General features: G+C 46.9%; 1 protein-coding gene across 3 annotated transcripts; it reads right to left on the bottom strand.

The window, feature by feature from the left end:
* Window positions 1-97,092: 97,092 nt before the first annotated feature.
* LOC147666481 (E3 ubiquitin-protein ligase TRIM39-like) lies at window positions 97,093-257,630 on the bottom strand. 3 transcript variants are annotated; one of them, XM_086949057.1, is made up of 7 exons: window positions 257,206-257,630; window positions 203,710-203,805; window positions 147,219-147,449; window positions 127,759-127,781; window positions 103,049-103,098; window positions 97,382-97,694; window positions 97,093-97,303 (listed from the first exon to the last, which is right to left on the bottom strand). In XM_086949057.1, exons 1-7 carry the CDS (start codon window positions 257,617-257,619, stop codon window positions 97,093-97,095), a joined length of 1,338 nt encoding a protein of 445 aa, XP_086805183.1. In that variant the 5' UTR covers window positions 257,620-257,630. The 3 variants fall into 3 exon arrangements, with proteins under 3 accessions (XP_086805183.1, XP_086805182.1, XP_086805184.1); XM_086949056.1 differs by having other exon boundaries at window positions 97,093-97,335; window positions 97,411-97,694; XM_086949058.1 differs by having other exon boundaries at window positions 97,093-97,320; window positions 97,411-97,694.
* Window positions 257,631-288,358: the final 30,728 nt, after the last annotated feature.

The raw sequence follows: 288,358 nt of genomic DNA, 5'->3' as shown, positions 1-288,358 counted from the left end.
GTTTTATTTATTTACAATCTAATCACTTTTTTAAATATTTACAGGTCAGAAGCTTTCTTGATAAAAATCTACCTAGAAATCCTTACATGTTTGATAAGATCACTATTGTTGAATTAATAAGGACAAAATCCAGAATAAGTGCCCTTTATCAATGTCTTTTGTCCGAACTTCCGGATGATCTAGTTGTTCAGAATAGCAAGTGGGCTGGCAAATTTGGGGTTCCAATTATAGATTTGAAATTTCTGCTTGAACTAGCTAGATCTGTTTTAGTTTCTGGCACGCTTCGTACTCAAAGCTATATGTCAATGTTCAATTTGTACCATACTCCTGCCAAGATAGCCAGTTGGGGAGCTGCCAGAGGAACTAAAGGGGCTTCTTGTTCTAGATGTAAATTGTTTTCTGCTGATACTATCCACATGTTTTATGCATGTCCCAATTTATGTTCTTTTCTAAATGAAATTGAAGTTTTTATTAATCAGTTAATTTAAACTCCGGTTAAGATTTCAGCAGAGTTAATAAGAACTGGGTATGTATATTCAATGGCTTCTGAAAGAACGAGACACACTCAAGCGTTTTTGTTTATTGCAATGGCTATGATCAGATTATGTATAACATCCCAATGGTTAAATCCAGAGGCTCCTACTTTTTACCACTGGAAAGCTAGGATGCTTGCATGGCATAAATTAGAGTCATCGGTCCAGTTGATGAGAGGGAGGAGAAGGCGTTTACTTGCCTCTAAGAACTGGGCCACTTTTGAGAACTGGCTTTCTCACTAAAAATTATTCTTTTGTATTTAATCTTTTTTTTTCTCTCCATGATACCCATTGACTTGTTTATTTAACCTGATGTATATCTTTCGTTTTTGTTGTTTCTTTTCTGACTCATGTTTTAAAAAAAAATTTGAATGTACTTTACTGAACCCAATATTCTTCTCTATTGTCTCCTGACGCCTTGTTTTCTATTTTTGAAAATGATAAATAAAGATAAAAAAAAAAAGAAAATTAAAATGAAGAGGCATGGGATAACCTCGCACTAGCGGCAGATACATCTAATAATAAGTTGTTCTGGGACACTGTGAACTCTAAATTCCTTAAACATGATTCCTTCCCAGAACGTCTGTGTCACGTCAGCTGTGAGGAATGGGTGGTCCATTTTACCAGTATTTTTTAACACAATGAATTTAGATACTAAGGACCCTGTCAATCTGCATAAATGGCCCATTATTCCCTTAAACATTACCCATGATGAGGTAGAGATAGGTATAAGAAGCAGCAAAGGGGGGAACGCACCAGGTCCGGATGGTGTCCCCTTTGATGTATACAAAACTGTGCTGAAACTATGGGGCCCGATATTAACAAGAGTTTTTAATGCTGCAGTAACGGAGGGCCCCCCATCTACCTGGGGGGAGTCTGTTATTAGCCCTATCTACAAAAAGGGCAACTAACCTGAGACCAAAAACTTTCGGCCCATTGCCCTACTTGACTCTTCAGTAAAAATCATGAGTAGGGTTTTATTAATAAGATTAGAGGAGTGGGTCGTGGCGCATGGTATTTTGTAAGCATGGGCGAATTTTGCGAATCTCGCGTTCGCGAATTTTGCGGATTTGCGAACTCGCAATCCGCAAAATCCGCGAATTCTCGCGAATTTGCGGATTTTTTTTTGTGTTTGCGCGGGTTTCTGCCAGTTCGCGAGGGTTTTGTACACTTTCGCAAATTGCGAACTTACCTGTCGGGTCGCAAGTTTCGCGAACTTGTTGTTTCTACGTGTCCAGCCTGTTTGGGACACTCTTCTTCATCACTGCCACTCTCTGTCACCACTGCCACTCTCTGACTACTCATGCCACCCTCTGGCCCACCCATGCCACCCTCTGTTTCATCACAGCACCCTCTGGTTGTCCAGTCAGTGTACATTATTGTGGCAACGCAAGCACACCTTCCCTGCCTCAAGTGACCTGAATTAATTTGGGGCTGATTAATGTGTCACAGAATATTTTTTTAGCTGGCACCTGCTTCCTTAGTGCTTCCTGATTAGTGATCTTTTGCACTTGCTAAGTGCTTTCATTGTTGCAAAATTAGTTACAACACCTGCCCTGCCCTAACTGACAATAATGAATTAGGGGCTGATTAATGGATTTGAACTTCCAGCCTGGCTCCTGCTTGTCTCCCTTAGCTGTAATTCAGGACCTTTGTGGCATATGTGTAACTATTCTGAGGTTCAGAGCAGGGTCACATAATAGTTGCAACTGGCAACTGAACTCTGGAGGGGCCCCTCAGGAAGCACTACAGGAAATGGCTACTAATGATGAGCCTGAACTTTTGAACCTGGTAAGTAGTTTCAGTTTTGCTAAGAACGTATTTCTGCAATTTTGCACTTATTCGCGGGGCGCGAATTTGTACTGGGAAGCCGCGAACTCACGCGAACAGTGCGAGCAGTGCGAGCAAAATCCGCTGCTCGCGGATTTGCGGATTTTGCGGGAGATTCGCGAATCTCGCGGATTGCGAATTTACCAAAAATCCGCAAAATCCGCGAGCGAAACGGATTTTCAGCCCATGCTTAGTATTTTGGCTCAAGCACAATATGGTTTTAGAAAGGGGGTAGGCACATTAGAACAGTGTATTAATCTAGAGCTTTTAGTTGGTAAATACACATGTGCTAAACAGGGACAGCTCTTTTTTATGTTTTTTTGATCTTAGCAGCACTTTTTATTTAGTGGATTATGCAATTCTTTGGTCAGTTTTACTTAATCTAGGTGCTCTGCATCCCATTATCTATTTCTTAGCAAGGCTGTACGAGAAGTTATCGACCAAAGAACTGTATGGCCAAATGGGCGAATGCACCCCTAATTTCAATGTAAAACGTGGTATCCGCCAAGGCTGCGCCCTAACACTATTGCTTTTTACCTTATTTATTAATGAAGTGGACGCAGCACTTAAAATGATACAGGCGGATTCCCCACAAGTGGAGGGCAAGGAAGTCCCAGTCCTGCTTTACGCGGACGATGTTGTGCTTTTTCTAGGACGCCGGTAGGCCTCCAGAGGTTAATCAATGGGTTTGTGGTTTTTATTAGTAAGAGGAAGCTGATGATTAATAAGAGCAAAACATTCACAATGGTATGTGGTCCGAAACTCAAGAGTATGAAACCCTTTTTTATTGATGGCAAAAAAGTGCAAAACATGGATAATTTTTGCTATAAAGGGTTATCATTTTCCTCTGATGGGAAATGGAACCGCGAACTGTCTAATGTTCAGGCCAAAATGACCAAAAGTGCGTATGGTGTCTTTAAATTTGCATCTAAATTGGGGGATTGCCGCATTAAAGACATGGTCAATATTTATAAAGCAAGATGTACCTCTGTTGCACTTTATAGGGCTGGGGTATGGGGACACCACCCAAGTTATGACTTGCAAACGGAAGAAAATTCATTTTTAAAAAAGCTTTTATGTTTGCCGGCTTCGGCCTCTTCTGAACTTATTCACTGTGAAGTGGATCTTAATTATTTGACAGATTTAATTTCATTGAGACCCCTTCTGTTATGGAGATCCATATGGTTAAAGGAGGAGACTATTTTTACTAAGTCTATCATTAACGACTGCCTGCGATTGGATAACTGTTTTAAGATCCCCTGGCTCAATTATTTTGCTAATACCTTTGGAGTCTGGTTCAATCTAACAATCCTGGAAAGCCCAAGTGAAGTATCAAGGATTGTCAAAACAGGAGATAAAGAGCACCTTCCTGCGCCACAAGAACGAATGCAGGCTGGAAACAGTAGGGAAGCAAGCCACGTATCAGCTTTACCGTCTGCATCGAGATATCGATGGCTTCAAAACTTACCTATCACTTGTAACGAGACCCTCCCACCGCTATGTTTTAACAAGAATGAGGTTAGACCTTGCGCACAATTTAGTATTGTTCCCTACAATGAAACCGCGCCCTGTATCCCCATGACCTTGTGACGGACATACTAAGCAGAGCACCTTGCACTTTCTACTTTTATGTGATTTGTATTTGTCTTTTAGATTTGCTTATCTTAAACCACTGTTTAAAAATTATGATGTTAAAACAACTAATGCTGCTACGAAACTACTGTTTATGCTAAGAGATCCGGAGATTTGTTTTTACGCTACAACATTTATTTTAAGTTCAATCAATGTTAGGAAAAGCATGATGTTCTAATGAAATCAACCAATCCCCCCAAGATTGGGGTTGGTCACACGAACTAAGCATTTTGCACTTTCTAAACCTATGCTTATTTGATCTCGCCACTAGGAACTGTTTATGCCACACAACTGCCTATGAAATTCTGCTATGAGTCTATTGTTAACATTAGGAGAATCTATGTGGTGCCCTTTATTTTAGTTTGCCCTAATGAGATTTGGAAGATGTTTTAATGAAACTAGATAATTTTAATGGTTGCTGATCTTTTTATTAACTTTTGCTGATGTATTTTGATTATGTATTGTGCTTGTATGGTTGCTTTGTCTTAACCGAATAAAGCTTATTGAATCGAATCAGCTGGAATGCCTTCATCTAGCGGGGCCAACTTCCATTGTTAGGAATAGTACTGCTGAATGCTTTCTGCACCTGATTGGTCTAGGGCAGCATGACTTGAATGTACGGCACGTTGATTGTTGGGGCATATAACCCTGATGCTAACAGGGGCGTTAAGGCCTGTCTGACTCCTGCAATGGGCTGTGTAGTTGTTAGTCCCATGCAGGACGGACCAAGCCCCCTTGTCCCCTTTGTTCTCAGCGAGGACATGCGGATATTTCGATTGTAGGGGCTGAGCACCTATACCCCACTCAGCAAGCTCTTTGTGATTCACCCAATACTGCTGATTGAAGATTCTTTTGCCTCAATTCCACCAAGGATAAATCACTATGAGGGTCCCCTTGAAGTTTTGTAAATAAGACTCATTCTGGGTCTTCTGATTGGATTAGTTCCAGTGAGGCTACATGCGTAACTAGACGGAGGATGTTACTCCTATTCAGGATATCGTGCTGTCCTGTGATGTGATATATAGGAATGAGTAGCACCTCATAAATGTTTGTGATTACCTCCGAGGTTGGTGCTTCCTCTGTTCCTCGATCCTGATCTCCTGAGCTTAACATGGAGCTTAAGCTCGATGAGTGGTTCCAGATGTTGCCTTGTTGGATGGTGGTTTTCCTTCCCAGTATACTTTTCACTCTTGTCTTCTTCTCCGTTTCTGGGTGAGGATGAGATGGTACCTTAGTATTCATCAGTAAAATGCCTGCCATTACCTGGGTGCTGATGTCCACCTTTGTGGGACGCGCTGCTGTTGTTGTTTTGAGACCTAGAATAATGCTTGGTCGGCAAGGGACAGGGAATCCTGTACGTAGTTAAGACTTGTTGGAGTTGCCTGTTCTTGATTTTCTCCCACTGATGAGCCCGGCGGAACACCCATCTAGACCCCCTGTTTGATTGTGTGTATTGGATAAAACTGTCTGTCTTTAGATTCGGATTGTGAGGGGGTTGATTTATAATCAGTGACTTTGGTTGTCTTCATTTTGATTTGGACTTTTTAAGTTTTCTCAGCTTTTTGTTTGCTCTCCTTGATAGGGGAGCGTCTAACATGGCTGGTGAATTTGGGGCTCCTGAAACTTGGCTCTTCCTTTTGGGCACCTCCCTTTCACTGTTGTTGGCCCTCGCTTGGTCCAAAGTGACCTTGAGCCCTTGCGTGGGTTTCCCAAGCCTTTGTGCAAGGTAGTTTTCTGGTCCATCATTTATTTTAGGACTGGGTTAGCTTACTTCCTCCTCGCTTGGAGCCATATGATAGTTGCTTGAAGCTGCCAGACTGTCAGTTTTGCTGGGTGCCAGCATATCCCTTCTCCCTCTGGTTATCTCTACTATATCCCCTAATATCATCGGGAGGGAAGCCCACTTGTCAATGATTGTTGCGCAAGAGCATGAGCAAGGTTTGGGGTCCAAGTTCCTTACAAGCTTATCTTCCAGTGCCTCCACCCTGCTACTTAGGTTGACTAGACGGAGTGCTATTGATTGTAAGAGGTCTATTTGTACGTCCATCTTTGTCGACTGCCATAGTAGGGCTCTGTTTACAGAGTTGTATAATTCAATTGTGGGCCTTGGTTGTGAGTCCTCGCTGACATTCGATATTTGGCCTTCTTGCTGTATGTCCCGTGCTACCTCTAACTGTCCCAGTAATTTTGGGGTTAGCTCCAAGGTTCTTTCAATATTTTGCCCCAGGTTTTGAAGAAAGGAGGCAGTAAGGTCACCTACCATTGGAGAATCTGATGTCATGACATCTATGGATGAGAAGGGGCTTGAGACTGGTGGTGGAGTCTCGGATTTCTGATCTTATTGGCCACGACCTTCGATCCAATGAATTTGTGCCACTGTCTCTTGGGTTAGTTCCACATTAAGCTGCACTGTCTTATTATTCCCTTTGGTTGGAGAGTCAGGCGACTTTCCTTTTGAGATAGAGATGATGTCACTGATGTGCCTCCCTGGGATGACGGGGGAGGTGTCAACTTGCACTTCTCCCCAGTTCTCAGAACTTGACAGCATTTTCCTTTTGGGAATAGGTGAGCACTGAGATACCACGCTAATCGTGCTTGAGTTGCTGGGTAACAGAGGAAGAAAGGTGCCAGACCCGGCAGATTCCCCGTCCTGTATGCTGTCCTTTTGGCAGCCCAGAGTCATACTCGGATTTCCTCTTTTTGAAAAAATTGCATAATTGATCCATTTTGAAGGGCATCGTGTAGGTCCTTGGTGGGTGGAGCTCTGTGCCTGGGTTGTGCTCCTTGTTGCCCTTTTAATTGGTGTCTGCATATGACACCAATGCTCAGTTGGCAAGGCTCAACAATTTCTTTCTACGTTTAAGGGTGCTACAGAGTTTACTACCGAGCCAATCCAGGTATGATACTCTGCGGTGATGGCTTTTGAGCCGTTTCTGATCATAGGCCTACTATTTGTTAGCAAAGTCTTAAATTGAGTAGCATCTATGGTGTGCTATAGGTATTGCTCTTGTTTTTTGCTAGGGTATTAACCTTACCCAGTCCTTTCAAAAGAATCAGATCGAACACAACAGCAGAATGATCCGACCAGGAAAGTTGGAGTGAGCTGGTTGTTATTAAGAATGAATTATTTGTGAAAATGCCATCAAGCGGGTGCCCTACCACATGGGTGAGGCCTTTCATAATCTGCTTCAGACCTAAATTAGACATTAAGTCAGTGAGGTCAGTCATATCCTTATCAGACTCATTATTCAAGGGAAACTTGATATCACCTAATTTGGTGTAATCGTGGCAAGAGGGGGTTGTTTCTAGCAATTGACTAAAGGCTTTAATAAAACTCGCTCTGGGACCCGGGGGATGATAAGTAAGAAGTTCATTAAAAGTATAGTTGTGGGTGAGGGCAACTTTGAAGGAGAGCGCTTCACATTCGAGCTTGGATGGAAGATCCAGGAATGTCGCACTCAGAGAATCATGATAAGCTATGGTTATGCCCGATCTCCTTACCCTCCCTGTGTTTCCTGGCCACTGAAAAACATGTGGGAATCGCGATGACCAGGTCTGAATCACTCCCTATTAGGAAACCCCCACTTAACCATAGCCCAGCAGGACTATTTGCGAATAGGAAAAGAATGTGACAGGTAATAGTGAATGGAAACTCTTTGATCATTGAAAGATATGGCAGGAACTATCAAATTGCAACCAATGTCGCTTAACCAGCGTCGTATAAAATTATACTGTAAAACACTGTTTGCCCCCTTTTTGTCTGGTATGAAACCTCCCAAAATCCATGGTGAAGATCAGTAAATGGGACCTTATTTTTGGGTCATTTACCAATGGCCCTTCATGAAATGCTTGGAAAACATGTAGTTTGTCCACATTTGTTGAAGATTGTGCTGTAAAATGCACCAACTTGTCCAGCTTAAAAAAAAACATGTTGGTGGGAGATCCTCCTACCCATCCACCCCAAACCTGCTTAGACAGAGTCGAGCTCGCTCACTCCTCTCTACTACATTGATGTTGGCTGAGATTCAAGTGAGTGTGGGGTGGGGGGTTATTTTCTGGCAACTCCTAACCCCTGATGTGTGGTACTTGGCAGGGCTGCTCCCTCTGTGGTCCAGACACTGCCTGTCTCTCCACAGTCCCTGGTTGCTACTGCTTGTTGACTGCTGCTGTCTCACCAGGCCTGCTCCCTCTGTGGACCAGACACTGCCTGTCTCCCCATCGTCCCTGGTTGCTGTTGCTTGTCGACTGCTGATGCCTCGCCAGGTCTGGATCCTCCTTAGAAAGAAGCATAAAGCTAGTGGAAGGCTTTTTACAAGAAGCCCAAAATGAGCCGAGCTCACAAAAATCATCAACATGAAGATCATGTACATTAAAAAACACATATGTTCATGAGTGAATAAATCCTTTATGTAACCTGTTTTAAAACCACACTCATTATTCTTTGCAGACAGGCAAATACTCCTAGACTGCAGCACAGAATATTTATGCGCTATATCCTGAAGCTCCTGAGACAGGAGTTTTGATTCCTACATTGCTTATTTAATATTAAAATAGCTTAAATGTTTTAATCAAAATTGATGGTACTGGGGGGCGTGGCTTATGCCCGCGGAAGATGGCGGCTTTTCCTTGAGTCTCCCGGGAGGCGGAGCGGAGACCGGGCCGACGCGACTCCTTTTTCCCGCAACACGGCTTCTCACCTGGAGGTGATGTCATAGGAGGGTCTTCTGCGTCTGATAACCTGGTTTGGAGGCTTCGCGGACAAGTTCGGGACTTTTTAATGCCATGTGAGTGTCTCACGTAGCTGCCGCGGTAATGACCGCCATTTTGTGCTACCGCTGACGGAGAGCTGCTCCTAGCGGTTTCTTAATTAGCACACGCAGCTGCTCCTAACTTGCTGCACATGCCTCCTTTGTTGTAGCGTTCTTCTTTTGTGAAGCGCTGATAAACCTGGGCAGCCTTCTGTGTCCTTTTTTATTTGCTGAAGTTTCTCTCACTCATGGACTGCCGCCATTTTGATCAGGGTGTCATTGAAGTCCCTTCCAATTTTGCAGCGCTGAAACACACTTTACATATTTTGCCAGCGCAGTATGTGTATGGATATTTTTGGTGACTGATATGAGTTTTTAACGTTTTTAACTTACTTTTGAGACACTATTTGCTTGCTTTTCTTCAGTAACGGCTATATACTACCAAACACCTCTATCTTTGACCTACAACATGTTTTCAGCGTTTCTTCAGCACCACGTGCCTTCAGCCTACTGTTAGCTCTTCCCTCACTGCATGACTGATTACCTACATGCTTTCATATTTAATGGTGGGAATCCTGCTCTGCTCCACTGTGCAAACTCACCCGCCGCTGCCCAGGGGAAGAAGAGCGTCCGGGGCTCTGCCTGTCCGCCTCCCGCTGCCTCACTCCCTTCAACAACTGCAGAGTCAGGCTGCCGAGCGGAGCGGTGGAGGGGCACGAGGACTACAGCCCCCAGCAGCCCTAGCGGCACCCAGCCACACATTTCTGCGCCAGGAGGCGCATAAATCCTGTGTCACGCCGGTCAAGCGGGGGAATCCTGCTCTGCTCCACTGTGCAAACTCACCCGCCGCTGCCCAGGGGAAGAAGAGCGTCCGGGGCTCTGCCTGTCCGCCTCCCGCTGCCTCACTCCCTTCAACAACTGCAGAGTCAGGCTGCCGAGCGGAGCGGTGGAGGGGCATGAGGACTACAGCCCCCAGCAGCCCTAGCGGCACCCAGCCACACATTTCTGCGCCAGGAGGCGCATAAATCCTGCGTCACGCCGGTCAAGCGGGGGAATCCTGCTCTGCTCCACTGTGCAAACTCACCCGCCGCTGCCCAGGGGAAGAAGAGCGTCCGGGGCTCTGCCTGTCCGCCTCCCGCTGCCTCACTCCCTTCAACAACTGCAGAGTCAGGCTGCCGAGCGGAGCGGTGGAGGGGCACGAGGACTACAGCCCCCAGCAGCCCTAGCGGCACCCAGCCACACATTTCTGCGCCAGGAGGCGCATAAATCCTGCGTCACGCCGGTCAAGCGGGGGAATCCTGCTCTGCTCCACTGTGCAAACTCACCCGCCGCTGCCCAGGGGAAGAAGAGCGTCCGGGGCTCTGCCTGTCCGCCTCCCGCTGCCTCACTCCCTTCAACAACTGCAGAGTCAGGCTGCCGAGCGGAGCGGTGGAGGGGCACGAGGACTACAGCCCCCAGCAGCCCTAGCGGCACCCAGCCACACATTTCTGCGCCAGGAGGCGCATAAATCCTGCGTCACTCCCGTCTCGCGGGACGCCGGGCGGAGCCCGGGCAGAGGGCGGGCCGTCTGTGGCCGTCCGGGGACGACCAGGGACGGGACGGGCCACCCCCCTTGGTTTTGCTTCCTGAGACTGTCGTAGTACCTGTTGCACGAAAAGACATTCTGATTGAGGTATTGTTTGTATTGGTAGTGAAGCGACCCTGATTGGGGGCCTACAGTCTTGGCTTGTTTAGAAACACACCCCATAAACCACAGGGGAGGGACGGATATGGCCACCAAACCGTAAACTCGCTCCAACAAAGGCAATCCAAGAACCCCTTTGTCAGCAAAACAGGATGGTCCTGAGATAAGCAATGTTGTGATACATAAAAATACCCCGAATGTCCTTGATTTAATGTTACGGAAAGTAGCAGGGGAGATAGAACGAACAGAGAAGCGTATCTCAACTACGTTAATAAATTTGCCTTTGACTCCTATTCAAATCGGAGATTTAAATCTTAGTGAGACCCCAGACATTGGTCACCTAGAAAAGTCAATTGAAACAATACCCTGTGCTCAGTTAGAAGTAGGGAAAAATGATCAGCGAAGAAATGGGGGAAATGAAACTTCCAGGAAGAGAGGAAGGAAAGGTGGGAGTAAGAGTACACGAGCAAACAAGAGTAAAAGAGGTAATAGAGGTAATGAGTGTAGATCGGTGGAGGATGAAGAACTGATAATAGAACCTAGATTCCCTTCGAACCCGCCAGCATGGCTTGATGCCGTAATTCTAGACTTGCAAAAACACCTGGAGGGATTCATAACCAATCAAATTAAACCTTTAGTAAGCAAGCTAGATAAAATTAGCAGTGAACTCAACAAACAGGGTAAGGCCACCGATACTATACTTGCTAAAGTGATGCCAGTAACAACCGCACCAACCCCAGTAACCAACAACTGTGTTAGCAATGAGCATAGCATTTCTGTGCAGGTGCATGCAGAGCCTAGAACAGCTATAGAGATGGGGGAGGGTAGGGTACAAGATAATGAAAATGTAGGTGGGAATATAGCCCAGGGACCAATAACACAAAAGCAACCACATATAACTCCCACAAGTAATCAAATATATACCTCGCATCCGAATGGGGAGTTGAGTGATATATTACAGGATCCCTTACCCTGTGTAAATTTACCACCAGAAGCAAGCCCTTATGTTGTTATCTTCACGGGGGTACCAGAACTTAGAAAGGGGCAGAGGGAAACTTACATAGAACTTAAAAGTAAAGTTACCACCTGGTTAAACATACATAGACCATTACAGGGGGGGGGGACCAGGAGAAATTCTACACTTACGGAGGGCAAGCTGGGTTGGCTCCAGAAGAAAAGACATAGAAGGTAATTGCATTATTGCAAACTTCAGAAACCCCAAACTAGTGGAGTACATTGTAGATAATTACAATAGAAACAAAACCAGCACAATAAGGACAATGCCACTATGGTACTTCTATCCCAGAAAACCAGTTTTACAGCAGCCACCATTTAGACAGGTGGGAAGGGGAAGACCAATAGAGGAGCACTGGGCAACCCGTAGGGACAAAAATGCCCAACCACTATTAAATCAGGGTGGCCCTCAGTGGCTAAATAGATATAGTCCCCTACAATATCTGAATGAGAATGACTGACTACAAGGGAGGGTACAAAGCGAGGGAAATGATCGGAGGGGGGCAACTGTTGAAGGTGGAATGGAAGTACCTGTGGGGGAACAAGTAAATGTAGTATTAAAATATACTCCAATTGGGAAGGTGAGAAATGACAGGGATGGGCAAATAAATAGGGCTAACCCCAGGCTAACCGAGCCGGATGTGAAAAGAGTGATGGGCTCGGGAGGAAAATTGAACATCGTGTCCTGGAATATAGCGGGCATAGCAGGCAAATTTGAAAACATAGATTGGCGGAACCAGTTAGAAGGGTTCAATATAATAGCCCTGCAGGAGACATGGGCAGTTGATCCCTCACAGTATCAAATAGAAGGCTACAAAGGTTTTTTTGTGCCAGCTAAGGAAAGCAGAATGGGAAGAGCAAAAGGGGGGCTAGCCCTCTATGTCAGCCTAACCTTAGAAGGTAGATGGTCAGCACCAGCATGGACGTCACATACACTACAGGCAGTAAGGTTCCAAGGTAGAGGGTTGAGGTTATTTGTGCTTAACGTCTATAACTCAAGACCTGCAGAAGGAGAGAATGTTGTCCTGCGGGAGATAGACGAAAGACTGATTCAAGAATCAGAACAAAAGATAGGAGGGGGAGGACCAATAGTAATACTAATGGGAGACTTTAATTGTCACCTGTGCCAAACCTTGCCACCTGCCGGCACAGGATGGGACTCCTGCCCTTTAAAAAATGGTCCGCACTTTGAGCATAGCAGTGAGGGCTCATTACTAACTGCACTAACAGAAACCCACCTATTGGCTCATACTATTGATCTGATTGTCCAAGGGTTGGAGGGTGCGTACGTCCCAACATTTAAGGGGAGAGGTTGTTCCACCATTATAGATTAAATTATGATATCTTCCTTCGCCAAAGCAAGGATCACTAAGGTGAGCACGGAATGGAGCACCTTTAGTGACCATAACCCCCTAACCATGGAAATATCATGTAATACGGGGGGTGGTAAAGCTAACCGAGGGGACACTAGCCTGCAGCCATCAGATCAGGGGAGAAGACTCAGATGGGCAAAAATAAATCCCCAGGAATTTTATAAGACCTTAATCCAAAAGGGTAGTAAACAAGTTGAGGAGTGTCTGGACCTCCAAGTTGAAGGACCGGCTTTAGTGGCAGCGTTCAAGACCCTGACAGAATTGACCGACAAACTATTGAAAACTAGGGGGTCAGGAAAAGGAAATGTTCAACCAAGATGGTTTGATGCTAGTTGTTCAAAAGCACTGAGGAACCTTAAATTGTCTCTAAAAACTAAACCGAGGGACAAGGCTGAAGTGGCCAAATGTAGGCAAGCCTATAAATTGAAGGTGAAAGCAAGAAAGATCACCCTACAAACAGAAGTTTGGGCAGATCTGCGAGAGGCAGGTGAAAATAGGGATTTCACTGAGTTCTGGAGGATAGTAAATAGACCATGCTTTCAAGATCATACTGCTCCGGTGATTAGCACTAACATCCTCCCGGAACAATGGGTTGCTCATTTTAAGGGCCTCTATAGTGACCCCAATCCTGAAACAAACGAAGGGGCCTGGGAGGGTACCCGGAATTCTGAATCATACCTTTTATTAGAAGAGATAGTATCAGCAATTAATGGGCTGAGACCAAATAAAGCACCAGGGCCTGATGGTACTCCACCAGATCTATATAGGAGTAATACAGATTTCTGGGCCCCGATTCTAACAAGGGTTCTAAATGCAGCTATTAGTTCTGGTCTTCCACGCTCTTGGTCCACCGCATTGATCGTCCCGATATTTAAAAAAGGGAGCAAGGACGATCCAAAATGCTACAGACCGATTTCATTAATTGACGTGTCTGCTAAAATACTGGGCCGCGTAATTTTGAATCGGCTGATGGATTGGACAGAAGAGCATCGTACCCTGGTGGATGTTCAGTACGGGTTTAGAGCTGGTAAGTCGACCAGTGATCAGTGCCTAAACCTATACCTGTTAACTGCTAAGTACACTAAAGCTAGCAATGGTACGATCTACATGGGTTTTATGGATCTAGCAGCGGCCTTCGACAATGTAAACAGATCAAAATTGTGGAGGATGATGTTTAATATGGGCATTGAGGTGGGGCTAATAAATATTTTAAAGGAGTTACATTGGAATACGACGGCCGCGGTCCGTTACAACCAGGAGGGGGGATGTACAGAACAATTTCCATGTACAAAAGGGGTAAGGCAAGGATGTATTCTTGCCCCCTTTTTGTTTTCACTTTATATTAATGCCCTAGAAAGTGCACTAACTGCCCTAGCTGTAGATTGTCCAAGAATAGGATCGCGCCAAATCCCTGTACTACTGTACGCGGACGACGCGGTCCTGCTCGCCCGGACACCAATGAGCTTACAAAAACTGGTAGACGGATTTGTTCAGTTTATGGGCAGTCTAGATCTGTGCGTAAATCTGAAGAAATCATTCGTCATGATAGCCGGGAAAAATCCCTCAAAAAAGTTTGTATACAAAATAGGGACACACACGTTGGAGTCAGTGGACACCTTTTCGTATCTGGGCCTTTTGATGGATGGTAAACTTGAATTTAATCCTTTAGTGACTGAGCATTGTACAAAGCTAGCTTCCTCGAGTGGTGCAATTTTAAGTTTTGCAAGTAGGCTAGGACGATGGTGCCCTGAACAAATTATGTCCCTATATTCCTCAATTAGTGTAGCAAAAGTCCTATATGGAGCAGAAGTGTGGGGTTTCAAGGACCCTAAAAAACTACAAGTAGCAGAAGACAAATTCTTTCGCAGAGTATTGAAAGTCCCACACTCCATCCCTGCGGAAATAGTGCACACGGAACTAGGGATTCAATACATCTCAGATCATGTCAAGATGAGGCCTATTATGGCTTGGATAAGAATATGGTCCAACCCAGAGGCAGCACTGACTAGGGAGATCATTTTGGACTGCTTGCACAGAGAAAATGGACTAAAAATCCCGTGGCTTAAATATGTTAAGAACACTCTAGAAAGTATAGATGAGCACCCCCTCTTTAATGACCCTGTATCGAACTCTACTAGATGTAAAGCAGGTGTCAAAATGCTGCTTAAAGAGAAATTTAAAACTGTTAGACGTGATGCTGATATGTTGAAAGGATCGATTGCATCTCATTCTCGAGTTAGCAATGGGGAGGGTATGGAAGCCTATCTGTTCCTGATGTACAACCAACATGATAGATTTTTATTATGTCGTTTTAGGCTCAATCTGTTACCTAACATTTTAGCGTATCCCTCAGGTTTTACTGTAACGATTGAGCAGAAGGGTGCCTGCGGCTGCGACAATAGGTCTCCGCAGGACACCCTTCATTTTGTACTTTTATGTTCTTTCTATCGGAATCCAAGGCGTAGATTTTTGGTTGAGATCCTTAGGAAACAGAAATTCCGCCAGGCTAAAGCTGCATTACTTTTCTTGCAGAAAGCTAGCGACAAGCACACTCTATGTTGTATCACTAGTTTTTTAAAAGTGGCAGTAAGATTGAGGAACACGAGGGACTAGCAAACATTTGTACAGGAATATTACCCCCCTACATGAAATGTATTATTTATTTGTTCCGTCCTTTCATTTTTACAAGATATAATGTTCAGTAATGTAATTTAATGAATTTTTAATTGCTTTTTTTAATCTATTGAGTGTATAAATTGTACTTTTATGATGGTTTTTTACTGTCGAAATAAAGATTTACTGAACTGATATGCATTGTTATACTGTATTATTGAGATTTTTCCTTTTTCAATGGTCTCATCAGTGATATTAGGTTTAATCTAGGCATGTTTTTTCGTAAGACCTACCATATTTATTTGTGTTAAGTATCCTATAAGATGTGTTATCTTATGGGGATTTGCAAGTATTTTTTTCTATAGTCCTTGCATTTGCTTTCCATGTTGTTCTCATACTTTGTGGATCCATTTCCATTTCTTCTTTTGCTCTGACGTGTTGCTCTACATTATTGCAAGTAATTTTCTAGTTCTTTCTATTATTTTGCATACCTGTTTCCTATTTAACAAAAGGTATTAATACTGTTTTAAACCCTAAGAGTCTTGTTTCCTTTTGCTTCTTGAGTCTTTTTCTTTCTTGTGATACCTACCATCTATATGGGAAGACTCTCTAAGGTCCTGCATAAACCTTCCCCCACTGCACGGAAATTTCTGGTACATACTAGCTCTCACTATCAGTGTTTATCAATGGAGGACACGCCGAACACACTGTCATCTATGGCCTCGTCAACATATTCTACTCCATCAACGTCTAATACCAGCAAGGGCTCCATTAAGAGACTAAAAAAAGATCCTCCTTCTCCCCCAAAGCAGCCCACTTCAACCACGATGGACCTACTGCTAGACGAGATAAGGGCCTTGCAACCTTTTATTAAAGACACCAAATCCACCCTCCAAATGCTCTCCGATAAGGTGTCAAATGTAGATGAACTGGTTACCGCCTTGGAACAAAATGTGGCTTCACTTGAATCTTCTGTATCCAAAGTAGATGCATTATGTGCACAAATATCAGTCACACACAAGCAGATTGAAAACTTAGAAAATAGGAACAGAAGAAACAATCTTCGCATGTATGGCTTAGTGGAAAACTCAGAAGGGTCTCACCCTATTGCAAAGGGCATATCGTTCGGGCTCACTTTCTGGTGGACTATCTTCTTCGGCTGCAAGGAAACCAAGAGGCATCATCCTTTATTTTCGTGAATACACTGACTTATTGCGGGTCCTATCTCCTGCAAGAGCCATGAATCAAATCACTTGGTCGGGGAATCCTCTTTATTTTTCACAGGATTACGCCAAGCCCATAGCGGACCGCTGCAAGGAATTTTAGTCTCTTCGTCCACAACTACGTTCTATGGGAGCACGCTTTGGGCATTTCCACCCCTGACTTTTCAAAGTAAGTCTCAACAAAAAAACGACTACTTAAGAGTACCCGATGAGACTGAAAAGTTTTCTTGGTCTGGACTACCACTAAACATCTTTGGAAGGGTTAATTTAATTAAGATGGTTATTTTGCCAAAGGTCACTTTTCTTTTTAATTCAAAACCCCTGTCATTTAATCCTAAAGATATTGCCAAACTACAGGGAAAATTGGATCTTTCATCTGGAACTGTAAATCGCCCAGAATCTCTTTAAAAAAATTGCGATGGAAATTGAAAGCAGGAGGACTTGCCATGCCAGATATTCTGTATTATTGTCATTCTTTTCACTTTAAAAACTTCAGGTGTATGGCAGACAAAGCTGACACATCTTCTTTAGGACTGCTATTCCAGGCGTTATTACATGGTACCCCTTTAGGGCAAGAATTCTTTTTGTTCAAATTTGGGGATCCAAGATTCTATAAGAAGGTCAGATTAAAGGTGTTAGGGACTGCCCTGAGGAACTGGGTGTTTGTGAGGAAGAAATTAGGTATTCCCTATTACACACCCCAGGCCCCTATATGGGATTCGCCTGGGACGCCAGAATGTCTCAGAGACCAATTATCAACTCCTCTTCAAACAGCTGGTATCATGCAATGGCAGGATCTTATGGATAATTCCCAGCTACTGGGGTGGGACTCACTCTCCAGGCTGACAAATGGAACTCTCACCAGGTTCAAATACTATCAGCTATCCAGTTGGTGGTCTACTATTCCATGGGAGCTTACAACCAACCCACAATTTGAATCTGTGATGAGAAAAGGTAGATGGAAAAAGGAGATTTCCTTTTGGTATGAGGCACTAAATGAGAAGGATAAAATCACAGAGGGTGAACTCAACAAGCTCTGGGGAGAAATAGATGATCTGCAATGTGATAACTTGTTAGCATTATGGGGAGATTCCTTCAAATTGTTAAACATAGTGGTGAAATCTGCCCCTTTAAAGCGCAATCATCTGGTCACCTTAAACAGAGTTTATATAACTCCAAAAAAACTGGTTAGAATTACAAATCTTGAATATAGCTGCCCACGGTGTAAGGCCCCAGCGGTAGACGATATACACATGTTTGCAGAATGCCCAAGATTGGTACCCTATTGGACTAAAATTGGAGAGTTCATATCTGATGTCCTAGGTATACATATTGAGATCTCTTCTAGGACAATTTTCTTTGGGTTAGGGGCAGAATACCAGCTTCAGGATATGATGACTAAATTCATCTTTTATGTAATTATTCTATCAAGGCGTGAAATTTGTAAGGCCTGGAAGTCAGAGAATGCCCCTACATTCACGGATTGCCTGAAGTATATTGTGTATGTTAGTGAGTCCGATATGGCGTGTGACAGCTCTAGCCAAGATAAGATTTGGGCGGCCCTTGTGGCTTGGCGGAACCGATGAAAGTGTTCCTATGATTTCACCTGGGTACTGTTAGTGCTTGTTCTCCTGCCGAAGAAAGGGTTTCCAAGGTCGAAACGGTATGGAGCGGACATAGTAAACAGTCAAGTCTAGAGCGGGGTTTTCGCCCTCCTCCCCTACAAAGGATATAATCCTCAAGGTCCGTATGTCGCAATGTAGGGAGGAGGAGATGCCCTAGCTAGAATACCCAATCTGGTATATGAGGAATACAACAAAAAAAAAAACAAAAAAAAAACGAGACTGAAAAGTTTTCTGTATTCTCACAATGTCGACAAAATGGACATTGCCTCTACATCAAGTTCTAAGTAGTTTGTTTTTCCTGTAACACTTTCTAGTTTTTTCAGATTTGAACTTAACAGTTATATTTCTTACTAGATGTTCATTGGTATTATGATTTGATTTATACATGTTTCATCTTTATGTCCAACCATCCTGTTTTACCTTTTTGTCTTTTTTGCCTACACAGATATCCATCCTGCGCGCCACCTCCTTTCCCTTGTGTTCTTGGAGTCCGTGGAAACCGTTCTTCCCTCCTGCCCTCCCCTTTGAGTCTTGGAACCGTCATTGTTCTATGTGGCTTCCACCCTCCCACCCTCTCTATGTTTTGGATGTTATGTAAGTTACTTCTTCTTGTTATAACTTTCTTGGTCTTTCTTGCTTCTTTTGTTTCTCTTTTTCATTCTTGCTTCTCTTTTCTCATAGTTTCTCTTTTTCTCTCACTACTAATTAATGCTATATTTAATTCTCCTATTCTACTCTTATCTTTTTCTCCTCATCTTGCTTTCCTCTTTTTCTTAATCTTCTTTCTTTATCTTCAGTTCTGCCAAATTAAATACAGTTGTTGCAATGCAAAACATGGTTTTCAATTCTTGTTAAAATGTCATAGCTGGTTTTTGCTATTTTGTTTAAAGTTTTTACATGCCTTTAAAAATTGTATCTTGGAATGTTCGAGGTTTGAATTTTCCCATTAAGAGACAAAGAGTTTTATCTCATCTAGCTAAACTTGGAACAGATATTGCTTGTCTACAGGAATCCCATTTATCTGCTGAGGAATCTGCCAAGCTGAGAAGAGGTTGGGTGGGGGAGGTTTTCTTCTCCCCGGGTGATGGTAAAAGCAATGGAGTTCTTATTTTATTTCAGAAATCCCTCACCACCAAAATATTATTAAATTGCACGGATCAATCAGGACGATGGGTTTAGTAAATTTCACAGTTGATAAAGTACCCATTTCTCTTTTAAACCTATATTCTCCCACGACTGGTGACACCTCCTTCTGGACCTCCCTAGCCCCACATATCACACAGCACTACGATGATAACTTCATTCTAGCAGGTGATTGTAATGACGTTTTTGACCCTTTTATAGATAGATGCTCTACTAGTGTATATGTTCCCCACAAATCACATAAATATTTTACACAACTTATTAGTCAATATAAACTTATTGATGCTTGGAGGCTCTGTAATCCCACCTTGAGAGAATATTCCTTTTACTCTTCATCTCACCACAATTAGATCATTTCTTTATTTCTCATCACCTTTCTCAGTCTCTTATAGCAGCAGACATAGGATCCATTTTGATATCAGATCATGCGCCTGTCACTATTCATTTAGACGTATTGCAGAAACCCACTCTATCCAGGAAATGGCGCTTCAACAGCTCCCTTCTTCTGGACCCAACCTTCAACTCTTCCTTTACTACCTTTTTTCATGAATACTTCTTGTTTAAGCAAACTAACGATATCTCCTTTCCTGTAGTTTGGCATGCATTCAAGGCATCTGCTAGAGATTTTATTCTTGTTTTTGTCTCTCTCACGTAAACGGAAACAAGCACAACAAATAACTAGTGACCTCCTAGCCAAAATAAAAAGACTAGAACATTCATATTACACTTCAAAATCAAAGGAATGTTTAACTGAACTTATTGATACCAAGTTTCAATTTAACAAAGACAATACGAATAACGCCTCAAACTTCTTACTACGCTCTTGCGCTAAATTCTATGGTGGTCAGAACAAAGCTGGAAAATTATTGGCCAATAATTTAAAAGTAAAATGTAATAAAATTAACATAGATTCCGTTTTCGGTTATGATAGTTTACTGAAACGTACTGATGACGAAATCCTTAACGAATTTCTCCAATTTTATAAATCATTATATACTTCTGAAACTACTTCCTCTGAGCAATCCATTTCTCAATTTTTATCCTCAATACAACATCCTTTTGATACTCCTCCCGATCTCTCCTCATTGGAAACGGATTTTACAGAAAAGGAACACCTCCATGCTATGAAAACGCTTAAGAAAGAAAAAACCCCGGGCCCTGATGGTTTTACAGTGGAATTCTTTACTCATTTTTCATAATTACTTATACCCAAACTCCACACACTATTATCTACTTTCTTAACTTCTGGTACCTCCTCCGGATCCTTCTCTGATGCCCTTATTTGTATTATTCCGAAAGACGGTAAAGACCCGCAATTTGGCAAAAAGTACTGACCCATCTCTTTAGTAAATATTGATTACACAATGTTTTCAAAAGCGTTAGCCTTACGTTTGGAATCCCATCTACCTGATTTATTGGGACGGGAACAGTCCAGTTTCGGTAAAGGCAGATTACTAACCGATAATACCCGATTATTTTTTGATATTCTTTCTAAGACTTCCCATTCTTCTCAATCTATCGCAGCCATAGCCTTAGATGCAGAAAAGGCATTCGATAGAGTTGAATGGCCATATCTTTTCCACACATTGAAATGGTTTGGATTCGGTCCAAGAATTTCTACCTTGATCTCGCTTTTGTACTCTCATCCAAGAGCGGCGGTTTCAGCAAACGGTGGTATTTCCCCATACTTTTCACTCGGCCGTGGGGTTCGGCAGGGATGTCCATTGTCCCCATTTTTATTCAACCTTGCCTTAGAACCTTTTCTACTATGGATTCGTCAAAATTATATCATTCATGGTTTTAATTTCCAACAAACGACCGTCAAAATGGCAGTATATGCAGACAATGTTTTACTGTTTGTATCTCAACCTAAATCATCCATTCCTGCCTTTTTACATGAAGTCCAATCCTTTGCACAAATTTCAGGCTATAAGTTAAACAAAGACAAATGTGAAATTCTACCACTCACTAAATTCACCTTTCAGACCCACTTTTCGGACTCTGGTTTTACCTGGAATCCTAATTCTAATAAATATTTAGGTCTCCATTTTACACCCTCCCTAGCGGGCACGGTTACTCGTTGCATGGAAGATTGTATAAAGAAAATAACTACTCTAACCACGAAATGGCACCCTCTTTATTTATCTTGGTGGGGCAGACTATATAACATCAAAATGATGCTTTCCCCTATAGTTCTTTATACCATTTCAAATATTCCGTTATCTATCCCTTTAAAACATTTAAAAAAACGTAATTCCATCTTATCTACTTTTGTATGGGGCTGCAAAAAGTCATGAATGTCTATCTCAATATTGATACGCCCAAAATCAGAAGGTGGAGTGAAATACCCAGACTTCCCCCTGTATCACAAATCCTTTTTATTAAACCAAGCTTCAAGATGGTTATCTGACTCTTCTATGCTTCTCCCTCTTTGGAATACTATTGAACAGTCTTTTATTTCTCCTTTCTCCTTTAAAGAACATCTTTATTTTTCTCGAAAACCACAGTCTTTATCTACACCTATTCTCAAACACACTTCTAAACTTCTTCCTTCTCCTCCTCTATCTTCCTTTTTTGATCAGCCGATCTGGCACAATACCGCTATTCTGATTAATAACAACCTGTATTTCTGGAAATCCTGGAGAACACGTGGCCTTATATGGGTTCGGCAACTATTTGACCTAGGCCAGATAATTCCTTAGTCACTGGCAGCTGCTTTTTTTCACCTTCCTTCTACTTTTCGACATAAATACTCCATATTGACACACGCACTTCAACTTGCCTATACTCAACATACGAATTCCCTTCCTAATCTATGCCTCAAACCTCATATCGCTTCTTCCTTACGACCCTTGTTAATTCATGGCGTCAAAGCTTAAAAAATGTATGCAATCTTACATACTAATTCTAAACCATGGATTAAAACTAAGATATATCTTGCTTGGGAAACTGCCCTCGAAGTTTCCTGGCCCTTTTGAAAAATGGGATAGAATATGGACTAAATTTCGTAAATCATCCAGAGCAGCAAAGACAACTCAGACACTCTTCTTCATATATAATCGCCTCTTACTGACCCCATTCATCCTTCATGAAAGATACCCTAATACACCTGATACATGTTGGACTTGCTCCTCACCACATGCAGATCTATATCATATGCTTTTTGGTTGCACCCAAGTTCATAACTTTTGGATTAAAGTGTGGTCTCAGGTTAACCTTATCTTCTCAACTGCTCACTCTTTTTCTTTCCTTCATATCTTTTTAGGTAGCATCTCACCTATTTGGGATCATTGTACTTTTAGCGTCAGATTGATTGATTGGCTATTGGCAGTCGCATTTCAGCAGATCACTACACATTGGAAAGACTTCTCGAAACTATCTTTTCAGACTTGGTGGTACGCTGTTTGCTATAACCATAGATTAGACGCCACGTTTGTTTACCCATCACACTTAGCTTCAAAACAGAAAGAATTATGGGATCCAGTTACAACATTTCTTAGTACGAGTGCTAAATGATCTTTGTCTCAAACCCCTTCTCAACAAGAAGCTGCTAAACCTCCATGACTTCCTTTTTTTAGTCATCTCTTATCTTTTTTAACCTTATTATTGTTCATTTTTATTTTCTGCAAATGTTCCTCATCTGCTCAACTATTTTATACTTATAATTTCTCGACTATTCTTGCATATAATTCTAATCCTTTTAATTACATATTTTAATGATATTTTAAACTGTTTTGCTGTATGCTTTTCCTATTCGTATTAGTGAATTATTGTACATGCTTTTATTTTATTGGCATTAATAAACTAATTTCTGAACTTAAAAAAAGAAATTGATGGTACTGTTTTTGATCAGTAAACAACATTAATTCATGCACTTAGGATGTTGAAGCCAAATACTTTGCCTCCCTTGAGGACTTGGATGCAGGGGCCAACTCGAAACAAGCATTTACAATGCAATAGGTCTCGTCTTCGCAAAAGTTAGAGCTATTGGCATTGTAAATGACAAACTTTTTATTTATGTGTTGGTTTTGAAAACAGATAAATAAATTGCATTGTCATTAACAATGCCAATAGCTTAATCTCTCGCAAATGCGAGACCTATTGCATTTGCAATGCACTAGGTCTTGTATTTACGCGAGTTTGAGCTATTGACATTGCAAATAACAATGCGTTTTATTTATGTTTCAAAAACCAAAACATAAATAAAAGGTCTCTCACTGTGCTGTCTCTCACACACTGCTGTCTCTCTTACACACACTGCTATCTCTCACACTGCTGTCTCTCTCACACTGCTGTCTCTCCCACACTGCTGTCTTTCTTACACACAATGCTGTCTCTCACACTGCTGTCTCTCATACACACTGCTGCTTCTCACACTGCAGGTGTGGGTTGTGGGATGTGGGTTTCCAGCTCATGTCTGGAGGGTGGGCGCTGCTGCGTTTCATGGCTAGTTTTTTTACATATTCCCCAGGGCATTAGTGGTAGCTTCAGAAGCTTTTGTTTTGGGGGAGGAATGTTGGGGGTCAGATCTCAGCCCAAAGCCCTGACCCCTCTTCATGACCTTGTGCCCTCATGCCTTGTAAACGCAATTGGCTTATGATTTTGTCCCTTCATAGACATATCCCCTATAAGATCCTCCCCCCAAACCCCCTACCCCATTGTGAAATGTATCTGCAAGTTGGCATGCCTGGGCAGTAATTTTGTGGCAGTCAATGGATCACTGCAAAATGCAGCATACAATTCATTCATTTTCTAGTCCGCTGCAGGCAGAAAATGGATCATGCAAAAACTGAGATTTTGCACCTGATTCACATTTGCATACTACGGCTAAGAAAAAAAAATAATTGCCCACGCAAACTGAGCCACACACACACACAGAGCCACACACACAGCCACACACACAGAGCCACACACACACACAGAGCCACACACACACAGAGCCACCCACACACACACACAGAGTCACACAAACACACACACACACAGATCCACACACACAGGCAGAGCCACACACACAGAGACACACACACACACAGAGCCACATACACACACAGAGCCACATACACACACAGAGCCATACACACACACACACAGCCACACACACATCGAGCCACACACAGAGCCACACACACAGAACCACACACTCAGAGCCACACACTCACAGAGCCACACACACACAGAGCCACACACACACACAGAGCCACACACATACAAAGCCACACACAGTGCCACACACAAAGAGCCACACACACAGAGCCACGCACACAGAGCCACACACAGAGCCATACACACACACAGAGCCACACACAAAGAGCCACACACACAGAGCCACACAGACAGAGCCACACACACAGAGCCACACACACACACACACAGAGCCTTTGGCCCCCCTCCCCAGAATCATCAGTATGCGGACTAACAGGACAGCTGTGCTTCAGCTGCAATAAGAACAGTCACCCACTGGTGGCAGCCCTCCTGGTGAGATATGCCTTGTGGCAGGCACTGACGGCATGGCGGAGAGCGGAGGGAGGGAGAGATTCAGGCAAGACTCCCTACCCGCCCCCCGCACACCCGGCCCCATAAAGAGATGCGGGGGTGGCGCCACGGCATGGTGGGGAGTGGAGGAAGGGATCCAGGCAAGGCACTACCTGCCCCCGCATAGCCAGCCCCGTAAAGAGATGCAGGGGGCTCCACAGCATGGTGGGGAGCAGAGGGAGGGTTCCAGGCAAGACTCGCTATCCGCCTCCGCAAACCCGGCCCAGTAAAGAGATGCAGGGGGGCTCCACAGCATGGTGGGGAGCGGAGGGAGGGATCCAGATATATGATACACGTAACATCATACCTTAAACAAGTCAGCACTATTGGCTTGTAAATGGCTGTACATTGCAGAAGCTAAAAAAGCAGTAACTATGGCTTGTGTATAAATAGAGAAGCTTCCACTTAAAGCTCCAGTTGACATTGTTGCTGCTTCTCATGTGTAAAAAGGGGAGAGGGCAATCCCGAGGACGTTGACTTATGGGGCCCCGGCAGCCCCACTGCAGCCCACCCTGGCATTGCACTAACAAGTTGAGCCTGTGCACATCCAGGCCGAGGGTCCTCATACGAGACTGGCTCTACAATCCGACGCAAGGGGGAGGCAAGCACGGCACACACTCATCGCGTGCAGTTCCTGGGTCGAGATGCAGATTAGAAAGCGTCTCCTGCAGTCAATATTGGACAGTGTGACCCCTGCTGTAAATAGCTCCCTGAAGAGAGAGCTTCGGCAGCACCCGCCCCGCACCCAGATACCACTCCGGGTCATAAAACTACACGCAGGCTGCAATGCTAACGTGGGTCTGAAAGAGGCTGGAATTGTGGTCGGTGCCGGCGTCGCCTTTATCATCCAGCTACCGGAATGCAGAACAAACCATGTGTCCACCCACTGGCCCAGGCCGCCACGCCGTCCGATCTGTGGACAGCTGCCTCCCACACTGCATCCATGCCGAGTGACCGTACTACACGGCTCCCGCGCCCTCCACCCATGCGCAACCCCCACTCACGGAGAGCCGTGGCCCCCGAACCGGTAGTCCTATAAGTAAGGGGAGGGTGTCCAGTCTCGCAAATACTTTCCATGGGCCCCAACAGCGGCCTTGATGGAGACGATGTTGTATTTCCAAGCTTGAAACCCAGGCAAGGTCTGGACCCCTTACGCCGGATAGGGGCATACCAGCGCCCTGAGGCACATGCCTAGATTTTATGGCCCCTGCCTCACTCTCGGAGCCAACCTTACACCGCTTGCCAACATGCCCGATCTCTGTGCCCAAGCGCCACTGCACTCTGGCCTTCATGCCCCTGATTATGCCCATGACCCCCCAGCCTGCGGGGAGACTCGCTAACTACCGGCCAGATCCTCATTGCTACATGCCTGACTGGCAGTATAGGGCCCACGCCAAAAACCACCCTCTCTCCAGCCCTCCCAATCTCCCAACCGACCCCCCTCTTTAGGAAGCACCACACCAGCGGTTCCCGAGCGGGCCAGGCAGCGTGCAATTGAAGGCTAATACCACTCCGATCTTGCACTTGTGAACCAACAGCCAAGCATGCATCTCGGTGGTGGCACATTAACCCGCTGCACTGCCACAGCAGGTACTACGTGCTTTTGGCAGGAAATTGTTGGAGCAGGGAGAGGGGGGACACCGTGCATGTCGGCATTGTTGTGGCTATGGGGCATGCCAAGAGGAAGGGCAGTGTGGACGTGCCCATGGTGGGGAGGAGGGGAGGAGGAGGCTGTGGGGGCTGGGGGGAGAGGGGACGGGATGTTATGTTATGTTATGTTAATAACTTTTATCAGGCGCACAGCTGCCCCAGCAAAGGGGCGTCCTGGCGCCCGATCAAGTGCCACAACACAACAATACGATGCTGGAAAAGAGAGGATGGAGGAGTGCGTGGAGTGCGTGGAAGAGGCAAAGAAGGGGAGGGCGAGATCGCTCCGAAGCTTATCTTTATGGGGCTATTTGTTTGAAACACATGGCCCCATAAAGATAAGAATCCTTTTGCAATGGCAGTAAGTTAAGTGAGCCCGTCCAAGTGGGACGGCTCAAACAGAGAAAACTGTACGTCACGAAGTGCTTTTTCCCAATGGCTGACCACTATTTAGAATAAACGGTGACACCGGCCAATGGGAAAGAGGGGCGGGGCTTAAAGCTTGCTAGTGAAAGCTCCTCAAAGTCATAAGATCTCGCCAGCAAGACTGAGAATGCGCAGCCTACGCAGGCGAAACCTAAAAAAGGATTCCCTTCAACCAAAAAGGCTTCAGGCCCCCGCTGGGCACCACTGACAATCTAGCGACCATCGGTATGCTGGAGGCAAAGCAGATAAAGAAAATAACACTCCTCTATGGCTGCTTTGTGCATTAAAGCAAGGCCTTTGACCTCTTTAATCGCCAACTACTCCGGTTAAAGCTCAAAACCTGGGAGGACCCAGACCCCATTCTCCGGGGTATTTGATTGCTCTATTCCGACACTTGGGCTGGAGTAAAACGGGGAAACAACTGCACAGTTTCCAACACCATAACTATGGAACAAGGTGTCAAGCAGAGGTGCGCTCTAGCCACAGCCGTATTCAACCTGCTAATGTGTGATCATGCACCCGCACAGGACACTATATTCAGTGATGCCCCAAAATTAGCAAACCAACCCATCACCTCCCTGTGCTACGCCAATGACGTTGTCCTCCTTAGCCAAACTGTGAAAGGACTGCAAAGACTGATCGACTCCTTACAGAAGCACGGCAGCATCAACGGTATGATGTGAACTAAGAAAAGACGAAAGAACATGGCATCTAAATAATACCCGCCTGACTGTATCACCAAATTACAAATACCTGGGATGCCGGCTGGATAAGGGTGGACACTTAACACACTTAAACTCACTAAAACCCAAAGCTTCATCACTCAGATTTGCCTTCCACACCATCTTCAATCAAATAAAACAGCCCTTCTTGGAGCCCTTACTGAAGATGGTAAAAGCCAAACCAATTCCCACTCTAGGTTACAGCCTTGAAGCTCTCTAGGAAAACTGGGCTCCTTTTAAACACGCTCCAGAGTTCTTTTTTTTTAGATCAATATTCAAACTCCCTCATCACACCTTTGCAGCCCAAATCAGATTGAAATTCATGGTATGTAATTAACTTTTAGCACAGAAAGCCAGTCGTCTTAAATATCTGCACTCAGTACGTGCGGGAAACAAAGGTACTTTAATATGACTAGAAGTTTATTCAGCGACCAACCCAAAACCCCTTCAAGAGGGCCCTTTTGGATACTTTGGAGCCACAGCCTCCCTCACTTGCATTTTCAACTTGCTGCAAACAAATCACTCAATAAAGAATTCTTTGAACAGGACCGTCGGACTTTCAAGAGCTGAAAGCCAGAGGCCCTTGTATCAGGGAGCTATGATAAACGAGGTGTACAAAAATACAGCCCAGATAAACTCTCCGTGTATTACAAAACCAGGTTTGGCTCTTTTTAGGTCTCGCGACCTATCGATGTGCGCAAGCGCATCGAGCGGAGCGAGAATTCACGTGGTGAAAACATCCTGAAACCAAAGGGCTTTCAGCCCCGCGGTTTTCATGCAGTTCCCGTGTACATGCACGCGCATCGCATGCAAACCCAGCCCAGTCCTCCCCTAGCAGCACTCCTCCCACACCAGCAACTCCCCCCTCCCACACCAGCACCTCCCCTCTCTCGCATTCACGCCATCAGGCTTCTCCTCCCCTAGCAGCACTCCTCCCACACCAGCAACTCCCCCCTCCCACACCAGCACCTCCCCTCTCTCGCATTCACGCCCACCCATCAGGCTCTCCCGCCCCCATCAGGCTTCCCTCCCAATCCGCCTGCCTCCCCTCGCGCATTCACGCCCCCCCACCAGGCTCTCCCGCCCCCATTCGGCTTCCCTCGTAATCTGCCTGCCTCCCCTCGCTCGCATTCCCGCCCCAGGCTCTCCCACCATGGAAAATAAAACCTGTACACTTTACTTTTTTCTTCGGTGAACGGCACCGATTACCACTCATTTTCACTACTTAAAATAAAGATCTGTACCCCGCTCCTGTACACTGCGCCTAAGAAATAATTCCAGTTTCAAGCCAAGTCCATTAGTCATAGATCACTGTACGTCAAGGCCTCTAATATGCTTACAAAGAGCACAACACTGGTGTACAGGAGTGAAAGCGCCATTCGTAGGCTCTCCTGCCCCATCCGGCTTCCCTCCGGCCATTTGCCACACTCCTTGCCTCTGTCTTGCCTCCCCCTCCATTCTCCTCCCCTCGCTCGCATTCCCGCCCCCCACCAGGCTCTCCTGCCCCCATCCGGCTTCCCTCCGGCCACAGCCCTGGCACTCAGGTACGCCCTAAGAAATGCATGAATCTATTTGCATTACTGTTTTTCCGGACAAATGTCTATATTCCAGCGAAAACATACCAAGTCTAAATCATAATGTACATCATAATTGTTGTTCTGCTGATCCATTAAAATAACTTATAATAGAAAGATACTCGCATTCATTTGTGCAATGCTTTTCATGATCAGCTGTGAAAGTCTTCTGCGATGCTATCTCACTGTGATACCATTAAATATTTTAGTCAGGACTCCAGTGCAAGCCAGACCCGTTGGCCTGGGCATCATCATTATTATTATTTAAGAGTGATTTTTTTTATTTAATCATCCAGCTTTTATACCTCACTGGAGATAAAGATGCTAAATCCTACAGTGAAGAATAGTTTTCTACCTTGTTGTGATCTGCCTCAGTTGTGCACTGCATATTTCTTAAGTGACTTGTGTGACTGGTGTGTCTGTTGATGCACATCTGTAGGCTGTCTGCTTGGAGTGTTCATGCTTACAGTGCTGCGGAAAATAAAGCTCGATTTTAAGAACAGTTGGTTAAAGCGTCTAAACCTGTTCCCAATATCCACTAAGCTGCAAAAACTAATTTTCTTTTACATAATTGTCTCGTTTGCTATTGTGGCGCAGATAGCCGTTTGCCATTGACAGTTACGTTCCCAAGTGGATTTAAGAAGTAATTCGTGGCCCCAGGCTTACATTTGTTTTCCCCACACAACATTTCTGCAGGCACACCATTTTTTTTCCCTCCTTGTTTTGTTTGAGGTCACCACAGGAGCCCACAGAGCTTCAAAGTGAACGCTCTCACCATCCGGATTGGTGTTGAGCCCTCCCCCACCCTCCGAGCACGAATGCAACGTTTCCCTCAACCCACCCTTCCCCGTGCATAGAGTGCGCAGCCATCCATGTCCTTACCTAGAAGAGGGGAAACTTTTAAGCCCTTTCTGTGGCATCATTGACCAGCTTGCAACACGCACTCATTAAGCTGGACAGGACGCTTTGCAATCAAACTTTTTTAGATGAATATTTATTTTATTGATAAAGTACCCTGAGCAAAGTTGTATTTGCTATCTATCACTCTATTACTGCATTTGCAGCTTTTATCTCTCCTCCTCTGCGAGCTTTCCAATCCTTCCTGCCCCCCCGTCCCCCATTTAATTTGTTTCCTGTCTCTTCATTGCTTGCCCGTCCCCCAAACCCTGTGCCTTGCTACGGTTTTCAGACTGCCGATTCTGCTGTGAAACCACTGTTTTGCCCTGCCTGTGTTTATGCTGCATGAGTTGTTTCTAACCCTGCAACAACCTTAATTGCTGGGTGTTATATACAAGGGTATGGTCGGTGCTTAGGGGCTACATGTCTGTGGCCAGCTCACCATGATTAAAAAAAAAAATATTCATTAAAAGGGAAATCACCCACGCAAGCCCACTATCACCCACGCAACACCACACTCACCCACGCAACGCCACTCACCCAAGCAACCCCACTCATCCACGCAACCCCACTCATCCACGCAACCCCACTCATCCACGCAACGCCACTCATCCACGCAACCCCACTCATCCACGCAACGCCACTCACACATGCAACGCCACTCACCCATGCAACACCACTCACACACGCAACGCCACTCACCCACGCAACGCCACTCACACATGCAACGCCACTCACACATGCAACGCCACTCACACATGCAACGCCACTCACACATGCAACGCCACTCACACATGCAATGCCACTCACACACGCAACGCCACTCACACACGCAACGCCACTCACACACGCATCGCCACTCACACACGCAACGCCACTCACACACACAACGCCAATCACACACGCAACGCCACTCACACACGCAACGCCACTCACACATGCAACACCACTCACACATGCAATGCCACTCACACATGCAACGCCACTCACACATGCAACGCCACTCACACACGCAACGCCACTCACTCACACACGCAACGCCACTCACACACGCAACGCCAATCACACACGCAACGCCACTCACACACGCAACGCCACTCACACATGCAACACCACTCACGTTGCCAATAGGTCTCGCAGTAGGAAAGTTGGAACCATTACAATTGCAAATAACAATGCCATTTATTTTTTTTTCATTTTAAAAACATAAAGGGCTTTGTCATTTACAAAACCAATAGCTCCAACTTTCCTACTGCGAGACCTATTGGCAATGCCAGTGCTTGTTGAATTGGCAACTATTCCTCATTAGATATGCTTCCACATTGGTCAATTCATCACCCCAGCAAGCAATCCATCAGTCAATCAATCAGGGAATTGTAAGCGCGCTACTCACCTGTGAGGGTCTCAGAGCGCTGAAGGGGGGATCCGCACATCTGTTTAAGCGAAGAGTCAGGTCTTGAGGGTCTTCCTCAAAGTGTTTAGGGAGGGGGCGCGCCTGAGTCTGCTGGTAGCTTGTTCAAGGTCTTGGATGCAATGAGAGAGAATCATCTTCCGCCTGCCCTGGCTCTATGGATGCGTGGGGTTTTGGCCAGTGTGAGGTTGGAAGATCGGAGGTTTCTTTTGGGTACATGGAAGTTGATTTTGTCATTGAGGTATTTGGGTCCGTTGTGTAGGCATTTGTAGGCGTGAGTGAGGATTTTGAAAGTGACTCTTTTCTCCACGGGGAGCCATTGGAGACTTCGTAGGTGATGACTGATGTGTTCATGTCGGGGGATGAAGGGACGAGTCTGGCGGCGATGTTCTGTATTGTCTGGAGTTTGCGTAGTAGGGACTTGTTGATGCCAGCGTAGAGTGTGTTTCCATAATCCAGTCTCATGGTGATGAGTGCGTGGGTGACTGTCTTCCTTGACTCAGGGGGGATCCACTTGAAGGTCTTGCGGAGGAAGTAAATGGTGTTAAAGCAGCTGGAGGCGACGGCGTTTACCTGATGAGTGATGAGTAGAGTACGATGCCGAGGTTCTTGGCATGGTCTGAGGGGTTAGGTGGGGTTCCGAGGGTGGTCGGCCACCAGGTCATGTACCAAGCAGAAGAGGTGGTACCAGTCAGTCAGTCAGCAAACCTTATTCGGCATTTAAATAACACCATAAAAGTGCAATTTTAAAAATATTCTGACATTTCATTAAACAGACAAAGATAAAAGATAAGTATACAAATCAGCAACACACAAAATCCATCAGTTCAAACTAGCAGAAAGAAGCTAGAAGACAGTTTTGTTGTCCTTTCAGTACATTAACAATCACCATAATTCAAAAGTGGACCTTAACCTGACAGCGGTTCTTAAAAAATGTGTCACTCAGAATAAAATCAGGGGATCTCTAAATGCTTTTAAAAAGACAAGGGCGTCTCTCGCTGATCTAAAATTAGCTTTCTTTAAAAGATCTCTTAAAATGGGCATAACAGTACAAAATGAAGGGTATCCTGTGGAGATCATTGATCGCAGCCGCAGGGACCCTTTGACTCAAGTAAATCAGTGAACCCCACGGGGTCAGCTAATAAGTGGTGAAATAAATTGAGCCTAAAACGCGTTAATAAGAACCTATCATGTGGATTGTATATGAGGGTGAGATAAGGCTCAAGTTCACTGCAAGATTTCAACTGCACATATGCCTGGACAGTCTGCATATTATTTACTAATGTTTCCTGTGTTGTCGTTTTAAATTTAAGAAGATTTCCAATTACTATTGCTTGAGTCTGTTTCGTGATACTCTGTGGGTTTGAAAACAGATTTCCACAGCCAATTCTCTCGAAGACCCCTTTCACATATTTTAGCCAGGGAATGGAACTACCTTTCTCCATGCAAAGACGATCTAAGATTATTCGTTGGGTCAAGGTGGCTTCCTGGCTATCCCATAGTTTTAACCATGCTAAAGCAGGCCTCAGTTTTACTCTGTCTTCCAGGTACTTACAGCCTAGTTCCTCCTGTGCTATATAGGCTGATGTGCCCTGAGGAACTTTAAGAAGCCTCCTCAAGTATTTATTTTCCTGTTTTTGCAGTGTGTCTACGTTCGCCATCCCCCACAGTTCTGCCCCTTATACAACCTTGTTTTAACAAAATGGGGTGACCCTGTGTCCCTCAGAACCTGGGTATATGTGATTCACAAACAAGTGGTTCTGTTGGGTATTGACAATCTCTTTCGGGTGGGCTGAGGACAGCTCCAAAACGCACAAACAAGCAAAACTCTCTGATAGGCAAAGTTTTTTTATATTAAAAACAGGAAAAAAGAGACAATATATTGGAATTACTTCATTCCACTACATTACTGACGATTACTTATCAAATACCTGAGTAGTGACTGTGGTGATTCAAGTGACAAGTGCAATGTATATAGTGACACTTATTTACAAAAACATTTGTTTACAATAAAATCACAGAAAAGGGACCGGGGGAAGTTAGAACGATGTGATTTCAATCGTTTTGTGGCCAGTTTTATACGAGTAAATGTTCCAAGGAAGACAAGTGGTTAGTGTCCATATTCCTGGAGTTAGCTTGGCCAAATGTAAGAGCGTCGACATTTCGACCCTGGTTGCGCCCCAGTTGGTGGTCGCGGCGGGTCTTTATCAAGACAGGGGGGGGCTGGAAGGAAAGGAATAGGTATCAGAGAGATGCTTGTACAATACGTCAATAATGACGAGAGTCGCTCAAGGTTACTTACAAGGGGATCGGTCAAGAGGTGATTTATTCCAGAGGGTAGCCCGTTGGTCAACCTAAATCAAAAAGATTTAAAAAGGATTTTTAGGACCAAGTGCTGTAGGATTCAGACAACCACATTTATGTCATTACGGTGCCTAGGTGACAAAGTGTTTTAACCTATCCATGGGAGTGCCTAAGTGATTCTTAAAAACCGGTGCAATTCCGAACAAGGAGATTGCAGGCGGAGTCCTACAAAATGGGATTATGGATTTAACTCGGTATACATCCGAGTTCAGTACATCGGCTTACCCTTGATGCAGTAACATCAGCGATGAAACTCCGCGATGTAGCAAAAGGCGATCTAGATGTGAACGCCAAACGAGCTGTCCGTGAGAAACGCTCGTACTGAGGGGCTTGAACTGGAACGTTAAGTATACTCGTATCCAGGCAAACCAAAACCGGAAGTTTGACTAGAGTCAGCTTAGCCAATCGGGATGGAGGCGTAGCCTGAGACGACGTGAAGCCTGTCTCCTCGAGGACGCACTGTGCGTCGGTTGCTAGGCAACGTTTACAAACGAATGCCGAGCCGGCCTACGCATAGTCATGGAGGGGGCGTGGTCTCTCGTGAAAGGGTAATTGGCGGGATGGCTGATGGCAATATCCCAGGCTATTAAAGAACAGTTAATTGAGCCATTCCGTTCAAAACAACACAGAGTACACAGTTTTATACATATAAATTGCATATTCTAGGTAAATGTATAACAAACATCGACATTTGTGTGTTGTCTCATGGAAAACAGAAGTGTGACAACAAATGGGGCTAATTTGAGATTTACAGATTAAAGTAGCGCCATCTGTTTTGAGATTTCCTCATGTTCATTCAGTCCCTGGCTCACAGAATTCAAAATGTAGATCCATTTACATTCTTTTCTACTCAGTGTGGTGGACAAAGAACAACCTCTCGGATTCACATTGGTTTTTTTCTAAGATGCGCCAGCGCAAGCTTGTAGGGTCATGGTTACTAGTGAGGAAGTGATCTACCATAGGTGCGCCCTGTACTTTCCAACGAATCCTGCTCATATGTTGCAATATGCGTGATTTTACTTTTGTGTCGTCTGTCCTACATAGCCCTCACTCAGCCCTCACCGACGTCACAGCCACATCAGATAGGCATATCATCCTGGGAGGAGACTTGAATATGGTCTTTGACACGGTCCTTGACAGGTCAGGCCAACGCACTCACCAGTCAGGGACACAATCCTCCACTTGCACAGAGAGACTGAAAGACCTCGACTTTCACGATCTGTGGCGCCTAAGCCATCCACACGAGAGGTAGTACTCCTACTATTCCAACGCACACCAAACATATACAGATCAATTTTTAGCTACAGGACCGGTGTGCACTCTTGCTACATCTACAGACATAGGTGTCATTTCGCTGTCGGACCACGCACCAGTCATCACAACACTTGCCCTACCACCTGCATCATACCCCCTCAGAGTGTGGCGACTCCGCGATACACTACTACACAGGAAAGATGTAGTAAAACCTATTCAGACCGCTATACAAGATTACCTGACCCACAATGCCAACTCAGACACCACTCTCGCAACTCAATGGGCTGCCTTGAAGGCAGTGCTCCGCAGGGAATTTATTGCTCTCTCCTCCGCGGAAAACCGAGCTAGGCAAGACAAGCAGGACGAGCTTACTCAAAGGGTGCATGAATTAGAACAAATGCACCAACGGACTGGGGCCCCCAGATTCTGGAAACAACTTAAGGTGGCACGGCAACTTCTAGCAGCTCTGGATATGGACCGTGCAGAATATGCTGCGCTTAGACTCAAACACGCCTATTATACCGGTGGAGATAGATGCGGCCGCTTGCTGGCCAACCGGTTGCGGGTGGCGCGACAACAACAAAGTCAAGGAGATATCCCGGCCAGATGGGTCCAAAGTATCGGACGATGCGCAGATTGTGGAGACATTCTGCAATTTTTATGCCAAGCTATACTCCGGCGGCCCCCCGAATGTGCTGCCAGCGGCGCATTACTTAGACTCTGTCACGCTCCCTTCCCTCATCCCGGTACAGACGAAGTATCTAGAGAGGGCTATCCGCATTGAGGAGGTGGTTGCCGCTTTTGCCTGGCTCAAAGTAGGGAAAGCACCAGGGCCGGACGGTTTTTCCACTATTTTTTTATAAGACCACCTGCACCACTCTGGCCCCACTCCTCACCCGCCTTTTTAATACCTTCACCGAACCCGGTGCCATCCTGCCTGATCTGCTCCGTGCATCCCTCTCGGTTAATCCGAAACCTGGGAAGGACAGGACTAAATGCGGAGCCTACAGGCCGATCTCGCTCCTTAACGTCGACCTCAAACTATATACCGGCATTCTAGCGGCACGTCTAGCCCCCTATCTACCAGGCCTCATTGACCCAGATCAGGCGGGCTTTATCCCCGAACGACAGACAGTGGATAACACCAAGCGGGTGGTCCACCTGATCGAAAAAGCCTCACGCATACCGGGGGAGCGTATGATGCTGGCAGTCGACGCCGAGAAAGCGTTCGACCGAGTACACTGGCCCTATCTAGAACTGGTTCTGGCCAAGGTTTGGATTCGGGAGAAGTTCTGTACTCTTATATTTAATTGTTACAGATACCCCCCACCGCAGTGGTGCAGGTTAATGGTTACAGCTCGACTGGCTTGGCGATTGAGAGAGGGACGAGGCAGGGATGCCCTCTGTCGCCCCTTCTATTCGCCCTATACATGGAACCACTCGCTCCAAAGGATACGTCAAAACCCGGACGCAACCGGAATAAAGTTCGGCAGCGACACACATACCATCAGTCTCTATGCTGATGACCTACTGATCTCCCTAGATCACCCACGCTCTGCTCTTCCGGCTTGCATTGCCAAGCTTGACGCCATTGCTGGGGTGGCTGGGTTTAAAATGAACACAGATAAGTCCACTGCATTGGACTTGTTCCTCTCCTCTTCCACCAGGGCTTTCCTGCAGAAGCTCCTCCCCATTCTGTGGGCGACTGATACTGTTCCATATTTGGGGATTCAGCTCTCAACTACACTACCCTCCGCAAGCGGATCCAAGAGGAACTGAACTGTTGGAGACATCTTCCTCTCTCCTGGCTGGGAAGAATAGCTGCGGTCAAAATGACCATCCTGCAACAAATCCTCTACCTTTTCCGGGCCCTGCCGCTGCGACCTCCCACTGGATGGATTCGGCAAACACAGGCGGACCTAGCCCAGTTTATCTGGCAAGGCCGGAGGCCCAGATTGAAGAGGACGATTGCCATGCTGGCCCCGGAGGACGGAGGGCTGGGCATCCCTGATCTGCATAAATATTACCAGGCGGCGCAGCTACATTATTTAGTAGAGTGAAACAGGTGGGAATCTGAAAAGCACTGGCTCTTTCAGAACCAGGCGGTGACAGGACGTCCACTACAGGAGTTCCCCTTCCTTCCGAAGACACACAGGCTGGCAAACCTCTACGCTTCCCATGTTACCCGGGTCACCCTGGAGGTCTGGGATGCTACCAATAGCACTTATGAACTGACCATGTTTCCCTCCCCGCTAACGCCACTGGTGGACAACCCGGACTGTACCCCGGGTATGGAGAAAGGAACCTTTGCGCACTGGTGCTCAGCGGGCTGCCGGTTCTTGTATCATGTCTACGACCCAGACGGGGTGCTCCCTTTTCCACTCTTCAAACAGGAATACAGCTTCCCCAAGTCGGGATGCATGCGATACCTCCAGGTGAGGCACTGGGCACTACAACCGTAAGTCCGGGAGACCGCGGTGAGACGTCTCACACCATATGAACGGATATCTATAATATGATCCAGACACCACCTACACACCCACAATCCAGGCCGAGAACGTTGGGAAAAGGAGCTGGCAGGGCCCTCAGCCACAAAGAATGGGGAGGGATTTCTTACAGAGCATGTCATTCTGCGTATCATACGGGGCTCACTGAGACATTCATGAAAATCACCACGTACTGGTATTACACTCCGGAGCGGTTGCACGAGATGGATCACACCAAGGATAGGCTCTGTTGGAGAGGTTGCGGCCAAGTGGGCAACCTGGTACACTTATGGGAATGCCTTCACCTCCAATCATATTGGACGCACATACTTGACGAAGTAGATAACCATTTCAAAACTGGCATACCATGCTTCCCCCGCATACGTTCTGCTGGGTCTCCCCAACGCATTGACATATCCATTGCGTTCTCGTGGGGACGTCAAATAGCCATTGCATTAGGGTCAGCACTGCAAAACATCCTCACACACTGGCGCACCACCACAATTCCCTCCACCACAGGTTGGCTTCACAGGATGTGGCACGTGCTGGGTATGGAAAATTTGTCCTCACCTTGGCAGGGGATAGAGTTCAATTTGAAAAACTTTGGCAGCCATTTTGATCCCTGCTGCTTACGGAATTCACAAAAATCACATGTCACCGTTACCTTTGATTATTGCTTCTTACTGAGCCAACGGCCGCAGACCCTTAAGACACTCGCCACTGGCAGGACTTCACCGGCTTGGGAACTTAGCCTGCCGGGACAGGACATGAGCACTGGACGGGGGCTGGGTGGGGGTGGGGGAGGGGTTCACGGAGGGAGGGGGGTGGAGTTTGAGGGGGGGGGGAGTTTCCTTTGGGTAGATACTAAATATGATGTTGCATATTGCTGCTTTTTCCCAGACATGTATGGTAATTTTGAACAATGTACCTTGTTGCACGGTCTTTCAATAAAAAGATTCAAACCTAAACTTGGACACTTCAAGGGTCAAGACCCATGGGAGCACCGGAGTACTTGTGTTACCTCACCCAGGGAAGCCGGGTGCATAGGTGTCTTTTCGTGTCGGGTTTCGTCTTTTTCAATGGAGAGCTGCAAAGAAATGCTGCAGGCGACCAGAGGAAAAATGTCCGGGTGGATCGGAGATGTGAAGAACCTGAAAGCAGAAGGGACAGAGTCTGGGTCACTAGCCAGTGACCAGGAAAGCACCAGGAAGGAACCAGGCGATGTTGGGTGATATCAGGTGAAGTAGCCAAACTTGTCTCTTCAAGCCAGGAGGCATCAACTATGACCAGGCACTGGATTCGAGCTATCCCACGATGGATCTAGATGACTGTGGTGTCAGTATCCGGTTTGGACCCAACAAGCCTTGGCAACCACAACCCACGCATGATGTTGAGATTGGCTCTGTTGCTGACCAGCAAGCTATGTGGTTCTTCTCCTTTTCAGAAAAGCTGGAGCAAGCCTGGAGCAACCAGGAAAGCAAGTTATATTCAAAGGAAGGTCTTCAGGGGGCTCCCAAGCCAATGGGCAAGGAACCTGGGCGATGCATTGAGCTCAAATGCAAAGGTGGGGCCCATGGGACACTTGCGGAGTGTGGGGGCCTGTGCTTCGGTGCAAATGGTGCTCGGGCTGGGGCTTCTCATACCCCAATGCTCAACTTACTGAGGCTTCAGGAAAGGAGTGCAGGTAGCAAAATGCAGGATGTCCAAGATGTCCGGTCCCACGTTTCTCGTGTCCGCCACGTGTCTCAGCTTTGCTGTGGAGGTGGGTTGGGGTCAGAGAAGTCTGGAAGTCCAGTTCTTGTGTTGCAAAGGAGATGTCTTCCTCTTCCAGTCAGAATGGAATGTCGAAGGTCGAAGATATCTTTCAAAGATTCGTCCAGGATAATCTAAAGTCCTAGGGACACAGCTCCTATACTTATACTAAGGATGGGGACTGGACTACCTGGCTTGGTCCCTCCTATGGGTGGACCTGAGAAGGGGTGGTTACACCCCTTTCCCTTTGTCCAGTTTCGTGCCAGAGCTGGGGCTGCATGCCCCAGCAACCGGTTCAAACTGGGCTATGCATGGAGAACCTTGTGTGCCCCAGGCAGTGTCTAGAAGCCTTCACTGAATGCAGCCCTCCCTGCCCCAATACACAAAACCCCTGTCTGGGGAGGTGCCAGCACCTCCCTGGACAGGAAACCTATTGTCCAGGCCTCCCCTGCCGGAGTTTCGTCCAGCAACAGAATGTCAGACTCATGTCTGTGGCAGCAGCATCTTTCTTGTGATGCTGAGGCTCTGTTCAACTTTATCCGGGTAAACCAGTAACTACATGTTTTCTCCCTCTAGAAGGGTGGAATGCGACCTCCGCCACCAGGACTGGCGGGGGGATAGTATTCCAAAGTGTTTGACACCTTACACGACATGTTTTGATAAAGCCAAACCAAAGTTACCATTAACCGCGCAGATTGTAATGCACTTAAGAGTAAATGGTATGGCTATATCATAGAACAGCTATAAGGAGATGGTTCCAAAAGCTGCAGAGGGACTCAGCTCATGCTAGGGCACCCTTGCACATAAAACCAAGCACTCTGCCTCCAGAATTGACAAGGGGTGGCTTGTAGGTGTATGTGTGTTTATATGTAAAGGTAGATATAGGTATACTATATTGAAGTAAGGGGTGATAACACCACCTTACCCAGGCTGTGTGAACAGACCTGTGGTGTCAGTTTGGAAGGCAAACCAGGGGTGGCACAATACATGCTGCAGCCCCTGGTAGGCCCAGGGTGCACCTATGCCCTGTGTACCTATGGTACAATATACAGGGGCTCACAAGGGTGACCCAGTAACCAATCTGGTATGCACCTAAAGTACATGGTATCAATTTAGAGAGAGAACATCTGGGCTGTGGGTCTTATTAGCAGGCCCACAGCCACTCTAAAGTAAAAAAAACAGAGAATCACTTCAAAAAGTGGGGGTGACCATAGGAAGCAGACCCTACTCTCCTACCGGGGCTATCTAAGAAGGTGACCTTCCTTTCCATGACGTTGACATGCGTGTTCCTATTTGGCCTAAGATACCTACCTCAGCCAACCAGGGATCCTGGGTGTAACAGGAGGATACCTCGCCTCTGACCTGGCTGCGCTGAACTCCACAGCTGCCCACCTACTGCATATGATGACTCCTTTGCTGCTGTCTCTACAGCGCTGCACTTGTTATCTACTGTAATCAGTGGACGTAGGCGAATAAAAAGTAAGGGTCTGATGTAGAGCTTGGCAGAGTACTTTAATCCCACCATACCACAGAAACTGTGGATGCCAAAATTTAGAGTTATCTACCAGCCTTACGGACTACTCTAAACATGGCAGGAACCGGTGTTACAAGCAAGAGAGCCACCTGCCCAACAACATTTTACTTTATCCAAAAACAAGTGGGCTTTGGGTTTTGGAAAAAGTAAAACTAATCACTCCCCGACCACATGCGAGTTGCCACCCAATTATTTTTTTCCCTGTCCCTCTGGCTGTGATGAACAGCAAAACAAAATACAGAACACCGTCAACTCTGGCCACTGTGGTTTAAGGAGGGGTCAGCTGAGATAAAACAGGAAATAGAATGTGATGAACACATCTGGAGATGCACTCAAAACTCCAACAAAAAACTCAAGAGTACAAAGTTGACCTCTTCAAATAAGATTAGAGAGGCTTTGTTAACAACAAACAAGTTGAGTTTTTAAATTAACAATGTGTTCTCTTCTGTTTCTGCGTGGTATACTTTTGTCTCCTAAATATTTTGTGTAGCTTGCGTTTATTTCACTAAAAGCATCTCCATCAGAGCAAAGGTTGCCGTGGAATTTGGTCTAATTTCCTCTTCTGCCCTCACAGCAGCGCCTGCTGCTTTATGGACTGGCTTTCATTGTATAGACTTTGATATTTCGTGTCATTGGACCTCTACCGCGGGTAATCCATTGGACTTGATTCCAGTGAGGTTCCTCCCACTTATAAAAAATATTTAGATGATTCCTCCTACAGACATCTTGAACTCTTTCTGCAGTCAGCATCTCAGCTCTTTCTAAGGCTGCAGACCTCCATCTCCTGCAGAAACCTCCAGTGGATCCCGTCAATACTCTCCAGTACCGACCCACCCCCCTCGACCTCCCTCTCCTGTGGATTCCTATAATACTCTTAAGTATGGCCCCACCTCCCTCAACCTCCCTCTCCTATGAAGGGGTCTGAGCCCTGCTGACCCGACCCCAGGGCCCGTGACCTGACCCCTAAAGTATATGTGTAATTGTCTAACAGTTGATCAATATTGTTAACTTATCAATACGTCCCTAGTATATGGTTCTATGTGTATCAAAGGCCTGTACATTAAATGCCACTATTGGACAGCAGCACTGATTGTGCAAGCACTAAAGTGACAAAGTGAAAACATCACTCTAGGCCTGCCACAGTAGACTTGCTGCAGCTTTCAACTGCAAAGTCTGGTTGGCACAGTAACCCTTCAGCCAAGCCAAAACCTTCCTTTCTAATTTTTACAAGTCATCCCTAAAGTAGGCCTTAACCTCCCATAAGGCAGGGTGCATGATATTAAAAAGAACATGTTGATTTTATGTTTTACATGCCCTGCCAGTGCAAAGTCGCAATTGTTCACTGTAACAAGGCAGGCTTTTCCATTGGAAAGCACTGGGTTAGATTATTCCACCTTATAATGCCGAAATGAAGTTTGTGAATAGCTAGAACAATGGTTCAAATTAGCAAATTAATAGGAATGTTAAATCCAACCCGATGGTGAAGTCTGATTTTAATGACCATTTTGAAAATGTCCCTTTTAGAATGTTGGAATTTTCCTGCCCAAAGTTACTAGTTGCAGTTTCTGATTAAACCCGGCTACTATCACTTTATGCAGCCTGTTGCACAGCTACCAGGAGGTGTTCATTCCTCCCACAAGGAGAACAAAGGGCCTGTTGGTAGGAGGAGGTGCGACGACCTCCTGACAGGATGACCAGGGGAGATTATGCCTGCAGATGTCAAGCTTTAAACAGCCACAAGTTAACCTGCCCACTCCTTGTTGAGAGAGTGTAATTATGCACTGCTTTTGCCACAATCCTTCTGGGTAAATTGTGTGCTGGTTTGCCAGTCAGTGTGCTCCCTCCCCTCTTGTTGTGATTGTCTCCTTGCTGAATTTGTCTGATGAGATCTGAGATGCACTTGTGCTCTGGAAGTGGTAATCGCCCCTGAAAAATTGTGGGCAGCATTGCCATTACCCCCCAAATTTAACGTTGCACTATTGACTGAAGAAGGGCAAATATCTTGAAACATTTGTCTAGAGAATCACAGCATTGTCTGCACCAACACTGGTGAACACTAAAACGTGTCAATTAAAGGGAGTGCAGTTATGCACTTCATTTGCCACCATGCAACTGGATGTGTGAATGTGACAGTATAAGAGGCAGTGTGCTCCCTCACCCTTTATGTGATTGGGTACTCTCATTACATGTTGATCCAGCACTCCTAATGAAAAACTGTCTCACAAACGTCACCTAACTCCACAATACTCCCCATTAATCACGAATCACTACCAAGGCCCATAAACAAATGAAACAATTTTCTGAGCGACTGAATCATGTGACCTAATTAATCAGAACTATTCACAAACTATTTACAAAATTATATACAACTGCAGTTTTATCATTTCTCACCATAATTTTAATGATCATTTAATTAAGTCACTGAGGCAAATGAATCAACTGACGGTAACTAGACCATGAATAAACAAGACCAGCTTGTCGGTTCAAAATCTATTTATTAATTTTATTCTCATAAAGGAAAAGCAATTTTTACTTAAGAATCTTTATTTTGAAAGCAAATAGAAAGCAGCATTTTTATTAATCAAATGAGTTATGAAACTGTCATTATTCAAAGCATTTTAGAAATATGAATTAATAGCAAAGATGGTTTTCTTTCCCTAAATCGAATTCCCTGCCTGACTCTATTTCCATCTGGAAAGAAAAAGTTCATTAGGTATCAGCTGTCCTTACGTGTTCGAGAAGTCCAATAGCATAACACGCCTTCAGGGATCAGGAAGCAAGAGCGTTAAGCCCTGCCCATTATGTCCAGTTTTATACCTTTTCTCTAGCTAAAACTATCTACTTTCGCATTCTTTGCTTGAGTTCAGACTTTCTGATTCGTTGTCCAAAGTCACTCCACTCGAAGTGAAGTCATCTGACAAAAGTTTCACCAAGAACAAGCCTTCAATATAAGGCCCATTGTTTTTCTGCTTCCGTAATCTTCTGTTTCCTCGAGTCACAAATTGCATTTCCTAGCCTTGGCAGACTACACATTTCAGTGTACTTGTATTCTTTCCGTGAGCTCGCTCAGCACAGTCAAAGAAACGTCTCTTTAATAATTTCATGCAGCAAGAAACACCGCTGCTATTCTTTTTGTGCCAAGTTTTGCTTCAGACACGATTTCATCTGCCACTCTCATTCAGCCATCTTTTGGACAACTTTAGGCCTTTTTCCGAAAACTAGCATTTAAACAAACACAAGAAATCAATTAATTAAAGAATTGAGACCCAGACTGTTACCCTCCCCTTTGCTAATTAACCGTGTTAATTATGTCACCCAGCGAGCACAAAAAGGCAGCTTTATATTACCAATCCATTTCGAAATCTGGAACACCCCAAGCTTTTATTCTCAATAGACATTACAACAAGCACACATAAACATAAGCACATGCCATTATAATGAAAAAAAACAGCCGCGTTTAATTCTGACAAAGACATTGGACAATATTAGTTTATTCTTTTTCATGCGCATTTGCAACATAAAGCATATTAGTCCCGCGTGTATTCCCAAATTAATTCAACTTTAATCTAGGTTGATTAGTGATTTCACTGCACACTTTATTAATAAACATTATTTATTATGGGAAATTAACTTCGCAGGTTAGAACAAAATTTTGCTCTTCACCCTGCTCCATCAACTCCCTCATCTGGTGATTTCTAAATCACCAAACTATACCCAAATTTTATGATTCTATAAATTTTTCATTTGAAACATGTTTTGCACTTACTCAGTATTAGTATTACTAAACACTTGTCAGCTATTTTTCTGCAACTATCATATTGAGCTCTATGAAACTCTTCTAATTCTATATCTTTTTCTTTCTCCTCCCTTAGCTTATAGATTCTCTTCTTTACAATGACATGCTTTCTTCTCTTGTGTAGCATACAGCTTATTTTTAACAAAAGTATCACTGAAACTATTATTATCAAAGGAAAAACAAGTTTCCCTATTATTGAACTACCTATCTCTTTAAACCAGTTTTTAATTGCTAAGAATCTTTTGCTCAGTCGTTCTGAAAAACTCATCTTCTATAGGCTCTACTTCTTGATGTAATTCAGCGATGTTTTTTATGTACATTTCTATATTCTTGCTTTTATCAGGGATATACATACAGCAATGCTGGACATGTAAAATACCGCGAACTCCTCCCTCTTTAGCTAGCAGAATGTCTAATGCAAGACGATCCTGCAATATCATCGTTCTCATGGCGACAAGTTCAGTATTTGCTAATTGAAAACCACTTGCAGTGTCAGATGAGTCTGTCAACAATTGTGGACAATTTTCTGATTTTCCCTGCATTCAAGGTAATTCCCACCATAGGTATCAAAGCACCAAAAATATCTCCCAGGATTTCTGAGAAACTTTCTCTTCTATATCTATTTACACGCTTGCTAATTTCAAATGAACCATCAGCATTTCTATCTACATGAAAAATTTTAGGAAAAACTAAACCAACGTAACAGGTCCCATACCAATGGTCTGGGAGGTTGTAATATGATTTATTTCCACAAACAAAATAAATTTCAGGGAAAATTGGATATTTGTCTCCTTTAAATCCCCAACACCCTATAATACAGTAAGTATCTTCACATTGACTTGCGCCAACAAAGTAGTTATCATATAACGTGTTATCTCTTCTAATACACAGAATTTACCACTAACAGGTTTATCTATGTGTATAGCAACATGAATATTTCTACCATTGAGCTTTTCATCTTCAGCTTGTTAAAACTTGGATTTAGTGTGTTTCGACATTTCATTTCTTCTGTAAATTGCCCTTCTCTCTTCCACCATACTTAGGAAATACTTTTCCTCAGCTCTCAATTTGCATGTTAAATTATTTCTAAAGGCATACTCATGTGAGTTCATCAGTTACTAAGAAAATTTCCCTCATCTGCTTAGCAGGTTTCACCCTATTCGACCTATTTACAACCTTTAAGTTTGCAAAAATGTCATCCTAGTCGGAGTAGTAAAACTCTAAACGACAAGTTTGGTAAAATAAACTAGCTATTACACTACATGGTAAAATAAACTAGCTATTACACTACATGTTAAACCATAAGTAAGAGGAAGCATATTATAAGTGATGCCCTCAGAAACTGAAGTAGGCAACTTCACGCAGACATAACAGTCTTTTGCGTCCATCACCTTTACATATTCAGTTAAAAGTCTAGAAAAAGTGTTACTAGAAAAATCTCCAATAGATCTATCCTGATGAGTTTCTGGATTATGATCAATGGCTCTACTTTCATCAGTTTTCTCAGATTTAACCACAACTTTACTTGTAATGTTAGCCTTATACATTTCTTTATCTATACCCAAAGGAAAAATGACAACTAAAATTAACCAAACTAAAATAATCAACACCACACATATTGAAGACATTTTACAACATCTCATGAGAATTGAACATCTCGAGTTTTTACTAGTATAAGCATGAGCCATTTCTACTTTCAAAATAGAAGCTTAGCAGCTAAAAATAAAAAAATTGAAAATGACTAATATACCCCCCTTTTTATCTTTTTTTTTTTATTTTTTATTTTTTTAGTTTAACTGATCCTTTTTCTAACAGCTTTTCTTCGACCTTATGGCATATCAAATGTGTGTTTCAGCTAACACAATTTCTTCGACCTTGTGTCAAATTAATCAAAGAATTCAATCGTTGTCACTTTCATGATCAAAAATTTCTTGTGAACTATTAACTTCTACTATTGGTGGAATAATTAAGTAGGACCACTCTGGAGACTTGTATTTCTGGTTTGGCTTAATTGTTCTCTTTGCTCTACTACTGATCACTTCTATTTTATTTTCTGACTGATTTTTCTTACTCGAATTTTCCTCTTTTTGACTAGTGATCTCATTCACCTGCTCTTTTGCTTTATTTATTTGAAATTTAACACTTCCAATTTCTTTTGGCCAATTACCCCTTTTCTTGCAAATTTTCTTTTCAGCTGTTTCAAATTGCATTCCACTCTCCAAGCTCTTTTTCTTGTTTTCTTCAGATTTGATTAATCATCACTGTCATCTGTTTCAGTTGCTAATTCATCAATAATCAGTTTTTCTGTCTCCGATTCTTCATCAGATTCAGGTATTACTTCTTTACTCGGCAGCTTCACTCTGTTAGGAACAGCCTCTTTATAGCTGGTACTTGGATTTTCCTCCTCTTCTTCTTGGAGTACCTCCAATTCACCAGATTCAGAATTCTAGTTCCTTCTTTCAAAGTTTCCAGACTGCTTTTCAATACTCTCCTGATTTTGATTTTGAATCACCACTTGATCAGTCTCTTTTTCTGCTTCTTTATTTAACTGATCTTCATCACTTTCTTCGTCAGAGACTTGTATCACAGTACCATCATTTTCCTCATTCAATGCTTCATTTGCATCTGAATCTTCCAGATGTCGACTATCTTGTCAATCTTCAGGATCTGGATTTCTTTCAGGCTCTTCTTCTTCTGAGTCTGAATCAGCTGTTGTATCACCTTTTTAGTCAGGATTTTCAGGTGGTGGAACTCTTATGGTATGACTCGCATGTATCCACCTTTTCAGTCCCATACATTTAACTGCATTTGTAGTAACCAAGATCACCTGTCTTGCCTTTTGCCACCTTGGTACTAGACAATTTCTTCTTCGATGAACTTTTGTCCTGACCAAATCTCCAGGTAACAAATCATGAGCCTGTTCTTTCTCATTCGTGAGCACTTCAGTTCCTACATGATGGAACACAGAAGTCACCACGTCAGAAAGATTTTTACAGTATTCCATAATGACACTATCATTAATGCTTAAGTTTTCCAACTGGTATAAATGCTTGCCTCATGACTCTGCCCATAATTATTTCATGAGGACTCAAACCTGTTTTTCTATCTGGTATGGTTTTCAAAGACATCAAAACAAGTGGTAGTGCATCTGTCCACTTCATTCCAGTTACTAGGCACATCTTTCCAATTCTGTTTTTGATTGTACCATTAACTTGCTCAACAACACCAGACGCTTCTGGTCTGTAAGCACAATGCAATTTTTGTTTAATGCCTAATGCTTCACAAACCAATTTCATCAATCTGTTTTCAAAATGTGTACCACGATCAGTTTCCACAGTCACTGGAAAACCGTACCTTGGTATGAATTCTCTTAATAGCAGTTTTGCCACAGTGATTGAATCATTGTGACGGGTTGGAAATGCTTCAACCCATCTTGAAAACCAACAGATGATGACTAAGACATATCTCAGTCCATTGTGACCTGGCATGTCAATGAAATCAATCTGTAATCTGGTAAAATGACCGCCCTCCCGTCCTATAGTTCCCATGCTTACATAGGTTTTTCTGTTTGGATTGATTTGCTGACTGATCAGGCATCTGACAAAATAATTCTGCAATTAGTCTGAACTTTGGATTGTACCATGTTTGTCTGAACAGCCTTATCATGGAATCCCTGCCTATGTGACCTGGACCATGATACATACGTGCCATGTCCGAAATCATGCTATCCGGCATTACTGGTCTGTCTTCTTTGTAAACCCAGATTTCATCCTCTTCTCTTTGTCTACATCCTGCTTTTAACCATATATCTTTTTCTTCCTCACTTGCCTCATCTTGTAATTGTTTTACTCCCTGCCAAGTTTCAACTACAGATATTAGCATAAGTGAGTTCAAAACATGTTCATTGTCTTTCTCCCGATTGACTCCTGCATTGTGCTTTGCACAAAACTTTGCTATTTCATCTGCATATGCATTTCCTCTTGTTACGTAATCGTTCCCCTTCTTATGTGCTGTACATTTTACTACAGCAGTTTGTTCTGGTAATTGAATGCCATCAATTAACATTTTAATCAAATTTGCATTTCTTATTGTTGATCCCGCAGAAGTTAAATAACCTCTTTGAGACCACAGCTGGCCATAGTCATGAACTACACCATAACCATACTGACTATCAGCCACTATGGTGATCTTTTTTCCTTTTCCCCATTCACATGCTCGAATCAGGGCAATTAATTCTGCTACTTGAGCTGAACGAATTCCTCTGAGACTGGAGGCTTCAATCACATTTGACACTGTACAAACAGAGTACGCTGAATACAACACTCCTTCGTCTGATCTCAAACATGATCCATCAACAAACAGAACATAATCAGATTCGGGCAATGGAACATCTTTAATGTCCTACCTTGGTTTTGTACAGTACTCAAGAACATCCAGACATTCATGGTCAAAACTCTCATCTCTAATTTCAGTCTCAGATGGGTCAGGTAACAATGTAGAAGGATTTAGATTAACACATCTAGCAATCGACACATTATCTGATCCCATAATAATCTTTTCATATTTGGTCAGTCTATTACTTGTCAGGTGTTGTGTCTTGCTTCTTGTAAGCAAAATTTCAACAGAATGAGGTACGTGTACTTTAACTGGGAACCCCATTATTATTCTTTCACTTTGTTCCAGACTCACACTTATTGCAGCCACTGCTTTTAAGCAACCTGGTAATGCTTTTGCAACAGGGTCAAGAACTGCTGAGAAATAGGCTATCGGTTTTCTCAATCTTCCATGCCTTTGAATCGGATCTGATAATGCACAACCTTCTCTTCCACTGCAATACAACTCAAACTCTTTCTCGTAGTCTGGCATTCCCAATGCTGGAGCTTCACACAGACTTCTTTTTAACTGCTCAAAAGCTTCCATTTCTGTTTTTGTTAGCACAATCGGGTCTTTTATGTCTGCTTTTGTCAATCTCTGTAAAGGTTTTGCGATTACTGAAAAACCACTAATCCATTGGCGACAATAGCCAACCATGCCTAGAAATATCCTGACCTGTCTTTGTGTCTTTGGGGGTTGCATTGCCTGAATCATTTTTATTCTTTCAGTCGTTACTAGTCTGGTACCTTTTGAAATTCTGTGACCAAGATATTTTACTTCTTGTTTGCAAAACTGTAACTTTGCAGGAGAAACTTTGTGTCCCTCATCTGCCAGATGATTTAAGAGCGTAATGGTATCTGTTACACAATTATCTCTGGTTTTCCCAGCAATGAGGAGATCATCAATATATTGCACTAATGTAGATTTTAAAGGCAAATCTAGATTCTCCAAGGATTTCTTTAGCAATTGATAAAAAATGGATGGACTTTCGGTGTACCCTTGAGGGATTCTACACCATGCTAGGATACGATCTTGGAATCTGAACGCAAACATTTGTTGGCTTTCTGGATGCAATGGAACAGTAAAGAATGCATTACATAAGTCTATAACTGTATACCATTCTGCATCATGCGGAATCTGATATAAAATTACCGCTGGGTTTGGCACAGCTGGGCAACATGGGACAACAATTTTAACTTTTCTCAGGTCCTGAACTATTCTGTAAGTTCCATTCGGCTTTTTAGTTCCCATAATCGGAGAATGGAAAGGGGCGACCACTCGGTCCCCCCGAACGTATGGCGGAGTGCCTCGATCCCCCCGGGAAGCCATTTTTGGGCGGGAGGCGCGTCTCGGCTGGTATGCCCGAAGCGGCGTAGCCGGGGCGCGCTTTTTCCCGCCCTAGAGTGGGCTGGCCTAGACACTGACGCGGCCGGCCACGCCCTCGGGGCAGGCAGGGGCGGGTTTACGCCCGCCCTGAAGACGGATAAAAAGGGACGCAAGACCAGAAGACATCCTCTTGTTCCTGTGCTCTGAAGCTGCACCTCCTCGCTGCACGTGAGCTCGAGACGGAACGAAGAGCCAATTTTGAGCGTTGTGATCTTTCTTTTTGTCTTCCAGATACTTTGTCGGAGAGATGCCCAGGAAAGGCGCGAAGAGAATGACGACTGAACAGATGGTTCGGGTCCTCATGAAGGAGATGTCCGAGCTGAAGAAGCGGGTGGCGGAGCGAGACGGGGAGGGGGGATCGGGGCGTCCATCGGCTGGAGCGGCTCCAGGAGGGAAAGCCAAGAGGCCAAGGAGGGGACCAGCCGGGGGAGACGTCCCGGTTCCCTGTACCCCGCTCGAGGCGCCAACCCCAGTACCGGCGGAGGGGAATCCGATTCCCGTGGTGGTCACCCCGATGTCCAATGAGGATATGCCCCCCGAGCTGGCAGCACAGCTTGCAGCGTGGTTGGGCGACAGTAGCGAGGGCGCCACGGCTGCCGAGGCACAGGCGCTGATGAAACAGTTGCGCGAGAAACGAGATGCAGCCAAGGTGTCCGCGCCGGCTGCAGTGATAGACAAGCCACAAGGGACGGTTGCGACCGCAGAGGCAGCGTCCGGTGCAGGTAAGCGGCCATTGCCGATCGCGAGGGATGAGTCAGCACCCTCTCGTAGAGAAAAGTTGGGGCAACATGTTCCTTTGGCAATTAAGGAAAAGATTTGGGCGGGGGAATATGTGAACATTTTCTCCTTGCTTGTCGATCATTATGAGGTGGAGCATGTTAAGGGTCAGAAGGATCTCATGCATCCGAGTGTTTGGCGCGCAAAAATGGCCGCCTTTAAAGTGAATGAGAATATTGGCAATTGGGGCAATGCATGGGGAATTTTTACGTCAATCTTAGGGGAACGTAGGCCTGAGTTGCTTCCCGAGTTTCCAATCTATCAGTCACGAATCATGGGGTACTCGACATCGCACCAAGGTAACCATTGGTTCTGTTATGATAATCTCTTCAGAAAGGCGAAGGAGCATAACAAAAGTTTAACCTGGGACTGTTATGATTCTTTGACATGGGATAAAATGAAGGAGTCAGGAATGTTGAAAATGCCGTTGGTGGGGAGCAATGTTGGTGAGTCCTCCCGCCAATATGCGGGGACGCCCTTTCGGTCAGGTACGGGTACCGACGATTACTCGAGACCTGCCGGCAATACAGGGAAAAGGGGTTTCTGCTTCAATTTCAACAGAGGTAAATGTACGAGGCCCCAGGGATCGTGTAAATTCAAACACGAATGTAGTGGTTGCGGGTCGTCCCATCCTGAGTCCACGTGCAGAGCCAGAACGGGTGAGAATGGGGGTAGAGGAGGCGCCAAACAGGTCTAATGTAGTCCGAGGGGCGCCTTTACCAACCCCGATTGATACCTTGGCGATGATTCCCTGGCTCAGTGAATACCCGGATCGTACTTCTGCTGGGGTGCTGCGGAACGGATTTTCGTATGGTTTCCGCATCCCGGTAGGGGACTTTCAGGGTGTCGGGACGTGCAAAAATCAACTTTCCGTCCTGCAGCATACGATCGTAGTACAGGATAAGATCCGGAAAGAGGTTATCCGAGGTCGGGTCGCCGGCCCGTTTAGTGTACCCCCGGTGCAGAATTTTGTCTGTTCTCCTTTAGGGGTGGTCCCCAAGAAGGACCCAGGTGAGTTTCGACTGATTCATAATTTGTCAGCTCCACATGGTCTTTCTGTAAACGATGCAATTGATCCAGAAGTGTGTTCGGTGCGGTACGCATCATTCGATGAAGCCGTAGCCATTTTGAATCGCCTGGGGCCCGGGACGCTGATGGCGAAATCAGATATCGAGTCAGCGTTCCGATTGCTCCCGGTACACCCAGACGACCAGCGTCTTCTAGGATTCATGTTTCAAGGTTATTATTACATGGATAGGTGTATGCCGATGGGGTGCTCTATATCCTGTGCATATTTCGAGAAATTCAGTAGTTTTCTACAATGGGTCTTCACAAAGAAGACGGGTTTCCAAAATGTAATGCATTACCTTGATGATTTTCTGTTTCTTGGGGCAGCCGGGGATCACGAATGTGGCCGGGCCTTGGCCGAATTTTGTGTGTTAATGAATCAGTTTGGTGTGCCATTGGCACCGGGTAAAACAGTGGGTCCTACGACTTGCCTCGAGTTTCTGGGGATCGAGTTGGACTCCAGTGAGGGTTGTTTTCGTTTGCCAGCTGCCAAAGTGTTGAAATTCAGGGCAGCCCTGCAAGTGTGTATAAATGCATCTAAAGTTACGCTGCATCAATTGCAGCAATTGGTGGGGAAGTTGAATTTTGCCCTGAGGGTGATACCAATGGCCCGCCCCTTTTCCCGTTCAATTGCCCAAGCGATGGTTGGCCTAAAGGAGGGTCATCATCGCACGAGACTATCGGCTGAGGTCCGCCAGGACATGCGTATTTGGTTAGCATTTTTGGCGGACTTCAATGGTCGAGTCGTCTGGAACAAACCAGCCGTGTCCTCTGAAGAGCTGGGTCTATGGACAGATTCAGCAGGAAGCATGGGCTTTGGCGCCATCTTCGGCACAAAATGGTCGGCACAAAGGTGGCCGACATGGTGGCATGATGATGGTCTGACAAGTAATATTGCTTTCCTGGAACTGTTTCCCATTTTGGTGGCCCTCAGAACCTGGCCCGAAGGGTTCAAAGATCATTCTGTCATATTTTGGTCTGACAATATGACCGTGGTAGAATGCATCAATAGTCAGGCAGCACATTGTAAACTGATTTTAAGACTGCTCAAAGAAATTGTCTTACTGTGTATGCAACTGAACGTGATATTCAGAGCAAAACATGTCCCAGGGGTTATGAATCAGGCGGCTGACGCACTGTCTCGTTTTCAAATGCAGGCTTTCTCGGGTTTCCTTCCCTCAGCGGACCCAGAGCCGGCACCCTTTCCCGAAGCTCTCTGGTCTCTCGGTGCCCCGAACTTCGTCACCTCGTGGGAGAGAGTCTAGCACCAAGGACGAGGAAGGCATATGAAGGGGCGTTTCGGGCCTATTTAGCCTTTTTGGGGACTGACAGAGAGGGGCTTTGGGGCCATGAGGAATGGGTAGTGCATTTTCTGATGTCCTTGCGTAGGGCTGGGAAGTCGGTGGCTACGGCCCAGAGGCATCGTGCTGCCATTTCCTTTGTTGCCAGGGCTCATAATATCCAGGACCCGACAGCGTCTTTCGTGGTACAGAAAGCGCTGCGTGGGTGGCAACGCCTTGAGGGTCGCAGAGTAGACGAGAGGCGCCCGATAGGTCTGGATAGGTTGTCCCAGTTGTTGGCCACACTCCCTGCCACATGCTCGTCTCAGTTTGAGACGGTATTGTTCCGAGCCGCTTTTACGCTTGCATTTCACGGGGCGATGAGGATAAGTGAGCTGGTGGCGAGGAACAAACTGGATGTGGTGGGGGGTTTGTGCCAGGAACACGTTCAGATCAGGGGAGAGACGATGACTGTCTCCTTTGTCAGGTCCAAGACCGATCAGGATGGGATGGGTGACTGCATAATCATACGCAGGATTCCCGGGTCCTCCATGTGTCCGGTAAAGTGTTTAGAAGACTACCTAGCACGAAGGGTGGCATCATGGGGAGGGACATTGTTGAGACACGCGGACGCCACCCCACTGACGAAATTTCAGTTTCAGCGGGTGCATGCGATGTCAATTGCCGCAGCGGGCTTGAACCCGGGCGAGTTTGGGACCCATTCCTTTCGTATAGGGGCTGCCACAGAAGCTACAGCCAGGGGTCTTAATGTTGAACAAGTGAAACGAGTGGGGCGTTGGTCCTCCAATTGTTATAAGAGATATGTGCGGTTGCACATGTTGTGAAGCTGTAATAATATACTCACGCTTCTTGTCTTTTGTTTGGTTTTCAGTTGCGCAAGCCTACGAGGCGGGGCGGACTATGCAGTCGACCCAACACCGGGCCAGCGGTCAGACATCACCGGCTGTGAGAAAGGAGGTGTGGGTCGTGGGCCACTCATACGTGAGGCGTGCCGCAGACGTATTCAAAGCAGGTGACATGATTCACGTAGCTGGGGAATACGGGTACAGGGTGTCCTTCTACGGAAGAGGCGGTCTCTGTATTGACCAGTTTCAAACATTTTTTGAGGGTTTGTTAGGGCGGACGAGGTCACCGCCTGCTATAGTTATAGTGCATTTAGGGGGCAATGATTTGGTCACCACCGGTAGACGACTTCTCCTGGAGGCAATGCTTTCCACTGTAAGTTGGTTGGCGAGGAGAGTTCCGGGGTGCACAATTGCGTGGTCCCATATGATCCCACGAAAGGTGTGGCGGGGGGCTATTTCGATTCCTGCTTTGAACCATTCTGTTAGAAAACTTAATAACAAAGTGAGTAGGTTGTTCCGTTCCAGGACATTGCATTCGATCCCGCATGGTTGTATTAATGATGACAGTATGTATTTGGGGGATGGTGTGCATTTGTCTCGGGTGGGAAATGAGTTACTCATAGGAGACTTCTTAGCATGGTTAAAAACGTTGAAACATGACCTTTAGGTAGGAGTTTTTTGGGGGGTCCGGATAGCCGGTCAACTATCCGGCCTGTGGCGGTAAGGTCATGATCGGTGAGCACTAATTAGAAGATCCCTATGAGTGGGCGTCACCCAACACGGATGGGAGCGCTCGGGAGAGGTGGCCTTTGGCCCCTCAATGGGGAGGCGGTCCCTTCTAAGGACGGGTCGCCGAAAGTAAAGGAAAGGCGGTCAAGGCCCCTTCCTTTGTAGGAGGGGTTACAGCCCCCTCCTGGGGAATTTCCCGGGGCCAGTGACGTCTGCGACGGCAGATGTGGTAAGTTGTGTGGGGTTGGGGGGAGGTCTACGATACCTTCTAGGTACCTCACACGAGTCTTCGAACGACCTTTAACTGGCGTCGAGTTTATAGGTGCCCCCGTCAAGTCAAGGGAAATTGGTAGTAGTTGCACTTGAGGTACGCCTCCGTGCTGTCGCCCCTCCCAAGTGGGGGGGGTATGTCTGGTTAGGGATCTTGACACCGGTTACGACCTTGCCGTTGGCCCTTAAACGTTAGGATGTACAATTTCAATATTTCAAGAAAATGTTTTGTAGGATGTTAGTTCGGCTAGGAGAACCTCTGTATTAGAGAATCTGTTAAGGTTAGCCAAACATCGCAATGTGGTAATGAAATTGTACATAATATGAACTGTTTAATGTTTTAATTTTTTGTTTTAATAAATACGGCCGGGAGGGTCACTCCCTCCCACTTCCAAAAACTTCAAGAACTGTTTCCGGTTTCCCTCCTTTTGGGGATTGTGTTGAGAGGGGGTGGCGGGTATCTCAGCCATATGGAAAGGGGCGACCACTCGGTCCCCCCGAACGTATGGCGGAGTGCCTCGATCCCCCCGGGAAGCCATTTTTGGGCGGGAGGCCCGTCTCGGCTGGTATGCCCGAAGCGGCGTAGCCGGGGCGCGCTTTTTCCCGCCCTAGAGTGGGCTGGCCTAGACACTGACGCGGCCGGCCACGCCCTCGGGGCAGGCAGGGGCGGGTTTACGCCCGCCCTGAAGACGGATAAAAAGGGACGCAAGACCAGAAGACATCCTCTTGTTCCTGTGCTCTGAAGCTGCACCTCCTCGCTGCACGTGAGCTCGAGACGGAACGAAGAGCCAATTTTGACCCACCCACCAGCCCCTGAAGACAGCCAGTTGTTTGTAATAAAGTTGATCATTAATTCTTTTTCGTTTACAGGTTGTGATAGTATCGTGTTGATGTTGAGTGTAATAAAGAATGGTCTATTTTATGTAAGTTTTGTGATTAAAGAAATGCGGATATAGTGTCGAATTTTAAGCATGCTCTTTCGGTCATAGTGGCCAATGTATTCTTAGGTTTAGTTAGCATTGTCGTATTTATTTTGGCGGGCGGTAAGGTCATGATCGGTGAGCACTAATTAGAAGATCCCTATGAGTGGGCGTCACCCAACACGGATGGGAGCGCTCGGGAGAGGTGGCCTTTGGCCCCTCAATGGGGAGGCGGTCCCTTCTAAGGACGGGTCGCCGAAAGTAAAGGAAAGGCGGTCAAGGCCCCTTCCTTTGTAGGAGGGGTTACAGCCCCCTCCTGGGGAATTTCCCGGGGCCAGTGACGTCTGCGACGGCAGATGTGGTAAGTTGTGTGGGGTTGGGGGGAGGTCTACGATACCTTCTAGGTACCTCACACGAGTCTTCGAACGACCTTTAACTGGCGTCGAGTTTATAGGTGCCCCCGTCAAGTCAAGGGAAATTGGTAGTAGTTGCACTTGAGGTACGCCTCCGTGCTGTCGCCCCTCCCAAGTGGGGGGGGTATGTCTGGTTAGGGATCTTGACACCGGTTACGACCTTGCCGTTGGCCCTTAAACGTTAGGATGTACAATTTCAATATTTCAAGAAAATGTTTTGTAGGATGTTAGTTCGGCTAGGAGAACCTCTGTATTAGAGAATCTGTTAAGGTTAGCCAAACATCGCAATGTGGTAATGAAATTGTACATAATATGAACTGTTTAATGTTTTAATTTTTTGTTTTAATAAATACGGCCGGGAGGGTCACTCCCTCCCACTTCCAAAAACTTCAAGAACTGTTTCCGGTTTCCCTCCTTTTGGGGATTGTGTTGAGAGGGGGTGGCGGGTATCTCAGCCATATTGCATGGGCTGCGTTCAATTTCTTTTAGAACACCTTGTTTAATGAATTTTTCAATGACAGGAATAACTCCTTCTATTGTTTCTGCTTTCATTTTATACTGTGGAATATTTGGATAATCTGCTCCTTGCTTTACTGTAATTTGGACTGAATCTACACTTCTCATTAAGCCCATTTTATCTCCTGTGAAATCCCAAATTTTAACATTCACTGTTTCTTTTAAGTCTTCAGGTTAATTGTTTTTGTCAAACACAGGGAATAATTTGTTTTCTTCTACCTCAACCATTGACATTGTTAACCTGTAAAGACCATCTTCCTCTGGAGTTTGTAGTTCTATACCATCTGGTGAGCAATATATCGCACAATTCATCTTGCACAGTATATCCCTAGCTAACAGATTAACAGGACTGCTGTCACAAACAATGAATCTATGCATATCTTTAAATGTACCTATTTTAACTTCAACTGGTTCAGTTAAATCTGTTTTCATATGTTGATTAGCTACACCTACTATTTGGATACTCTCACCAGAGAGAGAGAGGTTTTCTATTTCCACTGATCTAACAGTAGAACGGGTAGCACCTGTATCCACTAGGAAAGTGATATCTACATCATTTACCTTTCCATTTACAAATGGACCAGACTGATCTACCTCAAGAGTGGCTCCAATAACACACTCTTCCTACTCCCTCAGGCACCGTCCTAAGTAATCATCAGATTCACTTCCCCCATCAGCTCTCAACCAGAATTGTTGTGCATTCAACACATTCACTCTTTGTGATCTGTTTACCTGTTCACCAGATTCAGTATTGTACCTCTGCAAATTACAACAATTTGGAAGTGGCGGTTGTGGTAACTGTTGTGACAACTGACTTTGCTGATTCACTACCTGTCGCTGTAGCTGTTGCTGCTGATTAATTTCATTTATCTGTCGCTATAGCTGTTGCTGCTGATTTATCTCATTCTGCATCTGTGGATTTAATAATTGATTTTTAACAATTTCTGGGCGGATTCTTACACTCACGCTTCCAGTGTCCAATTTTGCCGCAATTAATACATGGGAGTTTGTTTTAACTCTTCAATATTTTCCATCAACTTTAGCTTATTATAATTCCCCTTAAATTTACCTTGACTTTGATCAGGATTTTTATTTCCCATAGTTATCTGCTGCTCAGCCACTTTCACTTGTACCCACATTGCTTTTTCCTTCAGCTTCTTTTGTTTTGCTTCTATTTCATCGCTACAGTATTTTGCTTTTCTTAAAATATCATCAACGGTATGCGATTGCCAACCAACTATTCCATTTCTTATCATTTCACTAATCTCAGGTCTAAAGCCATATACAAATCTGTATATAAAATGGCTCATGTCCTTCTAACTCAGGTGCTCATAACCACTGTATTGTTTAAATACCAGCAGTAATCTTTAATAAAATGAATGCACTGATTCTTTGGTTTCTTGAATTGTTCTGTCTATTTTAACCCAATCGATTTCCTTTGGAGGAATCTTGTTTTTCAGGAACACCATCACGTTATCATATAATTTCATTACATCTGGTGAAGGAGTACCTGTTAGCTTATCTCGAACTGGTTCTTCTCTAGGCCAATCAATAGAGATTTTACATTCTGTCCAAATATCTGATGGGACAATTATGTCAAATAATCCATCAAGATCAACCCACAAAACTTTACAGACTTTCACAAATCTTTCTACTTGTCGATACCATTCCACAGGTTTTTCTCTCAAACGGGGAAAATCATTTGTGAACAGTAAAATGTCCTGTCTTGTCCACGGAACATGCACAAACCCTCCTCCTGCTATTTCTCTCATTGGAAATTCATTTGCTATCTTTTCTTTATCCTTTATTACATTTAAACTTACTTTGTCTTCCTTTCTCTTCCATTTTGCTCTCCATTTACAGAAGTCACCCAATTTTCTTAAAACTCCAATTAATTCTTTTATATGAGAAATTCTCCCTGCAGTATTCAAGCTTTCAATGTCTTTTTCAGAGAAATCCATTCTGTAATTTTTCTGCATGTTTTTCTGTTTATTCAAATCAACTTCAAACTCGGCAGCTAAATCATCTAATTGGTCGTACCTGTTTTTCGTTTTCCATGTAACACTTTTGCAAATGAATAATAATTCATCTTCCTGATATGCTTTTAAATTGTCAGTTCCAATTGTTCCAATTATCATTTCCTCTATATCTGCTTTCAATTTGCCAACATCAAGTAATTTACCTTCCGGGGTTAAATTTATTTTATTAATAAACCTTTCTGGGGATTCAGAATCAGAATCTGCACCAATTGGGGTTTTACATGTTAAGCTTTGATTAAGAGTTAATTCAGGCATCCTCATTCTTTCTCGATGAATTTCAGTTAAATCTGAATAACATTTTTCAGTTACCTTTTTGAATTTCTGAATTCAATGGAACATTTAAGGCTGTCTGTCTAATTTCTTTTTGATCAAATACTGGAAGAACAGGTCCAATAGTTACAGGTACTGTTACTGCTTCCATGTTTTTCGTTAAGTGCTGTATTAATTAATTCGTTGAACGAATATATTCTGAAGTATCTGGTAATGGTAATTCTTTATAACTGTCTGGTCTGATTCCATTTACTTGAGAATCCTTTCTTTGTTCAGGAGTTACAGTGAGATTACTAATAACTGGTGATATACTTGAATTAAGTCCTGTTCCTACTCTTTCTGGAGTTTTACAATTAGTCAAAATTGTTTCAGGGGATGTTTCATCAATAATATCTCTAGGTGGGGCACTTGGAATCGGTGGAGTAGTCCATGAACAAACTGGCTGATAAGGCGAAGGGTTTGACAATTTTTTTTATTAAACATTTCTTCTAAAACTGCATCTTCTGAATCAATCTCTTCTCTAGTATTATTTTTCTTTTGGGAAGCCTTTTTCCCAGAAGTCTCATTAATTAGTCTTATTGTGTACATACCATCACGCATGTCTGCACTTCTCCAACGATGCATTCTATCATGATGTGTTTCCCCAGCTATTCCCTTCGGAAAACCTCTTTTGTCTCGCTCCATTTCATGCATCTCATCTTCCCATTCAACTAAAGCCTCAAATTGTGTAGGTCTAGCTCTTGGTACAAGATCTGTCATCTTTTCTCTTAAATCTTTCAAAACCGCTACGTTAAATGACCCATCTTCTGGCCATGCCAATACACCATCATTCTCAGTGTATTTCATCCAGTTCTCAATCCAGAGACCAGTATGGTAACCATATTCACCAAGCATGTAAGCTGCAGTTGTTTTGTACTTGTGAATTAATCTTCCGACTCGCGTTTCAATTTTCTTGTCAGATTTGAATTTATTTTTCAATTTCTGAAACCATGTAAGTTTCTTTTTCTCCTTACGAAAATAATAATCCATGTTTTAAAACAATTTCCTCAACTTCGGAAAGATCGAAAATATTTCCGTGTTGTTCCGCTACACTAGCCAATCCGTGCGCGAAAGTCACTAACAAGATAATCAGGTTAAGCTATGTCACCACCCTGCTGAACCAATAGATTTGCCGCTTTTCAGAATAAGCCAATCAACTTACAGCTGATTTTGTCACGTGAACCAATCGTTGCGCGAACACTGTGACGTATAACAGCCAATCACAGCGTGACACTAGTGACGTATGCTGCCGCTGCAGAGAAGCTGCTCCTGTTCTCGCTCCTTAAACTAGCCCCTCCTTTACAAAAACTTTCACAGCGCCATATTTAGGAAACTTTCGATGATATTCAGTTAATACCTTCACAAATAACAAACCATTTGACTGTTTCGCTAAATAAAGTGATAGTTTTTCTCAAACATACAGATATTCTTTTCGCGTGAAAGACGACACTATTTTCACAGAATATATACGTTCGTCGATTTAAAGTAAGTTACTTACTCTACCCCTCTAACAAGTAATAACAAACTTGTTTCCCTCTAAATGCACATAGAGATTTTTACACCTCCTTCGAGACAATTCAGAGTTTCACTCGATCGAGTATTACAAACTCTTTTACGCACTTTAATACAGAAATCCCTAACCATGTATACGCTAATCTTTTAGTAGGACTTTAACCGATCAATAGAAAACAACCACATTCGCTAGTAAGATAGACAACGCTACTTTACCCTTCACTCAAGCTCAGATAAATTCTACTACTCTTTTCACAGTGAGTTTTAAAACAGAAACCAAGTTCCTATACTCAAAGCTACGATTTCATAGACAATCCTTACTATAACATTCTACCTTACACACCTAATTTCCCTAAACTTGTGTTGTACGGCCACAACACTAGTGATATATGACAATACCACTATTTTTGAAACAGATCAAATGCACTGTGTAACTTCACCTGTCGCGCTACTCTGTACCGGTACAACTAGGATTTTTCACACTGCTGGAAAAAACCTTTAGACTACATATAACTAAACTAACTTAACAGGTTTTAGACATGTAATCCTATGTAATTACCATGTAACATGTCAGTTACCATAGTAACCGTAACTCTGCTACCAAGTAATTGATCCAGCGCTCCTAATGAAAAACTGTCTCACAAACGTCACATACCTCCACAATACTCGCCATTAATCATGAATCGCTACCAAGGCCCATAAACAAATGAGACAATTTTCGGAGTGACTGAATCATGTGACCTAATTAATAAGAACTATTTTCAAAATTATATACAACTGCAGTTTTATCATTTCTCACCATAATTTTAATCATTTAATTAAGGCACTGAGGCAAATGAATCAACTGACGGTAACTAGACCATGAATAAACAAGACCAGCTTGTCGGTTCAAAATCTATTTGTTAATTTTATTCTCATAAAGGAAAAGCAATTTTTACTTAATATTTATTTTGAAAGCAAATAGAAAGCAGCATTTTTATTAATCAAATGAGTTATGAAACTGTCATTATTCAAAGCATTTTAGAAATATGAATTAATAGCAAAGATGTTTTTCTTTCCCTAAATCTAATTCCCTATCTGACTCTATTTCCTTCTGGAAAGGAAAAGTTCATTAGGTATCAGCTGTCCTTACGTGTTCGAGAAGTCCAACAGCATAACACGCCATCAGGAAGCAAGAGTGTTAAGCCCTGCCCATTATGTCAAGTTTTATACCTTTTCACTAGCTAAAACTATCTACTTTCGCATTCTTTGCTTGAGTTCAGACTTTCTGATTCGTTGTCCAAAGTCACTCCACTCGAAGTGAAGTCATCTGACAAAAGTTTCACCAAGAACAAGCCTTCAATATAAGGCCCATTGTTTTTCTGCTTCCGTAATCTTCTGTTTCCTCGAGATGTTACTTTTCCTCGAGTCACAAATTGCATTTCCTAGCCTTGGCAGACTTACACGTATCAGTGTCCTTGTATTCTTTCTGTGAGCTCGCTCAGCACAGTCAAAGAAACGTCTGCTATTCTTTTTGTGCCAAGTTTTGTTTCAGACACGATTTCATCTGCCACTCTCATTCAGCCATCTTTTGGACAACTTTAGGCCTTTCTTCCAAAACTAGTATTTAAACAAACATAAGAAATCAATTAATTAAAGAATTGAGACCCAGACTGTTACCCTCCCCTTTGCTAATTAACAGTGTTAATTATGTCACCCAGCGAGCACAAAAAGGCAGCTTTATATTACCAATCCATTTCGAAATCTGGAACACCCCAAGCTTTTATTCACAAAAGACATTACAACAAGCACACATAAAAATAAGCACATGCCATTATTATGAAAAACAGCCGCGTTTAATTCTGACAAAGACATTGGACAATATTAGTTTATTATTTTTCATGCGCATTTGCAACATAAAGCATATTAGTCCCGCGTGTATTCCCAAATGAATGCAAATTTAATCTAGGTTGATTAGTGATTTCACTGCACACTTTATTAATAAACATTATTTATTATGGGAAATTAACTTCGCATGTTAGAGCAAAATTTTGCTCTTCACCCTGCTCAATCAATGTCTACTCATAACCATACTCTTCTTCCTCTGCTCACCCCCCCAGTACATACCTACTCATCACCCTACTCTTCCTCTATTCACCTCTCATCACCTCCTCTGAGTAGATGTCTACTCATCACCCTAGTCTGTTCCCTCTACTCACCTCTCATGGCTCCATCAGAAGATGCCTACTTATCACCCTACTCTGTTCCTTCTACTCACCTCTCATCACCTCCTCTGAGTAGATGTCATACGGTTCTCACTTCTCAGTAAGACTGTGCTTTTTGGCAGCATAAGCTTTACAGCTTTATTGCACTGTCTCCACATATTAGAAGAAGAAGTAGGTGGTGCACTGCAGGTGTGAACAAAGTTCATAAGAGTTTATTCGCATTTGGGTGCACTCGTGGGTGGTGTTTCCGTCAAAACACCAATAAATCATAGGAAATGGTAGTGTACGCATAAGAATGCCAATACATCCCCAGGTGAGGCACTACGTAGGTGATCATGAAATGATTCAAAAAGTTGTTGTCCAAATATTATTTATTGCTCAGTAGTATTCATGGTAATTTTTTCAGTGATATTAACAGCATATCAATCCGACGGATAATATTGATTCCTTTAGGGTAGAAAAATGAATGCAAACTCCTCCTATGCATTTCGGGCTGGGGCCCTTTGTCACGGAGTGCTGAAGGGAAGACGGGTCGGGGTCAGAATGAGGGTAACAAGAAACGCGGATAAATAACCATTTAAGTGCCGATCAATAGTGGTGCCTGATGTCTATGTGCTTAATGATGACGGACGGGAGGTGATCCGAGGTGTGAGCTTGGGGAATGGTGGGGGATGCGGGGGTCTGGGAAGACGATTGGGACGTGTGTGGGACTTAAGTCGCGTGAGGAAAAACAAAACTAAGCAGTTTAAATTCTAACGTGCGTACAGCGCAAGAGGCTAGCCGTTGCTAAGCGGAAACTTACTTCATGTCAAACGTAGCGGGGTCCGCTACTCCAAAGGTGCAGGGAAGATACTCTACGCTGCTGCGGTGCCGGCGCGTTTGGAGAAGTGAATAATTAAAGGTAGCGGTAGAAGTGAAAGGCGGACTGGTTTGCTGCGAGGGCTAAGAAACTAAAAAGGGACTAAAAAGGGACTGAGGGGCCATGTTGGAATGATAAATGAGAAGGTAAACAGACAGCGGGGACAATAGGTGTAGGGAAAAAGGCAAAAGGAGAACATTGGCATGAAGGATGTGAAATAAAAAATGCAAAATAAAAGATACAAATAGAAAAATACGCGGTAAAGAGCAACCCAGACCATTAATAAGGCAACTATTTACAAATAACTGTATTCAGTCCGATCGTTAAGACCATGTGGTTTAAAAGTCTGTAAGCGGTACATCCATTTGAGTTCTCTTTTGAGAAGTAGCTTGCGGTTGTAAGTTCCTTCAGTTTTGGTGATGGTTTCCAAGACTATGAATTGAAGTTGTGCGATGGTGTGGCGAGATTCCAAGAAATGCATGGCAATGTTAGATTTCTCATATTTCAAACGTATGTTAGATTTATGTTAGTTCATGCGTGTCTTTATTTTGCGCTCCGTCTTACCGACATATAGTTTGCCACAGGGGCATTTCAAAGCATAGATCAGGTTCATGGAGTCACACGTGGCGTCTACTTGGAGTTTAATGGCATTGCCTTTCATGGGGTGTCTGATGATGTTGCCCTTGATGATGCAATTACAGTGGTTGCAGTTTAAGCATGGCTGGGTTCCTCTATGATGTTTGGATGTAGGCGTGGGTTTAGAGAGAATTTCTTTGATGTTCTTACTTCTGGTGTAGGCAAATAGAGGGGGACTCTGAAAAATGTCCCGAAAACCGGGTTCCATTTGAAGGATCGGCCAATGTTTAAGTATGATTCTTTTGTAGATAGTGCTTGCCGATGAAAATTTGGAAACTAAAACCATGCGTTGTTTCACTTTTTTGGTTGTTTTAGACAGGCTTTCCTGTCTGGTGATCTTAGCCACTCGAGTTTGAGCCTCCTTAAGAATGTGTTCAGGGTAGCCTCTATCAAGGAAGCGGTTGTATTTCCTTGATACGGGTGTCCAAAGTCTGTTCATCTGAAATTATGCGTTTGACTCGCATCATTTGGGAGAACGACAAATGTTTTTTAGTGAGCCCTGGTGAAAACTAGTGTAATGTAAGGTGTTATTTCGGTCGGTGCTTTTTCTGTGAAGGTCGGTGGTTAGTCCATTCTGGGTGATTTTGATGTTGACATCTAAAAATTTTATTTCTGTGCCACTTATTTGCCAGGTGAGTTTGATGCGTTCATCCTTGGTATTCAATTCATTCAATGCACGGCTGAGAGAATCTTTGGTGTCCGTCCATATTAAGAACAAGTCGTCTATGTATCTGACGTACATTTTGATTTTGTCGTGAAAGGTAGGGTTCATGTATATGTGGAGATTTTCAAAATTTTCCATGTAGATGTTAGCATATGTGGGAGCAGCGCAGTTTCCCATAGCCATTCCAGATAGCTGGAGGTATTCACCTCTCATCACCTCCCCTGAGTAGATGTCTACTCATCACCCTACTCTGTTCCTTCTACTCACCTCATCACCTCCTCTGAGTAGATGTCATACGGTTCTCACTTCTCAGTAAGACTGTGCTTTTTGGCAGCATAAGCTTTACAGCTTTATGGCACTGTCTCCACATATACCATTAGAATATGTTGACCTATATATATATACCTGACTAGCTCACGGTGCGCCGTCCAGACCCCTACAAGATACTGGATGGTGTCTGCAACTTTAGAGCTCGGCAACCGTAATTACCCAAGGAAATGGTGGAAACAAATCTTACCCTTTCGCTTGTAACTCAGGGGTGCCCAGAGAGGCACAAAAAAGACACAGATTGGCACTTCAATGCCTCTATTGAGGCAATTGTATTTTTGCGTAAAATATGTGCATTGCAATGAATAATAAAATGAGACAGAATAAAGTCATCAGCATAATTATGACGGTGAACAGAATGAAGAGTTGAACCATTGTACAGGTAGCAGATGATTATATGAATAGATGCGAGTGTACTGCTGCCTACCTCAGCCTATCCTAACCAAGCGTAGGTGTGTGCATCTGCCAAGATACCATGAGTGCTCTATCCCCGGTTACCTGTGTGTGTGTGTGTGTGTGGGTGTGTGTGTGTGGGTGTTTCATCCGGGGCTGATCTAGAGCAGGCAGCCTTCCTTCTCAAGATAGGGATGAAATTCAGCTGGGCTAGAAATCAGGCGTAGAGTGACCGCGACAATCCTGTCAAAATGCTCCTGTGTATAAACAATGGCCCGCATATGTTCTGATGCCTGATTTCTTTGTCCGGCGTGTTTGTTCATTCTACCCATCTGAGGTGTTGCCAAACAGACAATATAAAGAGCAATAATTAACGCAGTGCACCCCGCCCTTTTACAGAATGTCCTAGGAAATGATCAGGTGTCTACAAGAAATGGATATGTAAGCAAAAACATTCTCCGTACCTTATGTGCTGGTGCAATGGCAAATGTATGTGTAAAAGATGTCAATTCTAATCGCAAGCCTGTAACATGGAAGTGTATTTGCCCGGGGCCTAACCACAGGACAAACCTCGGTAGCTTTGCACCGAGCAGTCAGGCCTAACACTGAGGAAAGGTGTAAAGTATTTATGCAACACTTGAAAAGTAAGAAAGTGAAAACACGTACCCAGAAATGATCCCACACTAAGTTAGAGAAATATAACTTTCTTTAATAAATTAAACCATACCAAAATGGCAAAGATTGAAACGGTAGATCTGAAGATATTCAGGTTTAACATTTTTTGTGAAAATAGCGCCAAAAATCACAAAGCGCCAGCTGTGGATATCTGGTTGTCCCTGACCAGGACAAAGTCGCAAGTTTAGGCAGACCGCGAAGGAGCGCGGGCCTGAAACTGGGACCCAGTTAAAACAGCTGAACAGAGTACCTTAAATCTTTGTTTGCGGAGTGTTGCAAGGATCTGCGTCGAAGATGCATCATGCAACCGAAGCGATGCATCGGTTCTGAGATGTGGCAATGCTGTGATGCGGGGGCCTGTGTCGTCATTGAGGATCCAATCGATGGGGCTTGCGTTGCAAAGTCTGGCGTCCAGTATTCGGCTCTCAGCCAGGGAGATGCATCAGTTCTGAAGAGTTATGAGGGTGTGATGCAGAATCCGGCATTGAGGCGGCTGTAAACTGGGGATGTGAGGTCCTACGCATAGGATGTGTTGCACAGTGGCCTTTCTAATGAGGTTGCGCGTTTCTAATGAGGTTGCGCTGGGGATCTTTATGATGGATCCAATCCACACAGCAGCTGCAATGGGTTGTTTCTGCTTAGGTTTTCATCTTGCATCAGAAGAGATGCCTCAGTTCTGCAATGTCCACAGAGGCTGGCAGAGCACCTTAAGTCCACTTCTAAGGGTACAGGACTGAGGTGGCACCACTTAGCAGGGTAGACTCTCAGATGGCAGAGTTCAGGTGCAGGGTCAAGTTTGTTGGAACCCTGTTGTGTCCCTGAGGCTTCAGGCAGGAGGCCAGGCATCCATCCCTTTAAGTCACTCTGGAGTTCCAGGTTCAAGAGATGCAGGTCCAGTCCTTCTCACCCAGGCAAGAGGGCAGCAGGCAGCCAGTCAGTATAGCAGGGCAGCAGTCCTTCTGATCAGCTCCCACAAACCAGAAGTGAAATGAATGGCCCTGTCTGAGGTCCAGTATACATACCCAGTTAAGCTTATGAATTAGGGAGAAACTTCTAAAGGTAGGCCTTTGGCATGCACAGATGCCCTGCCTTAGCTCCAGACTAACTTCAGGTAGAATGAAGCCCTTTGTGTGGAGACAGGACACAGTCTATTCAAGTGTAAGCCGGACTGAATCCAGCTCGTCCCTCCCACCCTGCTATTAATGGCCCAACCAGACACACCTAATCTCCCTATTGTGTGTGGCTGTCTAGGAGGAATACACAACACCCAACTGTCATCCACACCCAGTTATGTGAACCAGAGAGAGGCTGCAGGCACAAAATGGCTAAGGCAGAAAAATAGTAGCTTTCCAAAAGTGACATTTTCAAAATTGTAATTTCAATCTGACTTTATTGTAATTTAGGAGTTTTCATTACAATTCTAATGACACCTAACATGAACTGATTACTTGTCACGATTTGGAAGTTACACTTATAAAATGTAATAAGGTAGCTCCAAAGTTTTAGAGGTAGGCTGTGTAGTAGTGAAACCTGACTCTAGGAGTTTTTCATTACCAGTACATTTAAAACTTAAAAGTACACGTCCAACTTTTTAAATACACTACACTCTGCCCTTTTGGCTGTCCAGTGCCTACCCTAGAGGAGACTTATATGTATTAAAAAGGAAGGGTTGTGCCTATCAAAAGCTTTATTTTACCAGTTTAAAATGACAGTTTATAACTACACAGAGGCTTCAATGTCGGATCTTGGGCATATTCAAAGTGCTACTTATGTGGATTTAACCCAGATCTGTGACTGGGGGTGCGCGGTTGAAATGTTTTAGCACTCTCTCCATCATCTTGTTGTGTGTGCTATGTTCGCCCTAAGTGACGAAGGGTATGCCCTTATGTGGTCCCTTGCTCACTGTGCCCTTGGATTCAAGCTAGCCTGGCTGATGAGGGGTGAAACCCTAAAACCGGACCTGGCCTGGCAGTTCGGGCTGGACTGTTCGAATGAGGAGCAGGGTCAAGACTGATTTGCATAAGGCTGGGTCCCTGTTCAGCAAAAAAACATGGATTTAACCCAGATCTTGGACTGGGGGTGAGTGGTTGAAAAGTTTCGGCACACCGTCCATCATCTTGTTGTTTTTGCTTCTTATGTGGGTGGCTCAATCATTGCTGCAAGTAGTGCTACTTTACTAGGGGCTCGCAAGTAAATTAAGTGTGCCAATTGGGTATAAGCCAATCGTACCATGTTTTAAGTAGAGCGCATTAGTATTTTAGCACTGGCCAGCAGTGGTAAAGTGTGCAGGGTCTTAAAACCAGCAATACAAAATCAGCATATGCCTACCAAAGGCCTACTCCTCTCCTTCTACTAACCTCTCATCAGCCCCTCTCAGTACATTTTGCAAAAATGTGGACTGATAAACGCACCTCTCGGACCCACAGGCTGGTTCCTGTAAACCTTCTATTTAAAAAGGCAATAGTGTTGCCCACCTCCCTGGTTGAGCCACCCCACATCCACATTTCTAAATTCATACACAAACGGAGAGGCAACAACAAACAAAATAGAAGAGTCTGTGACTCCAAATAACCAAAGATGATTTTTTTCAAGTAAATAGCATAAGACTCAGCAAGACAGCCATCACGTATCGTTGATGTATCCCAAGCTTCATCGGGCCGCAATTATCTCAAATGTGTTTTGTATATTATTAAAAGCATATGATTTCTATATTACACTCTAAAACCAAGTGCCAAACTTGTTGAGGCAAAATGTATCAAACAAACCACATCAAATATTGGAAAGGAACAGACCTTACAGAAGGTAAGCAATACATGGGAAATCTATTCATTTTGTCAACAGTTCTATTATAATACAAACAAACTCAAAATCTGCCATTGTGTGGCGTGGTACTTACATCTCGGGTAAGTGCAGCTGATGCTTCTTACTTGGAAAACTGTGGTTAACATCTACAAATCAAGATGTGTGATTGGTTTACCAGCCACATATTCACATTTTAATTACCAATCTGCATAAGTGTGGATCAGTATGTACTGTTTATTATCAAATGAATGACTTCACTTTACAGATCTACAGTTGTCACTTGTTCGCTTTCCTCTCTGCAGGTGAAGCTCCAGGACTGGCTGCGACGAATGAGGAATGAGATGAGATACATTCTGGAGTCAAAAGTCAGGGAAGAGGAACAGTATACCACCATGAAGGTGAGTGGCAGCCGTGAGCCCTCTGCCGTTAAAGATCCATCATTGTGTATGTGCAGCTCTGTACATGTGTCTGTCTAGGCTAGAGATTCAGAGAGACCTATTGTTCGCCCTCCAGCCTGGTTAGTGCCTCCACCAGGTACATTTACTGGCTGGAGAGACAAGGTCCGGGGGTTGGAGCCCACATCTTTCCAAGGGTCTTCCTGAAAGAAGCATAAACAAGAATTACTCTCCCAACCTTTAAGTAGCAATCACATGGTTATGTGGCCTGTGTCTGAGTAAGTATGCATGGTTTGTAGGCATCTGGTTGTAAGTGTGTCCATGCAGACATTTATCTATTTATTTGTGTGCATTTGTCTGCTCGTGTGTTTTAAGCACGGGCCAAAAATTCTTTCCGCTCGCGAAATTTGCGGCAATTTCACGATCAGCAAATCTCGCGAAATTGCCGAAAAATTCGCAAATTCGCTCGCGGGCAGATTTTTTTTACATTTTTTTTTTTTTTTTTAATGGCCAGCTCAATCAAGGGACCAGCTGCAGTGTAGGAAAAGCACTATACATTTACCCAACGAGGTAGCACTTACTGATTAGCCAGTAGAAAGTACTCCAGTTAAGTAGCAGTATCGCACAAATCGGTGGCCTCTTCGTGGATAACTATGCAGGGCAGGATTTATTCTGGCACGATGCTCCTGTCACAAAAATTAAACCTCAACAGGAAGCACTTACAGATATAAATGAAGCAGGTGCCCGAGTTGTAGCTCAAATTCAGTAACACATTAATCGGCCCAAAATATCGTGAGCTTCGTCGAGGCTGGGCAGGTGTGCTTGCTCCCCATATCTACTACCGTCGAAAATTAGCTGTGATGCTTGATGGAGGCCTTTGCATCCTTGGCTTTCACACGCGCAATCACGTGCAGTTTGCGTGAGCAGCAGCTACTTTCTCCTCATCTGCTGCTCTCTGACCTTTTTATAAGCAGAAGAGGCATGTGAACGCGCCTAGAAGCCCCGCCCGTTTTGCCCCGCATCACACGCTAGTGGAGCGCACTGTCTTCCCGCCCTTTACCCTCTATGATGGACAGCTCACTCAAGGGACCCCGGTGCCCTTCGGCGCGATGGCAAAGTTACACACACATGGCACCTGGAGACCACTCTTCTGGCACTTTACGCAGCTAAAGTGTGGGAAAAGCACTATACATTTACCCAACGAGCTAGCACTTACTGATTGGCCATAAACTCAGTCTATTCGTGCAAATCCGCGAGTTCGCGAATTTTTTCGCGAACTCGCTGAGTTTTTTTGAGATTTCCCGGACCGCAAATCCGCAAGATTTGCCCATACTTAGTATGTCTGTGTGTGCATGGTAACAGTCATTTCTGGGAGTTCATGCATCTGTGTGTTTGTGTGTGTGTTTGCATGTGTGTGTATGAGTTGTTAGTCACCCCTTTGTGAGGGTGCATTTACCTCTGGCTGTTTGTACATGTCTGTTCATGGGTTTGTGTATGTTTTGGGTGTGGAGGAATTTAAGTATGTGCATCACTGGGTCTATTCATGCATCTGTGTGTATCACTGAGTTTGTGTATGAATGTACCTGGAATTATCTGTCAGTAAGTGTGGACATCAACTGAGTATGAATGTGTATTTGCATTTGTCTGTGTGTCTTTAGTTGTTTTGCTGTCATAATATGAATTCCAAAATGTCTACTAAATATTTATTGAATCCAGACTCTGGACTACATTATTGACAGAGGGTGCTTACTATCGGCTAGTCACTAGCCACAGAATATTGTCTTTTTAACATGCCATTGGATAAGCGGTGTACTGAGCATGACAAGGGGAATGTGTTATTGTAGTTAGTATTGTGTTTTTGGCCATTTGTTGTTGAGATTTGTGCTTGTTGACCTTTGTGGGGTTGAGATTATGTCCTAAAGCATTGTGAAGGTACCGGGTCAGTTTTAGGATTTTGTAAATGATGTCAATTGTCTCATTGGGTAATAGCTGTACTTCTCAAACTATTTCTAATCAAGATTAATAAGTTATTGATGGGTTTTGGAGAAATATTGGACCGGCTTAGGTCCTGTGTCAGTGATTAGATCATGTTCTTGATTGATTTTAGAACTGAGATGCAACGCCCGTGATTGCTTCCTCTCCTTGATGGGTCTTGTGTAAAACAACTGAGATCCACTGTCAGGGATTACTTCCTGTTCTTGATGTGTCTCAATTAATACAGGATCAGCTGAGATCCACTGGCAGTGATTATTTCATGGGTTGGGCTGTAGCACGATATAGAAATCCCTTTAAATGGTAATCAGGGAGAAAGCCAAATCCTATCTAGCCCATAAAATGTATTACAAGACAGACGTTAGTAATCGTAAAACAAACACACTCAAAATCCACTGTGGAGTCCTCACTGCTACACAAATTAGAGATCTCCAAAGAATCTCTCCTACAAATGACATTAGACCCAGCTAGATTAACATGGATAGCATCTCTATGGAGAGCATATGAGATGCGGATAAATCCGGTAAACTGTTGTACTAGTTGACACAGAGAGACCACCTCTAGACTAGCCCCCTGTATCCAAGACACTTCCAGAATATTGAAGACAGACACCTTTGAGATAGCCGAAGTATTCACAGACTAATATCGCTCTTTATATAGCTCCACTCCCAAGATAGAGCATCTGCCTCCCCTGATAGGTGACCTTCCCCTTCAAGTTCTATCCAATGATCTTTGGAGCAAACCGGTAAGACGCAAGTCCAAATGGATTCCCCATGGCGTTCTTTCAGCAGATTGCATTGAATGCGTCGTCTCACCTGCTGTATGTTGGATGAAGGTAGGTTGAACATATCTCTGTCTGGAGATCTCCATTCATCTACAATAACAATTCTTCTTAAACCCTGCAAACCGCCCGGCGTTTGTCAATTGTATCTGCCAATCTCCTTTATTAAGTTAAGGTCCTTGCCAAAGCATTGGCAAACAGGTTGATGAGGGTAATTGGCTCCTTCATATGAAGAGACCAAAATGGCTTTATGTCAAACAGGACACTAGTCATTGCATCCGAAGAGGTCAGACTGCACTCACAGGAATGTAGGACCTCTCTTCTCCTGTGCACTAAGGCTCATTGATTTTGGAAAGGCCTTTGATTCTCTGGACTGGCCCCCATGCAGCATGTTCTTATTCAATTGAACTTCGGGCTGGAATTGTTTTCATACATAAATGTTTTATATGATCATCCAGAGGCCAGAGTTAAAATCAATAAAGTTTTGTCCTCCTCATTTGATTTCAAGAAAGGAACAAGACCGAGATGACCCCCTTTTTTCCTTTTTATTCTTCCTAGCCTTCAAATGTTTGACAATTTGGACTAAGATGATGGGCTGGTACAGTAATTGTGGCATGATTATTAAGCTGGTCTGGATTGTGTCTAGCAGGTTGGTGTTCGGTAAATTGATGGTTAATGGCCTTCTCGAGGGCTTTGGCGGGGAAGGGTAGCAAAGAGATGAAGCACTCGTTTTTGAGGTTGCTGAGGTCAGCGGAGGGTTTCCTGAGGAAAGTTCTGACTTCTGCTTATTTCCAATGATAAGAGAAAGTAGCAGAGGTGATGAACGCTTGGAGAATGGTGGCATGAGGAGGCAATGAACATCTGAAGGTTCGGGTTTGAAGTTTCTGTAGTTGGTGAATATCTTGATATGGAAGTATTCCACTAGGGTGTTGGAGAGTTCCTGGGATGGGGGGGATTGTTTTCTCACTGGCTGATGGACAGGTGAATTCCCTGACTATATTGAAGACCTGTTTGTAGTGGTTGGACTGGCTTTGTCGTAAAAGGCATGTTTTTTAGTGTCTTTAATGCATTAGTGGTAGTTGTTGAGGGCTGACTAGAAGGTGACTCGGTACGTGGTATTTTTGCTGGCCCTCTGTCGTCTCTTTGGCCATTTGCTGAGTGCATTTCATGGTTCTGAATTCTAGTGTGTACCAGCTGGCTTGTTTGGTGGATCTGCAATTCTTGGAGGGTTTGATGGGTGCAACTTTGTCGGCACGTGTGGTGATCCAGGTGGAGAGGTTCTCAATGGCCTTATTGAGGTTGGTAGCGGGGTAGGGAAGGGTGTTGTTGAGGGCATCCATCCACTGGGCCTCAGTCACTTTGTTCCAGCTGCGGCGGGCAGAGCTGGGGGTCTTGGTAGAGCTAAGTTGATCTACAGTGATGGTGAAGTGGACAATGGAGTGGTCACTCCAAGTGAATATGGTCGCATGACTGTACTTGACTGTTGCAGGTGGTGAAGATAGGATCGAGCGTGTGTCTTGTCCAGTATGTGGGGTTGATGACCAGTTGGGTGAGGCTGATATTGTTCATGCTTTCCAGGAAGCTGGCGGTGTTGGCGTCCTTGGGTTCATTGAGGTGGATGTTGAGTTCACTGAGGAAGGTATAGTATTCCGAGTCTATGGTGAGTGGGGCGATGAAGTCTTGCATTGCAGAATCTGAGGTGTGCGTCAGGTGGTTTGTATGTGAGGGTTCCTCTATTGGTGGTTCTACTGTTGATTTGGAGTTTTTAAGTTCTAATGTTCCATGTTAGGTCTGATGTCGTCTTCTGTAGTGGTGCAACAGATGGTGTCCCTTTGGATGATGGTGATGTTGAGATTATTGGTTTGGTCACGGTGTATCATCTTATATTCTTTTGGCATTGAAGTGGAAATTTCTGGGATGGTAGAGGTTGAGCTATGTCCAGGTATGAAGATAACGTCGTGGTGAGGGAAGTGATGGTGTCCCAGATTTCGATTATGCATTTGCAGAGGGATTGAGAATTGAGCTTGAGTCAATGAAGTGGTATTATTATGGTGGTGTGAGATGAGGTGAGTGTGGTTGAGGGATACTTGAGGTTGGGAGGTGCTGGGTTGCAGGCAAAGAGGCAGAGGTGGCAGGTGAAAGATCGTACCGTTGCTCAAGGAGATACGAGGCAGCAGTTGTTGTTGCGGCATCCGAAGTCCAGGGCCCGGAAGGCTGCAGCGGAGTGTCAGTGGGTTGGCGGGGGACCATGATTTCTGGTGCTCGGTGTGATCTGGAAACTGTCCAGGTGCGCAATAGCGCAGATGGGCTTCACTTTGGCATTCCTTGGGTGCGTCGGTGGCGCACCCGTGTTGCGGCCTTCATTAGATAGGTCTTGGGAAGAGAGAGAGGTGCTTGGAAACGTGAACAGAGGGAAAGAGGATAATAGAAGGGTGGGAAGTGAGCGGTCGGCGCCGCAGTACACAAGCAACAAAAAGCAAACCAACAGTCACCAAGAGAAAATAAAAGCAAACCTTATTTGGCACAGGAAGAGAGCCAAAAAGCAGACCAAGGCAGATAATCAAAAACAGTGGGCAAAAGTACAAAAAAGCAGACCTAGTAGGCAATGCAGAGGCAAGACAAAGGACCAGAACTAAGGTAACATGGGGAAAAGAGGGCAAGCGAGCAAAAGCTGTAGAACAGCAATGACATTGAGGGGGTAGCTGGTACTGGCACCTGCATGACAACATTGGCTAGGGCTGCTTTCAGCAGTACCTGTTGTGTGAGGAAGGAAAGCTTGTAATTCTCAGTATCCACTGAGTGACTGAGGAAAGATTGTAATGCCGTTTTGGGTTCACTGGCTCAATATTGTGGTAAAAAATATTGTTGACAATTGTTTACCACAATATTGTGTTCCTATACATAAACACTTTAAAGTAACATATTTTAAACAAAAAAATATAGAAAATTAATATAATGTAAAATAAATAGATTTTACTGATTATTTCATGATATGTCACATCAGGATTCCAGCGATGCAACCTTCACTGGGAGCGGCGCAGTACCGGGAAACAGACTCCGCAGGCAAGGCTTGTTGCTTAATGATGTTTATTTAGTGCATCAAATGTCCAAATGATGCGTCTCGTCCGCCAGACATGCGGCATTGATCATATATATATATATATATATATATATATATATATATATATATATATATATATATATATATATATATATATATATATATATATACAATGCCGCATGTCTGGCCGCATATATTTGTATCTTAAATATTTTTTTCAAAAACTGAAATATTTAACCAAAATAATTGATTTAACCCCTTGGCCGCGGCGGTAATTCCGCTGCAGCGCTAGGGGGGGCGCGTGGCCGCCATGCTCGTGACGGAACCACTCCGTCATGAGCCACGGTGGCGCTGTGCTTGTGACGGAATGGTCCTGCACTGCCCCACCCGCTCAATAGAATGCGCCGCGCATGAAATCAACGCCGCGCAGGCAGGCGGCCGGGCCGTTGACTGATCCATTCTGTCACCAGCACAGCACCACCGTGGCTCCTGACAGAATGGTTCCGTCACGAGCATGCAAGGGGTTAAAAACGAAAGGAAATATTTACATAGGCATATAAAACTAAACACCCACTTCCGGGAGGAAGGGCCATCATCGGGGCAGCAGGCCAGGGATTACCGCCACAGTCACTATTTAACCAGATGGAAAAGCCGTTGTGCAGCGGATGTGCTGAAGGCGTGCCAAAGGCAAGCCCGTCTGCGCCTGGCCGGGGCCCAGAGCCCGCCATTATGCCCATTCTATTAGCTATACATCATGGGAATTACGCTCATTGGCACCTAAGGCTGATAAGGGGATTGAGCCTATTCTCAAACATAAACTTGAACGATATGGAGGATTAAACCCTGAGCCGGTTGTACCTTTGCCGCCCTTAACGACATCTGAAACCCTGCATCCTACTCAACTCAGGCAGGCTGCCACTAAAATTATCACCCCTGACCACGAAGAACTTAAGGTAGTCTATTTAAATACACGCTCCATGGTCTAGCATCAGCTGGAGATTTTTAACCTTTTAGATACTGTGGCTCTCAACATACGTTTGATTACAGAAGCATGGCTGACCATGGAATCCATGCTAGACATCCTAGCAGCCCCCCCAGGTACTTACTACTTGATGCAGGCCAATAGACCTGGAGAGAGGAAAGAGGAGGAGAGGGGTGGCCTCTGTGAAAAGAAATGAAATGAAAAGGGGTTTTGTTGAGCGCGAATGCTGCCCTTAGGCGTCCAAGCGCTAAGAAAGAAGGATAGTGCCTCAAGAAGCAACAGCTTGGAGAAGAGTTCAGTTAGTGAAGAGGAAGGTTTTAAGCTGGTTGCGGAAGGATAGCAGATTGGAATTTGATCTTAGATGTACAGGGCTGTTATTTAGAAAGAACTGTCAGCCGCTTTTATAGCCTCCTTCGAAATTAGCTCAGTAGATAGTCTTACATTAAAACTCACTTTTCCCAAACTTACCTTAGTGTGCATACTGATATATAGACCCCCTACTGCTATGGGAGGGTTTGTCACCGAATTAGCTCATTATGTTACTCCACTCCCTATAGACTTTGCCAAAATATTGCTAATCGGTGACTTGAATTGCTGGCCTTCTGAGGAAGGGGAGAGTCAGGGCTCTAAAGAGCTCACCGACCTACTAACCAACTTGAATTTAGAAGGACATATAACACAGCCTACCCATATCAAAGGTCAAGCATTAGAACAATTATGGACCGCTAATCTCTCGGTCCTCGACCTACTGGTACAGCCATGTACTTGGTCAGATCATCATCTTATCTATTTCTCAATAAATGGTCTATCCACAATTAAACCTCGGAGCGACATGAAACCAATGACCAGAATTTGGAACCAGTCTCGCCTACCCGAGTTTTTTAATACGTTGCATTCCACTCTTCCGCCTATTAACGACCAATGTTAATGAGATGGAGAGAGACACCTCTAACTGGCTATTTCAGGCATGTGAGGTGCATGCCCCCCTACAGAGGAAAGAAAGGTCCCTGAGGCAGCATGAAACCTCCAGTTGGTTTACAGAGGAGTTAAAAATTGTAAAACTCAAAACGTGCCAGGCAGAACGTAAGTGGCAGAAAAGTTACACTCCGACGGAAAGGAAGAGGTATGATAAAGCACTCACTGAATACAAAGCTGCTATAGTGGAGGCAAAAAGACCTATTATTCAACCTGGGTGCTCAGCTCTAGCAACAAATCCAGAGATATTTTTAAAATTGTCAGAGAGCTTTCTAGTCCTGACCAAATTGCCATCACTCCCTCTCAGGCCCTGTGCGATGAGTTGAACACATTCTTTGTGGAAAAAATCAAGGCCATCCAGAACTCTATTTCCACCAGCCATTTGGAATGGAAATCTCAGAAGTCCTATAAAAATCCAATAACGATGACTAACTTCCAAAAGATCACTCCTGATCGACTGGAAGAACTCCGAAACAAGGTTCAGTCAGGTACCCCCAATGACCACTCACCTGCAAGGATACAAAAAGAATTTCTCTCTCATTTCCCAGCTACCTTTCTCTCCCTTCTAAATACCTCCCTGGAGCTAGGGGGAGTCCCACCCGCCTTTAAAGAGGCAGTGTTCGTGCCGTTACAAAATAAAGCAGGAGTAGATCCTAGCATTTTGAGCAACTACAGGCCTATCTCGCTCCTTACATACCTAGCCAAACTGCTGGAGGCGCATGTGGCTAAACTTCTATGTGCCTTCATCGAAGATTCTAACTTTCTGGATTCCCATCAGGTAGGTTTCAGACCATTACACTCTACAGAATCAGTTATTTAAGTGTTATGGATGACCTGAAGGAAGGAGCAGACAGGGGGTGTACACAGGCCTTAGTACTATTAGATCTGTCCGCTGCCTTCGATATCGTGGACCACTCCACCCTAGCAGATAGATTGGCAGCGGCAGGTCTGGGGGCACAGCCCTGGACTGGATGCTTTCATTCTTAAGGGAACGCTCCCAGTCTGTTAGACTGCACCCTTCAACTCCTCCCGGGTTAATACCACATGTGGGGTACCTCAAGGGTCTTTCCTTTCGCCTCATCTGTTTAATGTATACATCTCTCCTCTGATTCATGCTCTTCAAGTGAAGGTATATAATGATGAGATGACCTGCAGCTGATCTTCCCGCTGGATGATACAAATGACTACAAGGGCTTATTTCAACATACTATGCTTTTCATCAAGGAGTGGATGACTCCTAATGATCTCAAGCTAAACTCTGATAAAACAGAGATAATTATCTCTAACAACAGAATAGAATAGTGGACACCAGCACACTGGCCTGCTGCATTGGGTACTCCCCCTACCCCCCCCCCCCACCCATACCCAAAAATTCAGTGTAAAGTCTGGGAATCAAGATAAACGCTAATGTTTCCATGCAGGAACAGATTAGCCTGGTTTCATCCACTTGCATGCATCAATTGAGGACTTTTAAGAAAATCAGGAAATTTTTCTCCAGGGAGGCAAGTATAGCTATTCTGAGGGGCACTAGAGGGCGCGCCTGCAGATGGCCGCACGTGAGTTAGGCTCCTGCAAGCCTGGACCATTAATCCTTTAATTATCCTGTAAAGTCAATGCCAAACTCTAACTAAATATGCAGGAGTGAAGAAGACCTTGTATCCCACACTCGATGAAAATTTGGAGGCTCTCCGACCAGGCGGGACGACGTGAGAGGCCGACAAAGAGTTAACCGTGGATGACCTGGGGCCCGTAATAACAATGGCCTGGGAGAAGGAGACTACGCCTGCCCGAGGCTTCCAATGAGGCGCACAGGCCTCGGGGCGGAGACTGCCTCTCGCAACCCTTCGCTGCCACCCGATCGTGGCGCTGGGGCTCCTGTGCTGCTGAGGCGAGTTAGGAAGTAACAGCCTTCTGTCGTGGACATCCCCGAAGAGATTGTGCTACCTGCAGTGGAGCACCAGCACTCCAGATTCCAGGTTGGCAATAGCAAGATCCGACGCCAACCGCTGCGGAGACACTGCCTGGTCCGACTGATGAAGCGATCACAGAGGAAGGCAGGACACTGATCACAGCTGAGAACATTGGTCGCAGTGCAAGCATGAGGTGAGGTATCCCACGCCACCCCCCGAAACTGGCTGGTGATTGAGGGGGCCCCCGCGGGAGCTCAACTGCTGGTTACACGGCGTGTTGGTAGGCAGGTCGCCGGCTGGTATAGTGTCGCCTGGATGTGGGAGATATTGGGAACGGAGCAGCCTTGAAAGAGTCTCCTGGGACAAATCCACTACCCTCCGCTACCCTGGTTAAAGGTACACTGTCGGTGCTACCGGACCCTGAGGCGGAGTGCCCTGCGGGCATTAGTGGTACGACAGGCGGCAACACAGCACACAAGCAACGGGCCAGAGACGGTCCCGCCTGGAGTAGCGACAACACACGGCTACGGGCATAAGCCGGCATCAAATGACCGACTGGCCTACACGTCCTAGGCATCCCTAAGGGCCTGCGCCGAATCCTGCTGATACCCCTCTGGAGAAAGCGACAACAACCACACAGGGGGAGTTGTGAGATGGTGGGACGCGAAACCGACTTAAGAGCGGACAGCACTGTGACGGACCCTGCACAATATATGCACAACTGAGAAGAGCGAACAACAATATAGAGTGCTACTCCTTTGCTGGAACTGATAGCAACACCTCGTAACAATATGAGGCCGGGCCATACCTGCCATCGCTTTTGACTGAAAAACTGCGCAGGGAAGAGGCATCGAATCATGACAGGAGCCCACAGCTCTCTCGGGCACAAGTATGCAGGAGAGCCCATTGTCTGGCACGCTACATCAGACATGAAGTCCGGAGCTGTACACTGCTAGCGATACCTACACCGCCACTGGGGTACCGATAACATTGAAGAAACCGATCAGCAAAACTTCGGAGAGTAGTTCTACCTTAAGTGCTGATCTGCAGCACAAAGCGGAGCCATAAAGAAGGCGGCACTGGTGCAAGGGCCCGTACGCTCTGGCCCAATCTTTACCGAGACTGCAGCTTACCCCAGCATACTGCGGATCTCTCGAGTCCGGCTGACTGCATCATCACTTACGTTTCAGAGTCACGAATGCCTGGCTGAAGGAAGTGGCGGACTGACAACACAGCGCCTATGTCACAAGGCTCCAGCCCTACCCTGAGAAAGTATACCACCCGTACAAAGCTGAACGCCGAGGGCTCTAGTACCAACCCAACTATAGGCACACCGGACAATCGTCAGTCAAAGCTGACTTTTGAAGCCTCATCTACGAAAAAGGGGCTGAAGCCGGTGTCTGAAGCTGGAGGATCCGGTAGTACGCAGGTAGCAGGGACAGGACCCAGCTCTTCCAATCTGGACATACAACAGTTAGTGCAGGAGATGAGACAGGGTTTTGCTACTGTTTGGACAATGTGGATCGTATGTCCTCCAGAATGGATGCGATTGTGCATAAATTGGATCTACATGACGAGACAATTAAGGAAGCCGAGCGACAGATCTCTGACAATGATGACACCACTGCCTCTCATACCACACAACTTGCACGTATGGACAATATTCTTCGAGTCATTGCTGCAAGGACCGAGGATTTGGAGGCCCGCAGCAGGCGTAACAATATCCGCGTCACGGGCATGCCAGAATCCACAAACACGGGGCGCATGGAAGATTATGTCGAAAAACTACTCCTTTCTGTGATTGGGTCTGAAGTTTTCTCCAAGCAATTTATAGTGGAAAGGGCGCATCGCTCTCTTGGACCACGGCCCAAACCTGGGGCCCCGCTGAGGCACATCATTGCAAGGCTTCTCAACTACCGGGACCGAGATGTGGCACTAAGAGCAGCACGCACCAACCAACATCTGTCTTATGAAGGTGTGCCCTTCTCCATCAACCTGCTTCTCCCTAATCTGATTTTATCTGACCAATCGGGTTTTGTCCCTGGCAGAGCAACATCTCATAATATACGTACTTTGTTTACGATTATGAATAATGTCCACAAAGACTTACCCATGGCTGCTATATTCTTAGACGCCACCAAAGCCTTCAATTCCCTAGAATGGGACTATGTGTTCAAAGTAATGGAACGCATGGGCTTCCCGATCCTATTCTTGTCTTGGATTAAACTGCTCTATACGTCACCAGTAGCTAAAGTAACTGTTAATGGGAGACTATCCCCAGAATTTCCCATCACAAGAGGCACGAGTCAGGGCTTCCCCTTGTCGCCCCTGCTATTTGCAATTGCCACTGAGCCCTTGGCTGCGAAACTGCGTCCGCATCATAAGGATAAAGCGTTACAATGTAACCAGCGACCGATTTTTGATATCAATGTACCCGGATGATATCACCTTATATATTTGCGATCCCAGCCACAACTTGAACCCAATCCGCAGAGTTTGTTCGATTTGGCAAGCTCTCTGGCATCCAAATTAACTGGAGTGAGTCGTGTCTGTTTCCCCTGACAACATCCACGTTGAAATTTGCTTTGGATTACCCATTGCCTGGTGAGAGGAGGATTTTAAATACTTGGGTATTTGCGTGGCAAGGGACAGAGATGAATTACTTTGGATAAACTATGGCACGACCATGTCCTGTATAACTGATAATATCACAAGGTGGATCACACTACCGCTGTCGATGGCTGGCAGAGCATCTTTAATACAAATGGTGATTTTACCACAATTGCTTTACCTTTTCCTGAATGTACCGTTTTATCCTGGACGGTACTTCTTCCAACCGCTTCGATCAGAACTCACTCGATTGGTGTGGGGAGGAAAGACGGCTCGCTTAAAGTGGGATACCCTCATTCGACCGTACAATCAAGGCGGATTTGGTATTCCCGATTTTGAACTGTATTATTATTCTGCTCAAGCACACTATGCCTATTTCTGGATATACCAGCCCCGATATATGCCACAAGCGGCAGCAGAACATAGGCTTTCTCATCCAATCCCAATAGCATTGTACACCCCTTCCCAAGGGAGAGATCGGACGCCGTCGACAGTGATGAGCACTGTCAATGCGTGGGCTCGATTGGGAGCCATGCTGGACGTGGCTATGATATATTCACCATTATTACCGCTCACCTATCACCTGAACATGCCCCTGCTACAGGAGACTATCTTCCACAAACTCGCTGAATGCTTCCATATCGCAACATGGGGGGACTTATATCATGCAGGGACATTCCATGCGTTCGACCATTTATGCTCTGGCGCACGCCTGACTCCTCTCGACACCTTCCTTTACATTCGACTGCGTCAAGGACTGAAATCAATTACACCCGATTTTCCTAATGAACCTGAAGTCTTTGCACCACTACACCGTATACTTCAGAATGAAACTCCTAAAAAACTAGTTTAGACAATTTACCGAACAGTACACATGTTGAAAGACAGACAGCCACTTGCGGCTAAGGCAAAGTGGGAACACAAATTGGGTGCTGAGCTCACAGATAAGCAATGGGAATTCTGCTTACAACAAACTGAACGCGTCTCGTCGAGCAGCAAATTTAGAATAATACATTACAAATGTATACACAGGCTATATTACACTTGCCCAGGTTTCACCTGTGTGACAATGACACTTGTGACCGATGTCACGATCCAGGGGCGACTTTTTGCATTTGCGTGGGAGTGTGAGGGTGTGCAGACCTTTTGGCGCCAGGTGTTTGGAGCGATATCCAAGATGGTAAATACAGTAGTGGAGCCCTCCCCAGTCCTTGCCCTGTTGGGATATGTTGAACCGATACAGGCAGCACACCGTAAATTCATTGCACTGGCATTCCTTGTGGCTAAAAGATGTAGGTGGGGAAGAGGTAGAGCCCCCAAATTTAGACTTGGCTACAAGATCTTACATATTGTCAGGAACAGATTACTACCTATGCTGAACTATTGCCGGTTTCTTCAAGACCGGCTGATATCTGGGCTCCTCTGCAGTGCGATCTACTAAAGGGAGATGACCCTGGTAACGCAGAGACTCCACACGAATCACGATCATAATTCCTCCATGTAATAGTTCGCAACACGTCAATGAAGTTAGAAACTGGGTACAGGATTGGGGAGTGGCTGCTCGATGATATACTACAAGCTAAGATGGATTGGCCTGAAGGACTCGGACTGATGGGATCACTCGTTTTTTACCTAGGGCCTATTTAAGCATGTGTGAATACTTAATTCTATAATGGACTAAACTGAACATTGGTGTTGCTGCTTAGATTTGTTGCCTTGCTGCATTCACATATAACAGTCCGAAGCCTAAGGGGGAAGGTCTTTTGTGCTGATTGTGAGATTATATTGATATGTTTTCTTGACATGTTGATGTGCTCGGCTACATGTACGAATTGATGACTATGAGCTGTGTTGTGTGTACGTAACTGCACCTTACCTGTTTTTCTCATTGAGAAAACCTGAAAATAAAGTATAAAGTATAGCTATTCTTCTTGCACTAATAATGTCCCAGTTGGATTGTGCAAATTCCATTTATCTAGGACTCCCTTCCAACCAAACTCATAGGTCACAGATCATTCAAAATCAAGCGGCTAGGCTGGTCTTTCAGGAACCGAGACACTGCCCCACTAAATTGTTGATGAAGCAGCTTCATAGGCTTCCTGTGATACAGCGGTTTATGTTGAAGACCGGTTATTTGATCTTTAAAGCACTTCATGAAACAGGTCCTAAGATCATATCCACCAAGATCTCAAGATACTTGCCTATACGGAATCTTAGATCAGCTACAATGAATATGTTGACTACTCCAAGATTTAAAAGAAAGAGAATGGGTCGTTCGCGTTTCTCGGTATTAGGCCCCACACTTTGGAATTCCCTTCCTATTGAAATCAGACTAACCTCAGACTATACCAGCTTTAGGAAAAAAATTAAAACATGGTTATTCACCCAAGCTTACTGTTGGAGCCCGTAGGACAGCTCCCCTCCCCCACAGCGCCATGAGACAGTTGGTATACGAGCACTTTACAAATTCCATAAACATAAACTTTACGTTATTTAACAGTAAAAATGTAATATACAAATTCAAAATAAATAACATTTATATGCTTACGGAATTGGGTTTGACTACCTTTTGTTTACTGACAGACTATTTGCATTTCAAGAGGTTTGCGCCATCGTTTGAGCCCGCCGCCATTTGAGGCAGAGAGACACGCAAACTGTGCTGGTTGTAGAGATTATTTTTTTTTTTTTATATATAGATTACACAATTTTAAAAACTTCATAAATATACGTAGCATCAAAAAGTATTTGTACACAGTTCTATTAAAAAATGTAATTATTATTTTGGCCACTATATTAAATGGAAAAGTAATAAAATCCCAAAACAACAAACACATTTTAATAAAACTGATATAAGATTTATAATACAAATATAAGCAATATTAAAATTAAACACATGAATGAATAATATCAATCCGGTTTCACCAACATAGGGAAAGTGTTGGACTTCATAGGGGTTAGATTTACTTTTCCCACTCCAATCTACAGAATGGTAGGGAAAGAGATTGACTTTGAATGAATTACATATAAAGAATACAAATCCTAATCATTTACTAAATATATTTTGATACATATGAACAATTATCAAATGATATTACAAAAAAATTGTCACTTCATAAAATTACAGAACTCAAATAAATAATAAAATGACTTCCAACATTCACTTACCAAAAAACCCCAACACATTATTGAAATAAGTACCACATTATTAATTTAACTTGATACTTGAAGAAATAATTTACAGATCATTCACAAGCAAACTTTCAAAAACATTTATTTAATTAAGACTCAAAATAAAACAAATAATTCCCTTAAGTACAAAAGCAAAAGTCATCCAAATTTAATTATCAACTAAACAAATACTGGTGGCCTTAACTAGCGCCCTGTATTGAGCCTCCCCCTTCCAGTTTTCTGGTCCAGGCCTAACCCCCTACCTTCCTGTTGTCTCCCTCCTCCCCTCTTCCCTCCCCCTACATCCCACGGGCTCTACGTTCTCCCTACCTCTCTGCTCTCATCTTCTCCCTCTCCAAGTCCATTCCATGCCCCTCCCCTAACAAATTTCACCCTCCCCCATATGCGCCTCACCCCCTTCTACACGTCTAGCTTCCTTCTACGTGCTACCCTCACGCCCATCACCATCCTATACCATTATACAAAACCTAATCTCCCATCTCCATGCTATACATGTTTATAGCTCTTGCCCTATCTATCGGTTTATTCAATTATTTATTTATTTATTTATATATATAATTACTGTTTCTCTTCTGTCAACTTGTTTGTATTCCAAGCTGTTGAATTATTGTTTTACACCGTTACCATCTTCATACTCATGTAAAGCACTCCGATACCTCTGGGTCTAGCCAGTGCTGTATATAACCTTCACAAATACCATCACTTTACATATAATCCGACCAAGTGGTTTACGGTTTCTTTTCTATTATCAGAGCGGGTATCTCATCAGCAATGCACAGCCCTGCCTAAATGTCTAACCTTCCGGTTATAGCCCCAGATAGGTTTGCCACTGCCCCAGGTCTTCCACCATTTCTTTGGATAACCTCTGTTATAATAAATAGTTTGTTCTGCTAACCAGCACCAGTCTAGATCGGTCTGCCAGTCCTCAACCTTAGGTAAGGCTCGGGCTCCCAACACCTCGTTAGGTTGCGTTTGGCCACCCCCACAGCCACCTCCAGCCAGATCCCAGTGTATCTTGGTCATGCCACTTCCCCAGGGATCATACACAGGAACCACTTTAGTTTCAGGGGAACCTTAGCCCCTGCCACTTGTGCCATAATTCTTCCAATTTAACCCAGTATGTCTGTGGGCATTCCCGTATAAGGTGGCCCTGTGATTTCTCCGCCCTGCCCATACAATATAACACTGATTGATTGCGACTACTCTTACGGGCATTACGCCAAAACTTCTAAGAATCCAAACTACTCTTCTTTGAAAAGGACAACCTGACTAATGTTCTCAACCTCATACATTCGCCCTGAGGAAGCCCCAAGCCAGACTGCCATGTAAAGGGGTGAAACACGTGTTGGCTGTTCTTCTTCTACTCACTATCGCTGTTATAGTGACATCATTATAAAAACTACAAAATGAACCAATGTGTGATTGGAATTCTTCCATAAACAACTATAGGAAACAAACCTTGCCCTGACATTTCTTCTCAAACCATACAATATAACAGCCTTCTGGACCAGTATATGCGGTGGAAGACCTTAAATTAAATAAGAAGGAAACCGGAGCTAATTGCTATCTCTCTTGGTCCCTGTAGGGCCTCCCTCCAATCTTCGTTCTATATCAGGCCAAAATCTCCCATCTATGCGGCTCTCAATGATCCCAGGTGGTCTGGTGCATTGTTCACCAGGTTTTTGTACACTAATGACATCGCCTTCCCCTCCAAGGGGTCTGTAAAAAATCTATTCCCTTAGGGGAGGGCTCAGCCAGTCCTTCAACATCGCTGATGTGTTGCCTAATGGCACGGTCCAGCTGCAGGTATCTTTACCACTCCCCGGTCCTATTTTGTAGTCTTGTTGGAGAGTCTCAAACTTCTTGAATGCGTTATTTCTCCAAACATTGCCTAGTTTTTCAAGCCCCAACAAGTCCTATTTTCCAAAGCCCTTCAGTTTGCCCACTATCTCTAGTTGTGTGCTTGCACATAGATGGGTCATCGCTGTCAGTTTTCCCACCCAGCCTAAGTGTTTTGACGTTTGTGTATGTATTGTAAGCTCCTTATTTGCTTTTTTGCCATAAAGTAATTGTACACAACCCCTTGTACCCATATACGCTTTGTCCACTCTACAGTCTGGTTCAGTCCTTTCTCTGAACATCCAGTCATTCACCGTTATTAGCAGTAATAGTACCTAACGTCTGGTACTGCCTATCCTCTGCCGTAGACGCTCCTTTCTAATTTATGTAAGGCTACTTGCTGCACCTCCCGTCCATAGAAGGGAGCGCAGTTCCGCCTCCACCGCTCTGAAGAATGATGGCGGAATCAGATATGGAGAGTTTTACATATTGTAGAGTAAACGGGCAAGCATCATCATTTCAAAATGGGAAGCCTGGCCCATTAGCGTTAAGGGTAGTGTCTTCCATTTCCTGGCTCACTTTTAAATCTGTCCAGTTGGGGTAGCAGGTTTCTCTCTTAGAACTTTGTGGGTCCCTCGTAATATTGATCCCTATATATCTAAACCCATCCAATTCCAAAGTGACCTCACACCTCGATGTCTGGTTAGGAATCCCCCCGCTAATGGAAACAGTAATGATTCATCTCAATTGATGCAATACCCTGAGTAGTCCTCGAATATACAAAAGATTTGCAGGATTCTGTCAATGGATTGCCTCGGACACTGGACATATAGGAAAATGTCATTGGCATACAGGGAGATCCATTTATCCAGCTCATCCCCATTTGGGATTCCCCATATAAACAGGTCTTGACGAACCCACGCTGCCAATGGCTTCAGTGCCAGGGCGAACAATATCTGGGAGAGTGGGCAACCCTGTCTTGTTCCCTTCTGCATGATGAGTTCACGGGATAACTTGGCATAGGTTTGTAGTGTAGTTCCTATATTCCCAATAGGCTCTGCGCATTGGAATAATATATCCTATAGATGTGACTTAGGACTTGTCTACTAGGTCTCTATTGAATATATTCGACTTAATTGTGAGTGCCAGCTAGCTCAAAGGTCACTAGAAACTTTCTCGAATTAACAAGAAGGGATTAGTCTCTGACAACCGCATGAACATGACCACTTTGTTTCCCCAAGATAAAACGTATCTTCAGAGCCGTGGAAACAATAGATAGATATTTCACTCAGTCAATCGTGCATGCTTCGTTTCACCAGAGGTGCAGAGAAAATAGAAAGATGGGCGTTTTCAATAAAAGGTTTTATTGAACAGTCTTCTTTCTCAAGGCTAAGAAATGAACTGCTACAATCGTAAAACTGGTTGCAAAATAGAAGGCATACAGTAAAAAGTGTGGAATAAAATTATACTGTAACAGCATTGTATGGTTCCTAAGCCATAAATAAATAGAGGCTAAAAGTACTCAACTGGTGCTTCTAAAATACACCTACCCCAATGTATCTAACCTAAGCTTAGTACGAGGGAAGAAGTAAGTGAGGTGTAGCATAATTGTAGTATTCTTTTGCCAAGAATCTGTCCTAGATTTCTCTTAGGGTCTAATCAGCTCCGTACCTTGATTTGAAAGAAGGTCAGGCTTAGGACTCAATTTCCCAACAACCCGCAAGGGTATCTTGGAAACACTGGAGATGGATTTCTCGGCAGGAGAAAAGACAGTTTCTCTCTCAGGGCGTCTGCTGGAGGGTCGGCTTCCTTTGGCACTTGCAGTAGCAGGGCGCGTCAGGCAAGTAGATAGTCTAACTGCTCCAAACCACTGTGTGTTTGTTATGGCAAGTGTGGGCATATTTATACCTTGAAGGTGCCAGGATTGACGTGAAGGTGGACATAATAACGTCATTAAAGACTCTCAGTTCTTTGAAAACTCCAGGATTTCTTGGACCAGTCCATATTCGAGCAAGGAGAATTCCCAAGCTGCTCAAGCAGAGTTTTCCAAGAAATCGTTGTAGATTTTCAGAACTAGTGGAAGTAGCCCTGCCGTATTTGGACTGCATGAGCTATGTCTAAATATGGTTATGATTCTTATGCCTATATAAGGAAACAGTGAATTATACCCATATAAGAGCATGAATCGGGAAAATTACAATAGGGTCCTAAAATGTTCCACTACAGACTCTCACCCTTGCCAATGGCTGCTCATACAGCAGCTTTAGCCAACCAATAAATGTCAGTCCATTCCCCAAACGCACCAGGACTGCCAAAAGCTGGTTCCAGTGTATACTATCAAACGACATGCTGGCAACTAACGACAGGAGCACCGAAGACTGTGAGGGATCCTGCCCAGTGACATGCAGGGTTCCAAACAACCTACGCAGATTGAGTCTGGTATTTCTGTGTGGGATGAAGCCCGATTGGTCCCGGTGCACCAGTGAACTAATTACCATCCGTAGGCACGTGGCGAGTATCTTTGCCAGAACCTTGACCTCAAAGTTCAAGAATTATATGGGCCTATATGATCCACATTTCGACAGGGGTTTGCCCTCTTTAGGTATCACTGTTATCAGCGCCAATCGCTGATCTTTGGGTAAATCCCTGGTCTGATGCGCTTCTTGAAACCGTGAGAGAAGATGTGGGGCCACTTAGTCCAGTAAACATTTGAATACGTCCGGTGGGAGACTGTTAAGCCCCACCACCTTCCCAGACTGCATGGCCAGGGCAGCCATGCCAATCTCATCTACTGTCAAGTCTCCTTCCAGCTCATCTCTTTCCTCAGTCGTCAATCCTGGCAGGGTGATATTTTTGAGGAATTCCATGCAGTCTAGTTTCCTATACCAGAAGTTGTGTAGAGTTTTTCGTAGTGGGATGCAAATGCCTCCGCAATCTCCTGTTCCGTCACATGTCTAGATCCTGAGCTCATATAATATCTCTGGGACCCATCTCCTTAAGGTCTCCCACTTATCCAGCCATGCCAAAAGTCTGCTTGCTTTGTCCCCAATTTCATATATTCTGTGTCAAATTGCACTTGCTTCCGCTTTGGCCCCGTCCTCCAAAAGCTGTTTGAGCTCACATGTCTTAGTCAAAGTCGATTACGTGTCTCGCTCGATATCCCACTTTTACTCTCTACCTGGGTTTCTAGCCCTAGAATCTAATTCTCCAGTGCTGTGCATTTCAATGCTTGCTCTTTTCTGGTGGCCCCTACCAAGGCCTTGCCCTGAGTACTGTCTTGTAAGCCACCCAGAGTATCTACCCTGAGTACACTGCCCCTATATTTTCTGCGATCCGTGCAATCTAGGATGCTGGACCTGAATTTTGGGTCTTTAAGGTATCATGGATCTATCGTAGGGGGCTAAACATGTTCCTGTTCTGGCCCCTCCAAGCTAGCCTCCACTGTAGAATGATCGAACACTCCACGGGCCATGTGTCTGACCTCCCTAAACTGTCCCACAAACTGAGAATGCGTAATCAAATAATCTAAGTGTGTGCAGCTCCATAGTGCCACCGACAAGTGAGTATATTGCCTGGTACTTGGTTTGTGGCTCTGCCAAATATCGCCTATCTCCATGGAGGAGAGAAAATCACCTATTGTCCTTCCCAATGCCTCCCTCCCCCCCCCAAAGACGTCACAGTCCACTGAGAGTACATCATTGTCGCCCCTCCATTATTTGCCGTCCTTGGCAGTAGTTCCAGTAACAGTGGGCCTAGTTCATCCATCGTGAGTGTCTGCAGTCTAGGCGTGGCATAAACCGAATAGAGGTTGACAGCCATTCCTTCCCATTGCCCACTTAGGGCCACATGTCTACCCAAGGGGTCTGACCAAGATTTCCTGGGAATAAAATGAAATGCATTCTGCCTAAAACCCCAGCTCCTCTGGAGTCTGTAATATATACCTTGCACGCGCAAGCAGGGCATATCCATACCTATCTGAGGCCTTACAGTGGTGCCCCAGGAGGTGGGTTACTTGTAGTAGGACAATGTCAGGTGCACGCGTTTTAATGAATTGCAAGGCTATTGCGGTTTCATCTTACCATTAAGGCCATTTACATTCCATGGCCACACTTTCATTGATTGTGTTTGGTGACTAGACTTTGTGCTGTGTAAGTATGCCTCCCTTATGCGGATCCAAGGGTCTGCCTCCCATATGCGGATCCAAGGGTCTGCCTCCCTTATGCGGATCCAAGGGTCTGCCTCCCATATGCGGATCCCAGGGTCTGTGTTGAGATGCTTCCTCTCTCTCTCGTTCCTTCTTTGTATTCTGATGAGCCTCCCCCCACCCAGTACGGTGTTCTCCTGATGTCTGCGTCTACCTGATGGCAAACTTCCACCCATATTCCCAACTAGGCCCCCATCTTCCCCCTCACTGCTTACTTACAGGAATGATATAATGACTGAATCAAATGTTACGTACAATGATGAGAAGAATGTGTTTGCACACTTCGAGTTGTATAGTTTAAGCCGTGTAAATAATGCTGTTAGAATTTTAACTTTAAAAAAACATACTTTTTTAACCCTTCAAGTGTAGAGTAGACAGGATAATAATAGTCATTAATGCCAACGTTTGGAAAAACATGAGAGGGAGATTTATAATAAATATTGGGAAATTTAACTTATTGGCTTCTAAAATCAGGAGTTTCACAGATTAATCTGGAGTGTCTGAGTGTTTGGAGGGCATCTACGGAGGATCCAGCAGAGCGGTGGAGAGCAAGGATGGTGGAGAGCAAGGGGTGGTGGAGAGCAAGGGTGGTGGTGGAGAGCAAGGGTGGTGGTGGAGAGCAAGGGCTGGTGGAGAGCAAGGGCTGGTGGAGAGCAAGGTCTGGTGGAGAAGTGTGGCTCAATGGTTAGAGCGGCAGACCCTGATGCAGAGGTCTAGCCCGGGACCAGGGTTCAATTCCCCGCCTCGGCGGGTCTTGGGCTCAAAATTCCACGGACCTGATAATTCTCGCCTCGGTGCCTATTCCAATCATGGGTCCCACTCTGCAACTCTGGGCAATAGCTTGCTTAATCTCCACAACGGCCCCCACAACGCTAAGGATGCCTGGCCTCCACCTTGGGGCTGCCCAGGAGTGGACGTCTCACAGGAAAAGCCAGGATGGGTTCCACAGTGGTATTCGTACAAGCGCCTTGAGACCCTTGTGGGTGAGTAGTGCGCTATACAAGTATCGATTTACATTACATTACATTACAGCAAGGGCTGGTGGAGAACAAGGGGGGGGGCAAGTGGTGGTGGGTGACCCATGCTGAATGTGTGCTGAGGATCCAGAAGAGTGGTGGGTGGCGATGGGTTGCAGATGTCCCCAAAGCTCTTAAATGTGTACCGTGGAAACAGACGCTGAGTGTGTCCATGGCAGGAATGTTAAGAAATCAGAAGAAGTGGGGTTCGAACCATTACCACGCGGCTGGTGATGGGAGGGAGATACCGCAGAGCTATAAAATATCTCAGGTCAGTGTTCAAGTATCTTAACAGAGAGAGCTTTTCTTTGCATTCCACAACCTATGGTCCTGTTCATTGCATTACTCATCGATACTTCCAGATCTAGAATTCAAAGAAAAATATTTTCAGTCTGTTAGACCTGACATCCTTGGCGTGGTTTTTCCCCCATCTTTTTGCCTCTGCCTCCTGTATTTTTGATGCTGTGCTGGATTCGTTTTTGCTGGTTTAGATGCTTTGGACACTCTGCCACTGCTGATCAGTGTCAGAGGGTAAGTGCTCCCTCTGTAAATTGTCATATTGATTGAGTATACCTGATTGGCATATTTGTGTCACCATGAAGTCCCTAGTAAAGTGCACTGTGTGTGCCAGGGCTGGTGATGACAGATGCTACTAGTGGGCCTGCAGCGCAGATTGCGCCACCCACATGAGTAGCCCTAAAATGATGTCTCAGGCCTGCCAACGCAGGGCCTGTGTGCAGTCAGTGGACTGCCATGTCCGCCTGGCCAGTGTCCCCACTGGCTGGGCCTAACCCTTCCCTGTCTGTGCACACCAGTCACCCCTATGGAAGGCTCAAGGTACCCCCCTGGGCAGGGTGCAGTGCATGGATAAGGTAGAGCATGTACTAGTGCAGGTAACATGCTCTGGTAGTGAGCAGCAGCCATTTTGTGTGCTCACTGCTGTAAGGCTATCTTGCTCCATAGAGTAACATGGGGGAGGCTGGTCCCATTGGATCCCAGCCTATCTTCCCATAGGAACAAGATGGGACATAAGTGAAAGATATCCCTGAACTCAGAATTTAATAACACATCTTTTAGTAAAGGTTGTTTTTAAATTCTGTGTTTGAGAATGGCACTTTTAGAAAGTGGCTGTTCTCTTGTCTAAAACTTTCTGTGTGCCTGGGACTGTTTGTGGATTGACTGTCTGGGTTGAGGATGACAGGGTCTGCAGAGCCCCAGGGGGTTATCTGAGCCAGCCCCGTGGATGAAAGGCAGCATCTGCTGCCAGGGAAGTGGGAGGAGATAGCACCTGATAGTGAAGGGCTGTGCCTGCCTAACCTCAAAGCTGGCTCCACCTCCTGCTGGGCGACTGTCACCTCTGTCCCTGGGACAGGGAGGAAGAAGGAAACCAGAAACACCCCAGACCCCCAGAACTGGTTTGGACCGGGCTCAGGGCCCCCTTTGCACAAAGACTTCAAAAGACTTCAAAGAACTTCAAAGCCTTTTTGGGGTATAAGAGAAGGACCCCTGACTACAGATTTTCAGATTCTACCATCAAGAGGAACCTCAGCCAGAAGACGGACTGCTGAAGGAGCTGATGGAAGATTGCCTTGCTGTGTGCTTTAAGGGCTAACCTATCCTGCTGTCCAACTGAAGGAGAGGAGAAGAAAGGGACTTTGCTGTGTGCTGTTACCCTGCCTGCTTGAACTAAGAAGACTTTGCTGTGTGCTGTGTCTTGCAACTGAATCTCCAAGGGCCTGAGAAGAGCTGGCCTCCTGTCTGGGAACTCAGGGTCAAAAGGTTCCCTTGTAACTAAACTGCGCCAAGAAGATCGTGCTTTAATCCTACTGAAAGCGTGACTAGTAGCTGAGGCCAAGGAGGAAGATCGTCGTGCTCATCGGCACGTTGTGGTAGAGAACCGGAGGTTGGTTGTGTCCCCTCCGTGAGCTATCCCCCTAGCAAGAGTGGGGGCTTCTCAAACACTCTGCCCGCTCCTGGCCGCATACAATCTACTGGCCGCCTGTGAACCGCCGCTGCCCGTGGCCAGAATCATCCCCGCAAAAATCGGCATCTGGCCGGGGCCGCCGAGGGTGAGAACCGAAGGAGCAGAGCCCTGATTGGCCCGGAGTGCTGAGCCCCCTCACCAAACGCCGCGCTGGGATTGGCTCCCTAGCGGCAGCGTCATCGCCTGGTTTGAGCTGTCATTGGCGGAAAGGAGGAAGGAGTCGCGTCGTCATAGGAGGGCTCGCCGGTGGAGCCGCGCTGTGAGTGGTCACCCCCTCGAGGAGTCTCTACGTCACGCAGGGGGCTCGCCGAGTGAGCCGCGCACCGATTGGACGAGAGGAGAAGCACTGCGTTTGAGCCTGTGAGCAGAGCCGACCTCGCTGAGGGAGTTTAACAGCGCCCCGCACCCCTGACCGGCCGTCCCTCCAAGGTGAGCAGCACCGCCTCCCCCGCCGCTCGTTGGATTGTCGAGAGCGGGCGGGAGAGGAAAGGGGACCGGCCGGGGCGGGGGCGAGCGAGATCTGCTTGGCGCGGTGCGCCGTAGGCTCTCTAGAGCACGAGGGAAAAGAAAGAGTCCCTGGACCCTGCGGTAAAGCGCGTGGGCAGCGCTGAAGGCTCCATATAAAAACGTACGTGGGCAGCGCTGAAGGCTCCATATAAAAACATACGTGGGCAGCGCTGAAGGCTCCATATAAAAACGTACATGGGCATTATGTTCATTGCTCGTTTGAGAGCAACTTCAGTAACGATCAGTGGCATTATCTAATCACTGATTAGAGAGACTAGAGACTATATTCTTTGTTTTTGATAAAGAAGCTTCCTGATGACAACAAGTGCAACTATTAAGAATTAAGAGCAACATTTTTTTATGACAAAGTGATTATCGTGCAACTGCCTTATTTACATTGCTGAAACTAGATAACGTTATATATTTTTATAAAAATATACTTACCTGTGTGGTCTCAGTTTGTGGTGGATTGGGGATTATTGTTGTGTTGAGTGCAATTATTCTACACCTTGCCTTGGGGATAAGCCTGCCTGCTCGCGCCAAGCTACCTAGAGGGAGAGCGGAGGTTATCTACTGTGTGTATTCCTTCACCCTGACTAGAAGCAAGGGTCGCTACTTGGTCTAAGGTACTTACCTCTGCCAACTACAGACCCCCAGATCTAACACTGTGCATGGAGTTAGCAGTGCCTGTGCTTGGGTTCAGAAGTGCGTAGAGTTAGCAGTGCATGTGGTTGGAGTCGTGAGTGCCCGTGAGAGGAGTCTGCTATACTTGTGTGCAGAGTTAGAGTTATCTGTATTTGAATGAGCAGTGCCAGTTTTTGGAGTATGTAGTGACAGCAGTGCCCAGGGTTAGTTAGCAGTGCCTGGATTTGAAGTTAGGGTTATCTGTAACTGAGCCAGCAGTGCCTGAGCCTCGAGTTGTATGTGGAGTTCTCATTATTGTTAATGAGACTGAGGAGTGCCTGTGGCTGGAGTCAGTAGTGCCTGTGGCTGGAGTCAGTAGTGCCTGTGGCTGGAGTCAGTAGTGCCTGTGGCTGGAGTCAGTAGTGCCTGTGCCTGGAGTCAGTAGTGCCTGTGGCTGGAGTCAGTAGTGCCTGTGCCTGGAGTCAGTAGTGCCTGGAGTCAGTAGTGCCTATGGCTGGAGTCGGTAGTGCCTATGGCTGGAGTCGGTAGTGCCTATGGCTGGAGTCGGTAGTGCCTATGGCTGGAGTCGGTAGTGCCTGTGGCTGGAGTCGGTAGTGCCTGTGGCTGGAGTCGGTAGTGCCTGTGGCTGGAGTCGGTAGTGCCTGTGGCTGGAGTCGGTAGTGCCTGTGGCTGGAGTCGGTAGTGATTGTGGCTGGAGTCGGTAGTGCCTGTGGCTGGAGTCGGTAGTGCCTGTGCCTGGAGTCGGTAGTGCCTGTGCCTGGAGTCAGTAGTGCCTGTGCCTGGAGTCAGTAGTGCCTGTGGCTGGAGACGGTAGTGCCTGTGGCTGGAGTCAGTAGTGCCTGTGACTGGAGTCAGCGGTGCCTGTATTTGGAGTCTGGTGTGCCCGTGGAGTCAGTGTTGAATGTTAATTAAATGACAAATCCGGAGCAGAAGGGGTTAAATCTGACCTAGGAGATGGAATGTCACTGCCCATCCCCCAGGGTGACCTGGTACCACTCCCCCACACAAGGAATGCACCACTCCCCCACACAAGGAACATCCCCTCCCCCACACAAGGAACAGCCCCTCCCCCACAGGACTCAACCAAGGGGTGCCCCCCCCAGGGAGCTCTAGGGGTGGGGGAGGGGAGCATGAATGCAAAGTTCAGGGGAAGGGGGGCTGCAGCTCCTACACCAGCCTCAGCTCTGCTCCACAGTTGAGATAGAAGAAGGGGAAGAGTCTTTGAGTGAAGGTGGCCCGGGGGAAAGTGTATAAATGCTCCATGGAGTCCGCATTGTACAGGGACACCTGCCCCCCCTCGTAGTCCAGATACACCCCCAGCTTCAGGGGCTCCTCACGAGGGGACAGAAGGGTCATAGGGGAGGTGAGAGCAAAGTACGGACCATCAGCCACATCCTCATCATCCTCATCCTCATCACCACCATCATCACCATCATCACCACCATCATCACCAGCATCATCATCCCAAATTATCCTCCTCCTCACAGCCCAGACTCCCCCTTCAGGGGACCATGTGATCCGTCCCTTCCTGTCCACAGACTCTGCTGCGACCCCCACAGCCCATCCTCCTCCGATCTCCCGCAGCAGCTGCACCTCCCAGTAAAGTCTGCCTGAGGAGAACCCCTCGCTCCCCAGCACACAGGGAGAGGAGGTGAATCTCTTGGGGGTGTCCTGCAGGCGCTGTCGTGTGTCTGTCTCTCTCACTCGTCTTCCCCCCTCAGACAGGAGGAGCCAAGGATCCGCTGTGTCTGGATCCAGAGTCACCGTCACTGCAGAGAAGAGAATCAGAATTAGAGATTCAAGCTGCAGCACAGAGGACCAATCACGAAGAAGCACACTGCACCTTACACTGCACTAGACAGCACCAACGCAGAAGGAGCACACTGTACTGTAATTCAGTAGACAGTACCTATCCTATCCTATAGGGGCCCACTGTACTGCACTGTGCAATATACTGCACTATACAGCACCTATCTGGAAGAAGCAAACTTTTATGCAGTGTACACCGCACTATTCAGTACACTTTACGAGACATCACCTGGAAGGAGTGCACTGTATTGTAGTGCACTAGACAGCACCAATCTGGACGGAGCCCACTTTAGTGTACTGTAAACTGAACTAGACAGCATCTATCTGGAATCACTGCGCCATACAATATACGGCATTACAGAGCACCTACCTGGAAAGAGCACAGTGTACTGTACACTGCACGACACAGGACCTATCACAAAGAACCACAATGTATTTCGCACTGCACTACTCAGCACATATATGAAAGGAGTGAACTGTCAATATACCACACTATACAGCACCTACTGGAAGAAACAAACTGCACTATACAAAACAATCATAGTGCTAGAGTATCCGAAAACAAAAACCCTTCAGCACAGACCTCCACTGCAGGAGCCAAACCAACCGCTCATAAGGTGACACACGTTACACCACAGGCTAGGACTAGTTCCAACTCTCAGAGCCAAACCCATCAAATAGCAGGAAATTCGGTAAACGACAGAGATAAAGCCACAGCAAAAACAAAAAAGGGCGAAACGGGGAGCAAAATTAGTGAAACACTAGATAGAAATGCAACACAAAGAACTATCCCAAATCAGCTACCATCGAAGCCCAACCATATGTGGTCACACTTACAGGAGTACCACCCCTAAGTGAAGGGAAGAGAGAAAGGGAGACAGAATTAAAAAACAAATGTATCCAATGGCTTACAATTAATAGACCCTTGCCATTGAATATTTCAGGTGAAATCATGTCGGCCAGAAGAGTAGCATGGATTGGGAGGGGCCCAAAAACTATTGCAGGGGACGTTATAATCCTGAACTTCAGGGATGCCTCAGCTGTAGAGTATATCTCCAATGCCCCATTCCCCAGTCTAAATACACAGATATGCCCACTGCATCTCTCATACTTTTACCCCACCCCTAGTCTGGAGCCCTCACGTCATAGAGGGGTACATTACAACAGGGGATGTAATCCTCCACCGCAGAGAACACCATATGGAGGGGTATTGAGGGAGGGTATGTCTCCATATGGTCCCCTATTCCCACTGCACCACACTGGAATAGGTTTAGTGTACTGGAAGAGGTGGATTGACTCAGTTTAATGGGAAATCCTCCCCTACAAGCTACTGTTGAAATTCCTAGAAGGGCTGGGGTAACAGAGGAAAATGTTTTACTATCTACTGACAGGGAGGATTTAACGAGTGACTCTCCAGAGAGGCTGGGGACTAGCGGCAGTGGGAATGGGGAAGGGGAGGGCTCCGAAAACCCACAAGAAAGATGTTTAAAGTTGATCTCATGGAATATAGCCGGGTTAAAAAATAAGCTACTAACCCCAGAGTGGGCGGCCTTTATGGCAACACATGACATATGCCTTATGCAAGAGACCTGGGCACTGGAAGAGAGCAGTAGCTCGTCTTTCGCAACATTTGACATCTTGGCAGTGTCTACAGGCAGAGGCCGTCCATCGGGTGGGCTATCAATTTGGATAGGCACCCACCTGCGTATCCAGGCGACCCAAATACAAACAAACTCCTTGGACATACAGTGTGTCTTATTAAAACCCGCAAGAAAACCCAAAGTAGCAATAATAAACATTTACTCCAGACCATCCAGAAATGGACAAGAGTTGGAAACAATTAAAGCCCTGAATTCTTTTATCCAGGGGTTAGACCCCTCTATGTCAATAATTCTTGGGGGAGACTTTAATTGTCAATTCGAGCCACTGGGTAGTCTGGAGCTGGGTGAGCAAGACGAGGTTGACGCACTTTGGCATATTCCTGAGCCCAATATTACTCCGGTTAGGGCATGGACTCCTTTAGCTCTTCAAATAAAATCCTTCTCCCTTGAAACATCCTTGCGGGCGTTTAATGGGAGATTGGATCCTGATTGCCCAGCTATAGCTACGTTTAACCGAGTAGGTCAAACGTCCATCATTGACTATCTTATGGTAGATGCCAAAAATTGGGACAAGCTGAAGGAATTTAGGGTCGTACAAAGACATGATAGCGACCACAATGCCCTGGTTTTAACTCTTAAGCCGGGGTCCTTTGGTTTAACTAATCCTGAACCCAAACCCGCGGCAATGATGCCTCCCCTCATGTTGGCCAATAATAGAAGAAGGGTTAAATGGCCTCACCTAGCAGATTCACCATCCCGGCTAGCAAAAATCTACCAACTTGCAATCCCACTTATTACCCAGATGGGTGATCCATCTTGCAGGTATCAGGCATTGGAGACACATAGGCAGCTAGTTACGGTATTGGGGGACGTGTTCTACCCTGTAAGTGGAACTAAAAGGCCAGCCCCGAAATCTCACCCCTGGTTTGATGATGCATGCAAAAAACTAAAAAAGGAGCTACTTGCGGCAATCAAATCTAAGGATAAAGTGAACATTAGGGCAACCAGACTGCTATATAAAAAGGAGCTCGCTAGGGGCAAGAGGGAGTGGGAAGAAGCCAGGTGGGAAGAGCTAAGAGGTGCCCTACTAGCAAAAGACGCCAAATTATTCTGGGCAATAGTTAACTGTGGTGCAAAAGAGGTAGGGGAGGCTCTTCAACCAAACATTGCTCCGTCAGTTTGGGAGGCGCACTTTGCTGCGCTTTATACTAGCCCTGAGACCAGCACTAGTGAACATTCAAATGGGGCAGAGACACTGGTGCCAGATGATGCCCTCCGGATGTCCCGAGCCCCAGACCCCCAGCATGAGTATCGACTGCGGGGGGCCTCGGACTTGGGCTATCCGATAGGCCAGTGGGACGCCAGGGCGAGGGTGGGCCCTGGAGACACCGAGAGTATCTCAGTTAAGGAGGTGGAATCGGCGATCATCCGGCAGCTACCTAACAAAGCCCCAGGCCTCGACAGACTACCAGGAGACCTTTTCCGCTCCCAGCCAAAAATCTGTGCGCCGTACTTAGCTGTTCTATTTAATGCTGTCCTTTGGGGAACCAAGTTACCGGACACCTGAGCAGGAGCCGAGATTGTCCCAATCTTCAAGATGGGCTGCCCCCTAGTGCCATCAAATTACCGGCCGATTAGTGTCCTGGATACTTCCAGAAGCCAATGGGCCGAGTCCTCCTGGACAGATTGCTGGGGTGGATGGAGGAGCAAAAATTATTGACTACCCTACAGGCCGGCTTTAGAGCTGGAATCTCGACCCTGGACCAAATCTTTAGGTTGCAGGTCCTTTTTTGGAAGACAGCAAGAGTAGAGGGTGGCAGCCTCTACCTTGTCTTCGTAGACCTGCGGGCTTCTTTCTACCTTGTCCCCAGGGAGAGCCAATGGAGAGTACTGAAAGAACTAGACCTCCCGCCCTATCTGCTAGACGTCCTGAAGCGCTTCCATGCAGGGAACTACGTCAAGGTGAGATGCGGGAAGACCGGGGAATTATCAGCCCGCTTCCCCGTGACCAGAGGCGTACGCCAGGGCTGTGCTCTGGCTCCCATGCTCTTTAGTCTTTATATAAATGGCCTGGTGGGTGAACTGGACAAGGTCAGGTACAGTGACGCTCCATGGTTGGCTACTGGCCGGGTACCTGCTCTGATGTTCGCAGACGACACCTTGTTGTTGTCTCGAATATCATCAGGTATCCAGAGGGTCCTGGACGGTTTTGTATCTTTCCACGCTCTGAGGGGATTGGAGATAAACCTAGCAAAGACGAAGTTTAAGATCTTTCATCCCCCCAAAGCGCATCCGCCCTAACCCTGTATTAAATGGTGTCCCGTTGGAAAGGGTGAGAACCTTTGTATACTTGGGGGTCACCCTGACTGAAGATTTCAGCTGGGGCCCACAGGTATCCAAATCTGCTTTGAGGTTGGCGCAGGGGGCATTGGCAAGTTTCAGAGAACAACCCTGTTTAAGCCCGTTGCCCCAGCCCTTGAGATCTATGGGGTACAAGCTAGACCAGCTGTGATGTATGGTGCAGAACTCTGGGGCCATAAGAGTACACCAAGCCTTCTTAAGGTGGAGCAGGCCTTTATGAGGAACCTGATAGGCCTCCCCAGAGCACCCCGCTCACACCCCTGAGGCTAGATCTAGGCCTAGAGTCCATCTCAGAACTGCTAGCTGCTCGACCTCTCCTGTATTGGAGAAGGCTTTGGACAGTACCTGAGCTCGAGGAATATAGAGCTGAATTCATTGCAGTTTGGGGGCAGTTAAAGATCAAGAATATCCCTTGGTTAGCCCATATCAAAGCCCTTGCACATCAAATTGGTATGCCCAATTATGCGAGACCCCGGAGGTGAGCTGCCCGGGAGTGAAGAGAATGGAGCTCTTGGCCAACACTAAAGAGGATATTGTTCACGTTTTATTCCTCTGCCCAGCTTATAGTACAATAAGGAGATGCTGGTTGGCACCATTATGCAGAAGTCTTGGTTTAAGGCAATGTGTACAAGCTGCTAAAATTTTAATATATGGTACCTCCCCTACTATTGTGTTTGCGGTATCCCGTTTTTTATATGGTATGTGGCGCAGAAGGCTCACTCTAATGAATTAAGATAAACTGTGATCAATTGCGATGTTTGATACCATTATTTTGATAACTTACTGTTTAATAATCTTTTAACCATGCATTTTTTTAAATTATTTATGTATTCTATTCCGTGTATGTACATATTTTATCTGTGCTTTTATGGTCTATGACCGCAATAAAGTTTTCAAACAAAACATTAAACAGCACACTCTGCAAAACGGCAAACACAGTAGTAGGCTGTCCTAGATAGAACACTGCACCAGACTGCATACCGTGAACATAGTGTAAACCACCCACTGTACTAGAAAGAACATCAGACATCACACTGCACTAAACACTGCACTAGAGATTACACTGCAAACTACAGTACACAGAGTAGAGAAGAACTGCTTCTGATTAAAAGTTCACACTATGCAACCTCTCGCCGTGAGAGGCCTGTACTGCAGGTTATACAGGCCCCAGGGAGAGACACACGTTAGTTTCACTGTGGTCATGATGGAGCTCCGCCCTGAAGGGGCCCCTTTGAATTGTTCGTCATTTTCATGGCTCCTGTTCGGGCCACGACCCGAGGTTCAGGACTTAGAAGGGGTCTCATCACAGATCTGTGGGGGTGAATGGGACCGGTCAGCTCAAGTCCAGTTACCTTTATATTTCTTGATCTTTTCTGGACCCTGAAACTTCACCTCCTCACACCTGAAGGGACACAAAACATGTTAGTGTCACAGACACTCAGAGGCAAAGGGATGTGAAAAGAAACAGCACAAACACCCTAGTATTAAAAATATATATAATATAATACTGACATCACAGGAGCGCTGCAGGACAGCACTTGGTGTGTCTTACTACACACACACGCACCCTACCCCCCTCCCCACAGCTCTAAGGGGCATCCGAAAGTGTCACACACTCTGCTTTCCACTCGGAAGACCCTCTGCTCAGATCCTTGCAGGGATTAGTGCCCGATAATACAAACTTCGGGATCTCGGAGGAAAGAGTGAAAAACTCAGCCACCAATACACACGTCCACTCTCTTCATCTCTGTTTCTATTTATCTGATTACTTGTGTCACTCTCTCTCCCTCTGTCTCACCCCTTTGTGTTTCTCTCGCACCCTCTATGAGTGTTCCTGCCTAACTCCCTCTCTTTCAGAAAACTCCAGGGATCTCAAAGGTAACTGTAAACATTCCTTGTTACTGCAAATGCAAACACTCACACTCACTCTATATGACACACTCTTTACTTTGATTCATTCTCTCTTTCCTCAACTTTGTCTCTCTCTGACTCGAACAGCACAAAGATCATTGTGAACAATTGCTGTTACTACACTCACTCCCTCTATCTCTGTCTCTACATCTGTATCACTCTATCTGCCCCTCTTTGCTTCAATGTTTAACTGAATAATAATAATAATAATAAACTTTATTTGTTTTTTTAGCAGTGCAAAACCATAAAAGTTATCACAACATACAAGAGTACACGAGTATTAAAAAAAAAAAAAAAGAAAACAGCAACAATTATTATACGCAAAATTTTTTCAAAAATAAAAGCATATGGCCAGATACTGTGCAAATTGAGTAGGGGAATTATAGCCTTCTGAGTTTTTCCTTCTATTTCAAAGGTTATTCCTATGCCTCATAATACATTTTAGAAAGTTAAGTACATGATAGCAGGTACATTCAGAGTCCAACATCTGTAGTGCTAACATAGCTGGGCGACATTGTCTATAACCCCATCTTTTTAATAAAGGGATTATCCAGATTTTTCGATGGGTGTGAAAAAATTTGCAAAACAAGATTGTATGAATGGTAGACTGTTGGGACAAATCATCACATGGACAAAGTGCCAAGTTAGAGTTCCAATTGTTCTTTTCAGGAAAAGTCACTAGTCTGTAAAAGAGATTCAGTCTGAATCTTGTTAGGAGCATTTTGTCATATGCTGTACATTCCAGGGTCAAATAGAGCTGGATTTTCGGGGATTGCTGAATCATATTAGCATGTATCACAGATTTTTTGGTCGTCAGCAAAGTCAATCTCAAGGACTCTAGATGGCTCAGCGCAATTTGTTTCAGCTCTTTCTTGGATATTTCATTTAATTTTTCTGGGTTGAAATAATACTTTTGTAGTCCTAGATCAGAAAAGAAATGTCTGATATAGGAGAGCCATGCTATCTTATGTGCATGATCCAATTCCATGGAATCCTGTAGGATGTTTTTGGTCAGCCGGTTATTTTCTGACAGCCAAACACGCCTCCAAAGTAAGAGTGGCTGAATCTTTATTAGGACTTCGATATATGGGATTCCCAATTCCATATGTGAGGCGTAGATGGAAGAGCCTTTTGGTGTTGATAAAAGGAATCTCATGAAGATGTTTTCTTCTTTTTGTAGTGGTCCAGTGGCTGTGTGTCCCCAAATCCCTGCCCCATATAGGGCGATTGCTTGGCATTTTGCAGCATAGATCTGTAGTAATTCTACTGATGGTCTTTTTCCAAGTTTTTTTGAGAAATTCATCAGTGCAAGAATAGCTCGTTTGAAAAGATGTCTCCTGGCCTCAACAGCTGCTTTCCAATTTAAGCTGTCATCAATCATGATGCCTGAGTATGGGTATTGTGAGGTCTTTTCAATTTTCTGATCTTTTAGATAAATGGATTTAGTGGCTTTTCGTTGTCCACCCGCTACCATGACAAATGTTTTTTTTTACATTAATATGTAAATCCAGAGCACCCATAAAGTCAGCATACTTGGATAAAGATTTTTGAAGCTCGATAGGAGTACGTGCTAAAATGACTGCGTCATCCGCGTAGAGCAAAGCGGGGATCAGGGGATGTTTCAGTCTAGGGAGATCCTGCCCCCCCCTCAACATAGTCTCCTCTAGACCGTTGGTGTACAGAGAGAAGAGGAAGGGGGCTAGGACGCATCCTTGCCTTACTCCTCGCTGTGAGAAGTTGGCCTGATATGTAGTGTTTCCAATTCTGGAACCACTTGGTATCAGTCCAAACAAACCCCAAAGATGTCAGGTTGTAAGTCAACCTTGTTAGACAAGCTATCCTAGTGGTAGCATGGACTAAGCAGCCTTAAAGGCTTAACTTAAGAGGTCGTGTTAAGCGAGCTGTTTTACCACATACAATCCTGTAATCAAATGAAAGGACACCACACAAGTATATATTGTAAAAATATATGTATTTATTTCTAAATTACTCCCCAGTACTCTTTATGAGGAAAGGGGCACAAGCGTTAAATTAAAAGCACAATAAAACATATAAAGTTGCACAATTATGGATGAGGGCGGGTGGCCACTCAAACCATATACTAAAAAAGTGGTATAAGGAACACTTATCGAACAATGGTTAGGCCTAGGGCCTAGAGATTCGCTGGGAGCAGTCAGGACTAGCAATGCTGAAGTCGGGAGTAGCCCACAGGAGACGGGTGCAGCACGGAAAGTGCGGCTCGCACCAATGCAAAGTCAATGGTGCGTAAAAGTTGGATAAAGTGAATTAAAAGATACTTCCGCTGAACCTAGGAACACAAAACTTTAGACACAGACCCTAGAGGTGTGTACCAGTGTAAGGACACCGGCGTTGCAAAGTTACCTCACCCACAGGCCGTGGGTGCACAGGGTCGAAGTGGCGTCGGGTTCTGTCACGCAGGTTCTTGGTGCTTGAAGCTGTTGCAGCTGCAGGCGCTGTGAAGCAGAAGTGTCCGGTGCGATCCAAGGGTGGATCGAAGTAGAAAAGTACCTGAAAGCAGAGGGGACAGAGTCTGGGTCACTCAGCAGTGACCAGGGTGGAACCAGGATGGAACCAGGCAATGTCGGGCGCAATCAGGCGGTTGTCGATAGGCTTCTCTCCGCTATCACGTGGGCTCTGGGGCATCTGCGACGTCCAGGAGCAGGTCACGATCTGTCCCACGCAGGCTCTCGCCGTCAGCACCGTCGGGTTCAAGATTGCAGCAAACAGCACTTGGCAAAAGCAATCCACGCGGAACCGGGAGATTGCTTATCACTCGAACCAGGAGGGTCAGAGTGGGGGCTCCTTTTCACAGGAGCTGGTGCAGATCTGGAGCAACCAGAAAAGCAAGTCGTATTTCAAGTTTCGTCGGCACAGGGGCCACAAGCCAGCTGGCAAGTGACCGGGCCAACGCGTCGAGCACACACAGGCAGAAGGGCCCCACGCAGCACTCGTCGAGTGTGGAGGGGTGAGCTTTGGTGCAAGTGGAGCTCGGGGCTGGGGCTTCTCAAACCCCGGTGCACAGCTTCGAGGGTCACTCGTGGGCTGCACGGTCAGCGTCTCGTGGCCTTTTCAAGATGGCGTGCCCCACGCTTCCGGTCGCCTCCACGGGTCTCAGCTCTGCAGGGACTGTGGATCGGGCAGGTAGAAGGCAGGCAAGCTTGATCTCGTCGATCTCTGTCGCTCGAGTTCCGGCGGGAACTGCAACAAAGCAAGGGTCGAGGGCTGGATGGTGCCTGTTTGCACAGGGTGGTCACTCCTTGACCACAAGGGAGATTCTTCAGTCTTCTCACGTCGTGTAGAAAGTCGAAGGGTCCAGAATTCGTTTCTTATGTTTCTTCAGGATGATCTGAGTTGCATTGGGACTGCTCCCCCTCTTATTCGAATCTGGGGGGTTGGACATCCTGCTAGGTCCCCTCCTATGGGTGGGACCCAGGAAGGGGGTGGTTACACCCCTCTCCTTTGTTCCTGGCCGCGCTGGGACAGGGGCTGGGAGGCCCCAGAACCGGTTTGGCCGGATTATGCAAGGGGCAGCCTTGTGCTCCCCAGGCAGTGTCTGGTTTCTTTGAAACCTCCCTACTCCAATCCACTATCTCCTGTCTGGGGTGGTTTGACACCGCCCTGTGACAGGAAACTCTTTGTCCAGGCCTCCTCTGCCGGGTTTCGGTCAGCAGCAGGAGGCCAGACCCGTGTCTGTGGCAGGGGCATCCATTTTGTGGATCTGAGGCTCATTTTAAATCAACCGCGTTTCAGTAAAGTAACATGTCTTCTCCCTCTAGAAGGGTGGAATGCTACCCCCGTCGCCAGAACTGGCGAGGGGGTAGTATTCCAATTCGTATGACACCTTACACGACATGTTTTGATAAAGCCAAACCAAAGTTGCTATATAACCGCGAGGATTATAAGGCGCTTAAGAGTATATGGTATGGCCTTATCCCGGATCAGCTTAGGGAGTTGTTCCCGACAGCTGCAGACAGGCTCAGCTCATGCCAGAGCACCATCTCACATAAAACCACGCACTCTGCCTCCAGGATTGATGAGGCCTTCCATAGGAGTGGCTTACAGGCTATATATGTGTCCAGATATAGGTTTAGATATAGGTATACTATATCTAAGCAAGGGGTGATTACACCCACTTGCCCCAGCTGAGTGATCAGCCAGTTGTGTCAATTTAAGAACCAGCCAGGGGTGGCAAAAGCTATGCTTCAGCCCCTGGTAGGCCTTGGTGGCACCTATGCCCTGAGCACCTATAGTGCATGGTACAGGGGCTGACAAGGAGTCCATTTCCAATTGTGGTATGTACCTATAGCACATGTATTATACATTTAGAGAGAGAACAGCAGGCTGGGGGTCTGATTAGCAGGCCCACAGCCTCAGTAAGTCGAAAACCAGTGAAGCAAAAGGCAAAAATTGGGGTGACCATAGGATAGCAGACCCTACTCTCCTACACTCGCTCTACCCTAAACGGTGCAGTTAGTTCTCCTTTTGTCCCATATCTCACTCTTGCTGTCCCATTTTATAGTGTATCCGTTGTTTTTGCCCAGTTCAAGTCTGTTTTGTGATAGGGTGTTAGCTATTGTTGCCATAGGAGATCTTGGTTGATTCATCTGTAAGGTCAAGCTTAGAGCAGAGTGGTCGCTTAGAATATTTTCCAAAATTGTAAAGTTACTAGTTAGCTCTCTTAAACCTTCTGTTATAATTATGTAATCAACTGTGGCCTCGTGCCCCCTTCCTCGATAGGTAGGTTCTAGTTTATTATCTGGCGGAAGAATAGGGTTTATTATTAGAAGTTCCAAGTCTGAGAGGATCTTGTTCAAAGCTAGCCCCGTTCGTGAGTGGGAGAAGTGGACGAGTGGGTTCTCGTATTCGTCCACCATTCCACAGGTCTGATTGTTCGGACAGGGGTGTAAATTAAAGTCTCCTCCCCAGATTATATGAACGTTACCCTTTCTCTCGTAAAGGTGCCGATGATGAGTAATTTTTTCTTGAATCAAAAGGAGGGTGTTTAAGAAATTGCCATCATCTAGATTATTGTATAAATTAATTAACATAATAATATGTTTTTCCCCTATTGTGAGAGTGAGCAACTGAAAGTTTGGAGATGGATCTGCCTCTAATACCTTCAGGTCAGTTATTGTGTTCGCTATGTAGGTTGCCAGCCTCCCCCTAGGTCTGCCTGAGCTGCTTGGAAGGGCGGGGGATGAATATGTCTTATATCCTACAAAGTGTAATGGCATTGTGGCCCAAGTCTCCTGTAGGCATATAATTTTAGCATCCTCCAAAAATCGGGCGGCCGAGCCATCCTCAATTTTTGGTCGGAGACCTGCAATATTCCAAAAGATCACCGGGAGCTGTAGAGTTTGCTTTTCTGTATCTGCCATTTTAGGTTCTGGTAGGTCTAGGGGATCATTGGTTTGGTCCGGGGTTGCATGTTGGGGCTTCGGGGATTCGACTCGTGGTCAGTCGACCATTTCCAGGCTACCGAACCGGTTCATGGTCGGTATGCCTGACCAATCTTGCCCATATGTGGCGTCGCTAAAATTGGGTCTGTATGGTCGATAGGGCGGTCTATCCCACTGTTCCCAGTTTGAGTCTGTTTTGTGGTCCCACAGTCTGCCACGGGCCCTCTTGTTGTTGATAATTCTGGTTGGTTGACCACCAAGAATTGTCAGGATCACTATGACGCTGGAATATCTTTGGCCCAGCAACGTCTAGTTCCCATGGTTGTGGGATAGCTTTTCGCCAGATGTTATCGGATTCATTCGCATAGTTATTATAATATCTTTTTGGATAGAAGTAGGAAAGGGATCTTGTAGCGATCCCTCCGGTTGAGTTATTATAGTCCCAGGAGCAGATATACTCAACTATGCTAGGATCCTCGAAAGTGATCACTATACAGTCTCCCCGAATGCTTTTTTTCCTGTGCCCCACCCAGGGGGTCCTACAAACTGATGTTATTCTGCTTTTCCAGGTTGGCGGAACAGGTCGATTTGTGTTCAGCCAATACTGTACTTTGTTTTTCAGCGACCAATTAGGTTCCGCCCCCTCTCCCGTTAATTCGGGAACCCCCGTCATCACTACCACATATGGACATGCCTCTGGTGGCATATTTAGGGAGTGCCTGTTATCAGTGTTCCCTCTCAATGTTCCTTTATTATTTGCAAGATTTGTCTTTTTGGTGGCAGGAGTTTTGGGGGCCTGTGTGTTTGTGGTTGGCGTGTTTACTTTAGATGTATTTAGTATGGTGTTGGTCTGCGGGGGAATTGTAAGGACCTTGGGCGTGGGTTTCTGTACGGGGGGAGCCTTTGGTGCTGTAGGGGCCTTTGCTGTGGGTTGCTGTTTAGGCGGCGGGGCAGCTAAAGTTGTGGGTTTCTTATGTATAGGCAATGTAGCCGAGGTGTTTGTACCCGCTTTTTGCGGTCCCTGTAAAGGTGTTGCCTTGGTGCAACTAGAGATTTTAGTCAGTTGAGCCTCGATGTTACATAGTCTAATCTCTATTGGGCGAATAAAGGAATCTAGGAGGGAAGCTATCTCTTTTATTAGCCTTGATGCTCTTCTTTCCTTGCCCGTTATTAGTGGAGGTGGGGATTCTAAGATGGTGATATCTTGGAGGTTCTGTGGTGGATGATGGATCGTTATCACATTATTACTTGGATCAGCGATCTGTTGGGATAATGCAGCCGGATTTGTGATATCGATCAGATCTGTGTGATCAACCGCTTTGGTATTGAGGGTGTTGGCTAGCTTTTCCCTATCCTTCTTTTTCTTTATGGCTCCCTCCCTCCTCCCTCTAGCTTGCCTTACTTCCTCCGGGGTGTGGTCAGGGAAAAGTTCGGGAGTTTTTTCTAACTCGCTTTCTGAGAATGTTACAGAAAGTTGGGTGGCAGAAAGATCTACATTATTTGGGAGACTAAATCTGTTTGTGGCCACTGTTGTTTGTGTTGGGGCAGACTGTGTATCTGGAGTTCTTGCAGTTGCTAGCAGTCCCATTGAGGATCGCCTTGCGATTGCGAGTTCAGTTGATACTCTACCCTCAATCAGGCTTATACTTTGGTCAATGAAAGTGTTTGCTTTAGAAATAAAGTCGTCCATTGGTCCTAACAGTTTTTCTCCTAGCCCGTTTTTTTTGAGTTTTTTTTGCTTACTAGCTCTCGTGTTGTCGTCGCTATATTCAGGGAGATGGTAAAATGCCTGTAGTTAGATGTCCAAAGATGTAAGGCTTAGAGCAGGGGCCCGGACCGGACTCTCACGTTCTCGAACGGCCTCAAACGGCCCACTCTTTGCCCGGTCTTCGCCCGTGCTCCGCCCCGCGCGCGTCCCGCGACGCGGGTGGAGTGCTGACAGTTAAGTACTTGTAGGCGGTGGGCGTGTCCGTGGGCGTGTCCACCGGGGGAAGAGGAACCAGCTGAGCAGCGTAGAGATTGCTGGTCCTCGCAGTCCCCCGGCTCGCTGTTGGTATTTGCCCAAGCCTCTACCCGGGGGCCTCAAGCTGGGAGCGGAATGCTGGCTCTGCCGATTGCAGAGCTCGCTCACACCAGCGAGTCCTCGTAGAGGGGAGGCGGCACGCAGAAGGTCAGGTTTGTGAGATTGCACAGGAGTTCTTCTCGTTACTGCCTAGGACAAGCAGCACACTTCAGCACAGCAGAGTGAGTGGCACCCGCGAAGCGGGTGTCACGAAAGGTTATAAGCCAGTGGGCGGTGGGCGTATCCGTGGGCGTGTCCGCCGGGGGAAGAGGAACCAGCTGAGCAGCGTAGAGATTGCTGGTCCTCGCAGTCCCCCGGCTCGCTGTTGGTATTTGCCCAAGCCTCTACCCGGGGGCCTCAAGCTGGGAGCGGAATGCTGGCTCTGCCAATTGCAGAGCTCGCTCACACCAGCGAGTCCTCGTAGAGGGGAGGCGGCACGCAGAAGGTCAGGTTTGTGAGATTGCACAGGAGTTCTTCTCGTTACTGCCTAGGACAAGCAGCACACTTCAGCACAGCAGAGTGAGTTGCACCCGCGAAGCGGGTGTCACGAAAGGTTACAATCCAGTGGGCGGTGGGCGTGTCCGTGGGCGTGTCCGCCGGGGGAAGAGGAACCAGCTGAGCAGCGTAGAGATTGCACGTCCTCGCAGTACCCCGGCTCGCTGTTGGTATTTGCCCAAGCCTCTACCCGGGGGCCTCAAGCTGGGAGCGGAATGCTGGCTCTGCCGATTGCAGAGCTCGCTCACACCAGCGAGTCCTCGTAGAGGGGAGGCGGCACGCAGAAGGTCAGGTTTGTGAGATTGCACAGGAGTTCTTCTCGTTACTGCCTAGGACAAGCAGCACACTTCAGCACAGCAGAGTGAGTGGCACCCGCGAAGCGGGTGTCACGAAAGGTTATAAGCCAGTGTGCGGTGGGCGTGTCCATGGGCGTGTCCGCCGGGGGAAGAGGAACCAGCTGAGCAGCGTAGAGATTGCTAGTCCTCGCAGTCCCCCGGCTCGCTGTTGGTATTTGCCCAAGCCTCTACCCGGGGGCCTCAAACTGGGAGCGGAATGCTGGCTCTGCCGATTGCAGAGCTCGCTCACACCAGCGAGTCCTCGTAGAGGGGAGGCGGCACGCAGAAGGTCAGGTTTGTGAGATTGCACAGGAGTTCTTCTCGTTACTGCCTAGGACAAGCAACACACTTCAGCACAGCAGAGTGAGTGGCACTTGTCACCACACACCACTTATACACACACACACATACACACACTCTTTCTCTTTCTCACTAACACTCCCACATTGTGTCTTGTGTCCATTCATTTCTATTGGTCAGACAGGCTCTAGCGAAATGCGGAAACAAAAATCGACCTACACCACCTGAACCCTGGTTCGATGAAGAGTTCAGACTTACTAAACAATCTTGTAGAAGGTTAGAGAGAAAATGGAGGTCTAACTATAGCACGGAGGACAAAGCCATTTATAAAGCAGCGCTGCTATTATATAAAAAGCTCTTGATTAAAGCCAACTTCTTCATAAACAAAATTAATTCAGTGATTAATACCCAAAGAGCTTGTTTCTACAGTGGGCAAACTGAGCAATCCCTTCGCTGACTGAAAACCCCAATGCAGACGCCTCTTTCTTTAACAAATTCGCAACTTTCTTTAAAGAAAAAGTAGAGGTTATATTTAATGTCTTCGCTGCAAACCAAAGCTCTGAGGAGGCTTGCGTGACCAACAACCCACAGCCGGTGATATCCGATGGCTCCCAAATAGGGACCAACACCAGGGAAGCAGCCAGCGTGGACGCAGAATCGTAAGAGCCATATCACTGTTCGGACGCTATTTTTTCTGCCTTCTCCCCCCTCACAACTGGTCAAGTAACAGACCTGTTCAATCAAATCAGGGTCGCCTTTTGATCCTTGCCCACTGTGAGAAGTTGGCCTGATATATGATGTTTCCAATTCTGGAACCACCTTGTATAAGTCCAAACAATCCCTTATGGTGTCAGGTTGTAAGTCAACCTTGTTAGACAAGCTATCCTAGGGGTAGCATTGACTAAGCAGCCTTAAAGGCTTAACTTAAGAGGTCATGTTAAGCGAGCTGTTTTACCACATACAATCCTGTAATACCAAACGAAAGGACACCACACAAGTATATATTATAAAAATATATGTGTTTATTTCTAAAATAATCCCCAGTACTCTTTTTGAGCAGAGGGGCACAAGCGTTAAATCAAAAGCACAGTATAACATACAAAGTTGCACAATTATGGATGAGGGCGGGTGGCCACTCAAACCATATATTAAGAAAGTGGTATAAGAGATACCAATCGAACAGTGGTTAGGCCTAGGGAATCGCTGGGAGTGGTCAGGACTAGCAATAGTGAAGTCAGGAAAAGCCTGCGGGATTCGGGTGCAGCACATAAAGTGCGGCTTGCACCAATGCAATGTCAATGGTGCGTAAAAGTTACACAAAGTGAGTTTAAAGATACATCCGCTGAACCTAGAGGAACAAAACTTAAGACACAGACCCTAGAGGTGTGTACCAGTGTGGGAACACTGGCGTTGCAATGTTACCTCACCCACAGGAAGCGGGTGCACAGGGTCGAAGTGGCGTCAGGTTTTGACACGCAGGCTCTTGGTGCTTGGAGCTGAAGATGCTGCAGGCGATGGGAAGCAGAAGTGTCCGGTGTGATCCAAGGGTGGATCAAAGTCGAGAAGTATCTGAAAGCAGAGGGGACAGAGTCTGGGTCACTCAGCAGTGACCAGGGTGGAACCAGGACGGAACCAGGCAATGTCGGGCGCAATCAGATGGTTGTCGAGGAGCTTCTCTCTGCTGTCACGTGGGCTCTGGGGCATCTGCGACGTCCAGGAGCAGGTCACGATCTGTCCCATGCAGGCTCTCGCCGTCAGCTTCAAGATTGGAGCAAACAGCACTTGGCAAAAGCAATCCACGCGGAACCGGGAGATTGCTTCTCACTCAGACCAGGAGGGTCAGAGCGGGGGCTCCTTTTCACAGGAGCTGGTGCAAATCTGGAGCAACCAGAAAAGCAAGTCGGTTTAAGGTTTTCGTCGGCACAGGGGCCACAAGCCAGCTGGCAAGTGACCGGGCCAACGCGTCGAGCCAACACAAGCAGAAGGGCCCCACGCAGCACTCGTCGAGTGTGGAGGGGGTAGCTTCAGTGCAAGAGCAGCTCAGGGTTGGGGCTTCTCAAACCCCGGTGCACAGCTTCGAGGGTCACTCGTGGGCTGCACGGTCAGCGTCTCGTGGCCTTTTCAAGATGGCGTGCCCCACGCTTCCAGTCGCCTCCACGGGTCTCAGCTCTGCAGGGACTGTGGATCGGGCTGGAGGAAGGCAGGCAAGCTTGATCTTGTCGATCTCTGTCGCTCGAGTTCCGGCGGGAACTGCAACAAAGCAAGGGTCGAGGTGCTGGATGGTGCCTGTTTGCATAGGGTGGTCACTCCTTGACCACAAGGGAGATTCTTCACTCTTCTACGTTGAGTAGGATGTCCAAGGGTCCAGAGTTTTGTTTCTTATGTTTCTTCAGGATAATCTGAGTTGCATTGGCACTGCTTCCACTCTTATTCGAATCTGGTGGGCTGGATTACCTGCTAGGTCCCCTCCTATGGGTGGGACCCAGGAAGTGGGTGGATACACCCCTTTCCTTTGATCCAGGCCGCGCTGGGACTGGGGCTGGAAGGCCTCAGAACGGGTTTGGCCGGATTATGCAAGGGGCAGCCTTGTGCTCCCCAGGCAGTGTCTGGTTTCTTTGAAACCTCCCTGCTACAATCCACTATCTCCTGTCTGGGGTGGTGTAACACCGCCCTGCGACAGGAAACCCTTTGTCCAGGACACCATCTGCTGAGTTTCCGTCAGCAGCAGGAGGCCAGACCCGTGTCTGTGGCAGAGGCATCCATTTTGTGGATCTGAGGCTCTTTTAAAATCAACCGCGTTTCAGTAAAGTAACATGTCTTCTCCCTCTAGAAGGGTGGAATGCTACCCCCTCGCCAGAACTGGCGAGGGGGTAGTATTCCAATTTGTATGACACCTTACTCGACATGTTTTGATAAAGCCAAACCAAAGTTGCTATATAACCGCGAGGATTATAAGGCACTTAATAGTATATGGTATGGCATTAACCCGGATCAGCTTAGGGAGTGGTTCCCGACAGCTGCAGACAGGCTCAGCTCATGCCAGAGCTCCATCTCACATTAAACCACGCACTCTGCCTCTTGGATTGATAAGGCCTTCCATAGGAGTGGCTCACAGGTTTATATGTGTCCAGATATAGGTTTAGATATAGGTATACTATATCTAAGCAAGGGGTGATTACACCACCTTGCCTCAGCTGAGTGATCAGCCAGTTGTGTCAATTTTAGACAGCCAGCCAGGGGTGGCAAAAGATATGCTGCAGCCCCTGGTAGGCCTTGGATGCACCTATGCCCTGGGCACCTATAGTGCTCTGTACAGGGGCTGATAAGGTGACCCAGGCCAATCTAGTTATGCACCTAGGGTACATGGAATCCATTTTATAGAGAGAGCAGATAGTTGGCCTGGTTCCCTGCTAATCAGGGCCCCAGGCTAAGTCGAAAACCAGCTAAACACAAGGCAATAAATCTGGGGTAACCATAGTCAGGTAGCCACCTTCCTACATCCACCCAGAGTACAACAGCGATTGTCCCTGGTCCCCTACTATAGATTTTTCATCAAATGTTCCTTTTAGGGCACTTTCCCCAAAATTGAAAATAGCATTGATTCTCCCTCTCCTAAAAAAGCCAAACCTGGACGCAGATAACCACAGCAATTATAGGCCAATTTCTCAGCTTTGTTTGGCTTTAGACAACCACATAGCACAGTCAGGACTGATCACTGCTTCTGAGTTTGTCAGAACAACTTCAGACAAGGGAGGGAACGCTGCCTTTATTTTGTTAGATCTTTCTGCAGCGTTCAACACCGTTAACCATGGACTTCTCAACCATCGTCTGTTTGAGTTAGGCCCTTAATCTCCTAAGATCCTTTCTCACAGTTTGTGGAATGCAATGGCCACAGTTCAACATCTTTTACACTGCCCCATGGTGTACCGCAAGAATCGGCATCAAGTCCAACTCTTTTTAATCTATACGTTACTACCTTCATTGATTAAACGTTTTGGTCACAGAAGATCTAGATAGGACTCCAGAAGGCTTCTACGACTGTAAGCAACAGATCGGGAGCTGGATGTCTAACAACTGTCTGAAACTAAACTCTGACAAAACAGAGGTACTTCTCTTTGGCATTCGCCCATCGTTCTGGTCTCTCAAATGGTGGCCTCAGAAAATGTAAGCTCCCCCAATTCCTGCTCCCAAAGTGAAAAATCTGGCAGTCCAATTTGACGAAAAGATTTCCTTTGTGGGACACTCAAGTGCCATCACCTAATTGTGTTTCTTTCTGTTTAAATCACTTAGGGAGGTTTTCCCCAATATTCCTCTGGAGTTATGCAAGGCAGTGATCCCTGCACTTGTCTTTTCAAAAATAGAGTACTGTAATGGGCTTTTTTTGACCGCACACAAGAAAGGCTAGATTGCTTCTTGGGATACCAAAACATCAGTCGGTCTTCCAATCTCTCCCTTTACACCACTGGTGTCCGGTGAGAAAGGGGGTAATGTTTAAGTCTCTGTGCATAGCTTTTAAGGCCCTTCATCTTGATGGCCCAGAATCCATCAGACAGCTCTCTCAATGGTACACCCCGGTCATATCTAAAATCAAGATAGTCACCTGGGCAGGCAAGAGTTTTGCCAAACTTTGGAACTTGATGCCCCTCAAACTAAAATCCATAAACAACCCGCTTACCTTTTGAGAGGCTCTTAAAATATGATTGTTTATTAATTAGTATAGCATCCAAATCTTTTTTTCTTTACAGTCACACTTGACGTCTGGCTAACTCACTTGTCCTTTCACCTACTGAGAATCTTAGCGACTAGACACCCTTGAGCTTTAAAAATTACAATTTAATTTCATTTCATTTGCTGCTGTGTGTGTTCCTGCTGCCGTTGGGAGACCAATTTCGAACCTCTTGCGGAACCCGCTTCGCGGGTCCCGCTGCGCTGTTGCCGCCACCGGAGCCCAGGAGTCACAGGAGCCAGCTGGGTGAGAGAGCGTGCGACAGGGCTGCGAGCGAAGGAACCGGGACTCGCTCTCCCAGGAGTCCCGGCAATCCTCCGGCCTATCATCTGGCCCGCTCTCCCTGACCGCCCCGCCCAGCTCACCCTTAAAAATCCCCGCCTCCTATTGACATTGGGGTCGTTTGCTGTGTGTGTTCCTGCTGCCGTTGGGAGACCAATTTCACTACTTGCGGAACCCGCTTCGCGGGTCCCGCTGCGCTGTTGCCGCCACCGGAGCCCAGGAGTCACAGGAGCCAGCTGGGTGAGAGAGCGTGCGACAGGGCTGCGAGCGAAGGAACCGGGACTCGCTCTCCCAGGAGTCCCGGCAATCCTCCGGCCTATCATCTGGCCCGCTCTCCCTGACCGCCCCGCCCAGCTCACCCTTAAAAATCCCCGCCTCCTATTGACATTGGGGTCGTTTGCTGTGTGTGTTCCTGCTGCCGTTGGGAGACCAATTTCACTACTTGCGGAACACGCTTCGCGGGTCCCGCTGCGCTGTTGCCGCCACCGGAGCCCAGGAGTCACAGGAGCCAGCTGGGTGAGAGAGCGTGCGACAGGGCTGCGAGCGAAGGAACCGGGACTCGCTCTCCCAGGAGTCCCGGCAATCCTCCGGCCTATCATCTGGCCCGCTCTCCCTGACCGCCCCGCCCAGCTCACCCTTAAAAATCCCCGCCTCCTATTGACATTGGGGTCGTTTGCTGTGTGTGTTCCTGCTGCCGTTGGGAGACCAATTTCACTACTTGCGGAACCCGCTTCGCGGGTCCCGCTGCGCTGTTGCCGCCACCGGAGCCCAGGAGTCACAGGAGCCAGCTGGGTGAGAGAGCGTGCGACAGGGCTGCGAGCGAAGGAACCGGGACTCGCTCTCCCAGGAGTCCCGGCAATCCTCCGGCCTATCATCTGGCCCGCTCTCCCTGACCGCCCCGCCCAGCTTATTACAGCCTTAGGCCCATATAAACCTTTGTAACCCGCTGCGCGGGAGCGCCCGGGGCGAAGCCCGGGCAAAGGGCGGGCCCTCTGAGGCCCTCGTAGGCCAGAGCAGGCCGGGCTGGGCCCACTCTCTAAAACCCACTCCGTAGGCTTGTGTTACAGGTTAGTTAATGGCTACCCTACCTGATGGGGGGTCACCTGGGAAGAATGCCAAACTTCGCAATGGGTCACTAGTCAATTACTTTCCCAAGGTACTGTCCGAGGGGGAGAAGGAATTGATCATGGCTGAACGCAGGGCTGAGCGGAGGCGTTCAATCGAAAGCTTGAAAAACAGATCCTTTATTGACTCTGCGTCTGTATCCTTGTTCACTGAGGGGGACTTAATTGACCTTGGGAGGGAAACCGTTAGTCAAGAAGGCTTCCCACTTTTACTGCGTGACTGCACATCTTCGCCTGGTATGTCCCTTGATCCTATTGTGATTGACCCCCCAACCCAGATCTCATGCCACCCTGCTGCTCCCCTGAAGCTTAAATCATTGAAATCCAAGCAACTAGTGGTTGCACAGATACATGGACCACCACCAAATAAAAAAGGAGGAAATTAAGGGCGAGACAAGGCAAAGTTAAAATTTCCCATTTAGACTTTGGCAAAGGCCCTAAATTATCTTCACCGCATGTAAGGGCTACCATGGAAGTTGCAACTACTGTAAACCCCGAGGCATCACCAATGGTGGCTACTCCGCTTGTTGAGGTCCCCAATATAGCAGTTTTAGTTAACAGTCAGGGGCCCTTATTTACAAACTCATCGACTCCTCCTCCACCTGTAGGGGATTTCGAACTTTTACTGAGGTCTCTGTTGCTACCTGTGATTGAGAGTCTTAGGAAAGTCGAAAATAGATTGACCTTAGTAGAGGCTGCCTTAAATAGTATGGCCACGGTGTCTAGGGCTCAGGGGAGTGGGGGAACACAACCAACACCTTGTACTGGGGTCTCGTCTAGCGAGACTGTAAAACCCCCAATAGCTACCCCCTCTGCTCTACTCCAGCCGTCTAAACAGTCGTTTCAGCAGCAGGGAAAGGCGGCGCCTGCTATACATAAAGAAAATCCTACAATGAACCCGATCATTTCTGTAGCTGGGACAGAAGGTGGCCCCCAAAGGCCAATGACAAAGGCTCCCCCAGTAAACAGTAGCGAGAGACAGGGGGAAGGGGGACGCACCAGAGGTCCTTTTACTAGGGTACCCCAAGTGGAAATTCCACCTCAGGCGGTGCCCTATGTAGTAGTCATGACCGGGGTTCCTCCATTAGCAGACAATAAGAAGGAAGGTTATGGCCAATTGAAAAATAAAATAATTCACTGGTTGAGGACATTCAGGCCTATAGCCCCAAATGTGGATGGAGATATTGTACATGTTAGAAGGATCTCGTGGTTGGGTAACACTAGGAAAGATATTGACCGGGATCTAGTGGTGGTCAATTTTAGAGACCCCCGTGCAGTGGACTACATTTTAAACTGGCCATATGCAGGAGGAGGAAACTCTATTACACCTAGGCCCTTAACCTACTTTTACCCGAGGCCGGTTCCTTACCCCCCCCAAACATAGGGAAGAGCCTTATGTCCTATGGCCCAAGCAGTTTGGTTACAATAGTACTCATCAGGTATTTGGCCAGCATCAGCTTTACCCTAATGGTCAGTCTGGTTGGTTTACGGTTCCACAGAGACATCACCCAAGCCACAATGGTGCAATGGAGCATCTTAGACCCTTCACCCCCTTAGATACTTTCAATAGGTTTTCACAGCTTAGTGGCATGGAGAACTGCGATTGATGCTTACAGCCTATGGAGGAGGGAGGCGGTAGACATGGAGTGAATCACCAGCAAGGAGGAATTATTTGTGACAATTCCCAGGAGGTAACCATAGATGACTCTAATGTCATCCACTCGAATATGCCTCATTTTGATGCCCCGGATATGTCTATTGTTGTTGATTGTTCTGAACCCGACAGGCAATTTTGTTGTGTGAGTAACAGCCACCAATCTAGAGGTGTAGGAATGGAGCCGGGGGGGGGGTGATTACGGCTGGGCACTCTCTAGTGCACAAGGGTTCTAGGGTAATAAACCTGATTTCCTGGAATGTAGCCGGGCTAAAAAGGAAGTTAGACATTCCTGAATGGCATGAATTCATCGAGAAGTTCGATGTCTGCCTGTTTCAAGAAACTTGGTGCTTGATACCAATTGATAAATCTGGCTACACTACCTTCTTTTCCCCAGCGATAAGTAGAGGGAAAGGTAGACCAGCAGGAGGTCTTTTAGTCTGGATAAGAACTGACCTAGATTGGGACATGGCCTCTAATGACACACAGTGTAATGATTTAATGCACCTTTCTTCCAGGGGTCATATCGAGGGGATTAGGCTTGAACTTTTTAATGTGTACGCTAGAGGGGCTGCGGGGGATAATACTTCGGCAACCATATTGAGCCTTGATTCTGCTCTAGCTAATTGCCCTCCCTCAGCCAGAATTATGGTGGGTGGCGATTTTAATTGCACGTTCGAACCTCTTCTTGGTGATGATCCACTAGGTACTGAGGAGGACGACTCCAGGTGGTCTATCCCCCCCTTGACGGTACCCCCCATCCAGAAATGGTCTGCTAGGGCAATCCAACTGAACGCCCTCACTAGGGAGCACAAATTAAGAGCCCTTAATGGCAGGACCCGGTCTGATATATTAGGTGCAATGACTTTTAACAGGCTATCGGCCCCGTCCAGAATTGATTATATTTTAATGAGTGTTAGTATGTGGATGGACCTTATTGATATGGAGGTGGTACCCACCCAGGATAGTGACCATAATCCGCTTTGCTGCAAGTTTAAATGGGGCAAAATTAAAGAGAAAGGGATGAGTGCACCGTTGAAACTAACCAAAGAGATCATCCCCTATGAAAACAATCGTAGATTGAAGTGGGACAAGGCTCAGTTAAACGCAGACCAACTAGAGACCATTAAATTTACCATCGAAGCCCTGTACAGGGACTTGGAAGTAATGGATCGGGTGGTTGCTAGCCCTCCGTGCCTTTCTTTACAACTAGATTCTGCATGTAAAGGCACGATAGATCAAGTGAGACTTTATTTCACCTCTAAAGGAAAATCCCCCAGATCAAATAGGACTCCCCCCATATCCAGCAACCCATGGTATTCATCGGACTGCAGGGGGAAGAGGAAAAGTCTGTCAGTTGCCTTGCTCTCAAGGAATCCTACTTTGGTTAGAGCGGCCAGGAGGGAGTACTTGAGAGCAATTGCTCTGGCAAAGCGCGAGTGGGAGGAGGAGTACTGGAGGGAAATAACAGACGCCGTCAGCAGGAGGGACTCGACGTTATTCTGGGATTTAATCAATAGAGCTAGGCAGGGTAAATCCCAGCCTTTAGCAACCCATATAACCAGCCTGCAATGGTTCAATCACTTTTCATCTCTGTATGGCGGCAGTGAAGATACATCTGGCCCTTTGGTTGCTTGTGGGGAGGGAAGGGATCCTGACGGGGAGACAGAGTGCTTATTTATGGCCTCCGAAGTAGTGGCAGCAATTAAACATTTGACGCCCAAAAAGGCAGCTGGGCCGGATGGGATCCCTGGGGACCTCTTGATTGCTGAACCCCTAGCCTGGGCAAATTTAATAGCCACCATAATGAATTTGTTAGTAAAGGGACACCCCGTGCCAGATTCATGGAAGGGTGCCGAGGTGGTCACAGTGTACAAGAAGGGGGCAAGAGATGACCCTGCCAACTACAGACCGATTAGTCTGATAGACATAATCCAGAAAGTGGTTGGCAGGGTCATTATCGCCAGGGTGGGCGACTGGATGGAGGAGGAAGGCATTCTCTCTCATCTGCAGGCCGGATTTCGCCAAAGGGTGGGCACGATGGACCAGGTCTTTCGGCTGTTTGGGATCTATTGGAAGGCAGTTACCATCAAGAAGGGGAGCCTATATATGGCCTTCATAGATCTCAAGACGGCCTTCGACCTGGTCCCCCGTGCTAAACTGTGGGAGATTCTGGAAAGTTTGGGCTTTCCTGGCTCACTCTTAAGATTAATTGTAAGACTCCACGAGGGGACATACGCTAGGATCAGATGGGGTACACAGGGCCAACTGACAGATAGGGTACCTGTGAGGAGTGGAGTCCGTCAAGGGTGTGTCATGGCTCCGACTCTCTTCTCCTTGTTTGTGAATGGAGTGGTGGACCATCTGAGAGGAGAAGAGACGGATGCCCCAACCCTGGCGGGGGAAAAGATCCAGACCCTGCTCTTTGCTGATGATACCTTACTGATAGCTAAATCCCCGATAGGCCTGCACAAACTCCTGCAGCGTTTCTCCTCCTTTTGTACAGAGAGAGGCCTAACCATCAACACCACTAAAACCAAATTGATGGCCTTTTCACCCGCCAAAAATTTTAAAAACAACTTTCTGCTTAACGGGACTCCCTTGGAGTTGGTCGAGGCATTCGACTATTTAGGGGTCCGGCTAAATAGCCGAATGTCCTGGAAGGATCACTTAGCGAAAATGCTATTGGGCCACAAAAGAGTGTCGGGGGTGATCTTACGAGAGTACCGGGCATCAATCAGCAAACCAGTGTCCCCGGTACTGGCCATCTACGATGGCCAGATACTCCCGGCTGCATTGTACGGCTCCGAATTATGGGGGTTCGACAATGTAAATGAGCTAACCTTAGCAGAAAATAAGTTTTTGAGAGATGTGGTGGCACTCCCTGTTTCCACCCCGCTTATCCCCTTGCGGTTAGACCTTGGAAGACGTGCCCTAAAGGATATAGTGAGGCTGCGACCATTGCTTTTTTGGGTCCGCCTGAGAAGGACTAAGGAGTTGGCCAAATATGCTGAAGTACTGGACGAGCTAATTTTACTCGACTCTGGGTGTAAAATTGGCTGGTTGAAAAATTTGAGGCTATTGGTCTCCCAATTGGGTTTGAGAGATATTTGGGAGTCTCAAGCGCCCCCGCCCAAAATGGTGATCAAGAAATTATATTGGGATTGGGTTCAGGCTGAAGCATCACGTGGTATAACAGGGGGTTCACTTACAGAGTCTTTTCTGGAGTGTAAGAGTGTAAGGAAACTTGAACCCTTCCTTGACTTGATAACTAAGCCTCTAGACAGGGCCCTCTTTTTAAAATTAAGGTACGGTACCCTCCCGGTACGCGAATTTACTTCAAAATGGTCCAACCAGGGCAGCCCCTTGCGATCTTGTCCTGGCTGTGCGGCCCCTAAAGAGTCCGTGGCCCATCTTCTTTTTGCCTGCCCCGCGTACAAAGTGGCGCGGAAAAACTGGTTGAAACCAGTATGTAAAGGTTTGGGGTTGAGGTGCCATCGCTCGGCCTTACGAGTGATTACATCGGATCTATCATCTACCCCATTGATATGCGGGGTGGCAAAGTTTTTAGGTAGTGCCTGGATTATTAGATCAAGATCTCTGGGAATGATTGCAAGGCCTCTACCTACCTAGAGTGGAGTTGTTTGAAGCTACTAATTCTGAGTGCCTGGAGTATTTTTTTTGTCTGTGGTTTTATTAATTATGTCAGTGCTCAGTCGTATTTTAAGTATGGTCAACCCTTGTTGTTGCTAGTATAATTTGATGAAATGTATTTTAAAATGTATATTGTTGTCTTTTATGGTGATCAATTTACCGAATAAAGATTTATACACACACTAATTAGTATAGCATCCAAATCTTTTTTTCTTTACAGTCACACTTGACGTCTGGCTAACTCACTTGTCCTTTCACCTACTGAGAATCTTAGCGACTAGACACCCTTGAGCTTTAAAAATTACAATTTCATTTCATTTCATTTCATATTGTGAAGCATAACATCAAGTACAGAGGTCTTTTGTGAAGTGCTTTCTAGAGCTGTGCACCATGTAATAGAGTGTGCTGTCTAGTGCAGTGTGCATTACACTGTATATTACCTTGTACCGTGTATTACTGAGTATCATCGAGTGCAAAGAGTGGCCTAGAGCAGTGTGCAGTTTAGTACTGTGAGTATCTATCACAGTGTGTAGTACAGTGGTCTCTCTAGGACAGTGTTTTGCCTAGGGCAGTGGGGGGTACTCTAGCACAGTGCACTGTCTGTGGTGTGCTCTGTAGTACAACTGTCTAGAGTAGTCTGCCCTCTAGGACAATGGGTGTTGTAGAGCTGTGTCCTCTCTGCAGTGTGCTCTGTAGTATATTTTGCTGTCTAGTGTAGTCTGCCCCCTAGGACAGCGGCTGCTTTAGAACCGTGTGCTCTATGCAGTGTTCTCTCTAGTATATTGTGTGACAGGTGGTTATAACTTATATGTGCATATATGTCAGTATTTGAAAGCAGGGAAGAGTAAGATAGTGGACAAAAATCTGAGGAGTTTAATTTCTTCTTTAATTAACATTTAAAATGATCATTTTAGGCAGGAGACAGCAAATATAAAGCCATTTTGGCTTTAAAACTAAGGAGTCTCCGGTCTGAATCATGTCTGTAAAGCAGGCAAGAATGATGTGGGTGGGCAGTGCACATATCAGTGGGGGCTGTGTGGATGTGAACAGTGCCCGTATCAGTGGGGGCTGTGTGGATGTGAGCAGTGCCCGTATCAGTGGGGGCTGTGTGGATGTGAGCAGGGCACGTATCAGTACTTTACGGCACCACTGCCAATCCTCAAATGTCCCTTTAGTGCTTTGAAACAGGATGGGAAATATCTAAAACCCACATCCTCTCCGAAATCTGTCTCGTCCTTTAGTAAGGAGCTACAACCCTAGTTTTCTGCCCTAGTTTAAGGAGCATACAAAATGTATTGCTGTGTCTGAGGTCCTGCAGCTTGGAGTCCTTGAGGTCCTGCACCTTGGTGTCTCTGAGGTCCTGCACCTTGGTGTCTCTGAGGTCCTGCACCTTGGAGTCTCTGAGGTCCTGCACCTTGGAGTCTCTGAGGTCCTGCACCTTGGAGTCTCTGAGGTCCTGCACCTTGGAGTCTCTGAGGTCCTGCACCTTGGAGTCTCTGAGGTCCTGCACCTTGGAGTCTCTGAGGTCCTGCACCTTGGAGTCTCTGAGGTCCTGCACCTTGGAGTCTCTGAGGTCCTGCACCTTGGAGTCCTTGAGGTCCTGCACCTTGTATTCTCGGCGGTCCTGCACCTTGGAGTCTCTGAGGTCCTGCACCTTGGAGTCTCTGAGGTCCTGCACCTTGGAGTCCTTGAGGTCCTGCACCTTGGAGTCTCTGAGATCCTGCACCTGGGACCCTGCTGCAAATTCTGTTTGTTGGCATCTCTTTTCAGTCTACAGTCTTTGGGTTGACTATGTCTTGCTGGCTGCTTCAAACACCTCCCTAAGATGGGTCCTCGACTTTTCTTCTTTTACTTGTTGTTGTGAGCTTCTCCCAGGTGTCGGTCTGTATAGGATCCGAGGATTAGCCCCTCTGTTACGACCCAAACTGCGTTCAGATTATCCTAAACCACGTGCACTGGGGATTCACGCAGGGCAGCTCCAAAAGTGAAATGGTGCCACCAGCAAACAGGGGCTCTTGTCTCCAATTCCTGTCTGTGTCTCTTTCACTCTCCTCTTCTCCACCTCCCTCTGCATTTCTCCCCCCTTCACTCCCTTCCTGGTCAATCGCCTTTGTCTCTTCTTCCTCCTCTCTTTCTTCTTTCCCCTTTTCTCTATTTCTCTCTCTGCGTCTTTGTTGACTGGAACACTTTCAAAGGTTCGAGGATTGGTTTGATGCTGACCCGAGGATGCTGTAGGCTAAAGGGAAGTCACTGAGGGACAAAAAGATTTCTTTCCACCAAAAGCAGATTTAAGGAACAGGGTTGGGCTCATGAGGACCGGAGGAACCCTTTGAAGACTGGAGCGATATTACTAAAGAATGAGTAAAAATTAAAGTAGGCACAGATTGAAAAAGCATTCAGATGAATTAATATCCAGATTAAAGGATCCTAATCTAACAAGTGGAGCAGTAGAGAAATCATAAAGTGTACTTTTTAATAGAATGACCAATGGATTTGTTTATACCTGGATTTCGGACAATACATGCCATTGTGACTCAGACACAGGTACAAGCCCCTTTCGGTGCTTAGTGTTTTAGTGCCTGCAGGGCATCTTAAATCAACTGTGACTTTCACTAGCCGAGGGCAAAATCTCCCAGTGCAATTTCTTCATGTGCCTCTTTATGACACTGAATGATACGGTCATAATCCATGGCTATTTTGTGTTGTCTCTTTTTTTAAACAACTGCTGCACTCCAACCACTTCTTGTTTTTATAAACGTTTTTCTTTTGGGGCTAAAACCGATGGATTGATGTGCCGTGCGTTACATGTTAGGTGAAAATATCAAGATTAGAGGTTCGCTTTAAATTTTAATAACTGCTCTAAAACCTTTCCCTTGTGGAAGTGCCAGTGTTAATAACAATTGGATGAAAGGTGTTTTTGGCACAGCCTTCTAAATATAAAGCATCTCTGTGGTATGTATCATTATGCATAAACCTCTCAATGTGGAATATTGAGCCTGAATAATAAATGTGCTATAATATTGTAACTCAGCAACCACATCACTTTGCCTCAGTTTGAAACACTGTAGTTTGCGTCTCTCTACTATACCGGTCATTATCTCGGTATTAGTTGCTTTCATATAGCTGCTAATTACATTGAAAAACTTTGCCAATTGTGCCCACTTATTTCTATTGGTAATTTAACTTTGGGTACTGCGGCAACTTGCAGTCAGATAGACACCAGTCATACGTTATGTATGTTCCTTAAACTAGGGTATGAAACTAGGGATGTAGCCATCTACGGCTGTACCCAAGCTCCTTACTATAGCCGTATAGCCTGCCGTAGAGGGCTATACCGGCTATTAAAGGCCCTCTCCAGCGTTAAAGGGAGATGGACTTTAATAGCCGGTATAGCCCAGCTACGAAGGGCTATAAGGCTATTAGAACATTCTGCCATTGGAATCCCCTCAGGCTCCCTGAAGCCTTTGTTCACAGCCAGAGCTGTGAACAAAGAAACATTGGAATGTTGGAGCTCCAGGCTTATACCAGCCATTATAAGCCCGGAGCACTCCATTGTTTTCAATGGAGCGCCCCACATTCCAATGTTCTAATAAAGGATGAGGCAGGGTTAGGGGAGGGTGTGGGTTTTAGACATTTCCAATGATGTTTCAAAGCACTAGAGGGACATTTGAGGATTGGCAGTGGCGCCGGAAAGTACTGAAGGAGGTTTTGAGTTCTCTGTGATTGTGGTAAACTTGAGGTCGTTTCTGTGGACAAAGGGGCTTTTCCTGGACACAAGAGTTTCCCTGGAGTGAGGGGGTATTTTCATAAGACTGGGCGTTTGTGGAGTTTCAAAGTCATTTTTTGAAAACTCAATTAATGATTCTTAAAATGAAAAGGAGTTTTTAAAGACTGCGGATGTTTTGAGAACAACCCAGGGGGCCTCAACACTGTTTGTAAGGTAGGAGAGTAGTTATGACGTGATCTGCATATAATAATTGTATGCGGTGGTATTGCTCTGGCATCAGAGTGGATCTGTGTGAGCTCAGTACTGACATTTCCACCCTGCAGCCAGACCTGCTCCTTACACACTGAGAGGAGGACAATAAACCAACCTTACCTGTCCAAGGTGCTTCTTACATCCTGCAAAACAAAAGAAGGACATGAGTTTCCTCAACCAGTTTTTAAATTCTCGCAGACGTTTAGGTATTAGTTGTGCAATTCAGGTTAATGCAAGGATCTCATCTAAGGAGACACAAGGGGGCCGACCTCACACCTCATAACAGACAGTCTGTGATATTCTGAATAGGGTTACATGACACAGCACAGCTTGTATGAATTTAAATTTGAATTTAAAATTATTTATAAAGCGCACATACACCAGCGGCTTCTTGGCGCTACAACTAACAAAGATCTGAGCAAAAGGGCCAGAGCTGGATAAAGGAAAAAACAAACTGCTAGTGGGTTAATTGAAGGACTTCGTGAACAGGTGAGCCTTGAGCTGCTTCCTGAATTGCGGATACAGGGTTAAGGCTCTGAGCTCAAGGGGCAGGGAGTTCCAGAGGAGAGGGGCAAGGGTCGCAAATTTTGAACCTCCCCATTTCTTTCTCCGGAACCGTGGGATTGTAAGAAGGGACTGGGTAGATGAACGTAGTTCCCTGGTGGGAACGTAGGGGGTGATCTCGGATGAGATGAAAGCCGGTGCCGTGCCCAGTCGTGCTTGAAAGGTGATGGAGGCAAGCTTAAACTGGACACGGGCACGAACAGGGAGCCAATGTAGAGACTTTAGAAGGGGAGTGGTGTGGTGGGACTTCGGGAGTTTGAACACCAGGCGCGCCGCCTGGTTTTGGATCTGTTGCAGACGCCGTAAGCTATATGCAGGTATACCTGCATATAGGGCGTTGCCGTAATCCAGGCGGGAGACGACCATGGCCAAGGTGATCAGTTTGAGGGCAGTAAAGGAAAAAAAACGGGACACTCTGCGTATAGTGCGCAGTGAAAGGAAGGACGAAGAAACCACAGAGCTAACCTGGGAGTGAAGGGTGAGTTGAGAATTAAGTTTAATGCCTAATGTTTTGACTGAGGTAGAGGGGATAGGTGGGGGGCCGAGAGAGTGGGGCCAAAATAAAGAAGACCAGGGGCTGGATGAACCACCCGTCAACACCAGCTCGGTCTTGTCTGGGTTGAGTTTCAGATGGTTGTGGTTCATCCAGTCCCGGATATGGATCATAATAGATTGGAAGTTAAGAACAGAAGAGGGGGAAGAAGACAGATTGAAGACAAGCTGGAGGTCATCCGCATAATTAAACACGGCGACCTCCATTCTTTGCAGTGAGAAAATAAGAGGGGCGATATAAAGATTAAACAAAAGAGGGGAAAGGGAAGAGCCTTGGGGGACCCCGCACTGAACTTTCCGAACGTCCGCCGTGAAATCACCCAGGCGGACTGCATGGGTGCGGTCCCTCAGGAAGGAGGATAACCAGACCAGTGCGGTGCCCCCGATCCCCGCCGCCTTGACACGGGAAAGCAAGATGGTATGATACACCGTGTCAAAAGCGGCTGAGAGATCGAGGAGGACCAAGGCCTGGGGCTGGTTGGTATCCATTCCCTCCCTGAGGTTGTCAAGGACCGAGAGGACTACGGACTCCGTAGAGTGTGCGGGCGGAACCCGGCCTGGCGGGGGGCAAGAGCTCCGTGCTTCTCCACAAAAGAGCTCAGAGCGCAGGTGACATGGCGCTCGAGCACCTTTGCCAGAAATGGCAGGAGGGAGATGGGGCGAAAATTGGCGGGGATTGAGGGGTCCGCGCCCGGCTTTTTCAAGATGGGTACAATTACCGCTGATTTGAGTGGATTAGGTACCACACCTTGGGAAAGAGAGCTATTGAGAAGGTGAAGGGGGGGGGGTCTGGACAGGTGGTGAAGATATGACAAAGAATATGAGCAGGGCAGGGATCTAATGGGGAGCCGGATTTGACAAGGGGTATTATAGAAGTCAAAGATTCCTTAGTCAGAGGGGGGAGGGTGGTGAGTTGTCCCTTGGGAGGGGGACACTGGGGATCAACAAAAGTTGGGGGGAGGGATATTGGCCTTGATGGTAGCTATTTTCTGAATGAAATAGTTATTGAGGGAGTGACAGAGTTCTTTGGAAGGGGCGGGCTTTAAAGATGTTCTGTCCGAAAACGCCAGATTATGCACGATCGAAAAAATTTCCTTTGACTGGTTCTCTGCTGCGAGGATTTTGGAGGAGAAATAGTTAGTTTTGGCCTCCAAGATATCCTTTTTGTATTGGGTCAGGATGTTAATGAACTCCAATCGCAGTGAGGGGCAATAGTTTCTCCTCCAGGCCCGCTCCGCACGACGTACCGCTAGTTTGGTGGCCTTGAGATCTTCGTTAAACCACTGATTGGCGTCCTTCTCACGCTTAGAGGTGACCCGTTTTAGAGGGGCAATGGAGTCGCAGCCTGAGGAGAGCCACTGTTCAATGGCCTTGACCTGGGAAAGGGTGGATAGACCTTGTAAGGAGGGGAGGGAAGAGGTGAGTAGGGAGGAAAGATTTTCCGGATCAACTCGTCCCCAAGCGCGGACCCAGATGTTTTTGGGGAGAGGGGGCTTGACCGGAGGGTGAATGGGAAGGGCAAATGAGATCAGGTGGTGGTCAGACCATGTGCAAGGCTAGATGGAAAGGGACTCTACGGGACAGTTCAGGGACCAGATCTCGTCTAGGATGTGACCTTTGATATGGGTAGGAGAGTGGATATGAGATGTAAAGTTGAGAGATTGAAGAGTCTCTGAAAATTCTTTTGAAGATGGACATTCTGCTGGGTCGGAGGGCCAGAAATTGAAATCACCCAGGAGTAAAATGGAGGAGTTGTTAACGGTGATCGTGGCCAGAACTTCCAAAAAGTCAGGGAGAAACAATAAAGGGGATTGAGGGGTACGATAGGTAAGTATGCAGGTAAGAGGGGGCGTGATGGAAGTGGTGCGGATAGCCAGATACTCGGTGGTGGCGATGTCTGGCAGAGACAGAGTTTGGAAGGGAAGGTGGGTACGGGCGATGACCGCCACGCCGCCCCCAGCTCTGCCAGTTAGGCGATCTGCGCGAAGGGCGTAATATGGGGCTGGTAAAGTGGCCAGTAGAGCAGGGAGGGAGTCATCACAGAACCAAGTTTCCGTTAAAAAGAGAAGATCAGGGGCATAAAGGTCTAGCAGTACCGAGAGTTTGTGCGCATGGGCTACTGCAGACCGGGTGTTTAGGTAGTATGCCGAGAGGGTTTTGGAGGTAGCAGGGAGAACATTAGAAGAGTGGAGGGGGGCGACTAGGGGAGGGGGGATGTCAAGGGGAGCAGCCGGAGACAGACCAAGAGACGAAATGCGAGAACAGGTGGAGGCTGGTAAGGACCATGGTCCCCGGAGGCAGCGTAGTTGAGCGGGGGAGTAGATGGTAGGTTGGGCAGAATGACGCGCCCCTAGCTCCGGACAGTCGCGGACGGGCGCAGACAGGCTTGCCTTAGGCGCGCCTTCGGCGCGCCCGCTGCGCCCGTCCGCTGCGCCTCCGGCCCATGCACATACTTTTATATGGTGATCAGAGGGAGGAGGGGAAAAGGAAGGGGGCGTGGCCGGTAAAGTGGGCGGAGCTAACTCGCTCGCTGTAGATGGCGGCAGCGAGGGAGGATTCCCCGAGACAGCGTCCAAATCGGCTGTCTGGGGGTCTCAAGACAGGCAAGGATCCTAGTAAGATGCCGGTGAGTGAACACACAAAATAACACAGTAAAATTTTAAAAATAGGCAAAATTAGCAGCGCTCCCGGCTTTCCGCCTCAGGAGATTGTTAGTGGGACGCGCTAGTGATCAGCGCGCCCTTTTAACCAGGTGGAAGGGGGCGTGGCCGGTAAAGAGGGCGGAGCTAACTCGCTCGCTGTAGATGGCGGCAGCGAGGGAAGATTCCCCGAGACAGCGTCCAAATCGGCTCTCTGGGGGTCTCAAGACAGGCAAGGATCCTAGTAAGATGTCGGTGAGTGAACACACAAAATAACACAGTAAAATTTTAAAAATAGGCAAAATTAGCAGCGCTCCCGGCTTTCCGCCTCAGGAGATTGTTAGTGGCATATCCCAAAAGGGCCCTCAAGACAGCAGAACTTTTAAATTCTGAGTGAGGGCAGATGGAGTACAGACTGATATAATCTGAATGCGTCATGCATTATAGCCTCTCGTTCCTGAGATCAGGCGGCATACCTGCTAAAACTCCTGCATTCCTAGAAATATTTGGTGATATACCAGAGAAACAACTAGTATCCATACTCAAAGTATACCACGCCAAAATACTTTTGGAATTAAATGTACACCTGTAAATAAACAAGTATCTCGTATAAAGCACAGGATAAGACCTTTAAGTCTCTTGTTTCTGTTAGAAAACGTTTATCCATACAAGCTGCAAAACTAGAACTGAGTAGAACACGTACTCAAAAAAATGCACTACTGTCTCCTATACCAGGGTGTTTTCGTTCACAACAGGAGGCTCTTAATACTCTGGGAGAATTGGTGACACTTGAACTGGAACAGCCTCAGTCTTTAAATTAGGTTCTATGTAAAATAAAATTGGGCTTTGCTTTGAATTGTCTCAGTTTGAAGAATAAATTATGAAATGAATGGGCTGACATAATTCAGGTAGGACATCTTTAGGGGAGGGCTAGGAATAATCTCACAAAGTACTCTGGGGGGCATGTCTTTGACTTTTCTAACAGTCTTGATCCCAACGATTCAATTGAAACTAGTTGTAGAAAGTTTAATGAAGAGATTACAGAGACCTTGGATAAAATAGTTCCATTATTAAGATAACACCCTGTAACCATCTATCTACCCCATGGTATAATGAGCCACTAAAAGCAACAAAACTAAAGTGCAGACAATTAGAAAGGAAATGATATTGGTCTTACATGGAAGAAGACAAACAACATTGAAGAAGCATAAACAGGAGATACACACAGCAGAAGCGGCTTTTACACAGATTCTATTTTAACGGCCGCTAATAGCGCAAAGAAGGCCTTTGAGGTCTTCGGGGGCTTATCTAATCCGCAGTGCTTAAAACATAATATTATTCCCATGCAGCAGTCGTGTGATGATCTTGCGGTCTTCTTTGAAAAGAAAGTCAGCAAGACCTTAGAGGACATTGGCAATTCTTCTCTGAGGTGGAAGGTTCACCTTCCAGGTACCACCATGACTGCTGCTTCTTTGTCTAATGGAGATGCTTTGGAAATGTCGAGGCTTGGGAGTGGTGAGAGCACCCACTGTAGGATTGAATCCTTTGAGCCAATTACAGAGGAAATCTTGTTAACAATCGCTTTGTCCACAACGTCTGAAATCCCCATTAGAACCTCTTCCGCCTAAACAGCTGAAAAAATGGATGGATGAGTTGGTGCCAAACATGTGGTTAGCAGTGTATGCATCGTGATGCGAATACATCCCCAGGTGAGGCACTCCGGTGAAGTTCAATCAATCATTCAAAACGTTGTGTCAAGTTGTGGATATTTATTCACAGTTCATGGTAATCAGTTCATTGATATTGTTGTCATATCAATCATGTTGACGTTGATGTAATGAGTTCAAATAACAAAAATGAAAGGGGAACACCTCCGATGCATTTCGGGCGGGTAGCCCTTTGTCAAGGAGCGCTGAAAGGGAGACAAGATGCCGTGAGGATGAGGGTAATGGGTCAAGGGTGTTAATGATAATTTTTAAGTGCCGATCAATGGTGAAAACAAGAAGACGCTGGGAATTAGTGAAGGAGAGTGGGGGGTGAACAGGACGGGGTAGCGTCAGCGCGTGACGAGGTTAAAAGGAAGTGCAGGTGTGGGTTCGGGGTGCCGCCAGCGCGTGCAACGCTTCCTCTAACTTACTTCTGAATGCGGGTAGTGACACTCACTACTCCGGAACTGGATAAGCTGTGCGCTTAAGCGGTTTGTGGTCGTGGGAGAACTAAAAAGCTAACGGGTAGACATGGGGGTGGAAAACGGACTAGGTGAAGGGAAAACAAAGGTATTACATGGGGGCCATCTTGGAACGGTACAGCAAAAGGTAAACGGAAAGTATAGGGGGAAGCGGGAAAGAACAATGCATGTCAGATGAAATACAATAAAGTGCATTAAATATAAATGATTCAAAGGTAACAACTATACTCAATGCGATCATTGAGACCATAAGGTTTTAGTGTCTGGAGACGATATATCCATTCAAGTTCCCTTTTGAGGAGAAATTTGCGGATGTCGATGCCTTCTTTCTTGACTACTGTTTCTAGGACAATGTATTGGAGTTGTGCAATGGTATGACGAGCTTCAACAAAGTGCATAGCAACATTGGATTTCTCATATTTCAAACGTATGTTAGACTTATGCTCATTTAAGCGTGAGTATGCAAATAGAGGAGCAAGAACATTCAAGAAATGCTTTCCAAACCTACATCCATTCTCGTTCAATACAAAGGTACTCAACCATGTTTGAATTGCAGTCACTGCAATAGTATCATCAAAGGGAACATTGTCAGACATCCTATGAAAGGCAACGCCATCAAGCTTCAAGTTAACGCCTCATGTGACACCTCGAACTTGATTTATGCCTTAAAATGCCCATGTGGTAAATTATGTCGGCAAGACAGAACAGAAAATCAAAACACGCTTAAATGAGCATAAGTCTAACATACGTTTGAAATATGAGAAATCCAATGTTGCTATGCACTTTGTTGAAGCTCGTCATACCATTGCACAACTCCAATACATTGTCCTAGAAACAGTAGTCAAGAAAGAAGGCATTAACATCCGCAAATTTCTACTCAAAAGGGAACTTGAATGGATATATCGTCTCCAGACACTAAAACCTTATGGTCTCAATGATCGCATTGAGTATAGTTGTTACCTTTGAATCATTTATATTTAATGCACTTTATTGTATTTCATCTGACATGCATTGTTCTTTCCCGCTTCCCCCTATACTTTCCGTTTACCTTTTGCTGTACCGTTCCAAGATGGCCCCCATGTAATACCTTTGTTTTCCCTTCACCTAGTACGGTTTCCACCCCCATGTCTACCCGTTAGCTTTTTAGTTCTCCCACGACCACAAACCGCTTAGGCGCACAGCTTATCCAGTTCCGGAGTAGTGAGTCTCACTACCCGCATTCAGAAGTAAGTTAGAGCAAGTGTTGCACGCGCTGGCGGCACTCCGAACCCACACCTGCACTTCCTTTTAACCTCGTCACGCGCTGACGCTACCCCGTCCTGTTCACCCCCCACTCTCCTTCACTAATTCCCAGCGTCTTCTTGTTTTCACCATTGATCGGCACTTAAAAATTATCATTAACACCCTTGACCCATTACCCTCATCCTCACGGCATCTTGTCTCCCTTTCAGCGCTCCTTGACAAAGGGCTACCCGCCCGAAATGCATCGGAGGTGTTCCCCTTTCATTTTTGTTATTTGAACTCATTACATCAACATGATTGATATGACAACAATATCAATGAACTGATTACCATGAACTGTGAATAAATATCCACAACTTGACACAACGTTTTGAATCATTGATTGAACTTTACCGGAGTGCCTCACCTGGGGATGTATTCGCATCACGATGCATACACTGCTAACCACATGAGAATCGTGTTTTGACGGAAACACGACCCACGAGTGCACACAAATACGTGTTAATTTCCTTTATCTTCTTCAAGAAACCGATACTAACCTGCAGTGCCCCTCCAAATACCCATTTCATTGGTGCCAAACATGACATTACTCTGTAATCATTCACTGAAAGACTAGTACCTCCCAGCTGGAAGAAGGCTGTGGTCCTGCCTCTGATGAAGAAGCCATCAGCAAACCCAGCGGTTTTGAGTAATTATAGGCCAATTTCTCTCCTTCGTTTCCTGGTGAAATTTCTGGAGCGTCATGTTAGTAAGATCTTAAGTTCCTTCTTAGAGTATTTCTTCTTGCTTGAGGAGAAACAGTTTGGCTTTAGATGGGCCATGATACAGAGACTGCACTGTATGAGATCCGTATGAGAGCAGATAGTGGTCAGTCTACAGTCCTTGTCCTGTTGGATTTGTCGCTCGCTTTCGATACGGTCAACCACCACACCCTGCTGACAAGGCTGGCGGACTTGGGTGTTGGTGGCACCGTATGGAAGTGGATAAATCCCTATTTGCAAGATTGCTGTCAGGTGGTGGCGCTTCCCCCTTATCAATCACTTTTTAAACATATTAAACAGGGGGTGTGTTAGAACCGGCTGTCTCTAGTTGGCAGAGGTATGCACTTCTGACAAATAGGGACACTCCTTTTCTAGTCAGGGCAAGGGGATCACACCCTTTGATAACCCCTGCTCACCCCCTCGGTAGCTTGGCAGAGCAGAACAGGCTTATCTCGGAGGCTGTGCGTTAAGCAATTATGACCACATACAGTAACACAGTGAACACGCTACAAATGGACACGACACCGTAGTATTATAAAAATAAGTATTTTTATATAAGGCTTAGCACAAGACCAAATAACGGCAAAACTGTACACAATCGGAATAAATACGTTCGGGAAGGAAAAAGGATAGTTCAAAGGTAGTTTCTTCTTTAGCACAAAAGTCTTTTAGTATCAAGCAAATCTTCTTCTTGGAAACACAGTTCTTAGCAACAGGGTAACTCACACGGGAGCTACACAACGTCGAGGCAAAGATAATCCACAGGTGTGGCGTCGACCGCGAGGAGCGCTACGTCGGGCCTGGAGTCACACGGACCCCCAACAACACAGTACCTTAGGAAAATGAAGCACACGATGATCGGCGGCGTCGGGCAATCCGGCGTCGCGTCTTCGGTGTCGATCAGGCCTCAGCAGGCGTCGTCGATGATGCGGTTGCACAGAGTGAGCAGCGCTCACGGCGTCGAAGGGCACACGGTTGATGCGATCAGCAGCGGGGCAGACACAAGGTCCTCTGGAGTTAGAGCCGTACTCCCACTCACTGGCGTTGCTGCTGGCGTCGGTCGGGCCCAGCGTCCGGTCGTCGGGATGGCTGGTCCTTTCAGAGGTGCTGGATTCACACTTCCAGCAAATAGCACTTTTAGCAGATGAAGTCCTTTAGCCCTGTGACTTCAGCAGGAGACTGGCACTCTTCCAGTCCTTGGAGATTTTCTTAGCAAGCGTGAGAGTACACACACAGTTCCTCTCTCCTGGTTCCTTGGCAAAAATAAAGAAGCGCTGCAGGATTCCCCCCAACAACAGCACACTGGCAGAAGGGGTAGGCAGTCCTTTAGATCAGCAGGCCTCTTGTCCTTGGTTACAGGGTTCCTTGTCAGAAGTGATCTGATTTCCTAGTTCAGGGGTCCTTCTCTTATACCCCTTTTCGTCTTTGATCCCTTTGTCTATGCCGGGGGTTTCCCAACATCCTGGGTCTGCGGTGGGTGGAGCGAGGCAGTAGCACCTGGCCTATTCATTGAGCCGGGCCGGGTCCTCAGACGCCCCGCAGGAGGTGGAGCCAGCATTGATACTGGCAGGAGCAGAGCTATCGCCCTCCTGGCAGGAGGTGGGGCTAGGATCGTCCATGGCAGGCACAGAGCCATCAGTCGCTTGGCAGGAGGTGGAGCCAGCATTGGCAAGGCAGGCTATCAACAACTACTCTCCCCCTACTCTCAACGTAAATGTCCCACTCATCCCACACTGACTCATCCAGACCTCTTGGAGCCACCCAGCTCCTGTCACACACACGCAAGACCAGCAGAGACCAGATATGGTTAGACAAGAAAATAGACACTTTCTAAAAGTACTATTTTCGAACCCAGAGTCCAAAAACCATCCACACCACCGGATGCGTAATTAAACCCCGAGTTCAGGGATACCAAACTCGACATTGCACCGTACTCTCCGAGCCAGCTAGGATCATAGCATTAATAATCCCGGCGGCCCATTCTAAGCAATGGAGAGCAGGCTACCTCGCAATAGTGAAGCACGAAGATGGCAGCACTTCACTATCAGGACATGCCAACTTGGTCAGGCGTGTCCTACCTTACACTTACAATGCACCCTGCCCACGGGCCTACCATAGGGGTGACTAACATGAAGTTAAGGGAAGGTTGGAGGGGCTGGCAAGTAGGTATACCTGCGCAGCCGGCGTGACAGTACAAGACTGCACGTGGGTCTCGCAATGACCGACCCGTAGACATTCTTTTACGAGGCCGCTCCTGTGGGTGGCACAACACGTGCTGCAAGCCCACGAGCGGCATTTGTATTTACCAGCCCCGGCACTCCTGGTGCACTAGACTAGGGACTGACAGTAAACCAAATAAGCCAAACATGGATACAATAGATACATCAATTTAACATAGGGAGCACTTGCGCTATGGCACTGATCAGCAGTGACACGGCGCCCAAAGCATATACCAGCAAAACATCGTAAAACAGTAGAGGCAAACAGAAAAAATGGAGGAGAGACTCAAGCCAATGATGTCAGGTCTAACACGTGTCCCCTCCAGCTGAAATGTGGGGAGAACTACCCTTGACCTAGGGAGTCCTCATCACTAAGGCGGAAAAATCTGGACAGACCATCAGCATTGGCGTGATCTGTACCAGGGCGGTGTTCCACCGTAAAGTCCATCCCCTGTAGAGAAATGGACCACCTCAACAGTTTCGGATTCTCACCCCTCATCTGCATCAACCATCTGAGGGGCCTGTGGTCTGTCTGAACCCGGAAGTGAGTCCCAAACAGGTAGGGTCTTAGCTTCTTCAGCCTCCAGACCACAGCAAATGCTTCTCTCTCTATCGCACTCCACCTCGTTTCCCTGGGAAGTAACCTCCTACTGATGAAGGCTACAGGTAAGTCTCGGCCCTCTTCATCCACCTGAGCTAGAACAGCCCCCACGCCATGCTCTGAAGCGTCCGTCTGAACAATGAATTCTTTCGAAAAGTCGGGTGCTTGGAGTATAGGTGCTGTGCACATTGCAGTTTTCAGGGTGTCAAAGGTCGTTTGACAGGCATCAGTCCAGATCACGTTTCGTGGCTGCTTCCTGGAAGTCAGCGAAGTCAAGGGGTGCACAATGTTGCTGTAATCCTTGACAAACCTCCTGTAATAACCCGTGAGTCCTAAGAAGGCTCTCACCTGCGTTTGGGTTTTGGGCGGTGCCCAAGCCAGGATGGTATCAATCTTGGGTTGCAGGGGGGCCACCTTACCGCTCCCTACTTGGTGCCCCAAGTACACCACAGAACCCTGCCCAATCTGGCACTTACTGGCTTTGATTGTGAGGCCTGCTCCGCGCAGGGCCAACAACACTTCCTGGAGGTGGCGCAAGTGTTCCTCCCAGCTGGCGCTGAACACTACGATGTCGTCCAGGTAGGCGGCACTGAATTCCTCCAGTCCAGCCAAGACCTGGTTGACCAACCTCTGGAAGGTGGCAGGGGCATTCTTCATCCCAAAGGGCATTACCCGGAACTGGTATAGCCCATCTGGTGTGGAGAATGCTGACCTCTCCTTTGCCCCCTCAGTCAAGGCGATCTGCCAGTACCCAGACGTTAAATCGAACGTACTAAGGTACCGGGCAGCCCCCAACCGATCGATGAGCTCATCGGCTCTGGGGATGGGGTGCGCGTCAGTCTTCGTGACCGAATTGAGTCCTCGGTAGTCCACGCAGAACCGGAGTTCCGGTGAAGCACCAGGCGCTGCAGCCTTCGGGACCAAGACCACTGGGCTGGCCCAAGGACTGCTAGAGGACTCAATCACCCCTAACGCGAACATTTTGGAGACCTCCTCCTTAATGTACGCTCGGACCTTGTCAGTCACCCTGTAAGCCTTGTGCTTCACAGGAGGGCTGTCTCCGGTGTCAACGTCATGGACACACCAATGCGTGACACCCGGAACCAAGGAAAACAGATCCGGGAATTGCCCCAACAGTTGGTGACAATCCTGTTTCTGCTCCAGGGTCAGTGTGTCAGAGGACCACACCATCCACCGACCCGTCTTGCTCTTTAGCACACAGGAGGTCAGGAAGAGGCTCACTCTCCTCCTCCATTCCATCATCTGTAGCTAGGAGCATGCCCACTTCGGACCTTTCTAAGTGGGGCTTCAAACGGTTGACATGCAGGACCCGCAAGGGGTTCCTGGGAGATTTCAAGTCCACCAAGTAGGTGACATCGCTCTTCTTCTCCACAACCTTAAACGGTCCAGTCCACCTGTCCTTGAGCGCACAAGGTTCCACAGGGGACATGACCCACACTTCCTGACCAGGCTGAAGCTCTACCAGAGTGGCATTCCGGTCGTACCATCGCTTCATCTCCTCCTGGCTGGCCTCCAGATTTGCCTGAGCAAGTTCTCTGAAGCGCCGAGTCTGGTTCCGAAAGGCCAGCATGTAGCTGTATACATCCTGGGGAGGTTTCCTGGGAGATTGCTCCCAGCCTTCCTTGACCAGACTCAGAGGTCCTCTTACCGGGTGACCGTATAAGAGCTCAAAGGGGCTGAACCCTAGAGACTTCTGCGGCACCTCACGGTAAGCAAACAACAGGCATGGCAAGAGGACGTCCCATTTCCGCCTCATTGGTTCTTCAAGACCCATAATCATGCCTTTCAGGGTCCGGTTGAATCTCTCAACCAGCCCATTTCTTTGAGGGTGGTAAGGAGTGGTGAACTTGTAGGTTACCCCACACTCCTTCCACAGAGACTTCATATAGTTCGAAATGAAGTTGGTGCCTTGGTCGGACACCACCTCTCTGGGGAACCCCATCCGGGAGAAAACACCCATCAGTGCTCGTCCCACCACGGGGGCCGTCACTGTTCGGAGAGGGATGGCCTCCGGGTACCTCGTGGCATGGTCCACCAAGACCAGGATGAACCTGTTGCCCAGGGCTGTCTTGGGGTCCAGGGGCCCAACAATGTCAATACCCACCCGGTCAAAGGGGGTGCTGACCACTGGAAAAGGTTGGAGGGGAGCCTTCTGCTTCCTTCCGCTTTTCCCACTTGCCTGGCAAGTGCGACAAGTCTTGCAATGGATGTCTACATCCCTACGCATCTGAGGCCAATAAAAATGGGTGACAAGCCTGTCATAGGTCTTGTCCTGCCCCAGATGTCCAGCTAACGGTACGTCATGAGCCAAACCCAGTAGGAAGGCTCTGAAGCGCTGGGGTACCACCAGCACACGGGCTGACCCAGGCTCAGCAGCCTTAGGCTCGCTATACAGGAGGTCGTTCTCCCAGTACACAAAATGTGATCCTGCCTGATCACCTGAGGATTGGGCTGAGGCCTGGTGCCTCATGCCCACAAGAGAAGGGCACACCTTCTGTTCCGCACAGAATTCCTCCCTGGAGGGACCACCATCCTGCTGCCAGTGGGTCAGCTCGGGCAGATCTCCCAGTTCGGCAATTTGTTCCCCTGTGGGCTCCAGGGCATCCCCCTCAGGGTCTACCTCCTCCTGGACCACGGGAACTACGGGGGCCGGTTTCCCGCGCCTCCTGCCTCTTCTCTTCACAGCTGGGTCCTGGGCCGTACTTTCAGGCTCCGGGACCCCATCAACACCCTTACTCGCTGTCATGGATCGAGTGGTTGCACACACCCACTCTGGCACACCCAACATTTTCAAGTGCGCCTCTCTCTCCACCTTAGCCCAAGGGGAGTCTTCTAAATCATTGCCCAGGAGACAATCGACAGGCATGGCGGGCCTCACAGCAACCTGAAGAGTACCTGAAACTCCCCCCCCATTCAAAGGAAACCTGAGCCACCTCACACTCTTTCTGGGAGTTATCGGCAGCTATCACGGGGTAGAATGCGTGGGGAACCACCTGCTCTCTGGACACCAAGTGACACTTGACAGCTGTCACACTCGCTCCGGTGTCTCTGAGAGCTTCCACTCTATGGCCATTAATGGTCACCCACTGCCTATATTTACTAGTGTTACTAGGCAGAGGGGGCGGAGGGACCATTTGCATGTCTCCTAGCGAGACCAGGGACATCTCTGCGGGACCCCTCCCACCATGGACAACCATCTCCTCCCCTCCCAAGGCTACACTCGCCAACTGACGGGGGGGTGCACTCGACGGTGCATTCGATTTCTTCATGGGACACTGGGGATCGTAATACCGGTGTCCCACCTGCCCACAAGTGTAGCAGGTTAGGGGGCCCCTACGAACAGGTTTACCCGTCGGGGCCCCTGGCTTCTTCTCAGGGGGAGGCTGGGAACCTTTCTCTTGGTTCTCTTGGGGATTACTTTGGGGCCCTTTCTGGGACTCCTTCTGTTTACCCTTGTCCCCCCCACTCTTCTGCTGGGGACCCTGCCCACCTTTGGCTGAGTCTCCCACTGGACCCTTGTGGACCCTGGTACTGACCCAGCGGTCCGCCTCCTCAGCAAGTTTTCTAGGGTTAGATATCTTGCTATCAATCAGGTGCTGGCACAGCTCTGGAAAACAGTTATTAGACAAGTGCTCCCAAGCAAACAAATCATAAAGAGCTTCATAACTTTCCACCTTGCTGCCCTTTACCCAACCATCCATGGCTCTGCAAAAATAAGACACATATTCAACCCACGTCGTACCAGGCAATTTCTTACATTCTCTAAAAGCTTGTCTGTACTGCTCGGGGGTTAAACCATATCGCAACATTAAAGCATCTTTCATATGAGTATACGACATCCTATCCGCAACAGGCATGTCTAACAGGGTATCTCTTCCCTCATTCACAAAGCGACCCCACAACCCCGCTCCCCAATTCCTCTCAGGGACCTGGTGGGCTAACAATGCTAACTCATATGCTTTAAACCATTGACCAATATCTTCATTCTTATTGTAATCCTTGATCACTTCTTTCGGGAAGTAAAACTTACTTTCTGCAGGCTCGGATGGAATGCTGCCACCAGAGGGATTCAACTCTAACTTTTTAGCTTGGATATCCAGCTCCCTCAACCTGGCTTCACGCTCCAAAGCTAACTTCTCTCGTTCAAACTCCAACTTTTTGATCTCTAAATCAGCTTCCCTTCTACCTCTTGCATTTTCTAACTCCAACTGCCCATTTATTTTTAGCCTTGCCATCTCCATGTTGTAAACTCGCTCTTTCGCCCTTTCTTCTCTTTCTTCAGGGGAAAGACCTTTGGAGGAAACACTGCTTCCGGGAGAGGGCACAGGTCCATTCACTGGCACCTCCTCATCCCCTTCCTCTGTGGGTACCACCACCACATCAGAGGGATTTCTGGACTCCCACCAGGCCTGCAATGCTTTATAAAAATCATCTTTTCTCGAGAGGCCGGTGGTAGGAACTTCAAACTGGACGCAAAAGTGTTTCAGCTCATCTTTCTTGTATCTCTTTAGCTTACTCCTCTCGAACTCCTCCACAACAACGATAGCAGGGGCAGTGACTCCGTTGTCACTCATGGTTAAAAACTGGCAGTGTTCAGAAAATCAAGTTTCAGAAAAGCGGAGAACAAAAATAGGATCCTTCCGAATCAGATTGTGACTGCGCTATGGTCTGCTTTCACTATGTAGCGCACACTAATCACTGTACATGGGTCATAAATGCAAAGTCTGAATCCTCACCGCTGACCCACCAATGTTAGAACCGGCTGTCTCTAGTTGGCAGAGGTATGCACTTCTGACAAATAGGGACACTCCTTTTCTAGTCAGGGCAAGGGGATCACACCCTTTGATAACCCCTGCTCACCCCCTCGGTAGCTTGGCAGAGCAGAACAGGCTTATCTCAGAGGCTGTGCGTTAAGCAATTATGACCACATACAGTAACACAGTGAACACGCTACAAATGGACACGACACCGTAGTATTATAAAAATAAGTATTTTTATATAAGGCTTAGCACAAGACCAAATAACGGCAAAACTGTACACAATCGGAATAAATACGTTCGGGAAGGAAAAAGGATAGTTCAAAGGTAGTTTCTTCTTTAGCACAAAAGTCTTTTAGTATCAAGCAAATCTTCTTCTTGGAAACACAGTTCTTAGCAACAGGGTAACTCACACGGGAGCTACACAACGTCGAGGCAAAGATAATCCACAGGTGTGGCGTCGACCGCGAGGAGCGCTACGTCGGGCCTGGAGTCACATGGACCCCCAACAACACAGTACCTTAGGAAAATGAAGCACACGATGATCGGCGGCGTCGGGCAATCCGGCGTCGCGTCTTCGGTGTCGATCAGGCCTCAGCAGGCGTCGTCGATGATGCGGTTGCACAGAGTGAGCAGCGCTCACGGCGTCGAAGGGCACACGGTTGATGCGATCAGCAGCGGGGCAGACACGAGGTCCTCTGGAGTTAGAGCCGTACTCCCACTCACTGGCGTTGCTGCTGGCGTCGGTCGGGCCCAGCGTCCGGTCATCGTGATGGCTGGTCCTTTCAGAGGTGCTGGATTCACACTTCCAGCAAATAGCACTTTTAGCAGATGAAGTCCTTTAGCCCTGTGACTTCAGCAGGAGACTGGCATCCTTCCAGTCCTTGGAGATTTTCTTAGCAAGCTTGAGAGTACACACACAGTTCCTCTCTCCTGGTTCCTTGGCAAAAATAAAGAAGCGCTGCAGGATTCCCCCCAACAACAGCACACTGGCAGAAGGGGTAGGCAGTCCTTTAGATCAGCAGGGCTCTTGTCCTTGGTTACAGGGTTCCTTGTCAGAAGTGATCTGATTTCCTAGTTCAGGGGTCCTTCTCTTATACCCCTTTTCGTCTTTGATCCCTTTGTCTATGCCGGGGGTTTCCCAACATCCTGGGTCTGCGGTGGGTGGAGCTAGGCAGTAGCACCTGGCCTATTCATTGAGCCGGGCCGGGTCCTCAGACGCCCCGCAGGAGGTGGAGCCAGCATTGATACTGGCAGGAGCAGAGCTATCGCCCTCCTGGCAGGAGGTGGGGCTAGGATCGTCCATGGCAGGCACAGAGCCATCAGTCGCTTGGCAGGAGGTGGAGCCAGCATTGTATCAGGCAAGGCAGGCTATCAACAACTACTCTCCCCCTACTCTCAACGTAAATGTCCCACTCATCCCACACTGACTCATCCAGACCTCTTGGAGCCACCCAGCTCCTGTCACACACACGCAAGACCAGCAGAGACCAGATATGGTTAGACAAGAAAATAGACACTTTCTAAAAGTACTATTTTCGAACCCAGAGTCCAAAAACCATCCACACCACCGGATGCGTAATTAAACCCCGAGTTCAGGGATACCAAACTCGACATTGCACCGTACTCTCCGAGCCAGCTAGGATCATAGCATTAATAATCCCGGCGGCCCATTCTAAGCAATGGAGAGCAGGCTACCTCGCAATAGTGAAGCACGAAGATGGCGGCACTTCACTATCAGGACATGCCAACTTGGTCAGGCGTGTCCTACCTTACACTTACAATGCACCCTGCCCACGGGCCTACAATAGGGGTGACTAACATGAAGTTAAGGGAAGGTTGGAGGGGCTGGCAAGTAGGTATACCTGCGCAGCCGGCGTGACAGTACAAGACTGCACGTGGGTCTCGCAATGACCGACCCGTAGACATTCTTTTACGAGGCCGCTCCTGTGGGTGGCACAACACGTGCTGCAAGCCCACGAGCGGCATTTGTATTTACCAGCCCCAGCACTCCTGGTGCACTAGACTAGGGACTGACAGTAAACCAAATAAGCCAAACATGGATACAATAGATACATCAATTTAACATAGGGAGCACTTGCGCTATGGCACTGATCAGCAGTGACACGGCGCCCAAAGCATATACCAGCAAAACATCGTAAAACAGTAGAGGCAAACAGAAAAAATGGAGGAGAGACTCAAGCCAATGATGTCAGGTCTAATAGGGTGCCTCAAGGTTTAGCACTGAGCCCGGTGCTGTTTAACATTTAAATGCAGATTCTAATTTCTCCGATAAAGACGCATCACATTTCTGTGGTTAATTATGCAGACGATACGCAGCTAATTCTGTCTTTTAATAATAATATCAGACAGATGCTGTAAAATCTTTCCAGGCCCGTTTAGTGGATGTTGTACCTAGGATGAGTGCAAACTCCCTCAAACTAAACAGGAATAAGACAGAATTGTTATGCTGCCCCGCGAACAAAATTTCGATGCCACTACCCATTAATTTCTCGCCACTCCCTAGAGAGACCCAGTTATGCTTCTGAGAAGCAGTACACAATCCTGGAGACACTTTTGATGATTGTCTTTACTTGGAAAAGTATGTGAACAAAAGTGCCTGGTGTTTGTTTTGTTCTGCTTCAAGGACTAAAACAAATGTTCCTGGTCCTACCTGACCCGGCTAAAGCAATAATTTTGGGAAGTGTCACACTCAGTAGATTAGACGACTGTAATTCTCTCCTATTAGGAGCCGCTGACTACTCGATCAAGAGACTGTACAGAGTTCAGGTGGCTGCAGCAAACCTGCTATTAAACAGGCCACAGAGATCCTCGGCTTCCAAGGCTCTAAGGGAAATGTATTGGCTCCCCGTGGAGCAGAGGGTTTTCTTCAAGGCGATGTGTTGTGTTTACGGCCCTTCGGGATAAGAGCTCCACATCGCTGCAGCGAAGACTGAAAAGATTTGCTCCGGGAAGGGCGCTACGGTCTGCAACCGCTAATCGTATTAAGGAACACGAGTTCCCGAGGTTCGACAAGGGGGTCGTGTCTTCCCAGTGAAGGCTGCCTAGAGTTGGAATAGGATACCGTCTGAATTGAGGCCTTGGCAGATTTGCTGAAATTCAGGAAAGCCTTCAAGACCTGGCTGTTTCCTAAATGATGGATGTCTGTAACACTGCACTGTCTTGGTTACTTTTTCTCCCCGTGTATACAATTGCTGGTACAGCCTCAGACTACCAGTCTAGTCCCAGTGCGCTCTATAAATATTATAAATAAATCAATTTAAGACTTCGAGCACCGGAGCTTAATTACAGTTTGGATAAACGCCCTGAACCTGAATAAAAAGCATGAAACCAAAGTATGCAGCCATATTTCAGGATGTGACTGTTCTATGAGAACCTTCTTTCTTCATCTGCGCACACAAGGTTTGTCGTTAAACATAAATAAGGGGAGGTGGGATGGTGCTAGCGGGATTGACCAAAACTGCACACACTGTAGTAATTATATGTAGAGTCTCAACCAGTAAATTTACGAAACCAGTGCTCACTATTTATATTCTATCAATAATAGCATTATTCAAAATTTATCAAATGCGTAATGATATTTTAGTTTAGGAATAAAATTAATTTGTGTTTATATTTTACACTGTTTTAAGGATGTTCATTGTTGACCTCTATAGGAGATTTTTAGCAATAATCCATAACCACATTCTGAATGAGGTCACGCGACACAGCGCAGTGTGGCGTTCTGAATGGGATAGTTTTACGTACATCTGTTCTTGATACCGTGTTGGGCCGTCAGTATACAAGTAGGTTCCTCTACACTGAATCAGTCTGTACATTGTGTTGTGCTGTCAGTGCAGAAGGATTTGCCGTTAAACTTGCTTGTATATTTTGTTGGGTTGTCAGAATACAGGAGCTCAGTGTAAATTAACCCGGTCTGTTGATCATACAGGTGCTTCACATACATTCAACGCCTCACACACCAGATGAATGTAGCTCTTCTGTATTGTCTTGTATTTACCAAGCAGAGTCTCACCTTCAGGAGGTCCAACGCTGATTCCTTGCATTTCTTCTCTAGATCTGTTATCAGGGCATTGAGAGAAGTGATTTGATTGGACAGTCTGGATATATTTCCATTTTCTTCCATGGTGATTGTCTTCTCCATCTCCTCCAGTCTCTGGTTCAGTGTCTGCTCTTTATCCCTCAGGAGCTGGCGCAGCTCTTCAATCTCAGACGCAATTTTCTTCTTCTCCGCTCTCACCTTGTTCTGTCAGCATCAAAGAAAAAATGGTTAGATTCTGGGAAGATTTAAATGAGCACCGCCATATGTAGTGTGTAGGCTGGGGGGGGGGGGCACAAGTAGTTCTGAGAGAAACCAACAAAACTAGGACTGGTGCCATATTTAGGGGCCCAGGCGGTGCGAAGCTAAAGCTAAGCAAGAAAACTGTGTTTCTTGCAGCTGTACACTCTTGCTTCCTTCCCTTCTACTGTCTTAGTTTTCCGCTCCCAACAACACAGCCCCTCACTGGGCTGTGCACTGCCCACCAACACAGACCTCCCCCCCCGCCCCCCATTGGGCTGTGCATTGCCCAACCACCTCCCCCACTGAGTGGTGAACTGTCCACCAGCACAGACCCCGTAGCCCCCTACTGAGCTGTATAATACCCAAGCACACAGACCCCCCGAGCTGTACACTGCCCACCCGCAAAATCCCTGGAGACCTCAAATGAGCTGTGCACTGCACACTGCCCTTCACTAAGCTGTGCACTGCACACCCACACATACCCCTACTGAGCTGTGCACTGCTCCCATAGCTTCCCCTGCACTGTGCACTGCACACTACATTGAACCCCAGAGTTATGTGCTGCACACAGCCTACGTACTGAGCTGTACATTAACCAGTGAGCCGTGCACTATCCATTCGCAAAGAACTTTATGGAGCTGTGCACTGGTCACCACACAGCCCTCCACTGAGCTTTGTACTAACCACCCACATAACCCTGACCAAGCTGCACATTGTCACCTAGACAGCCCCCACTGAGATGAGCACTTTCCAACAACCTCACCCACTGAGCTGAACACTGCTCACCCACCAAATGCCACACACAAACCCCACAGCGAGCTGCGCACTGCCCACCCAACAAGAGCCCAACTGAGCTTTGCACCATCCACCCAGGCAGCCCTCCACGGAGCTGTGCAGTACATGAACCACCCACACAGAACCTCTCTAGGCTGCGCATTGCCCACACAGCACCTGCGGCTTAGAGTTGTTCATTGCCCACTCACAACCCCCTACTTAGCTCTCTTCTATTCACCCACAGCTCGCCCCGCTGATCTGTGTGATGGTCATCCATACACCCCCCACTGAGCTGTGTGCTGCTCAAGCCCTCAGTCAATCTTTCCACTGAGGTGTGCGCTGCTCACCCACACAGACCAGGTCCGAGATGCACACTGTCCATCCGCAGAGCACCCGAACCTCCCTCTCATCCAGAGCACTGGAACTGATTGATCATATCTGTGAGAGTGCAAAGGAACTACATAAAATTAATGACAGTTTTATCTTTGATGGATGGAGCATCTAGTCTTGGATGAAAAGCATATTTTGGGGAGGGAGGGAGGTCCTGGAAATAGTTCAGGGGGTCCTCCTGCCTTAAGTATTTCCAAGCAGGAGTGCGGCCTTGTCCTTTTATTTCTTTATATCCTTAATAAAATCTGCTCATCTGCTATCAACCGTTTCACCCAAGATAGAGAGCCCGCCTCCGCCCCCCCCCTTCCAACGCAAGATATTCAAGAAAGGTGAGGATTCAAATAAGAAATCTGATTATGGGTCCCTTGAATCTGATGATAATGACACGTTTAAGGAAGATAATAGAAGTGATTAGACTAATGATAATTGATTTGCAATCTCAGGATGAGGCCGGACTTGAGGACCCGATCTTCTGCCTTTCTCACCTACTTAAAGACTGTGAGCGGAGCTGCAAAGGCTCATAAAACGTCTTACATTGAAACTCATCCACACATAATGGAGACACCTTAAAATCCGAATACAAGACCATTTGAGATTCAAACCCATCATAGAAACGCAGAGAGCCTCTGTAATTTACAGTGTGAGAACAGAACCCACTGCTTTGCTCAGTGCGTCTTCTTCATTAGTTCTGTCCCTCGGTCCAAGAACACACTTGCTGACGCGCTGTCGCTAAGATATCCAATCACCTTTGCTCAAGCAATCATTCAACCCCATCCAATAACTGGTGCTGCACAAACATTTGTGCAAGTGCGTCTCGCTCATTCTCAGTTAGATCCTAAGGTTCTTAAAGACTTAACCAAATCACTGAACGCCCAAAAAGATATGTATTTTCAACAACAGCCTCTAATCCTTCGTACCAAGGAACCTCAGGGAGGGGTTTTGTGATTGTGTAACGACACAGCCACAGCCTGCCAAAGAGGACCTACAGCCACTCTCCTGTTAGTACCGAGATGCTGCTGGTGGCAGTCTGTGAATAAGGATGACGAGCAGTGTTTTCTGGCTTGATGAATTTTGCACTCAAAGAAAATGAATGCATTCCAAACCATTTATAGCTAAGCCTGTCCCTCCTGGACCACGGCACAGGATGCCACCTGCTTTTATCCTTACGTCACTTCCTGCAGGAGGATATCTTTTTATTATGGTCATCATTGAGTCCTCAATTTTCTCCTCATAAAACCATACTATCCGCTTCCACCGCGGCTAAACACTTTTCAGGAATACACAATGTCTGCAATTTGGAAAACGAACTGCCTGTGATGAGCTTTCTTGACAAGGAGCTGAGGCAACACACAAGCAACGACTGGGAGATTCTTTAGAACACCTTAGTTAGAGTACCTACTGCCAAATCCCCTTGAATGGTGAAGATTCAACCAGTCTGCCAGAACAGGTGGCCTTAACCCTCCTTGGAAGGAGTGACCTGACGGATTACTTGGAGACACACTGGAGATGTCCTTGCATTGGAAAGAGACAGCTCAGAAGGAAAGAGGATGCAAAGGATGCCAGACAACTTTAAACCCACACTGCAACACAAGACAAGGTCATTACGGCTGCACTACAGGTGAGGTCCTGGATATGTCTCCCCAGTGATGACGGCTGTGCTGACACCTGAGGCCCAGAGTGTCTTGGAACTCAACACGCTGCCCGTTCCGCTGAGCCATCTAACACCAAACAGCATATGAAGAACTAAAGAAGTTTTAGATATCATCGGTAGTAGGGAAGGCAGAAGTGACATGAGCTGGAAGAAGATTGGCACCATCAGAAGGTAACTGCATCTGCCCGGAGCGCTCACCCCTGGGACGCAGACTGAGGGGAGCTGCTTGCTTGGGTGCGGGGTTGAGATTGGACCCAAGAAGAATGTAATGTTATGGTCAGGATCTCCTGGACCACGAGCACCACAATCCCATCACAATCTCCTCTTGAATGATGTTGGCACTGCCACAGATTGCTTAAGGTTGTGCGCATCACCACCCTTATCATGAATTGTAACCTCCCATCGACTGAGAAGGGCAAAGATTTCAGCGTTACTGCCCAGTGAGTTGTGCCTGGCGTTCAGCATCAGGAATGAAACAGAACCCGCTGAATAGAGCTGTCAGCCGTCGCTGCCGGCACGAAAGAACTTCACATACTTTTCACCCAAGGACAGAGATGTACCGCAACATTCCAGGACAGGAAAGATGCATGACTAGCGGGGGACTGAACCAGATTATTCAAAGTGAGCTCCACTAGTTGAATGGCCCCAATAGAACCAAGGAGAACCCCCATGGCAGAGCCAGGGGTCAATGTGACTTACGGCTTGAGAGACACTGTTCGGGGAGCCATGGGGAAGGCAGAGGTAGAGTGCCTCAACGGAGGTCTCCGCAAAGTGGGTCAAGTACAACCCCCAGCCGCGCTCCGTGCAGGTAACAGCAGTGGAGCCAGGAAGGGGGGATTTCAAGGGACGATACTGAGGGAAAATTAAATAAATAATGAATTTTCCCTTGGCATCGTCTTGCAGTTGCAGCCCTCGGCTGTCACTGTGGCAATCACTTAGTTACAACCATAACTGGACCGTCGAGGACCACAGAACATTCATTCTCACCAGGAACTGAGAGGAGAGGCTCGGACGCACCAGGGTTCCCATGAGATCGCTTGAGTAGTCTGATTCATCCTAGACAAACTGGACCCCTCTCTTCCTGGAGAGTGTCATCACCTGCAGGGTCAGGCAAACAACTTACCACTCCCAGCAGACAGCCAGGCTTCAAGGCACCACACCGGTCCTAGGATGCTTGTTTCCGGTCCTTGACAGTTCGGGGTGGACTGTTCCCATGAGGCACAGGGTCAAGACTGATTTGCATATGGCTGGGTCTAACCTGGGATGGCATGGTGAGCAAAAGAATGATGGATTTAACCCAGATCGCTTGGCTGGGGGTGAATGTTTTGATTTGTTCTGCATTCCGTCCATCAAATGTGTGTATTTTGCTTTCTCGCCCTAAGTGCGCCAGGTATGCCCATACATGGGTTCTGGGCTCACTGTGCCACTGGAATCAAGCTAGACTGGCTGATGACGGCTGATTTGCATATGGCCATGTCTGCACTGGGGTGGCAGAGTGAGCTAAAGAATGATGATGGATTTAACCCAGATCAGTTGACTGGGAGTGAGTGCTTGCAATGTTCAACACTCCGTCCATCATCCCCTTTGGTGTTGCTTTGTTCGCCCTAAGTTGGCAGGGTATGCCCAGACGTGGGTCCCTTGCTCACTTTGCCACTGGATTCAAGCTAGCCTGGCTGATGACGGCTGATTAGCCAGAAACCGATCCCAAGATACTGGTTTCTGGTCCAGGGAAGACATGGCTTGGCAGTTCGGGCTGGACTGTTCCCATGAGGCACAGGGTCAGACTGATTTGCATATAGCCATGTCTGAACTGAGGTGGCGGAGTGAGCTAAACAATAATGATGGATTAAACCCAGATCAGTTGACTGCGGGTGAGTGCTTGCAATGTTCAACACTCATTCCATCATTCCCTTTGGTTTTGCGAGGATAAGGACATGACCTGATGAGGGGCAACTTGTTACAGGGAGAAATAAATGCAACTTTTATGACCAACTATACACAGCTATTTGCTGTGCGGGTTGCGCCTGATACTCAAGCATTGCATGACTATGTCTCGGTGGCTAAGACACACAGACTGACAAGTGAGGAAGCCACCTTCTTGGGTGGGGACTTTTTCACTTCAGGAAGTGTGGGTGCTAATACATCTGAGCCAGAGGAAACGTGCCTGGGTCCGATGCCTGCCCTGAATTTTATGCAGCCTGTATAGATGGATTGGCTCCCATATTGACAGAGATGTATAATGAATCTAAAATAGTGAGCTACCGCTCTCCAACAACGTGTGAGGCGCTGATTGTGACACTGTATAAAAAGGACAAGGATGAGGAACAGGTGACCTCCTGTAGGCCACTGTTCATACTTAATGTGGATTATAAGGTACTCAGCAAACAGATTGCATTAGGTAGGGGTGCTGATCCACCCTGATCACTCAGGGTTTGTCCAGACAAGAAGCACGGTACCAAATATAAGGCCGACAGTACGGGTATTAAATTCTCCTTGGAGACTAGCCTAAGACATGAGCACTCTCCATAGATATCAAAAAAGCCTTTAATTCTCTGCAATGGGAATTTATCTTCACAGTTCAGGTGACCCTGGGTTTGTGAAGCTGCTTCCTAACAAGGGCTCATGGTCCGTATAAAGGCTTGATGGGCTATTTCGGACAAATGTATAGTTGGTAGGGTCACGAGGCAGCGTTGCCCACTCATCGATGGAGAGACTAGCTCTGGTGATCCAACGGGGAAATTGCTACAAAGACTGTTTGGTTAGTGGAGCCTCATTGTATATCTCTCTATATGCAGACAAAATGTTGTAATACTATGTGGAAAGCGATCAGATGCAGCGAACACTTTTGAGGCCTTGGAGCACTTCAGCAAATTGTGAATTGGAGCAAGTTTAATGATTATCCACCGCATTCCCCTGTTGGGGAGGGGTAAAAGTCCTGAAATTGCAGCCCTGACCTCACTACGACAATCTATACCATTCTAGCATACACTTCCCCTCTCTGCAATGGGTACAATAGTCCTCTGAAAGAGGATGCTACTTCCACGCCTTCTGTACTTATTCGCCGCTTTACCAATACAGACACCCAGAGTTGTGTTTGGCGAAATGAGAGCATCGCAGAGGTGGAGAATTGTATTAGCCGAACTTATACTTCTGACAGATGGAGGGGATGGCAGTCCCTGATCTAGAAGTGTAGTATCTCGTGTTTGTTGGGGTGCTTTGGAAAATGGAGAGCTGGATGTACCCTCTCAGGGCACTCATCTGAGTCTATTTCTCATTCCATCTCGAGGGGTGCAGTTTCACAGGGAGGGGATTCTGGGCAGAAAGTTGCGATAGATGCGGGCTAGGGCCCTCCAGAGGATAAAAACACAAATACTGTATGAGTGAGAGTTGGTGTTACAATCTTTATTATTCTTGTCACAAAGGAGTAGCTTGAGGAGACGATATATTTGGGGGAGGAAAGTATTGGACACTCCGGTGCAGTTGTTTGAGAACGGAAGACCGGTTGAGTTTTAGGACATAATAAGCGAATAGGCGATCCAACCTCAGGATTTTCTTTTATATGGGGCACTAGAGGCTACAATGCAGAGCTGATGGCAGGAAGGGATAGTAGAGCCCCAGAGCATTGTTGTTTTAAGGACCTGAGCACAACCAATAGGAGGCAGAGAGATATTGACTATTATATCAGGTGCAACTTGCACAATCCAAGGGAGAGCTGATTGGTCTGTGGGAACAATGGAGCTTTAACAGGGGAACGCCATTTGACACCATTTAACGATGGGGTTGAGGCCAAATCTAAAACTCCTGCCTCCCCCCTCAGTTTCCAGGAACTCCAGGTTTACATTACTTCAGCGTTACTGCCGGCCTAGGGAGAATCTTACCTAAAGGATTCATTTCATGTTCTCAAGTACACATGCAGCCTCCCAAGATGTAACACAGAGGGAGCAGATTTTTACTACGTTGTGTGAGGGGTTCGACGGTGACAACATATTTGGAAACAATAGTGAATTTGTTAACATATCCACGGATAGGAATATTACTAGAACCCTGTCGACCTGTCTTCTAGGACTGTTCCCTATGGCCAAATCAAAGGCTGTTATATGTAGATTCTTAGATGCAGCATTAATATTAGCTCGCCGCCGGATATCAATGAGGTGGAAAGCTTCAGATGGAGCTGGTCTATGGGGGTCGAAAAAAGAGATGATTAAAAGGGTGGATTATGAGGGTGCAGCTCTGAAAGGGGAAATAAAGTGGGGATTGAGGAAAGAGGACTGTGCATGTGGGAAGACATACTGCAAGATTGCCCTTCTATGGACAGTAAAGGTCGGATTCATCTCTCTGCTGACAATGATGGGCAATAATGTACCTACAATGCCTTGAGGTTGTCCTCTGAATAACTTTTTTGAATTTAATGGCTCCCTTTATAAATAAATAAAAGGGACATTGATGGGTGCATCTTGTGCCCCCAGTGTAGCCAATACTTTTATGGGGGAGTGGGAGCTACAGAACATCTACAATGAAGCAGCTCTGTTTTTTGAAAATGTGTCTCTTGGGAGACGCTTTATTGATGATTTTTTTTTATTTGGAGAGGGCCGACAGAGATTTTACATGAATTCATTCTTTGGTTGAACGCCAGTAATGCCAATCTTAAGTTTACCGCCAACTGTGATCATTCAAGAGTGGAATTTTTGGACATCACCATTGATGGTACTAGTGGCCATCTTAAAGTGAGTCTATACAGAAAACCTACAGCTAAGAACACCATTCTACAATTTGGTAGCTACCACCCGAATTGCCAACGAGAGTCAATCCCTTTTGGGGAATTCTTACGCATTTGGCGTAACTGTACAGACATGGCATCCTTCCACGTACATAGGGATGCCCTAAAAGAAAGATTACTTAGTAGAGGCTACCCACATCGACTCGTACGCCACGCATATAAGAGAGCTAAATATTACAATAGGGAGGCATTACTATTAGGCTCCAAACGCGCACCACAAAATCGGATTACTTGCGTGATTAATCATTCAACTCTTAATTTTAAAATTAAGAACGTGATTAACAAAAATTGGAGGATACCTAATACAGATGAAAACATATCTCCCATACCACTTCCTCTAGTGGCCTATCGCAGAAACAAGAACCTCAGGGATCTGTTGGTTCATACACGTAATATTAAAAGGCTAGATATGGGCATACCGAGGTCAGTTACTGGTTTGCCTATTATTTTGGGCAACCATAGATGTGGCTCATGTCACGCCTGTGAGGCAGCCTTAGTATCGGATGTAGTTAACTACAACAACATGGAAATTAGACTACGACATCTTACCAACTGTCGCTGTAGTAACAACGTGTACATTCTTTTCTGCCCTTGTGGTCTTGCGTATGTGGGGGAAACAGGCCGCAAATTCCGTTTGCGTTTCAGTGAACACAAATCAGCAATTAGAACCAAGAGAATAGTGGCCCCCTTAGTACAACATTTTCTAGATTTGAATCACAGTGAAACAGAATCGAAATGGTCCATATTAGAAAAGGTACAAGTCAGGATGGGTCAACCAAGTGAGATAACACGTAAGAAACGGGAGACCTTTTGGGTGTTCCATCTCAATTGTGTCCGTAAAGGTCTAAATGAGGAGATTGCTTGGTACGTGACTGTTGGACTTGGCCCTTCTGGCAGGTTCACCCCTAAACTTTTTGCTTTGTGAGTATGGATTGGAGGTAGTGATTTTTTGGTTTCTGCGCACTTTCACTGTGTCCCAGTGGAAAGTGCGTGCGCACTCTGAGTGCATGTGATGAGATAGGCCTGCCCTCCCATAGGAATGCATGGGGAATGTATGTGTCCCTGGTAGTTCCTGATGCGTGGGGTGTACAGGTTCGAAATTGATATGTGCGAACTCGTGAGAATGAATGCTTCGCAATGATGTATGTGGCATGAGTGTGTCTTGTGTACAAATGCCACTTCTAGTAGTTGGCATATTAGTGTAAAATATGCCTGGCGTGTGATTGGCTGGAGCTGGCTGGTGAGCCTGGCTCCAGGAAGGCTGAACGGGTTTGCCCGGTGGTGAGTGGGAGATAAGCATGCTGATGGCTGATGAGGAGTGTACCTGTGTCCTGAATGAGGCTGGGTTTTCCCCAGACAATGCTGGCTCCGCCCCCTGTGGTGCGACTGATGACCCTAGCCCTGCCAGTGAATAGAGTGAAGTGATGAGCACATCAAGGGTGCTCCAAAACCAGCTGTGGAGTTCTGGACTTTTTGGTTCCGTCCAGAGGTGTAAGGGATAACACCCGAAGACCCCGGAGTTCTACCTGTCTTGGTGCACAAATAAACAGAAACACGGGCTTCTCGATGGTGGCGTCAAAGACCAAAGGTTTATTACTGCAGGGACACAGAAGTCACAGAAACTACACACGGGCAGATTCTAGGAGCCTGTTCAATTTGTACAAAAAGGGTTGCTCCTTATATACTGAATATTGGGCTTCGGGCAAATTCTTTACATGTTAGTACATTCCAAAACCTTTGTGTCCTAAACAATAAATATTTGGCGTTGCACAGGAATCGTCAACAATATCTGATGTCAAAACATTACGAACGAGGGGTTCCCACTGTTCCATCATAATCCCATGTCAACTTTTCATTCAAGACCCGGACCGCCTCATCGTAAATTTCATTACCTCCCCCTAATAAAGGCCCAGAAGGAAAGGAGCAGAGCCAGGTGCAGAAGATAGAAAAGCAGGATAAGAGATGTTTGTGGGTCGTAAATGGGCAAGGCTACCAGCTTCGGCCGCCTAATCATGATCAGGCCAACGAACACGAGAACCAGTATAGCAGGACTGGCCTCGGGCAGAGGAGGCAGTTTCTGTTGAGTCATGCAGCCATGGCGTGTTCTGTTCTAAGGTGCACGTGTCACTAGCAAGGTGAATCTCCGGCTAAAGCTTACGTGTCCTTAAGAGAAAGAGGTCACTACGTGTCCATTGTCTATGTGAGGGCAAGAAACACAAAATGGCTTCCGTGATCTAAGATGGATGCCATGGGTAGATCAGAAATGTGTTCGTAACAGGAGTGCTCTTGCTCGTAGCATAGCGAAAACACCAGGATATGCTAAATGAATCATTTGCGGTTCACTGATACCAAAATTATGTATTTACGACAATGTTGAAAACACGGGTTCAAATCGTCACGGAACCTCAGACCCTCCTTTTGCCCTTACATAGGCAATTACTCTATGTCCGAGTCTATCTCTATGCTCATCAGGTCAGTGACATGTTGTTGAATCATCATTCTTTCTCGCGCCTTTTCTCCAAACGCAGGTGGTTTTCTGAAACATGTTGCAGCACAAAGACTACACAAAGCGGGACCACACTGGATAATCAGGCAGCATGAGAATAGAAATACTAGGATGACACCAATGACCATCAGAACCTTTTATCCCCACGCTGATATCAGAGTCCAAAACCACTCCATGAAGGACCAGTTTCCTTTGTCTACATGTATAGAGTCGGAAATCTTGTGTAGCTTAGAGATCGCCTCATAGACAGTCGGAGCATTATTGGGAATAAAAACACAGCAGCTCGATTGGATCATTCTGCATACCCCACCTCGATCTGCAAGTATTACGTCTAGAACCATACGGTTCTGCAACGTCATGAGTCGATCCGCCTGAAGCTCAGCTGTTAAGTTACTAAGGGCACCAGCAGTTTCTGTAATAGTAGATTCAACTACCCGTGTTAGCTGACGTAGATTTCTACTATTGGCCATAGGCCCCCAAAACGGAAGGAAACCTTTGAAGAAGTCTCCAGCTTCCTGACCAGCGGTATCTTCCTTGCTGAAAACACCTCTTGCTACTCTGGTCTTGTGTTAATCTGAAGAAGCAGTGTATGTCGGAGGCAACAATCAAGCAATATAACATGAACCTGAGAAGTCAGCAGGCAGCCATGTATACGCTCTGTCTTGACAGATGAAGTAGGTACCCCTAGCAGTAAGGAAGGCAGGGGAAGAGTTAGACGGAAACACGTAAGTCTCAACGCACTCACTCCTCCCTAGCTGAGCTCTCGGATTTCTCCCATTTCCTTGCAAACAGACCTGACCTCGGTGAGGCACGACCCAGACTGGAGTTGAGCTTTTACGCTTGCTTTCTCCCAAACTAAGGCGATACTCTGTAGAGTTCCAACTCAAATATACCCGTTATTCATCTCTAGGGTAAGATGGAGTATTATTGACGTCTTTAATCATGTCAATAATTCCCTGGACTAAAGCTTTGTTGGCTGAGTTGTATTTAGTGGAACGTGGTGGATGCGTAACTGCACATTGCATTAGAAAGCATGTGCTGTGAAGAATTCTGTATAGTCTATTTCTGCGAACATAAATTACATTCTCTCGTTGCAGCTCAGGAAGCTCCATCTTCTACAATCCGCTCGCGACCACTGATGATGTGTACGTAGATGAAAATGCCTCTATCAGCCCTGGGAGTTCCCAGAACTAACAGAAAGATCGACCTTGTGTCTGACCCCCGCAGATTCAACTAGGCACACAGCCAAGACCCTACGGCTACCCAGACGGCAAGGCAATTTTAAAACAACAAAACAATAGCAAACTTCCTGGCTGGAGGCAAAGTGTCAAAATTCAAATGTGTAAAATAGGCAGTTTCCTGCTTTATTTGTCCATATTGCGAGATCGTAAATTGTATCTCAGTTTAGCAGGAGCTGTTTGATCTGGAAACAGTGTATTTTCAGCAGACGTTGCAATGTTCAGGTTCGCAGATGGCAAATGTTCTTTTGTTGCAGATGGCGAATGTTCAGAGTTCAAAAGAGCAGTTTCAGAAGGAGAGTCAGAGTTCGATGTGTCAGTGATTAGTTCTGCATCGCTGAAAGGGATAAACCTGGGTATTTGTTCTGTTTCGGAGGCACCGATTCCTTTCTTCACCCAGTTATCGTAAGGAAGTGGCAGGGGCACACGTTTGACGTGTGTCGTGTGTATCCAGTTCTTTCGTCCAGCCACACGAATAGCAGTTCTCGTTGCTAGCAGCACCTGGTATGGGCCGACGAATCTGGGTTGAAGATTTTTCGTCCTTGCAAAATTACGAATGACGACTTGATCTCCAGGTTTCAGCTGATGACCTGGACTCTCCGGTGGCTTTGGCAATGCATCGAAAACCTGTTGGTGAATAAGACTCAATTTAGCAGTCAAGTCGAAAAGGTAATCAATCAACATTGGCTATTCCAGCTGTCTAAATTCCTTTGGCCTAGGCACCCCCCAAACATTGGCGGGACGACCAAAAACTATTTCGTATGGACTAAGCCCTACTCTAGAATGTACAGTCGCTCTCGTTGATAACAAAGCCAAGGGTAGTGCATCTGGCCAGGACAAACCCGTGGATGCCTGTATTTTAGCAAGTTTCAGCTTGAGGCTGCCATTGTAACCCTCAACTAAACCAGCAGACTGGGGATGGTTTGCACTGTGGAACTTTTGTTTAATCCCTACACCGGCACACACACTCTGCATAACTTTCCCTACGAACTCACTTCCGTTATCTGACAATACAATCCGTGGCATGCCATATCTAGGGAAGTATTCTTTGAGAAGGATTTTGGCAGTGGACAAGGCAGTATTGTCCTTCAGTGGATATGCTTCGATCCATCTGGAGAAAGCACAAACTACCACTAGGACGTACTTTAGATTGTTGCAACGATCCATATGGATGAAGTCTAACTGAATCACTTCAAAGGGACAGGAAGGAGGAGCGAAGTGACCAGCGGGTGTGGGGATTCCCTTGCCAGGATTATGCATCAGGCATACCATGCAATTTCTCACCACTCTCTCTGCACATTTACTAATCCGATCATTCTTCCAGACTGGAGCCAACATCTTACAAATCCCTTTAGAACTGATATACGCTGCTCCATGTGCCATCGTTACTACTGCAAGCACATACGCATCAGGCAACATCCAACGCTGTTGTTCCGACAAATCAATCCAACACCCACTCGAGTCCAATTTACCCGTACTCTCTTTCCATGCAAGCTTTTCCTCCTCAGTCGCCTCCTTCTGAATTTCTTTCACACTTTCCACTGTGTCCTCACACATTCCAGACTCAGAAATCCATCTTGCAGACGTAGCAACATACATTCTACTCATCATATTTCTAGCTGTCTGTTTAGCGGTCTCATCAGCAAAAGCATTCCCACGACCAACATCATCCGTGATTGCTTTATGAGCGCTGCACTTCACAATCGCAACTTCAGTCGGCAAGGTTAGAGATTCCAACAAGTCATTAACTAGCTGACCATGTTGAATCTTAGTCCCATGGGACGTAATGAAACCTCTCTCTTTCCACAAACGGCCAAAACTATGGGCCACGCCGAACGCGTACTGACTATCTGTGAACACATTCACTCTCTTTCCCTTAGCTAAAACACACGCTCTCGTTAACGCGATCAATTCCGCAGCTTGGGCAGAATTCTGACTCACTCTTGCAGTCTCCACAATCGTACTCAAAGTCGTTACTGCATAGGCAGCAGTCACATCACCATTCTCCAATTTAAAGCAAGACCCATCAACATATAACGTGCCATCTGGATCTGACAACGGGGTGTCTTTAAGATCAATTCGTCCTTTTGTCTCTTCCTCGGTTCTGAAGCAACAGTCATGAGGTTCGGAATCGCTCGACTCTTGACTAGTCGGCAACAATGTTGCTGGATTTAATACATTGCATCTTTTGATCTGAATATGACTCGCTAGCAGTGTCAGCTCGTAGCCTGATAATCTAGCACTGGTAAGATGTTGCGTCTTGGTTCGATTCATGAGTGTGTCCACAGCATGAGGAACCATGACCACTAGCATGTTGTTCATCACCAAACCAGCAGATTGTCGAATGGAAGCCGCAGCTGCCGCTGTAGCTCTCAAACAACTAGGCAACGCTCTAGCTACCGGATCTAATGTTGATGAAAAATACGCACAAGGGCGTTGTTTATCACCAAATCTCTGTGTCAGAACACTCAACGCACAACCTTCTCTTTCGTGAACATAGAGCGTGAATGGCTTACTGTAATCGGGTGTACCCAATACAGGAGCTGAACATAGTGCATTTCGTAACTCAGAAAAACTTTGCTGACATTCGGCAGACCATGGCACTGGACTCGGAACATTTTTCCCAGTCAAAGCTACCAACGGTTTTGCCAAAAGAGAAAAATTTGGGATCCACTGCCTACAGTATGAGGTAATACCTAAAAAGGCACGTACTTCTCTCTGTGTGCTAGGAACATTCATCTGCGTAATTGCTTTTATTCTCTCTGGGGTCAACTTTCTTCCCTCCTTTGACAAGAGATGACCTAGGTAGGTCACTTCTTGGCAACAGTATTGCATTTTCAAAGGTGACACCTTGTGATTCAAATTAGACAAATGATGCAATAATGAAATTGTAGCTGCTTTGCAAGTTTCCTTGTCATCGGCAGCCACTAGAAGATCATCTACATACTGCACTAAAGCAGAACCAGGAGGAAGTACAAAGGAATCTAACTGACTTTTTAATGCCTGACTGCAAATGGACGGACTTTCACAATACCCTTGTGGAGCACGTTTAAACCTGAAGCTTCGACCTCCTAGAGAGAAGCCGAAAATATCTCTGCTTTCCTCAGCTATCGGAATGCTGAAGAAGGCATTCTTCAAGTCGATAACTGAAAACCATGTGGCTGTTGCAGGAACCAACGTTAACAATGCAGTTATGTCTGGAACCACAGGAAACTGTGGAATCACAATCTTGTTAACCTCCCTAAGATCGATTACAAACCTATAGACTGGAGGCTTTGAAGGATCTGTACGTTTCAGAATTGGCAAGACAGGACTGTTACAGACATTTCCTCTAGTTTCTTCTACTACACCTTTCTCGATCAAATCTTGCACAATTAATAAAATTGCGCGTTCACCTTCACTAGAGATTCTGTATTGTGGAATTCGTGGAAATTTTACATTTGCTTTCAAAGTGACTACATATGGTGGAATTTCTAAAAGACCTACATCGTTAGGACCAGTCGCCCAAAGAGTATCAGGGAGAGAACGCAGCTCTGGTGGGAGTGCATCCCTCGACAAGTACATCGGAGAGGTGATTCTTTTACCCAACGTAAGCTGTACTCCTTCCGGAGAACAGTACAATGTCGCATATAGGCGTTTTAACAAGTCTAAACCAAGCAGATTTTCATTACAACCTGTCGTTAAAATCAAGGGTGCTTTTAATTGACGGGGTCCAACAGAAATAGACAAAGGACCAGATACGGGGTTGTAAACAGGGGCGCCTGAAAAACCTACAGAAACATTCGTTAAGCCAGACAAAGGTGCGCCAGGGAGTTTCTCATGTATGATAGAACTTTTTGCTGCACCAGTATCCAACAGAAACGGTTCGACTACACCTGATGTTGCTACTGCGACATAAGGCCCACTCTGATCTACTGGAACTGATACTACTCCCTCTCTTTGTCCATGGCTGTCCTAGTACTCACTTTGCTGAAATCCTTCGCCAGTTTCACAATAGTCTTCAACATGATACTGCTGAGATCTATTTTGTTGAGCAGACTGTCCATTTCGCTGATCAAAATGATTAGAAGGGCGATCGTTCGTTTGTGGAGGCATAGCACCTCGTCCTCGACCCCTAGAATTTTGCATATAACCACCACGACCTCTCTGAGCTGCTGCAGCATTATTTTGCGCTAAAACTGGACACTCATTTTTATAATGACCTTCTTTCTTACAATATGCACACTGATTCCACTGGTATTGCGGTCTCTGAGAATTATAATCTGTCCTTTGATATGACCCTTGCTGTGTATTAGTCTGATTCGTACGAGGCGGATACGCTTGCTGTAAAAGAACTTTAGTTTTTAAATCTTTCGTCTTCTTCTCTGATTTTTCTTTCTCCTCTTCATCCCTATTTTCATAGTACTGGGCAGTCGCAAGTATTTGCGCAGTCATAGAGACAGCCCACGCACTCTCGGAATCTTTCAATTTATTACTAAGCTCTGGCAACAAATTGTGTACAAATTTATCAACGAATAGTCTCTGTCCCCCTTCCGTACTCATATCCTGACCACTGTGATCCACGAAAGTCTCTTCAAACCTTGTGAAAAAATCGGAGACACTTTCGTCCTTCTTTTGCCTGCATGCGGACAACTTGTCCCAGTTTACTCGCAATGCTGGCATCAGAGTCTTCATTAAGTCAATTATTCTACCGGGTAAATTAGCAATTAAGGGTTCGGGTTTGGAACCACCTATTTGTTGACCATCCGCTGCAATTATAGCTGCCCAATCACCACCTAGGGCAACTGGATGATTCTCTTTACGAATTTTAGCCCAAATTGGTTGCGGAACTACATTTCCAAATAACATGTCAATGTCCGCTAAATTCGTCACACAAGCTTCAACTGTCTGCGCTAACTCCTTGTAATATCCGGCTGGATTCTTACGTGGATCAGGCAAGGCCTGTTTCACTGCTAACACTTCGGCTCGCTTCCACGGAATGTGTATCCACACTCTCTGGAATTGGGCCGGAGCGGCAGCAATACCATTCGGTACGTCAGCTTGTACAGCTTCGCGCCAAATTGGAGGAACCTCCCTCATTGGATATTGGCAATTCTGCTTTGTACTACGTTTTTCTAACTCTCTCGGTGAACGAAGGGATGGATCATTCCTATAGCTTAAAATTAGTTCCATCGCTTCCTTTATATTTTGACCAACTATCATACCTGCAGCAAATTCTTTCTGAACATTAATTAATTCTTCTAAATTTGATTCAGAATCATCCTCTTCCAATTCCTCACGCAAAAGAGAGCACATTTCGAACACATATCTTTGTGTCGGTTCCTTCCACTGCATAAATGTATCTAATACATCTCTAGTACTATATCTTCCACTTTTTGAAATCCATCTAAGAGCTGTGGAATCTAATATTCCCCGTTCTTCAGTACTGGGAAGCTGACTACGTCTCTGCACAGAGTCAGAGGTAGGAGTCTTAATTAGAGTTTTATAGAAGGGAGATAGAATATTAGAGACAGAATCAGTGATTCTCCGACGAACAGAAAGTGGAGTCATAACACTAGCAGAAGCAGAAAATAAAGTAGCAGTTGGGACAGATAGAACAGGAACAGTAGGAGTAGCAGGCAGAGTAGCCTGTGAACTAGCAGGTGTAAGCGATACAGGTATAGGTAAAGAAGCCGGCAACCCTGGAAGAGGGGGTGCCGAAGGAACATTAACATTGACCACAGGAGGTACAGGAGCTTGATTCAGAGCAGGAATACCAGGCTGTCCAGCAACCGGTAAAGGTGGAGCCGTAGCACCCTGTGCATACGGTGGGGGTGACCGTAACAAGTAAGACAACAGAGGATCATTTTTGGGGTCCTCTACTATCTTAGCTGTACTCGATGGCAAGGCAGGATAGCACTTGTCTATCGCTAAATTACGCTCTCTATTGGCCACCTCCATTGCTTTCTCAGACTCGTTGAGTTGCAGCTGCTTAGCAGACTGCTCTAAAGTCAACTCTTGCTCTTTCTGTTCTTTCTTCAACTTTTTAATTTCTCTCTGTTTAGATTCTTTTAGCCAATAACGAAGAGAATCAAACATTGCCGGCCGGGCTTTCTTCTTGAACAATTTCGTTTCTAAATTATCAATAACTTGGGGTTCAAAACTACCATGCAGTGGCCAACTAAGGACACCGTCTTTCTCCGTATATCGGACCCACACCTCATTATAAGATATAGGACCCACTCCAAACTTACAATATAGATCATAAAGAGGAGTTCCAATCGGAGGAACCAGACATGAATCCTCCAACCGGGAATCACTGTTGCAACCAAAACACGACAACATACAATTTTTCCGACTTACCATTTTATAATCCGGAACACAGAACAGACAAAAACACGAACAAAGGTGGTGCGCACTCGAACCAAGAACTTAGGCCTACCAAAGCGAACAAATGTATCGATACCCAAAACTAAACCAAATTATTATCGTAACTAGAACAACCAGTGATAATCTTACAAAACCAAACCAAACCAAGAACTAAAAGGATTTTATCCTAACAGGAACAACCCTTACAAGATAACCAACTAGCGACCACTTAATACTTAACTGAGGCACTGAAGACGTCACCAAGGAGAAACCCGTCTTGTCTCGCCGTACTAAGGACTGCACCTCGGGTCCAAGACAGGGCGACGGTCAAGGCAACGGACCACTGCAGCCGTCCGAACGGGAACCCTCGTGGAAGAGATCGTCGGGCCACTTTTGCGATATGCCGGGATCGATGAAGTGGGGCACCTCCCTCAGGAATCTTCACACGAAGCTTCTCGAACTCTTCAGGCTTTTGGACCGGTACCGAATGACGTGGCCCCACGGTGGGCGCCAATTGGAGTTCTGGACTTTTTGGTTCCGTCCAGAGGTGTCAGGGATAACACCCGAAGACCCCGGAGTTCTACCTGTCTTGGTGCACAAATAAACAGAAACACGGGCTTCTCGATGGTGGCGTCAAAGACCAAAGGTTTATTACTGCAGGGACACAGAAGTCACAGAAACTACAAACTACACACAGGCAGATTCTAGGACCCTGTTCGATTTGTACAAAATAGGTTGCTCCTTATATACTGAATATTGGGCTTCGGGCAAATTCTTTACATGTTAGTACATTCCAAAACCTTTGTGTCCTAAACAATAAATATTTGGCGTTGCACAGGAATCGTCAACAATATCTGATGTCAAAACATTACGAACGAGGGGTTCCCACTGTTCCATCATAATCCCATGTCAACTTTTCATTCAAGACCCGGACCGCCTCATCGTAAATTTCGTTACCTCCCCCTAATAAAGGCCCAGAAGGAAAGGAGCAGAGCCAGGTGCAGAAGATAGAAAAGCAGGATAAGAGATGTTTGTGGGTCGTAAATGGGCAAGGCTACCAGCTTCGGCCGCCTAATCATGATCAGGCCAACGAACACGAGAACCAGTATAGCAGGACTGGCCTCGGGCAGAGGAGGCAGTTTCTGTCGAGTCATGCAGCCATGGCGTGTTCTGTTCTAAGGTGCACGTGTCACTAGCAAGGTGAATCTCCGGCTAAAGCTTACGTGTCCTTAAGTGAAAGAGGTCACTGCGTGTCCATTATCTATGTGAGGGCAAGAAACACAAAATGGCTACCGTGATCTAAGATGGATGCCATGGGTAGATCAGAAATGTGTTCGTAACAGGAGTGCTCTTGCTCGTAGCATAGCGAAAACACCAGGATATGCTAAATGGATCATTTGCGGTTCACTGATACCAAAATTATGTATTTACGACAATGTTGAAAACACGGGTTCAAATCGTCACGGAACCTCAGCTGCGACTGATTTCTCCCCCACCCTGCACCCTTAGACAAAGGAATGTGGTATATAAAAATGGGGCTGTGTCCCCACAGATGTTGTTCACTTCCAAGATCCTGCCTGAGGGGGCTGCTGCTGTTGCTGGGCCAGAGGACCGACACTTGGACTGTCTCCCCGTCTGGAGACCCAGTGAGCTGGCTCTGGGCCTAGCCTTGCCCCCCCCCTGCCTGCCTAGAAGGACTTTTGCTGGGCTTGTTGGCCCCTAGCGCCTGGGAGCGCTTTCTTTTGACCTAGCGCTGGGAGCGCTGTATTTTGTCCCCACTAGCGCTGGGAGCGCTTTAGTTTCACTCGCACCTCTGTGTGTGCTCCCCAGCACTGCAGAGTGCTTTTCCTTTCACCCCTAGCGCTCTGCGAGCTTTATTTTGCTGAAAGCGCTCAGTGCGCTTTATTTTTGGAAGCCGGTGCCCACCCGGCGAGATTTTCCTCATCACCGCCGGCCTGCGACCAGGAAGTCAGGCAGGCCGGGGCAGGACAACCGGAACCGGAAGTAGAAGGGCGGGAGCCTACCCCGCCTCCCACCGAAGACTTGCGGCCGGTTTAAGCACCGGAGCAAGCAGGAGCCTACCCTGCGCCCGGTGCCCTCGCCTGGAGAGGGAAAGAGAGCGTGTTGGTTCCCCCGCAGGGCTCCCCTGAGGAAGAGAGCTCCGCCCGCCGCCATTGCCAGCACCCGGCCCCCAGGAGCAGGACCGGGGGAGGAGGAGGACAGAGGAGCCTCCGCCTGAGAGCCCGGAGAGTGTGCACGGGCAGGGGGAGGCTCAGGGGGAATTTCCTTTCCGAGTCCCAGGGAAGGACTCCGATGGCAGGAGCACTACGTCAGAGCCGGAGAGGCTCCAGCAAGGCCACATTCGTGAGAAGCCTGCGAGGCTCAGGCTGCATTCTGTTCGAGCCCATATGCTTGTGGGGGCCATAGCTGCTTCGAGTCCCCAGGAGGGGGGCTCCATCAAAGAGGCAGCATTTGTTTTTTGAAGGAGCCCAGAGAGGCTCAGGGGCCCCATTGTTTTTATTTCGAGTCCCCCGGGAGGGACTCCAACGATAGTGACGGGCCCAGAGAGGCTTGTGGCGGCATTTGTGGTTTGGAGCACTGCAAGGCTCCACCAGTGGGCCGCCCCCCTACCACAGATGTTCTCAGAGCCACGAGGGCTCCAGGTGGCATTTCTCTGTTTGGCAAGCCCTGAGAAGCTCAGGAGGGCCAGTCATTGGTGTAGAGCCCTGAGAGGCTCAGGGGGACATTTTATTTGTTCAGGGCCTGGAAGGCTCCAACGTTCTCCCCACCCTCTTCACCAGTTGCCCAGCACTTTGTGGGGAACTGCCACGTTTAGGCCCCTGACTCTGGGACACATGGCGTCCTAGCCCCAACAAGGCCAGTTGGCCTAGGGACAGTCACAGGTGGTGACTGATGTGAGTTCTGGCGCATTTATGATTTATGTGCCAATGTGATTACTGCACAATTGTTATTGCTACACCTCTGAATGTTTTTAGGCATCATGTGTTTTCCTCCCCTGCACCTCTGAATGTGTTTTTATGCGTCATGTGCCTTGTTCTTACACCGCTGAATGTATGTTATGCATCATGTGTTATGTGCTTACACCCCTAAAGGTATTGTGATACTTAGGTGGTTGTTTTTCTCCTAGTGCAGGTGGTGCTAGTGAGGTCCTGGTTACCAGTAGTTACTGGTTGTGTAACTTATGTTCTAAATTCTTGCTACAGTGATTTATATTCCATGTTCTAAGTGCTAATTCTACCAAGTGCTAAGTTCTAAAAGTGCCGATTCCTGACAGTGGTCCATGTGGCCCTGTCTTGTACATATCCCCTGTAAATTCTGCCTGTGCCTGTTGGCACATTGTAAAGTGTGTGTTTTATCTAATGTGTTTTGCTGTAATACAAAGGCTATTTTTATATATAACCTTGTGTGGAGTTTCCTTTGTGGTGGGCCTTGGGTGTTGTTGCTGGGGTGCGTGCGCAAATACTTAACTCATATCGCCTCCAAGTTTAGCCTTGCTGCTCGCGCCACGTTACCTAGAGGGTTAGCAGGGGTTATCTTGACGTGTAACTCCCTTGCTCTGACTTAGGAGTGGTGGTCTCTGACTGACTTTGGCGCAAGCCCTGGCCAGCCGGGGATCCCATTTCTAACAGTGACTAAATGACTACCTTCACTTATATGTCTCCTTCTGTATAAATATTGATCCTGGAATCTTTGCCCGTAATACCTGCGCACTAAAGGGATAGATTCTATGATATACGAAAATGGGGAGGATATCCCCATTATTTGTATAGATCGGCAATGGGATACTGATTATATTTGTTGACACTCTATGAAAAGGATATTGAGCTATGAAAGTGTCACTATGGAATGTGAAAAGCACATCTTTTGGGATACCAATTGGAAGTATCTGTGGTTCCCTGGTCATCTACCTTTTGGTGCTAGTAATTTTGTTACCATTTATTCTCAGTGTTTTATAAACATTATTGACATTCTCGTGTTATAACAATACGCAATCGGAGGCTTAGCATATGTTCCCCAGTTTCTTGCGACCAGGCAGGTATGTATATAGTGCATTTATGCACTATATTCCCATTAATTTTGCTATCAATAATGTACCTATAACGTACCAAATAGCCACTGTTTGAGAATAAGGGTATTTTAAAAAGCCTTCACTAGAATGTAATTCATCAGCGCAGACGAGTGCCCGGCCTGTCGAAGATAAACACAACCTTCTAGAATTCTATGGTATATGTATGACTGTATTGTATCTCCATTTTTTTGTTGTTGTATTTTCAGAGTTAAGTAGGCAAATGTTTTTAACAGACATATTGGAGCCTAAAACTATTGTAGTCGGAAAGCCTCTGACCTTTGTTCTGAAGCTTTCTAACCGCCATTGTCGGTTTCAATTTCAACCGGTTGATAAAGATGCAGCCAGTCGGAATTAAAACTGTCCGGTTATTCATGCTGGCTTCCTAGGCCCAAGGAACCGGTTGATCAGTCGGAGACTGACTAGTAGTACCAAAGGGCGGGCCTTTCAGCCCTTGTGATTACGATAGCTGTAACCATGTCGGAAAGCGTGTTTGGGGGCCATAAGCAAGGCCCCCTTGTGTGTGCGACCTCCAATTGGGGGCCGAGCAGGCACCTATTGTGCCCACCTGTTGATCACTGCACCCCATGGCAGGCACCTCAAGGTGCCTGCTATGGGGTGCAGGGATGAACCACACCTCCCATCTTCCTATGTGAGAATGCATTACGGCTGGTTTACGGCCGTAATGTATGCTCTCATGTAGGAATGTGACCAAACAGTGTTCGGTCCCATCCTAATTAGGCAGTCGGTCAGTCCCAGGACCGAGTCGGAGTAGGGCAAAAGCAATTCCACCTGACTTCAAAATTGGCCCCATCGTGTTTTCTGATAACAAAATATGTTATGAATAGTGACACAATGTATTCAAAACCTGTAATAGGCGGCGGATAAGCAACAATAGGGCTTTGTAAAATGTAAACTGATGCAAAATGTTATTCCATGGACAATTTCTAGAATATGTTTACGTATAGATTTGTTTAGAAAATCAGCTATGATCTATATTTGTAAAAAATATTTAACATTTTAATGGACTTTAATCATTATTAACAAAACATATATGTAAATTACCTAATTACATTACCAATACTTTGAAACTATATTTTTTCAGTAGATTTAATTTGTTAATTCTACTGTTACTTTAAAATTCTATAACATTAGAGTAGAAGATATTTGGGTAGCAGATATTTTTATAGTTTCTCTGTTATTTACACACAATGTTTTAGTCATTGTAATATTAAGTTTAAAAACTCATTATTTTAATAGTAGATGTTTTGACATTGACTTTTGGTACATAGATATTTTTGTATTAGATATTTAGGATCCACCCTGCACACCCCAGGGCTGCACTCACTGTAATGTTTGTTTATAGCGGCCTCCAGGGGAGTGGACTATGATAATGCTACTGGCTGCTCCCCCCACAGGCAGCACTGGCTGCTACCCCCACAGGGAGCGCTGGCTGCTACCCCCACAGGGAGCGCTGGCTGCTACCCCCACAGGCAGCACTGGCTGCTACCCCCACAGGGAGCGCTGGCTGCTACCCACACAGGCAGCACTGGCTGCTACCCCCACAGGCAGCACTGGCTGCTACCCCCACAGGGAGCGCTGGCTGCTACCCCCCCCCCCCATAGGCAGCACTGGCTGCTACCCCCACAGGGAGGGCTGGCTGCTACCCCCACAGGCAGCACTGGCTGCTACCCCCACAGGCAGCACTGGCTGCTACCCCCCCCAGGTAGCACTTGACTGGCTGCTACCCCCACAGGCAGCACTGGCTGCTAGGGGCAACACTGGCTGTTATCCACACAGGCAGCACTGGCTGCTCCCCCCCCCCACAGGCAGCACTGGCTGCTACCCCCCCATAGGCAGCACTGGCTGCTCCCCCCACAGGCAGCACAGGCTGCTCCCCCCACAGGCAGCACTGGCTGCTCCCCCCACAGGCAGCACTGGCTGCTATTACTCTTCGGGTGCTTTCAAGGGCAACACAGACATATATGGCCGGTTCTGGTGCTCTCAGGGCCCTAGGGCGCTGATGCTCTATTTCTTATTGCTTCATGTATGAGATTTTTTTGTTTTGTGTCATTGTTTGTGTGATGAGGTGGAGGTTTTACATGATAATCTTTGTGTGTCAGTATCTCTTTGTGCACATTTCCTCTGCAGTCCTTGAGTGTTGTCCGTTTACTGGTCCTCCTCAGTATGTTTGCAACACAGAGTTTGATGCTTAAAGGTTCAGCTTTTTTTTCCCCCAAAATGCCTGGTTTGATGGTCATGGTGTCAACCTTCGTGCATTGGAGGTCCGGTTGATGATTCCCCATACCTGTGTGTTTCTAGTGATTGAACTGTGCGTGCCCTCCTCCATTGCCATTTTGTGTGTTGTTCAATAAATGTGATATCACATGGACTCCATTTTTCAGGTGCGAGCCACTTTATATTTTGATCTTGTTTTTCACTCTTTCTTTGCATCATTGCTGGGATGGGAATGTCACCTGCGTAACATACAGTTGTGCCCCTTGCCCTGCATGCCAGAACTGCACATACCTGTGATCCTGGTTTTAGATTGCTGGTCAAGCCACACACTGACCCCGTATACATGTGGTGACCAGGGTCTGGTCTGTGATAATGATCAGTTCTGGGCCTTATTCTGAACAGGGAGGGGCACGAGCCATACCCACATCGGGACAGAGCACTGTGGGGTTTGGGGGTCAGTCTGAAATCTGCCATGTCAAAGAATCATCACCTGCGGGAGTTGGGGCCTTCAAGTTCAAGAAGAAGAGCAAAGTACTCACCAAAGTGTCAAGAGTGAGAGGCACCATAAGTCAAATACCTTCAGGAGCATTGGAGCGAGCAGTGCCATGAGTCAAATACCGTCAGGAGCGTTGGAGCGAGCAGAGCCATGAGTCAAATACCCTCAGGAACGTTGGAGCGAGCTGAGCCATGAGTCAAATACCCTCAGGAGCGTTGAAGCGAGCAGTGCCATGAGTCAAATACCCTCAGGAGAGTTGGAGCGAGCAGTGCCATGAGTCAGATACCCTCAGGAGCGTTGGAGCGAGCAGTGCCATGAGTCAAATACCCTCAGGAACGTTGGAGCAAGCTGAGCCATGAGTCAAATACCCTCAGGAACGTTGGAGCGAGCAGTGCCATGAGTCAAAAACCCTCAGGAGCGTTGGAGCGAGCAGTGCCATGAGTCAAATACCCTCAGGAGAGTTGGAGCGAGCAGTGCCATGAGTCAAATACCCTCAGGAGCGTTGGAGCAAGCAGTGCCATGAGTCAAATACCCTCAGGAGCGTTGGTGCGAGCAGAGCCATGAGTCAAATACCCTCAGGAGCGTTGGAGCGAGCAGAGCCATGAGTCAAATACCCTCAGGAGCGTTGGAGCGAGCAGTGCCATGAGTCAAATACCCTCAGAAGCGTTGTAGCGAGCAGAACAATGAGTCAAATACCATCTGGAGCGTTGGAGCGAGCAGAGCCATGAGTCAAATATGCTCAGGAGTGTTGGAGCGAGCAGTGCCATGAGTCAAATTCCCTAAGGAGCGTTGGAGCGAGCAGAGCCATGAGTCAAATACCCTCTGGAGCGTTGGAACGAGCAGAGCCATGAGTCAAATACCCTCAGGAGCGTTGGAGCGAGCAGTGCCATGAGTCAAATACCCTCAGGAGCATTGGAGCGAGCAGAGCCATGAGTCAAATACCCTCAGGAGCGTTGAAGCGAGCAGTGCCATGAGTCAAATACCCTCAGGAGAGTTGGAGCGAGCAGTGCCATGAGTCAAATACCCTCAGGAGCGTTGGAGCGAGCAGTGCCATGAGTCAAATACCCTCAGGAGCATTGGAGCGAGCAGAGCCATGAGTCAAATTCCCTCAGGAGCGTTGGAGCGAGCAGAGCCATGAGTCAAATACCCTCAGGAACGTTGGAGCAAGCTGAGCCATAAGTCAAATACCCTCAGGAGCGTTGGAGCGAGCAGTGCCATGAGTCAAAAACCCTCAGGAGCGTTGGAGCGAGCAGTGCCATGAGTCAAATACCCTCAGGAGAGTTGGAGCGAGCAGTGTCATGAGTCAAATACCCTCAGGAGCGTTGGAGCGAGCAGTGCCATGAGTCAAATACCCTCAGGAGCGTTGGAGTGAGCAGAGCCATGAGTCAAATACCCTCAGGAGCGTTGGAGCGAGCAGAACAATGAGTCAAATACCCTCTGGAGCGTTGGAGCGAGCAGAGCCATGAGTCAAATATGCTCAGGAATGTTGGAGCGAGCAGTGCCATGAGTCAAATTCCCTAAGGAGCGTTGGAGCGAGCAGAGCCAAATACCCTCTGGAGCGTTGGAACGAGCAGAGCCATGAGTCAAATACCCTCAGGAGCGTTGGAGCGAGCAGTGCCATGAGTCAAATACCCTCAGGAGCATTGGAGCGAGCAGAGCCATGAGTCAAATACCCTCAGGAGCGTTGGAGCGAGCAGAGCCATGAGTAAAATACGCTCAGGAGCGTTGGAGCGAGCTGTGCCATGAGTCAAATACCCTCAGGAGGGTTGGAGCGAGCAGAGCCATGAGTCAAGCTCTCGCTGGAGTGTCAGAGTGAGACTTGACCTTCAGCCAGCCGCACAAAAGATGGCCACAGACAGAAACCGCTGCTCCTACCGGGACCCTAGAGCGACTTGCTGCCTTGGCACAGTTCCCTTGAAAAATGCTACTGGTGAGCTTCTGCTGCTGTAGGATGGCTGAAAGCAGCCCAGCGCTGCACCTACGAACTGGGACAGAGAGTGAAAGGGCCTTAGCTTGAGGGCCTGAGGGCTAAAGAGGGGGAGCACAAGATGCACACTCAGACCTTACCTCAAACTCCAAATATGGGGCAACCCACAGATGTGAGGGTGCACCCATGAAGGACAGGCAGCGAAGTAACTGGAAGAGGGGTAGAGGCCCCTGAAAGCCCAAAGACGTGCACCCATCAATCAGGTATTCATGCATTAATGAATCTGTAGTTGAATTCTGCGTAGTAAAGTATTTGTCTTTTCTAGCACAGAAGCGCTGTCCTGGACATTGATATTATTGCACTGCTGTGGTGGGGGTGGGGCGGGTATTGATTCCTGAGCCAGAGTCACCCCCACACCACCCTCCCTCAGAAGCCTGTGACTGCTCGCCCTCGCTACTTCTGCGAGTCAAATGTGAAAGGGTTGTACATGGCTCAGTTTGAAAGCCGCTGTAGGATGGACACAGGACAACAGTGGTAAAAGGCCATAACCCCCACAGATGTGGCTCAGTAGCCCCGGCCTGCCTTGTGGCCACCTGAGCGAGGTCTGACTCTGATCTAGTACTCAGGACTGGCCAGTCTAGGCATCAGGCTCACCATCCGGACATCAGAAGTAACCAGCTGGAGCGTGACACTCACTAGCAGGATGACTAAGCCCAACAGCCAGACTTTGAGAACCACCAACCAGATCCTGCATCCCTCAAGATGGACCTCCGCACCCACCAGCATACTCTCTGCTCTCAGCAGCTGGACCTCAGCCCACACCAGTAGGAACTCAGGATCCCTGAACCCAACATCAGGGCCCACCAGGGCCCACCAGTCACATCTCAGCATCCACCAGCTAAACCTCTGCCCTCTGTCGGACATCAGAGTCTCCCAGTTGGACCTCCTGACTGGTCCAGCGAGCCTCACAGCCCCTCAGTGAAATCTCCTGACCCTGCTCCTCCTCCGGTCCTCCTGGTGCTGGTCCAGGCCCGTCTCCTTATGGTCCGTGCTCCTATTCTTGGTAATCATCCTGTTTGTCCTTCTGCTGGCTGCCCTCATCCTTGTCCACCAGGTCATGACCATCCTGGTCTTCCTCCTCATTGTAATGCTCTTCTCCCTCACCCTCTTGTTTCTTTTCCTGCTATTGGACTGAAAATATTTTTCTTTGAATTCTAGATCTGGAAGTATCGATGAGTAATGCAATGAACAGGACCATAGGTGGTAGAATGCAAAGAAAAGCTATCTCTGTTAAGATACTTGAACACGGGCCTGAGATATTTTAGAGCTCTGGGGTATCTCCCTCCCATCACCTGCCGCGTGGTAATGGTTTGAACCCCACTTCTTCTGATTTCTTAACATTCCTGCCATGGGAACACTCAGCGTCTGTTTCCACGGCACACATTTAAGAGCTTTGGGGGCAACTGCAACCCATCGCCTCCCATCACTCTTCTGAATCCTCAGCACACATTCTGCTTGGGTCACCCACCACCCCTTGCCCCCCCCCCCCCTTGTTTCCACCCTTCTAAATCTGGCGCTAAGATCCTTGAGGATCTTGAAGATGATTTTAGGGGGGTTCTGACTCATGCTAATCTCGGCTAATCATTATATGTAACATTTGATTCATTCATTATATCATTCCTGTATGTAAGCAGTGGGGGGGAAGTTGGGGGCCTAGTTGGGAACATGGGTGGAAGTTTGCTATCAGGTAGACGCAGACATCAGGAAAACACCGTAGTGGGTGGGGGGAGGCTCATCAGAATACTAGGAAGGAACGAGAGAGCGAGGGAACATCTCAACACAGACCCTTGGATCCGCATAAGGGAGGCATACTTGCACAGCACCAAATCTAGTCACCAAACACAATCAATAAAAGTGTGCTCATGGAATTTAAATGGCCTTAATGGAAAGATGAAACCGGCAATAGCCATGCAATTCATTAAAAGGCACGCACCGGACATTGTCCTACTACAAGAAACCCACCTCCTGGGGTACCACTGTAAGGCCTTAGATAGGTATGGACATGCCTTGCTTGCGCGTGCAAGGTATATATATTACAGGCTCCAGAGGAGGTGGGGTTTTAGGCAGAATGAATTTCCTTTTATTCCCGGGAAATCATGGTCAGACCCATTGGGTAGACATGTGGCCCTAAGTGGGCAATGGGAAGGAATGGTTGTCAACCTCTGTTTGGTTTATGCCACGCCTAGATTGCAGACACCCACAATGGATGAACTAGGCTGACTGTTACTGAAACTACCGCAAGGACGGCGAATAATAAAGGGGCGACATGAATGATGTACTCTCAGTGGACTGTGACGTCTTGGGGGGGAGGAGCATTGGGAAGGATAGCCGGCGGCCTAGGTGATTTTCCTCCTCCATGGAGATAGGTGATATTTGGCAGAGCCACACACCAAGTATCAGGCAATATACTCACTTGTCCGCGGCACTATGGAGCTGCACACGCCTAGATTATTTGATTACGCATTCTCAGTTTGTGGGACAGTTTAGGGAGGTCAGACACATGGCCCGTGGAGTGTTCGATCACTCGAGAGTGAAAAAACAAAAGTGTCAGAGGGTCTAGTTAATCCTATGTGTGGGTCATTAAACTAATAGAACCGTGTCAGATCATCTAACCAAAACCAAAAAGGCGAATTGTTGGATACCAGTGATCACCTACAGGTTATCCATCAGTCACCACACGGAACCGCCCTTCATCATTTGGCATTCCTGTTGTCCACAATCATTGGTACGTCACTGGCTCAGACTGGGGGAGGTCAGATGGTATAACCTCCAGAGAGCCAAGTGGCGACCAAATAGTGGTAGAGTGTCACAAACTACCCATCAATTCGTTTGGTGGGTGACTGATTTGCAGTGCTGTGAAAACGGGTGTGTGAAAGGGGTGAGTGAATATATAAAATTGGGTGAGTGAGCAAAAATAAGAAAACTTTATTAGGTCATATGCTCGCTCCGCCAACATTAAAAAGCAGCATAGGTAGTTTTAGCAAATATCTACCCTGGTATTAAATTGGTCGACATGTTTCAGCAAATTTCTAGGGACTAACGAGTCCATTGCTTTCATCAGGACCGGAAATTATATAGATGCTACTGCAAAAGGTGAGGTGAAGTGAAAAAAATAAAATTAAACGTGACTTGATACTGAGATTTCTTACAACATGAAAAAAAATCACCTGATGTATGAGGTGTATCCTTTGGTTTGTAGAAAGTATTGTCATCACTGTGAGGGAAAGATAAAAGGACACAGACTCAACATAGACAATGACCACTTACATAGGAATCAAGCATCATGGTATATTACACATTGAGCTAATGAGCACGTGTGAGAATCACCCATTGATCTCATCGATATTATAATTAGTGACATACGAGTATATCGTTCTGTAGCTCCTTCTTACCATGATAGTAGGAGTAGAAGGCTCCACCCCGCCTGGCAACAGCTCAGGGAACGAGTGAAGCACCGCACTGAATATAGGAGGCAAAAAACAAACATACTAGTCTGTTAGTGCCTATCGGTCTTACGTGAATATATGAACATATGGCAGGTATCCTAAAGTAATGAAGGAGGTTTCTTTATAGCATAGTATCGATTGACCATCTTAGCCAGTAGAGGAGAGCTAAACAGGTCAAAGGTATGTTAGTAGAGAGCGGCATTACTCTCGAAAGGAAAAGCAACGTCTATGATGTTACATGGCGCTTTAGACTACATAGGAACAAGTATAAGTCTATCGAGTGTAATCCTGAGTGCTAGCGTGTGGCATACGCTTTCAGAAAAAGAGCGCCAGCATTCAACTAGAAGAACTGAGTTCTTAAAAGAGGAGAGGCACCTAGACCCTCGTGTGCAGCTTACCTCTCCGTTGGTACTTCGTTACCTCCGTCTGAGTCAATTGGGGAGGTACCGGAGCCGGCGTGAGAGACGTCTTTGAAGTGTCTACCGATTGGGCGATCGCGGTCACCTGATTGTTTTGGCCAATGAGAGCGCCGTTAAGATTAGACGGCTGTGTCAGCGTAAAAGACCGCTGTATCAATGGGAGATCGCGGTCACCTGATTGTTATGGCCAATGGGAGCGCCATTGAGATCAGATGGCTGCGTCAGCGTAAAAAACCGCTGTCGTGATTGGCGGATTATTCATCACGTGTTTTGTGATGTTCAGTTCTCATTGTTGCTATTGTTGCTAAGCAACGGAGCAAGCTCAATTTCTGGTTCTGCCCGTAAATATTCCGTATTTGTAGCAGCAATTCAAATAGAGTCATATTACTTCCAACCAGTGAATGGCCCAGGAGAGACCCTTAAATCTACAAACATATAGACCATTGCGCTCTCTCAGAACATAATTGGAATGAGATGTCAAGTAATGTAATAAAGCCGCCTTAGTCAGCGCGTGATTAGTGCTGATAATCCCTTAATGGGCCAGCATTCTGTTGATATTTACTGCTGAGCACTGGGATCTAGAGGTAGACATTGCGTCTCGAGTCGAGTCTATTTGTATGAACTCTTTTGAGATTGCGCGCATGCCGTCAAAATACAACTGGTGTACATTAAGTTCTAACCGAGAGTATGTGTAGAGACACTATGTGAAGTCTCCCAAACAGCCTTTTCTTGATGCCTCATGATGATTAAGATGTCCTAACTAGGAGAGTGACATAAATGTCCTTGTCCTCTGTACATAATACGGAGAGGTAGATGATTAATCAGTTATAAGTTACAGGAGTGGTAGGTGTGTGAAGTTCATAGACTAGACCATGGAATGTCGTCATTCAAACCATTCTTGTTAGTCTTCAGTTTGAACACCCACTTCTGTTCTTTACGGAGCAGAAAATTCGTGAAATCTGTAACATGGGGAGGAATGTAAGGTTGCTCAAGCACTGTCCAAGTGAAAGCAGTAGGGTCATGTTTTTTGTCCAGAAAATGTGTAGTTAATTTTGTTGCCTGTCTCTTGCACCGGATTGTACTCTTGTGCTCTGAGATGCGTACTTTGATTTTGCGAGTTGTCATACCTACGTATTGTAGGCCGCATGGGCAGGTGATCAGATAAACCAATTTCTCACTATTGCAGTTGGTGAATCTGACCTGTCTCCACGGTCTGTCTGTACCTATGCCAATCTCAGTTGATCTTGTAGTTTGTGGGCAGGCTTGGCAGGATCCGCATGGATGATGTCCTACAACTGGTGGAAGATCCCAGATGGTACCTAGAGCCCTAGGCATCCTCATCTGGGGTCTGGTGTGGACGATGCAGTCTCTTAAGTTTGTCCCACGTTTGAAAGAGAACAGTGGTGGCTCGATTTCTCTCTGTCCAGTGTTTAATATGTACCAGTGTTTTCTCACAATTTTTTGTATTTTATTTGATAGTGTACCAAAAGTTGTTACGCAGGTCAGTCTGTCGGATGCAGCTTTAGGTAGTGGCAGTTCTAACAGGGCTTGTCTGTTATTATTGCTTGCCCGTTTCATCGATTGTTTTACCAATTTAGGAGGGTATTTCCTATCATGCAATTGGTGTTGTAAAGTTTTCGCATGTTTTACATAGCATTCTTTGGTAGAACAATTTCTCTGCACCCTCAGAAATTGCCCATATGGTAGATTTTGTCTGAGAGATTTAGGATGGTGGCTATCGTAGCATAGCAAGGAGTTCTTTGCCATTGGCTTTCTGTACAGTTCTGATTGTAAGCCATCTGGTGTTACAAAGATCCTTAGCTTTAGAAAAGCAATCTCTGTTTTACTGGCCTCTATTGTGAAGCGAAGAAAGTTGTTTCTGTTGTTAAGCCAGTCAAGAAAAGACATAAGAGTTTTGTGAGTTCCTCGCCACACAACTAGTATATCATCGATATACCGTTTCCATAACCTTATACAGGTAACAAATGGATTGGTTTCAGTAAGGACATGCTCTTGTTCAAAGTTGTGTACATACAAATTAGCCAAGCTGGGAGCAAAAACGCTTCCCATGCTTGTTCCGGAAGTCTGTAAATAGATGGTCTCTTCGAATTTAAAAAAATTCTTCTTCATGGCCAAGGTGGCACAGGCCATGATGAAGCTCACAGGAGTGATGCTATCTAGATCACGAGCCGACAAGAGAGCAAGGATGACATCCAGAGTCTCATCTTGTGGTATGGATGTATAGAGGGATTCTACATCGAGAGATACTAGATGGTCACTGATTGTATCAAATTCTATGTCCGGAAGAATGCGTAACACATCTGTTGTGTCCTTAAGATATGTTGGCATTTCCTGCACCATAGGGCGCAGGAAATGATCGACAAAGGTGGAAAGAGGTTCTAATATGGAACCAATGCCCGAAATTATTGGGCGACCGGGTGGTGGCCTTTGTGTCTTGTGTACCTTGGGAAGGCAATAAAAATAAGGCATGACTGGATGCTCTGCAATCAGAAAGGCTGCTTCTTGCCGAGTGACCCACCCTTCAGTGAGTGCTTCTTCCACCATCGCAGTGATTGTATTCTGCATGTCACTTGTCGGATCTTCTCTTAGAGGGCAATATGCCGTTCTATTATTGAGCTGTCTCAGACATTCATTACGATAGTCACTGGTATCCATAAGGACAATGGCTCCCCCCTTGTCCGCTGGTTTGATGGTAAGATCTGTATTCGCAGACAAGGATTTCAATGCATTTTGTTCTGCTTTTGAAAAATTGAAAAAACTATCTTCTTCAGTGGAGAATAACATCTCAATGTCCTTTTCCACAGCCTGTTCAAATGTCTGTACTTGTACTGGTACCATGTGTGGACCAGGATTAAACGTGGATTTTTTCTTTAATCCTGTGTTCTTAACTTCTGAGTCTTGTTCTTTCTTATCTTGGTTTTGGAAGAAGAATTTTAAACGGACTTTGCGGAAAAATTTGGCCATTTCCACATTGGTGTCAAATTGGTCATTTCTGACAGTGGGCACGAAGCCCAACCCTCTGTTGAGGACTTTGTCTTCTGGTGACAACTCGACAGACTCTGATTCCTCTAATCAAAGTAACCCCCAAAGAGGTAGTAAAGGTAAGAGGTACCAGAAGAATTGGAGAGGTAACCATAATCAAAACCATTCATGGTGGCAACCAGGCCCATGGCAATTTGGCAATCCTATGTTCCCCCAACCTATGGGCCCATTTCAACAACCGATGGGTCCATTTCCACCACCACAATTTGGAGGCAACTATAGTGGACAGCCTCCTTTTTTAGGGTTTGGCCGGGGAAGACCCCGAGGACGCAGAAGAGGTCAACAGCCCCGGGTACACTTCAGCCCTCCACCAGAGACGAGGAACCTGAGGAGCAACAGTTCGAAGAACAAGACGGGCCAAGTGAATGTGGAGGCGAGCTCGTCATCAATCTGAGCTCATATAGAACCACTCCATTAGAAGACAAAGTCCTCAACAGAGGGTTGGGCTTCGTGCCCACTGTCAGAAATTACCAATTTGACACCAATGTGGAAATGGCCAAATTTTTCCGCAAAGTCCGTTTAAAATTCTTCTTCCAAAACCAAGATAAGAAAGAACAAGACTCAGAAGTTAAGAACACAGGATTAAAGAAAAAATCCACGTTTAATCCTGGTCCACACATGGTACCAGTACAAGTACAGACATTTGAACAGGCTGTGGAAAAGGACATTGAGATGTTATTCTCCACTGAAGAAGATAGTTTTTTCAATATTTCAAAAGCAGAACAAAATGCATTGAAATCCTTGTCTGCGAATACAGATCTTACCATCAAACCAGCGGACAAGGGGGGAGCCATTGTCCTTATGGATACCAGTGACTATCGTAATGAATGTCTGAGACAGCTCAATAATAGAACGGCATATTGCCTTCTAAGAGAAGATCCGACAAGTGACATGCAGAATACAATCACTGCGATGGTGGAAGAAGCACTCACTGAAGGGTGGGTCACTCGGCAAGAAGCAGCCTTTCTGATTGCAGAGCATCCAGTCATGCCTTATTTTTATTGCCTTCCCAAGGTACACAAGACACAAAGGCCACCACCCGGTCGCCCAATAATTTCGGGCATTGGTTCCATATTAGAACCTCTTTCCACCTTTGTCGATCATTTCCTGTGCCCTATGGTGCAGGAAATGCCAACATATCTTAAGGACACAACAGATGTGTTACGCATTCTTCCGGACATAGAATTTGATACAATCAGTGACCATCTAGTATCTCTCGATGTAGAATCACTCTATACATCCATACCACAAGATGAGACTCTGGATGTCATCCTTGCTCTCTTGTTGGCTCGTGATCTAGATAGCATCACTCCTGTGAGCTTCATCATGGCCTGTGCCACCTTGGCCATGAAGAAGAATTTTTTTAAATTCGAAGAGACCATCTATTTACAGACTTCCGGAACAAGCATGGGAAGCGTTTTTGCTCCCAGCTTGGCTAATTTGTATGTACACAACTTTGAACAAGAGCATGTCCTTACTGCCACCAATCCATTTGTTACCTGTATAAGGTTATGGAAACGGTATATCGATGATATACTAGTTGTGTGGCGAGGAACTCACGAAACTCTTATGTCTTTTCTTGACTGGCTTAACAACAGAAACAACTTTCTTCGCTTCACAATAGAGGCCAGTAAAACAGAGATTGCTTTTCTAGAGCTAAGGATCTTTGTAACACCAGATGGCTTACAATCAGAACTGTACAGAAAGCCAATGGCAAAGAACTCCTTGCGTTGCTACGATAGCCACCATCCTAAATCTCTCAGACAAAACCTACCATATGGGCAATTTCTGAGGGTGCAGAGAAATTATTCTACCAAAGAATGCTATGTAAAACATGCGAAAACTTTACAACACCAATTGCATGATAGGAAATACCCTCCTAAATTGGTAAAACAATCGATGAAACGGGCAAGCAATAATAACAGACAAGCCCTGTTAGAACTGCCACTACCTAAAGCTGCATCCGACAGACTGACCCGCGTAACAACTTTTGGTACACTATCAAATACAATACAAAAAATTGTGAGAAAACACTGGTCCATATTAAACACTGGACAGAGAGAAATCGAGCCACCACTGTTCTCTTTCAAACGTGGGAAAAACGTAAGAGACTGCATCGTCCACACCAGACCCCAGATGAGGATGCCTAGGGCTCTAGGTACCATCTGGGATCTTCCACCAGTTGTAGGACATCATCCATGCGGATCCTGCCAAGCCTGCCCACAAAATACAAGATCAACTGAGATTGACATAGGTACAGACAGACCGTGGAGACAGGTCAGATTCACCAACTGCAATAGTGAGAAATTGGTTTATCTGATCACCTGCCCATGCGGCCTACAATACGTAGGTATGACAACTCGCAAAATCAAAGTACGCATCTCAGAGCACAAGAGTACAATCCGGTGCAAGAGACAGGCAACAAAATTAACTACACATTTTCTGGACAAAAAACATGACCCTACTGCTTTCACTTGGACAGTGCTTGAGCAACCTTACATTCCTCCCCATGTTACAGATTTCACGAATTTTCTGCTCCGTAAAGAACAGAAGTGGGTGTTCAAACTGAAGACTAACAAGAATGGTTTGAATGACGACATTCCATGGTCTAGTCTATGAACTTCACACACCTACCACTCCTGTAACTTATAACTGATTAATCATCTACCTCTCCGTATTATGTACAGAGGACAAGGACATTTATGTCACTCTCCTAGTTAGGACATCTTAATCATCCTGAGGCATCAAGAAAAGGCTGTTTGGGAGACTTCACATAGTGTCTCTACACATACTCTCGGTTAGAACTTAATGTACACCAGTTGTATTTTGACGGCATGCGCGCAATCTCAATAGAGTTCATACAAATAGACTCGACTCGAGACGCAATGTCTACCTCTAGATCCCAGTGCTCAGCAGTAAATATCAACAGAATGCTGGCCCATTAAGGGATTATGAGCACTAATCACGCGCTGACTAAGGCGGCTTTATTACATTACTTGACATCTCATTCCAATTATGTTCTGAGAGAGCGCAATGGTCTATATGTTTGTAGATTTAAGGGTCTCTCCTGGGCCATTCACTGGTTGGAAGTAATATGACTCTATTTGAATTGCTGCTACAAATACGGAATATTTACGGGCAGAACCAGAAATTGAGCTTGCTCCGTTGCTTAGCAACAATAGCAACAATGAGAACTGAACATCACAAAACACGTGATGAATAATCCGCCAATCACGACAGCGGTTTTTTACGCTGAAGCAGCCATCTGATCTCAATGGCGCTCCCATTGGCCATAACAATCAGGTGACCGCGATCTCCCATTGATACAGCGGTCTTTTACGCTGACGCAGCCGTCAAATCTTAACGGCGCTCCCATTGGCCAAAACAATCAGGTGACCGCGATCGCCCAATCGGTAGACACTTCAAAGATGTCTCTCACGCCGGCTCCGGTACCTCCCCAATTGACTCAGACGGAGGTAACGAAGTACCGACGGAGAGGTAAGCTGCACACCAGGGTCTAGGTGCCTCTCCTCTTTTAAGAACTCAGTTCTTCTAGTTGAATGCTGGCGCTCTTTTTCTGAAAGCGAATGCCACACGCTAGCACTCAGGATTACACTCAATAGACTTATACTTGTTCCTATGTAGTCTAAAGCGCCATGTAACATCATAGACGTTGCTTTTCCTTTCGAGAGTAATGCCGCTCTCTACTAACATACCTTTGACCTGTTTAGCTCTCCTCTACTGGCTAAGATGGTCAATCGATACTATGCTATAAAGAAACCTCCTTCATTTCTTTAGGATACCTGCCATATGTTCATATATTCACGTAAGACCGATAGGCACTAACAGACTAGTATGTTTGTTTTTTGCCTCCTATATTCAGTGCGGTGCTTCACTCGTTCCCTGAGCTGTTGCCAGGCGGGGTGGAGCCTTCTACTCCTACTATCATGGTAAGAAGGAGCTACAGAACGATATACTCGTATGTCACTAATTATAATATCGATGAGATCAATGGGTGATTCTCACACGTGCTCATTAGCTCAATGTGTAATATACCATGATGCTTGATTCCTATGTAAGTGGTCATTGTCTATGTTGAGTCTGTGTCCTTTTATCTTTCGCTCACAGTGACGACAATACTTTCTACAAACCAAAGGATACACCTCATACATCAGGTGATCTTTTTTCATGTTGTAAGAAATCTCAGTATCAAGTCACGTTTAATTTTATTTTTTTCACTTCACCTCACCTTTTGCAGTAGCATCTATATAATTTCCGGTCCTGATGAAAGCAATGGACTCGTTAGTCCCTAGAAATTTGCTGAAACATGTCGACCAATTTAATACCAGGGTAGATATTTGCTAAAACTACCTATGCTGCTTTTTAATGTTGGCGGAGCGAGCATATGACCTAATAAAGTTTTCTTATTTTTGCTCACTCACCCAATTTTATATATTCACTCACCCCTTTCACACACCCGTTTTCACAGCACTGCAAATCAGTCACCCACCAAACGAATTGATGGGTAGTTTGTGACACTCTACCACTATTTGGTCGCCACTTGGCTCTCTGGAGGTTATACCATCTGACCTCCCCCAGTCTGAGCCAGTGACGTACCAATGATTGTGGACAACAGGAATGCCAAATGATGAAGGGCGGTTCCGTGTGGTGACTGATGGATAACCTGTAGGTGATCACTGGTATCCAACAATTCGCCTTTTTGGTTTTGGTTAGATGATCTGACACGGTTCTATTAGTTTAATGACCCACACATAGGATTAACTAGACCCTCTGACACTTTTGTTTTTTCACATGTAGCTAGGGAATGTGTCTTGGTCTTTAAAATCCATTAGGCCCTCCTCCTACCTTTCTGTGTTTATTGTGTTCGATCACTCTACAGTGGAGGCTAGCTCGGAGGGGCCAGAACAGGAACATGTTTAGCCCCGACGATGGATCAATGATACCTTAAAGACCCAAAATTCAGGTCCAGCATCCAAGATTGCACGGATCACAGAAAATATAGGGGCAGTGGACTAAAGGTAGATACTCTGGGTGGCTTACAAGATAGTACTCAGGGCAAGGCCTTGGTAGGGGCCACCAGAAAAGAGAAAGCATTGAAATGCACAGCACTGGAGAATTAGATTCTAGGGCTAGAAACCCAGGTCGAGAGTAAAAGTGGGATATTGAGAGAGACATGTAATCGACTTTGACTACAACATGTGAGCTCAAAGAGCTTTTGGAGGACGGTGCCAAAGCGGTAGCAAGTGCAATTAGACACAGAATATATGAAATTGGGGACATAGCTAGCAGACTTTTGGCATGGCTGGATAATTGGGAGAACTTAAGGAGATGGGTCCCGAGGTATTAGATGAGCTCAGGATCTAGACATGTGACGGAACAGGAGATTTCGGAGGCATTCACTTCCCACTACGCAAAACTCTACACAACTACATCCGGGTATACGAAACTAGACTGCATGGAATTCTTCAAAAATATCAACCTGCCAGGATTGACGACTGAGGAAAGAGATGAGCTGAAAGGCGACTTGACAGTAGATGAGATTGGCATGATGGCCCGGGCTATGCAGTCTGGGAAGGCGGTGGGACTTAACAGTCTCCCACCGGACATATTCAAATGTTTACTGGAGAAAGTGGCCCCACACCTTTTCTCACTGTTTCGAGAAGCGCATCAGACCAGGGATTTGCCCAAAGATCAGCGATTGGCACTGATAACAGTGATACCTAAAGAGGGCAAACCCCTGTCGAAATGTGGATCGTATAGGCCCATATACCTCTTGAACTTGGAGGTCAAGGTTCTGGCAAAGATACTCGCCACGTGCCTACGGATGGTAATTAGGTCACTGGTGCACCTGGACCAATCGGGCTTCATTCCACACAGAAATACCAGACTCAATCTGCGTAGGTTGTTTGGAGTCCTGCATGTCACTGAGCAGGATCCCTCACCGCCTTCAGTGCTCCTGTCCATAAATGCCAGGATGTCGTTTGATAGCGTACACTGGAACCAGCCTTGGGCAGTCCTGGTGCGTATGGGGAATGGACTGACATATATTGGTTGGCTAAAGCTGCTGTATGAGGAGCCATTGGCAAGGGTGAGAGGCAGTGCCAAGGTATACCACAAACTCATCTGGCAGATTGGAACAAGACAGGGTTGTCCGCTCTCCCAGATATTGTTCGCCCTGGCACTTTAGCCATTGGCAGCGTGGGTTTGTCAAGACCTGTTGATAAGGGGAATACCAATTGGGAGGGGCGTGGCTTGGACGCCGATGGCGATGGTCGCCTGAGCGCTCGGCTCCGGTACTGAGCCCGCTTTTATCCTGTTCATCGAGGATTTTGGGGCGCCCCGACCCCCACAAATCGAAGATCGGGTTGAGGCCGACCTGGTGTGGCACCTGGAGACACCCGACAACGGGTTGTTCTGGCGAAAAAGCAAAATTGCGGAGGAAACGGAGCGGAGCCCAAGATGGTGCCCGGACCCTCTCGATAGCCTCGCCGAGACCCCGGACCCGGAGAAGTCTATCAGATCTGCATGATTCTTCTCCACGTCTCATCTTCCCGAGAAGCGACCATCCGGCTGACGGTTTGGGAGTGTCTGGGCACCGTGGTCATCCCTGGACTGATTGTTAGTCGCCTTTCTCGGCGCATGCTGGTCGCGTACGGCCAGAGGCCCTGAGCGGAACTACAATACCACTCAAAACGAGCGGCTGCCTCCTGCCGCGCGCCGGACCTCGACGGAGCCCTGAGAACTTTATGGGCGGCACGGCGACTGGGCGCCATAGGGATCCCGGCCGCACTGGTGATTCTAAATCGGGGTCTTCCTCGACCCGACGGGCCTACCCAAATTGGCGCCGATCGACCCTGCCTCCCCCTTGGTGGCCTCCGGGGACACAGCGGTGGTGCATCCCGGAAGATCGGGGAAGTGGTAGGACTTAACGAGGACGATCGAAGGCCCTCTTCAATACGACCACAGACCAAGGGGACTACAGCCGAAGCCCGCACTTGGTAGAGTGCCTGCCGAACTTTCTCCCGCAAGGCACATCTGCCATGGGGAAACCAAGGGGACCTAAAGGAACCACCCCAGCCGCCTCGGACACGGAGGCGCCAGACAAGGATGACCGAGTTGACCCGGAGTACTCTGGTGGTCCCCACCTGCAGCAGCAATTCGACCGGGTCCTGGAGGCGATCACAAACACGCGATCTGCCCTACAGCAAGACATCGCCCAGGTTGCGACGAGTTTGTGCCTCCTCAGGGCGGACCACGGTAAGCTCTCGGACAGAGTCAAGGAGGTGGAGAGCTCAGTGAAGGTCCTGGAGCCAGCACAGAAGACTCTAGCTGCAACGATGAGGGATGCCCTGTCCCGGATCGATGCCTTGGAGAGACGGGCGGAGGACGCTGAAGGACGTAACAGACGGAACAATATTCGTGTGGTGGGCCTACCGGAAAAGATCGAAGATGGCGACATGGTGGCCTATCTCGAAGATTGGCTCCGGAACACGGTGGCCCCGGAAGGTCTGTCCTCTTTCTATACCCTGAAACGGGCACACAGGGTGCCGGCGAGGCCACCGCAACAAGGTCGCTCCCCTCGCCCGGTGGTGGCACGTTTATTGCATTTTAGGGACAGGGAATTACTCCTCAACGCTGCCAGGCGCAATGGCCCCTATCAGGTGGAGAATAGCCAGGTGAACATTTTTCCAGACTATACTTATGAGACCCAACGGAAGCGGACCTCTTTCCTGGCGGTCAAGCGTGAACTTCGGAGCGAGGGTATTCAATACTCGCTCCGCTTTCCTGCGAGGCTCCGCATTATCCTTGATGATAAGACTCAATTCTTTGATACCCCTGAGGACGTCTGTACTTGGCTCGAGCTATATAGGGCTGGCAAAGATGGCTTCGGCTCTTCGTCCCAGTCAACAACGGAGCCCGGACAACAACGACGTTCCAAGAGACTTCGGAGCCGCCGCGGCAAACCGGGCAAACCCTCGACTGTAGAGACAATGGCGGAGCGACGAGGAGTGCTGGAAATGGTCTCTAACCTGTCTGGTTCACAAGGCGGACCCATTGTTGAAGAATCAGAACCGGGCGGCGAGGGGGCTCATACGGACACAGAGGAATCGGAGACTGATAGTGTTCACTTGCCAGTGGTTACTCCGGACTCGGCTGAGGGCATGTTGGACGGGCAGGGATGATTGGGTGAGCTACTTTCATTTGGGCGGGTGTTTGCCGGGGGGGAGGCAGAGGATGCGGTTACTACCATGACCCATTGATGGGGTTGGGGGGCCCTGATCTGACTGACACCTTTGACTTGAGGCTCGACTTAGTCTCGGTAGACCGAGACTCGATGGCCCATTACTGGCGCCCGGCCCGCACCGAGCCCTTAAGGCTCTCCTGCGGTGGCGACCGCAGGATTAGTAGGGGTACGGGGGGTTTCTGGGGTCACGGTTTGGATGGGAACTAGATGGTGCTATTTGGGTCCTGTTCTGGGGTGGGTGGGGAGGGGTTCGTTTCAGGCGGGTGTTGGGTTGTTCTTGGGGAAAATGGCCGCCATCAGTGTTAATTTGACTGCAGCTTGTTTTTTGTTTGAGCGTTGTTGGGAGAACCCGGGTACGACGATGTGGGACAATGGCTGAGATCAATAATATAAAATGCATCACTTGGACTGTACGGGGGCTCCACACTATGTCCAGACGTCACAAGGTTCACGCTTATCTAGTGCGTAGAGGGGTGCAAATAGCGCTGCTACAGGAGACACATCTCACCAAGGCGGAGGGGGCGGCGCTGCAACGTAGGTGGAGAGGGCAGGTCTATTGCACTTCATACTCAGCTTATGCGAGGGGGGCGCTTATATGGATAAGAGCTGGGGTTCTCCTGCAGGTTTCGAAATCGGTGGTGGATCCGGGGGGTCGCTATGTAGCTATCTCTGGTACGTTGGGGGGTAGGGACCTGAATATTTGTTGTGTTTACGCACCTAATGTGGACCAGCTTGCCTTCCTCTCCGGGTTGTCGGGCTCCTTGGCCTTTTTTCTTTTGGGAACCCTCTCGCTAGGTGGTGATTTTAACTCGGTGGTGGATGTGGACGCCGACCGCTCACACCCCCCCTCCCGGACTCTCCAGTCCGGCGGGTGGCTAAGGGTAGGAAGGAATGGCAGACGCACTGGGGGTTTACGGATATCTGGCGGGCGCAGCACCCCGACTCTAGAGACTACTCTTTTTTTTTCTGGCCTACACGAATTACATGTGCGACTAGACGGATTTCTGGGGTCGGCGGAGTTGGTGTCAGCGGCGCTGCGCTCTGAATATTTGACTAGGACCATCTCTGATCACAATCCCCTTCTAGCGGACTTCCGTTGGTTCCCCGGGACCCCTTGTGCCCCTACTTGGAAATTGCGCCCAGAGATATTAGAAGATATAGTCTTCAAGGCGGACCTGGAAGAAAAAATTTCTGATTATTTTGCGACCAACGGGGGCACTGCTGGATCGAGAGCGTCAGAGTGGGATGCGTTTAAGGTAGTGATCAGGGGCTATTGTATCTCTAAGAAAGTGGGAATGCGACGTGTCATCCTTGATGACTTGACCACGGCTGACCGGAAACTCCACGAGATGGAACTTCGCCGTCCCGGCCATCCTGAACTTCAGGAGCGTACTGCCGCGGCGAGGGAGGCGGTGGCAGCGGAGGTCGAAAGACTGCGCTGCTTCGATTATAAGGCCTACACCACCAGGTTGCTTACAGAGGGGGATAAGTTGGGTGCGCTTTTGGCTTGGTTGGCCAATCCCACGCGCCGGACCTCCCTGACGACGGCCATGCGCACCGCGGAGGGGTCCGAGGTGTTCACCCAACCAGAGATATTAGGTTGCTACCAACGATACTACGAACGGCTGTACCGCAGTAACCCGGCCCGAGACCCCACCCTAATTGATGATTACCTGCAGCCCTTAGAGATTCCTGCGCTGGAGCCCGACGTGGCGAAGGCCCTGGGCTCCGATATTGAACTGGGGGAAATCCATAGCGCCATTAAAGGGATGGCGAGAAATAAGACCCCGGGCCTTGACGGGCTCCCGGTCGAGTTTTACTCCGCCTATGTAGACCTGTTGGCGCCCCGACTGCTGATAGTCTATAAAGAGGCGAATCGCTTGGGACGGCTCCCCGGCTCGATGTGTGAAGCCTTAGTAGTTCCCCATCTCAAGCCTGGTAGGGAGTCGGCTGACCCGGCGTCTTACCGACCATTATCAATGTTAACAGTCGATTATAAGATCCTAAGCAGCATATTGGCATCGAGGCTGCTAGGACACATGCGCTCCTTGATACACGAGGACCAGGCAGGCTTCATACCCAAACGTAACAAGACTATGAATATCCGCAGGTTGTTTCGCTTGCTAGAGGAACCGCATGCGGAGGCCCGGTGCCCGTTGGTCCTGTCGGTCGATCTAGAAAAGGCCTTCGATAGTCTAGAATGGGATTACCTGCGCAGAGTGCTGCTGCGCTTCGGTCTGGGAGAGGGCTTTGTCAGGTGGACCACGGTGCTTTATGCCTCGGCATCGGCCAGGGTGAGGGCAGGCCCGTTGATTTCCCAACAGTACCCAGTAGAACGAGGCACGAGGCAGGGATGCTCATTATCCCCATTGCTCTTCGCGTTAGCGGTGGAGCCACTGGCGCTGTCAGTCCGGTCCGGAGCTTCTTTCGGCGGATTGCGGACCTTATCTGGCCAGCACTATATCTCACTGTATGCTGATGACCTGCTGCTCTTCCTTGAAGATTCGGATACTGCCTTGGATGGGGCTGCAGAGGCTCTCACATCCTTCGGGGAGGTCTCGGGCCTTAGGGTGAATTGGGCCAAGACCTGTCTGTTCCCGGTACGTAAGGGAGCTCCCAGACCCGACATTAGCAGAGAGATTAGGTGGGAACCTAGCTGCCTCAAGTACCTGGGGGTATACATTTACCATGACCCCTCCGACCTTCTGGACGGCAATATAGCCCGCTGTACTCGCGCGTTGCGAGGTAACATGGAGTTTTTGGCTACCCTGCCGCTTTCAGTGGCGGGCGGATTGCACTGTTGAAAATGGTGGCACTTCCCCGGTTGATATACTACTTTAGAGCGCTTCCGATTTGGATTCCGCCGGCCACCTTTCGGCTCTTGAGGTCCATGGTGGTGGGGTTCCTTTGGGGCTCGGGCCGCCGAAGAGTGGCTCTCAAGACTCTGATGAGACCAAAGTCGGGAGGAGGCCTTGCGGTGCCAGATTTTGAGAAATTTTACCTGGCAGCTCAATTGCAGACCTTCACACAGGAAATTGCGAGGGAGTTTCGTGGCCCGGAAGAAGATAGAGGTAGGGGAATGCCCAGACATGTTATCTCCTTCATCGCACTACGCCAGCGTCAGGCCCTACAGGACCTGACGCTCGAGGAAAAGACTGTTAGGCTATGCTGGAACCGCGCCCACGCCCGGGGGGAGCTGCGACTCCCATATGCGCCCGAAATACCACTGGGGATGCTAACGGCCCTGCCTCACGGGGGAGACTGGTCGCGCCTAGGGCAGTGGGAAGATGCAGGATTACAACTGGTGGGGGACCTCTACGAAGACGGGGCGTTACTGCCCTTCCAGGAGATCCTGGACCGCTTCGACGTTCCTCGAGGCGACTTCCTCCTGCACACGGCTCTGGTTCAAACGCACTGGAAATGTGGTCTAGAAGAACCGCCCACGTCTCCGGTGTGCCAGTACGTTATGATGTCCGCAGGGACGGTCAAGGCAGTCAAGTGCCTATACAATAGATTGATCAACGAGGGCTTGCCCCCGCTCATCACACTGCGGAACCGTTGGGAGGCTGACATAGGGAAAGAAATACCGGAGACGACATGGTTACAACTCATGCGCCGAGCCTGGAAGGGAGCACGTCATGCGCGGTTTCAACTAGTCCATTTTTACATACTCCACAGGGCCTATTTGACCCCGGCGAAAATTCAGCAATACTTCGCCACGGACACAGCGGATTGCCCCAGATGCCAAGCACCGGAGGCTGACCTCTTTCACATGCTGTGGTCCTGCCCGGTGCTGTCCTGGTACTGGCTTTTGATCGAGGACACTCTTAATAGGGTTACCGGGAGATCCTTGTCGGTCGACGCGGCGGTGGGGCTTCTACATTGGTTCCCGCATACCCCTTAGAATAAAATTTCGAGCAAATTTATTGACCTGGGGCTCGTTCTAGCGAAACGGGAGATAACTAGGAAATGGAAGGCAAGAGTTCGTCCGACAGGAGCTAAATGGCACAACAAACTTTTGAAGTGGGCCACAGGGGAGAGCACTCTGCGATACCAATTGGCGAGACGGCAACAAAACGAGAGGGCACTAGAAACAGCTTTGGAATGGGAGACTTTAGTGCAGGCCCTTAGAGATTACTGCGCTTCCAGCGATTCCGAGGATGATGATGCAGCAGCACAACTTGAGTCCCGTTAGGCATCCACAACACTGATCTCTATACAGTCACCTGGGATGTCTTCCCACAGGCTCTTCCTACACGTACCACTACACACTGATGGCGGGGATGGGTGGGGGGAGGGAGTAGAACCTCGAGACTGTTGGGCGGGGAGTTTTTTCTGTTAGGTTGATCTAGAAAAGCAGATGAAGGCCGTTGGATTCTCCGGATCAGCTTCGTCGTTATACCGGATCCCCACCTATGTTCTTTATAAGAAGGCGCCGCCCGACCCTCGGGTTGTGGGCTGAAAGGCTGTGTATTCCAGATGTTTTCTCATGGGGGATCGGATGTTTCTACCTTTTTCTTCCTGCAAATGTGTTGCTGATCTGACATGTAACTTTGGCTAATTCCTGCAATAAAAATATATTTAAAAAAAAAAAAAAAAAAAAGGGGAATTCCAATTGGGGATGAGCTGGATAAATGGATCTCCCTGTATGCCAATGACATTTTCCTATATGTGCAGTGTCCGAGGCAATCCATTGAAATAATCCTGCAAATATTTTATATATTCGGGGACTACTCAGGGTATTGCATCAATTGAGATGAATCATTACTGTTTCCATTAGCGGGGGATTCCTAACCTGACATCGAGGTGTGAGGTTCCTTTGGAATTGGATGGGTTTAGATATATAGGGATCCATATTACGAGGGACCCAAGAAGTTCTAAGAGAGAAACCTGCTACCCCAACTGGACAGATTTAAAAGTGAGCCAGGAGATGGAAGACACGACCCTTAACGCTAATGGGCCGAGCTTCCCAATTTGAAATGATGATGCTTTCCTGTTTTCTCTACATTATGTAAAACTCTCCATATTTGATTCCGGTAATCGTTCTTCAGAGCGGTGGAGGTGGAACTGCGCTCCCTTCTATGGACGGAAGGTGCGTCAAGGATAGCCTTACATAAATTAGAAAGGAGCGTCTACGACGGAGGATAGACAGTACCAACGTAAGGTACTATTACTGGACCACCCAGCTAATAACGGTGAATGACTGGATACTCAGAGAAAGGACTGAACAAGCCTGTAGAGTGGACAGAGCGTATATGGGTACAATGGGTTGTGTACAATTACTTTATGGCAAAAAAGCAAACAAGGAGCTACCAATACATACACAAACGTCAAAACACTTAGGTTGGGTGGGAAATATGACAGAGATGACCCCTCTGTGGGAAGCACACAACTAGAGATAGTGGGCAGACTGAACGGCTTTGAGAAATAGTAATTGTTGGGGCTTGAAAACTAGGCAATGTTTGGAGGAATAACGCATTCATGAAGTTTGAGACTCTCCAACAAGACTACGAACTAGGACTGTGGGAGTGGTTAAGATACCTGAAGCTGGACCATGCCATTAGGGAACACATGATGGCTGAGCCCTTCCCTAAGGGAATATACGTTTAACAGACCTCTTGGAGTGGAAGGCGATATCATTAGTGTACAAAAACCTGGTGAACAATGCACCAGACCACCAGGGATCATTGAGAGCTGCATAGGTGGGAGATTTTGGCCTGATAGAGAACGAGGATTGGAAGGAGGCCCTACAGGGACTGAGAGAGATAGCAATGAGCTCCGGTTTCCTTCTTATTCAATTAAAGGTCTTCCACTGCATATACTGCTCCAGAAGGCAGTTATATTGTATGGTTTGAGAAGAAATGTCAGGGCAAGGTTTGCTTCCTATAGTTGTTTATTGAAGAATTCCAATCACACATTCGTTCATTTTGTAGTTTTTATAATGAGGTCCCTATAATCGTGATAGTGAGTAGAAGAAGAACAGCCAGCACGTGTTTCCCCCCTTTACATGGTCGTCTGGCCTGGGGCTTCCTCAGGGCGTATGTATGAGGTTGAGAACATTAGTCAGGTTCTTTTCAAAGAAGAGTAGTTTGGATTCTTAGAAGTTTCAGTGTAATGCCCATAAGATTGGTTGCAGTCGCAATCAGTCGGTGTTATATTGTATGGGCAGGGCGGAGAAGTCACAGTGCCACCTTATATGGGAATGCCCACAGACATACTGGGGTAAAATTGGAAGAATTATGGCACAAGTGGCGTGGGCTAAGGTTCCCCTAAAACCGAAGTGGTTCCTGTTGGTGATCCCTGGGAAAGTGGCATGACCAAGATACACTGGGATCTGGCTGGAGGTGGCTGTGGGGGTGGCCAAACGCAACCTAACCAGGTGTTGGGAGCCCGAACCTTACCTAAGGTTGAGGACTGGCAGATGGATATAGACTGGTGCTGGTTAGCATAACAAACTATTTATCATAACAGAGGTTATCCAAAGAAATGGTGGAAGACCTGGGTGCAGTTGCAAACATATCTGGGGCTATAACTGGGATGTTAGACATATAGGCAGGGCTGAGCATTACTGGTGAGATACCCGCTCTGATAATAGAAAAGAAACCGTAAACCACTTGGTGGGATTATATGTAAAGTGATGGTATTTAAGTATGGAACGGATGGCGGACATTTGTCGGGCGATTTCAAGAACCTTTCCTTCCGCTGGGGTCCTTTGGTCCGCTTCCTATCCAGCGGCTTGCCTTCTGCGGTTTGTCCTCCCTCCTTGCGAGGCCTTCATCTATTCCAGACCTGAGTTGCTCTGACTGTCTGATTCTGTGAATGACTTTGTGTTACCACCACTGGTGAGCGGGGTTTTGAACGGCTCGGGGGTGGGCAGGGTTGTTGGGGGGGGGGGGAGTTTTGGCGACGACCGCACGATAAATTGGCGGAAGGGTAGGGGATGCAGACTATGACTGCCAGGCTATCTACTTGGCGAGCTAGCGGTACGCCGCCCTGAACTGAAGCCCGCTGCAGGCCTTGGGCCCTTGGTTCTGATCTGAACTATGTTCCTATGCTCGATGCGCAGCTTGCGGACCTTGGGCCCGGGTTTACTAATCAGCCGAGTTCATTAACGTCTGTATACCCGATACCGTACCCCCCTGCGAGGGAAGTTAAGCGGGATTGTCGCTATCTGTGGTTTTATATTTTCAAAATGTCAATAAAAACAACTTTTTTTTAAAAAAAGTGATGGTATTGGTTTACGGTTTTATATAGCACTGGCTAGACCCAGAGCTATCAGAGCGCTTCACATGAGTATGAAGATGGTAACGGTGTAAAACAATAATTCGACAGCTTGGAATACAAACAAGTTAACAGAAGAGAAACAGTATAAATGTGTATATATATCGAATAAACAGATAGATAGAGCAAGAGCTATAAACATATTTAGCATGGAGATGGGAGATTAGGTTTTGTATAATGGTATAGGATGGTGATGGGCGTGAGGGTAGCACGTAGAAGGAAGTTAGATGTGTAGAAGGGGGTGGGAGGCAGATGGGGGAGGGTGAAATTTGTTAGGGCAGGGGCATGGAAAGGACTCGGAGAGGGAGCAGATGAGAGCAGAGAGGTAGGGAGAACGTAGAGCCCGTGGGATGAAGGAGGAGGGAAGGGGGGAGGAGGGAGACAATAGGAAGCTAGGGGGTTAGGCCTGGACCAGAAAACTGGAAGGAGGAGGCTCAATACAGGGCGCTGGTTAAGGCCACCAGTATTTGTTTAGTTGATAATTAAATATGCATGACTTTATGCTTTTGTACTTAAGGGAATTATTTGTTTTATTTAGAGTCTTACTTATATTAAAGATTAGTGTTTTTGAAAGTTTACTTGTGAATGATCTGTAAAGTATCAAGGTAAATTAATAATGTGGTACTTATTTCAATAATGTGTTTTTTTGTAGTTTGGTAAGTGAATGTTAGAAGTAATTTTATTAATTATTTTTTTGAGTTTTGTAATTTGAATAAGTGACAATTTTTTTGTAATATCATTTGTTAATTTGTTTTTATGTATCAAAATGTATTTAGTAAATTATTAGGATTTGTATTCTTTATATGTAATTCATTTAAAGTCAATCTCTTTCCGTACCATTCTGTAGATTGAAGTGGGAAAAGTAAATTTAACCCCTATGAAGTCCAACCTATGTTGGTGAAACTGGATTGATATTATTATTCATATGTTTAATTTTAATATTGCTTATATTTGTATTATAAAGCTTATATCAGTTTTAGTAAAATGTGTTTTTTGTTTTGGGATTTTATTACTTTACCATTTAATATAGTGGCCAAAATAATTATTACATGTTGTAATAGAACTGTGTACAAATACTTTTTCATGCTACGTATATTATTTATGAAGTTTTTTAAATTGTGTTTTTTATATATATATATATATCAAAACACAGGGTCCTGCAATGCGTCTCCTCGCACCACCGTGGAACAGATCACCAAAACTCCAAGATAAGATTTAAGAAGTGGCTTTATTTTTCCTCGCCATCGGCATGACGCGTTTCGGCCGTCACAAAACGGCCTTGATCACATATATATATATAAATGTAGATTGAAGTGGGAAAAGTCAATTTAACCCCTATGAAGTCCAACCTATGTTGGTGAAACTGGATTGATATTATTATTCATATGTTTAATTTTAATATTGCTTATATTTGTATTATAAAGCTTATATCAGTTTTAGTAAAATGTGTTTGTTGTTTTGGGATTTTATTACTTTACCATTTAATATAGTGGCCAAAATAATTATTACATTTTGTAATAGAACTGTGTACAAATACTTTTTCATGCTACGTATATTATTTATGAAGTTTTTTAAATTGTGTTTTATATATATATATATATATATATATATATATATATATATATATATATATATATATATATATATATATATATATATATACACGGATGGCCCTGCTATTGAAGTGACCCGGACGAAACTGGCACCACGCTGCTTGGCAGTGTTTGAAAGGCTCGAGGGATCGGGAGATCCGGTGTCTGCCGCAACGATTGGGAGACATGTGCGGTGTGAGGTATTTCACCTCCGTTAGGGCGTTGTGTGCTGCATGGCTGCCCCGCACATTGGTATCCTAAATTGTACGGCTGTAGCAGTCCAAGGGGACCCAAGGAGGTGCTTTGGTTCCTGGGTGTGAGAGAAGGAGTCACGCCATCCAAGCCTGTAATAGACACTGGAGACAGTATCATCAAGGCTTTGCCAACCACACCACCGACCCAGATGCATGAACATGTTGCATGCTGGGAGTTGGAGTTCGCTTAATGTTTCACGATCTTCAACAGGTGAGCAGACTTTACTTAGGGAGGAGCTCAGTGTCGTCAGCACTACATTAAGCAAAGCAGAGCTGTTGGATTTATTGCAGGACTCTTGTTGGCGCAGGGCGCTGAGGAAGGCAACATTTACGCCGAAATGCATTCGCTGCCACTAACCTGTGCAGTCATGAAATAAAGAGCCTTCAAAGGACCCCCTTCTGGCCTCCGCTGTTTCCCTTTGGGGAAGGAGGTTTGATATATATATATATATATAGATAGATATATATATACAACCAGCCCAGTTTGCGTGTCTCTCTGCCTCAAATGGTGGCGGGCTCAAACGAGGGCGCAAACTTCTTGAAATGCAAATAGTCCGTCGGTAAACACAAGGTAGTCAAACCCAATTGCATAAGCGTATACATGTTATTTATTTTTAATTTGTATATTCAATTTTTACTGTTAAAAAAACATAATGTTTATACTTATTGAATTTGTAAAGTGCTCGTATACCAACTGTCTCATGGCGCTGTGAGTAGAGGGGAGCTGTCCAACGGACTCCAACAGTAAGCTTGGGTGAATAACCATGTTTTAAGTTTTTTCCTAAAGCTGGTATAGTCTGAGGTTAGTCTGATTTCAATAGGAAGGAAATTCCAAAGTGTGGGGCCTAATACCGAGAAACGCGAACGCCCCATTCTCTTTCTTTTAATTCTTGGAGTAGTCAACATATTCATTGTAGCTGATCTAAGATTCCGTATAGGCAAGTATCTTGAGATCTTGGTGGATATGATCTTAGGACCTGTTTCGTGAAGTGCGTTAAAGATCAAACAACCGGTCTTCAACACAGGAAGCCAATGAAGCTGCTTCATCAACAATTTAGTGGGGCAGTGTCTCGGTTGCTGAAAGACCAGCCTAGCTGCTTGATTTTGAATGAGCTGTAACCTATGAGTTTGGTTAGAAGGGAGTCTTAGATAAATGGAATTGGCGTAATCCAACCGGGACATTATTAGTGCAAGCAGAATAGCTATACTTGCCTCCCTGGAGAAAAATGTGCTGATTTTCTTAAAAGTCCTTAATTGATGCATGCAAGTGGATGAAACCAGGCTAATCTTTTCCTGCATGGAAAGATTAGCGTTTATCTTGATTCCTACACTTTTCACTGAATTTGTGGGTATGGGGGGGGGGTACCCAATGCAGCAGGCCAGTGTGCTGGTGTCCACTGTTCTATTCTGTCGTTAGAGATAATTATCTCCGTTTTATCAGAGCGTAGCTTGAGGTAATTATGAGTCATCCACTCCTTGATGAAAAGCATAGTATGTTGAAATAAGCCCTTGTAGTCATTTGTATCATCCAGCGGGAAGTTCAGCTACATGTCATCGGCATAATTATATACCTTCACTCCTCTTTCTTGAAGAGCATGAATCAGAGGACAGATGTATACATTAAACAGATGAGGCGAAAGGAAAGACCCTTGAGGTACCCCAACGGGAGTGTTCCCTTAAGAATGAAAGCATCCAGTCCAGGGCTGTGCCCCCAGACCTGCCGCTGCCAATCTAATCTATCTGCTAGGATGGAGTGGTCCACGGTATCGAAGGCAGCAGACAGATCTAATAGTACCAAGGCCTGTGTACACCCCCTGTCTGCTCTTCCTTCAGCTCATCCATAACACTTAAAATAACTGATTCTGTGAGTGCAATGGTCTGAAACCTGCCTGATGGGAATCCAGAAAGTTAGAATCTTCGATGAAGGCACATAGGAGTTTAGCCACACGTGCCTCCAGCAGTTTGGCTAGGTATGGAAGGAGAGCGATAGACCAACAGTTGCTCAGAGTGCTAGAATCTACTCCCGCTTTCTTTTGTAATGGCACGAACACTGCCTCTTTAAAGGCGGGTGGGACTCTCCCTTGCTCCAGGGAGGTATTTAGAAGGGAGAGAAAGGTAGCTGGGAAATGAGAGAGCAGTTCTTTTTGTATCCTAGCAGGTGAGTGGTCATTCGGTCAGGACCAGGAGGCTCTCTGACAATTTTAAAAATATCTCTGGATTTGTTGCTAGAGCCGAGCACCCAGGTAGAATAATAGGCCTTTTTTGCCTCCACTATAGCAGCTTTGTATTCAGGGAGTGCTTTATCAAACCTCTTCCTTTCTTTTTTGAGTTTTACAATTTTTAACTCCTCTGTAAGCCAACTGGAGGTTTCCTGCTGCCTCAGGGACCTTTCTTTCCTCAATCGGGGGGCATGCACCTCACATGCTTGAAATCGCCAGTTAGAGGTGGCTCCCGCCATCTCATTAACATTGTTCGTAATAGGCGGAAGACCGGTTCCAAATTCTGGTCATTGGTTTCATGTCGCTCCGAGGTTTTTCTGTGGATAGACCCTTTATTGAGAAATAGATGAGAAGATGATCTGACCAAGTACATGGCTGTACCAGTAGGTCGAGGACCGAGAGATTAGCGGTCCATAATTGGTCTAATGCATGACCTTTGATATGGGTAGGCTGTGTTATATGTCCTTCTAAATTCAAGTTGTTTAGTAGGTCGGTGAGCTCTTTAGAGCCCTGACTCTCCCCTTCCTCAGAAGGCCAGAAATTCAAGTCACCGATTAGCAATATTCTGGCAAAGTCTATAGTGAGTGGAGTAACATAATTAGCTAATTCGGTGACAAACCCTCCCATAGCAATAGGGGGTCTATATATCAGTATGCACACTAAGGTAAGTTTGGGAAAAGTGAGTTTTAATGTAAGACTATCTACTGAGCTCATTTCAAAGGACGCTATAGAAGTGGCTAACAGTTCTTTCTTAATAACAGCGGCCACCCCTCCTCCTCTTTTCCCCGCAGATCTATTGGCCTGCATCAAGTAGTAAGTACCTGGGGGGGGCTGCTAGGATGTCGGGCGTGTGTTCTATGGTCAGCCATGCTTGTGTAATCAAAAGTATGTCGGAAGCCACAGTATCTAAAAGGTTAAAAATCTCCAGCTGATGCTTGACCATAGAGTGTGTATTTAAATAGACTGCCTTAAGTTCTTCGAGGTCAGGGGTCATTATTTTAGTAGCAGCCTGCCTGAGTTGAGTAGGATGCAGGGTTTCAGATGTCGTTAAGGGCGACAGAGGTACAACCGACTCAGGGTTTAATACTTCATATCGTTCAAGTTTATGTTTGAGAATAGGCGCAATCCCCTTATCAGCCTTCGGTGCCAATGAGAGTAATTCCCATGATTTATAGCTAATAGAATGGACATAATGGCTGGCCCTGGGCCCCGGCCATGCGCAGACAGGCTTGCCTTTGGCGCACATTTGGCGCGTCCGCTGCGCGCGCTTTTCCATCTGGATCAATAGCTGCCATGGCAGAAATCCCAGGCCTGCTGCCCTGATGATGGCCCCTCCTCCCGGAACCGGAAGTGGGTGTATCGTTTTATATGCCTATGTAAATATTTCCTTTTGTTTTTTCAAATAAAATTATTTTGGTTAAATATTTTAAATTACAAGTCTTTGAAAAAATATTTAATTAAGATACATATAGGAGTGTTTTATATATATATATATATATATATATATATATTTATATTGTTCAAGCAATGAGCCCTTGAGCTCTGACAAGGCACACGGCTCTCTCCCCCACCATCCGGTGTCGTTGCCTTGCTGCCGCTCGCATTCCAAGCTCTCATTTGTTATTCTCCATGTCCGACGCGTTTCAAGGCTGTTCCGCCCCTTAATTATGGACCTTGCACAGCGGAAAGAAAAAGCTCACCAAAACTTCGTTTTCAACCTTTTATTGATGAAAAGACCGCCTAAAGTGGGCGTGGCACATTTGCTAGACGACCAGCAGCATGCTGGTAATTGGAGTCCTGGCAGTGGTGAGTATTTCAAGAACTTGAGTAGGCTCTGTTCCGCTGTTACTTTGCTACCCTATGAACATATGCTCGAACAAACTCTTTATCCTACTCAAGGAATGTAATATTGCAAAGTAACAGTCTGGAATCAAGAAATATTCACAAGCCCTTCCAGAATTCTACTTCGTCCAGTTGAATCATGAAAGTGGTGCTCCTGCCCACGGCCAAGGGTAGCCGTGCAATTTAATTGTTTAAGCGATGAGCCCTTGAGCTCTGACAAGGCACATGGCTCTCTCCCCCACCATCCGGTGTCGTAGCCTTGCTGCCGCTCGCATTCCAAGCTCTCATTTGATATTCTCCATGTCCGAAGCGTTTCAAGGCTGTTCCGCCCTTTAATCACGGACCTTGCACAGCGGAAAGAAAAAAGAAAAAAACTCACCAAAACTTCGTTTTCAACCTTTTATTGATGAAAAGACCGCCTACAGTGGGCGTGGCACATTTGCTAGACGACCAGCAGCATGCTGGTAATTGGAGTCCTGGCAGTGGTGAGTATATTCAAGACCTTGAGTAGGCTCCGTTCCGCTGTTACTTTGCTACCCTATGAACATATGCTCGAACGAACTCTTTATCCTACTCAAGGAAAGTAATATTGCAAAGTAACAGAGTCTGGAATCAAGAAATATTTTAGTAGACATTTTGGAATTCATATTATGACAGCAAAACAACTAAAGACACACAGACAAATGCAAACACACATTCATACTCAGTTGCTGTCCAAACTTACTGACAGATAATTCCAGACACATTCAAGCACAAACTCAGTGATAGTAACACAGATGCACGAATAGACCCCGTGATGCACATACTCAAATTCCTCCACACTCAAACATACACAAACCCATAAACAGACATGTACAAACAGCCACAGGTAAATGCACGATCACAAAGGGATGACTAACAACTCATACAAACACATACACACACACAAACACACAGATGCATGAACTCCCACAAATGACTGTTACCATGCACATACAAACAAACCAACAGACACATGCACACAAGTGCACACATGCAGACACATGTCTGCATGGACACACTTACAACCAGATGCCTACGAATCATGCACACTTACTCTGGCACAGGCCACATAACCATGCGATTACTACTTAAAGGTTGGGAGAGTAATTCTTGTTTATGCTTCTTTCAGGAAGACCCTTGGAAAGATGTGGGCTCCAACCCCCGGACCCTGTCTCTCCAGCCAGTAAATGTACCTGGTGGAGGCACGAACCAGGCTGGAGGGCGAACAATAAGTCTCTCTGAATCTGTAGCCTAGACAGACACATGTACAGAGCTGCACATACACAATAATAGATCTTTAACGGCAGAGGGCTCACGGCTGCCACTCACCCTCAGGGTGCGATACTGTTCCTTTTCCCTGACTTTTGACTCCAGGATGTATCCCATCTCATTCCTCATTTGTCGCAGCCAATCCTGGAGCTTCACCTGCAGAGAGGAAAGAGCACAAGTGACAACTGTCGATCATCTGTAAAGTGAAGTCAATCATTAGATCCTAAACAATACATAGTGATCCACACATATGCAGATTGGTTTTCCAGCCACATATGCACATTTTAATTACCAGTCACACATATCTTGATTCTTAAATTTTAACTACAGTTTTCCATGTAAGAAGCATCAGCTGCACTTACCCGAGATGCAAGTACCACGCCACACAAGGACATATTTTAAGTTTGAACTGTTGACCAAATGTAATAGATTTGCCCTGTATGGCTTAGCTTCTGTAAGGTCTGTTCCTTTCCAATATTTGATGTGATTTGTTTGATACATTTTGCCTCAACAAGTTTGGCACTTGTTTTTAGAGTATATTGTATAAATCCTACGCTTTTAATAATTTATAAAAAAACATTTGAGATAATTGCCGCCCTGATGAAGCTTGGAATACAACAACGATACGTACTGGCTTTCTTGCTGAGCCTTATGCTATTTACTTGAAAAAAAATAGAAAAAAATCATCTACAATAGAATTCTGGACATCTTTGGTTATTTGGAGTCATAGACTCTTATATTTTCATTGTTGTTGCCTCTCCGTTTGTGTATGAATTTAGAAATTTAGATGTGGGGCGGCTGATCCAGTGAGGTGGGCAACACTATTGCCTTTTTTGAAATAGAAGGTTTACAGGAACCACCCTGTGGGTCCGAGAGGTGCCTTTATCAGTCCACATTTTTGTAACATGTACCGAGAGGGGCGGATGAGAGGTTAGTAGAAGGAGAGGAGTAGGGCCTTTAGTAGGCATATGCTGGTTTAAGACCCTGCACCCTTTATCACTGCTAACCAGTGCTAAAATGCTAATGCTCTCTACTTAAAACATGGTACGATTGGCTTATACACAATTGGCACACTTAATTTACTTGCAAGTCCCTAGTAAAGTAGCACTACTTGCAGCAATGATTTAGCCACCCACATAAGAAGCAAACACAACAAGATGAAGGACGGTGAGCTGAAACTTTTCAACCACTCACCCAGAGTCAAAGATCTGGGTTAAATCTATTGTTTTTTTGCTCAATATGCCACCTCAATTTGGACCCAGCCTTCTGCAAATCAGTCTTGACCCTGCTCCTCATTCGAACAGTCCAGCCCGAATTGCCAGGCCAGGTCCTCCCTGGGCCGGAAACAAGCATCCTAGGACAGGTTTTGGGGTTTCACCCCTCATCAGTCAGGCTAGCTTGAATCCATGGGCACAGCGAGCAAGGGACCCACATGAGGGCATACCCTTCGTCACTTAGGGCAAACATAGCAAACACAACAAGATGATGGACGGAGTGCTGAAAAATTTCAACTGCGCACCCCCAGTCACAGATCTGTGTTTAATCCACATAAGTAGCACTTTAAATATGCCTAAGATCTGACATTGAAGCCTCTGTGTACAGTTATAAACTGTCATTTTAAACTGGTCAAATAAAGCGTTTGATAGGCCCAACCCTTCCTTTTTAATACATATAAGTCGCCTCTAGGGTAGGCACTGGACAGCCGAAAGGGCAGAGTGTAGTGTATTTAAAAGGTTGGACATGTACTTTTAAGTTTTAAATGTACTGGTAGTGTAAAACTCCTAGAGTCAGGTTTAACTACTACACAGACAACCTCTAAAACTTTGGAGCTACCTTATTACATTTTATAAGTGTAACTTCTAAATGATAACAAGTAATCAGTTCATGTTTGGTGTCATTAGAATTGTAATGAAGAATCCTAACTTATGATAAAATCAGATTTAAAATTACAATTTTGAAAACGTCACTTTTGGAAAGTTACTATTTTTCTGCCTTAGTTATTTGGTGCCTGCAGCCTATCTCTGGTTCCCATAACTAGATGTGGATGACAGTTGAGTGTTGTGTATTCCTCCTAGACAGCCACACACAATAGGGAGATTAGGTGATTAGGTGTGTCTGGTTCGGCTATCAATAGCAGGATGGGAGGGACGAGCTGGACTCAGTCCCACTTACACTTAAATAGACTGTGTCCTGTCTCCACACAAAGTGCTTCATTCACCTGAAGTTAGTCTGGAGCAAAGGCAGGGCATCTGTGCACGTCAAAGGCCTACCTCTAGAAGTTCCTCGCTAATTCATAAGCTCAACTGGGTATGTATACTGGACCTCAGACAACACCACTTCATTTCACTTCTCGTCTGTGGGAGCTGATCTGAAGGACTGCTGCCCTGCTATACTGACTGGCTGCCTGCTGCCCTCTTGCCTGGGTGAGAAGGACTGGACCTGCATCTCTTGAACCCGGAACCCCAGAGTGTCTTAAAGGGCTAGAGGCCTGGCCTCCTTTCTGAAGCCTAATGGACACAACAGGGTTCCAACAAACTTGACCCTGCACCTGGACTCTGCCATCTGAGAGTCTACCCTGCTAAGTGGTGCCACCTCAGTCCTGTACCCTTAGAAGTGGACTTATGGTGGGTGCTCTGCCAGCCTCTGTGGACATTGCAGAACTGAGGCATCTCTTCTGATGCAAGATGCACACCTAAGTAGAAACAACCCATCACAGCTGCTGTGTGGATTGGATCCATCATAAAGATCATCACCAGCGCAACCCCATTAGAAACGCCATTGTGCAACACATCCAATGCGCACGACCTCACATCCCCTGTTTACAGCTGCCTTAATGCCAGATTCTGCATCACACCCTCGTAACTCTTTGGAACTGATGCATCCCCCCGGCTGACAGCCGAATACTGGACGCCAGACTTCGCAAGGCAAGCCCCATTGATTGGATCCTCGATGACGGCACAGGCCCCCGCATTACAGCATCGCCACATCTCAGAACCGATGTATCGCTTCGGTTGTATGATGCATCTTCGACGCAGATCCTTGCAACACTCCGCAAACAAAGATATAAGGTACTCTGTTCAGCTGTTTCAGGCCCGCGCTCCATCCCCGTCTGCCTGAACTTGTGACTGTCCTGGTCTGGCACAACCAGATATCCACGGCTGGCGCTTTGTGATTTTCGGCGCAATTTTCACAAAAAATGTTAAGCCTGAATATCTTCAGTTCTTCTGTTTGAATCTTTGCCATTGTTTTATTTATCTATTAATGAAAGTTATATTTCTCTAACTTCGTGTGGGATCATTTCTGAGAATGTGTTTTCACTTATTACTTTTTCAAGTGTTGCATAAATACTTTACACCTTTTCTCAATGTTAGGCCTGACTGCTCGATGCAAAGCTACCCGAGGTTTGTCCTGTGGGTGCTAGGCCCTGGGCACATACACGTCCATGTTACAGGCTCGCGTTTAGAATTGACATCTTTTACACATACATTTGCCATTGTGCCAGCACTTGATAAGGTACGGAGAATGTATTTGCTTACATATCCACTTCTCGTAGACACCTTATCATTTCCTAGGACATTCTGTAAAAGGGTGCGGTGCACTGCTTTCATTATTGCTATTTATAGTGTCTGTTTGGCAACACCTCAGATGGGTAGAATGAACAAACACGCGGGACAAAGAGCTCATGCATCAGAACATATGCGGGCCATTGTTTATACACAGGAGCATTTTGACAGGATTGTTGCGGTCACTCTACGCCTGATTTCTAGCCCAGCTGAATTCCATCCCTATCTTGAGAAGAAAGGCTGCCTGCTCTACATCAGCCCCGGATGAAACACACACACACACACACACACACACACACGCACATGCACAGGTAACCGGGGATAGACCACTCATGGTATCTTGGCAGATGCACACACCTACGCTTGATTAGGATAGGCTGAGGTAGGCAGCAGTGCACTCACATCTATTCATATAATCAATCATCTGCTACATGTTCAATGGTTCAACTCTTCATTCTGTTCACCGCCATAATTATGCTGATGGCTTCATTCTGTCTCATTTTATTATTCAATGTAATGCACATATTTTACGCAAAAATACAATTGCCTCAATAGAGGTATTGAAGTGCCAATCTGTGTCTTTTTGTTCCTCTCTGGGCACCCTTGAGTTACAAGCGAAAGGGTAAGATTTGTTCCCACCATTTCCTTGGGTAATTACGGTTGCCGAGCTCTAAAGTTGCAGACACCATCCAGTATCTTGTAAAGTGAAAGGTCTGGACGGCGCACCGTGAGCTTGTCAGGTATATATATAGGGCAACATATTCTAATAGTATATGTGGAGACAGTGCCATAAAGTTGTAAAGCTTATGCTGCCAAAAAGAACAGTCTTACAGAGAAGAGAGAATCGTATGACATCCATCTACTCAAAGGAGGTGATGAGAGGTGAGTAGAGGGAACAGACTAGGGCGATGAGTAGACACCTACTCAGAGGAGGTGATGAGAGGTGAGTAGAGGGAACAGAGTAGGGTGCTGAGTAGGCATCTTCTGATGGAGCCATGAGAGGTGAGTAGAGGGAACAGAGTAGGGTGATGAGTAGGCATCTACTGATGGAGCCATGAGAGGTGAGTAGAGGGAACAGAGTAGGGCGATGAGTAGGCATCTACTCAGAGGAGTTGATGAGAGGTGTATAGAGAAAGAGTAGGGTGATGAGTAGGTACATACTTGGGGGGATGAGGGGTGAGCAGAGGAAGAAGAGTATGGTTATGAGTAGACGTGTACTGAGAGTACCCAATCACATAAAGGGTGAGGGAGCACACTGCCTCTTATACTGTCACATTCACACATCCAGTTGCATGGTGGTAAATGCATTGCATAACAACACTCACTTTAATTGCCATTTTTTAGTGTTCAACAGTGATGGTGCAGCCAATGCTGTGATTCTCTAGACACGTTTCAAGATATTTGCCCTTCTTCAGTCGAGAGTGCAAAGTTAAATTTGGGGGGTAATGGGAATGCTGCCCACAATTTTCTCAGGGTCGATTATCACATCCAGAGCACAGGTGCATCTCAGATCTCATCAGACAAATTCAGCAAGGAGCCAATCACAACAAGAGGTGAGGGAGCACACTGCCTGGCGAACCAGCACACAATTTACCCAGAAGCATTGTGGCAAAAGCAGTGCATAATTACACTTTCTCATTAAGGAGAGGGCAGGTTAACTTGTGACTCGCATTTGCTTGTGACAGGCGCGTGCATCTGTTTGAAGCTTGACATCTGCAGGCATAATCTCCCCTGGTCATCCTGTCAGGAGGAGGTCGCACCTCCTCCCACCAACAGGACCTTTGTTCTCCTTATGGGAGGAATTAACACCTCCTGGTAGCTGTGCAACAGGCTTCATACGGTGACAGTAGCAGGGTTTAATCAGAAACGGCAACTTGTAACTTTGGGCAGGAAAATCCCAACATTCTAAAAGGGACATTTTCAAAATGGTCATTAAAATCAGACTGCATCATTGGGTTGGATTTAACATTCCTATTAATTTGAGAATTCGAACCATTGTTCTAGCTATTCTCAAACTGCAGGTAGCCATTGTAAGGTAGATAATCTAACCCAATGCTTTCCAATGAGAAAAACCTGCCTTGTTACAGTGAACAATTGTGACTGTGCATTGGCAGAGCATGTAAAACATAAAATCAACATGTTGTTCATTTTAATATCATGCACCCTCCATTATGGGAGGTTAAGATTCACTTTATGGATGACGTGTTGATGGGATATAAATGCGATAAATACAGGTTATTGGCCTAATATATACAATATAACCTTATAACCGCACGTTAGCATTGCATTATTCTCATTGTATTATTGAAGTTAGGAGCGATTCACTTTAGTGCTGCTTAAACCTACTGGTGTGACCGGAGCCATCTTGTTTCGTTTCTCTGTCTCAAGTACTGTTTCCCTGAAATCACGTGATTATCTTTCTGCACGAAACCACGATGCCAGACTTAGCTGTCTGCTCCACTCGCTAGTTTGTAGCTCAGGGAAACCCAAGGTCACACCTGCCCTTCTTGTGGGATGCGCACATTCTAGCAGATCCCGTTCCTGCACTCCCCGAGCTATAGATAGAAAGGGAGGCACCTTACTGACCTGCCTCCGGAATAGCTTAGGCCTAGCTACTAGCAATCAATTGTGCCAAATATGGGTGTTTCTGCTGGCTCACTGACAAGTTGTATCTTTCCTAGTAAGGTGACATAGTGCTATGTGTGAAACGTATATATGCTTTGCCCCACTTGTATGTAGTCAGTCTCCTCTTGAAGGACTGGGCTATTCTAAGGCTCAGCGATGCCAGGGGACAACACCTGAAACCTTCGTGGGTTACCTGTTCCGGCGTACAAATGACAGAGACACGGGACACTTCCTTCGGCGTCAAAGATTGAGGTTTATTTACTGCAGGGAACACAGAAGTCACAAGAAGTACAACGCATGTAGGTTCTAGGAGACTGCTTCAAATTGCAACTGTGGATCGCTCCTTTTATACATATTTCTGTCATAGCACAACATGGCGAACAAATGGTTACAACTCAGTTCCCACAGTAAACTTCAAAAGGGTCGCTTTCATGTATTCAGGGTCCCGGAACATAATTACAGTAGCATCGCCGGTTCCCAACTGTAAAAGTACATCATCTCACCATTAGTACATTCCATTCCGGCTGTAAACGAGTTAAGGAAGAGTCAGAAACAGGTGAAAAGGAAGACAAAGATAGACAACAGATTGAAAAGAGTGTAGGGGGGCGATATCGGAAACACGATTGCAGGATCAAAGGAGACATGCCTAATGAATGCACGGCTGAAACAATAGACCGGCACGGCAAGATGAGCCTTGAGCGGGGCCATCTGCCTTTACAGTATCATCCCCCTCATCATAAAGACACCCTCAAAGGAACACATGTCTTCCGCAAGAGTTTGGGAATCCCAGGGTCACGAAGCGGACAGTGTCCGTTCGCTGGCTACTTGAGGGCAAGAGACAAAAATGGATGCCGTATCTAAAATGGAACCCGTGGGTTCAGATGAAGAAACCCACGAATAAGACGAACGGTTCAGGTCAGCATAGCGAAAACGTGTACACCCACTAAACTTGTCATTTGCGGTTCATAGATACCAAACTCGTCCATATTCGAACGAGTCGAAAACACCACTTATAATTGTCACGGAACCTCAGACGCTCCTTTTGCCCTCATGTAGGCAAGCACTAGTCGATATCAGAATCGATCTCGATATTCATCAAATCATTCAGATGTTGCTGCAACATTATTCTATCCATCAATGCTTCCTTGGTAACAGATGGCCGTCTTATACACGTCGTAGCACAGAGGCCACATTAGGCAGGACCACACTGTACGCAAAGACAACACGTGAACAGAAATGCTACAACAACCCCAATGATCATCAGAATCTTCCAACCCCACGTCGACATTAGGCCCCAAAACCGTCCTAGTAGCGTCCAATCACCTACGTCCACATGTATGGACTCGGAGATCTTATGCAACTTCGAGATGGCTTGATAGACAGTTGCAGCGTTATCAGGGATGAAAATACAGCAACTCGAATGGATCACCTTACATACACCACCTCTATCTGCAAGAACAACGTCTAAAATCATACGGTTTTGTAACGTCATAAGCCTGTCCGCCTGAAGCTCTGCTGTCAGATTACCAAGAGCACTTGCGGTAATATTAGCAGTCGATTCCACCACTCGAGTCAATTGTCTCAGGTTCCTACTATTGATCATAGGTCCCCAAAACGGCAAGAAAACCTTAAAGAATTCTCCTGCTTCTTGACCGGCAGTGTCTTCTTCGCTAATAACGCCTCTCACAACTCTAGTCTTGTGATAGTCCGACCCAACTGTGAAGGTCGGCGGCAACAGATTCGCAATATAACAGGTGCCCGAGAAGTCACGAGGCAACCATGTATATGCGCGGTCGTAACATACAAAGTATGTACCCTTGGCAGTCAAAAGAACAGGGGAAGAGAGCATTGGTACAACATACGTTTCAGTGCAAGCACTCCTCCCGAGCTGAGCTCGCGGACTTCGGCCAAGACCTTTCAAGCAGAAATTACTGAGATGGGGTACGATCCAGATCCGAGACGAGCTTTTAAGCTGTCCATCACCCACTGACATGCTATACTCAGCCTCACTCAGATCCCTGTATGCTCGTACCTCCTCCTCTGGGATAAGCGATGCGTCAAAAATATCTCTATCTAAATCAGCGATCGCTCTCGCCAAAGGCTTGTGGTACGGGCCAGGACCATGATCTGCAGTGCGTGGCTCTCGATGGGGGTAGGAATCTAGTGCGCTACGAAACATAGTTTGGAATGCTCGAGCTGACCCCTGGGAACTATAAGGAAGGACCAAATACGGAATTCCCCTATCCATGGTATGTGGCATTAAACCACACACCCAACAGTTAGTAGTGTTCACCACCAACTGATGTTGATGAAGAAGCTGGACAAAGGAGTTGTTCATGAATTCCGCACGTCTAATCTGTTCGTGTTGGGGTAGAGGATGAAAGGAATGTGGAGAAACAGTGGGAGTAGATTTTGGTTCAGAAGGAGAAGTAGGTAAATCAGAAGGCAGTAACGACTGTAGTCCAAAATACACTCCACCCGCCAGTAGCATGGAAACAGTTAAGAACAGCAGGAACACCTGAAACAGAAAGCATTTTATTCGTGCAACCCTATGTAACGTCGATCTTTGAACTAACATCTTCTCTACTTCCGACAACTTTGATAATTCCATCCTCTAAAAACCCTCTGCAACGTTCTTGACGCACTTCGTTCTGAGTAGCGATTATCAATTCCCAGGAGTTCCCAGGAATCGACAAAAGTACCGACCTAGTGTCAGGAATCTGCTAAACAGAAGGAAGTACCCGCACGGCCCTACGGTCAACCCGGATGTAGGGTTTTCTTTAATCAAACATTCAATTTTAGTGCAAATCTCTTAGCTGTGCAAAAAGAAACATATGTGAAAAAGAACTCAAGAATTAATGGAAGATGCAATTGTTCATAATGTTCAAAATGACAATAAGGGGTAATATGAATTCAAAAAGGGAAAAAAAACAAAAAGTGTTTTATTAGTCTTTGTTGTGAGAACGAAGAAAATATCTGCTTCTTCCAGGACGAGTCTGCTCTTCAAATAATTGTTCAGGTTGCGGAACAGAGTCCTGTCGATCAGATGATAGTTCAAATCTCGAGTTCTCCAATGGCGAAGGTTCAACAAATATGTCTGACTGCAATGAAGTATCTCCTACGAGTTGAGCATCAGTGAACGGCACAAATTTTGTTGGGGTCTCGGTCTCCGTTGCGGCGATTCCTGTCCTCAGCCAAGAATCTGCTGCTAAAGGGATAGGCACTTTTTTGGTGTGGGTGGCATGCACCCAATTTTTCCGGCCTTCCAGACGAACTGCAGTTCTTGTGGCAAGGAGGACCTGAAACGGTCCGATGAATCTCGGCTCCAAATTGCGCTTCCTGCCGAAATTGCGGGTAACTACCCAGTCACCCGGTTGGAGCCGATGTCCAGGACCCTCTGTCTGTGCCGGCAGTGCTTCAAAGACCTGTGGATGAATTAACCTCAGTTTAGCAGTCAGATCATGTAGATAATCAATTAACATTGGGTACTCAAGGCTATCGAAGGACTTAGGCCTAGGGACCCCCCAAATGTTCGCCGGGCGGCCAAACACAATCTCATATGGGCTGAGCCCTACTCAAGAGTGTACAGTCGCCCTGGTAAACAAGAGAGCCAGAGGCAAGGCATCAGGCCATGACAAACCAGTCGTAGCTTGGATCTTAGCAAGTTTCAGTTTCAGAGTACCATTGTACCCTTCAACTAAACCTGCTGATTGGGGATGGTTGGCGGTGTGGAATTTTTGTCTAATTCCATGGCCCTTACACACATACTCTGCATTACACTCCCCACAAACTCACTTCCGTTATCCGACCATACAATCCGTGGCATTCCATACCGAGGAAAGTATTCCTTCAGTAGGACCTTCGCTGTGGACAAGGCAGTATTATCTTTAAGAGGATAAGCCTTGATCCATCTGGAGAATGCGCAAACCACAACTAAAACGTACTTCAGATTATTACATCTCTCCATATGGATGAAGTCCAGTTGGATAACCTCAAAGGGACATGTAGGAGGAGCAAAATGGTCAGGTGGGGTAGGAGTGCCCTTGCCAGGATTGTACATCATACATACCATACAATTCTTAACCACTCTCTCAGCACACTTAGCGATACCATCATTCTTCCATACAGGGGACAGCAACTTGCAGATACCTTTCGCGCTAATATGTGACAAGCCGTGAGCCATAGTCACAACGGCTAGCACATATGCATCCGGCAACATCCATCTCTGATTTTCCGACAAATCAATCCAACATCCGTGCGCATCTAACTTTCCCGTGCTTTCTTTCCACTTAGTCTTTTCAGTTTCGGTGGCCTCATTCTGAATCGCTTTCACGCTCTCAACAGTGTCCTCACACATACCAGTCTCTGCAGGCCACCTTACTGAACTCGCAACGTACATTCGGGTTGCAAGGTCTTTAGCTGTCTCTTTAGCAATCTCATCTGCAAACGCATTACCACAACCAACATCATCCGTCACCTTTCGGTGCGCGCTACATTCAATAATCGCCACCTGCTTAGGCAATGTAAGTGCATCCAAAAGATCGTTCACGAGCTGTCCGTGTTGGATCTTCTTGCCATGCGATGTCATAAATCCTCTTTCTCTCCACAGACGACCAAAGCTATGTGAAACGCCAAAAGCATATTGACTATCGGTAAACACATTCACTCGCTTTCCCTTTGATAAAACACACGCTCTCGTCAACGCAATCAACTCTGCCGCCTGTGCCGAATTCTGACTCAATCTCACAGTTTCCACAACCGTACTCAACGTCACCACAGCATACGCGGTCGTCACATCGCCATTCCGCAACTTAAAACACGAACCATCAACATACAGAGTACCATCGGGATCTGCCAATGGAGTGTTTTTTAGGTCAACACGACCCTTCGTTTCTTCCTCAGTTCGCAAATAACAATCATGTGGTGGTACATCATCTGATTCCATATTAGTCGGCAACAACGTCGCCGGGTTTAGTACATTGCAGCGCTTTATTTGTATGTGACTTGCCAAAAGCGTCAACTCATAACCGGACAACCTTGCGCTCGTCAAGTGTTGGGTTTTTGTACGATTTAAAAGAGTGTCAACTGCATGCGGAACCATCACCGTAAGCATATTATCCATGACCAATCCTGCGGACTGTCGGATGGACACCGCAGCCGCCGCTGTCGCTCTTAAACAACTCGGCAATGCTTTGGCTACTGGGTCCAAGGTCGAGGAAAAATATGCGCATGGACGTTGCTTACCACCAAATTGCTGCGTCAAGACACTCAACGCACAACCCTCTCTCTCGTGAACGTATAGTGTAAACGGCTTGCTGTAGTCAGGAGTACCTAACACAGGAGCCAAACACAACGCATCACGCAATTCGGAAAAACTTTACTGACACTCTTCAGTCCATGGCAAAGGAGTTGGAACATCCTTGCACGTGAGGGCTACCAATGGTTTCGCTAGCAATGAAAAATTTGGAATCCATTGCCTGCAGTATGACGTGATACCTAGAAAGGTACAGAGCAGGAATATCGTCGTAAAAATATCGACTAACCTAAATATCGCTGCAAAAATATCTACAGGAAGAAATATCGATGACAAAAATATCGTCTGACCAGAATATCGACAGACAGGTAAGTAATATCGTTAACATTAATATAGTTGAGGATCAGGGCTGCTGGGGGAGCATGACGGCCATCGGTTAACGGCCGTGACGGAGCTCCACCTCTATCCTATGCGGTGCACTACGCAGGCGCGAGGGGAGAATCAGCAGTGGCAGTAACGGCAACAAACGTATGGGCAATGGAGCGTTTCCACCCAGAGGCCCTGAGAGTGTGATATTTTGACCCCCGGATTGCGGCGGTAATCGTGCGAGGGGCATCTATCAGCTACCCATCAAAGAGGCAAAGAAGCAGGCGCGGGATGCGAGGCTTCCTCTTACAAATTGGAACAGACAGCGAGAGTGGTGAGCGGTATCGGCCCTAGTGACCATAGCTTCTGTTGGTCTTAAAGCTACACACCCTTCTCAAATCATTCGTATCGGGAGAGAGCGTAGGGGAAGGCGTGAGGTGCCCAGGGCTTAATAAGTGCCTTTAGAGTGTCTCTCTGACTATTGACTTTTTGACTATTACCATCTAACAGTCTTCCTGGGACTATGTTTTTATTACATTTCAGACCTTTTCCCTTTCCTATTCTCTTTCCCCTGTCCAGGACCTTAGGCCAAAGATAGATTGTTTAATTTACTAATTCTCCAGGTACTACGGGGGAGGCAGTAGGGAAAGTCCCGGATGGTTAATAGAGGAGCCTTTGCACCCCACGAACCGGCTTGGTTTCGCGAGTATGGTGCTATAAGATTCTGGAGGGTTAACACTGGAAGACGAGTTCAGAGCTTAACACAGTGGAGAGGCAATATCACACCGGTGTATGTACAAAGCGAGAGGAACGGGAGCGAAATTCTTGAAATAAGTAGCTACGGGGGCAGCCAGCCTTGATAACACTGCTTAGAGATCCAGAGTTGAAAAGAGTAGACAGTAGAATATCCTATTCATCCCTGAGCCTCTCTAGTGAACCGTTGTATATATCTCCTAAGAGCAGCCGTGTCAAAGACTTTTGTATGGAGACAGGTAGTCCCGACATAGCTAATCTGCAGGTCAGCCCCCCCTCACTCAATTCGGGTAAGCCTGCACCAGCTGCTCCTGATCCGCTTTCCGTGGCTAATAGATATACCCTCCGCAGTCGGGTGGCCAACCTGCCCCATGTTCATACTATTGCACCTGCCCCCCTCCCAGTGACTCACGTTAAGGCTCTAACCCAGAAGAAAGGGGCTAAGGTGAAAGGGTACAGAGGTAACCACGACATTGGTGACATTGGTGGTGATTCTGAAACTACACCAGGAAAAGGAAAGGGCAGGAAAAAGGTGAAGGGAAAGATCCTTGCTTTCTCCAAAATGACACCATCACTAAAATCGTTTTACAAGGTTCTCTCCACTAGTACATCAAGTACCTCAAGTAAAATTAGAGATCCAATAAGAACTATGTCATCACCAGCTATGGAAACCCCGAAGGAAGCCACTCAGACCGAGATGACTGAGAGCGATAAGCTTATATCTACCCCTTCACCTACTCAATCGGGTATTTCCGGCCCTCCTTCTTTAACACCAACAATGTCTCCTACAGTCAATTCGCTCGAGCTAGTACACCCAGAGGTGGAACTCTCAAATAGCTTTTCAGCATTGGAAATTCAAGATGAGCAAGCTGGACTAGATGAGGCGGGTAATGTGGATGCCTCTCCGCCTGTATCGGACATTCAGCATATTCCTGTATCTACAGTATCCTCTGTGATTACAACAGCCCCAGGAAGCCCTGCAACTTTAGCAGATATCCTTATGGGTTTGAGAGAAGATCTGGGGAGGCGTTTTGCTACCTCGGAGGCTAATCAACAAGCTATTCAGGCCTCATGTGAGATGCTAGCTCGTAAGGTCGAAGACCTTTCATTAAGAACGGATGCCCTGGAAGCAGAACTGCCCAAGATCCAGGAAGCGCTAGGAACATCTGCAATTAGCATTGACAATCTGGTCAAGCAGAATCGGGAAATGAGAGAAGATATAGAGAGGTTGGAAAACCACTCATGGAAAAATAACATCAAATTTCTAAATATCCCGGAAGATCTTGAGGGCAACGACATCAAAGCATTTATTGCGGCCTTGCTTAAGACTACAGTGTTGAAAGACTCTCCCGAAACGGCCCAGGAATTACTGGTGGATATTCAAAGAGTCCATCGTGACCCTTTCCAGAGGAATCCTAAGAAAGAAAAACCTAGGAAGATCTTGGCCAACTTTCTCACTTATTCTATTAAGGAGAGGATTTTATCACTGGGATTGAAAGCTGGCCAGATTAAATCTGCCTCTTTTTCCACTCCCTTTACTTTCACTATTCGATCAGATATTTCCCACATTACGGCATCTAAGCAATGGGAGATGGGCAAGAGACTGGCAACTTTTAACTCTCTGGGGGCTCGCGCGCAAATGAAATTCCCTGCTTCCTTGAGGGTTATGTGGAATAACCACATGTATAATTTTCGCCAGGTGGAGGAGGCAGATTGCCTGATAGAAAAAATCAAAGCTGGGAGTAAAGGGGAGAGTGGAGATGGTGTGCAGGGGTCGATGCTACCCGGGGCAGCTGGGTCTGGGTCAGGGTGAGCGACAACACCGATTTTTTCCCTGAAGGGTCTATTATGAAGTATAATGGTAGTAATTAGATCAGTTTAATACACTTATTGATAAAGTTAGATGCTCTATGTAATAATGTAGTAACGTTCTTTTTCCTTTTTTTTTTTTTGCTGATTTCTTCTCTTTTTGTATTGATTACTTTTAACACCGTGTAGGGGGGGGTGGGGGGGGGAGGCCCGTCGCAGAGCATATTTGCTCAAGAAGAAAAGAGGGTTCCCCAGGGTGGGATGGGGAGGGGCGTTGGGCCACGGGGGGGGGGTGCAGTGTGGGAAAAAAAGAAAAAAAAATGTGTCCTTATCTCTAAGTACAGAACAAGAAATACATTCACCAAGCAACATCCCATTATTGTGTAGTCCAGTCAGGTGTTGGAGAAAGTGGGGGAAAGGAGCTTACAAAATATGACACAGGGTGATATAGGTTTTTTATCTTGGAATGTTAACGGGCTTAGATGTGTCCGACGCAGAAGATTGATATTTAAATATCTAGAGCATACAGAAGCCAAAGTGATCTTGCTCCAAGAAACCCATCTGACATCTGTAGAAGCTAAAGAGGCCTTTGGGAGAGTTAGATGGATCAATGCCTTTTGCTATTCAGATCAATCCGCCACTAATAAAGGTGTAGCGATATTAGTTAAAGATGGCTGTGGCGGCTCAATAAAATCACTCTTAACTGACCATTCAGGCAGATGGGTTCAAGCTCTGATTAATATCAGGGGGAGGGATCTAACTGCGGTTTCATTCTACGGCCCCAACATAGACGATCCGGCATATATACATAAGGTGCGGGACAACCTGTCAGGAGTCCGCTCAACGCTACTTATAGGCGGAGACTTCAATATCCTTCTCGACCCCAGGCTAGATCGCTCCAACCACCGTCAGGTGGTTGTGGCTCCAAAGTCACGACATGCAATGAAGAATATGATCCTAGACCTGGGATTAATAGATGCTTGGAGAGCAAAAAATGGCCTGATTCCAGGTCATACTTACTTTAGTAAAAAACATGGCCATGCTTCGAGATTGGATTATATTTTATTGGACCGAGAAGGCTTGGAGTCAATGAAGGACATGGCCATTTTACCCAGTGTGCTATCCGATCATGCACCTATTCTGGCTACATTTAATTTTGGAGAAGACAGGTCGAAAGTAAACCCTAGATGGACTCTCAAGCGAGGAGCCTTATATGATCAGGAAGTTGTTTCTATAATAGATACTTCCTCTGTCAGTTTCTTTTCTGACAATATAGGCTCGACATCCCTTGAATTTGTATGGGACGCCTACAAAGCGTTTGTCCGCGGTCAATTTCTTAGAGCAATAAGCTCCAGTAATAGAAAAGAGGCTGCTAAGTTTAAAACAATAGAGGACAAGATTTCCTCTTTCGAAACACTGAGATTGAACCTAAATGTGGAAGATGCTTCCCGAATTTCATCCGAAATAGAACTTCTCCGCCAGGAATATCGGGGGCTTCTAGATCAGAAAGTTAAGGCCCAATGGGCTTCATACTCCATGGAGAATTATGAATATGGAGAAAGAGCAGGTGCAGTGTTGGCAAGGAAAATAAGAGCAGACCGAGTCAAGAACAATATTAATAGGTTGATTATAGATGAACAGGGCACAGTATCATGTTTACAGGTAGAGATGGAAAAATGTTTTTTCTCTCACTTCTCGGAGCTATATAAAGAGGAGTCTTCCAGTAGCCCAGTAAACGCTATGCGCTGGTTGGAGGATAAGGAACTACCAGAGTTATCGGAGGAGGGTCGTACCATGCTGGATAGTCAATTCACAGAAGATGAGATTAAAATACAAATTAATAAAATACAAAAAAATAAAGCTGCTGGGACTGATGCTTTACCGGGCGAGGTCTACAAAATTTTTGTAGATCTATTCGCACCTAGACTGTGTGAATTGTTTAACTTTATCTATAGTCCGCATGGCAAAATTCCACCCTCCTGGAAAGAGTCCACTATTGTCTTTCTATTAAAACCAGGTAAAGACCCTCTCAGGGCGGAGTCCTATAGGCCAATCTCCCTGCTAAACGCCGATTATAAGATCTTTACTGGTGTGTTGGCCGGGAGATTGGCCAGGCTGGCCCCGTCCCTGATTAATCCAGACCAAAAAGGTTTTATTCCGGGGAGGCACATCCATGAGCTGACCCTCCAACTCATTGGCTGTATTGATCTGGCGGTGACGCGGTCGGAGCCATTGGCGGTGGCTGCATACGACGCTGCTAAGGCGTTTGACCGCGTCAATTGGGGATTTCTGTGGGATGTGCTTAAAACTATGAGGTGCGGGGGGATCTTCATTGATACTCTGAGGAGTTGCTATGAGGGAGCCTGGGCAGCAATACTGCTGAACGGCCTGTTGTCTCCTCGATTGATTGTGGGGAGAGGGACTAGACAGGGGTGCCCTATCTCACCCCTTTTGTTCAATCTATACATTGAGCCCCTGGCACAGGCTCTTAGATTGGATAACAGAGTTACCCCATTTAGGATAAACGATTATTCCTCCCAATTGGCCCTTTATGCGGATGATTTAATCATTTACACCAGTAACCCGGTGGAGGTCTTCCCCAGAGTAGAGGAGATCATGATGAACTATGGACAGCATTCTGGTTATTTAATAAACAACACTAAAACTGAAATAATGTGCTGGGGAGTCGATAATTGGGACGGCCCGCTAAGCAACCAGTTCAGATATCTAGGAGTCCTAATTACCTCTGATCTTAATAATGTTGCAAAGGTCAACCTGATGAAGGTTATGAAGGATATTAGTTTGTTGTTTTTGAAATGGCAGAATATCCCCTTGACGATTTATGGCAGGGTTAACCTGGTTAAAATGGTTATTCTGCCCAAACTAACATATATATTCAATACGATACCCTTAACTTTCCAAAATAAAGTTTTAGGGAATATCCAGGGGAAGATAGGTAGCTTCATCTGGGCAAACAAGAATGCCCGGTTCTCATGGAAAAAACTAAAAAGGAGTCTGTTAAAGGGTGGAATGGCGCTTCCGGATGTTCTATGGTACTCTTTCTCTTTCCAATTAAAAAACATCCGCACTCTTTTAACCACCCCAGACGAATCTCATTGGGGTCGGATATTAAAGGTGATGAAAGATCTAGAAGGGGGAGGCCCTGGTTTTTTGTATAAATATGTGTCCCCAAGATTCTTCAAAAAAGTCCGTCTGAAGGTTCTAAGATCTGCCTTGACGTTGTGGTGCAGACTGAAGCGATGTTGGGGTATAAAATACTATTCAGATCTGGCCCCCATCTGGGACTCACCTGGCACGCCAATATGCTTAAAGGACAGTCTTTCTCAGGCTATCAGGAGTGCAGGAGTAGCTACCTGGTCAGATCTTGTCACGGTGGAGGGTGGTCTTCCCTGGGAAGTTTTGCGGGCTAAGATAGGGGATTCTTTTTCCCGTTTTAAATACATTCAACTTCGCTCTTGGTTTGTTACAGAGAAAGACAATATAGGGGGAAAATGGGAAATTGAGGTAGCACTCCATTCTGATGGTGTTAGGAAGAAAGAGGTAGCCCTTTGGTATAGAGAATTGCTGAATTCGGAAGAGTCCACAGCCACGCCCCTAAACCAGGTTTGGAGTGCATCTGTCTTTGAGGCCTCTGCCGACGAGCTCTATGAAAGATCTTTTAAATTCTTATATAGGTATGTTAAGTCGGCCTCAGTAAAAAAGAACCACTATTTTGTATTAAATAGGTTGTATTTCACGCCAAAAAAAATAGCAAAGATTGTTTGTCCCTCCACTTTATGTCCAAAGTGTGATTCAGCAGAGGCGGACGATATTCACATGTTCTATGATTGCCCGGTGATTGGTCCCTTTTGGACAAAAGTAGGAGAGACACTGGACAGTGGTTTTAAAGTAAATATTGGTCTGAATGGGGTGAGGGTAATATTCGGGTTGGACTTGGAAATTATTAACGAGCTCAGTGAGGAACAGATTGCTTTATTTTTTACTCTAATTATTATCGCTCGCAGAGAAATTTGCATGTTATGGAAAGACCCAGCCCCCCCACTATATGATAAATGGCTAGAGTCTGTCCTAAAAACTGCATGTCTTGAGTTGGGGGCTATATACAATAGAAATACCACAGTTTGGCTCCCACTTTGGGAATGGGCACTCGAGTTGAGGTTGGTATCCGATTCCGAGATTGTCCAATGATTACACCGGACCCCGGGATAAAGGGGTAGCCAGGTTGGCTCAGGTGCAGCAAGGGCCCTGACCCTGGGTGCACAAGAGAGAAGAAAGGGTTGCTGGTGTCTTTTTTTTTGCAAGTACCAAAGGTGAGATGAGGACAAAAAAACAAAAAAAAACCATTAATATAGTTGTAATAAATATCGTTTACAAAAACATAGTTTACAATAATATCGTTTTTTAAATAATTATAAGTAATGTAGTGTTTTTAATGAATATTTGTAGTCAAAGTAGTATTTTTAGTAGTATATTATTATTTAATAATGTATTTTAAGTTGAATTTAGTATTAATAGTTCCGTAGCGGGTTGTGGGTTTATAGGGGAGTAGGGTGGGAAGTAATTTAAATATAATGAAATAATAGATTAATTAATGTTTTAAATGAATATAAATAGTGTAATAAATATTATTTAATTAATTTCAATTAGTTAATTGAATAATAATTATGTAATTAATTATGTTAATTTTTTTAATAATTTTAGGTGTGTGTACAGGATTCTTTTAGTGAAAATGTTTTTGGGTAAAGGGGTATTTTTAGGGTTCAGGGTCAGTTTTCAGTTTTTGGGTAAAGGGGTATTTTTAGGGTTCAGGGTCAGTTTTCAGGTTTTGGGTAAAGGGGTATTTTTAGGGTTCAGGGTCAGTTTTGGGTTTTTGGGTAAAGGGGTATTTTTAGGGTTCAGGGTCAGTTTTCAGTTCTTGGCTAAAGGGATATTTTTTGGGTTCAGGGTCAGTTTTCCCTACTGTTGCACCCTCTGGAGTGGGAATATTAATTTTTACTCCTACGCTATCAAATGTTTTAATTAGTAATATATTGTATATTTTAATTATATGTATCTTGAGGCTTCCGAGAAGATCGTCCTCTAGGGCAGCACTCCAGGCTCTGCACTGGCTGCCTGTGGGAAGCAGGGTGGAATTCAAAGCCCTTGCCATGTGTCACCGGATTCTGGGTGGCAAAGCCCCTGCCCCGCTACAGAGCCTGGTGACCAGGTATGAGCCCACAAGGACTCTGCGCTCCTCCTGTACAGGCCTCCTGAAAATTCCTAGAATTAGGAAAGCGCGTATGGGGGGGAAGGTCGTTCAGATTTCTGGCACCGAAGCACTGGAATGACCTTCCGTCTGAGATACGCCTGGAGTCATCAGAACCTCTGTTCAGAACTAAACTTAAGACCTACCTATTCAGACGGTAGCCGGCTGCGCTAGCTGTTACTGCTTACCCCACTTTTATAGCGCGGGGACACGCCTGTAGGCGTACACCAGGCGCTTTACAAATGCCCCTAATAATAATAATAATTATTGTTGTTATATAAAGTAATGTGTAAAATCAATTTATATGTCCACATTTATTAAGTTTATAATTAAAAAGTGTAGTAAATTTTTTTGAAATAGTTAAAAAATAAAAGTAATGTCATGTATTTTGTTAATAGTACTTATATTTATTTATTATTTTATTTAATTTTAATTATTTTAAAAAGTCGATATTTTTTACATCTATATTAATTACAACGATATTTTGGAGTCAATATTTATGTACTTACCTGTTTAAGTATAGGGTGTTGATATTTTTGTAAACGATATTTTTACAACGATATTTATGTCAGCTATATTTTTGTAATCGATATTTTAACACCCTACCACCTAGAAAGGCACGCACATCTCTTTGAGTTGTTGGCACAGTCATTCGAGCGATCGCTGCAATTCTCTCTGGGGTCAACCTTCTTCCCTCCTTTGACAATAAGTGACCTAGATAGGTTACTTCTTGACAACAATATTGCAGTTTAGAAGGTGACACCTTATGATGTAAGTCACAGAGATGTTGTAACAGCGATGCTGTAGCAGTTTTGCAAATCTCTTTGGTATCGGCAGCCACTAACAGGTCATCAACATACTGGATCAAAGCAGCACCAGCCGGTAACACAAACGCATCAAGTTGACTCTTCAAGGCTTGGCTGTATATCGACGGACTTTCACAATAGCCCTGAGGAGCGCGTTTAAACCTGAAGCTGCAACCACCTAATGAGAAACCGAATAGATCTCTGCTTTCCTCAGCAATCGGAATGCTAAAGAAAGCATTTTTCAGATCGATCACTGAGAACCAAGAAGCAGAGGCTGGAATCAGAGTCAGTAAAGCCGTAATGTCAGGCACCACAGGAAATTGTGGAATCACAATTTTGTTCACCTCCCGAAGATCAATGACAAAACGATACACAGGAGGCTTAGACGGATCAGTTTGTTTCAAAATAGGTAACACAGGACTATTACACACATTTCCCCGAGTTTCCTCGATAACATCTTTCTTGATCAAATCATAGATGATCGCTAACAACGCTCGTTCACCATCGAGAGAGATACGATACTGGGGAATGCGTGGCATTCGCACATTCGATTTCAATTGAACAACATAAGGTGAGATGTCCAGCAGGCCCACGTCATTGGGACCTGTAGCCCACAAAGACTTAGGAAGAGAACTCAATTCCGGTGGGAGCTTATCAGTTGATAAGTACATAGGAGAGATCACTCTCTGACCCAAGGTAAGCTCCACTCCCGCAGGAGAACAGTACAGAGTCGCATATAACCGTTTCAGCAAATCCAGGCCCAAAAGATTCTCACCACAACCAGTAGTCAAAATCAAAGGAGCTTTCAGCTCACGAGGCCCAATTGTTAGGGGCAAAGGGCAAGAAACTGGATTGCTAACGGGGGCGCCAGAGAATCCAACGGAAACATTCGTTAAGCCAGACAAAGGTGCGCCAGGGAGTTTCGAATGCATGATGGAACTTTTCGCTGCACCAGTGTCCAACAGAAAAGACTCAACTATGCCCGATGTGGCAACTGCGACGTAAGGCCCTCTCTGATCAACCGGAACTGATACTACTCCCTCTCTTTGTCTGTGGCTGTCCTAGTAATTACCGTCATCAATATCATGCTCAACATAACAGTCATCCACATGATACTGTGCAGATCTACCTGACGATGAACCACGCTGATCAAAGCAATTATTGGAATCAGACGAATTATTAGAACGCTCATTTTGATTTTGAGTGACACCACGACCTCTACCACGTGAAGCCTGTTGAGGACCACTACGACCTCCTCGAGACGAACCACCACTATTGCGGTCGCGCAAGACCGGACAATCAAACTTCAAATGACCCTCACCTCTACAGTATGCACATTGATTATATCCGAGCATAGATCTCGGCGTGGAAGAGTCATTACGCGACTGCGACCTAGAAGACTGCGATTGCGATCTATTCTGCTGCCGAGAGTCATTCTGATTCGAGCGTGGAGGATACGCTTGCTGCAACAAAACTTTCGTTTTGAGATCCTTTGTTTTCTTATCCGCACGATCATTTTCCTCCTTTTCTCTATTTTCGTAATATTGAGCCGTGGCTAATATCTGAGCAGAGGTAGAAACAGCCCACGAACTTTCAGAGTTCTTCAGCTTATTGCTGAGTTCAGGCAACAAATTCGATACAAATTTATCTACAAATAATCGCTGACCTCCCTCAGTGCTCATATCCTGACCACTGTGATCGATGAATGCCTCCTCAAATCTCGTAAAGAAATCGGAGACACTCTCATCCTTCTTTTGCTTGCACGCAGACAGTTTATCCCAATTAACTTTCATTGCTGGCATAGGTGTCTTCATTAGTGTAATAATTCTTAGAGGCAAAGCCGCAATTAACTGCTCAGGCTTAGCCCCACCAACCTGCAATGCATCAGCCGCTGTAAGTGAAGCCCAATCACCACCTAACTCAGCTGCGTGATCTTCTTGACGAATTTTCGCCCAAACCGGTTGAGGTACTACGTTGCCGAACAACATGTCGATGCCGGCAAGATTCATGATAGTAGCATCTACTAGTTGAGACAACTCTTTATAGTATCCTGCAGGATTTTTGCGGAGGTCAGGCAAAGATTGTTTCACCTGCAAGACTTCCGATCGCTTCCATGGGAGGTGTATCCAAACTCTCTGGAAGTGTGGCAGGACCGAAGGGGCAGCACCAGGGTTACCTGGCATGTACACTGGAGGAACTTCTCTCATGGGATACTGACCAGGCGTTGCCATCCACTCCTCAGTTTCATCTTTAAACAATGCTCGAGGTATTACAGTAGGCCGAAAAGATAGAAGATATTCTACAGCACGTCGAACATTACTACCCACAATCATACCACTCGACAACTGATGCTGAAGTTCAGTTAAGTCAGACGGTACACTGTTTACCTCATCATTTTCTATTACTTCACGTAAACATTTACACATTTCCTCAAACACAAATCTCTGTGTGGGCTCATTGAATTGAGAGAAGGTCTCGAAAATTATGCGCGGGGTGTTTTTAACAGGATACCTAATCCAATTACGCGCCATTTTAATTAGCGTATCACTCTCCCTACCACCAGGAAGTTGACTTCGTCGTTGGGGAACATCAGAAACATCGGACCCAAGAATCCGTCCAAAAGGAGAGTAGAAATTTGCAACAACATTAGGAATACGTCTTCGAACAGACGGAGAAGAGGAGAGAAGTAAAGGGGCAACAACATGAGAACCAAATACAGGAGCAGCAGGAGCAGTAGGAGTAGCCAAAAGAGCAGAATTAGCAGGAACAGCAGACTGAGAAGGTATAGGCAGTGGAGCAGTAGGAACAGGAGCAGGTAAAGGAATAGGGACAAAAGGAGTCGCAAGAACAGGACCAGCGACAGGCTGAGGGGCAGCTGCCGGAACGACAGGTTGAGGAACAGGAGGAACCACAGGAGCTGTAGTATCCTGTGCATATGGAGGTGGCGACTTCAGTAGATAGGACAACAAAGGGTCCTCTACTGATTCCTCTCCCTTCTTATCAGCACTCGACGGTAAAACGGGATAACACTTATCCACCCCCATACGTTGTAATCTATCAAAAACTTCCTTTTCCTTCTCTTCTTTGTCTCGCTGAAACTGCTCTGCATTTCTCATCGTCGTAACAATACCTTCCCTCTTATTTCTTTTAAGCTGTTTGATTTCTTTCTGCTTGTCCTCTTTACGCCATAACCGGAAGGAATCAAACATGGCCGGCCTAGACTTCTTTTTGAACAATTCTGCTTCTAGATTATCCAAAATTGCTGTTTCGAAACTACCATGAGGTAGCCAACTAAGGACGCCGTCATCTTTAGTGTAGCGGACCCAGCAATCATTATATGCAATAGGACCCACTCCATGTCGACTATATAACTCATAGACCGGAGTTCCAACTGGAGGTATCGGACATGAGTCCTCCAATCGGGAATCCGCACCGCAACTTTTAAAGCAACTAAACAAAGTACTACGGCCAGGCATCATGCACACTGACCGAGTTTCACAAACTTCAAGGGTTATTGGATTACGATGTCCTCGCAAATATGCAAAACCCTCGGTTTTTGGCAATTGCAATCATCAAATAAAACCCAACAACTAAGAACCAATAACTAAGAACCACAAATGCAATGGAACCATGCAAACAACCAAGCACCAACAACAACCAAGGACTCTGGGAGCGACTCACAAATACTTAACTGAGAGAGCAATGGCGTCACCAGGAAGGCCCGTCAATCGTCTCGCTGTACAAAGGACTACGCCAGGCGCCAAAACAGGTCGACAGTCAGGGCATCAGTCCGTCGCAGCTGTCAGGAGGCGGGGATCTTCGCGGGAAAAGTCTTCGGGCCACTTGTTTCGACAACAGGATCGATGAAGCGGGGTGCACCTTCCCTCGGAGATTTCACACGAAGTTCCTCGCGATCGTCGGGCTTTGGACCGGTACCGCTAATGTCGCCCTACGTTGGGCGCCAACTGAAGGACTGGGCTATTCTAAGGCCCAGCGGTGCCAGGGGACAACACCTGAAACCTTCGTGGGTTACCTGTTCTGGCGTACAAATGACAGAGACACGGGACACTTCCTTCAGTGTCAAAGATCGAGGTTTATTTACTGCAGGGAACACAGAAGTCACAAGAAGTACAACGCATGTAGGTTCTAGGAGACTGCTTCAAATTGCAACTGTGGATCGCTCCTTTTATACATATTTCTGTCATAGCACAACATGGCGAACCAATGGTTACAACTCAGTTCCCACAGTAAACTTCAAAAGGGTCGCTTTCATGTATTCAGGGTCCCGGAACATAATTACAGTAGCATCGCCGGTTCCCAACTGTAAAAGTACATCATCTCACCATTAGTACATTCCATTCCGGCTGTAAACGAGTTAAGGAAGAGTCAGAAACAGGTGAAAAGGAAGACAAACATAGACAACAGATTGAAAAGAGTGTAGGGGGGCGATATCGGAAACACGATTGCAGGATCAAAGGAGACATGCCTAATGAATGCACGGCTAAAACAATAGACCGGCACGGCAAGATGAGCCTTGAGCGGGGCCATCTGCCTTTACAGTATCATCCCCCTCATCATAAAGACACCCTCAAAGGAACACATGTCTTCCGCAAGAGTTTGGGAATCCCAGGGTCACGAAGCGGACAGTGTCCGTTCGCTGGCTACTTGAGGGCAAGAGACAAAAATGGATGCCGTATCTAAAATGGAACCCATGGGTTCAGATGAAGAAACCCACGAATAAGACGAACGGTTCAGGTCAGCATAGCGAAAACGCGTACACCCACTAAACTCGTCATTTGCGGTTCATAGATACCAAACTCGTCCATATTCGAACGAGTCGAAAACACCACTTATAATTGTCACGGAACCTCACTCTGCGCACCTCCGAGGGTCGTGTAGACGGAGGCTCCCCTGTCAGGGCTTGTATTTGCAGAATAAATGATTGAACCTTCTCCATTGCCGACTGATTTAATATTCATGAGTAAGGTATATGGGCTTTTGGTGAGTATAGTCCATTAGTATAATATTTTGGTTCATTCAGTGAAAATATTAGTAAGGAAGGTTTTGGTTTGGCAAAAGGGTTACTTTGCCAACCCGACAGTTGAAAGCTGCCAGCAAGTCTGGGGTGACAGGCCTAGAGTCATGTTTTCACTTTGTCACTTTAGTGCTTGCACAATCAGTGCTGCTGTCCAATAGTGGCATTTAATGTACAGGCCTTTGATATACAGAGAACCATATATTAGGGACTTTAGATAAGTAAACAATATCGATCAAGTGTTAGACAATTACACATATACTTTAGGGGTCAGGTCACAGGCCCTGGGGTCGGGTCAGCAGGCCTCAGACCCCTTCATAGGAGATGGAGGTCGAGGAAAGTGGGGCCATCCTTAAGAGTATTAGAGGAATTCACAGGAGAGGGAGTTCGAGGGGGGTGGGGCGGTACTCCACAGGTCTCATCTTCAGGAGGGTGAGGGGGATGGGCCTGTACTCCACAGGTCTCTTCTTCAGGAGGGGGAGGTCGAGGGGGGTGGGCCTGTACTCCACAGGTCTCTTCTTCAGGGGGGAGGGTGAGGGGGGTGGGCCTGTACTCCACATGTCTCTTCTTCAGGAGGGGGAGAGGGAGGGGTGGGCCTGTACTCCACAGGTCTCTTCTTCAGGTGGGGGGGAGGGAGGGGTCAAGGGAGGGGAGGCGGTACTCCACAGGTCTCTTCTTAAGGAGGGGGAGGGCGAGGGGGGTGGGGCGCTACTCCACAGGTCTCTTCTTCAGGAAGGGGTGGGGGGTGGGCCTGTACTCCACAGGTCTCTTCTTCAGGGGGGGGAGGGTGAGGAGGGGTGGGCCTGTACTCCACAGGTCTCTTTTTCAGGAGGAGGAGGGTGAGGGGGTGGGCCTGTACTCCACAGGTCTCTTCTTCAGGAGGGGGGAGGTCGAGGGAGGTGGGCCTGTACTCCACAGGTCTCTTCTTCAGGAGGGCGAGGAAGGTGGGGCGGTACTTGAGAGTATTGACGGGATCCACTGGAGGTTTCTGCAGGAGATGGAGGTCTGCACCAGCCTTAGAAAGAGCGGAGATGCTGACTGCAGACAGAGTTCAAGATGTCTGTGGGAGTATTCATCTAAATATTATCAGTGGGAGGTACCTCACTGGAATCAGGTCCAATGGATTACCCGCGGTAGAGGTCCAATAACACGAAATATCAAAGTCTATACAATGTAAGCCAGTCCATAAAGCAGCATTCGCTGCTGTGAGGGCAGAAGAGGAAATTAGACCAAATTCCACAGCAACCTTTGCTCTGACGGAGATGCTTTTAGTGAAATAAACGCAAGCTGCACAAAATATTACGGGGACAAAAGTATACCACGCAGAAACAGACGAAGATAATGCATTGTTAATTAAAAAACTTAACTTGTTTGCTGTTAACAAAGCCTCTCTAATGGGGGATTCGTATTTGAGGAGGTCAACTTTGTACTCTTGAGTTTTTTGTTGGTCTTGAGTATATCTCCAGATGTGTTCATCACATTCTATTCCTGTTTTATCTCAGCTAACCCCTCCTCAAACCACACTGGCTAGAGTTTACGGTGTTATGTATTTTGTTTTACTGTTCATCACAGCCAGAGGGACAGCAATAAAAACAAGCATTGGAAATGCAATAGGGCTCGCATTAGAAAAGTTTGAGCTATTGGTCTTATAAATGAATTTTTTGTATTTATGTGTTATTTTTTAAAATAGCTAAATTAATAACTTTGTCAATTACAATGCCAATAGTTATAACTTTCGCAAATGTGACACCTATAGCATTTGCAATGCAACATGTTTTGTATTTACGTGACTTAGAAGTATTGATATTACAAATAACAATGGCTTTTAATTTTTTTAAATAATTAATACTTAAATAATTTATTTAATTTGTAATGGCAATAGCTTAAACTTTTGTAAATAACTTTTGTGAAGATTATGTTCAGTGTTTTTTATTGTGACGAAAATCCAAGAACAGAAGTGAATTATTAACAACTTTTTGTGATTTGTAATAAGGCGTGAAAGCTTGAAAACAGCTTGAAACATTGAAAGAACATATTTGAACCAGTGATGCTGTGGTTGCGCTGAGTGATGCTGTGGTTGCGCTGAGTGATGCTGTGGTTGCGCTGAGTGATGCTGTGGTGGCGCTGAGTGGTGTGTGCATCGGTGGAGCTTAGTGGGTGCATTGGTGGAGCTGTGTGGTGGGTGCATTGGTGGAGCTTAGTTGGAGCATCAGTGGAGCTGTGTGGTGGGTGCATCGGTGGAGCTGTGTGGTGGGTGCCTAGGCGGAACTGTGTGGTGGGTGCATCGGCGGAGCTGTGTGGTGGGTGCATCGGCGGAGCTGTGTGGTGGGTGCATCGGCGGAGCTGTGTGGTGGGTGCATCGGCGGAGCTGTGTGGTGGGTGCATCGGCGGAGCTGTGTGGTGGGTGCATCGGCGGAGCTGTGTGGTGGGTGCATCGGCGGAGCTGTGTGGTGGGTGCATCGGCGGAGCTGTGTGGTGGGTGCATCGGCGGAGCTGTGTGGTGGGTGCATCGGCGGAGCTGTGTGGTGGGTGCATCGGCAGAGCTGTGTGGTGGGTGCATCTGTGGAGCTGTGTGGTGGGTGCATCTGTGGAGCTGTGTGTTGGGTGCATCTGTGGAGCTGTGTGGTGGGTGCATCTGTGGAGCTGTGTGGTGGGTGCCTCTGTGGAGCTGTGTGGTGGGTGCATCTGTGGAGCTGTGTGGTGGGTGCATCTGTGGAGCTGTGTGATGGGTGCATCTGTGAATCTGTGTGGTGGGTGCCTTGGTGGAGCTGTGTGGTGGGTGCATCGGTGGAGCTGTGTGGTAGGTGCCTCGGTGGAACTTCAAATCAGACACCACTTAAGTTGCAAATACAAGGTCTAGAGCACACGTAATTATAGTAATTGTAGCACATATACTGTGTGAGTAACAAAGTCCCTTCAATTGCAAGAACACGAGTAAGAAAACAAGAACGACAAGCAATGTTTCAAGCTTAAGGTTTTATAAGTGGCTGTGGTCCTCCTTCAATAGGAGATACAAAGACTTGCCTTTCCCTTGACTCTTCAGGGCTGGGGGTGAAACAAAAGGAAAAGGTACAAAATATGGTAAAGAAGAAAAGGGAAATGGTAACTCCAAACGTGTTGAAAATGTGGTAGGAAAAAAACGTGGTAGGAAAAAAACACCTCCATGTGAGTGGAAACCATAAAAAAGGTAAGTGCAAGGAGCAACAAAAGTGACACAAAATTATTAGCTAGATAGAAACCACAGTGTGTGTATACATCATCAATGGCCAGCTGTCTGGCAGAACATTAATTTACAACATTTTTGGTAAAACCAAGGCAAAGATAATAGGGGAGGAAAGAAAAAAGGAGGAAGAAACTGTCATTTAGAACAAATGAGAAAGTATATACAACATGTCCTGCCATTCCTAAGGGAAAATTCCTGGACATTAATTCCTAAAATCGGCAGATCAAAGTGATTGACGTGAAGGTGGGTGATGCTAACCAGGAAAGGAACAAGGGAAAATAAAACATTGAAGTGTTTAGTGACAAAGCCGGGTCTGGTGGCTCAGTGGACTAATGCGTCCACTGCAGGGGCCTGTGTTCGACCTCATGGTCACAGGTTCAAATCCCGGCGGGTCCACTCAGCCTTTCATCCATCTGCGGTCGATAAAATGAGTACCATTGAGTTGGGTAACAATAAACATCTGTTATTCAGCGCCAAGAAACCGCTGGGTGAACGTGCGCTTTACAAATACACATGTTATGTTATGTTAGTGAAGAACATGCTAATAATAACAATTTTGTCACGAAAAAGATAAGCAATAATACCTCATTGTATGTAAACAATAATAACTCATTTTATGTCCAAGTTTCAGACCTGAAAAAATAAAGTGGGAGACAAAACTGAGAGACACAGAGAGTACGCTTCCACTTTCAGCTAAAATAAAACGTCTTAACTTCCATAGCTAATTAAATGAGACATCGGTATGTTATTCAGTTGATTTGAGAAAAAGTATAATATGGAATTCGAGTTGTTGCGCCCAAAATAACTTGTTATTGCACACGTTGTAGCTAGTAGCAAACTCGAGAGACATTCGAAGAAAATAAGTAGTAAAGCTGAAAAAAAGGGAAAGATAAGAGCACAGCGAGGGTAGGTGAAACGTGTATCAATGAGAGAAATACCTGAAAAAAGTCTCTATGGAGCGGTTTCTATGAAAGGAGGTAAAACGAAATACTAATAAACGTCAGAGGGAAAAACCTTATAGGCACTACAGCAAGTCTGCTAACAATCAGGGAAAACTAACACAAGGTCAAAACCACATACCGGGGGACCGGTGATATTTCCAACCCGGTCCAAATTGGGGTGTAAAGTTGCGCAATGGCAGGATCAGCCAAGAGTATTTTGTGCAATCCCATGAGATAATGAAATCTAGAAATGACAAGCAGGTTATGCCGTCATGGTGATAATGGTCAAAAGCTGTGGGCAAAAACAAAGCGGGATGCGTTAACCAGTAAGTAACACAAACCCTATAGCTATTGCCAGTTTCTGCAAAGTAAAAAATATAATAGAAAGAGCGGGCGCCTACCTGAAATGCAGCATGGAGTGGTTCGTGTTTTGCTGTAACCGGATACGGAAAGAGCAAAATCCCCAGGGGCCTCCTTATAGGTGACGTGGGGAAAGAGAAAAGAGACTAGACCGCTAAAGTCCCAGTTTTGGAACGGCGAATAAAATGGAAACTGAGGAGGGGAAGCAAAACGTCCTGAAAGCGAAAAGCCTTTCCCGAACCAAAATGTGTAAATGAAAGGAAAGAATAATACAAGAACTGTAAAACTTTCCCAGACACGCACGCTCTTAATTATTCTGTCCGAAGTTAAAAGGCAAGTGTGTGGCCCATATCATGGAAAGGATGACAAAGAGAGAGGCCATAGAAACTAGCTGTACAGATTGGCAAATGCAGTGCTTTTAGCGGCAAGCGTAGATGATGCGAGGCGAGCTCACGGCGCGAGCTGGACTGAAGAAAGGGAGCGAACCCAGGAAGTCAGGCATCCTTGCCCGTGACATGGGCGGGGCCTGTGACGTGCCGGAAGAGGCTGGTGTTGCTCGTTGCGCCGGAGAAAAGGAGCTCAGCGAGGGGACGGGACAAAAGAGCACGGTGAGTGGAGGGGGGGATTTGTGTGTATGTGCGCGTGAGCCCCGTGAGTGGTGGGGGAGGGGGGTGCGTGTGTGTGCGGGGGGGGGGAGAATGTGTGTGCGCAAGCTGACTTTGCCTGTATGTGTACGCGCGCGATGGCCAGAAGCTGACTTGCGGTGAATGTTGAGAACAGGGGATGTGCACTGCGCCGGCTGGGCGTGCGCGCCCACGAGGTGAAATCGCCGATGGGAAGCTCGTGCACATCCCCGGTCTCACATTCATCGGAACACGCCAGCAACAGTTGTCTTCGCAGACAAAGCAGGCTCCGCCTGCTTTTTAGGTCTGCTCGCCCTAAAAATGGCCCACACATCATGGGTGGCAACTCGCATGTGGTAGGGGAGAGATTAGTTTGACTTTTTCCAAAATCAAAAACCCACTTGTTTTTGGAGGAAGTAAAATGTTGTTTGACAGGTGGCTCTCTTGCTTGTAACACCAGTTACTGCAAAGTTTAGAGTTGTCCGTAAGGCTGGTAGATAACTCTAAATTTTGGCAGCCACAGTTTCTTTGGTATGGTGGGATTAAAGTACTCTGCCAAGCTCTACATCAGACCCTTACTTTTTATTGGCCTACGTCCACTGATTACAGTAGATATCAATCAATCAATCATGACATTTATATAGCGCACTACTCACCCGGAGGGTCTCAGGGCGCTTGGGGAGGGGGGGTCTGCTACTGCTCGAACAGCCAGGTCTTGAGCTGCTTCCTGAAGGCGAGGTGGTCCCGGGTCAGGCGGAGGTGGGTCAGGAGGGAGTTCCAGGTCTTGGCGGCCAGGTAGGAGAAGGACCTTCCTCCTGTTGTGGCTCTTCGGATGCGGGGGACGGCGGCGAGGGCGTGGCTGGTTGATCGGAGCTGGCGTGTGGGAGTGTAGAAGTTGATGCGGCTGTTGAGGTATCTCGGGCCTTGGTTGTGTAGGGCTTTGTGTGCGTGGGTGAGGAGACGAAAGGTGATTCTCTTGTTGACCGGGAGCCAGTGCAGATCTCTCAGGTGTCCGGAGATGTGGCTGTGTCGGGGGATGTCGAGGATGAGTCTGGCTGAGGCGTTCTGGATTCGCTGGAGTCTCTTCTGGAGCTTGGCGGTGGTTCCGGCGTAGAGGGTGTTGCCGCAGTCCAGTCGGCTCGTGACGAGGGCCTGGGTGATCGTCTTCCTGGTCTCGGTAGGGATCCACCGGAAGATCCTACGTAGCATGCACAGGATATTGAAGCAGGACGAGGAGACGGCGTTGACTTGTCTGGTCATGGAGAGGGAGGAGTCCAGGATGAAGCCCAGGTTGCGTGTGTGGTCTGTCGGTTTGGGCGGGGGGCCACCAGGAGTCATCCCAGGCAGAGGGCGAGGAGCCCAGGATGAGAACTTCCGTCTTGTCTGAGTTCAGTTTCAGGCGGCTGGTCATCATCCACTCGGCTACGTCTTTCATCCCTTCGTGAATGTTGGTTCTGGCGGTGGCAGGGTCGTTGGTGAGGGAGAGGATCAGCTGTGTGTCGTCGGCGTAGGAGATGATGTTGAGGTTGTGTTGGCGTGCAATGGCCGCAAGGGGGCTCATGTAGACATTGAAGAGGGTGAGGCTGATCGAGGAGCCCTGAGGAACGCCGCAGATGACTCCGGTGGCCTCTGACCTGAACGGGGGTAGGCGGACTCTATGTGTCCTTCCAGCGAGGAAGGAGATGATCCACTCCAGTGCCTTCTCCTGGATTCAGACGTTGCTGAGGCGCTGCACTAGGGTGCGGTGGCAGACAGTGTCGAATGCTGCGGAGAGGTCTAGGAGGATGAGGGCCGCTGTTTCTCCATTGTCGAGCAGGGCTCGGATGTCATCGGTGGCAGCGATGAGGGCGGTCTCGGTGCTGTGGTTGGCCCTGAAGCCCGACTGTGAGAGGTCGAGGGATCCATTCGTCTTGAGGAAGGCGGTCAGTTGCTTGTTGACGGTCTTCTCGATGACTTTGGCTGGGAACGAGAGGAGCGAGATGGGGCGGTAGTTTTTGAGTTCGGTGGGGTCCGCTGTTGGTTTCTTTAGTAGAGCGCTGAGTTCGGCGTGCTTCCAGCTCTCCGGGAAGGTGACGGTGTCGAAGGAGGTGTTGATGATGTCCCGCAGATGGGGTGCGATGACAGCGTCGGCCTTGTTGAAGACGTGGTGAGGGCAGGGGTCGGTAGGAGATCCAGAGTGGATGGAGTTCATCGTGCGGATGGTGTCTTCGGTGCTGATCGGGGTCCAGGCGCTGAGGGTGGTGGTGGGGGGCGTTGGTGCGGTCGTGGGGAGCGTTGGTTGTGTGCTGAAACTGTTGTGTATGTCCGCGATCTTGTTGTGGAAGTAGGAGGCGAGGGAGTTGCAGAGGTCTTGCGATGGGGTGATGTCATTGTTTCCGGCGTTGGGGTTGGAGAGCTCTTTCACGATGTTGCAGAGTTCCTTGCTGTTGTGTGCGTTGTTGTCCAGCCGTTCCTTGAATGCTGTTTTCTTGGTGGCGTGGATCAGTTGATGGTGCTTTCGGGTGGCGAGCTTGAGGGTGATCATGTTGTCCGGTGTTGGGTCTCTTCGCCAGGCTCTTTTGAGGGCTCAGCAGTTCTTCTTGGAGCTCGTCGGTGAACCATGGGGCCTTCTTGCTGCCGGGTCTGCTAGGCGGGGTCCTCAGTGGGGCGAGGTCGTCTGCGCAGTTGCTGATCCACTTCGTGAGGTAGTGCAGCGCTGTAGAGACAGCAGTAGAGCAGTCATCATATGCAGTAGGTGGGCAGCTGTGGAGCCAGCGCTCAGCGCAGCCAGGTCAGAGGCAAGGTATCCTCCAGTTAGACCCAGGATCCCTGTTTGGCTGAGGTAAGTACCTTAGGCCAAATAGGGAAATGCGTTTCAACATCAGGGAAAGGAAGGTCACCTTTTGAGATAGCTCTGCTCACCCCGTTGGTAGCTTGGCACGAGCAGCCAGGCTAATCTTCAAGGCAAATGTGAACCACGCTCAGAGCAACCCAATGATGACACCACAAATAAACTCTCAATGAGTTTTATAAAAAAAAAAAAAAAAAAGAGTATAAACTTTATATAAAAAGATATACGATGAGACCACACGATATAACTCCAACATATGCGTATTTGTAATATTTCTCTGGGCCGGTTGTTAGGCCAGTGTAGGAGAGTAGGGTCTGCTTTCCTATGGTTACCCCATTTTTTGCTTTTTGCTTCACTGGTTTTCGACTTAATGTGGCTGTGGGCCTGCTAATCAGGCCCACAGCCTGCTGTTCGCTCCCTAAATTCACAACCATGTACTTTAGGTACATAACCAATTGGGTATTGGATAACCTTATCAGCCCCTGTACAGTGTACTATAGGTACACAGGGCATAGGTGCATCCAAGGCCTACCAGGGGTTGCAGCATATCTTTTGCCACCCCTGGCTGGCTATCCAATCTGACACAACTGGTTGATCACTCAGCTGGGGCAATGTGGTGTAATCACCCCTTGCTTAGATATAGTATACCTATATCTAAACCTATATCTTGACACATATACACCTATAAGTCACTCCTATGGCAGGCCTTAACAATCGTGGAGGCAGAGTGCTTGGTTTTATGTGAGATGGTGCTCTAGCAGGAGCTGAGCCTGTCTGCAGCTTTCGGGACCAAATCCCTTAGCTGTTCTGGGATATTGACATACCATATACTCTTAAGTGCATTATAATCCTCGCGGTTACTTGCTAACTTTGGTTTGGCTTTATCAAAACATGTTGTGTAAGGTGTCATACGCTTTGGAATACTACCCCCTCGCCAGTTCTGGCGACGGGGGTAGCATTCCACCCTTCTAGAGGGAGGAGACATGTTACTTTGCTTAAACGTGGTTAAATCTAACCAGAGCCTCAGCATCACAAAATGGATGCTGCTGCCACCGACACAAGTCAGGCCTCCTGCTGCTGACCGAAACTCCGGCAGAGGAGGCCTGGACAAATGGTATCCTGTCACAGAGAGGTGTTACACCACCCCAGACAGGAGATAGTGGATTGGGGCAGGGAGGGCTGAACGAAACTAGACACTGCCTGGGGCGCACAAGGCGTCCCATGCATAGTCCAGTTCAAACCGGTGCAGGGGCACTCCAGCCCCAGCTCTGGTGCGAAACTGGACAAAGGGAAAGGGGTGTAACCACCCCCTTCCTGGGTCCCACCCATAGGAGGGACCTAGCAGGTGATCCAGCCCCTAGATTTGGAATAAAGGTAGGAGCTGTGCCAATGCAATTTAGATCATCCTGACTGAAACTTTGAAACAAAACTCTGGACCCTTCGACATCCTACTCAACGTAGAAGACTGAAGAATCTCCCTTGCGGTCAAGGAGTGGCCACCCTGTGCAAGCAGGCACCATCAGCGCATCAAGACTTCCTTTGCCGTTGCTCCCGCCGGAGCTCGAACGACAGAGACCAACAAGACCTGGACTCCCAGACTTCCAACAGCCCGATCCACAGTTCTATCAAAGCTTAGACCCGTGGAGGCGACGTGAGACGTGGGACCAGCCATCTTGAAAAGTCGACGAAGTACTTCCTGTGCAGCTCCGGAGGCTCCCTCGACGCTGTGCTTTGGGGTTTGAGAAGCCCCAGCGCCGAGCTGCCTGTGCTCCAAAGATCACCTCTCCACACTCTCCGAGTGCTGCGTGGGGCCCTTTTGCACTTTTCCTGCTCGACGTGTTGTCCGGTCGCTTGCCCGTTGGCTAGTGGGCTCTGTGACGACGAACCATCGAAACTACACTGCTGGTCTGGTTGCTCCAGACTGGCCCCAGCTCCCCTGAAAAGGAGCCATCAATCTGACCTTCCCGGTCCGATCAAGAAGATATCTTCGAGTCCTGCGTGGGTTGCCTTTGCCAAGGCTTGGTGACTCCGAATCGAGTACCGACACCGCCGACAGCGAGAGCCTTCGTGGGACAGCTCGTGTTCACCAGCTGGTCCTCCTCAATCCTTTCTGGTCCACGTGGCAGCGGAGACAAACTACTCGACAGCACCTGATCGCAACCCGACATTGCCTGGTTCCGTCCTGGTTCCATCCTGGTCACTGGCTAGTGACCTAGACTCTGTCCCCTCTGCTTTCAGGTACTCTTCATCTTCGATCCACCCTTGGATCCAACTTGACTCTTCTCTCCTGGCAGCCTGCAGCATCTTTTCCTCCAGGCTCCATAGAACTTCATGACGAAACCCGACACACTTTGGCACCTATGCACCCGCTTCCTGTGGGTGAGGTAACGATATAACTCCGGTGCTCCTATAGTGGTTTACACCTCTAGTGTTCTAGTTTTAAGTGGCTAAGTTCTAGTCCAGACGGAAGTCTCCGAAACCTAACACTTTCTGATTTTCACGCACCATTGACTTGTATGGTAAACGCGGTTGCCTATAGACACTGCACCCGCATCCTGTGGGCCTCCTATGTCCTAACCTTCGTTAGTCCAGTGTAGGCCCAGCGATTCCCAAGGCCTAGGCCTGTTCATTGTTCGTGACGTGGTACTTATACCACTTTCTTAATATATGGTTTGAGTGGCCACCCGGCCTATCCATAATTGTGCAGCTTATTGTATGTTATACTGTGTTCTTTGTTTAACGCTTGTGCTTCTGTGCTCATAAAGAGTATAGGGGATTATTCTAGAAATAAATACATATATTTTGTAATATATAACTTGTGTGGTGTCCTTTCGTTTGGTATTTAAAGGGATTGCATATGGTAAAACAGCTGGCTTCACATGCCCTCTTGAGTTTAGCCTAAGACTGCTTTTGTCCATGCTACCCCTAGGATAGCTGGTCTATAAGGTTGACTTACAACCAATCACCATAAGGGTCGTTTGGACTGGTGCACGGTGCTCACTCGAATAGGGATCATCATATACCAGGCCAACTTCTCACAGCCAGCTAGCCCTTATAAGTTCTTGCGATATTAATGAGCACTTTTAAACATTCTACAGTAATCCTAACACCATATTATGCAGATCGTAATGCTAGAATCAGGCACTTTTGCAATGTAAAAATAATGCAATGCGTATGCAACAATCAGGCACTTTGCGATGTAAAAATAATGCAATGCGTAATACAACCACCAGGTACGTTTTTATACAGATGTAAGGCAATGCGTAATACACTAATCAGGTATTTTGTTATGCAGAAACAATGCAATGCGTCATACGACATTCAGGTAGTTCGTTATGCAGAAACAATGCCATGCGTCATACACTAATCACAAGTCAAAAAATAAACGTGTTTTGAATTTATCACTTATTGTCATTGCTTCTCTGTTAATTGTTTTTGGTAAGTTTATTATTTGTCTGTAAGTACTTATGTATTAACGTTAATTCGCCCAAAGGGAATTATTTTTTGACTTGCGTCAACTGTGGAACCCTATCCCTTTGGTCTTGGGGTCCCTCTCTCTTTTATTAGAGATCATACACTAATCAGGCAGTTCGTTATGCAGAAACAATGCCATGCGTCATACACTAATCAGGTAGTTCGTTATGCAAGAAAGATGCAATGTGTAATACAACAATCAGGTACTCCGTTATTCAGAAATAGAGTAATCCGTACTACACTTCGGCACCGACCACGGTGCCTCAGGCGGTCTCTCCGCCACTCGTGCTTACTGGCAGGTAGCCTCTGACAACAGTTGCCCCCAACACGGGTATGGTATAACACAAAAAGTGGAGCTCGGCGCTCCGGCCCCGGTACTACCACTCCCTTGGCAATACGAGCCGCCATACGAGCAAAAGCAGAGGCTTGTGCTGCTGAAGTGAGAGAGAGGCTGAGAGCATCTCCCTCCGAGCTCGCTCCCCAGGAGTTGAAACACGTTACCTGGGAGGCGCGAACTAGAAACACGTTACCTGGATGGCATGAACTCACTCTCTTCTCCTCGTCCAGCAGTTTCGGCCTCCGATGCAATCTTTAGGACTTGGCAACGGCGGGCCGGGCCGGCGGCTCAGCTCCTCCGGGGCTGCTGGTCTGGGCCGCTACTGCTACGAAGATTTCAGGCTGCCACAGGGCACACGCACTCAGCGTCGCTGAGACCTCCTTGAGCTTCGGGTGCATGATCACCAGGCACTCCACACGAAGGTCTCAAGGTGCACAACGTGCACGCACACAGCGTCGATAAGACTCACTTGGATTCCGGTGCCCACGCTAACAAGGCAAATTCTCACAAAGGTCTCACGGTGCACAATGCACACAGCATCGATGAGACTCACTTGGATTACGGTGCACACAATAACTGGACAATCCTCACAAAGGGGTTCAGGCTGCACAAGGCAAACGCACATCACGTCGCTGATCCTTGCTTGGACTCCAGGTGCCCACGATCACAGGGCACACCTTACGAGGGTCTCCGGCTTCAACAAGCACGCACACACAGCGCCGGTGAGACTCTCCTAGAAACTTTTGTGTTCCTGTGTTTCCGCAACAGGGACCCAGCAGACCTCGGGCCCTTGAGGATAAGTTACTTCAGGACACAGCACACAGCAAAGCCTTTTCAAGCAGGGAGACACGGCACACAGCAAAGTCCCTTTAGACTTTCCTTGGTTAAAACAGCAAACTGCAGGCCATCCCCAGAACACACAGCAAGGGTGAGTCCTCTCCTTCAGTCTATTCAGTTGTTTTGTCCTTGACAAAAGTCCTCTTGACCACGAAGTAGCTCCAGTCTTGCTCACACTTGATCAAGCCATTCTCCAAAGTTCAGGGGCTTCAGCTCTCATAGTTATACCCCTCAATGGCTTTGACGTCTTTGTGTTTCAGGGGGCACTGATCATTGTTCAAACCAGTTCTCTGTGCCTCCCTGCCAGTGACACCTTTCTTCCTTTGATTAGTGGGGGTCTGGATTCTCAATCACTCAGCAGGAGATGAGCCATTTGTTTTATAGCAGCAACCCAGGCCTCTTCACCTCTAGGGGCTTCTCCTCCCCCTACACTCCAGATGCAGGTCAGCCTGTTGCTGTCTCTCCTCCTCCCCAGGTTCAAGACATTCCCCAGATCCTATTGCTTTCAAATCCAGAAAATCAATCCACAGCCAGGCAGAGACACACAGAAATGTAAGAGCACAAACACCCAGTCACTTCTAAAAGAATGGCTTCTAAATACACAATGCAGAAAACACCTTCATAAAAAGATGTGTTATTACATTGTGAGTTCAGGCATACTAAACGTCACCTTTCCATCTTAAGCCTTTGGGAAGATAGGCTGGGAAACATAGTACACAGCCTCCCCATTCTGTCCTATGGGCAAGATGGCCTTTCAACAGTGAAAAATGAAATGGAGATTATTTCACTGTCAGGACTTGGACTGCACCCTACCAAGAGGGTACCCTAGACCTACCAAAGGGGTGTCTGATGTGCATAGAAAGGGAAGGGTAAGGTCTGGCAAGTGAGTGCACATGTCAGAACAACATGGCAATTTAACAAACTGCGCGCAGCCTGAGTTCTCTCTTTAAGGCTACTTGTATGGGGGGCACAAATAGTGGTCCACTAGTAGCAGTTGCATTACCAGCCCTGGCACACATAGTGCAATTTACTAAAGACTTTACTAGTAAAGAAAACCAACCAATCACCAATTACCATTACACTTTACACAGGGAGCACTTGCACTTTGACACTGTTTAGCAATGGCAAAGTGTCCAAAGCATCTAAGTTGGCAACACCATGTCAGAAACAAGCATTTACAATGCAATGGTCCTGTCTTTGTTAAAGTTAGAGCTATTGGCATTGCAAATGTCATTTTTTTCATTTATTGTTTTTTTTTAAACCGATAAATATATGGTATTGTCATTTACAATGGCAATAGGTAAGCATTAGAGAGTAGTAGAGAGTATTAGCAGTGATTAATAGTTAGTAGAGATTGACATAAATAAAAAGTCTGTCACACTGCTGTCTCTCTCACACTGCTGTCTCTCTCCCACTGCTGTCTCTCTCACACTGCTGTCTCTCCCTAGAACACACACACTGGTGTCTCTCCCACTGCTGTCTCTCTCACACACACTGCTGTTTCTCACACACACACTGCTGTCTTTCTTACACACAATGGTGTCCCTCACACTCCAGGCACAGCAAGCCACATCCAGACACACCGAAGTATGAGAGACTTGCACTGGCATGCCACAGACTCACACACACAGAGAGCCCCACACAAACACACACTCACACACACAGAGACCCCCCCCCACACACACACACAGCCCCCCACACACAGAGAGCCCCCTACACACACAGAGTGAGTCACACACACACACAGAGCCCCCCACACACACACACAGAGCCACACACACACACACACACACACAAACACACAGAGAGCCAGACACAAACACACACAACACCAAGCCACCACCTTTCTTTGACGGTGACTGTTGCACTCTAATTTTCTGGTTGAAGGACCCTCTCAAACAGTAATCTAGCCGCGTTTATTTATTTTTTCCAGAAAGGAAGTTCTGGTTAGATTCTGTGGCAGGGCTTGTGTGGAGCGTCACTGTGTGACAATGGAGGGCTTACTGTGTACAGCATTTCTTGTACAAATGCTAGTGCTCATTAATAAACAAATAAATATTGCTTCATTCGATGCTCGTTCAACCCTAGTATATTTTGATGTTAGTAAAGCAACAGTCAGCGTCATGGCTTCTAGCAGAACAGCGTCACCGGGGGAACGGGCTGCCAGCCCCCGACGCGAGAGAGAGAGGGGGGGAGACAACTGGGTGCCGAAAGACGGGTACCACCACCCCCCTGCAATCCGCGCATAAAGTTACAGCAGTGAGGCACTAGCCCGCCCCCTCGGCATAGGTACCTGATTTTTCAATGAAACTAACAGTTCTAGCTACATACACAGGACAATAAAGGAAGCAGTAACCCTAAAATTACATGTGAAAAACTTTGCTTGTCTGCAGCTGCGGGGGCTGTGGGTTCTAAGGCTGTGAGGGGTGGACCCAGGCGGGTACAGAGGGTGTCCAGACTTTGCTGCAGCTCTGGAGAGAGGGAGGAGCGGCAGCTAAAGCCAGAGCCAGAGTCATGGCTTCCAGCAGCACAGCGTCACCGGGGGAGCGGGCTGCCAGCCCCCGACACTAGTGAGGGGGGAGATAACTGGGCGCTGAAACATGGGTACCACCACCCCCCTGCCACCCGTGCATAAAGTTACAGCAGTGAGGCACTAGCCCGCCCCCTCGGCGCTGTGATTTCCCCCACCCAGCTCCATCGGAGGCTCACTCCCCTTAATAAGGCACTCGATAAGCTGGCGCAAACATTCCACCCTATTCTCACAGTGGGTTCCTCCCCTTCTTAACCTTACTACTCCGAGAGTGTATTCATTCCTTAGGCCCTCCCTCGCCTGCCAAGCGCTATTTCTCCCTGCCCCTAACCCACCCCTCCCTCACACCTTCTCGCATAGGGTCTTCACTTGGCCTTCGGACAGCTGCTTGCACTCATTGAGCTGCTCTATCCATTGGTCCATCTCTTTACAAAGCGACTTCTCGTCCATGGCGGGCAACGTGTAGTTCTCGGTTCAGATATATGAGGGTGACACAGCGCCTTCTCCGAGAATGAAGCTCCGGCGCCGATCCCTCCGTGAGCTCGGAGGAGGAGGAAGAAAGACAGCCCTAGCAAGGCCAGAAAGCGCTAAGGAGGCGTGGCTCTAATGCGTCAGCAGCGCCCTTCCCTCGTAGCCCATTGCCAAAGGCCGTCCAGCTACAGACAGCGAAAAAGGACAGTCAATTCTGTTACAGGAAATAGACGAAAGACTAAAAACTCACTAGACCGCCCAAATGTTGAAAAACGGGGTATATCGGTTTTTGGTGACTTTGATATCGTGAGTAACTACACAGCAAATGCTACAGAGACAATCGTTTTGTAAAGAAACGTTAGAAAACCTAGAAACAATAAGTTGTCCAGTTCTTCGGCCGTTCCGGCTATTTACTGAGACGAGGAAGAACCCTGTTCTATAATGGCTGCCGCACTGAAGTCGAGCTACTTTCTTTTGTTTGTCCTTTTCGCGGTTACGGGAAGTCATGTACTATTGGGCTCCTTTTTTAGGTACACACATCACATTCTAGACGTGGGAACAAGCAAAATGGTGGCAGCAGCTGCGGATATACGCGTGGTGCGATGCGGTAACATTAGACTCTGCAAGCCCCGTCCTTTTCAGACTGGGGAGGGGGCCTGTTTTGGACTGAGAGAAAGAACTGAAAAAACATGCCCCTCAATCCGAAAAAGACGGGGCTTACATCTTCAATGGGACCTCTTCTCCAATGGCTGGCCAGCGTTTAGGAGGCCAGCCAATTGAGAAGAGGGGCAGGGTTAACCTCGCTACTAAGGGACATAAGATCTCGCTAGCGAGGCTGCGCATGCGCAGCCTTCGCTAGCCGAGACATTAAAAGAGGTCTAGGGGTAAAGCAAAAACGTTTATGGACTTTAGCCAATAAATGCCAAGTCCTACACCTTACTTGACTTGATCCGCCAGGCTGATCACTATGGTTACAGCTGAGCGCCTTCAGTGCCGCTGAAGGCGTGGCAGGTCTGCAGAGCAGGCGCCATATTTATTGAGTCAGCGCAGTAAAGTTTTTTGTTTTTTTTTAAAACCCCAAATTTTATTATCGAAAAACAAAAAAGAAAAGTAACTGAGAATGTTCTCTCAGGTCGAGGGGGTTAATGGTTTTGTTTTCCTGTGTGAGACAACCTGGCGCTCCCAGGGAGTCCAATAACAACAGAACAAAAGTTCCTGAAGGAATTATTTCTTATCATTTAACAATTTATAAGAATGTCATAACAAATGAACATTATTCAATAAACAACCGGAGATTGTATTTATATAGTCATTGAGTTTATATCATCAGTAAATAAATTATTCCATCAGCATAGGCAAAATCAACATGACAATTCATGAAATGGCAACCAGAACACAAAACTGCTATTTAAATTTTTCTATGAGCAGTGATGATAGACACCTTTGCGTATTTATATGGACAATATATACAATTTATGCCATATATGCATCAGTTACCAACTATATATATTTATTTACAATACATAGTCAGATGATATTAGCAAAAAAGTGTCAGTGCGTCGACGTTTCGGTCTCAGACTTCATAACTAAACGAGACCATCCTCAGGACCAGTGTTGCACCATGAATCTCCTGAATCTGACACTAACTGAAGACAGGTCCACACTCTCAATCGTGGGTTCTGGGCAGATTTAAAATGACGTCCTCGAATTTTAACTGGGATTTAAACACCGCGTATATCCAAGACTCTCTGCATCAGACGAGTCCAGTCAGGAGAACTGGACCCAGAACAACTTCCATCTTTCGTAGAGTGACCGAGGACCAGCAGCAGATGGGCCTTTAGAGGTGCTGCTGGTGGAGCCCAGGGAGGTGCTGCTGACAGAGCCCAGGGAGGCGATGCTGACAGAGCCCAGGGAGGCCCTGCTGATGGAGGCCAGGGTGGGGCTGCTGGTGGAGCCTGGGGAGGTGCTGCTGGTGGAGCCCGGGGAGGTGCTGCTGGTGGAGCCCTGGGAAGTGCTACTAGTGGAGCCCGGGGAGGTGCTGCTGGTGGAGCCCGGGGAGGTGCTGCTGGTGGAGCCCGGGGAGGTGCTGCTGGTGGAGCCCGGGGAAGTGCTACTGGTGGAGCCCGGGGAGGTGCTGCTGGTGGAGCCCGGGGAGGTGCTGCTGGTGGAGCCCGGGGAAGTGCTGCTGGTGGAGCCCAGGGAGGTGCTGCTGGTGGAGCCCAGGGAGGTGCTGCTGATGGAGCCCAGGGAGGTGCTGCTGGTGGAGGCCAGGGAGGTGTCTCTGATGGAGCCCAGGGAGGTGCTGCTGGTGGAGCCCAGGGAGGTGCTTCTGGTGGAGGCCAGGGAGGTGTCTCTGATGGAGCCCAGGGAGGTGCTGCTGGTGGAGCCCAGGGAGGTGCTGCCATTGGAGCCCAGGAAGGGCTGCTGATGGAGCCTAGGGAGGTGCTGCTAATAGAGCCCAGGGAGGCGCTGCCGATGGAGCCCAGGGAGGCGCTGCTGATGGAGCCCAGGGAGGCGCTGCTGATGGAGCCTAACCATTATCAAAATGGGTTAACCCAACGGTCGTGGACCTGGGTGTATTGAGGTATAGAAAACAATGGTCCTAGACCTTTTAACTGGCCAGGTTAATGAGTACGGTGATTTTCTAAACCGTTCCTCTATATGTAAATGTTGTAAATATTTTGTGTGTCACTATCCCATGACTTTTCCTCTATCACCCAACCACTAAACACATTCCAAACCACCCTACCCCCCCTTTTCTCATCTGCACGTCCCTTCCTTGGGGCAACCTTCACGTTCATGAATTACTAATGTGTATTATACTCAGAAATCTAGATGCAATGAATTAAAATTGCTTCTGTTCCTTGAATCTGGTCTGTTGCATTTTCCTTTGACAGGTGTATTAATTACCTTGAGTTGATCCTAGGAGGAGGTTCTTAAATAATTTCATTTAGTAACTATGTACTGATTGCTTCTGCTATATTAAGTAAAAGGTCTAGGACCATTGTTTGCTGATGGAGCCTAGGCAGGCGCTTCTGATGCAGCCTCTTCCTTGGGACTGGGACTCTCAGTTTGTGACTAGTGATCCCTGGGCTGCAACGACCATAGCTTGTGCTTTTCTGCACAGGGGGGTCACGGTATGAGATCTGTCATCCTGGCACAGACACAGACGTAAGTCTTACTCCTGGCGCCCTCTCTGGATAGAGCCACGGAACTCACCCGAGATCCCAGAACAGATGATGTGTTCCCTTGGGTCTCTTTCGCTATAGAGCCCACAGTGCTTGAGATCCCTTAACACTCCCAGACATACTGTGTACTCTTGGGCCTCCTCTACGGAGCACAGAGCACCGCTTGAGGTAGACATGTGTTCTCTCAGGCCTCTTTCTCTATAGAGCAGGCAGAACCGCTTTAAACCTCTAAATGCTGATGCGTTTGTCGACATAAATCAACTATTGTCCAAATTAAAAGAATCCCCCGTCCCAAACTCCACATGTACCTCAACACGCAAGTATGTAGTCAGACAGGTCCTGCAACCGAGGTACGGGATCACTGAATGATGGGTCACAGGAGGCGTAGCTGGCAGGCAAACAAGTGGGCGGGAAACTCTTGATCGATCCCAGAGATAGGCGCAGCGACATTACAATAGCCAGGGGACGTGGCTTGGACGTCAATGAGGACGGGCGCCTAGGTCCGTTACCTCCACAATCCTGAGGCGTACAACAGCGAATCTTTCAGCGAAATTAGCTCGGTCCTGTAACAGAAGACCAGCAAAAGACGTCAGAACACCGGGGGCACAAGAAGAGCACAAAAGAGCGGCCGTCAGCAGCAAAACGCAGAAGTTTTGGCCAGTATACTACCCCAATCGGGCGAGGCATCGCCAAGATGGCGCCCTAAACAACTAGCGAGCGGAACAGAGTCGGAGTGGAAAAGAATCGATGTTGTGTAGGACCCTTGCTTGAACTACGAAGCACGCACGGCGAGCCCCAATACCCCGGCTGCCTCAACCAAGGCTGAGTAAGTGCAACAAAAGATCCACAGAGAGCTGTTGCGGCAGAGAGAGCGCTACGCGAAGCAGAACGAGAGAGAAAGCGAAAGTACAACTGGGGGCCACCATCTTAACAACTTAGCAGCGGTGAGCAGCGAGCGGTGATGGGAATGGAGGCAGCCTGGCACTACGTTTGAAGGACAAGCTGGAAGAGATACCCGGCACTGCTGCCGGGCACAGCAAGGGTGCAGAACCACAAAGGGAAGCTGTATACGAACCCACAACTTAGAAGCGCTTTACTGGGGGCCTCCATGTCGCATCCTCGCCCGACGCCCTGGAAGAGCCACAACATATAGCAGCAACAACCGCAAAGCTCCAATAAAGCAGCCAAGTAAGTGCCACAAATGCGCCAGAGGGGGTGAGGCAAACAGTAAAGCGATACTCGAAACCCCCTAACATAAACAAGAAGAAAGCGAAAGCACGTCTGGGGGCCGCCATTTTGAACCTAGACCTCATCCCACACACCGCGAGTTGCGCACAAAAGGCTGTGGGCTTTAACAAGCGTCTGAACAAGCAACCAGACACGCTGGAGTGGAAATAATAAGAAGGGAAATAACAACAATTCTGCACCAGTATTACCAAGCCAGCAGAACGCGACTACATTAATTAAGGGTCAAAACCGAAACTGAAACCGGAAGCACACGAGTGGGAGCCGCCTTTTTGCGCCCCGCCCGAAGTCCGCTTTACGAAAGTAGGGGAAGCAGAGGAAACCAGCGAGAACAACCAACTGCAATAAGTGCAAGAAGTGTCAGCAAGCCCTGCGCTGCTCAAGACTGTGCAGCAACCAAAATAAACGAGAACACAACCTACAACAAGCCATGGTGGAGCTGATCACACACTCACATCAACAAACAAAGAGTGCCAATAACTGGAGGAAACCCATACAGAGCGCCTGCTCAATTAGAAAGCAAGGGACTGGCCAAAAGGAAAGGCTAGTATCACAGAGGAGAACTGGTAGGAGCAAAGACCAGGACAAGAACCATCCGGGAACCAAGCAGGTTCAGGCTGAACCGTCAGGACAGAGACACAGGAAAGCCAATCCTAAAAAAAACCCTAAGCACCCAACAAAAAGACGGAAGACTAGGGAGCTATCAGATCAGAAGAGGCTTTGCAGCGATGGCAGGTCATGACAGCAAATTAACTAACGAAATAAAAAAATACAGAAAAGACATTCCCTATTCGCCACAAAAGCAAAAAAGCGAGATAACCCTGGATCTGATACTCAAAAAAATCAATGAAGGCAACGAGTTGGGTAAATCAACAAAGCAGACAATAGACAATATGCAACTGGAGCTAGCAGTCATATGGGCGGATCAGCATAAAACAAACTGCAGAATCGATGCTACGGAGAAGCGCATTAGCAGCATAGAGGATGACAATGCACAAGCTAATAAATGCCTACACTCCATTGCAAAGGCCTCAACTGCTCTCCAGAAGCAGCTAGCAGAACAAGATGACCGCACCAGAAGGGGGAACATAAGACTGCTAGGGATACCCGAAGGAGAAGAGGACAAGCCCGGATCATGCACAAACCTAATAGAAGAGTTGATACCTCTACTAACAGGCATCACATTTGATAGACAATTCGAAATTGACAAAGCATACAGAGTGCCTGCAACCAAACTACCTCAAGGCCGAGGCCCACGACCAATCATCTGTAAGCCCCTGAGATCAAACCAAACAGAGGCGATCTTTGCATTTGCAAGGAAAACCCCAAATCTAAGATGGAACGGTCACAAAATAATAATCACGCAAGACTTCTCAAGGCAAACAGTAGAAACCAGAAAAGGATTCCTAGGGCTAAGAGAAAGAATGCGGAAGGATAATGTCACCTTTAGCTTTGCAGGTCCAGCCAAACTAAGAGTCACAGACAAGTGGCGAATGCAGGTCTTCGATGACCCCAACGGGCTGAGAAGATATCTCCAAGGCCCTCCATCAGAAGATATGGAAGCCCAGAACACAGGTGTAGGGAAAAGGAGGGCATCAACAGGAAACATCGAGGCGGATGGCACCAAAGGAAACTAACGCTGCCTCGGACTGAACACAACTGGTTATATACAAGGAACCACCACACAGGGGAAAGAGTAACACTATTTGCAAGTGTACTACCTCACACACAGCTACTACCTCAACGACAGCACCCAAGGCGCACCGGGCCGACTAGAGGGAGCAGCAGCACAACAGGAACTCTCATATATCCTTTAAGCTTACCTTAGCAATCCGGTCGAAACGATCAAGTACTGTCGTAAGCCCATAGGAAGCTTGGACTTAGCTCAATACAAGCCTCGGGGGAAGGAGGGGAGGAACTTTGCTGTTGCACGCTCATAATACAAGCAATGGGGGGTGGAGTTGGGACAGGACGGGGATATGGCGGGGATGGGGGTCCTCCGAGTACAGATATCTCTGCTTTCCATGCTTTTCTTCTTCCTTCTTTCCTTCTCTTTCTCTATCCTCTCTATCCTAGTCGCGGACATACACAAGCTTTGACCAAGCCATCACACTAGACAAAGTGTACATCACATGGGAGCTACAGCCAAAGGGAGTCGAGGGCACCATCCAGGGCGAACAAGAGCACATTACAAAACCACAACATGAAGCGATTCCCAAGTTAAGGAATTACACCAGCCACGCATAACCTAGCACCTACAACGATTAAGGTAGTCTCCTTTAATGTCAAAGGGCTCAATTACCCGGTCAAGAGAAGGAAGGCTATAGAATACCTGAGCAAAACAAAAAGCGACGTGTACGTGCTCCAGGAAACTAAATTGTCAGCAGAAGACGCACTACGCCTGAAAGCTAACTGGATAGGTCAGTCGCTATGCTCGCCAGCGGTCCACAAAAAAAGGGGAGTGATTACACTTATAAACAAAAAATCTAGGCTAATAGTACAAGATAGCTACGCCGACGAGGACGGAAGAATCCTAATAACCAGTCTCAAGAGGGGGGAGGACACAATACACATTGCCAACATATATAGACCCAACTCTGAAGACAGCAAATTCTGGAGTAAGGTTGAGAACAGACTAAGTAAGCCTCCACGAAAAGACCTCCTAATAGCAGCCGGGGACCTCAACTAATTTGACAGACACCCACAAAGAGCGAGCCACTGCTCATCAGGACAAAACACTCTAGGGAACCTGTACGCCAAGCTCAACCTAAAAGATCCTTGGTGAATACAACACCCAGACGAAAGAGATTACTCCTTCTACTCTCACCCACACAACTCATATAGCAGAATTGACTACATCCTCACCTCAGCCCCCCACACACATCTCATAGACCACACAGAAATAGCTCCAAGAACAATATCAGACCACTCACTCATCAGTCTAACACTCAGCGGAAGACACAATGAACAAGCTAGCCGCAGGTGGAGATTCAATAGTGATATTCTCAAAAACTCGAATAACGTTGCCGAAAAAGAAGATACCATAAAAGAATACCTAGAGTTCACTGATAGCCCAAGCATGGACAGAGGCACCCTTTGGGACGCACTGAAAGCCACAGTCAGGGGCAAAATACTAGCATCAAGTCAAGAATGAATAGAGAAAGGAACAAAAAACTAATAGAGCTCGAAGCTCAGATTAAAGACCTAGAAAGGGGCCACAGCACGAACTTAAGGGATAAAAACACCCTGTCAGAATTAACAGGGAATAAATATGAGCTCAACAAGATCCTAAGCGAAAGAGCAGGCATGTGGATAAATAAATATAAAGCTATAAACCTATGTAAAGCAAACAGAGCAGGGAAAGCATTAGTCTCATACCTCAAGAGCAAACAGAGACAACACACGATTGTAGCAATAACTGACAGCAACAAGACATCTCAAACGTCAAACAAAGAGATCCTTAAGGTCTTTAAAGACTTCTCTGAGGGCCTGTACAGAGAAGACAAAACCTCAAAGCAGACAAGGGAGCCAGCCTCCTAGACAGTCTAAACCTACCCAGTCTAACGGAGACACAGAGTACGACATTAGAACAAGACATTACGGGGACAGAGATAGAGAGAGCAGTAGCAGACCTCAAAGACAACAAGGCTCCCAGGCCAGATGGCTACACAGCAGGTTTCTACAAACAATTCCTCCGCCTAATTAAACCCACAATGGAAGAGGTGTTCACACACTGCTTCCACAAAGGGAAAATGACTAGCTCAGTGACAGAGGCCAACATAATAGTTATCCCAAAAGACGGCAAAGACCCACAGCACCTACAAAATTACTGCCCCATATCTCTAATTAATGTGGACTGCAAGATCTATGCCAAGGTCTTAGCAGCGAGGCTAAACGCGCTACTTCCAACCCTAATCCATAACTCTCAGGTGGACTATCTCAAAAACAGGATGTCCCAAGACAACACAAGGCTTTTATGTCACTTAATAAATTACGCCTCCGCCAAAAGCGCACAAGCAGTTATGATAGCTCTAGATGCCGAGAAAGCGTTTGACAGAGGGTCGTGGTCCTTCCTTGACCAATGTATGCACAAGTTCGGACTAGGGGGGGAACTATAGAAGAATGGTGGTGGCACTATATAACGAACCAAAAGCCCGGGTAGTAGTCAATGGGTGCACTTCAGAGACGCTACTCTTAGAAAGAGGCACGAGACAAGGGTGCCCATTATCCCCAGCACTCTTCCTACTCTCTATAGAACCACTGCTGAGCATGATTAGGGCCAACCCAGAAATAAAAGGAATCCATATCAGAGGGAACACAGTCAAGTTAACTGCTTACGCGGATGACATACTCATCACAACAGAGAACCCAGGCCCTCAATAGCAGCCCGACTGGCCACCATTGAGGAATACGCAAGGTCTCGGGCTATAAACTCAATAGAGACAAATCGGAACGCAAACCTCTAAACGTACACACTGCTAAGGCAGTACTAGGGAACTCAGGGTTGGCGTGGCAGAAAGGAGCTCTGAAATATCTCGGGCTACACTTTGAGAGAGATCTCAAGACAACACTTGACCACAATGAAAAGACAATTCTAAACAAAGTAAAAGAGAAACTTGGAGCGTGGTCACCAAAGTTTGTCAGCTGGTGGGGCAGAATTGAAACAATAAAAATGATGATAGCACCCATGGTTAACTACCTGCTAAGCATGCTCCCGCTAATAACTACAGAAGACTTCCACAAAAATCTAGGTACCCTGATAAATAAATTCCTATGGAAGGACAAGAAACCCAGAATAAGCTTACAGAAACTAAAGCTGAGCAAAAGCCTAGGAGGTCTCAACCTGACCAACTTCAAAACATTCCAGACGGCATGCCTAGCCAAACAAGGGTTACACTGGCTTTTGCCACGACATGAATACACACCGACATGGCTAACGCTAGAAAGAGCAATCATAAGAGGTCTCGACCCCTTAGCCCTAATCACAGCCAATAGACACCCCGAAGCTAACAGTATCATACTCAAAAACACCAAGAACACCATTCTTAAAGTAGACAAAAGAATGGAGATTAGCATAAAAAACACAAGATGGGAATCCATTTGGTACAACACCAAAATAAAATGCAAAGACAAGACACTTAACATGATCGTGGTACAAACGAGGCATCTCCACCCCCATCCAACTAGAAAAACTTAGCACTCCACTCACATTCGACACCCTAAAACACCTTCACAATCTACCAGACATAGAATTCTACAGCTTTCTAAAGATAAAGGCAGCACTCACCAAGGCAGATCTTAGCAAAGAAGTCCCATCAATCCTGCAATACTCGGCCTATCTAAACAAAGTTGGCCACCAAACGTCACACCTATACAAATTGCTAAGCCCAGTTTCATCAAAACTAAATGCCAAAACACTAGAATACTGGGATGGTCAACATAATAGGTGTTTTAGCGAGAGGGAAAAAATTCGCCTGTGGAACTCAGCAAGCACAAACAAAGTCACCCCAATCCTGGCAAAAACGAAATACTGGCTCCTCCACAAAGCCTACTGGACCCCGGCCAGACTAGCGGCCGTAGGGCTCCGAGACAACGATCTATGCTGGAACTGCCACAAACTAAAAGGTGACCAAGCCCACCTAATCTTTCACTGCCCTAAAGTTAAAACATTCTGGAACAAAGTAAGAGACTTCATAAATAGCATAATAAGGTTCTCACTGCAGACAGACTTTCTAGGGACAGTCGCGGCCTTCATGACTCCTGAGATCCAATCTAAGAACGACAGCGAGCTAATAGACGTCCTACTCACAGCAGCAGTTAAAACTATCCTGGCAAACTGGAAGAACACAGGGAAAGCTTCCTTCAAAAGCTGGTTCAACTGGATCACCTTCCTAAGAGGGGCAGATAACATAACATCAAAACACTCACCCAACTCTACCACTAAGGGCGAGATGTGGCTCACCCTAGCCAACTATCTGAGCTCACATAAACCACCATAAGCAAATTACACAGATCGGAACGCTCTTGCACCCCCTCACACACGGCGAACTCCAGCAGGATGGCCCCCAGCGAGAAGCGCCTGCCACCCTGTCCGCTACTCTGTCTATCTCTCCTGACTCTTCTTCTCTCTCTCTTCTCTTCCTCCCTATGAGGGCAATGTATAACATGGCCGAGCCCTAACACGCCTAGCCCATGACAATGTCTATCAGATGAGTGCGGGTACAAGCCCGATAGCGCGACGCCAATTGTAACCTCACCGGCGTACAATATTGCCTTCAACATATCTGTACTGTACTTACAAAACTATTCTAATAAAATCTTTTGAAATAAAAAAAAAGCACACATGCTCCAAGTTGGTACGTGCGGTTCGAAAACACAATAAAGTCCGATGCCAAATGAGTTAGCAACATAGAGCCAATCAGGATCTAGCACAAGTAGTGATCACGCGCTCCCCAGGCCGGACATCTAGACACATTTACCACTGGCCACACTGTGTCCATGCAAGGTCGAGACCCACCTGGAGTAATGTTTGACCCTTAATTTATGACTCTAAGGCGCCAACTAACTAGAATATTGGATTTTGGTTGCGTTATGGCTTGATGTAAATATTTTTATAAAAGAATAAAACCACCACAATGTACATTGAGGCATTTTGACCTCGTGCCTGTAACTGTTCTCCGGGCTGAGTTGTTTAATTTAAAAAAATTGTTTCTGTTTTGCCAAACGCCTCTTGTCTCCTGTTTTAATATGAATTTGAACCCGAGCAACAAAATCCTTTCACACACACACAAACCATACATACACGCTTGGGCCACCTCCTTAATACATCCGAGAGCAGTGCTGGAGACACCAAAGCCTTCAGAGGCACAAGCCTTGGGCCGTCTTCTCAATCCACTCTGGATCCCGGGACACTCACAGTAGTTCTGTGTACTCTTGGGCATCCTGCAGACGTGCCTCTGAGGCTTGAGGTGTGGGATGTGTGATTCCAGGTCTATGACAATCATACCTTGCGCTCTTCTGTCGCATCTTCTATGGACTCGGGGTGCGGGCCTCGTGACCCCAAGGCTGTGACACACGTGCCTTTCTGCCCTTGAGCTGCCTTTTTCTGTAGTCCTAAGAATGCAATGAGTGATCCCTGAACCCCTGCAGACACACCTTATGCTCTTCTGCAGCCTCCTGTATGAACTCCCAAAGTGTCTCTTCATGTATGAACCCAGAACACCCACACACAAACCTTGTGATCTGTGACACCCCTCTCAATGGAATCTTAGGAGTGCCTCGTATTTCCCGTCATCTAAGCACAAAACTGGTCATCCTTTGCAGCCTTCTTTGTGGGACTCAGGAAGTGATGTCACTGGTAAACACTGAACACCCACAGACACACTTTGTGCACTTCTGCAGCACCTTCTGTGGGGATCAGGGTGTGAGAGATGTGACCACAGGGCTGGGACAGACATACCATCCTTGTTATCTTGTCAAGCCCCTTCCATGGGGTTCACACCTTGTGCTCTTGTGCAGAATTGTCTATGGAGACCGTGCAGTGCAATGAGTGATCCCTGAGTTCCCCCAGACCAGCTCTGTGCCCCTGGGCAGAATTCTCCGTGGAGCCCTTAGTAAGTAGTTAGTTGTGGCTGGACTGATACAGACACACCTTGTGTATGTGCCGCCCCCTCTACGGGGCTCAGTGTGGAACTGTGAGCCCAGGGCTGTGACAAACCTTTCTACTCCTGGACAGCCCTCTCAATCTAGTTTTAAGTTCGCAATTGATGACCATTAGGGATAAAACAACAATCCCTGGATTTCCAGATCTGAACGGCCCCGGGTGGGCCAGGGCCCTTCCCTGGGTGGGCCTGGCCCACCTGGCCCAACCTCCAGTGCCGGGCCTGCTCCCCTATATTACTCAAGGACTGACTCCTGTGATCCCATAACAATGCCACACAAACCCTGCAATCCTTTGCAGCCTTCACTATACTCCTCTAAGTGTGACTTCACTTCTGATCCCATACACCCGCACACATACCTTGTACTCCTCGGCAGCCTCCTCAATAGGACTCACTGAGTGAGATTTATGGGCCTTGGACTCCCGGCAGACCACACATATCACCCTCTGATCCTCGTCACAGAACAGCCTCAGTTTCTCCTCGTGTTTCTCGCACAGATTCTCCTGTGGGGGCTCCACGGGGGGCAGGTGAAGCTGTTTTACCATTTCCACCATGTTTCCGAGTTGCCTGTTGGGTCGGAGGCTTCTCCCAGGAGACATTTCTCTGCACTGCGGACAGCGGAAGTTTCCATCTCTCCCCTCCCAGCTCTGAGTGATGCAGGAGCGGCAGAAGTTGTGTCCACAGTCTGTGGACACCGGATCCGTAAAATATTCCAGACAGATGGAACACGTGGCCTCATCTTTGAGATTCCTGAGCTGAGCTGCTGCAGCCATGATCCCAGAAATGCGTGAAAGAAAAGTTAAGTTTCGTTTCTCTGATTGTGTTAAGTGGGCGTGTCTGTGTGTGCCCTCCTCCTCTGTGCGCTGGGACTTCCTGATTCAAAGTTTGTGTAAAGTAGGCGTGTCTGTGTGTCTTCTCTTGTGTGTCCCGGACTCCCTAGTTCAGGTTTCACTGAGTTTGTTTGTCCTATATTGCGTTCTGGCCGCTGCTGAATGGGCGAACAGCTTCAAACACGCTGTCGTTTTCCTCTGGTTCCACTAAATAAGGCCTTTTTAACTGTATTGTACTTGCATGGATATATAGCGCTTACTGCCCCCAACGAGACATCGCAGCACTAAATGTGCAAGTACAGCTCTGACTGCAGCAGCCCGGGTCTCGGAGAGGCTGGTAAATCACCCGAAACAGGGCGACGGGTGTTTTATTTCTGGGCAGAGCCAGAGGGATGAGAGAAATACAGGAAATTAAAAGTGAAACCAAGACTTTCAGTCTGAGAAAACAAGGGAAAGCAGCGGGTGGAAGAAGGAATGCACGATGTAGCACTCTAGTGCTCCGAGGGTCTCAGGTTGAGCCCCCGGAAGCACTCCGCACAATGTATCACTTTCTGGCCAGGCGTGGCCAGAAAGCTTTAAATAAAGGGACCGAAGTGGCACGGCACTTCCGGTCCACACCAAAGCAGCAACAGTGTGTGTGTCCTGTTAATGCGCATCATAAGCGGCGCAGCGCTGAAGGCCTAGCCCGGCCTTTGAGTCCTCACACTGGCGACGAGGGTGGGATGCCTGTAAACTAAACGGCGCCAGCCGGCGGCATTACCTGCCTGACACCAGCCGACCCGATCACCCCAGCTGCAGCACCGGAGAAGAGCACCTACGACGGCGGCCACCGCCGGAAGCAAAAGCTACACTCACCGGTAAGCAGCGTGAGCAAGGAGCTGCGTGTGGCACCGGCGGTAGCAACGGCAGGAAGGCCCAAGGCAGAGACGCGCGCCGAAGGAAGCGACCCGGCGGCAGGCCCAGCAGTGCGCACATGCGCAGAGAGCGAGGCGTGGTCACCAGGGAGAGAAACCCTGGGAGAGCGCGAGGCCGGAGAAGCGCTTTGAACGAATCGAGCGCGAGGCCCAGCAAGCACGAGAGAGAGACCCAGCGAGGCCAACCACACCACGAGACGACGCAGTCAAGCCCAAGCGAGTGCAGACAGCGCCCCATCGAGCATTGGCCAAGGCGAGTCACCAAGCAAGCACGAGCAAGGACAATCAACTATCTGTTGCACACCAGATTAAACAAACGCAAACAAGCACAAGCAAGTGCAACCAACAACCTGACAAACAGTGGCTCAAACAGGCACCAACAAACACGAGCAAGGGCAACCAGGGATACAATAGAAAGACGCCCAAAAGACAAGCGCCCAGCCACCTCCCAGCACCAAAATGACCACAAACCCAGGAGGAACATCTGGGGGAGCCGGCCAAGCTCAGCAAGCAGCACCACCAGCGCCAGCAGTAAATTTCGGAACACAGCCACCAATGCCGTCAGCCCACTCACAAATCCAGGCACTACCACCTTTCAGCGAACTGATAGACCCAGGGACAGCAACCCCCAGATGGGCTGTGTGGTTAGGTGTTATGGCTGTCTTTCTGCCAGCCCTCTGGAGAAGGAGAATGATGGAGAGTGACTCCAGCCTATCACCCTCATAGCATAGGGATTAGGCCGATAGACAGGGATCCTGTCTTATAGATATAAGGGCATTTTCGTGCCATTTTCCTTAGAGTAAGGCTTATGAATTTAAGTTAGGGGTTAGATATATGGGTATTAGTCATGATTTACTCATTTGCTAACATGCCGATCTGTCTCTCATGGAGCTATGTATATTATGGGCTCCGTAGGCCTTAAGCGAGACAGACTCCATTTTGCTTTCTGCCTGGTAGCTCGAGAAGGCTTTCTAGGTGAAGTGTAATGTTTTAGTTTCAAGCTGTTGTTCGCTTGGAGAGAACCGGTTCAGGCTGACCCTTATCGAAGGAATGTATTTTTCTCCACTCCGAAGACACAACTTCAGGCCGGCCGGCTGGGAAAGTGTCCTTGGTACGGGGAGGTACAAGAATTTGGTGGGCGGCAGGTTACTGGCCGTGAATTTCCATGAAGGAACGGGCTTTGATATTAGCGAAGGTGTTAGTCTTTCAGTCAGTCAGTCCGTAGGCGGCATCTAGCCGTTAGCATCTCTACCATTATTCATTTTCATGGTGGACAAGTCGCCATCTTTGAAGTCGGAGAAAGATTTAAGACCGAAACTCTCTGAAAATAGACTGAACGAGAAGTGGCGCGGAGCGCACTAATGCAGAGAGAGAGAGAGACGGTAGCTAATTAACAGCAAGGTTCCGAGGTCCTGAGGGAGAGCAGACGAGTTTGAGCCTATCAGTGCAGACGTGTACCTGTGACGGCTGAGGGTGACTGCAAGGCGAGCCAGGACCCAGAGACGAGACAGGAGCCTAGATGACTGCCGAGTCCCGATTTCCCGTTAACCAGGTGAAGTCCAACCAGTCTTTATAGTGCGTGCACCCTAATCTTTCTCTTTTATTTCTTGTGCAAATGTAATGCTGCATAGTAATGTGATTTATGTTTATGGTTAATAAATGCCCTAATTCATATAGAATTACCGTGTGCCTGGTGCTTATGTTCAATCTTGGTAAACGCAACTCCTAGGTGAAAGTTAGGCGCATGAATGGACGAGTAATCCCAATCAGGCAAGTGGTGATCACACAAATAGGGAGTGAGTGAACCTCTGATGTCAAAAGCAACGAGTACACTATACAATCTGGACCCATATCCAAAGTTATTATTGTAGTTTTATCCTAAGTAGACTGTCGAGATATCATCCCAATAATGTTTCATAGGAATGTGGTCGTCGTTGATATGCGGCGTTAATGAGAACGGCAGGAGGGATACTGCCGTGTAAAGCCACCGGATTGTGGTATAAGACTAAGTGAGAGCGTCAGGGGGGACACTGACGTCTATGTTTCGCAGGATCGCGAACGCTGGAAAAGGGAGCATTGGGTTCTGCAGGCCCGTGTGTAGACACGCCGGATTGTGTGTCAGATCTGCCCTGGGGTAGAACGGTCTGGGTCGAGGCGACCGCGAGGCCAACTGATGTGAATAAGATATTGTAGAAAATCCATATATGTATATTGTCATTCCCCGTTCTTAGGTGCGACCTGTATATTCATCGTTATATCTACTCAGTGTAAATACGATCTAAGAAGGGAAGGTGAGTACGTTTTGGCTGGGTCACAGGGGCCCCTGGGGGCTGATCCCATCTAAACAGAAAATCCAGCCATTACATCTGGCGTCACGAACTGTTTACGAAGCCTGTGTGCATTGTGTTGTTTTCATCTCGTTGGTTTGCGCTCGGCTTGTACGTATAAAATTTTGTTTATAATTGTGTATATATTATTTGTGTATCATTATGTTTGTGAAAAAATCATCGTCGGTTTTCAAATTACCGATTCAGATTCCCGGCTGGGAGTCTACGCCTTATGAGGCTTTGGCCCGTGAGTGGGCTGATTCTACTGGTTTGAGCGAAAATTGGTCTTCATTCTTGGAGCAGGCGGAGCCTGCTGATGTGATTTCGTGCCTGCAGAAAGCGCCAGTAGTGAAGGGTGATGAGCTTCCTATTTTAGGACGCAGAGGGTGGATTGTTCTTAATGCATACAGAATAATGCATGAGAGGGTTGTGCAACTACAGAAACAGTTTAAAGATTCGGAAGGACAGTGTGTCGAGTTGCAAAATGCGCACACTTTGTTGCGTTGTCAAAATAAATTGCTTGCCGATAAACTTGAAACATATCAGACCATTGCCGAAAGGGCTGCGGTCCGTATTGCACGATATAAGTATAAACATCGTCGTGGACGTGTGTCTTCACGCAAAGTGCGTATGGTTGTAGCAAAAGCTGGAATGGATTGGAACCCCGATGAGTGGGACGGTAATATCTGGGATTCTCATACTTCTGACTCCTCGGCAGAGGAGGGTGACAAGCGCGAGTCTTCTCGCTCCGGACGTGATTGTAAATCTGCTTCGTGCATTGATTCAACTCCCGATTGTGACCGTGCTCGTTCTTCCCGTGCGGACGACGTAGCTTGCCCTGATTGTGATGTTAAATCTAAGATGCGGGCTTCCTCGGAAGCTCTTCCCGCAGTTTCTGCTCACCCGATTTTTCGACGGAAGTTACAACAAGCCCCTGGTAATCCGGGTGGTATTGCTCTTGACTGTATTGAGGACTTTACTCAGCAGGAGATCAGTGACATCCTGCAACGATTTAAACAACGACCTGGTGAGACCTTGCTTACCTGGATGGTGCGCCTTTATGAGCTTGGCGCTTCCGGTATTATGCTCGATGCCGTTGATTGCTTACGATTTTGCTCTTTGAGTTCTGATTCTACTATTCAGGACCATTTTCGGAATTTTAATGGTAATGTTCAAACTTCTTTGCTCCAGCTTGCGTCTGATGGCTGTAATCATAAATATCCAACTGAGTCTGATTGGCCCTCTGATGAAAAGCCGTGGTATACTCTGCGCGATGCGTCGCAACGTTTAAAGGAAGAAGTCATGAAAACCTGTATCTTCCTTAGTACTGCTGACAGATTATTGGATGGTCTTTTAACATCTTCTGTGCGTAATCGCATTATCCGTTCTTCTCCTGTTGCTTACAAGCAGGTCATGATGACTTTATTGATTAATCAAACTGGCAATCCTTTGTCTGCTGTGCTTGAGTCTGTTCGTCAGCTTGGTGAGTTGGGTGAATGGTTTAAACCTGAAAGACAATCCCGACCTGAGGGTCGTACTGGTGGGGACTATAAGTTCTCTAGACGTGACATGTTTCTTGCTCTCGTTGCTGATGGTGTGAAAAGGGAAGAGATCGATGGTGAACCCAATAATATCCTATGGGATATGTTCCGTAAGCGTGGTTTGGATCGGAAGGAAGGTGCCCGTCGTGTGCGAAAGAATGATTATGATCGTGGTTCGGATGACAGTGGTGATGAGAGACGACGTGTGAATTCTGATCGCCGTGATGACCGGCGCCAAGAACGTGGTGGTTCCCCCCGTCGTAGTGATGGGAGGGGGAGAGAGGATGATCGTGAAAGGGGAAGAGATGATCGTGGTTCTAGCAGACATAGAGAGGCAAGGAGTTATTCCCCTGATATACGAAGGAGGGAGGATCGTAATAGACTCTCTGACCGTAATTCACAATTTTTTGAACATGATACTAATCCGTTTCGTACTGGAGACGGATATGAACAAGAAATTCTGATACCGAAGAAAACTGAAAACATCTACCCTGATCTGTCTTGGTTGACTGAACGCAGGAAAAATGACTAGGAAATAGGTCAAGCTCCGGTACGCAGGTGGGCCCACAGAGATTACAGACCATATGTAGATATTGAAATTTTTTGGAAACATCGTAATATCCAAAGGGCCCGAGCGTTGGTTGATACTGGGGCGGAGGCCACTTTAATTCATGGCAAGTCGAGAAAATTTCATGGACAATCTTTCACAATTACCGGCCTGGGTGGTAAAGAAACGCCCGCAGTTCAAACTGCACTTGAGATTAAAATTGGTAGGATTCCTCGTAGAGAATACTCTGTGTTGGTTGTGCCACTTTTGGAATACATTATTGGAATTGACATCTTGAAAGGTATGACTTTGCATTTGGATGATGGTTACTATCAGTTTGGTACTAGACAGTACATTTCGACCAGACCCGTACGGGTTGGCCGTTTACGCATGCCACCTATTAAGATCCCTTTAGCAACGAAAGTGATTTCTCAGAAACAATATCGCATCCCAGGTGGTCATGAAGAAATTACAGCTACGATTCAGGATTTGGTTGACGCGGGAGTCATTACTCCGGTCACATCCGCTTGGAATAATCCTGTTTGGCCCGTGCGCAAAAGTGACAACTCTTGGCGCATGACTGTTGATTATCGAGAATTGAACAAACATACACCTAAATTGACTGTGGCAGTGCCCGACATTGTTACATTGATTGAGAGAATTCAAAAGCATCCTGGTACATGGTATGCTTCTATCGATATTGCTAATGCATTCTTTTCGATTCCAATTGCCCCCGAATGCCAAGAACAATTCAGTTTTACATGGAATGGACGTCAAATGACGTTCCGGAGTCTTCCTCAAGGCTATGTACATAGCCCTACAATCTGTCACCGGCTGGTGGCGGAACATTTGTCTGAAGTGCCTACGATTCCGCAAGTTCAGATTTGTCATTATATTGACGACATTTTGATTCAAGGTGAAACGCAAGACCAAGTACAGTCTCATTTAGATCAGATCATTGACTGTTTGCGAGCAAAAGGCTGGGAAATTAATCCTGATAAATTACAAACTCCATCCCAAGCTGTGAAATTTCTAGGAATTAATTGGCATGAAGGTCACAGAGAAGTGATCCCACAAGTTAAACGTAAAATACTTGATTTTGCTGTTCCCAGAAATAGGAAAGAGGCGCAATCCTTTATTGGGTTGTTTGGATTTTGGCGCCAACATATTCCACATTTGAGTCAAATCTTGGCTCCACTATATCGAGTCACTCGTAAAAAGAATGCGTTTGAGTGGGGTGAACCTCAACAGACTGCTTTTGATTTGGCTAAAGAAGCTATTCAGTATGCTTTGGATTTGTGGCCCGTGAGTGAGGGTAAGGTGGATTTGAATGTGTCCGTGGAAGGTCTGTATGCCAATTGGAGTTTGTGGCAAAAGCAGGGCAGACAAAAAGTGCCATTAGGTTTTTGGACCAAAAAGCTACCAGAGGCTGGTGAGCGTTATTCTCCTTTTGAAAAACAGTTGCTTGCTTGTTATTGGGCTCTGGTGGACACCGAGCAATTGACTTTAGGCCATGCTGTGATTTTGAGGCCTGAGATTCCCATCATGCAGTGGGTTTTGAGTTCACCGAAGTCCCATCGAATTGGACATGCTCAGGAGGCTAGTGTGATTAAATGGAAATGGTACATTCAGGACAGGGCACGTGTGGGTCCGAAAGGTGTGGCGGTTTTACATGAGCGAGTGGCGCAGGCGCCCTCCAATGAAGCTGAGAGTGAGCGTTCGGTTCCCGTAGTGCAGGAGTCTCCCGTGCAGTGGGGTAAATCATTTGATGATCTGTCCGTGGAGGATAGAAAACATGTGTGGTTTACGGATGGTTCTGCGAAGTTCATTGGTGACAAGAGACATTGGAAAGCTGTCTCCTATAACCCGACTACTAAGAAATTGTTGAGCACTACTGGAGACGGTAAGAGTAGTCAATATGCTGAACTCTATGCGATTTACCAAGTTTTGAAACAAGAGTTACCAGGTACATGTCATATTTTCACTGATTCTTGGTCCACTGCAAATGGACTAGCGGTGTGGTTGCCTACATGGCACTCGCACAATTGGGAATTGCATTCTAAGGAGTTGTGGGGTAAAGAATTGTGGCAAGAAATTTGGGAACTGCTTCCGCAGAGTACTGTAACAATTTTTCACGTGGATGCTCATACTCCAATCGACTCCCTTGACAAATTTTTCCATAACATTGCAGATGAACAGTCTAAAATTTCTGAGGCAGTGGTTGACATGCAAGATTCTGATTTGGCGGGATTGGCGAAATGGGCCCATCAGAAAGCAGGACATTTTGGAGAGAAAGCCACTAACAGGTGGGCTGCTGATAGGGGAATTCATATTCCCTTTTCTTTAATTAAAGATGCCATTCTACATTGTCCCATTTGCCAGCATTCTAGAAAGAAAGAGGTGCCTCAAATTATTCGAGGTCACTTACATCGAGGTAAATTGCCCGCTCAAATTTGGCAGATTGATTATATTGGTCCGCTCCCTATGAGCAGAAATTGTCAATACATTTGTACAGTGGTTGATACCTACAGTGGCCTTTTGGTCGCTTTCCCTTGCAAGAATGCTACCCAAGTGAACACAATTAAAACCCTGGAACTGATTATCCTATATTATGGTGTCCCATTCCAAATTCAATCAGACAACGCATCCCACTTTCGTGGAAGATTGGTGCAGGAATTCTGTATGGAAAACAATATCGACTGGGTATTTCACATTCCATATTATCCACAAGCTTCAGGACTGATTGAGAGAATGAATGGTTTGTTGAAAGAACAGTTGCGCAAGTTGACTGATGACCGTTACACCCAGTGGAGAGATGTCTTACTTCAAGCTTTGTTAATACTTAATAATCGTCCTTTGTTGCATGCTGAATCTCCTTTGATGCGTTTGTTTCCTCCACATGTTGATGCAAAACCTAATTCTGTTGCTGCTACGGTCACATATTGGGAAATTACCCCCGGTGCTTTGGCTCCGTGTAGAGCTACTCCAGGTTCCGCAGGCCTCGACCTGCATGCTTTAAATGATGTACACTTCCCAGGAAAAGATCGAATCATTGTTGAAACTGGCATTGGTGTCTCTATACCTGCCGGTAGTTTTGGATTAATTGCCCCTAGATCTGGCCTGGCCCTGAAAGGTGTTCAAGTCCTTGGTGGTGTGATCGACAGTGATTATCAGGGAGAGATTAAGGTTCTCTTGCTTAATAGCAGTGAGATGGATTTGTTTATCAAAAAGTCTGACCGTGTTGCTCAGTTATTGATTATGCCTGTCTTCAGTGGTGAGATCAAAAAAGGCTCTGCCCCAACGTTGCTAACTGTGCGTGGACAAAAAGGCTTCGGATCATCTGATCTTCCTGGAGCTAAAATATGGGTGCAATCGCCTAAAAATCCTCCTGAACAGGCTGATATTATTGCGACCGGTCATGACAACACCGTTCTGGTGATGAAGCCAGGGAAAGATGGCTGGGAAGCTGTCCCAGCTGACAAATGTTATTTACGAGAATGATTAAGGCCTGTGTTTGTATTCTTTCAGATCATTCTCTGGACTGCTGCTGCAGGATGTGTCGGCGCTGGACTCCTTTTGGCCTGCTACGCCGGGAGAGGAGAGGATCTACCGACGCCGAGTGATGGGATAACAAGAGCTACGCGATCCGCGTGGCAGAAGTCCTCCAACTTCTGGATCACACTCGCGAAGCGAGTGACGAACTCTCCGCATTTTTGCCTTACCCCCATGAAGAGCGTTACTGACATATTATCGACCTGTTTGGTCGCTGTCCCCGCATCTACTGAAACCCTTCGTCATGTATTTAATATATCTAGTGCCCGACCTAATGTCATTTTGGGCGACTTTTTGGCCCATGAATATTGTCCCTCATGTACTCTTCTTCCGGACCAAGATGTCCTACTTAATTCCAAAATCACTACTTTTAATATTACCCCTGGTGACCTTTGCTTCATGATGACCTGTAATCCTAAAGCCATCTCTGAATGTTTGCGGTTGAAACTCCAAGCCGCTACTACTTTTTCATTTCACCAGCGTTTGTTATGTATGAAAAGACTTCCTAATTCATGTTTTTCAGTGAAGAACAATATGACTTGCAAAAGTTTAATTGTTGCCACTAGCCATTATCGTTCAATGTTGTTACCAGCTGGATGGCTCTTTTCATGCGGGAATTCATCTTGGCCCTATATTCCTGCGAATATTTCTGGTGGCCCATGTGCCATCACTAGATTAAGTTTGCTAATGTTTTCTTCACATCCTCCTTCACATTCCCGTATTGTTCGAGACTCTATGTCATTGCATGAAGACTGTGATTCCTCTGTTCATCTTTTTTCCAAATCTGAATATCTTGGTTTAGCTTTTTCTATTATTGGTGTTCCTGCATTGGCCGTTTATAATGCCAAAACAATCGGCAAAATGGCCTGCTGGATGGTTAAATCGATCAACCAGACTTCTACTGTTTTATCAGATTTATTATTAGATTCCCAAGGTGAACGTAGAGCTATTTTACAAAATCGTGCGGCCATCGATTATTTACTGTTAAAACACGGGCATGAATGCTCTGAATTTGAAGGTCTGTGCTGTTTTAATTTATCTGACCATTCCAAGGATATCCAATCCCACATTAATAAACTCCACGACTTGACTGCAGAAATTAGGGAACACATAGATCAGGGTTTCTTTGACTGGCTTTTTAGTTGGCTCCCTGACATGCATTTTTTACGACAAATTTTGGGAGGGGTCATTATTGTTGTCTGTGTCCTTATAGTGATTTGCTGCTTCATTCAGTGTATCCCTTCCCTGCTACAATTTTTTAGAGTTACAAAGAGTCGTAGATCAGTTAGTTTTGTTTCATATTATTCGTCTACTGACGTTAGTTCCATTTAGTTATTGGTAAATAGACTGGAGTCAAGGGGTGTAATGTTATGGCTGTCTTTCTGCCAGCCCTCTGGAGAAGGAGAATGATGGAGAGTGACTCCAGCCTATCACCCTCATAGCATAGGGATTAGGCCGATAGACAGGGATCCTGTCTTATAGATATAAGGGCATTTTCGTGCCATTTTCCTTAGAGTAAGGCTTATGAATTTAAGTTAGGGGTTAGATATATGGGTATTAGTCATGATTTACTCATTTGCTAACATGCCGATCTGTCTCTCATGGAGCTATGTATATTATGGGCTCCGTAGGCCTTAAGCGAGACAGACTCCATTTTGCTTTCTGCCTGGTAGCTCGAGAAGGCTTTCTAGGTGAAGTGTAATGTTTTAGTTTCAAGCTGTTGTTCGCTTGGAGAGAACCGGTTCAGGCTGACCCTTATCGAAGGAATGTATTTTTCTCCACTCCGAAGACACAACTTCAGGCCGGCCGGCTGGGAAAGTGTCCTTGGTACGGGGAGGTACAAGAATTTGGTGGGCGGCAGGTTACTGGCCGTGAATTTCCATGAAGGAACGGGCTTTGATATTAGCGAAGGTGTTAGTCTTTCAGTCAGTCAGTCCGTAGGCGGCATCTAGCCGTTAGCATCTCTACCATTATTCATTTTCATGGTGGACAAGTCGCCATCTTTGAAGTCGGAGAAAGATTTAAGACCGAAACTCTCTGAAAATAGACTGAACGAGAAGTGGCGCGGAGCGCACTAATGCAGAGAGAGAGAGAGACGGTAGCTAATTAACAGCAAGGTTCCGAGGTCCTGAGGGAGAGCAGACGAGTTTGAGCCTATCAGTGCAGACGTGTACCTGTGACGGCTGAGGGTGACTGCAAGGCGAGCCAGGACCCAGAGACGAGACAGGAGCCTAGATGACTGCCGAGTCCCGATTTCCCGTTAACCAGGTGAAGTCCAACCAGTCTTTATAGTGCGTGCACCCTAATCTTTCTCTTTTATTTCTTGTGCAAATGTAATGCTGCATAGTAATGTGATTTATGTTTATGGTTAATAAATGCCCTAATTCATATAGAATTACCGTGTGCCTGGTGCTTATGTTCAATCTTGGTAAACGCAACTCCTAGGTGAAAGTTAGGCGCATGAATGGACGAGTAATCCCAATCAGGCAAGTGGTGATCACACAAATAGGGAGTGAGTGAACCTCTGATGTCAAAAGCAACGAGTACACTATACAATCTGGACCCATATCCAAAGTTATTATTGTAGTTTTATCCTAAGTAGACTGTCGAGATATCATCCCAATAATGTTTCATAGGAATGTGGTCGTCGTTGATATGCGGCGTTAATGAGAACGGCAGGAGGGATACTGCCGTGTAAAGCCACCGGATTGTGGTATAAGACTAAGTGAGAGCGTCAGGGGGGACACTGACGTCTATGTTTCGCAGGATCGCGAACGCTGGAAAAGGGAGCATTGGGTTCTGCAGGCCCGTGTGTAGACACGCCGGATTGTGTGTCAGATCTGCCCTGGGGTAGAACGGTCTGGGTCGAGGCGACCGCGAGGCCAACTGATGTGAATAAGATATTGTAGAAAATCCATATATGTATATTGTCATTCCCCGTTCTTAGGTGCGACCTGTATATTCATCGTTATATCTACTCAGTGTAAATACGATCTAAGAAGGGAAGGTGAGTACGTTTTGGCTGGGTCACAGGGGCCCCTGGGGGCTGATCCCATCTAAACAGAAAATCCAGCCATTACATTAGGGCAACTCAACAACTACTTCACTGCCACCAGGGAGAAAGATAACGAAGTAAAGAGGTCCCTGCTGTTACATTTTGGGGGCACAGAACTGTACAAGCTATTCAAACATCTCCCGGACACAGGAGATGACGATGACTATGACGCAGCAGTCAACGCGCTGAACGCACATTTCGACCCCCAGCTGAACCCGCACTATGAGCGATTCAAGTTCTGCCAATCCAGACAAAGGGAAGGAGAAACCATGGACGCGTTCCATGCACGATTGAGGGATCTCATAAGCACGTGCACGGATGATGACGCAAAGAATGAAGTGACCGCACAGCTCATTCAAGGTTGCTGCAACAAACACCTAAGAACACTCATTCTAAGGCAACCGCGCATCACACTTGAAGAAATATTGATCCTGGCCAGATCCCACGAACTATCGGATGCACGCGCAACAGCAATGGAAGCAGCCCTGAACCCGCGGGCAGAAGCAGGAATCGTGGTGAAGACAGAAAGGGTGGATGCAGTCCGCAACACCAGTCGGGGAAGCAGAGGAAGATGGCCGACCGGGACGCCATGCCGAGCGTCATGCGGATACTGTGGCCGAGACGAACACAACCAAGATGGCTGCCCGGCACGTGGCAAGACATGCTCTAAATGCGGAATACCCAACCATTTCGCAAGCGTGTGCAGGGGTGGCTCCCGAGGAAGAGGGGCGTCCGGAAGAAAACCAATCACGGGAGCGGTGAAACAGCTATCGCTAGACGACGCAACTTCGTCTCGATCACACAGATCGCCGAGGCAATCCCAATTCGACGAATCCTCCACAGAGGATGAAGATGAATGCTACTACGTGTCATTCGTAAGTGAACTAAAGAAGCGGCGGAGACCACAGCCAAAATGCCAAATACACATCGACGGATCCCCAGCGACTGGCGTCATCGATACGGGAGCCACCGTGAACGTCATGGGAATCCAACACTATAAAGCACTGAAGCCAAGACCCAAGCTAGTCCCCTCGAAGGCGCGAATACTAACATACGGCAGCCAGGAACCTCTCCCACTGCGAGGGAAGATGACGGTCCAAGTAAAGGCAGAAGACAATGAGGTGACGACAACGTTCCATGTTATAGACAAGGAAGCAGACCTGCTTGTAGGCAGCAACACAGCGGAAGACCTCCGCCTCATTGCGTTTGCAAACGCCGTCAAAGCGCTACAAACAGAAGACATCCTGGAAATGTTCCCCACACTATTCGAGGGCCTCGGCACAATCAAGCGACCGCCGATCAAATTACACATCGACCCCGCCATCCAGCCAATAGCCCTGAGGCACAGAAGGATACCATTCCACTTGCGCGCAGCCGTGGAAAAGGAACTCAACCAACTTGAAGAACAAGGTGTGATTGAGAAAGTATCGGGGCAGACGCCGTGGGTATCCCCAATGGTGATAGCCGAGAAGCCGCGCCAGCCAGGCAAAATCCGCATCTGCATAGACATGAGGGTCCCCAACAAAGCCATTCGACGGGAGCGGCACCTCACCCCAACAGTAGATGACATCCTGACGGACCTGAATGGGGCCCAATGGTTCTCTAAGTTGGACCTTAACGCAGGATATCATCAGCTCAGACTAGCGGAGGAGAGCCGCTACATCACAACTTTCTCAACACACCTGGGGCTGAGACGATACAAGCGACTAAATTTCGGCATCTCATCCGCAGCCGAAATCTTCCAAAATACAATTAAGGAAATCCTAACAGGACTTGACGGAGTGCTGAATGTCAGCGACGATATCTTAATTCACGCCAAAACAAGTGAAGAACACCACCGAAGACTGAAGGCCACCCTACAGAGACTCGCACAGTATGGCGTCACTTTACACAAAGACAAATGCCAGTTCTTCAGGAAATCAATAGAGTTCTTCGGATACGTATTTGACTCAGACGGAGTAAAGGTGGACCCCCGCAAATCACATGCCATCAAGAACGCTCCAGCACCGTCAACCGCATCCGAAGTAAGGAGCTTCTTAGGAATGGCACAGTACTGTGCCAGATTCATACCCAATCTGGCCACCATCGCAGAGCCTCTGAGAAACCTGACGAAGAAAGACAGCTCATGGAAATGGACGGCAACAGAGGACAAAGCATTCCACCAAATCAAAGAAGCACTATTGGACAGCACAACAATGGCCTACTTCAACACTGCGAGACCCACCGAAGTACTAGTGGATGCCAGCCCAGTGGGCCTAGGAGCTCTCCTGTCGCAAGAATCTGAACCAGGGGTGTGGGCCCCGTTGGCGTTCGCAAGCAAGGCCCTAACAGCGACAGAGTCACGGTACTCGCAAATTGAGAGGGAGGCGCTGGCAGTAAAATGGGCATGCGCCCATTTTCACCTCTACATATCTGGTCACCCGTTCAGAATGGTGACAGACCACCAACCGCTAATTCCCCTATTCCGTGGCACCGCTCCACACCCACCGCCAAGGATTGAACGCTGGGCGATCCAAGTACAACAATACCAAATGGACCTAGTGTACCGACCCGGGGCGAAAAACCCGGCGGACTTCCTGTCTCGCCACCCCCCGCGGAAGAATCCCGCAATGCAGATCCGGAAGTCCAGACTGAAGAGTTCATCAACATGCTAGCGACAGGCGCATGCCCCTGCGCACTGACCGCCAACGTCATCATCCCCCATTATGACAGCGATGCAGTCGTCAAGAAGGTAAAAGAAGCAATACAATCTGGAACGTGGGTAAACTTCCTGAAGGATACCAATGGGTGGAACGAAGCAGACAGGACACGCTTACAACAATTCTGGAAGGTTCACGATGACCTCAGCTGCGCTGACAATGGCCTCCTACTGAGAGGAACTCGCGTGGTCATCCCCAAAGCGCTGCAAGAGAGAGCAACCACCCTGGCACACGAAGGACACCAAGGCACCCGCAGAATGAAAGCGAGGATGCAGGAGAAGATATGGTTCCCCAACATGGAGGAGGACATCGAAGCCTGCGTGCGAGAGTGTCGAGCATGCCAAATCACCAGCAGCCCCGAAGTACCAGCCCCAATAATCACGGAGGACCACGCCCCATCGCCATGGGCATGGCTAAGCCTAGACTTCGGCAGCTTCCCAGATGGGAGAGTCACCATAGTACCAATAGACAACTACACTAAATACCCCATAGTAGAAACGGCAGCATCGACCAGCTTCGCGAACATTCGCCCCATCCTCAGCAAAACTTTTGCCCTGTTCGGAATCCCGATGGTCATCAAGACGGACAATGGGCCCCCATTCCAGGGGAGCGAGTTTAAAGAGTTTCTGAACAACCTTGGAATCAAACATCACCGAATCACCCCGCAATGGCCACAAGCCAACGGTGAGGTAGAATGCTTTATGAGGACAATAAACAAAGTACTGCGGATATCTTCCGCAGAAGGGAGTGACCCGGAAGAAGCACTGCAAGCGTTCTTAAGGGAGTATCGCAGCACACCACACAGCACCACCATGCAGTCACCATGGGCGTTGATGCTGGCCGGACCTCGGAGAGACTTACTACCCATGGCTGACAATTGGGCTCCCGCACCGTACTCACCAGCAGACACCCAAGAAAGGAGAAGAAGAACAAACGAGAAGGCAAGTTGCAAGAGGAGGGCCCAAACAAAGACCCTGAATCCAGGAGAGACTGTGCTGATCCGAACAAGGAGGCCAGGAGGAAAATTCAAGACTCCATTCGAACCGGAACCCTGGGTCATCAAGGAAACCAACGGAACAGCAGTCACAGTCAGCCGAGACGGAGAAGAGGTGACCCGCAACGTATCGTGGTTCAAGCAGATACCCACTCCGAAAGGACAGAGCTCAAATGGTGGCATACCTGTAGCGAGGGAAGAAGGAGAGAGTACAGCCACGAACGATACTTCGTGCCTGCCCCCGGACACTGCAGAACACCCATCTCTGCCATCACCGGGACCTCCTCGAGACCAGATCCCTCCGAGAGGCAAGTGGCAATATAATCCTAGATCCAATCCACGGCCCAATCACAGACTGGCAGATTTCGCATGTTGAACTGACTGTTATAGTTATTTTGAAAAATCCAAGTTGGGAAGGGATGTAGCGCTCTAGTGCTCCGAGGGTCTCAGGTTGAGCCCCCGGAAGCACTCCGCACAATGTATCACTTTTTGGCCAGGCGTGGCCAGAAAGCTTTAAATAAAGGGACCGAAGTGGCACGGCACTTCCGGTCCACACCAGAGCAGCAACAGTGTGTGTGTCCTGTTAATGCGCATCATAAGCGGCGCAGCGCTGAAGGCCTAGCCCGGCCTTTGAGTCCTCACACACGAGGGTAAAACAATGTGTGAAAGAATCAAAGGGGAAAAGGAGAAGAAGGTAGAGAGAGGGGAGGAAAAAGAATGTCTGAAGAGGAAAAGCAGCAACAAGAGGTGGAGAAACGGAAAGGACGAGGGAATAGAAGACGCTTCAGCTTTTTCATAATTGAAAGTTTCACGAAGCTTCATTAACTGACCATAAACAGATACAGCAGGGGTTGCAACAATGCAAGCTTCCTTTAATGCACAGAACGGGCCCGCCTGTACCTGCTGTTTGTTTAGCGTTTAGTGCATTCTGGGGCTTGTAGTTTATATTTTACATTGTGAGTATTATCTCGAAACTCACGGCAAGCGAGAGCTGTGAGCTAAAATGCCAGGACTGCTTGGATGTGTCAAACACCCAGTAGGTGAGGGCAGGTATGTGTTAATCTGTCTAACCCAATCCTTTGTTCCTTTGTCCTCAGCGCCACGTCAGTGTGGACCCATCCATATGCAAAGTAGCCTTGGCCCTGCTCCAATAGGAATAATAACATCCTGGCAACAGGCCCCACCCCTCTTAGCATGAATCCCGCAAATAAAACACTCCACACAGGTGTTAACTTGGGAAAAGCTGCTGCATGTTTATTACATGCAACGTTATGTAATCATTGTGGGTTAGCTTACGGGCGATCCAAGGGCAGGCAGCATTCTCGCCATCTGTCCGCCTGATGAGCCAAGCAGCACCGTGGCGAACCACCTATGTGCTGCCCTTCTGGTAATACCATCCAGGATCACCTGACCAATGGTCCCTTGTACTCATGCCCCTTTCGCGGCGGAGCGGAGCTAGGCAAGCCCCCGGTTGCTCAGGCCCACAACCGCCCAAAGGACTAATGAGGCACCGACACAGGTTCCAGGAACATCCCATGAGGCCCCTGGTGTTAGACTCTGGCACCCCTATGTGCCACACTGAGGTACCCTTCTGTACCCATCTGCTTCCAGATCGCCCTGTAACTCCGCCCTGCAATGAAAAAATAAAACATTCAAATGTTCTGGCCATATCCCCTAGGCCGACACACTGGGTAAGCGGTAGGGTGGGAGATTGTGTGTCCCCTCCTGAGGCATCCACGGCGGGTCCGGTGCATCAAAGAGGCAGGTAAAAGGGCGAAGGGGACTTAAGTACCCCTCGCCCTGCCTGGTGCACAGGACGTGATATAGCGCCCCACGACCCGCAAGAGACTCCTCCTCTCGCCACCCCCCCCCCCCCTTTGAGGACAAGAAGGAGGGGGAGGGGAGCGATGGAAGCCCAATGTCACTAGAGGACCGCCCTCTTGAGTGGCCCCCTACGGTGGCCTCGGGCAGCCACAGAGTCCAGCCTGAACTGCACCAGCCAGGTCCTCCATGAACCCGAACACAAGTAATCCAGCGCCGGTTTCACACTGATGGGTGCTCTTCAGTCGGAGTCCAGCTTGGCTCCAGTGACACATCGAGCGAAAGAAGGATGGGTTGGGGCTGCAACCCGAGCGATTGCCACTGGTAAAACAAGTTACAAGCATTCCTTCCATCTCCTTGTGTCTGCTTGGAAGTGCCACACATGGCACGGACCCCTGGCATGTACGGGTGCAGTATAGAGATCAAATGCAAATGTAAGTGTCCAGTATTTGTAAAGCGCAAACAATTACCTAAAGGTGTCAAGGCGATGGGGCCGTCAGGAAGATTAAGTGAGGTATTGCCTAGAGTCACATGGTGCTGGACAGATCTGCCACCGGCACCATGCATCGAAGCTTGAGCCTCTGGGTTCCGGAGTCAATCGCCCTGGCCTCTACGCCAAACCTCTTCCACATCAGCCATGCAAGGTTCCCTCACTCAAACCGGTGGATACAGCATAGACAGTAACAGCTCTGTGGCCAACAATATCTACCTTTCTGCACAAAAACAAATGAAGAAACATCTAGCAATGAACGTTATGCACAATGTTGACCCTCAGCTGGCACTAGTGGCGGTCTTTTTAGATGCCACGAAAGCCTTAGATTCAGTGTAATGGGACTAAGGGGTCGATTCCAATCGGTAAAAAGCGCTCCAAATCTCCGTACGGAGCGTTTTTCCCCATACGATTCGTACCCGTAAAGGTCTCTGTACGATTCTGCAAGTACGATCCCAACCCAAAGCGCCACTCCGTACGACTCGTAACAAACTCCGTACAAATCACAAGTCCATACGAATTGCATTCGGCTGACGCTTCACGCCATGTCCGAACGTAAATAGACTGCGTCATCCGTACCAGGAAGTACGATCCGTGTTGAAGACACTCCGTACGGCTCTTTTGCTACGAGAGTCCAATACTGCCGTAAAAGCAGAGTCCGGCCCGAACCGCTCCCCGGTACGCGACAAACAAGACATGAACCCCATCGTCCGTGTCATCCCAGTCCTGTACGCCCACCACCTCGTACATAGAAACTGACGACGGCACAGACGGTGAGTACAACGAAGTACAACATACCTGTACGTGGTGCCACACACGCACATCACCATTGCACGCCTGTAATGTCGGGGTACATTGCGCCACATGCTACCGCATATCACCGGTGTAATAGTGAGACGTGCCGCACCTACGTCATCGACCTCGGGGTACGGTACGCTACCGCATATCACCAGTGTAATAGTCAGACGTGCCGCGCCTACGTCATCGACCTCGGGGTACGGTACGGTACCGCATATCACCAGTGCAATAGTGAGACGTGCCGCATCTACGTCATCGACCTCGGGGTACGATACGGTACCGCATATCACCAGTGTAATAGCGAGACGTGCCGCACATACGTCATCCACCTCGGGGTACAGTACGGTACCACCTATCACCTGTGTAACAGTGAGACGTGCCGCACCTACGTCATCCACCTCAGGGTACGGTACGGTACTGCATATCACCAGTGTAATAGTGAGACATGCCGCACATACGTCATCCACCTCGGGGTACAATACGGTACCGCATATCACCTGTGTACAGTGAGACGTGCCGCACCTACGTCATCGACCTCGGGGTACGGTACGGTACCGCATATCACCAGTGTAAAAGCGAGACGTTGATCACATACGTCATCCATCTCGGGGTACGGTACGGTACCGCATATCACCAGTGTAATAGTGAGACGTGTAGGACACATGTCTGTAATGTCTGTGTAAGTCTAAGTGATGTGTGGAAAACACACCCAGCAGTGCCCAGCAGTAGAGGAGTTGTGTGGCTAAGGCCCCCAGCAGTGCCCAGCAGCATAGGGTGTGTGTGGCTAAGACCCCCAGCAGTGCCCAGCAGTGCCCAGCAGTGCCCAGCATTAGAGTGTGTGTGTGGCTAAGTCCCCCAGCAGTGCACAGCAGTGCCCAGCAGTGCCCAGCATTGGAGTGTGTGTGTGTGGCTAAGACCCCCACCAGTGCCCAGCAGTGCCCAGCATTGGAGTGTGTGTGTGGCTAAGACCCCCAGCAGTGCCCAGCATTGGAGTGTGTGTGTGGCTAAGACCCCCAGCAATGACCATCAGTGCCCAGCAGCATAGGGTGTGTGTTGCTAAGACACTCAGCAGTGCCCAGCAGCATAGGGTGTGTCTGGCTAAGACCCCCAGCAGTGCCCAGCATTGGAGTGTGTGTGTGGCTAAGACCCCCAGCACTGCCCAGCAGCATAGGGTGTGTGTGACTTAGTCCCCCGGCAGTTCCCAGCATTGGAGTGTGTGTGTGACTAAGACCCCCAGCAGTGCCCAGCAGTGCCCAGCAGTTCCCAGCATTGGAGTGTGTGTGTGGCTAAGACCCCCAGCAGTGAACAGCAGTGCCCAGCATTGGAGTGTGTGTGTGGCTAAGACCCTCATCAATGACCATCAGTGCCCAGCAGCATAGGGTGTGTGTGGCTAAGACCCTCAGCAGTGCCCAGCAGTGCCCAGCAGCAAAGGGTGTGTGTGGCAAAGACCCCCAGCATGGCCCAGCAGTGCCCAGCATTGGAGTGTGTGTGTGGCTAAGACCCCCAGCAGTGCCCAGCAGCATAGGGTGTGTGTGGCTAAGACCCCCAGCAGTGCCCAGCAGTGCCCAGCATTGGAGTGTGTGTGTGGCTAAGACCCCCAGCAATGACCATCAGTGCCCAGCAGCATAGGGTGTGTGTGGCTAAGACCCCCAGCAGTGCCCAGCAGTGCCCAGCATTGGAGGGTGTGTGTGGATAAGACCCCCAGCAATGACCATCAGTGCCCAGCAGCATAGGGTGTGTGTGGCTAAGACCCCCAGCAGTGCCCAGCATTGGAGTGTGTGTGTGGCTAACACCCCCAGCAGTGCCCAGCAGTGCCCAGCATTAGAGTGTGTGTGTGGCTAAGACCCCCAGCAGTGCACAGCAGTGCCCAGCAGTGCCCAGCATTGGTGTGTGTGTGTGGCTACGACCCCCAGCAATGACCATCAGTGCCCAGCAGCATAGGGTGTGTGTGGCTAAGACCCTCAGCAGTGCCCAGCATTGCCCAGCATTGGAGTGTGTGTGTGGCTAAGACCCCCAGCAGTGCCCAGCAGCATAGGGTGTGTGTGGCTAAGACCCCCAGCAGTGCCCAGCAGTGCCCAGCATTGGAGTATGTGTGTGGCTAGGACCCCCAGCAGTGCCCAGCATTGGAGTGTGTGTGTGGCTAAGACCCCCAGCAATGACCATCAGTGCCCAGCAGCATAGGGTGTGTGTGGCTAAGACCCCCAGCAGTGCCCAGCAGTGCCCAGCATTGGAGGGTGTGTGTGGATAAGACCCCCAGCAATGACCATCAGTGCCCAGCAGCATAGGGTGTGTGTGGCTAAGACCCCCAGCAGTGCCCAGCAGTGCCCAGCATTGGAGGGTGTGTGTGGATAAGACCCCCAGCAATGACCATCAGTGCCCAGCAGCATAGGGTGTGTGTGGCTAAGACCCCCAGCAGTGCCCAGCATTGGAGTGTGTGTGTGGCTAAGACCCCCAGCAGTACCCAGCATTGGAGGGTGTGTGTGGCTAAGACCCCACCAGTGCCCAGCATTAGAGTGTGTGTGTGTGGCTAGGACCCTCAGCAGTGCCCAGCATTGGAGTGTGTGTGTGGCTAAGACCCCCAGCAGTGCCCGGCAGTGCCCAGCAGCATAGGGTGTGTGTGGCTAAGACCCTCAGCAGTGCCCTGCATTGGAGTGTGTGTGTGGCTAAGACCCCCAACAGTGCCCAGCATTGGAGTGTGTGTGTGGCTAAGACCCCCAGCAGTGCCCAGCAGCATAGGGTGTGTGTGGCTAAGACCCTCAGCAGTACCCAGCAGTGCCCAGCATTGGAGTGTGTGTGTGTGGCTACGACCCCCAGCAATGACCATCAGTGCCCAGCAGCATAGGGTGTGTGTGGCTAAGACCCTCAGCAGTGCCCAGCATTGCCCAGCATTGGAGTGTGTGTGTGGCTAAGACCCCCAGCAGTGCCCAGCAGTGCCCAGCATTGGAGTGTGTGTGTGTGGCTAAGACCCCCACAGTGCCCAGCAGTGCCCAGCAGCATAGGGTGTGTGTGGATATGAGTCCCAGCAGTAAAAGCAGAAACATACCATTGTTAACCTCATTACCATCAGGAAAAAAGACACATGTTACAATACCAAAATCTGAACATCACACCAGCTCCCAGGCACACAGCAGTCAAAGCCACTATCAGAAAAACTAAAGTACAGAAACAAAAAAAATAAGCTTTATTCAGCTGCATCCAAATGGAAAATGTAAATATGAGTCCATGCTCACAGAAGGCCAATGGCCAGTCCAAAAGAGTGACAAAATAGGTTGTGCCTTCTTGGATGTTGTCACACCCAAACTTGCCTGCACATAGAGTTCACCCGTCTGTGGAAACAGTGGGGGCATCATCTGGGGAATCCTCCGGCACCGCAGGGACAGGAGAGGGAAGGACAGGTGTAGTGGGTGCAGGTGGTGTGGATTCCTCCACACTGGCCGGTGCATCGCAGTATGTTGCAAGATAGACTTGGCTGCACACTTCAGCCAGTTCTGAAAAACTACCACCTGAACCCGGGGACACATTGGGGGTGGAGGTAGAGGGCTGTGAGTCTGTTGGTGTGGGTCTGTGGATGCGTGTGTGATGTCTGTCCCCTCTCCCTGTGGGTGTGCCTACATCCCCTTGAGATTGGGTGCGTGGTGGTTTGCGCTTTGTCTTGCGTGTGGGTGTGCTGGGTGTGTCCGTTGTTGTGTCTGACCTGTGGCGTCTGCGTGTACGTTGGGAAGGTATGGGAGAGGCTGAGGTGGATGGGTCTGAAGGATGGGGGGTGCAGATGCTGCTGGGTGGACAGATCTGCCGTCAGTGTAGAGTCTATGGCAGCCACACTCCGACGTAGATCAGACATGCCAGATGACATGACCTCCATGAATGACAACAACTGGGTTATGATTTGTGTATGTCCATGGAGGACAGTCAACATGGATGTCTGACCCACTACAATCTGCCGGAGTAGGTCCACAGACTCAGCACTGAGGGCAGCAGGGGACACTGGGGCAGGTGCTGCGGTGCCTGGAACAAAGGAGACACGGGGGCTAGCACGGACCCTAGGGACCCTAACAACTGGGAGGGTGGAGATGGTACTGGAGGAGGAGAGGCCAGCCAAAGATAAAGAAGAGGCCATTGTTGCATGTTCCCCCTCCTCCGGAGAGTCTGATTCCGAGCTGTCCGCATGGTAGGAGTTGTCATGCTCATGAGGTCTGGCCGTCTGACTCTCCTCACCCTCCGTGCCACTGCCTCCCTCTGACTCCTCAAAGCTGGTGGCACTGTTGATGGGTCCCTCTGTCTGGTCCGCGCCTGTGTCTCCTCCAGATTGTGGTGATGATGCTGTTGGCAAGGAGAATAAGAAAAACATATCAGTCACCTGTACAAATCTGACATATCAGCTAGAAATCATTTGGCCACATTTATAAACACGGCATGCATCATGAGTCACAAGTCACTGAACTCTGCACAATGCTAAGCCTAGTCTTGGGCAATTTGAAGAGAAACTCCGTTCAATGTATAGTAGGATAGAAGTAACAGGCAAGGCAACAACTTGTATGAGAGACACATTGATGAGCCACTGGCGACAACTGGATAGCTGATGATGAGTCACTGTTCATTTGCCCACCCTGCCACACAAAACCAGACCTGGTCATGTTTGAATTGCTGTGACCCTGTGCCACATGGAAAAGTCCTTCATGAACTGTTATGTGATGCCATCTTGGGACCTGGACCAAGTGTACCGTGACCTCACACTGGCATTACAGCTGTCTACACCCAAAGTCACATTGTGTGGCTCACCATCAATCAGAATTTTTAAACAACATGCAACATATTTTGAGTATATGCACACACACACTGCACAGTGTGACTATGCACAAGCCAAAATTAGTTCACATGTACAGTGTGCACCTGTAGGTAACACATGACAATTAGAAAGTACACCATGGACAAAGGCCATTGAGGCTGACTCGTACAGAAAACACATGCTGAGACTCCTGATCAGTGCAAAAATATGAAGAAGGGCAGACACAGTGCACATGTGGTGCTACATGTAAGGTCAAAACAACTAATAGGAGGTGGTCAGTCGGTATTTAAGGAACAGAGAAGTGCTGACTGCTACTAAGGTGCAGGGACCCAATTCAAATAGTTTGCCCACCACCTGGCTAGAATACAGAGTCCATCGGCCCACCCTTATTGGCGGAGATTCGTCATCTGGAGCTCAAGGAGAACTAGATCTAGGACCACAGTGCTGAGCCAACTTGCTCTACTGGGTACCTGTTCTCATGCTCCCAAAGGCTCTTGCCAAGGTGGATGTATCAAACCACGTGAACTTAAGTAAAGTGCAGTGCTCAAGTGTGTGAAAAAAGTTAAAAATGGCTATTTGGACAAAAAATATGTTTATTGGAGATTGTCCAAATGTCATGTTTAAAATAACCTGATCGTATAAGAAATATTCACTATCTCCTGGCTATGGCTAATGCGGTCGACATGTTTCAGCCATACTGGTCACCTGACCCGGCTTTCTTCAGGATCTAGATATTTAAATAATATAAGCTACTGCAGGAAAAACACACAACTAGTGCTTAGAAAACCATGTGAATTACAAAGAAAAGGTGAAACTGTGGCATTTGCCACCCTACCGGACACGCATAGTACGTGCTTGCAGGTAAGAGCTACCTCTTCTTTCCTGAAAGTGAAAAATTAGAGTCAAACTATCAAAGGGATTAATACACAATGCAGCATCAGCACTAATCGTTCAGTAGTGAAGTTCATGCACTACTCATTTTGGAACCCAAATCGTGGTTTCATAAGAATGCAAATGTCATTATTTATTAGAAGAGAAAATCCTTCACTTACCCAGATTTATGTGGGAGAAAAACCTCACCTCATCCGGCTGACTGCTCGGAGAAGGAAGCCTCGCACTGTTTTTATGTAAAGTAAAACAAAGAGGTTGCATGTCGATACCACTCTGTGAAAGTACTCTACATCAACATAAAAAACTATAACCTAAAATCAAAAACCCAGGGACACTCAGCTCCTGACAGCATGAAATGAAGGAGGTCTGCCAGCATCTTTGTCACATTCTCAGTTTAAGGAACCTCTAGAGTGGGACAGTTCTATTAAATCTAGAAGGAACCTTGGTTTATGTCTGCCCTAGTGGTTTGCTCAAAAGTGTGTGAAAAAAATAAGCAAAAGATATCTAGGGAAAGTCTAAGTCATTAGGACTATAAGGTTGATGCCCCTTCTTTCTACACGGTCATTTGACCACCGAAATGCTAGGAAAAACGAAGGGAAGGAGCATTATTAAACATTTTAAAATTGAGACCACAGCCCTTCTCCTCCTTACCTGTCCGTCGGTGCTCCAAACCAGACTGCGAGCAATCTGGGAGGTGACGACAGGACACGGGAGGGCAGTTTATATACTCGTGTTAATTGCTTCGACTCAGCTAATTGTTTGCAGCTGAGCATCAACGCGTCCCGGTTTCCTATTGAGCCATATGCGCATGCTCACTCCCGGAATGATATACTACGCGCATGCGCCTTGTCACTTAGTCCTTTCCAGACGCTTAACACGAGACATCCTTGTGTGGGTGAAGCTATACACTGCACATGCGCAGGGCGATCGCACGGACCTGATCTCAGAAGGAGCGGTTTCAATCTCCTTCTGAGGGGCAGAGACAGCACAAGTCGCGGTTCGTAGAATGCACTAAATGAAGTTGCAGTTTGTTATTTTAGTTAGGTAAAATGCCTCTCGCCACTGTATATACTCTGCACATATCGTATGGTGGAATGATGGCTATCATATGCCTATAGGGTAAAAACCCTATATCATCAGTCATAATTAATATGGTCAATTCACTGATAACTAGTGGTATAGAGATGATGCTAGTGTGCTGTAACTCGGGAATGTGTTACACTGTAATGGGGATGTAGTATATCTCAAAAGTTTATACTGTGTCCCTACGTGGAGTATGTGTAACTAGTTGGTTGCATCTCCTAAATACAAAAATCATAGATATGAGTCCCAATTAGTGGTATATACTCAAAATGCATGCAAATTATTGCCATACAAAGAGTTGTATATTAAATAATAAAGGATGCTACCACAGGTTAGTTGCAACTACGGAGTTTTCTCAAACAGAGAGGTACATACATGCAGAGAGCTTAAGTTTAAACAGTGCCTCTATAGTATGTTTTACAGTGAAATAATATGGAAAAGGTGTATATTCAGATAGAGACCCATGGTATATGGTCGTTGAGTCCTTCAATATCCGTTTTCAATCTGAAAATCCACCTCTGTTCCTTTGTGAACAGAAACCGTGAAATATCCGAAATATGTTGAGGGATAAACGGTCGTTCCAAAATGCACCATCTCAAATCGTCCGCCTTGTGTTGTTTGGAAAGAAAATGATCAGTTAGTCGGGTGGATTGTTTTCTACACCGTATAGTGCTCTTGTGCTCCCTGATGCGCAACTTCACTTTCCGTGTAGTATGGCCAATGTATTTCAAGGAGCAGGGGCATGTAATCATGTAGATCACGCAGTCCGAATTACAGTTAGTGTGATTCTGGAGTATCCAAGGGCGACTCGTACCTATGTCCACCGAGATCGTTTTGGTGGTCTGTGGGCATACAGTACATGAACCACATGGGTAATGGCCTCGTACAGGAGGAAGCGACCATAAGGTGTTTGTATCATTAGTTGGCTGTGTCCGTGGCCGTGTGTGAATGAGGCTGTCTCGCAGACTTGGGCCCTTTTTGAATGCAAAAAGGGGGATGGAATGCTTGCGGCAGCCACATTGAGGATCCGCCAGTGCTTGCGTACTGTCTTCTGTACTTGATTCGATAACGTGCAGAAAGTCGTTACGAATGTTGGCCTATTGTTAGGAAGTTTGGGAGTTCCACCCTCAAGTAGAGCACCCGATTATTGTTCGATGCCCTTTTCCAGGCCTGACGTACAAGCCGTTTAGGGTAGTCACGTGCCTGAAGCTGAATAGCCAATTCGCTGGCATGTTTATCAAAGAGGTCTCTGGTTGAGCAGTTCCTACGAACACGTAAGAACTGGCCCACTGGGAGGTTTTCTTTGAGGGCTCTTGGATGATGACTATCGAAAGACAGCAGAGAGTTTCTTGACATTGGTTTTTTAAATAGTTCACACTGTAACCTGTCGTCATGAGGGAAAATCGATATGTCAAGAAAAGGTAGTCGTAGTTGACTGAATTCGATGGTAAATTTTAAAAAGGCATTTTGTTGGTTAAGCCAGTTGTGAAATGCCTTGATTTCTTCAGTAGACCCTCGCCAAACCACTAGCACATCATCTATGTACCTCTCCCACAGCACCAGTTGTTGACGATATGGGTTGCTGTGGTTCAGTACATAGTTTTGTTCGAAAAGATGAACATAGAGGTTGGCAAGGCTGGGCGCAAAGACACTACCCATTGAAGTCCCAGAGACCTGGAGAAAGATCTGGTCTGCAAACCTGAAAAAATTCTCCATCATGGCCATTCTGGCGCACTCCATGATGAAGGAGACTGGAGTGGTACTGTCCACCTCTCGGGCTTCTAGGAGAGCCCTGATGGAGTCTAGTGTTTCTTGTTGCGGAATACACGTGTAAAGTGACTCTACATCAAAGCTCGCCAAAATGTCGGTGGTGGTGTTAAACTCAACCTCTGGCAAGATGCGTAAGATATCAGCAGTGTTTTTGAGATATGTAGGCATTGCAATGACTAGAGGTCGCAAAAAGAAATCCACAAACTTGAATAATGGCTAGAGCAACGAACCAATCCCGGATATGATGGGTCGGCCCGGAGGTGGTCGTTGGCTCTTATGGATTTTCGGCAGGCAATAGAAGTATGGCATCACTGGTTTATCGGTCACCAGGAATTTAGCCTCATTTGATGTGATCCACCCTTCTGCCTCACCTTCTTCAACAAGATGTTTGATCTCCTTTGTAATTCACATAGTTTTCTAAGCACTAGTTGTGTGTTTTTCCTGCAGTAGCTTATATTATTTAAATATCTAGGTCCTGAAGAAAGCCGGGTCAGGTGACCAGTACGGCTGAAACATATCGACCGCATTAGCCATAGCCAGGAGTTAGTGAATATTTCTTATACTATCATACATGACATTTGGACAATCTCCAATAAACATATTTTTTGTCCAAATAGCCATTTTTAACTTTTTTCACACACTTGAGCACTGCACTTTACTTAAGTTCACATGGTTTGATACATCCACCTTGGCAAAAGCCTTTGGGAGCATGAGAACAGGTACCCAGTAGAGCAAGTTGGCTCAGCACTGTGGTCCTAGATCTAGTTCTCCTTGAGCTCCAGATGACGAATCTCCGCCAATAAGGGTGGACCGATGGACTCTGTATTCTAGCCAGGTGGTGGGCAAACTATTTGAATTGGGTCCCTGCACCTTAGTAGCATTCAGCACTTCTCTGTTCCTTAAATACCGACTGACCACCTTCTATTAGTTGTTTTGACTGTGATTGGGGAGCAGAGGTGTTTTCAGTCATTCATCAATTCCCCTGAGACCCTTATTTACTTTGTTGTCTTTGGCTACATGTAAGGTACCAACAGGTGTCACAGACCTCCCTCCAACATGATGATGTGCTAAGGAATATGCATACTAAGACATTGCACCTTAGGAGCACCTGTGAAACAAAATGTGTTGGCAAAGCGCTGGGGAAATGTTGAGTAGGGCAAGGCATGTAAACAAGCATCTGCTGAAACTTGGGCATTCTCATGCCAATGCATTAAGTGCCTGTCCGACAACACCACTCTAACTGTGGGAGTGTCAGCATGCCTCGGAGAACTGCTGGTAGCATGTGACACACATGACAACAAACAGACATGTACCTACCCTCTTCTTGCTGCTGTCTCCCCTGCAACTGCCTATGGAGGTCTGGGAATCCACTTCCAGGACCCGGAGCATGTGGGGGTTGAGGTGGCGGGTGCCGCCATGCCAGCGTGGAGCTTCCAGCTTCAGCTGTTCCCTGGCGATGTGGCGGGTCCAGCACCGGATGTCCTGCCACCTCTTCTTGATGTTTCTGAGCCTCCTGCGAGGCCCCCCTCACTCCTGACAGCCCTGGCGATGTCCAGCCAGATGTCAGCCTTCTCATAGGCAGATACCTGTCACGGATGTAAAGTTAAAGAACATCAGTACACCTGGTCCATGTCCCAAAGACACACATTTGCACAAAATACTTTAGGACAGCAGGGCATAGGATGCTCAACACACTTGCATCATTGTCCAGGAGTGTGGCCTGTGAGCAAACAGAAATGCACTACATGCCATTGAAAGGCTACAGATGACATAAGGGGTGCAAACCACTCTTTGAGCATGCCACTCACTGAGCAATGTATGCTACATCAGGGTGCACTGCAGCACGTGACATGCTGTCCCACACCCCACTACAACAAATAACCCTCTTCAGACAACACTGTACACACTCGCACTCACTCCCAACAACATAGCACCTCTCCACTATACATACACAGTGGCTGTAGTGTCACACACACAACAGGTGCACACTCCAAGGTAGTGCACACATCACTCACCTGCTCCTCTGGTCTCCCATGCAGCTTGCTGTAGTTAGGCAGGAGGGCATCCAGCAGGGCCTTGTTCTCACCATCACTGAATGCAGGTACCCTCTCCATGCTCAGCTAATCAGGGTCCAGAGGATACAGAGACAGCAGTTGTGTTTTCCACTCCAATGTTGTGCAGGCAAGTGCCCTCCCATAGCCACATGCTGCCTTATATCTGTGCTGCAGAAGGGTCTGTGAGTCCAAGGAGTAGTGTGCGATAGGCCACAATAGTTTGCATCCTATGTTTCATCCAATCCCATCACATATAAGGCCATGACACACATATGCATGGTTTGAAAACTGAGCCAGAGCTCAACAACAACTTTTGCAACATTGTATACTTTTGCCCAACTGAATTTTCCAGAACACCTGTAGGAGACTCAAAAATCTCTGTATCCATGACAACCTGGCTGCATTCTAATCATTCCACTGTTCCCCTAGATGTTCCCTATGTATTTTTTTGAATACCCACACAAGTACGGTGCGATTGCCGTCGCAAATGCAACTCATTCAAAGGTGAAACGACCTGTACACACGCACGTACCATTGGGGTATGCTGTGCTCGCGTATGGCTACAATGCAATAGGGAAACGACACGTACACACGCACATACCATTGGGGTATGCTGTGCTCGCGTATGGCTACAATGCAATAGGGAAACGAGGCGAACGCACGCACGTGCCATTGGGGTACGCTGTGCTCACGAAGGCTACAATGCAATAGGGAAATGAGGCATACACATGCACGTACCATTGGAGTACGTTGTGCTCGCATATGGCTACAATGCAATAGGGAAACAAGGCGTACACACGCACGTACCATTGGGGTACACTCTGCTGGCGTACGTCTACAATGCAATAGTGAAACGACCCGTACACACGGACGTACCATTGGGGTACGCTGTGCTCGCGTATGGCTACAATGCAATAGGGAATCGAGGCGTACACACACACGTACCATTGGGTTACGCTGTGCTCGAGTATGGCTACAATGCAATAGGGAAATGAGGCATACACACGCACGTACCATTGGGGTACGCTCTGCTGGCGTATGTCTACAATGCAATAGTGAAACGACCCGTACACACGCACGTACCATTGAGGTACGCTGTGCTCGCATATGGCTACAATGCAATAGGGAAACGTCCCGTACACACGCACGTTCACTTGGGATACAGTGCGTTAGACATGCTCAAGGGAATGCTTGTGTAGGCTGCGTTCTTGACCTCCTTCATGTCACCATTGGGAGAGTGACCCCAGGAAATCACATGGCAGGGATGTAGTCTAGACTCACGTGGACGATGTGGATGCATACATCAGCATGGCATCCTTACAAAAGCAGGCCCCAGGTGTGGCAGACAGTGAAGAAGCAC

The sequence above is a fragment of the Lissotriton vulgaris genome, unplaced genomic scaffold (assembly GCF_964263255.1).
Source record: "Lissotriton vulgaris unplaced genomic scaffold, aLisVul1.2 SCAFFOLD_1036, whole genome shotgun sequence".
NCBI lineage: Eukaryota > Metazoa > Chordata > Amphibia > Caudata > Salamandridae > Lissotriton > Lissotriton vulgaris.
Note: the sequence above shows the minus strand (reverse complement) of the source record. Positions and strands in the feature narration are given on the sequence as shown.

What these genes read in the sequence shown, in the direction of transcription:
- LOC147666481 (XM_086949056.1), bottom strand. Translation starts at nt 257,619, where the DNA reads ATGGCTGCAGCAGCTCAGCTCAGGAATCTCAAAGATGAGGCCACGTGT. An exon ending in AACAGTATCGCACCCTGAGG is followed by an intron (nt 147,450 to 203,709) that starts GTGAGTGGCAGC and finishes TGATGCTGACAG; the next exon opens with AACAAGGTGAGAGCGGAGAA. An exon ending in GTAAGAAGCACCTTGGACAG is followed by an intron (nt 103,099 to 127,758) that starts GTAAGGTTGGTT and finishes GTGTCCCTTCAG; the next exon opens with GTGTGAGGAGGTGAAGTTTC.